This window comes from Heterodontus francisci, chromosome 3, assembly GCF_036365525.1.
Source record: "Heterodontus francisci isolate sHetFra1 chromosome 3, sHetFra1.hap1, whole genome shotgun sequence".
Lineage (NCBI taxonomy): Eukaryota > Metazoa > Chordata > Chondrichthyes > Heterodontiformes > Heterodontidae > Heterodontus > Heterodontus francisci.
This window is the reverse complement of record NC_090373.1, coordinates 112955078-113243435: the sequence shown is the minus strand read 5'-3', so window position 1 is coordinate 113243435 and position 288358 is coordinate 112955078. Positions and strand designations below refer to the sequence as shown.

The 288358-nt window shown below is 42.6% G+C and overlaps 1 protein-coding gene across 1 annotated transcript; it reads left to right on the top strand.

The window, feature by feature from the left end:
- Positions 1-97192: 97192 nt before the first annotated feature.
- lama4 (laminin, alpha 4) lies at positions 97193-280471 on the top strand. Its single transcript, XM_068025542.1, has 40 exons — positions 97193-97450; positions 118689-118790; positions 137951-138078; positions 142056-142136; positions 144620-144834; positions 149864-149964; positions 162830-163010; positions 163328-163414; positions 170773-170924; positions 172011-172121; positions 185296-185407; positions 186469-186633; positions 187009-187202; positions 193521-193637; positions 196298-196446; positions 197593-197734; positions 202969-203065; positions 206554-206670; positions 208417-208599; positions 211888-212027; positions 213357-213533; positions 213665-213810; positions 219874-220036; positions 224650-224783; positions 234159-234330; positions 235752-235883; positions 237417-237556; positions 243968-244103; positions 245322-245459; positions 247405-247538; positions 257339-257491; positions 260048-260201; positions 263127-263320; positions 266141-266330; positions 269940-270095; positions 272780-272939; positions 273280-273410; positions 273590-273683; positions 276537-276656; positions 278805-280471. Exons 1-40 carry the CDS (start codon positions 97286-97288, stop codon positions 278948-278950), a joined length of 5709 nt encoding a protein of 1902 aa, XP_067881643.1. The 5' UTR covers positions 97193-97285; the 3' UTR covers positions 278951-280471.
- The last annotated feature ends 7887 nt before the right edge of the window (positions 280472-288358 follow it).

Here is a 288358-nt window from a genome sequence, read left to right as displayed (position 1 = left end):
ATGTATCCGAGGCTGTTAAAAGAAGCAAGAGAGGAAATAGCAGAAGGCCTGACCATCATTTTCCAGTCCTTACTGGTTAGAGGTGTGGTGCTGGAGGATTGGAGAACTGCTAACGTTGTACTTTTGTTTAAAAAGGGGGCGAGGGATAGACCGAATCATGACAGGCCAGTCAGTCTAACCTTAGTAGTGGGCTAATTATTGGAATCTATTCTGAGAGACAGGATAAACTGTCACTTAGAAAGGCACGGATTAATCAAGGATATTCAGCATGGATTTGTTAAGGGAAGATCTTGTTTGACCAACTTGATCGAATGTTTTGAAGAAGTAACAAGGAAGATAAATGAGGGTAGTGCAGTTGATATGGTCTACATGGATTTTAGCAAGGCTTTTGACAAGGTCCCACATGATAAACTGGTTAAAAAAGTAAAATCCTATGGGATCCAGAGAAATGCAGCAAGGTGGATACAAAATTGGCTCAGTGGCAGGAAACAAAGAGTAATTGTTGATGGGTGTTTTTGCGATTGGAGGGCTGTTTCCAGTGGCGTTCCGCAGGGCTCAGTACTGGGTCCCCTGCTTTTTGTGGTATATATTAATGATTCGGGCGTAAATGTAGGGGGCATGATCAAGAAGTTTGCAGCCGACACAAAGATTGGCTGTGTGGTAGATAGCCAGGAGGATAGCTGTAGGCTGCAGGAAGATATTGATGGTCTGGTCAGATGGGCAGAAAAGTGGCAAATGGAATTCAACCTGGAGAAGTGTGAGGTGATGCATTTGGGGAGGTCAAACAAGGCAAAGAAATACACGATTAATGGGAAAATATTGAGAAGTGCAGAGGAAGTGAGGGACCTTGGACTGAATGTCCAAAAATCCCTGAAGGTAGCAGGACAGGTCGATAAAGTGGTTAGAAAGGCAGATGGAATCCATTCCTTTATTAGCCGAGGTGTAGAATATAAGTTGAATGAGTTGAAGGTTTCTGCCTCAACTACCCTTTCAGGCAATGAGTTCCAGACCCCACCACCTTCTGGGTGAAAAAGTTTTTCCTCATTTCCCCTCTAATTTTTCTACCAATCACTTTAAATCTATGCCCCCTTCCGAAGAAGGGTCACTGACCCGAAACGTTAACTCTGCTTCCCTTTCCACAGATGCTGCCAGACCTGCTGAGTGGTTCCAGCATTTCTTGCTTTTATTATAGAATATAAGAGCAGGGAGGTTATGCTGGAATTGTATAAATCATTGGTTAGGCCACAACTTGAGTACTGTGTGCAGTTCTGATCACCTCATTACAGAAAGGATATAATTGCACTAGAGAGGGTACAGAGGAGGTTTATGAGGATGTTGCCAGGACTGGAAAAATGCAGCTATGAGAAAAGATTGGATAGGCTGGGGTTGTTCTCCTTGGAACAGAGAAGGCTGAGGGGAGATCTGATTGAAATGTATAAAATTTTGAGAGGCCTGGATAGAGTGGAGGTGAAGAGCCTATTCACCTTAGCAGAGAGGGCAGTGATGAGGAGGCATAGATTTAAAGTGATTGGTAGAAAAGTTAGAGGGGAGATGAGGAAAAACTTTTTCACCCAGAGGGTGGTGGGGTTTGGAACTCACTGCCTGAAAGGGTAGTTGAGGCAGAAACCTTCAACTCATTCAAAAGGAGTCTGGATATGCACCTCAAGTGCCATAATCTGCAGGGCTTCGGACCAAATGCTGTATGGTGGGATTAGAATAGGTGGATCGTTTTTCAGCCGGTACAGACATGATGGGCCAAGTGGCCTCTTTCTGTGCCTTAAACATTCTATAATTCTATGATTTCAATGCTCACTTCACCTGGCTTTTGAATTCTACCCAACTTTAAACTAAACACATCCAAAACTTTTCTGCCTGCATCCTGTCTTTCATAAAGCTTTTCTCACATATCGCCCATGTAGTCACTGAGCTCCACTGGCTGTCAGTCCCAAATATATCAATTTCAAAATCCTTGTCTTTTCTACAAATCCATCCAGACACTCTCTCTTCCTTGCCTATGGAACCTGCTCTAGTCCTATTGTCTTCCAACTCTGGCGTCATTTGCATGCTGCTCCTCCTACTGCTCCTCCAGTCTCACAGATATCTTCACTTCACACTGCGAAATGCTCTCAGTAAAACTCCTCCAACTCTCTACTCCATTCTTCAGAAACCTTCTCCTTGACTAAACTTTTAATCACCACCCCGAACTCTTTTTGCACCACAGATTAGCGCCCAATTTTGCTTCTGTGAAGTACCTTGATATATATATTTAGATTAAAGGCACTATTTAAATGCAAGTTTCTGTTCTTCTGTAATCAGTAATTGCTGTTTCCTGACTTACATAGCATTCTTTGAACCTTGAGGGTATCCTGCAATATGGACCTAGTTCACCACTTCAATTTTTCAATTAAAAAACACAAGGTAAACCTAAGTGAGATGATATTCATCTAGTTATTCAGATTTGTAGGGTGTACCCGATCGTGTGAGGGTCGTTCAGCCTTGCTGGTCACGACCAAACCCACTTATATACGTTCGAAGGTCTGGGCTTACCCTTATGAATCACACTGAAGGATGATGAATAATGCAATCGACACAGGTTTCAGATTTTGAATAATACAAGTATGTTTAATATGTACAGCAAATCTCAATATGGCAAAACCGTGCTAACGTTCCTATATGACTAACAACAAATAGATTACTTCCCCTTGGACTTCTTAAACTAAGCCCCTCTGTGTTCCCTTACTCAGGGTTGGTTAGCTCCCAACACTACACTAACCCCCTTTTCTAAGGTTTGGTCGGGACATGCAGAGGTAACTCTCCACATGGCTGTGAGTTGAGTATTCTGCAGGCTGCGGATGAAATGCTCACCCTGCTGACTTTGGCTGCCGGGTCGTGTCTTCTACGATCAAAGTCCTTGGGGGCTATACCCGTTCCTTAGGACATGCGACTTCCTTTGGTCCTGGTTATAGAGAGAGCAGCGTGTTCTGATCTTCTGTCCTGTAGAGCTGTGTGGCTGGTGTCCATTTGATATCAACTGTTCGACCCTCCTCCTCTTCCTCAGGCTGCTTCAGTTCTACTGTTTTTCTGACAGATCTTGTCAGACGGTGGAAAATGCTTCGATTGGTCCCTGGAGTGAAAGCTTTGTTTGAATGTGTAGTATTTTCCTGCTCTCATCTAGCTGGTTTCGGGGGGAAGGAGGGGGAGGGGGAGGGGGGGACAATGGGAACTGCTGGTCTTGCGTCATCTAGTTGAGTACTATACGAGGTGTGAACTGTTTCCGATGGGTTCTGTTGTCCAGACCGATTGACTTGATTATATAAACCGGTGGCTTGGAGCCTGTGATGACGTGGGTGGCTGGCTGAAAGCAGAGGGCAATGTCTCTGTTGGATGGGGTGGTTTTTGGTTTAGCATTTGAAAGCTGTCCTTTCTGTTCTGAGACCAACAGCCTGTCCTTTGGTAACTGTGTTTTAAACAGGGTCCTTTTCGCAGCCATTTTCCCAAAACTGGGGTTTTACCCCTGGTGAATAAAGTCTTGGATTTAAAAAGATAATCCTTCAGATTCTAAGCAGATAAAGTAATATAGAAATTAAAAAGGGAACATTAAAATGCACCATTATAGCAATGATATTCTAACAGTAATCAAAGGGATTTTGTATGATAAGGAGAATGTGTATATGTGTGATTAATTCAAGTATTTGGATTTTTCACATCAGGAATCAGTTCGACTTCCATATGTTCATCTTCAGCTATCAACCATTAGCTCAAACATTAACTGTGAAGTCAATCCAGAGAGCACAAGACTGTTGAAGTCAGAAGGTTTACTTCAGGTTATTTACTGCACAATGATGAACATTGCATTCTTGGCATTCTTCTGACTGTCATAAAATACTAAAATATGCTATTCACTTATTGTAATGTACCGAATCATTTATCCACAAAGCCATCAAATATAAGTAGAAATAAAATGTGATTGCTGTAGCATTCTGGATTATAGGCGCAATTAAAGCTATTGATCATACAAAAATTAGTGCAGTATGATATCATGGTATATGAAGACCCAAATGAAGTCAAAAGGCTTTCTTTGTCTAGATGTGCTCCAGACAATGTGGCCCCTTGCCGCTTTATTTTGTGAGAGGAGTGGTTTAATTGTCTGCCTCTGGTAGAATGAAACTGCAAAAATCATTTGCAAACTGATTGGATTAGAAAGGGTGACGTGCAGTCCCTCATGCATCTGCCGAGAGTTGCAAATCTAGTTCCAACCCCTTACACAGACATCAAGTCCCTAATCCAACTGATAGCACAAGCACCTCATTTAAGTGGATTTACTGCAGGCGCTGCAATATTTTCTTGTCATCATTTAGGGGCAAATTGATGTCCAGATACTTTACCAGGAGGCATTAGGATTGCTTAATTCAGCCGAGATTCTTAGAGTTTTGTATTCAGATGTTACACCCCTTGGATCAGTAGGATTTTGTACAGGCAAACTCATGATGGAGATCGCCATCTATAGTACTTAGTATGTAGCTGCAAGACAAGAGCGTCAAGTAAACTAGAAACATTGAGAGCTGTAGGTGTCAAATGGCATCTTTCGCTCTAGGTCTGCTGCATGCTAATTTATTTCAATAACTGACGCACAAAGAATTGGGGCTGCTGGAATGTGAAGCGATTTTTTGAGCAAAACGTGAGTGTTTTACGTTTGTACAAGGAATGAGGCTTTGTAATTCCTGTGATAGCACATCTGAAAACATAGCAACCAGCATAGTAATGATACACATAAGATGACATTTCTAGATTCAGTGAAGATCTTCACAAATAGATTTTGCTTAAAAGACACACATTATAAGGTGTAGTACAATGAAAGTAATGACATTTCTCAGCAATTTTACATATAAAAAGATAAGCTGATGGCCGTAAATATCATTTAAAGTCAATGTTACTTCCCATCCATCCCATCCCAGTCAGATACAAACACAATTCAAAACTTGCTGATATGAATGTTATTTGATTGCATCACCAGTTATGAAAATTAGTGTTTTATCCATCAAACATCGTCCATGTAAACTGCAACTGGTTTTTAGCTTCACTGATCTTCTTCTTCTTAGACAGTCCCTCGGGAACGAGGATGACTCTCTTCCACTCCAGGGCTGTGGGTCCTTAGGTGACTGAATAGTCCAATTCTGGATCCGCACACTCGGCCACAAGTGGGGCAGGCGGTGTTTGGTGAGGCAAGTGAAAGGGATGCTCGAATTTCTGAATACTCCTTCCGCTGTTTGCACTTGGTTGCTGCCTGGGCATGTCGACATTGTTCGAACTGGCTGGCACCTTTGCGGATGTTTCTTCTCCATTTTGGGTGGTCTCGGGCAAGAGATTCCCATGAATCAGTGGAGATGTCACATTTATTTCATCTTCCTCGCTCCAACACTCCATTTAATCTCCTTGAAGCTCCCTACTCTACAGGATGAGCGGGAAAATATTTAACCTACGTCACCTCCAGTCCAGAACCAAGGCCACTCCAACTCAGTGCACTGACAATGCTTGCATATGCGCACACTCAGAGGCCGAGCTTCAAACCCTCGCTGATGCATTCACAGAGGTGTATGAAAGAATGGGCCTTAAGCTAAACATCAGAAGACCAAGGTCCTCTACCAGTCTGCTCCCACAGTGCAACACTGCCCCCCAGCTATCAAGATCCACGGCGAACCACTGGACAATGTGGATCACTTCTCATACCTTTATTGATGTATTTCTGTCACAGCCAACATTCTTATAATTCATTTTTATTCCTTTGAAACTAATATTAAGTGCAACCTGCAATATATTACTAAATGTCACTTATTCAGAAGTCAGATATTATAAAAATGATACACTAATTATAATGAAAGTAGCCTAGGTTTTAGCATTAACAAATTTTCTAGATAAATGGTCAAATTATGCTCCAACCATTCATGATATTTTACTCTTTTGCTGATTTTGTCTTTTGCTTTAATGTTAGCATTTTCAGTTGTATAATGAGTTATCCATTGAAATTCCAGTTTAATCATGCAAGTTTGAGATTCTAACTATTAGGAAATACAGGCTGGGGCTGCTTTCTCCAGAAAAAACATTGAAGTGATCTGACAGAGCTCTTTAAAACTATGAAGGAGTTTGACATAGAGAGGATGTTTTCACTTATGGGGGAGTCCAAAACTAAGGGTCATAAATATAAGATAGTCATTAATAAATCCAATGAGGAATTCAAGAGAAACTTCTTTATCCAGAGAGTGGTTAGAATGTGGAACTTTTTTTATTCATTCATGGTATGTCAGTAACGCTGGCTATGCCAGCATTTATTGCCCATCCCTAATTGCCCTTGAGAAGGTGGTGGTGAGCTGTCTTCTTGAACCACTGCAGTCGTGGGGTGTAGGTACATAACTAGTGCTGTTAGGAAAGGAGTTTCAGGATTTTGATCCAGCGACAGTGAAGGAACGGCAATATAGTTCCAAGTCAGGATGGTGTTCAGCTTGGATTGGAACTTGCAGGTTGTGGTGTTTTTCACATGTATCTGCTGCCCTTGTCCTTCTTGGTGGTAGAGGTCGCGGGTTTGGAAGGTGCTGTCGAAGGAGCCTTAGTGAGTTGCTGCAGTGCATCATATAGATGGTACACACTGCTGCCACTGTGCGTCAGTGATGAAGGGATTAAATGTTGAATGTTTGTGAATGGGGTGCCAATCAAGCGGGCTGCTTTGTCCCGGATGGTGGCGAGCTTCTTGAGTGTTGTTGGAGCTGCACCCATCCAGGCAAGTGGAGAGTATTCCATCACACTCCTGACTTGTGCCTTTTAGATGGTGGACAGGCTTTGGGGAGTCAGGAGATGAGTTACTCGCCGCAGATTTCCTAGCCTCTGACCTGCTCTTGCAGCCATGGTATTTATATGGCTATTCCAGTTCAGTTTCTGGTCAATGGTAATCCCCAGGATGTTGATAGGTCGGGATTCAGTGATCACAATGTGATTGAATGTCAAGGGGAGATGGTTAGGTACTCTCTTGTTGGAGATGGTCGCTGCCTGGCACTTGTGTGGCGCGAATGTTACTTGCCATTTGTCAGCCCAAGCCTGGATATTGTCCTGGACATGGGCTGCTTCATTAACCGAGGAGTGGCAAATGGTGATGAACATTGTGCAATCATCAGTAAACATCCCCACCTTTGACCTTATGATGGAGGGAAGGTCATTGATGAAGCAGCTGAAGATGGTTGGGCCTGAGACACTACCCTGAGGAACTCCTGCAGTGATGTCTTGGGACTGAGATGATTGACCTCCAACAACCACAACCATCTTCCTTTGTGCTAGGCAGCAGAGAGCTTTCCCTCGATTCCCATTGCCTTTTGTTTTGCTCGGGCTCGTTGATGACATACTCTGTTAAATGTGACCTTGACGTCAAGGGCAGTCACACTTATCTCACCTCTTGAGTTCACCTCTTTTGTCCATGTATGGACAAAGGCCATAATGAGGTCGGAAGCTGCGTGATCTTGACGGAACCCAAACTGAGCATCAGTGGGCAGGTTATTGCTGAACAAGTGCCGCTTGATAGCTTGTCGGTGATCTCTTCCATCACTTGCTACCACATTGGAATGGTTGAGGTGAATAACATAGATGCATTTAGGGGGAAGATAGATAAACACATGAGGGAGAAAGGAATAGAAGGATATGCTAAAAGGAATAGCTGAATGAAGTAGTGCAGGAGGAGGCTCATATGGAGCCTAAATACCAGCATTGGCCTGTTGGGCCGAATGGCCTGTTCCTGTGCTGAAAAGTCTATTTAAACGAATTAGCTGAATGACCTGAATCTAATCATTTGATACTATTAATTAGGTTAATGCTGGGTGGAAGGAGTGGATGATGGCTAAGTAACAGCTTCAGTACCGTGAAAGCATATCCACGTAATTCCACAGTGGGTCACTATATTGAATTTTTGAAAATTTAAAACATTCACTAAAATAAAATTATTACAATACTTTAATGAAACCTTAGAATCACAAGAAAGTGGAAAAAATTCAGTAAAATGTATCAAAAGATGAGAAAGAGAACTAAGTTTGTTTTGAAATTCAGCTATATTCTCATGGCAGAGTAACTCAATGGGCAGATATGTCTCTGTCACATTTTGAAAGGTTTGACTATTTTACAGTGGAAAAATCTTAGCATATTTTCATTATAATGTTACTATTAGGTTGAATTTAACTCATAAGTGGCTAAATTCATAGAAGGAGACAGCCTCAAGCTTTGGGACAAAGGGCGAATAGGTATGTTAATGAGCTCTCCTGAAACTTAATTAACCAGCTATCAAAACTGTTATTCTTAATTGTCTGGGGCAATAGGTGCAGTGCTTTCACACTCCCAGTGGGCATTCACACACAAGATGTACACAGCATGAGGATGTCTGACCTAACCCCCATCTCTCGGGGGTAGGTGAGTGGTGAGCAGTAACGGTTTAATTGGCATGAATTGGCAAACCAACAATGATGAGAGATCAGAGGTCAAAATGCTGGCTTCCTGCTCAGCTTGGTACAAAGGACCAGGAACGCATAGGTTTGCTGAGAGAGATAATCCAGGGGTCAAGGCCTTGCCCTGTAGATATTGTTAGTCGAATTCAGAGAAAAGACGGACCAGAAAATGTGAATATTGGGTCCACTGGTGAGGATGCTGTGGAGTTTTTTTTGTTCTGAAGAGTGATATAGAATCAAGTCAAAGTACAGTGAGTGAGATTTGCTGCAAATGTTTCTTTCTTTGTTCAGTTAATGATTGCAAAATAATTTTCTGACTTGTTTTAACCTTATCTCATTAAGTTGCCTATCAGTTTGCCTTTCAGAAGATTAGAGATTTTCACATAGAGCCAAATGCAAGATTACAGTCTCTGGTTCATTTTACATAGAGTTTTAGTGTTACACTCCTAGCTCATGCTACTCTATTGCTGTATATTGAATGATAAAGTTAAAACTTAATTGTAAAGAATGTAGAATCCATTCACTGGAGAGATATTTAGGCCAACTGAATATCTGGAGCAAAACGTCTCTGCTACCCACTGTCCAGAACTAAAGGATAAGCACTATGTAACAATGCTTCAAAAAAGGTTTGGGTTTTAGTGGGAACTGGAAAGCCCATAGATTTTGCCCTTCCTGTATCCTTATTCTTATCTGGAATCCTGTAGGAAGACAGCATGCAACAGATTTGTTTAATCAAACACTCAGTCACCTTATTCGTAAAATTGCCAGAGATCTAAATATTAAAAAAAAGTACGTGGACTGTATTTATACTTGCTGAAGACTTTAAAGGAATTTAAAGTCTGCACATTTGATTATTATGTTTAATCTGGGGGAAAAAAAGAGAATAAGTGGCCTTGCTACTATTTAATTTTCGCATCCCACTTTACTTGCTCAAAATGAATGTCCAATTGCTAATAACTTCCCAGTGTCTGAAAAAGAACACGCAATGATCTGAAAGCTGGCCCAACACCAGCTTCTCCACAGTATCTCTTGAATTGCCACTTTGCAAGTTAGATCAACATAAGGTACTGCCAAAATGTCGGCAACATCTTCTGCTGTAACTCCACCTCCTGAACAGCAGGGGGTTACAAACCTAATGCTTCAATCCATTCTTAATAAGCCTGTACACATTTAGGTTCACCATTGAAACATGCTACATTGAAAATCATCTCATTTCCTTTCTCTAAATTGGGAGCTAAAGACAACTAATGTGAAACAATTAAGCATGCAGAATCTGCTTTTGAATCATGTCGCTGTAAAGTTCAGGTCTTCTTCTAAGATCAGAATTGTCCAGTGATTTGGAGAAAAGACTTCTGATAAATAAGTTATGCAGTCTGCGTTTATGTGGCATTACATTACTTTCATGTACTGATCTTCTTTTGGGCCTCCTTATCTCGAGAGACAATGGATACGCGCCTGGAGGTGGTCAGTGGTATACCAAAGAATATCAGACAGGGGTAATCCATCCACCATTCTGTTAAATCATGGCTGATTTGTACCTTAACTCCATTTACCTGCTGATTCTCCATATTCCTCAATACCCTTACCGAACAACAATAAAATCAAATGATCTCTATTTCAGTTGACCCATCATCTACAGCTTTTGTGGGGAGAGAGATCACCTGACATCAGCCAAGACATATAACAGTAGAACAATGCCATTTATTAACAAAAAATCATGAGTTGCTAAGTAAACTTATTCCTCTTAAATTACTATGTGATTTTTCATTGAACAATCAGCTTGAGAAATATCCCAAGTGTGTTCTCTATTAAATAAATAAAATAATTTGTTTGCTACCCAGTGACCACATCCCACTTCCCCCATTCCATATGTGAGTACTGTTAAAGACAAAATCAGAGTATACCCTCTGTTTCCCTTGTCATCAACTGCGCAACCAACATTAACTCTCCAGGCCTACACTAAAAGAGGCCACTTGGGCATGATACCAATGCACAACTAATGCCGATAGATCCATGTCCTAGTAGAGGTTAATGTTTTAAGGAAAGTAGATAAATGAAAAGCATAATCAGCAGAAATAGTGCCACTGAGTGTAATTGTTGATTATTTTACTATAAATTTTATTTCTCACTGTATTGATTCCACAAAGTAAGCTAAGAAAACAAAACTAAAATTGATAGGTGTATATCAGTTTTCCACTCCAGTGAGAAAGCAGTTCAATTTATTGACACTTCAAAGCAGGCAGCATGGAAGCTAATTGGTCTGATTACATTCATCAATTTGATTTGAGGGTTTGAGGACTGAAATCTTATTCAGTAGAATGGGGAAGAGTGGCTAATGGTTGTGATCCCTATGTGTTCAGTTAGAGATTTTCATCTGACAGTAGGTTTAGCCCCTTTGTAACCAATTGATCATTATGTTACATTGATAACATTACCTTCTTTAGCAATAGTGGCACTGTGGCGCAGTGGTTAGCACCGCAGCCTCACAACTCCAGCAACCTGGGTTCAATTCTGGGTACTGCCTGTGTGGAGTTTGCAAGGTCTGTGTGGGTTTTCTCCGGGTGCTCCAGTTTCCTCCCACAAGCCAAAAGACTTGCAGGTTGATAGGTAAATTGGCCATTATAAATTGCTCCTAGTATAGGTAGGTGGTAGGGAACTATAGGAACAGGTGGGGATGTGGTAGGAATATGAGATTAGTGTAGGATTAGTATAAATGGGTGGTTGATTGTCAGCACAGACTCAGTGGGCTGAAGGGCCTGTTTCAGTGCTGTATAACTAAACAATAGCTTTAGAATCTTACCATTTTTCTTAGTTTTCAGTACCTAATTACACCTAATTCTTATCACTGTGTTTCCCCAGATGCCTAGAGTTACTTTTTTAATACTATCCTGGTGCTTTGGTTAGATTCCAACTGAGGACCAGTGTTGCATGATGTGGTTGGCTTCTGGACTGAAACAAGAGAATTTTGGGACTAAGGCGACCTCATCTCATAAGAGCTGAGTCCTGGGAAGGATGTGCTGTGGGCTGCATTACTTGTGCAATCATCTGCGCAGCCAGGCCCTGCCTCCTGTCTCTCTAAATATATCTCTTGGGGACTTGACTGGAGGCCTGACATGTGCTGCTAATCTGAGAAACAGCAGCATATCTTGGTCCCAGAATTGTGCCAGAAGGGCTGAGGATTTTCAGCTCTCCTCTGATTCTAATTAGAAGAAATAAATTGCATTTATATAGCACGTTTCATGACCTCAGCTCATCTCAAAGTGCTTTATAGCCAATAAAGTACCTTTGAAGCGTAGTCACTGTTGAATGTAGGAAACACAGCAGTCAATTGCACAAGCTCCCAAAAGCAGCAACGTGATAATGAATGGATAATTAGTTTTAGTGATGTTGGTTGAGGAATAAATATTGGCCAGGACATGGAGGAAGAACTCTCCTGCTCTTCTTCGAAATAGTGTCTTGAGATCTGTTGCTTCCACCTGATAGGCTTGAATACATTGAATCATGGTGCACGATGACTGAAGACTTCCATTTCATCTAAGAAGTGAGTGATCAATGGAGGGAATCCAATAGTATCAATGTGAAAAGGGGAAAGTCATCCTTCTCAGATTATTAGAACTTTACCCAGCATTGTTGCGCAATTCTTAAGTTTTTGCAGGTTTTGAAATTGATGAGCAGAATATCAGGAAGGCTCCATTATGGGCATATGATTGTTCCTCTAATCTTCATGCATTTTAGCCACACGATCCTTTCTGCCCCTTTACAATTCCTCCAATACAGTACCTTATAAGATTCTAGTGCTTTTGCTTCTACTAATCTGCTTGAGAGTCTACTTCAGACATTGAATACTGAGGGAGCGCTGCACTTCCAGAGGTGCCATCTTTCAGATGAGATATTAAAGCAAGACTCCATCTAGCCTATCAGGTGGAAGCAACAGATCTCAAGACACTATTTCGAAGAAGAGCAGGAGAGTTCTTCCTCCATGTCCTGGCCAATATTTATTCCTCAACCAACATCACTAAAACTAATTATCCATTCATTATCACGTTGCTGCTTTTGGGAGCTTGTGCAATTGACTGCTGTGTTTCCTACATACAACAGTGACTACACTTCAAAGGTACTTTATTGGCTATAAAGCACTTTGAGATAAGCTGAGGTCATGAAACGTGCTATATAAATGCAAACTCTTTCTTTCTATGTTAATCAATAATGTGTGTTGATAGGAACATTAACTGAATCTAACATTGTGGTTGTACAAGTTTGTCATCTGAGAGTACATTGCAGCACTACTTCTGAAAGTCCTACAGCATTTTAGGCTACAATGTTTCTTATCGGGAAATTTCTGTACCTCATTGATGACAACAGAAATCACATTCCACTAGATGGTGAAAGGGCCTATTAATCTGTAAGAAGAGAAGATAGGCTGATATCTCTTTGCTGGAACAGAATCTGATGGACTGCTGTGTGTTTCCAGTCTTTTCTGGGTTTTTTATTCTAGATTTCCAGCAATTACTTTTATTTCAATAGTGGCATTGTTTTTCTTGAACATTTTGCTTCAAAGTCCAAAATGTGGATATTAACAGCATCGAGTTTGAATTAAATATCTAGGTTTTAAAACCACAGAATACAATATTATTCCAATCCCCATAACCCATGCTTCTTTAGCAAGGACAAAACTGGCCCATATCTCTCTGTAGGAGTGACTACACAGTATTTAGTTACTTTTTTTCAAGAATGAATATTAAGGCTTGAATACTCCCTGCTTATACTCTTCTATCACTGCTGTTTTAAAGTAAAATTCCTAAAGCAGCTGCTGAGTTTTAAACAAAACAATAAAAAAAACTTACCTATCTAGTCTGCATGTCAAAATTGGCCCATGGCATCGATACTAAAAGCTCAGAGACTGTTGAAACCCATTGAAATAGATCTGCAGCTTTGATTAATTGTACATGTCACAAAGACAATTCAGCGAAAGAACATAATCATTTATTTGAGAGTTGTGTTCGACACAGTATTGTTATGCATGTCAGAAAAAAGACAAAGGTGAATTTGTCACAGGCTGTGGGCACAGTAGAACATACATACCAGTTCAATTTCAAAACCATTTGCAAAACAGGATGATATGAAATGGATTGGTCAGTAGAAACCTGAAATTGCATTTTGTTTCTTTCACTTAGAAAATATGAGTTTGAAATTCCTCAGGTGTTCTGTCACTCTATTGCCATAACTCTGGTGGGACACTGGTGGAACCATCAGGGAAACAGCTCACCTGTCCTTGTAATGAGGTCATTGGACCACAAACTCTGGATCGTGACCTGAGCAAATTCAAGGCATAGATTTCATCAGAGTAGTTAAAACAAAAGATCACTCTTTAAAACATCCATATATTTTATTCCTTTGCTATGTTTTTCTCTTTTGCTTGCATTTTCTAAATATATTTGCATTTGTCTCTGTGCTCGTAGGTTTTTAATTGGCCGGTAATTTTCTTGCTTATTTCTTTCCTTCTTGGAAGAGAGATGTAACATTTGCCACACTCTCACTCCTTTAGCCTAATTACCATTTCCAAAGATTTTTAACAATTGTGGTTAGTGCCTCTGCCCCAATCTCCTTCTTACGTGCACAACTTCTTGCCCTGGTAATGTTCTACTTTTACTTCCATTAATTTTTCAAATATGATAGCATTTGAATATTTATCCCCAGTAATGACTTTTCCACATTCCTTCTCAAATTCCTCTAAATTTCTTTTTCATTTTCCCCTGTAAAAACAAGCAAAATACTGATCAAACATCTTCATTCCATGACTCTCAAGTTCTTTACTCCTATTTTTTGCCTATCCTTTTATTTCTTCCATACGGATTAACAACTCTTCATATTTCCCTGTATGTTAACTGCCCTTATCTAAATGTGATGCGAGGGAACATGTCTGAGAAATGTAAATAACTATGGGATCAGAAAATCAGCCTCACTCAGGGTTGCATGAGGTCCCTTCAGGCCAAAGGTGTGCTGGGATTCCAAAAAAAGCAGATCATGTAACCCATGCCTATAGTGCTTTGCTTAGATTGAAATTTTCACTGAGGTTCAGGAAGAAGGTCATCCCTTGGTCTTATCTGAACAATTCAATCGGATCAGGTCAAGAATTCATCCAGCAACAGAGAGCTGTTACAGTCATTTCCGGAGTCAGCCTTACGTTTGGACAGTGTGACAACAGGTACATTGTTCAAATTTGAGAGGAATTTTTTTTCGAATCTTTTAACATTCTAGGAAAGAGATGTTGCACAATACCTGGACCATCATGATTAAATATTTCAGCTGTAATGACAACTGAGCCCGGTAACGTAGATTTCTAAGCTTGGTTGATAGCCTTTGGTAATTCGTCAAGAGTGTTAGGTTCGGAGAGTGTTGAATTGGTTGCTCTGGAATCCCGGCTAAGGAAACATCAATTTATCACTGAAGGCTAATTGAGGAGTACATTGAAATGTTCAACTTTCCAATAGTTTGAACTTCTCAATGATCAGGGTATGATCACCTACACCATTGGTGATTGGTCCATACACAACTTTTAGTACATCATTGGCAGGTTTTTTTAATCATGCTGTTTTGTGTATAATTCAATCTCCTCCACTTTCTTTTCCCATTAGGAGGTCTGTATTTCACTCAGTTTAACCTACCTTTAACAAATGTTTAGTGTTGTTTCTGTACTATGAAGTTGACAGCATGTTTCTCATCAATAAGAGTGCAAATCTCTATGGGCTGGATTTTGTTTACAGCCCAACGTTGGGCTCCGTGGCGGTGGGGGGGGTGGGGTGGGGAATTGCAGCTGCAGCAGCTGCCATGGAGTCTGACTCCAGGATCAGGAAAGGGGTGAACTATGCACTATGATGGGTGGTGGGGGGTGGGAGGGAGGTGAAGAGGTGAACTCTGCACTTTGTGTATCGGGAAAGGATGAGCTCTGCACTTTGTGCGTAGGGAAATGGGGGAAGGGGGCAACTCTGCACTTTGTTCAACTGTCTGCAGGGCTGGCAGCCTTTTAAAAATGCACCTGCAGCTGTATCCACATCGGTGACGCCATGAACAACACTGCCAATGCTGCCCCCACCATATGATTGGGGGGTTGGGGGCGGCAGCTGTGAATATGTAAAGTGGCCACACACCGCAGAATCCCAGCGGTGCAAGTTCCATAGGGGACAGCAGCCATTTTCCATGGCAGCAGGACTACAAAATTCAGCCCGTGGTGATTGTGACTAGTATAGCCTTTGGATTTAGTTGAGATTTTGTAGGCACCCTCTTTGAACTTTGCCCACTCATCTTCCACTCTGCGTATTATGGCTGATATATTACTCACTGTCTTTGTGATTGCCTTAGTAAATTCCTAACGTGAAACAAAGGGTTTCAGCTGACTCAGTCAGCCATTTCATGGTCTTAAGAGATTTGATGATCCGGGGTCATGCCAGACACAGTTTAGAGTGGATGAGGGGATGGTAAAGTCATATTTTAATTATAGCCCTAATAATATAAATGCCAAAAAATTATCTGTGAAGGTCCAAAAAAAATTAAATGACTTTGGACTGTCTGTGAAGGAAAGATATTTTTAATAGTAAGGTATTTCCAGAAGACAGAGAACAAAAAAAGTACATTAATGATTTAGACGTGAATATAGGAGGTATGATCAATAAATTCACAGATGACACGAAAATTGGTGGTGTAAATAGTGAGGAAGAAAGCCTTAGGTTACAGGATGATATAGATGGGCTGGTAAGATGGGCAGAGCAGTGGCAAATGGAATCTAATCCTGAGCAGCGTGAGGTGATGCATTTTGGGAGGACAAACAAGGCAAGGGAATATACAATGGATGGTAGGACCCTAGGAAGTACAGAAGGTCTTTTTTTGTTGCTAGCAACTGATTAATGACCTGAACATTCTCCATAAAGTTATAGAGTCATAGAGTCATACAGCACAGAATCAGGCCATTCGGCCTATCGTGTCTGTGCTGGCCATCAAGCACCTACCTATTCTAATCCCATTTTCCAGTACTTGGCTTGTAGCTTTGTATGCTATGGCATTTCAAGTGCACATCTAAATACTTCTTAAATGTTCCTGCTTCTACCACCTCTTCAGGCCTCTGGGTGAAAAATTTTTCCTCAAATCTCCTCTAAACCTCCTGTCCCTTACTTTAAATCTATACCCCCTGGTTATTGACCCCTCCGCTAAGGGAAAACGTTTCTTCCTATCTATCCTATCAATGCCCCTCATAATTTTATATACCTCAATCATGTCCCCCCTCAGCTTTCTCTGCTCTAAGGAAAACAATCCTAGCCTTTTCAGTCTCTCTTCATAGCTGAAACGCTCCAGCCCAGGCAACATCCTGGTGAATCTCCTCTGCACCCTCTCCAGTGCAATCACATCCTTCCTATAGTGTGGTGCCCAGGACTGTACACAGTACTCCAGCTGTGGCCTAACTAATGTTTTATGCAGCTCCATCATAACCTCCTTGCTCTTATATTCTATGCCTCGGCTAATAAAGGCAAATATCCCAAATGCCTTCCTAACCATCTTATCTACCTGTGCTGCTGCCTTCAGTGATCTATGGACAAGTACACCAAGGTTCCTCTGACCTTCTGTACTTCCTACGGTCCTACCATCCATTGTATATTCCCTTGCCTTGTTAGTCCTCCCAAAATGCATCACCTCACACTTCTCAGGATTAAATTCCATTTGCCACTGCACTACCCATCTTATGAGCCCATCTATATCGTCCTGTAACCTAAGGCTTTCTTCCTCACTATTTACGACACCACCAGTTTTCGTGTCATCTGTGAACTAACTGATCATACCTCCTACATTCATGTCTAATTCATTAATGTACACATTGTATATGTAATATTCTGATACCATTAAGGCTTGGAACAGAATATCGAAGAGATTGACGGAGCAGGAGTTTATTTGCATATGTCTGAGATCTATGGCTTCCACTTACATACATGCATACGATCATACGAATTAGGAGCAGGAGTAGGCCACTTGGCCCTTCGAGCCTGCTCCGCCCTTCAATAAGTTCATGGCTGAACTGATTACTCTACCTTTCCACCTACCCCAACAATATTCCACCCCCTTGCTTATCAAGAATTTATCTACCTCTGCCTTAAAAATATTCAAAGACTCTGCTTCTGCCACCTTTTGAGAAAGAGAATTCCAAAGACTCACAACCTTCTGAGAGAAAATATTTCTCCTCATCTCTGTCTTAAATGGGCGACCCCTTATTTGTAAACAGTGACCCCTCGTTCTAGATTCTCCCACTAGGGGAAACATCTTTTACACATCCACCCTGTCAAGACCCCTCAGGATCTTATATGTTTCAATCAAGTCACCTCTTACTCTTCTAAATTCCAGCGGATACAAGCCTTGCCTGTCCAATCTTTCCTCGTAAGACGGCCTGCCCATTCCAGGTATTAGTCTAGTAAACCTTCTCTGTACTGCCTTCAATGCATTTACATCCTTCCTTAAATAAGGAGACCAGTACAGTATACAGTACTCCAGATGTGGTCTCACCAATGCCATGTATAGCTGAAGAATAACCTCCCTACTTTTGTATTCAATTCCAGACTACACACGTTTCTAAATCAGTTTGGTTACATCATTTCCTGTTATGACCCTCACAGACTATTTATATATTCTGCCCAGTAACAATCCTATATTACCTTATACTACATCTTCCACCATGTCTTGATTTCTCTTCTCAGATTGTTAACCGCTGTGACATATTTACATGTCTGCCATACCGCGTTCTTTTTTTTGAAGGTGTTTGGGGTTTTGAGTCTTCTAGTTCCGTCTTATTTTTTTGTACTTCAGTAGAGCTATTTGTTGACTCAAGTTCTTCATTCGTGTTGTCCTCTGGGTTGATGGCTGATTGCAGCATTGTTGGTTCATCAATTTCTTGAGATGATTGTTCTTGTTGTATTTGCTACTTCTTTGGCATCACCTTCTGTTTCTTCTTATCCTTTGATCAGTTTGGATAATGTACGATTGTGGATAAGGTGATTGTTCTATCACTTCTCCATACCTTCTCTGATCTCTAACCCAAACTGATTCTGCAGGTTGTGTGTCTGTCAAGTTTTTAGTTCTGTGATATATGTCATAATTCTGATTGATTGGATCTTTCTCTATCCTCTGTCTCCCTCAGTTTCTCCAAGTCGTCTGCATTCACCTGTAGCTTGAGTATTCTTGGGAGTGTAGGCAGTTGGGTTGTCAACCTTTTTCCCATCAACAATTCGCATGGGGCTAAGCCATTCTGAAGTGATGTTGATCAATAACTTAGAAGTGCTAATTGAAGCTTTTCATTCTTTTTTTAATAAAGATTTCACAGTCCTTACATCTCTCTCTGCTTTGCCATTAGCCTGAGGATACCTCAGCGAACTAGTGATGTGAGTATTCTTCTGTGACCTCTCTGAAGCATTAATTTGCAAATTGTGGACCATTGTCAGATATCACCATGTCTGGGATTTTGTGCATAGCAAAGATTTCTCTCAAGGATGTGATTACAGCTCCTAAACTCTGACCGTGTAGTTGCTTCACTTCAATAACTTGAATAGTAATCAACACAATTAAGAATATTCTATACCTGTGCTCGAAAAGATCCATACTAGATGCTCACATGCTCTAGACAGAAAAAATGATGACATGAGTGGTTACTTCGTCTCATGACGATTGATAGCATGTGTGCTGCATCTTGATATCATCCCTTCAATTTCTTTCGATATACCAGGCCACTGTACTGACTGTCTTGTCCTGCCTCTACACTTGGTTATTTCCAAATGTCCTTGGTGTAATGTTGTAAGATCTCTAATATGAGCATCCTATGCATAAATAATCTCTCATCGAATGTCAATAAATCATCAGCAATGCTCAAATGACCAACATGCTCATAATATTGCCTTAACACTGGGCTGTGTGGCATGCATGCTGGCCATTCATGCAACAATATTTTCTAATTGCTGCACAAACATCATCTTCTTTTCGAACATTTCTGATTTCATTCAGTTTCTGAGCTGTAGCAGGTAAAGTGGCTGTCGTTGTCAGACTAAACACTTCTACTTCATCAAGAAATAAAATGTTGCCTTCTTCAGGTCCTGCTGATTAAATATGTGATAATGCATCTGCTGTAACTTACTGTTTTCCAGGAATATATTTGGTTTAAGCGTTGAATCTCACTGGTCTTAATCTAAACCTCTGTACTCTTGGAGGTAACTTTGCTAGTTATTTTGTATTTAGAGTCACAGAGTCATAGAGCCGTACAGCATAGAAACAGGCCCTTCGGCCCACCGCGTCCAAGTCGACCATAATGCCTATCTATACTAATCCCACCTGCCTGCATTAATTCCATATCCCTCTATGCCTTGCTCATTCAAGTACCTGTCCAGATGCCTCTTAAATATTGCTACTGTTCCTGCCTCCACCACCTCCTCAGGCAGCTCATTCCAGATACCCACTATTCTTTGTATGAAAAATTTACCCCTTTGATCCCCTTTAAACCTCCTCCCTCTCACCTTAAATCTATGCCCTCTAGTTTTAGTCACCCCTACCATGGGATACATACCATAACTGTGCCTCTCATAATTTTATATACCTCTATCATGTCCCCTCTCAGCCTCCTTCACTCCAGGGAAAACAGACCAAGCCTATTCAATCTCTCTTTATAACTCAAGCCCTCCAAACAGGCAACATCCTTGTGAATCTTTTCTGCAACCTCTCTAGCTTAATCACATCTTTCCTGTAGTGCGGCCACCAGAACTGCACACAGTACTCCAAATGCGGCGTAACCAACATTATGTACAATTGTAACATGATGTCCCAACTCTTGTACTCAATGCCTCGGCCGATGAAGGCAAGCATGCCATATGCCTTCTTCACCACCCTGTCTACCTGTGTTGCCACTTTCAGGGAACTATGTACTTGCACCCCAAGGTCTCTCTGCTCAAGAACACTCCCCAGGGCTCGGCCATTCACTGTACATGTCCTGCCCTGGTTTAATCACTTCGCACTTGTCTGTGTTAAATTCCATTTGCCAATCCCTTGCCCACTTTCCCAGTTGACCTATATCCTGTTGTAACCTTAGACAACCTTCTTCACTGTCCACTATACCACCAATTTTGGTAGAGTAGCTAACAGTTTGTGATCTGTTTCAATCTTAAATTGAAGACTTAACACATAGAAAAATTCTCACATGCCCAAATTGCTGCCAATACTTCCTTTTCTATGACTGTGTATCTTTGCTCTTTTTCTGTTAATGAACGAGATGCAAAATATACAGGTCTACATCTTCCATCGCCTTGTACCTGAAATAAGACTGCACCTAGCCCTGTTGCTAATGGACCCACTGCTATGATGTTTGGTAACTTTGGCTCATAATATGCTAATACTTCTGAAGAAAGTAGCATCTTCTTGATTATTTTTTCAAAAGATTCTTGTTGGACCTCTCTCCAACACCAGGCCTTGTCAGTCTTTAACAACAGGGCGGCACAGTGGCGCAGTGGTTAGCACCGCAGCCTCACAGCTCCAGGGACCCGGGTTCGATTCCGGGTACTGCCTGTGTGGAGTTTGCAAGTTCTCCCTGTGTCTGCGTGGGTTTTCTCCGGGTGCTCCGGTTTCCTCCCACAAGCCAAAAGACTTGCAGGTTGATAGGTAAATTGGCCATTATAAATTGTCACCAGTATAGGTAGGTGGTAGGGAAATATAGGGACAGGTGGGGATGTTTGGTCGGAATATGGGATTAGTGTAGGATTAGTATAAATGGGTGGTTGATGTTCAGTACAGACTCGGTGGGCCGAAGGGCCTGTTTCAGTGCTGTATCTCTAATCTAATCTAATCTAACTGTCTTAATGGCTCATTTATCATAGCTAGATTCGATAGAAATTTCCCCACCTGACTGACCATGCCCATAAACCTTTGAAACTCTGTGATGTTTTGAGGCTCAGGAAAGTCTTTTATGGCTTTTGTCTTTTGAGGATCTGCTCTGATGCCTGATCCATCAATAATATGACTTATAAATCTCACCATTTGTGATAAAAAGACACATTTCTCATTCAAAGTGAGACCTGCTTCCTCCAATCTCTGCAACATTGCTCGCACTCTCGCATCATGTTCCTACTGATTGGCACTGTGCATCAGCATGTCGTCCGTCTGGCAGATGATCCCATCTAATCCTTCCAGGATTGTCGATATCGTTCTTTGGAAAATTTCTGCTACTAATGTAGTTCCGAATGCTAATCTGTTAAAACAGAATCTTCCAAATCGTGTGATGAAAATCGTCAATCGTTTTGATGCTCCATCCAAAGGTACTTGCCAAAATCCGCCATTAGCATCCAATTTAGTGAAAATCGTGCTTTTCACTAGCTTTGTCAAACTCTAATCTACTGATGACATTAGATGTATTTCTTTCTCCGCGGCCTTATTCATCTGTGTAAGGTCTGCACAAATTCAAGTGGACCGATATGATTTCTTCACTGGAATCAAACCTGAGCACCATCCTGTAGGCTTTGTAACTGGCGAAATGACTACATTTTTGGTCATTAACTCGATTTCTTTCTCAACTTTCTCTTGGAGTGGATGCAAAACTTTTCTCGGTGTATACAAACACAATGGTTCTGCATCTTTTCTTAATGTGATGTGGTATGCTGTTTTTAGTTTTCCCAATCCTTTGAATAATTTGGGAATTCAGCCTTAAAATTCCTTAGCTGTTCCTCTATACCTTTAAGCTCTTCAACTCTGCATATTAACTGTAGATCTGTGAAAGCTTTTCTGCTTAGGAGTGACCAATTCTGATTCTTGATAATTTCGTTTCCACGGTAACTCAGAATCGTTTTCAACTCTGCTATTACTTTCAACTCGATGCCTCCTGGCCCATATAGCTTTTTATCTGTAGGTTTAATGCTTATCTTCCAGTTCCGTGTCTGCCAGTACTGAAACTGCTGCTCCAGTGTCCAGTTTGAATCTTGTCTGATAGCCTCCTACAAGAATTTCTGCCATCCAGGAATAATCACTTGCTCTGTGGATTTCTCCTAGAAATGGTAATTCAACACATTATCCATCCTGTACTTTGTTAACTTTTTTATTTTCTTTGAATTTCCTTTTTATATTTTGCAGCCTGGTTTCATTCTGCTGCATACCAGTTGGAAGTGCCCCCTCTTCATACATAAGAAACACTTCACTTTTCTGGCTGAGCAATTTTCCTGCTGGTGCCTCACTTGGCCACATCTACTGCAATTAGCAGTTGCTGCCTCTAGATGCTCTTCCTGCCTTTCCTGTCTTTGACCACCATTTTTTACTTTTGTTTTCTTTAAGTATTCAATGGACTGCTACTTTCTAGATCGGACTCTCCCTGTCCCCTTGAACGACAACACGTTTTCATTTTCTAACCTCTGCTTGCCTGCTTAACTGAATTGCCTTGGTTAGCGTAAGATCATCCCTTGACTGCAGGTGATCCGAGAGTGTCATCTGCTACTCCAACCACAATCCTGTTTCTAATTAGCGCTTTCTGTAAACTGGTATATTTGCAATCTTTAGTGAGTCTATATAAGTCATTGATAAATGAAACAATACTTTCTCCTCTCTGCTGAGAACGCTTATTGAATTTGGCGCACTTGATAATTACATTTTTCCTTACATTAAAGTAAGACTCCAGAACATTAATGACTTCTTTTTACATAACTTTTTCTTCGTCTGTGCCCTGTGTTATGAGGATGTCATCCACACACTCCCCCATGGCATATAATAACGAATTGACCTGTTCCTTGTCTGGCTTCTGCATGAGACCCAATGCAAAATGATTCCTAGCAAACTTACAGACCCATTTTGGCCACGCCTCTGCTTGGTGCTGAAGTTCTCCAGTAAGAGCAGTGATTTTTCCATTTTTTTCTTCAGTTTACTGTTGCCACCATATACAATGCTGATACTATTGAGGCTTAGAACAGAATATCTAAGAGGCTGATGGGTACAGGAACAAGAGTTAATTTACATACGCCAGACATCTATGACTTCCACTTACACTCTACACGAGGTTCTGTACAAGTTCTGTTACATCACTTCCTGTGATGACACTCACAGACGACTTACATGTTCTGCCAGTAACAACCTTATATTACTTTATACTACAGTATAAACATGTCTATTAAATATGCATATCATGCAGTAAGAACATTGCTGTGATATAAATATATATTTCACTCACCAGAATTGCTGGATCTGTTAGATCTTAATCTAATGAATGAATAGATTTTTATCCACAATAAGGCATTTTTGGGGTATTAATCATGTATTTATCTAGTGATAATCCTTTTTTTTTGTAAAATTATACCCAACTTCAAGTCTAACCATGGATTTTATATCACCCAATTGTTTTTATTTATTTAGAGATACAGCACTGAAACAGTACCTTTGGCCCACCGAGTCTGTGCTGACCAACAACCACCCATTTATACTAACCCAGCAGTAATCCCATATTCCCTACCACCTACCTATACTAGGGGCAATTTACAATGGCCAATTTACCTATCAACCTGCAAGTCTTTGGCTGTGGGAGGAAACTGGAGCACCCGGCGAAAACCCACACAGTCACAGGGAGGACTTGCAAACTCTGCACAGGCAGTACCCAGAATTGAACCTGGGTCCCTAGAGCTGTGAAGCTGCAGTGCTAACCACTGCGCCACTGTGCCGCCCAATTTGACAATCCTCTACATCTGACAAAATTTAGGGTAGGGTAAATCATATATGATGAATCCATTAGAGTGTTTAGAACAAAGAACAAAGAACACAGAACAGTAGAGCACAGGAACAGGCCATTCGGCCCTCCAAGCCTGCGCCGATCTTGATGCCTGCCGAAACTAACACATTCTGCACTTTCGGGGCCCATATCTCTCTATTCCCTACCTATTCATATATTTGTCAAGATGTCTCTTAAACGTCACTATCGTATCTGCTTCCACCACCTCCCCTGGCAGCAAGTTCCTTGGCTTCACTTATTTTAGTATTTGCCAATTTTCTCAGTTTATTAGTATGCTCAATGTTCTCGTTGACAGTGTCATGAATAAAGGACACAGGACAATTTCTGCTTACAACAGCTCAAATATATTACTCTAGCTATTCATTAGAATAAGGGACATGACATTGTCGTATTCACTGAGATTGTGTTGAATATATCTCATTATGAAACTTGGAAAGGAACATATCCAGCTGCACAAGAGCCACTATTCTATGTAAGGATAAATTTTGCATGGCCCCACCCCACTGGCGTGCCTGTAAAGTTCTTGAGTATGCTGGCTTCGTGCAAGTTCCTACCAGAAATCTGTATATAAACTCTGCATTAGATTAAAAACAAAAATTGACTGCCAGTGCTTCATTAAGTAAAGTAAAACATATGTATTGGGTGTGGTTCAGCTGCACTATGTGTAATTGATATCAGTTTAGAGAAATACGTTTGATTTCCTTGTGCAGCAGGCATGGTAGTATTGATGATCAACTTTAGTCATTATCTTGATAGAAATTAAACAGGTTATTGCATTAAAGCTTATTAAATGAGTATGAATGAGAATATAAAAGCCGACATTACCCACTGTAAAAAGGCCCTCAGTTTACTGCTGTTTAGATCCTTTAGCAAATCCCACACTGTTCCTTTTTCCCAATGGCATTCAATACACTAGATGGCAGCCTATTCCACAAGTCAGCAACTAAACATCAAAAAATTGCCTCCAGGTCAGCCGGTGACAGGATGCAGACTGCAGGGTGAATCCAATCCAATGTGCAGGGTGAATCCAATCCAATGTGCAGGGTGAATCCAATCCAATGTGCAATTCTTTCTTTCTGCTTATACACTGAGTGGTTCAAACTTCCTAGGCCTTAAGGATTAAATAAAGCTGTTTCCTGATTATGCATTTGGATGAATGAGTGAGCAATGTTTTTACAGCATTCAGGAGGTAGTTTTCACGCCATGAAGTTTAAAGAGACTGAAAGCGTTTAAATACTTAGTCGTATGTGGTCTACTCGATGGTTGTACCATATGGACCTGGGCCCTGATCTGAAAGATTGAACAGCCATGCCCTAACTAATGCATAGTTTAAGATCTGCAGAGTTTATACTTAGTTCCTCTTGTTACTTTTTAGAGTTCTGTTCACAACCACAATAGGTGTACACGTTCATCCTTTGATTCTGGTCATGATCCTACAAAATTACTTCATTTGCTTATCATTTTGTTGATGAAAATAGCCTAAGCCCCTTTATTGCTCAGTGATCTAAGATTTACAACAGTGAGTTCTTTGAATCCTTGAAATTGTGTTTGTTAGCACTCATTTTTTTGCTGTGAATGATTTGATGCCAGCACTACCATTTTGGAGCTCAACATTCCAGCTACTGCCCTCCCTTAACTTTGGACAACTGAACACTCATTCAGCACTATTTAAAGGAATTATCAACTACTTACAGGTTAGGTGCTGGTTGATTTCTTCTGGCTGTTGTTCTGATTCTACAAGTGTTTGGTGCTCTTGAAAGTTGTCTAAAATTGCAGAAGTATACAGGGAGTGGTGTGGCAGATGCTAAAGGACTTTTTGCTGACTTTAAGGGGTCTGCACAAACCAGTTGCTCCCAGACATGAGTGAACTGGTAGGCATTCTCCTTGGAATAGAGCATGACTTGTAGAATGAGCAGAAGGCATAAAGAACAGGACAAGTTCATAAGATCATAAGATCATAAGAACTAGGAGCAGGAGTAGGCCGTCCGGCCCCTCGAGCCTGCTCCGCCATTCAATAAGATCATGGCTGATCTTTTCGTGGACTCAGATCCACTTACCCGCGCTCTCACCGTATCCCTTAATTCCTTTATTGTTCAAAAAGATATCTACCTTAGCTTTAAAAACATTTACTGAAGAAGTGTCAACTACTTCACTGGGCAAGGAATTCCATAGATTAACAACCCTCTGGGTGAAGAAGTTCCTTCTTAATTCAGTCCTAAATCTGCTCCCTCTAATCTTGAGGCTATGCCCTCTTGTCCTAGCTTCACCTGCCAGTGGAAACATCCTCTCTACTTGTATCTTATCTATTCCCTTCATAATTTTATATGTTTCTATAAGATCCCCCCTCATTCTTCTGAATTCCAATGAATATAATCCCAATCTACTCAGTCTCTCCTCATAAGCCAACCCTCAACTCCGGAATCAACCTAGTGAACCTCCTCTGCACCCTCTCCAGTGCCAGTACATCCTTTCTCAAGTAAGGAGACCACAACTGCACACAGTACTCCAGGTGCGGCCTCACCAGTACCTTATACAGCTGCAACATAACCTCTCTGCTTTTAAACTCAATCCCTTTAGCAATGAAGGACAAAATTCCATTTGCCTTCCTAATTACTTGCTGTACCTGCAGACCAACCTTCTGCGAAGTTGCTTGGAAGAGGGGGAGAAGGGCTCAGCAGGAGGCCATAACCATCCAGGGTGTTCGGGAAGCAATTCTCCTACTTGAACTAGTGTCAGACGTCTCAGCTTTACTAAGGACATCCTCATTGAAATCTGCCAACTACTGCAGCAACTACTGCAACCTCAGAGCAGGGCAAGGACTGCATTGCCAGTAGCTGTGAAGGTGACTGTGGCAATGAAATTTCATGCATCTGGCTGTTTCCAGGCTGAAACTGCAGATGCTTGCTGCATCTCACTTTGCTATCCACGGTTGAGTAATGGAGGTCACTGAGGCTTTCTATTCAAACAGAGCTAAATGCATTTCATTCCTTTTTGCCAGGTGGAGTGAGCACATGTCTTTGCTAGGATTGCAGTCTTCTCCATGTTGCCAGATGCCACCGACTGTATGCATATTGGTTTGTGGGTGCTGCATTTAAACTCTGTCCTATACCACAACTGAAGGGGATACCACTCCCTCAACATTCTGCTGGTGTGTAACCATACAAGGTGAATCTTGCGGGTTACTGCCCCATATCCTTGCAACAGTAATGATAGGTTCATTCTGCTGAAGTCCACTGTGCCAGTATCGGCTGACCACATAGTTAGTGATTCTGGTGCATGCCATTCTTCAGCCAATTCGATTCACTCCACATGCTATCAAGAAATGACTGAAGGCACTGGATACTGCAAAGGCTATGGACCCTAACAACATTCCAGCAATAATACTGAAGACCTGTGCTCCAGAACTAGCTACACCCCTAGCCAAGCTGTTCCAGTACAGCTACAACACTGGCATCTCCCCGGCAATGTGGAAAATTGCCCAGGTATGTCCTGTACACAAAAAGCAGGACAAGTCCAACCCGGCCAATTACCGCCCCATCAGTCTACTCTCAATCATCAGTAAAGTGATGGAAGATGGCATCGACAGTGCTATCAAGCAGCAGTTGTTTAGCAATAACCTGCTCACTGGCGCTCAGTTTGGGTTCCGCCAGGGCCACTCAGCTCCTGACCTCATTACCAACTTGCTTCAAACATGGACAAAAGAGATGAACTCAAGTGGTGAGGTGAGACTGACTGCCCTTGACATCAAGACAGCATTTGACCGAGTATGGCATCAAGGAGCCCGTGCAAAACTGAAGTCAATGGGAATCATGGGGAAAACTCTCCGCTGGTTAGAGACATACCTAGCACAAAAGAAGATGGTTGTGGTTGTTGGAGGTCAATCATCTCAGCTCCAGGACATCACTGCAGGAGTTCCTCAGGGTAGTGTCATAGGCCCAACCATCTTCAGCTGCTTCATCAATGACATTCCTTCAATCATAAGGTCAGAAGTGGGAATGTTCATTGATGATTGCACAACGTTCATCACCATTCGCGACTCCTCAGATACTGAAGCAGTCCGTGTAGAAATACAACAAGACCGGAACAATGTCCCGGCTTGAGCTGCTAAGTGGCAAATAACATTCGCGCCACACAAGGGCCAGGCAATGACCATCTCAAACAAGAGAGAATCTAACCATCTCCCCTTGACATTCAATGACATTGCGATCACTGAATCCTGACCTATCAACACCTTGGGGGTCACCATTGACTGGAAACTGAACTGGAATAGCATATAAATACCGTGGTTACAAGAGCAGGTCAGAGGCTAGGAATCCTTTTTTTCATTCATTCAAGGGATGTGAGCGTCGCTGGCAAGTCCAGCATGTATTGCCCATCCCTAATTGCCCTTGAGAAGCAGATGGTGAGTTGACTTCCTGAACCGCTGCAGTCCATTTGGGGTAGGTACACCCACAGTGCTGTTAGGAAGGGAGTTCCAGGATTTTGACCGAGCAACAGTGAAGGAACAGTGATATAGTTCCAAGTCAGGATGGAGTGTGACTTGGAGGGGAACTTGGTGGTGTTCCCATGCATTTGCTGCCCTTTCCCTTCTATTTGGTAGAGGTCGCGGGTTTGGAAGATGCTGTCGACGGAGCTTTGGTGCGTTGCTGCAGTGCATCTTGTAGATGGTACACACTGCTGCCACTGTGCATCGGTGGTGGAGGGAGTGAAAGTTTGTCGATGGGGTGCCAATCAAGTGGGCTGCTTTGTTCTGGATGGTGTCGAGCTTCTTGTTGTTGGAGCTCACCCATCCAGGCAAATGGAGAGTATTCCATCACACTCCTGATTTGTGCCTTGTAGATGGTAGACAGGCTTTGGGGAGTCAGAAGGTGAGTTACTTGCCCCAGCATTCCTAGCCTCCGACCTGCTCTTGTAGCCACGGTATTTATATGGCTACTCCAGTTCATTTTCTGGTCAATGGTAATCCCTAGGATGTTGATAGTGGGGGATTCAGTGATCGTAATGCCAGTGAATGCCAAGGGGAGATGTTTAGATTCTCTCTTGTTGGAGATAGTCATTGTCTGGTACTTCTGTGGTGCGAATGTTATTTGCCACTTATCAGCCAAGCCTGGATATTGTCCAGGACTTGCTGCATTTCTACATGGACTGCTTCAGTATCTGAGGAGTTGCGAATGGTGATGAACATTGTGCAATCATCAGTGAACATCCCCACTTCTGACCTTATGATTAAAGGAATGTCATTGATGAAGCAGCTGAAGATGGTTGGGCCTAGGACACTACCCTGAGGATCTCCTGCAGTGATGTCCTGGAGCTGTGATGATTGACCTCCAACAACTACAACCATCTTCCTTTGTGCTAGGTATGACTCCAACGAGCAGAGAGTTTTCCCCCTAATTCCCATTCAGTTTTGCACGGGCTCCTTGATGCCATACTCGGTCAAATGCTGTCTTGATGTCAAGGGCAGTCAGTCTCACCTTCTCTCTTAAGTTCAGCTCTTTTGTCCATGTTTGAACCAAGGCTGTAATGAGGTCAGGAGCTGAGTGGCCCTGGCGGAACCCAAACTGAGCGTCATTGAGCAGGTTATTGCTAAGCAAGTGCCGCTTGATGGCACTGTTGATAACACCTTCCATCACTTTACCGATGATTGAGAGTAGACTGATGGGGCAGTAATTGGCAGGGTTGGACTTGTCCTACTTTTTGTGTACAGGACATACCTGGGCAATTTTCCACATTGCTGGGTAGATGCCATTGCTCTAGCTATACTGGAACGTCTTGGCTAGGGGTGCAGCAAGTTCTGGAGCACAGGTCTTCAGTACTATTGCCAGGGCCCATAGCCTTTGCAGTATCCACTGCCTTCAGTTGTTTCTTGATATCATGTGGAGTGAAAATTGGCTGAAGTCTGGCATCTGTGATGCTGGGAACTTCAGGAGGAGGCCAAGATGGATCACCAACTCGGCACTTCTGGCTGAAGATTGTTGCAAATGCTTCAGCCTTAACTTTCACGCTGATGTGCTGGGCTCCCCCATCATTGAGGATGCGGATATTTGTGGAGCTACCTACTCCTGCGGCGAGTAACTCTCCTCCTGACTCCCGAAAGCCTATCCACCATATATAAGGCACAAGTCAGGAGTGTGATGGAATACTCTCCACTTGCCTGGATGGATGCAGCTCCAACAACACTCAAGAAGCTCAACACCATGCGGCACAGTGGCTAGCACCGCAGCCTCACAGCTCCAGTGACCCAGGGTTCGGTTCTGGGTACTGCCTGTGCAGAGTTTGCAAGTTCTCCCTGTGACCGTGTGGGTTTCCTTCAGGTGTGCCGGTTTCCTCCCACAGCCAAAGACTTGCTGGTTGATAGGTAAATTGGCCATTGTAAATTGCCCCTAGTGTAGGTAGGTGGTAGGAGAATGGTGGGGATGTGGTAAGAAATATGGGATTAATGTAGGATTAGTATAAATGGGTGGTTGTTGGTGGGCACAGACTCGGTGGGCTGAAGGGCCTGTTTCAGTGCTGTATGACTCTATGATTATCCAGGACAAAGCAGCCCACTTGATTGGCACACTAATCATAACATTCACTCCCTCCACCACTGACGCACAGTGGTAGCAGTATGTACCATCTACAAGTTGCACTGCAGCAAGGTACCAAAGCTCCTTTGACAGCACCTTCCAAACCCGTGACCTCTACCACCTAGAAGGACATGGGCAGCAGATGCATGGGACCACCACCACCTGAAAGTTCCCCTGCAAGTCACACACCATCCTGACTTGGAACTATATCGCTGTTCCTTCACTGTCGCTAGTTCAAGATCCTGGAATTCCCTTCCTAACAGCACTGTGGGTGTACCTACCCCACATGGATTGCCGTGGTTCAAGAAGGCAGCTCACCACCATCTTCTCAAGGGCAATTAGGGATGGGCAATAAATGCTGACCTAGCCAGCGATACCCACATCCAGGAACGAATAAAAAGAAAACAACATCCGTACACAGCATGTATTCAACGAAAGCGATAAAATGTGATAGCGTGGACCATTAACATGCTGAAAGAATGCTTCCGCTGCCACGAGGAGTCCTACAAGACTTCGCAGAGCAGTTGTCAATATTCATCATAGTCTTCTGCATACTGCACACTTCGTCAACATGAGGGGACAACCATTGCCACCAGTTATACAGTAAGCAGCTGAGGAGGAAAAGGAAGGGGGGAAGCAATCTAAATATCCCCTTTCTGCCTCAGTTGTCCATGAGGAACCTTCAAGATTAGTAACTGCAACCCCAATTCCCCATTCACTAACAGTTCTGCACCTGACCTTCCCACTGTCACTGACAATCACAACGTCTGCTTGCCCACAGTGCAAAAATATAAACCATCAGAAAATAAACATTCCAAACCAAATTTATAAATACAATCATGAAATACATAAAGATCAACTAATTACCTTTAGTGCCTGTCTTCCATGTGTCTTTGCCTTTCCTAATGCTCCTTCATCGTGCTACCCCAGTCGCTGCAGCAAGGCTGATCAGAGCTGTTGACTTTCATTAGACGAGACTGCAGAGGGCCTTGAAGGATCATCGCGAGCAGCTCTGGGCCTAGAAGGCCTGACTTCAGACTGCATCATCTGGCCTTTGGCCCTAGCAGGGGCTGGCTGGCTGACAGGCAACAACAAGGGCACTGGAGGAGTGGCAGTGGTGAGAGGATGAATGCTATCTTTCTGACAGAGGACAGCAGGTTCCTGTTCCATGCAGACACTGCCACTCCCCAGGGTGTTGGACAAGTGGCTGGACTGCTTTGAGACCCTGCAAGCACCGTTGCACACTTTAAACTGCAACCATGATAACAGCAGTCTGAGCTTGCATGGAAGCTAGCTGACCTTGCATGATGGCAGTCTGAGCTTCTACTGCAGCACTCAGATGTTGGGTGGTTTCTGCTTGTGCTGCAACGGAATCTCTGACAGCAGCCATCATTGGCCATCTGACACTGCTGCATCATGCTTGTATCCATAAGTGTGGGAACAGAAGTTCCACCACTTCCATACTGGAAAGGAGAGGCTCTGAGATCTGCGCACAGCCCTGTGCATAGTTGGTGCTCGACTCCTCCATGTTCCTTGACAGTGACCATAGGTTTCCCAATGCACCAACCCTACCTATCAGCCTTCATCTGCAGGCTGCCCCATTGAGATACCAATCTGAGTCTATAGCAGAATCTGTGCATGACCTCACAGTCTGGTGAGCTGGCACCTGTGCTATCCTTGCCCTTTGCACTGGCTACAGCCCAATTGTGCCCAGTGTCTCACCACAGGCAGATCCTGTCTCTAATCTATCCAATCAGATATGCACAGCATTGGTATCTGAGCTTATGGCTGCAAGTGTGAAATCAAGTGACTGCTGCATCTTTATCATTACTCTCTTCTTAGCATTCCTCTTCTTCCTGGCCAGGTTTTGAATTTCTTGGATTTCTGAAAGAAAAAATGCACAAGGGTAAGGTTGTGATGTGGACAATGGGGGAAAGTGAGAGGCGCATGCTTACACCATCTGCAGCTTGGAAATCAGAAGAGATTGTGTGATGAGGGGGAAGTGAGATGTGAAGAACACGATTAGGAATAAGGATATCGCCATCCTCGATGGTTTCAATGCCTATCCCAATAATGGCCAGCACTGTCTCTTCCATAGAGATAGGACATGTAGATATGCCTGTCCCCTCTGGTTAGCTCCTGTTGCCTCCGATTATGCACCATCTTGTCCTGCAAGACAGAGGGAAGTGTGTCAGCTTGTGTCATTCAACAGTGCTAAGTGTGTAATGGTGAGGTGAAGTATATGAATGTTAAGTATGAGTCCTAATTGAAAGAGATTGTTGGTAGGTGAGTGATGGAATATAGTGATTTGAGCAGTGGCTGAGGCTAGTGGTTCATTTATAAGTATATGAAATTTGACAATGTATTCGCTGAATCTCACCATTAATGTGAGATCATTGAACTTCTTGTGGCACTGCATCTAGGTCCTCAGGGCTTGACTCCTGGCATTGATCTCCGCAGCTATCTGCTCCTACTGCCTTTTCACCATGTGTCTAGTGGGCCTCATGGCCCCCTACAGACACAGGACACCTTTCCTCCTTTCCACCTCCTCCACCAAGACCTCCAGTGCCGTATCTGAAAACTTTGGAGCCCACTTTCTCCCCTGTTGTGCCATTCTTTGCTTTTTCTCAGGTCAGATTCACTTCCTGCACAACTGCCAGCCCCTCCTCCAGCCACAATGCACCTCCCCTTTAAGCAGTGTAGGCTAGTTTTAACTGGTGCTAGCCACTCATGCTATTGGCCCCCTGCTGATCCATATAGTCAAAGAACAGCACAGTTATTGCTTGGGTGGATGCAGAGATCATTCAAGGGAGCTGACAGCATGAAGTTGGCATGCTGTCTGCATTGCAATCAATGGGCTCGAGTTAATTGTGCATCGTAATTAATATGCATTTGTTTCTGGGGGATATCAGTCTATCCCATGAATGGATTATATACCCTCTGTTACGACCAGGTGAGAAAGGGGTCTAGGGGTTCCCTCTCAGCCTTTGCCTGGTTTAACCGTAACAGGCTTTAACTTTTACAACTGTGTTTTTAGCTCTCCCTCAGTGAATCCTTGTTCACTGCTCTCCAATTGTAAGGCAAACTAACCAGGCAGGTTTTTAGATTTAAACAAGAAAGGTGGAAGTTTATTAACCTTAAACTCTATTTTGGTTAACGACTATGAATACATGATGTGACCACGCTAGCATGCATACGCAATAAACCCACACACAGATAGAGACAGAAAAGTAGAAAAAATAAAGGGGAAAAGTTTGAAGCAATAGCTGGGATTTATTTATGGACCTTTGAGTTAGATATAGAGTCTTTGATTGCCGGTAAGTCTTGTCATTTCGTTGGGGCCCAGTGTACACTTTAAAACTTGTTTTGATGTCGGATACTTTTCTCTCTTGAGGTTCAAATAACTTCAGTGGATCTGGAGATTCATGAGAGAGAGAGCTAGCCAGGAGATAGGCTCTCTTCTTCCAAGTTCAGTGCAATCTGACCCAAACCTTGCTGTGAGAAGTTAAAAAAAAAACCTGGGCCAGCAGATTAGTCATATGACTAACTGTTTTAACAAATTTGTGGATTCTACATCTTAGCAGACACCCTGGAATGCTGGCTTTCTTATATAGTCAAACTCCGGTGATCAAATCCATTTAGGTTAACTGGATCAGGGAGCAATTCTCTTGTCTCCAGGCAATGTCTCTTAGTATGCAAATATCTTCCAGCCATGACTGAGCTCTTTAAACAAGTAACTTCTTCATTCCAGCAACAGTTTAAAATTAATATTCATATGCTGAAATTAATATGTTTAGTTTAGAGATACAGCACTGAAACAGGCCCTTCAGCCCACCAAGTCTGTGCCGACCATCAACCACCCATTTATACTAATCCTACACTAATTCCATATTCCTACCACATCCCCACCTGTCCCTATTTTTCCCTACCACCTACCTATACTAGGGGCAATTTATAACAGCCAATTAACCTATCAACCTACAAGTCTTTTGGCATGTGGGAGGAAACCAGAGCACCCGGAGGAAACCCACGCAGACACAGGGAGAACTTGCAAACTCCACACAGGCAGTACCCAGAATTGAACCCGGGTCGCTGGAGCTGTGAGACTGCGGTGCTAACCACTGCGCCACTGTGCCGCCTCATTCTTGGCCGGTGGGGTCTTCATGACACCTCCAAGGTTGACAAGAGGAGTAAATCCAATTGGCTGCCACAATAAATTGGAATTGTACCTATATATTCAAGAAGTTTTTTTCGGGAAAAAATTACCTTTTTTGATGGGAGCCTGCAATGGTCCCTTTACTAATTCCTGAATGCCTGGTTTTCTTGACTGCAGCTGCCACCAGCCTCTGGAGTTCATGAGAGAATTGCACATTTTTAAAATTTATATTAGATCGGTTACCAGAAATATTAACTGGATTGTGCAATCTGAATTGAGGGACCATTTAAAATCCAGCCAGGGGATTGCCTGGTTGAGTCATCAAGTAGATTCTTGTAGCTATCTAAGGTCATCTTAAGGCTTAGTCATCTGAGAGTGGCTGACCGTGGGGAGTGCTAATAGATGTAAGTTTTGCTGAGAGACAGTAAAAGAAACAAATTTGGCCCCAACAGGAATTGGCAGTTGTGTTGTCAGTGTACTCCTCCTCCAGGATTCCCACCCAGCCCTCTTAGGAATTCCAGCATTCATCACAGCCATCTGGGTGATTTGCTACAGTATTACTGTGATTTCTGAGATGCCAATAATCTTTTTCAAGATGTTAAGAAAAGCTTGTACAAATCACATATTTAGAGATTTTTTTGTGTGTGTGCAAGCTGTGTAGCATGTGGTTATCATTAGTTAGGTGGAAGTGTTGATTGCATGATATAATTCACAACTTGGTTGTTCATTATCTTTATTAATATTGAAACAACTTGACTAGGAGGAAGTTTTCATTGTTTCCCCTTTTGTATCTACATTCCTGTGGCTCTGATTTTTTTTTTCCAAAAGAGTTGTTGAAATTTCTAGTTTGTTTTTTTAAGTGCTGCATCTCAAGGTCGGCCTGATGGTCATAGGTGACTGAGAAACCAGCTAGACCACTGTTTCACAATGGAATAGGGATGCAGGAATTTCAGGAAGTTGTCATACTCACAAGAAGTGCAGCAGTAAAAATACAGAACCAAACTGAACAATTATAAAAAATTGGAACGGTTTTAAAGAGTACCTGTGCTATCAACAAAATGGGAGATAAGACACATGTGCCTCAGCATCTCTTGCACTCAAATCCACATCCGCGTCTACTAAGACTGGAAACTAATTAAGCCCTGTCTGCATGGAAATGCAACAGATAATCACACCTGGATGTGAGCTATACTCAAAAACAATGAGACAAGACCTTGCTGAGACTTTTCGTCTCCGAATAAGCTCCATTACAATGGAGTGTGAACCACCCTCATCTCAAAATGGGGCCATCATCAAGGCCATTAATGCCCAGCTAGGACTGAAATCTGATGTCACATGGACAAAGCCAACCCTTGTAAAATTCACCTTAAAAGGTAATCATTTTGAGGAACAAAGGGGGAGTCTTTTCAGGACAGGACTAGGGACATCATCATCTGTCTGGTCTGTCCTCAGTTCTGACAGTACAACAACAAAAAAGCCATTTTGAATTCCAGCAAGGCTGAGAAAAAGAGAGTGGGAAATCAATTCCAGCCAATACAGTTGAACCCTACTGAGACAAGCTGGGAGCTAGTTATAGCAGAGACGAGAGAGTGCCTTTGCAAAAACAACTTTTCACTGTTGAGAATTGATCTAAGACATCAGCACCGTCGTCAACCCAAAGTGAACCACCAGGAGACTGCAACAGCACAACGAATACCAGACAGCCAGCAAACAGGCCTGCAACTTTAAATATTCACCTTCCAAGGGGATCTCACAGGTTATTCCTGAAATAACAGACTTTTACAACCTGAACTCTTACCCTGTATTTTTCTGTCTATCTTCTCTTGAGAGTTTGTGTGAGAGTCAATGCGTTCATGAATAGTGTTGTGACCATTTCAGGATTTGTTTTACAATAAATAATTACCTTTTTTTTACCTACGAGAAAACCTGCCATCTGTCTGTTTATTTGGCAAATAAAACTCAAGGGGTTAAAACACTAGTAGCAAAAACACTTGCTGTGGTCAATTGGGAAATGACCAGTGGGAACAAGCCATGCCATTACATGGCATGAACGTTCTGTACTCAGCAAAGGAGTTAGTTTTATCCCCTTACACCCCCACCTCAATGAATTCTCTCCCACATGCCATTACCAACCTGGCCATAGCAAAGTCCTTGACTCCTTCACAGGGTGTTATCCAAGCCAGCATCCAGAAGCTTATCCAAGTGGTATTATTCATATGAGAACATTAGCAATGCATATTGGCAGGCTACTCAATTCAAGTGCATAACAGAACCCAGCTCAATTCTGGCTCACCTAGATAGATAGAAATCAGAAGCTGGAATCCTGATGTTTTTCTATCCCTGAACCAAAAACACTGAAGCCAACTATAACATCCTTACCACTGCTATGGCACCTGTGAGGGCAATGACTGGAGATCAATGCAGGGAGCATTAGGTCTATATTAGTTAGCTGCTTATTGGATAATCTCACTGTACTATTGGGTGAGCCACAGAATACTTTTAATTGGGATTTCTATATGTTCTCTTTACATATTGTAATTGATGTTTCTAAATCATTGTTGCATTGTTAAAAAATTTAATTTACAGCAGCTGCCTACACTTCACAAGAAGTGCAGTATTTGTCTCAGTATTAGGTGCAATCTTATACTTGCAAAGTGCTATTAGACATTCATATTGTGGTTTAGGATTTGTCTTGTGTAATGGGTTAGACACAAGAAAGGATGTGAATTCTGCAGACAACTACAGGAGCACATAAAGTTTAGAAGTGGAGAACATAAGAGCAGGAATAGACCATATGGCCCGTCGAGCCTGCTCTGCCATTCAATACAGTCATGGTTGATTTCTGGCTTCAACTCCACTTTTCTGCCTGCTCCCCATACCCCTTAATTCCCTGAGAGACCAAAAATCTGTCTATCTCAGCCTTAAATATATTCAATGATGAAGCATCCACAACCCTTTGGGGTAGAGAATTCCAAAGATTCACAACCCTTTTGAGTGAAGAAATTTCTCCTCATCTCAGTCCTAAATGATTGATCACTTATTCCGAGACCATGGCCCAGTGCTCTAGATCTAGATTCTATAGCCAGGGGAAACAACCTCTCAGTGTCTACCCTGTCAAACCACTTCAGAATCTTGTATGCTTCAATGATATCACCTCTCATTCTTCTAAACTCCAGAGAATATGGACCTAATTTACTCAGACTCTCATCATAAGACAACCCTCTCATCCAAGGGAGCTATCTAGTGAACCTTCATGATACTACCTCCAATGACGTCTATCCTTCCTTAAAAATTGAGACCAAAACTGCACACAGTACTCCAGGTGTGGTCTCACCAAAACCATGTACAATTATAGCAAGACTTCTTTATTCTTGTATTCCAATTGCCTTGCAATAAAGGTCAATGTGTAATTTGGCTTCCTAATTACTTGCTGTACCTGCATGCTAACTTTCTGTGTTCTTTGTACAAGTACACCCAAGTCCCTCTGAACATCAACTTTACAAGTTTCACACCTTTTAAAAAATATTCTGCTTTTCTGTTATTGCAATCAAAGTGAATAACCTCACACTTCGCCACATTCTACTCCATCTTCCACCTTGCTGTCCATTCACTTACCCTGTCTATATCTCTTTGCAGCCTTTTTTGTGGCACCTTATCAAATCCCTTTTGGAAATCCAAGTATACTACATCTACTGGTGCCCCTTATTCTACCCTACTAGTTAAATCCTCAAATAGCTCTAATAAAGTTGTCAAACATGATTTCCCTTCATAGAAACATGGAGAGCACAATTGGTATAACAAAAACCTTACTTTCACTCCCATATTCTTGACTACTGTAGGATGTTTGAGAAGACATATAGGGTGCTAAAAAATTCAATTCCTTCTTTCTCAGTGGTAGAGGCAGTGCACTGCTGAGTTAGTTGATCTTGGGTGGGGTTGTTGCTGTGGTGCTAAAAGTAGCCTCAGTGTCCCAGAGCTAGGATAGAATGTAATTTAAAAATCCTTCTTTCCAACAGCCAACTGAATACATACATACTGGATGAAGACAGCTCTGATGATCTTCATGGGGGGATAACCCACTAAATCTCTATCCTAACATGCTGTGCACAAACTCTTTGAATTAAAATAAAAGCAGAAGGCTGCTGATGCACAATTCATTGGTTCCAGGTGCTGAGAGGTAATGGAAAATCTAATGGAAAAAACAGCAGAGAAAATTAGTTACATAAAAGGGAAGGGGTTAACTGAAGTAGCCAGCTAAACTTCCCTTCTACAGCCATGTTTAGGAAGGAACTTCAGGGTTATTCAGTTTCTCTTCCAGCTTTGTAATTGTAAATGCAATGTGCTCATATAAGGCTATGCCAAAAGCATTTTGTTATAACTTGCACCATGAGCCAGCATGAGTCCTTCCAGCTCCCTAAAAGGAGTCTTTTGAATAATGGCAAAGCTGATGGAGCAACATCACCTTGCGTTTTGAGAAGCTACATGCCTGAGATGTCTCTTATATATACAGAAAGGTTACCCTTAATAACTATAATGAATTAGCCACTTTTCTAAAAAAAAAAATGAGCAGAAGTAAAAAATACCTTTTAAGAACTGCAATAACATTTATTCATTAATACAAACATGATAAGGGATCCTCTTGAATATATTTGGTTATTTAAATTCCAACTGTTTCTACTGTATTGTATGCATGTAAATAAAGTTTTATATTTTAGATTTATTAATGCATGTTATATCATATCTTTTAAAAACACATAAAATGCTAGGATTGTAAACCCACTGTTAAATATCAAACCAGAATAACAAAAGTACCAAGAACCAAATTTACAGCAGAAGTCATTTCATAATGCCACTGCTTTCCTGCTTTTCTAAATAGCCAGCTTCAAATTGGCAGTTCTCCCATGAATAAACTACACATAGTACATTGTACTACTCCAAACTGTAACAAAAGTACACAAAGAGAGTAATGAGGTGCAAAAAGGGAATATGATAAAAGCTTGTTTGAGATATCAAAACTAAGACCAAAGGTTTTTGGAAATATATATATATATTATATATATAAAGAGAGAATCGTAAAGGGGAATGTGAGTCCATTAAAGTTGCATGTAGATGAAACTATAATGGAAAGTAAGGAAATTCAGACTGTTAAATGAGTGTTTTGTATCCATTTTCACAGTAGAGGAAGAGGAAAATCTCAGAGCAATGACGGGGAAGCTAAAATACGTCAAGGGGAAGAACTTAGTGGGTTTACTATAAGTTTTTTAACAATAGTAATGGAGAAAATAATGTGAATTCAGACACATCACAAGGAGCTGATGGTTTCCACCCCGGGGCAGTAAAAGAAATAAGTGAGAAAATTGCAAAGGAATTAGGCTTAATTTTCCAACGTTCTTCAGATTCAGAAATTGAGCCTTTGGATTAGATAATTGCAAAAGTCACTCCATTATATAAAGAGAGAAGAAAAGAGAAACCAGAAAACTACATGCCTGTTAACATCAATTGTGCGGAAGTTACTAGAATCTATCAAAGACAGAGCAACTAAACACTTGAACATGTATCAGTTGATCTAAGAGATTTAATATGGATTTGTATGGGCTAGGTCATGTCAGAGAAATCAAGTTGAATTTTTTTGAAAAGGTCACTAGCATGGTGACTCGGGAAATCTCCACTGATGTTGGCAATATGGAAAGTTAGGCTGATTGACCTATTTCTGTGCTGTACATTCTATGCAATGGGCTAGTGATTGGTTGTGAGGTAGGGCACAGTGAGTAGGGTTACATGGTTTGTTATCTGATTGGAGGGATATGACAAATAGTCATCCCCAGGAGGGCCTCAACTTTTCACCATATATATTAATGACTTGGAAGAAGGAATAGAGTTGTATATCCAAGTTTGCAGATGACATTAGGTTTGGAGTCTCAGTAAAGTAAGACTTGTATTTATATAGCACTTTCATGAACTCAGGATGTCCTAAAGCTCCTTACAGCCAACAAAGTATGTTTGAAGTATTGTCAATGTTGTAATGTAGGAAACATAGGACCAATTTGTGTACAGTAAGTTTCCACAAACAGCAATGTGGTAATGATCAGATTATTTATTTCAGTGGTGTTGGTTGAGGGTTAAAATTTGACAATTAAATTAGTGCCATCAGATCTCTTACATCCATCTGAGAGGTGGTTTAACATCTCTAATGAAAGACACAGCACCTCTGACAGTGTGGCACTCACTGGGTACTGCACAGTAGTGTCAGCCTAGATTATGCACTCAACTCTCTGCAGTGGGACTTGCTCCCACAACCTTCTAACTCATCGCCAAGAGTGTTACCACTGAGTCACAGCTGACACACAACAGTAAGTTGTGTAGATGGGCAGTGGAAATTGCAAAGGAGCACAGACAGAGTAAACAACGATTGAAGGAACAGGCCTCACAACATTCAAGCAGCTAACCAGTATTGATTTACTTTGGTATTTAGTTGTAAAATATAGATGTAAACCATTGCCTGGGAAAAATGCATAGAGGAAAATTGGGTGGGGAAATTGGTTCAGTAATCAGGGGAGGAACATACAAAATCGCCAGACAAATTCATCAACATGTTACCTGCAAAAATATATATTCTATTGCTCTCCCAATGCAAGATAACCAAATTAATACAAGAGAATGAGAAAAGACCAATTAGGTCATCAAGTTCATTCTATCCAGTTAATTACTGTGATATCAGACTTTTTATCTTGTTATCCATTAAGTCCAACACATTATCTTATTTTGAGTTTAAGTTTATGCTCATTTATATCAGAAACTGAACTTTCTTTCTGAAAGTCTCAGCATTTGCTAATACTGAGCAAACCTAAATGAGAAGCTCTTTGTTAACTGTTCTGAGATTACTAAAGCTCTCTCTGTGACCCGTAACATCTGTTAAGAGATTTTCAATTTCTTGTACAGTATTTTGTTACAATTTGGGCTTTCTCCAAACACGTAACTCCAGTTCACAGCAAAAAGGCAGTTTCCAAAGCCAGACCCATATCCGCTATGAATTGAAATTGGCACTTCTTTGCATTTTATGAATGAGATACTCAGGTGACAGGATTCACATGGTGTCCGGGATTTTACGTGCTCCCCCAGAGGCAGGATTGGAGGCGAGGGGGGCATGGAGAATCGCGATGGCTGGCGGGGGGTTGGCGGGGCAGAAGAACCCATTGCCTCCCCATCACACAGTGATCTTACCAGGGCTGGGATAGACTGACGATGAGCTTCCCGACCAGAGGTAAATTGAGGCCCTTAAGTTGTCTATTAAGGACCAATTAAAGGCCTCTTCCTGATGCCACTGGGATCTGACCAGGAGCTGGGGGGCATGCACCTCTGCCACATGGGTTTGGGGGGGTGGGTCCCTCCTTTGTGGGCAATTTGTGGCCCATAGAGAACCGCACACCAGGATCAATTCCCCCCCCCACCCCGGGACACCCCTCCCTTGGACCATAAGACCAACCCCCACCACCCCTTGCCGGGGCCTTCCAGACTGGCCCCGGTGACCCTGCCTCATCGACCTCTTTTCCGGAGTTCCACTGCTGGGCCTGGGTCCGAGGCCTCTGCAGTACCGGGAATGGCCACCGGTCCCAGTGGTGTTGCTGATACCGCTGAGCTGCCAGCCCTGTGATTGGCCGGCAGCTCTTGGAGGCAGGATCCCCGACCCTTTAAAGTCTTTATAAGGATGGAGATCCCACCTCCTAAAACTTTTCACAAATAAAGACCGGAGGATCACTCCGGGGACTGGGGCGGACAGGGAATCTGAGACGGGGGGCTCCACCCACTTTTTTGGCCCAGCGCCGGGAGCCCCACTACCAGCACAAAATCCAGGCTGGTATGTTGCAGGGATTATATGGGGTTGGATTTTATGCAGGAGGCAGAGCTCCCAGCATCAGGCCAAAAAGGCAGGGAGAACCCCGCCTCTGCATTTTTACGGCCCCAAAATGATCCTCCGGTCTTTGGGGTGGTGGGATCCCCGTCCCTTTAAAGCCTTTATAGGCACTCCAAGTGCTGGTTGGCAGCTCAGCAATATTGGCAGCACCACTGAAAACGGTGGCCACTGCTGGTACTGCAGAGAGCTCGACCCAGGCTCAGCAGTGGAACCCTGGAACACAGGTCGGTGAGGCGGGGTCACCGGGGCCTCTCCGGAAGGGGTGTTGGGGGCAAGGGGGTTGGCAAGGGGGTTGGGGGCTGGTTGTTCAGTCCAGGGAAGGGGCATCCTGGGGTGAACAGTTGATCCCGGGGCAGGGGACTCCTCCATGGGCCACAAATTGCCCATGAAGGAGGGTCTCCCCACCACCCTCAAAGCCTACAGGGACGGAGCCTCATTGTGCAAGACATCCTCCTCACGTGGCGGAGGAACCCCACCCCATCCCCAGTTGCTGGTAAGATCTCAGCGGCGGTGGGAAGAGGCTCTTAATTGGCCGTTAATAGGCCATTTAAGGGACTCAATTGACCTCTGGGCAGGAAGGTCACCATTGGCCTATCCTGCCCTGGGAAGAATGGAAACAGGAATCCCAGCATCAGGATCCGTGGCAGGCAGTTCCGCTCCAATTCTCCGGCCCCCCTTACCATGAAACCCGCCTTTCAGACAAGCACAAGATTCAGCCCATGCAGTGCCCGTTGTCAGAATGTATCATTCAGGCTGTAACTAATAGTCAAACTTATTTACAAATGAGATATGCAGAAACACACTAAGAGACTAGCTATACAGTATTTAGTTTACTCAATATATAAACTATTTCAAAATAATAAAAAGTATGGGGAGTGACATCACTGCATGAAGCTGGTTAAGTCCCATTGTTAATTCTATGTTTTCTTCTTAAAATAAGAGAATTCTATTTCAGCCACAGATAGTATTGAATTTTGAAACTGATTGCTCCAAAACCATATGGCTGTTATATAATGGAGGTGTGTTTCTGTTTGAGGCACAATGAAGCTTGCTTCCATCACAAGATATTACATAGTATTACACAGAATTTTACAGCACAGAAACAGACCATTTGGTCCAACAGATCTATGCCAATGTTTACGTTCCTCATCTCAGCTTGCTTGATCTCACCCTATTAACATATCATTGTATTCCTTTCTCCCTTATTAACTTATTGAACTTCCCCTTAAATATATCAACGTAATTCACCTCAACCGCTCAATGTGGTAGTTACTTTACATTCTCACTGTTCTCAGTGTAAATAAATAATAATAGCTCAAATAATAGGTCAATAGCTCGAGGTTAGTAAGGTACCACTGTGTTCTCTGACTGTCAAGCTACATGATCTGAGGGTGAATGTATTTTATGTTTATCTGATGTTTAACGTTCATAATTAATTATTACTACTTGGATTAATTACATTTGACCCAAGGACAGCAACATTACCTTTGTTGATTTTTAGAAATAAGTTGTTGGTTCAGTATTTTACAAGTTTTATGTCTGCCATACATATTATCTTGGGTGTAGTATGCTCCCATAATCAGTCTGAACATCGTGTGTTTAGGAGTATGCCTATACGTCCAAAATCTAATGAAGCAATAACATAACCTAATGATACAATGACAGGATCCCCTTGTGATTTGAATGGGATATCATGTCAATCGCCCATTTACCCCTACATTTTTCTCTAATCATTTTAGAGGCAAATGGAAGAACAGATCACTAAGTGGCTTTATTTTACAGGCAAGTGAACATACAGATTAACCATCAAATAGAATTCCACCTAACTCAATCTCAATTCGCTCGTCAAAAACATGGGAAAATAATGAACCCTGTACCTGCCCATTTGTGGGGTAATATATTAATTATTTCTAGACAGCTTCTAACTGCCAAAACTGTCCTGTAATTTAGGTTCCAGTACTGGGCTAAGGATTATTCCTTGCAGGTTTGTGTTTAAAGCCTGACTGCTACCAAACTTGGGCTTTTACCTTGTCTTCATTAATCCTGACGCCAGAAACACATGGGCAGTGTCCTCATGAATAGAGTCATGCTGATCACAATGGACGTTCACCATCTGAGACAAGGGGCTGGGTTTTATCAGCCCCCTGGAGATCAGCTGGAGGTGGGAGACCTTGAAAATTGGCAGTGGAAGGCATTGGGAGGGGAGCCCAATGTCCTCCTGTTGCCATGGGATATTACCAGCAGCGGGAACCTCAGTGGCGCAGCCACCTGCCAACAGGAGGCAGGTAGCCAATTAATTGGCCAATTATCAGACACTTCCCACCGGCACCAGCATTTTACCAGCATCGTGAAAGGCGCCGCCACGTGGGAAGATCGCCAGGTAAATCCTGACGGCCTCCCACAAGGTTCCCAGGGATGGGGGGAGGGGTACCTACATTATGGCCAGACCGTGACTCATGGAGGGGCCCCTGACAGTAATGGTTGCCCCCGTGGGTATGGCACCACTGTCTTGCCTTCGAGGCCACCTTATCATGGAGGCGCCCTCTTCTTCTTCCTGCAGCCTTAGCAGCAGCCACCTCTATCAGTGATGCTGCCGAGCTGCCAGACCTCTGATTGGCCAGCAGCTCTGGAAGGCAGGCCATCGTCCTCAATTGGACAGCAGTCCCAATGGCAGCCTCTTAATTTGTACAAGTTTGGACCCTGCTTTCAGTCCCAGTGTTTTAGTTTTTTTTTTAGTTTTAGAGATACAGCACTGAAACAGGTCCTTCGGCCCACTGAGTCTGTGACGACCATCAACCACCCATTTATACTAATCCTACACTAATCCCATATTCCTACCACATCCCACCTGTCCCCATATTTCCCTACCACCTACCTATACTAGGGGAAATTTATAATGGCCAATTTACCTATCAACCTGCAAGTCTTTTGGCTGTGGGAGGAAACCCACGCAGACACAGGGAGAACTTGCAAACTCCACACAGGCAGTACCCAGAATTGAACCCGGGTCGCTGGAGCTGTGAAGCTGCGGTGCTAACCACTGCACCACTGTGCCGCCCAGTGGCGGGACTACTTATCATTTTGAAAAATTCTGGCCAAGGTTAATATCCCTAGTGATCTTGGCGATAGGCTTGGGATAAGACAATTGATTCTTATTAGTTTAAAATAGATGGGGGTTAGCAGCATTCTGCAAGATATCTTTTCTAACTTTTATACATTTCTTCAATGCCTGCATTTTGCAGCCTTTTATTTTAAATCTGTACAAATTCAGTTTTAAAATAAAAGTTATATACGCAAATGAATCACAGAATCATAGAATCTCCAAGAAGAATAAAAAGAAAATTAAAAATCCTGAAAAGTGAAACAGTGATAATGAGTAAACGTTGAACTTTTCTTTTAACATGTCTATCTTATTATCACATTTTTATAATCGATGCACATTTCAGGATAAATTCATCAATCATATGCTCCCAGTAAAGAGTCCCACTTGTAGGAAGTACAAGTCAGAGAATCAATGCTACACTTGTTTCTCCAAACAGTGGTCCGATTGAGCGTGAATCTATGCATTTACCCTAATAAAAATGGTTGCAGTTGGTGTCAGTTGGAAGTATACTTACCTCTGAGTTACAAAGCTCTATGTTCAAGATCCAACCCTAGACTTAAGGCGTATAATCTATCCTGAGATTATAGTGCAAACTAAAGGAGAACTGCATTATTAAAAGTGTTGTTCTTTGGATGAGATATTAAACAGATGCTGGTCAGCCTGATCTAGTGGGAAGATTTGCTTTGTATGCGTGGTACAATGAAATTGTAAACATTCGAATTATCTACACATTGTGTACAGTACAAACAACCTGCAGATTCCATGGCACTACATGAAGAGCAGGAAGTTCTTCCAGTGTCCTGCCAAACATTCACCAACTGTTCAATGCTGTTTGTGGAACAATGTGTGCAATATACCTGTAAGGCATTTGCCTACATTTCATAATAACTGCACATGAAATGATTTGAGACATTTCCAAGAAACCTTTTAAGATGCTGTATGATTGCAGATTCTTTTTCCAGTTATTAATTGTTCATCACTAAGGGTACGACTGATAAAATGCCAATATGGTGAAGAACTGCTTTGAAAACAAGAAAGAACATTTGGGCTTGCAAACTGGAAAACAGAGAACAAAACATTTTTGTCTTAAATGTGTCATGTCCAATGTTTGAGAGAGACTGCATTTTGACACTACAATATATGAAGAAAAAAGGACTTGACCACCATGCCATTGAATAGCAGCAATTAGCAAAAGGAGGAAGATTGAAAAAATATTTCATAATCATCTGTTGATTTTTTCCACCAAATATTTGGAGTAGTTATCTCCTGTTACAGACAGAAGTTAAGGGTCTAAGGTGAGATCATTGGAAATGCCTAGTAAAAATCAAATTCAATTGGCATACGCACATTCTAATGTTCTCCAAAATATGAAATTATTCATGCTTCCAAAAACAATTGATGTAATTTATCAAACATTTGTGATTACAGATGATTATGTAACCCAAATTTATACGCTTATAGCTACATAAGTCTACCATATGTTCCCAGTTTAAATGTCAGTAATAGATTCCAAAGTGAGTAAAGATCTGGAGGACAGCACATGTGCCCACAATAGCAAACTTAAATCATTGCATGAATAAGTTAATGATGGAGGAATGCTAGTACACTATGGTAATCATAATTCTGTACAAGATTTTAATGTGAAAATATCCACTACAAAATTCTTGATCCTGTGCGGAAAATAATATTTTTCTGCTTAGATTACCATATCATTATGGCAAGGTTCTGCTGCTCTACATATGACAATATTTTGTAATGGTTGGGCATTTCTGAAGTCATTATTGCTGAAGTATTCCTTTTAAACTGGATATTTAGTTAAGCATGATGCATTATTCACAGTTGGATTCACAGGTCTTTTCTATTCGTCTTGCTTAGATTATTTCTGAGTCACAACCTATAGCATATCCTTCCACCACATGATCCATCACCCCATCTGTTCCTAGTGAGTCAGGCAGCCCAAACCCATTGAACACATGGCACTATGTACTTACTAGAAGATGGTCTTCACTCCCCTCAAAAAAGCTATTGTGTGGCTCCCATAATTCAGAGTCAGGTTCCAGATTCAAAAATGGTCCCTCCATTCCAGCAGGCAAGTGATAAGGTTCTGCCCATTAACTCTGCTTTTCTCTCTCTTCACAGATGCCATCAGAACAGCTAAGTGTTTCCAATATTTTTTGTTTTTATTTCAGATTTCCAGCATCCATAGTATTTTGCTTTTGTGCACAGTTGGGCATTAGGTAAGAACATGAATAACCCCCATGGTTGAATGTGCTGCTGCAATCATTTTCAAAACTCACAAATGTACAGTGCCACTTTGTCTATGCAATCTTATTTGGTATTTACAGGGATATAGTAAAGGAATAGGCCATTTGCCCGATGAAGACACTAAATGGTATGATGCTCACTTATCTTGCAAAAAATATGAATGGCTATGTTGGACTGTGAAGGCTTGATTTTTAATCCAGGGTCGGGAACCCGACACCTGGATAATTTCTGGGTCCCGACGCCACACCTCCACTGCGTCACTCACACAATGCTAAATGCTAATGGCCTGATTGGGCAGGAGGTGAGTTTGGATGCCCAATTAGAGGCACTGAGTGCCTCCAGGAGGCAGGAGCTACCTGCCTGGTGCCAGACCTTTTGGGTTCACCAGAATCCCCTTCCAAAATTGCAGTGCTGACCTCCCCAGCCCATGAACAAGCTCCTAAAGGAGCTTAATGGTCCCTTAATTGGAGGCAAGCAGCTTCCTCTTTCCCTCCTCCCCACCCTGACATTGAAAATCATGAACTGTTGAGTTGTCGAGTTCCGGAGATGACCTCCAGGACCGTTATCTTCAAATTGCATCCACTCCGGTTCCCAATCCCCCCCACCCCGGCTCTTTGAAAATCCGGCCCAGAGTCTCTTTGAGCGGAGAACAATGTTAGTGAAAAATTATGGGGACGAGATGCTGAGCTGTGAGGAAACTATGGAGAGTGCACAGGATCTGCTTATGTATGAAACTGCCAATTTGTGAACAGTAATAAAATATAAGTCACATTTTGTTCAATGAATAAAGACTGCTCAAGTGAAGTTAAACATGCTTCTTGTATGTGCCACTAATGTGAAGACATAGAACTGTCCAAGTTTCTTACAAATTCTTTTACAGACCTCACTGACCAAGAGAATGGGCACTTGCATTTTCAGTAGTGTTTTAATGTAATTACTCTGCCAACAAAGCATACCAGTAAATGTCATGAATACAGTCAAGGCCAAACTTCCAAAAAATTAATGTTCTTTTGAACCCTACTGTTATTAATGGAAGGTCTAAGGTTATGAGAGGTTGTGACTCAGTCTATGAACAAACAGAGAAATTATTGGAATTCTGTGTTGGACCATTAGATACCAAGGTGATGAGTTAATCAGCTATTCTAAGATCATCCAGACTCCTCCCCTCTGGAGTAACAGCTAGTTGTGAACTATGCTCAAGTTAGCTTTTTATTTATGTTCCATCATGTAATCTACTGACTGAATGGTAACAGGTCATAGGTCAAATTGCACATAACTCCAGTTGTTATATATGTGATAATGTATAGTTGGAAGTTTTTATTTTCCTCCGGAGTTCAGCTGCAACACACTTCAAGAGTGTACAAATTTGTGTATTTACTCCCTACCCTATATCCCAGGCTTGTGTGCAAATCTCCTGAGTCCTCAAGAGATTACTGCAACATCCCTACATTCCCCAGAATTAGATCCAAACCCTTTAATCGTTAAGCTGATCAGCTTGCCAATTGGCAAAAAATGCAAATGCGCACTTTATACAATCAGCCTGATAACATGTCTATACACATTAGACTACCAAAGAAAATGGACAGTTGCCATACACCAGAATTGCAGTCAACTTAAAAGGGAACCCAAAAGTCTCCTACCAAAATAGCAAAAGTGTAGTAAAAGGTGGAGTGGGACCAATTAGGGACAGAAAGGGTAATATATGCTTAGAGGCACAGGGCAAGATTAATATACTTAATGAGCTCTTTGTATCAGTGTTCACTAAGGAAATAGAATTGGACACAATATCAGTAGAAGCCGACAGGGTCGAGGCAGTGGATAGCGTAAAAATTGAGAAGGGGGATGTACTGGAAACACTGGCTATGCTTGAAGTAGATAAGTCACTAATCCAAATGGCTTACATCTCAGCTTGCTAAAGGCAGTGGGGGTGGAGAGAGCAGAAGGACTTGCCATAATCTTCCAATCTTCCCTGGATATGAGAGAGGTGCCAGAGGATTGGAGAGAGGCAAATGTGACACCCTTATTCAAGAAAGGGTGTAAAGACAGTCCTAGCAATTACAGGCCAGTTAGTTTAACATCAGTGGTGGGTAAGGTTTTAGAAACAATAATCAGGGGAAAAAATCAACAGGCACTTGGAGAGGTTTGAGTTAATTAAGGATAGCCAGCACGGATTTGTAAACGGAAGATCATGCTTGACTAATCTAATTAAATTTTTTGATGAGGTAACAGAGAAGGTTGATGAAAGGAATGCTGTGGATATTGTTTATGTGGATTTTCAGAAAGCATTTAAAAAGGTACCACATAAAAGGCTGATTAACAAAATTGAGGCTCATGGAATACGAGGATCAATGGATAACAAAATTGGCTTAAGGACAGAAAACAGCGAGTCAGAGTAAATGGTTGTTTTTCAGACTGGAGGATGGTAGGCAGTGGTGTTCCTCAAGGGTCAGTGCTGGGACCACTGTTTTTGTGCCATATATAAATGTTTTGGATCTTGGAATACAGAGTAGAATTTTGACATTTGCTGATGACACCAAACTTGGAGTTGTGGCAAACAGTGAGGATCATATGAACAGCCTGCAACAGAACATGGATAGGCTAGCGAAGTGGACAGACAGGTGGCAGATGGAAATTAATACTGACAAGTGTGAGGTGATGCATTTGGGCAGAAGGAATAGGGACAGGCAATATGTACTTAATGGCACAGTTCGAAAGAATGTGCAGGAACAGAGGGACTTGGGGGTGCAAATGCATCGATCTTTAAAGGTGGCAGGACATATTGAGAGTGTGTTTAGTAAAGCATATTAGATCTTGGGCTTCATAAGTAGATGCATTGAGTACAAAAGCAGGGAAGTTATGCTGAGTCTTTATAAAGCTCTCGTTAGGCTCCAATTGAAATGTTGTGTCCAGTTCTGGTCACACACTTTAGGAAGGATGTGAGGGTCCTTGAGAGGGTGTAGAGGAGATTTACCAGAATGATTCCAGGGATGGAGAATTTTAGTTACAAGGTTAAGATGGAAAAGCTGGGTTTGTTCTCCTTAGAGCAAAGGAGATTGAGGGGAGAATTAATAGAGGTGTACAAGATTACGGCAGGCTTAGATAATTGAGAGAAGGAAAAACTGTTACTAACCATTAACTAACGGTACAAGGACTAGGAGACTCGGATTGAAGGCTTTGGTAAGAGGCAATATGAGGAAGAACTTTTTTATGCAGCGGGTGGTAATGACCTGGAACTTGCTTCCCATAAGGGTGGTGGAAGTGGAGTCAATCAATGACTTCAAAAGGAAATTGGATGGCCGCTTGAAGGAAATAAATTTGCAGGGCGACGGAGATCGAGTGGGGGAGTGGGACTGACTGTATAACTCCAGGGAGTGCCAGCATAGACTTGATGGGCTGAATGGCTTCCTTCTGTGCTGTAAATGACTCTATGACTCTGTCAAATTAATATGTTTTCCTCAATTAAACCAGCAGCAATGACTCCAAATAATTAGTGCGAGGAATTGAATTCCCACACCCTCTCCAACGTGGTGCCAATTCAAGCTTTAAAGTTAAATTTAATGTGTTCAACTGGCAGATCATTGTAGGGACTCACATTCAGACCACTTAAAGGTGAATGTTATTCAGAGTTGATTCCAATAGATTCCATCTGAAGGTAACCACTCGGGATGAAACTGTTACATTTGACATGGTACCAACTTTCAGAATGACTTAGTACAATACAGTAAAAAATATTGCAAAGAGCAGACCACAGATGTCCACAGTTAGCATGTATGACAACTGACTGATCTGTACTTTCTCCAACTATTTAAAAACAAAATACTGTTGCACCAAGGTTGTACCACCTAAATTGCTTGCTGCACTAAAATAAAAGCAAAATACTGCAGATGCTGGAAATCTGAAATAAAAACAAGAAATGCTGGACATACTCAGCAGATCTGGCAACATTTGTGGAGATGCTATGGTTAACTCTGCTTCTCCCTCCACAGATGCTTTTTTTTCATTCATTCATGGGATGTGGGCAACGCTGGCCAGGCCAGCAATTATTGCCCATCCCAAATTGCCCTTGAGAAGGTGGTGGTGAGCTGCCTTCTTGAACCGCTGCAGTCCATTTGGGGTAGGTACACCCACAGTGCTGTTAGGAATAGAGTTCCAGGATTTTAACCCGGCGACAGTGAAGGAACAGCGATATAGTTCCAAGTCAGGATGGTGCATGACTTGGAGGGGAACTTGCAGGTGGTGGTGTTCCCATGCATTTTCTGCCCTTGTCCTTCTAGTTGGTAGAGGCCGCGGGTTTGGAAGGTGCTGTCTAAGGAGCCTTGGTGCGTTGCTGCAGTGCATCTTGTAGATGGTACACACTGCTGCCACTGTGCATCGGTGGTGGAGGGAGTGAATGTTTGTAGATGGGGTGCCAATCAAGCGGGCTGTTTTGTCCTGAATGGTGTCGAGCTTCTTGAGTGTTGTTGGAGCTGCATCCATCCAGGCAAGTGGAGAGTATTCCATCACACTCCTGACTTGTGCCTTGTAGATGGTGGACAGGCTTTGGGGAGTCAGGAGGTGAGTTACTCACCTCAGGATTCCTAGCCTCTGACCTGCTTTTGTAGCCACGGTATTTATATGGCTACTCCAGTTCAGTTTCTGGTCAACAGTAGCCCCTAGGATGTTGATAGTGGGGGATTCAGTGATGGTAATGCCATCGAATGTCAAGGGGAGATGGTTAGATTCTTTCTTGTTGGAGATGGTCATAGCCTGGCACTTATGTGGCATGAATTTTACTTTCTATTTATCAGCCCAAGCCTGGATATTGCCCAGGTTTTTCTGCATTTCTACACGGACTGCTTCAGTATCTGAGGAGTCACGAATGGTGCTGAACATTGTGCAATCATCAGCAAACATCCCCACTTCTGACCTTATGATTGAAGGAAGGTCATTGATGAAGCAGCTAAAGATGTTTGGGCCTAGGACACTATCCTGAGGAACTCCTGTAGTGATGTCCTGGAGCTCAGATGATTGACCTCCAACAACTACAACCATCTTCCTTTGCGCGAGGTATGACTCCAACCAGCGGAGGGTTTTCCCCCTGATTCCCATTGACTCCAGTTTTGCACGGGCTCCTTGATGCCATACTCGGTCAAATGCTGCCTTGATGTCAAGCGCAGTCACTTTCACCTCACCTCTTGAGTTCAGCTCTTTTGTCCATGTTTGAACCAAGGCTGTAATGAGGTCAGGAGCTGAGTGGCCCTGGTGGAACCCAAACTGAGCGTCAATGAGTAGGTTATTGCTAAGCAAGTGCCACTTGATGGCACTGTTGATGACACCTTCCATCACTTTACTGATGATTGAGAGTAAGCTGATGGGGTGGTAATTGGCCGGGTTGGACTTGACCTGCTTTTTGTATACAGGACATACCTGGGCAATTTTCCACATTGCAGGGTAGATGCCAGTGTTGTAGCTGTACTGGAACAGCTTGGCTAGGGGTGCAGCAAGTTCTGGAGCACAGGTCTTCAGTACTATTGCTGGAATATTGTCAGGGCCCATAGCCTTTGCAGTATCCAGTGCCTTCAGTCGTTTCTTGATGTCACGTGGAGTGAATCGAATTGGCTGAAGTCTGGCATCTGTGATGCTGGGGACTTCAGGAGGAGGCCGAGATTGATCATTAACTTGGCACTTCTGGCTGAAGATTGTTGCAAATGCTTCAGCCTTATCTTTCACTCTGATGTGCTGAGCACCCCATCATTGAGGAAGGGGATATTTGTGGAGCCACCTCCTCCGTTAGTTGTTCACTGTCCACCACCATTCATGGTTGGATGTGGCAGGACTGCAGAGCTTAGATCTGATCCATTGGTTATGGATCGCTTAGCTCTGTCTATCGCATGCTGCTTACGCAGTTTGGCAAGCAGATAGTCCTGTGTTATAGCTTCACCAGGTTGACACCTCATTTTGAGGTATGCCTGGTGCTGCTCCTGGCATGCCCTCCTGCACTCTTCATTGAACCAAGGTTGGTCTCCTGGCTTGATGGTAATGGTAGAGTGGGGGATATGCCGGGCCATGAGGTTACAGATTGTGGTTGAGTACAATTCTGCTGCTGCTGATGGCCCACAGCGACTCATGGATGCCCAGTTTTGCATTGCTCGATCTGTTCGAAATCTATCCCATTTAGCACAGTGGTAGTGCCACACAACACAATGGAGGGTATCCTCAATGTGAAGGCGGGACTTCATCTCCACAAGGACTGTGCGGTGGTCACTCCTGACAATACTGTAATGGACAGATGCATCTGTGGCAGGCAGATTGGTGAGGACAAAGTCAAATATGTTTTCCCCTCTTGTTGGTTCCCTCACCACCTGCCACAGACCCAGTCTAGCAGCTATGTCCTTTAGGATTCGGCCAGCTCGGTCAGTAATGTTGCTACCGAGCCACTCTTGGTGATTGACATTGAAGTCCCCTCCAACCCAGAGTACATTCTGTGCCCTCGTCACCCTAAGTGCTTCCTCCAAGTACTGTTCATCATGAAAGAGTACTGACTCATCAGCTGAGGGAGGGCGGTAGTTGGTAATCAGCAGGAGGTTTCCTTGTCCATGAGATTTCATGGGGTCCAGAGTCGAAGTTGAGGACTTCCAAGGCAACTCCCTCCCTACTGTATACCACTGTGCCGCCACCTCTGCTGGGTCTGTCCTGCCGGTGGGAAAGGACATACCCAAGGATGGTGATGGCAGTGTCTGGGACATTGTCTGTCGGGTATGATTCCGTGAATATGACTATGTCAGGCTGTTGCTTGACTAGTCTGTGGGACAGCTCTCCCAACTTTGGCGCAAGCCCCCAGATGTTAGTAAGGAGGACTTTGCATGGTCGACAGGGCTGGGTTTGCCGTTGTCGTTTCTGATGCCTAGGTCGATGCGGGGTGGTCCGTCCGGTTTCATTCCTTGTTATTGACTTCGTAGCGGTTAGATACAACTGAGTGGCTTGCTCGGCCATTTCAGAGGGCATCTAAGAGTCAACCACATTGCTGTGAATCTGGACCAGGTAAGGACAGCAGATTTCCTTCCCTAAAGGATATTCGTGAACCAGATGGGTTTTTACAACAATCGACAATGGTTTCATGGCCATCATTAGACTAGCTTTTTAATTCCAGATTTATTAATCGAATTCAAATTCCACCTTTTGCTGTGGTGGGATTTGAACCCATGTCCCCAGAGCAATACCCTTGGTTTCTGGGTTACTAGTCCAGTGACAATACCACTATGCCACCACCTCCCCTGCTGCCAGACCGGCTGTGTATTAATAGCATTTCTTGTTTTTATTGCTTGGCTGCATTGATGTTTAAATTGAAAACTTTGCTATTTTACTATCTGGCCAGTCAAATATTTGTAAAGGAAAACCCATGGAATAAAAAAGGCAGTGGCAACATACATGCAGAGTTGACTCAAGGACAGGAAACAGAGTGTCGGTGAACATTTATTTTTTGAGGATGTTATACTGTGGGGTTTCTCAGGGGTCCATACTAGGATCACTGCTTTTCGTGATATATATTAATGACTTGGACTTGCATGCACAAGGCATTATTTCAAAATTTGCAGATGACACAAAAACTTGGAAGTGTAGAGAACTGTGAGGAAGATGGTGATAGATTCAAGAGGATATAGACTGAGTGCTGGACTGGGTGGACACGTGGCAAATGAATTTTAATGCAAACAAGTGCGAAGTCATGCATTTTGGTTGGAAGAAAGAGGAAAGACAATATTAACTAAAGGGTACAATTCACAAGGGGATGCAAAAACAGGGAGATCTGGGGGTATATGTGCACAAATAGTTGAAGCTGGCAGGGTAGGTTGAGAAAACAGTTAAAAAAGCATATGGATCCTGGGCTATATAAATAGAGGCAAAGAGTACAAGGAGGTTATGGAGAACCTTTATAAAATACTGGTTCAGTCTCAACTTGAGTAGTGTGTCCAATTCTAGGCACCATACTTTAGAAAGGTTATGAAGGCTTAGAGAGGATGCAGAGAAGATTTACTAGAATGGTTCCAGGGATGTGGGAATTCAGTTATGTGGAGAAGCTGAGGTTGTTCGCGTTAATGAAGAGAAGGTTGAGAGGAGATTTGATAGAGGTATTCAAAATCATGAGAGGTCTAGACTGAGTAGATAGAGAGAAGAGGTATTCAAAATCATGAGAGGTCTAGACTGAGTAGATAGAGAGAAGAGGTATTCAAAATCATGAGAGGTCTAGACTGAGTAGATAGAGAGAAGAGGTATTCAAAATCATGAGAGGTCTAGACTGAGTAGATAGAGAGAAGAGGTATTCAAAATCATGAGAGGTTGAGAGTGGGTTGATAGAGAGTAACTTTTCCCATTGGCAGGTCGGGAACCAAAGGATACAAATTTAAGGTGATTGGCAAAAGACCCAAGGGCGAAATGAGGAATAACATTTTTACACAGCAAATGTTTAGGATCTGGAATGCACTGCCTGAGAGTGCAGTGGAGGAAGATTCAGTCCTGGCTTTCAAAAAGGAATTAGATAAGTAATGGAAAAAATGTGCAGGGCTGCGGAGAAAGTGTGGGGGGAGGGACCAGCTAGATTGCACTTGCAGACGGCTGACATGGACTCATTGGACAGAATGGCCTCTTTCTGTACTGTAACCATTCTATGAAAAGTCAGTTCAAAAAAGGTGTATCATATAATTTGTAAGAGGAAGGTTTGGCTGGTGCAAGCATTTAGAATACTTCTCAAATTTGGGCTCAAGTTCAATTTTAAAAAATGAAATAATTGCTGTGCCTGATTACAGTAAGAAGTCCCATGTGAAATTAATTTAAACAGTTTCAAGCCTCCTAGTGGGCGTCAATATACAATAAAAGAGGCCCATTATTTGTGACTAATTGCCACTAAATTGATTATCCCACTTAAGAGAGGTTGTCACGTTGATGGAACTGATGATTTTATGAGGCTACAGCAGATCAGTTGATGCTTTGCCCTATTCCTCATCTATACTATTTTTAACCTGGGTGTATTTGATGCCAGATTAGAGCAGGCTAGGGCCAGAATATTCATGGCAAAGCTGACGATAAAAAATGTCGCTTATGCCTAGATTTAATGTAGCCCATGGATGCTCAGTTTGGGTTTTGACAGGACAACTTTGCTCCAGACCTCATTACAGCTGTGATCCAAATATGGACAAAAGAGCCGAATTCCAGAGGTGACGTAAGATGACTGCCCTGGTCTTCAAGGCAGCATTTGACTGAGGGTGGCATCAAGAAGCCCTAGTAAAACTGAAGTCAATGGGGATTAGGAGGAAAGCTCTCCATTGGTTGGAGTAACACCTAACACAAAGGAAGATGGTTGTGGTTGTTGGAGGTCAATTATTTCAGCCCTAATACATCATTGTATGGGTTCCTCAGGATAGTGTCCTAGGCTCAACCATCTTCAGCTGCTCCATCAATGTCCTTCCCTCCATCATAAAGTCAGAACTGAGGATGCCTGCTAATGTTTACACAGTGCTCAGTACCGATCACAACTCTTCAGATACTGAAGCAGTCTGTGCCTGCATACAGCAGGGCCTAGACAAACATTCAGGCTTGGGCTGATAAGTAACAGTTGCACAACACAAATGCCAGGCAATGACCATCTCCAACAACAGAGAATCTAAACATCTCCCCATCACATTCAATGGGATTACCATCACTGAATCAGCCACCATCAACATCCTGGGAGTGTCACCATTGAACAGAAACTTAACTGGACCAGCCATATAAATACTGTGGCTACAAGAGCAGGTCAGAGGCTGGGAATTCTGCAGCAAGTGATTCATCTCCTGACTCTCCATCTACAAGACACAAGTTAGGAGTGTGATGGAATACTCTCCACTTGCCTGGATGAGTGCAGCTCCAACAACACTCAAAAAACTGAATGCCATCCAGGACAAAGCAGCCCACTTGATCAGCATCCCATCCACCACCTTAAACATTGTTGCAGTGTGGCTACAATGTGTACCATCAAAAGATGCACTGACACATGGCTTCTTCAACAGCACCTTCCAAATCCACAACCTCTACTACCTAGAAGGCCAAGGGCAGCAGATGCATGAGCACACCACTACCTGTAAGTTCCGCTCCAAGCAACACACCAATCTGACTTGGAACTATATCGCCATTCCTTCATTGTTGCTGGGTCAAAATCCTGGAACTCCCTCCCTAACAGCATTATGGGTGTACCTACACCAGATGGAATGCAACGATTCAAGAATGCTGCTCACCACCAACTTCTCAAGGGCAGTTAGGGATGGGCAATAAATTCTGGGCTCATCGGTGATGTCCACATCCCATAAATGAATAAATAGAAAAAAGTCCAGCATCATGCATTCCAGTGGACTGGAGTATGGAGCATCCCATGTCATAATTTACCATCAGTTAGATTATGGTCACAGCAGCACTAGAATTACAGGTACTTAAACCAAACATTTAAGATTACACTATGAGCACAAGACCAGTTACTCAACATCCTTTATTCAAAAGATTCTCACAGAAAATCTGCAATAAATTTTCATCGCTTAGCATACCAGCAGAAGTTATTTGGATAATAGACTAATCAGTACTTTATATGCAGAGGTTTCAATACAAGGTTATTAATCAGCTGTAATCAGTTTCGGACATTGGACTGAATTCTCTTCTTTGGATGTGTTGTGGTGGGCAGGACTACAGGCCATTCCTGACATCTCTGCAAACCTGGTACATTTTTCAGGGTTGGGGTTCATCACCCCTGTGTGGTGGGCTCGCAGTGGGATTCCCATTAACAGGGAACCTATAGGTACAAGCATGGACTATTGGGCATTGCTGCAGCACCAGACGAGGTGGCGAGGTATCTCAAAGTGGCAAAAGTGCCCTGATGTCATGGGGAACTGCAGCTTTCTAAGCCTTGGCAAACACTGAAACCAACAAAAGTATGTGGTTGGGGGTCAAATTGGAGCAATAGGCAGCTCTCCAGAGATGCACTTTTAGGGTACAGCCTATCCCAGACCACCACCACTTTCCAGCAGGGTGCCCCAGGAAGCAGTGGTATTGAGGGCAGACCGAAGATGGGGGCGGGGGCAGGGGATGGGTTGCTGGCGAAATGTGGTAGGTGGGGAAGGGGTGACCAACAGTGGTCTTGCCAGCGATGGAAAGAGAAAAGTTTAACCGGAAGAGCAGGAATATGGCAGTAAACTTACTGCTTAATTTTGCATCCTTTTCTTTTACTAACTTTCCCAATTCCTTTTCCATTTGTCTCTAACTGCGCCTGTTGTGCCACAAAATATTTTTAGAAAGTGCAACATTGTTCCTTTATTACACAGAATTCCATCATTTTAATGAGTAAAATATTCACTATTGTCCCCCAAAAAGTAAATAACTCCAGAAATAAGCTGACCCAAATCAAAACCTTTCACCTGAGAAATGGTTGTCAGCCTTGAAAAAAAGGCCACTTGTTTTTTACTGCAGAGCTTGCCAGCCCATAGATTTCTGTTATGTTACTTTAATAGTGAAAAATTGCAGGTTTTTGCAGGCTGATACCAGTCATCAAGATTAGGATCGAACATTTGTGTGTCCCTCATTGAAACTGAATTTCATAGTGTTGCTGCAGTATCAGGAATAAGCTCTCAGCAACAACTACTTATGTTTATATAGCACCTCTAATGTAATAAAACAACCCAAGGTGCTTTACACAAGCATTATGTAACTAAGTATGACACTGAGCCACAAAAGGAGATATTAGGTGAGACGAACAAAAGCTTGGTCAAAGAGGTAGGTTTTAAGGAGTGTTTTAAAGGTGAAAATGAGGCGTAGATGTAGAGAGAGTATTCCAAAGCTTTGGGCCTCCTACATTGGGGCGGCACAGTGGCACAGTGGTTAGCACCGCAGCCTCACAGCTACAGGCACCCGGGTTCAATTCTGGGTACTGTCTGTGCGGAGTTTGCAAGTTCTCCCTGTGACTGTGTGGGTTTTCGCCGGGTGCTCTGGTTTCCTCCCACAGCCAAAGACTTGCAGGTGATAGGTAAATTGGCCATTATAAATTGCCCCTAGTGTAGGGAAGTGGTAGTGAATTACTGTAGGGTTAGTATAAATGGGTGGTTGTTGGTCGGCACAGACTCGGTGGGCTGAAGGGCCTGTTTCAGTGCTGTATCTCTAAATAAATAAATAAACTGAAGGTGCAGCACAAGATGGGATGGGATGCACAAGAGGCCAGAATGAGAGGAGTGCAGATATCTTGGAGGGTTGTGGGGCTGGAGGAGATTACAGAGATAGGGAGTGGTGAGGCCATGGAGGGATTTGAAAAACAAGGATGAGAATTTAAAAATCAAGACGTTGCTTGACCGGGAGTCAATGTAGGCCAGTGAGTTCAGGGGTGATAGGCGAACGGGACTTGTTGCGAGTTAAGACATGGACAGCAGAGTTTTGGATGACCTCAAGTTTATGGAGAGTAGAATGTGGGAGACCAACCAGGAGTGCATTGGAACAGTCAAGTCTCAAGGTAGCAAAGGCATGAATGAGGGTTTCAGCAGCAGATGAGCTGAGGTGGGGCGAAGTCGAGCAATGTTATGGAGGTGGAAATAGGCAGTGTTCGTGATGGCACAAATAAGTTCTCAGTTCAAACTGTATAGCTTCTGGTTGAATAGAAGTATTTTTTAACCTTCATATGACAAACTATTCCAACTGGTAAAGATGATCTCACCAGGATGCGTGATTACAGTGCATCAACTCATCAACTAATGAGTACTGAAAACATCTAAGAGTTCAGGGAATGGTAGATTGAGTGAAAAAAAATCAAATATTATTTCTGCCCCAGTTATTTTATTCCCCAAAATGCCATCAATTTATCTGCACAAAGCTAACTGAATGGAAACCTGTTACACAATTGAGTAGCACCTCACCATTCACATTTAGGTTTTACAGCAGTTAGTGAAGAATCAGAGAAACTATTGCATATTCATTTAATCAACAAATGTCGTCAATTGCTGCTGCAATTCTGAAACACACAGCTGGATAAGAATGGAGATAAAAACTGTCTGATGGAATGATCAAAGATGCACAGACAGCTGGCAGAGCTGTGTTAAATCTCAAACTATGCAGAGAGGCTGTATCAACAATCTAGTTAAACATAAATCAATTTATCATCAGGCGTTTATTGTCTTTGTCATATTAGCAATTTAAAATTTTGAAAATGACATAGCATTAATTTCTACAACTATTTTAACGGCTGCATGAAACTGTAATCACAAAGTTGTTTGTTAATATGAAATAGATGGTCAAGAAATTTCTAATTGTTTGACATTTTAGAAAAGGGTACCATCCATTCCATAAAATATATTATTTTGTTTTGCAATTTTTGTTTATTTTTAACTGCAATTTTGTCTATGGTGTGAAAGAGTCATGTTAGTTTTAGTGTGAATCCCTAATTACACAGAAGTATCATTCAGGGACGTTGGGTTTATAGGTCATTCTTGACCTTTAAGCTTAAACAGCATACAAAGTGCTCGTTAGCCTTCGGCACCAGAGTTTTAGGAAGTGCGCAATAAAATGGGGAATTTTCAATTCAATCAGCATGGCTTTGATGTTCTCACTCATGTCAGAGGCCTGCAATCTTCTAAAGCTGAGATTGGAATGGATTTATAACACATATACAGACATAGTTGTGATAAAATGATTTAAACATGTCTCAAAGGAAATACTTTAACTACATATTGCTTGCATATATAATAATCCTCTACCTCTTGTATTGATTTAGGAGAAATTATGCATTCTGCTTTGTTCAATGTTTGTTCTAAGTATAAAAAATGATACACGCATGTTGTACTACACAATTGAAGTATGTGTCAACATAGGTGGCTTTATGGAAATCTAACAAAACTAATTAAAGAGTAATTGATGGACTGGTAGGTTCCTGGACAGCCATTCTTGGGCCTAAGTTTCAGTCAGAGATTTAATGATCTACATTGGTTGAGGGAGAACTGGTACCAATTACTAGACTGATGCAAGTAAAATAACCCTACCTGTCCAGTGGAAACCAGAGGTTATTTACTTGCCCTGGAAACAACAATTCTGATTTTATATGTGGCAAGGAAACCCACTCAAAAGCTGGTGGCATCCTTTTTAACGTACATTTGGCGGGTCCCGATGACACTAATCAGTATGCGACAGCAATTATAACTCAGCAGCCTGAGCCGGAATCCACAGTGGCTTTCCAGCCAAGTAAATGCAACAGGAAAGATCTGGAATAGACCCAAACAAGAAATGTATTTTAACTTAAAAAAAAATTGTTATGGCACTAGGAGGATCGGGAATGCACCCTTATACTCCACAATTAAAGCTTATGCCTTCCCTGCCATGGACTCGCCTGCCTCCCTTCCCAATTGCAAGACCCAGGGGACATCCCAGTTGCCAATCTTGCAGCCAGTGAGTGGCCTCCAGACCCCATGATTTTACAGCACTTTCCTGCCCAGATCAGGTAGGAAGTCAAGTGGGGGGATTTAAATGAGGTCCAGGAGTTAACAGCCTAGAACTTCAGCAGTGTCCATTTCTGGGCACCTCACCTGCAGAGGGCTAACAGCCCACACTCAAATGGGGAGGTTTGAGGAGCCCTGGGTTTTGGGCCTCAGATGTCATTATTATGTGGAAGGGGCAGCAGTAGGAGCCCATACAGGTTCTTGCACCAATGTGATTGGGTAAGATCGCGGGTTCTGGAGGAGGAATGGCTGAGCCCCGAGATGCTGTCAGGGAATTGGAAGCATGTTGGCGGGACCTAGGAGGTCAGAGTCGGGCGTGAGGTCAGAAATCTCGGGACCGGGAGTGGCAGTGATTAAGGTAAGTGGTCACCTTTTTTAAAATTCTGTTCTGCGTGGTGTTGGTTTTCCTGGAGGCAATCAGCTATGGTGCTGGCTGCCTCAGCAGTAAACCAAAGTTCCAAGAGAGAGGAGAAGCAGGCATTAGGCTCCTTATTTGTATGTGTTAGCCGTCAAACACCAGCTTTTGTCATGGGTAAAGGAGTCTCTTGTTTGGCCTTTATCAAAATGGTGACTGAGACGGCCTATACCTCAATTGTGCGTGCACAATGCAGATGCCATTTTGGACACAAAACGGCACAAATAGTGCCAAAAACCAAGACACTGCAGTGCCAAATTTCTAGCCCAAAATAATCCAGGCTTTAATTTCTGGAGGTGAGTTTCTAACTTGTTCTGCTACTCACCTGCTCAAAAACCATCCAAGAGTTTAAAAAAAAGGCCTATTTTCTCTGTGCAGGAACAATTGATAGGGCCTATCTTGCCCACCAAAATTCATTGGTTGTTGACCAAACATGCAGTAAAATTACCAATAACTGTGAGAAATCCATAGCCTGGATTCTATAACCTTTCTGGACATGGTGGCAACTGCCATAAAAGTAAGTATATACATAGGCAGATTTTTTAAAAGGTATAATTAGCAGTGGGAACATTCAAAGACAAATAACAAGCAGGACTCAGTACTCTACAATTTGTACTGCAAATCCTTCAGTAAATGGCTTAATTCTTTCATTCACTTCAATCTTTTTAAGTTAGACCATGTTGTCAACCCAGCAGAAACAAGGAGATCTTTCATTTTTGAGCTTTTTATTAAGGTCACATTGCATCCTGCATAAATCTTCATTTATTATTTTTATTATTAGCTGCTTCCTTCTACCACTTGAGTACATCAAGTTTTACTCCACATCCTGTTTAATTGCTTTACCACTAGTTTTGAAATCACTTTGATTTTGTTAACATTTAGGGCTTGGTTTAGTAGCTTATCATTTGCTCGAGTATATACTAGTTCAATATGTGTCAGGGAGATTACTTTGGCACATAGAAGGGTAGCAGGGATAAACCAGGTAATTACATGTCGGTGAGTCTAACATCAGCGGTTGGGAAACTATTGGAAAAATTTCTGAGGGGCAGGATTAATCTCCACTTGGAGAGGCAGGGATAGTCAGCATAGCTTTGTCAGGGGGAGATCGTGTCTAACTAAATTGATTGAATTTTTTGAGGAGGCGACTAAATGTGTAGATGAGGGTAAAGCAGTTGATGTAGTCTACATGGACTTCAGTAAGGCTTTTGATAAGGTCCTGCATGGGAGATTGGTTAAGAAGGTAAGAGCCCATGGGATCCAGGGCAATTTGGCAAATTGGATCCAAAATTGACTTAGTGGCAGGAAACAGAGGGTAACGGTCAAGGGTTGTTTTTGCAAGTGGAAGCCTGTGACCAGTGGTGTACCACAGGGATCGGTGCTGGGACCCTTGCTGTTTGTAGTGTACATTAATGATTTAGACGTGAATATAGGAGGTATGATAAGTAAGTTCATAGATGACACAAAAATTGGTGGTGTCGTAGATTACAGGATGATATAGATGGGCTGGTAAGATGGGCGGAGCAGTGGCAAATGGAATTTAATCCTGTGAAGTGTGAGGTGATGCATTTTGGGGGGACTAACAAGGCAAGGGAATATACAATGGATGGTAGGACCCTAGGAAGTACAGAAGGTCAGAGGGATCTTGGTGTACTTGTCCATAGATCAATGAAGGTAGCAGCACAGGTAGATAAGGTGGTTAGGGAGGCATATGGGATATTTGCCTTTATTAGCCGAGGCATAGAATATAAGAGCAGGGAGGTTATGATGGAGCTGTATAAAACGCTAGTGAGGCCAGAGCTGGAGTACTGTGTACAGTTCTGGGCATTTGTACTAATACTTGAGTATTGCTCGCAATTGCCATTAAAGCTCTCTCCCAATAATTTCTACCCATGCCTACACAAGACTCAGCTACTATAGGCAACTCCTTTGATCAAATACTGCAATCTAGCTATGAATTAGAGTGCTGGGGTTGAACAATGAACTCTTTTGCCATTGATATGTACATTGGAAATGGGAAAGATTACCCAAGTAGCATGAACTTTCAAATCTTTAGAAAACAACACAAATTGCCATATTATTTATGTTGGAAACTAACTTTAAGGAGCTAACTAGCACTAAAGCGAAAGAGAATATTGACCTGGATTTTGCAAAGAACAAACAGTATGAGCCAGTCATTGCACTTGCACTTTTCCACAGACTTTCTATGAGTTTTTGCACTGGAAGCTGTGGTAATTAGAAAGCCATTTTGGTGTGGTGCCCTCTGGAGGGTTTCTGGGGCCTGTGGGAATAGGGCAAACAACTGTGTGGGTGAGAAACTCCAAATATCAAGATGAGGGTTTGCTGGGAGTTGAGAAGGTACATAAGGAAGGAACATACCATCATCCTCAATGTTCTCAGTGATGCAGTATGCCAAGAGCTCCATCGCAGCCAGCCCCAGGATACTGAGAGCCATCTCCTCCTTATGGCTCAGGAGATGCAGGCATCCTTGGCCCCTGTCAATTCTGCTCTGCTTCCTTCTATTTTGTGCCACCTTGTCCTGCAAGAGAACATAGGAACATAAGAAATAGGAGCAGGAGGAAAATAAAAGCAAAATACTGAGGATGCTGGAAATCTGAAATAAAAACTGGAAGTGCTGGAAATACTCAGCAAGTCAGGCAGCATCTGTGGAGAGAGAAGCAGAGTGAAAGTTTCAGATCGGTGACCTTTCTTCAGAATGGAGCAGGAGCAGACACTCAATACAATCATAGCTGATTTTCTAGAGATGGCATAATGTCAGTGATTGTGCAGCACTTTGTTTGGGTGCGAGCTATAACTGAATAGATGTAGCTCAACAACAAATAGTTGGATGTATGTGGACGTAGTGGGAAGTGGGTGTGAGGTTGGTAGCATTAGTATGTGTGAGGGTGAGATGGAGTATCTGGATGATAGGTGTGAGTCCTGAGTTCCAGGGAGTGCTGCTGGATGAGTGATTGGGGTTCATTGAGCAGTGTGAGACGTTGGTGGTGTAGTGGGTAGGAGATGTCATGTGAAGATGCATTCACTGACCCGTGACCACCTGTGTGAGATCATTAGACTTCTTGAGACACTGCTGCCAGGTCCTCAGGTCCAGATACTGTGAGTTGACTTCACTGGCCACCCCCACTCCCTTCTCAGTGTGGTCCTTAAGGGCCTCCTGGTCCCCCAGGGAGCCATGGCTTCTCTTCTCCTGCCCACCTTCACCACTAATGCCGCCAGTACCACATTTGTCACCCTTTCACTGCCCTGGTGTTCCATTTTCCAACTTTTAAATTCCAACAATATTATCCAGTGCAGCTTCGCTTTTTGAGGGACAGCCTGCTTTTAATAAGTGTGCTGGCTGCACCGTGTACTCTCAGCAAAATGCTGATCAGCCCCCTGCTGATTGCAGAGACAGCTGGCAGCACAAAGAGACAGTTAGCAGCAAGGAATTTACTCGTCCCCATGCTACAATCATGGTAATGAGGTGGGAGCACCAAGTTTGCGTGCTGCCCACCTCTAACAGAACTGGCCCAGGTAGGTCACAAATTGCCACCCCCACACCCAAAAAATGGGACAAACAAATTTTTATTCCTGTATCTCCTTTTTCAATCAGGCTGAAGAACACTTACCGAGGTATGCAGAGTCTGAACCAAGAAGTGTAAGTTAGAATAGTTAATTCAATGCCAAATCATGTACAAAAAGCATTTAACAGCACATGTGCAGTTGCTTGAAGTTGCTGTCCAATTTATACTTTATACTGCCAGATCTGGGCTATTATTTCTCACCAGTATTTTAAAACAGTTCCAGAATCATAACGTTTCTGAAGTGCTTACTGTACTCTCCAGTAACTTTTAAAACTTGGTACCATGTGCTGAAAAAAGTTTAATGTGAGAAAGACTCTTCTCAGAAAACCTATTCCCTGTTGTAGCAGTACAATGAGAAAGGAACTTCTGACAAAGACTTTAGTTTCCATTATCTCTCACTATCCTGCTGATTGAGGCTGGATAAGAACAAAAAAATTCCGTTCACAATGAATGAAAACTGTCAAAAGAAGAGTTCAAAGGCACAAAACTGTCAGGTTTCTTGAATCATTTTCAGATTTCTAGAACAAAGCAATATAGCCACAGTGGGTGAGGATCTTTCCCCTGACCCAGGAGAATTGCAACATAGTTAGTGGTCTGAAACCTGGATGACCCTGCTATTTATTAGACAAAATAGCCAAGCTCAATTCTATGAGATACATGTCTGGTTAACAAATTATTTTGTTTTGGCAGGGTCTGGCTACAAGTAATCAATGCAATAAGAGCAAATTATTTTTTTGGGGAGAGCTAAAGACAACTTATGTATTTCCCTTTTCTCACCATCGACTATCCTTGTCAACCCTCATCCCCACCCTTCCCCTTCATAAACACTGCAGCAAAATACTTTCCAGCGAGTGGTGATTATTTAAAATGAGCGCAATATTGGTAAGCTACAAAATCTTGTGGCACAATGTAGATTATGAACTGAAGCATGATAGATGGTTATATTCCCATCATGAAATTAGCAAAAAGCACACACACAAAAAAATTGATTGTTAAATGAGATTCCAGAGGAACAAGTACAGAATTATGCATGAGGGGTGGTACGTATTTGAAAAATTGAGTTTGAACCTCCAGGTTTGTCACCTTAAATTTTTGAAGTATCACTACAGATGTTAGAGAATGGATTAATTTTTAAAAATGCAGCATTACATAAAGTGATAAAAAAGGCAAACAATTTCACCTGTATTACTCAGCAGAAACATATTTATTTGGTCATACAGACTGAAATCTATTCACTGGAAATATGAAGTAGCAACAGTAACTATTGAAATTGTTCTTGTTCTGCAGAGTCATGTTGTTCATATTTCTTCAGCATAACATTTTACTGAGTACCAAATGTCTGTTAAATGCAAGGGTAGTGCTGTTGTTGTCTGGCGTAAAGACCTCTATCTTGCAGAGGCTGTGTGCCAACTCTCAGACATTTCTTCATACCTCCCCCTGAACCATGACCCCACCATTGAGCATCAAGCCACATCTCCAGGACTGTCACTGACCTCATCTCCTCCAGAGATCTGCCCTCTACAGCTTCCAACCTCATAGACCTGCAACCACAGACAGCCCGCTTCTACCTTCTTCCCAAAATCCACAAACAGGTCTGTCCTGGTAGACCCATCATTTCAGTCTGTTCCTGCCCAACTGAACTTATTTCTTCCTATTGTTACAACTGCAGAGGGAGCAACATACTGTTAATTCAGTCCCGTCACTCCACAGGTCGCAGTATATTATTAAGCTTTCACCAAATTTGGAAAAACAGATAAATTAAACACTCTAGTATCCCCAGAATGAAGCAGACAAAACCAGGTATCTTTGGACAACAACAAATTAACTATTCATTTCAAAAAAACTAAATCTTAAACACTATTAAGATAAACCTATGTCTAAAGACCTTATAACTTCTCAATTTAATCTAACTCCCGCATTCACGCACATACATTCAAATATAACAATTAATTGGTTTTTTAAAGTGTGGTTTTTAAGTTTAGCTGTCTGTTAAGAATAAAATAAATAAGTACGTTTTTTGTGTTTTGCATTCCCGGTGATTGAGGTCTTCTGATGTGAAGATAATCAACGTTTACTCAAAGTCTTTATCCGGATTTGATGAAAATACTCTGTTCTTGATAGGCAAACAGTTCAGTTGCATTAGCATTAAACAGTTCTTTCAACTGATGAACACAGCAATACAAATAATTTGTTGAAAAAAAAAAGCTTTTCTTTGCTCAGGGAATGAACTTGGCTTGTAGCTTTGTAGGATTTTTTCTTGAGAGAGAATAAAACAGCTCCTGTTCTCTTCAGTTCCTCACTGGAAAGTCTCTCAGAACTAACTGCTTCCAGCCAGTTTATGCTGGTTCCACACACAGTCAAAATAGACACATCATACCATGTGACCTGATGTTGCTCAGGGTAACCAAAAATGCAGCTGTGTTACACTGTGTCTCCAAATTTCTAGAATCATCTTTCCCTTAAAGGTGCACTTTTTTTAACAGCCTTAGGGGCAGACAGTTTTTAATCCGAGGATCCGAAAATAATACAAGTCCATGACACCTCCGCCCTTGGCAAAATGAAACGCCATTCTCGAAATGCATTTCATTATGGTGCAAAGAAAAATAGAAATTGGAAAAGCACTAATATTTTTTAACATTCACACACCCTTCACTCTGCTAATAATTTACAGCATTTTCTTGATACCATCACCATAACTAAATTTGTGACAAAGCGCCGGCGATAACATTATTTCTTCCAAGATATGTACAACTTTTAGATGATAAGGCAGTAACAACAAATTCCATCTAAAGATTCTAGCATTTTGGTTTTTAAACTTTTCCACAAACGTTAATAGGTTATGGTCAGTGTATATTAGTATTACTTTATAGTCCTGATGGACATATACCTCAAAATGTTTGAGAGCCAGCAAAAGTCCTAATGTTTCTTTTTCGACAGTGGAATACTTTTTTTGATGGCAATTTAGTTTTCTTGAAAAATACCCTACTGGCTTCTCTATGCCCAATTTGTCATCCTGCAATAGGAATGCACCAACCCCCAGGTCATTAGCATCGATCGCTATTTTAAAGGGTTTAGCAAAATTTGGAACAGCCAACACTGGTTCATTAGTTCAGATTGCCTTTAGCTTTTCAAAGGCTGCCTGGCATTCATCTGACCATACTACTTTGTTTTTCTTTATTTGTAGCACATCGGTTAACGGAGCAGCCATAGTACTAAAGTTCTGTCAAAGTTTTCTGTAAAATCCCTAAAAACCTCATTATTTACCATTTAGATTTAGGGATCGGGAACTCTACTAAGGCTTGTACCTGTCCTTGCCCTACTATGTGTCCGAGGTAAGTTACTCCTGCTTTTCCAAATTTTCTTTTTGCCAGATTTATTACTAAGTTCACGGCTTGTAACATTTAAAAACATTTTTTTAGCTGGTTTAAGTGTTCTTGTCAAATGTTACTGAAGATTAGTACATCATTGAGATACACTGCACAGTAGGGAACACTGGCTACCACCTGATTCATTAATCTTTAAAAAGTGGCTAGGGCATTTTTTAGCCCAAATGGCATCACCTGTCACCAATGAAGACTGTCAGGTGTTACAAAAACTGATACCTCTTTGGCTCGAGGAGTCAAAGGAACTTGCCAGTATCCCTTTAACAAGTCGATCTTGGTAAGAAACTTAACGCTGCCCACTCTGTCGATACAGTCTTCTAAATGCAGAATTGGGTAGACTTCTGCCTTCGTTACCGCATTGACTTTTCTTCTTTGGGGCGGCACAGTGGCACAGTGGTTAGCACCGCAGCTTCACAGCTCCAGGGACCTGGGTTCGATTCTGGGTACTGCCTGTGCGGAGTTTGCAAGTTCTCCCTATGACCACGTGGGTTTTCGCCGGGTGCTCCAGTTTCCTCCCACAGCCAAAGACTTGCAGGTTGATAGGTAAATTGGCCATTGTAAATTGCCCCTAGTGTAAGTAGGTGGTAGGGAATATGGGATTGCTGTAGGGTTAGTATAAATGAGTGGTTGTTGGTTGGCACAGACTCGGTGGGCTAAAGGGCCTGTTTCAGTGCTATATCTCTAAATAAATAATCTATACAAAACCGGGTTGACCCGTCAGGTTTAGGTACTAGAACTATCGGTGAACTCCAGTTACTTTGACTAGGTTTGATCAAATTGTTTTCCAGCATGTACTGGATCTCAGCTTTCACTTAGGTCTGTTTGTCTGGACTCAAGTGGTAAGGATGTTGTTTTAAAGGACCAGTTCCCCCTATATCCACATCATGTGTGGCTAAGGTTATACATCCCGACTTATCCCTTCAAACTCTTTTAAATGTTGTGAAAAGCCTGGTTAGGTCTTCACATTGTTTTGCCTCTGAGTGCAAAAGCATGTTGTTCAATTTTCCTAGCCATTCTGTGTTCGCTAATCTGATAGTTGGAGGTTCAATCTGAGAATTTTCTAGGCCTGCTTCTGCCTCATCCTCACTATCTTTTTCCTTCTCAACAGTCCTGATTACCTGATATACCTGTATTGGTTTATCCTCCTCCCTGCGATAATATTGTTTTAACATATTAATGTGACACAACCAGTTCTTCTTCCAGCGATCAGGGGTGTCAATCAAGTAATCTACCTTACCCATTCTTTTGATCACTCTATATGGGCCACTGAACTGTGCTTTTAATGGTTCTCCCTGTAACGGTAACAACACCAATACTTCATCCCCTGGTTGAAAATAGTGGGTTTTTGCATTCTTGCCTGCCCATATTTTCATATTGGCTTCAGATGCTTTAAGGTATTCCTGAGCCACAACGCAAGCTCTCGTGAGCCTTTCCCAAAAAACAGATACATAGTCCAGTATCAAGGATTCATACTTTTGTTCCAAGAATCTGTCTTTTATGAGTTTTAGAGGACCTCTTACTTCATGTCTGTAAACGAATTCGAAAGGATTGAAGCCTGTAGACTCATTCAGTGAGTCTCTGGTGGCAAATAAAACGAAGTCTAGTCTTTTATCTCAGTCATGTGAAAATTTGTGACAGTATGTTCTGATCATTGTTTTGAGAGTTTGGTGACATCTCTCTAAAGCTTCCTGTGACTGTGGGTGATATGTTGAAGATTTCAACTATCTAATCCCCAGATTGCCCATGACTTCTTGAAATATTTTAGGCATGAAATCAGAACCTTGATCTAATTGAACTTCAAGTGGTAAAGAATTGGGTTAATTTTTCTACTACTATTCGAGCAGTAATTGTCCTCAAAGGAATGGCCTCTGGAAATCGAGTAGCCATATCCATGATTGAAAGTATGTATTAATGTCCCATTTTTGTTTTTGGCAAAGGTCCTACACAGTCTACTAATACCCTGCTAAATGGTACATCAATCACTGGTATGGGAATTAGTGGTGCCAGTATTATGGTAGGTTGTGGTTTTCCCACCATTTGACATGTATGGCATGTCCTTCAAAATAGTCTCACATCCTTTGTAAAACTGGGCCAGTAATAATGTTGGCTTATGCATGATTTGGTCTTCCAGATTCCCCTATGTCCTGCAAAAGGAATGTCATGTGCTCACCTTAATAATCCCTGGCAATATTTAGGTGGTACCACTATCTGTTCAACAACTGTCCAGTCTTCATCTGCAGGTCTATGAGGTGGTCTCCATTTCCTCCTCAAAACCCCGTTTGCCATATAGTAGCCTTCTGGAACTTCTTTTGCCTCAGCTTCTGTCAGAGCCATCTGTGCCATTCAGTATATCTCTGGACCAGCTTGCTGTGCTGCAATGATAGAAGATCTGTTGAACATCTCATTTGGATTATCTAAATCCCCAAATAAGTTTTCAGATACTTGGCTATCTGCTTGTGGTGCCATTTTAATCTCCGACAATGGATCATGTTTAGCCCATTGCTCGGGTGACTACACAGGCAGGAAATATTCCTGGAACTTGTTCCTATAATTGCTCCGTTTCCCAAACTTCACTTGCTTCCTCTGTAATTGTAGGAGAAACTGATACTTTTGATCCAGCCAAATCATTTCCTAGGAGTCGATCAATTCCCTCTACTGGCAAACTGTGGACAACACCTACAGTTACTATCCTAGATATTAAGTCACTCTCTAGGCATACTTTATATCAAGGTACGGGTGGGTATATATTCCCCGCCAATTCCATTAACAAACACTTTAGCGTTCAAGGCACTCTCTGGTGAAAACATTATATCTTTCCCCAGCAAGAGTTTGGGTTGCTCCTGTATCCCTGAGTATAATGATAGGTTTCCCTGCCTCACTTACAGGATATGGAGGTACTTTCCCCAATGACAGAAATTCATTATTACGTTTGGGTATTTTATTCTTAACCACTACACTCTCTTTAGTTTTTGGATCTGGTTTTGCAGCTGCCATTAAAGCTATAGCCTGGTCACTTCTACCCTGAGCACTTTCCTTTCTGACCTGAGGAGGTCATCCCGGGGCATTCCCAGCTGTTCCTTCTTGTCCCCAGCTACCTGCCTTCCTTTCTTTCTACTCTCCCACTTTCTATCCTTCTCGGGTTTATGGGGGTGACGGACAAAAGGTTTTGGCTTATTCAGAAACTCAAAATCATCAGCAATTTCCGCTGCTTACCTAGCTTTCATAATTTTCAGGTTATCTACATGAGTTCTCACTTCTGAAGGAATGGAGTTTTTAAATTCCTCCAAGAGAATCAACTCGTGAAGTTTCTCATATGTGGTTTCCACCTTTAATGCCCATATGCAACGGTCAAAATTTATTTGCTTCACCCTCTCAAATTCTACATACGTCCTCCCAGCCAATCTCCTTAAGTTCCAAAACTTCTGACGGTAAGCTTCAGGGACTAACTCATATGCAGGGAGAATAACCTTTTTGCCATCTCATAATCTGCAGAAGCCTCTTCAGGAAGCATGACAGAAATTTCATGAGCTCTGCCTACCAACCTGCTTTGCATAAGCAGTGTCCAGCTTTCCTTCGGCAATTTCACCTGTTTGACATTTTTCAAAAGATATAAAAATGCCCCTATGTCCCTTTTCACAGACATAGGAAGTGCTTGTATAAATTGAAACAGCTTTTCTCTGGGTCCAGAGTTGAATTCAGATTCTTCCTGACCCGAATTTTTCTGGAGTCAAGACTACCTTTTTGTCTTAGTTCCATTTCTTTTAATTTGAATTCCCTTACTTCTGTCTCACTTCCTCTCTGAAATCCTATCTCTTTCTCCCTTTCGTCATTTTCTAAATCAAGTTTTAACACAGAAACATCGAAAATAGGAGCAGGAGTAGGCCATTCGACCCTTCAAGCCTGCTCCGCCATTCATTATGATCATGGCTGATCATCCAGCTCAGTAACCTGTTCCTGCTTTGTCCCCATACACTTTGATCCCTTTAGACCCAAGAGCTATATCTAACTCCTTCTTGAAAACATACAATGTTTTGGCCTCAACTGCTTTCTGTGTAGCAAATTCCACAGGCTCACCACTCTCTGGGTGAAGAAATTTCTCCTCATCTCAGTCCTGAAAGGTTTACCCCTTCTCCTTAGACTATGACCCCTGGTTCTGGACTCCCCCACCATCAGGAACATCGTTCCTGCATCTACCCTGTCAAGTCCTGTTAGAATTTTATAGGTTTCTATGAGATCCCCCTCACTCTTCTGAACTCCAGCGAATATCATCCTAACTGACTCAATCTTTCCTCATACGTCAGTCCCGCCATCCCAGGAATCAGTCTGGTAAACCTTCGCTGCACTCCCTCTGTAGCAACAAGATCCTTCCTCAGATAAGGAGACCAAAACTGCGCACAATATTCCAGGTGTGGCCTCACCAAGGCCTTGTATAATTGCAGCAAGCCATCCCTGCTTCTTTACTCGAATCCTCTCGTTATGAAAGCCAACATACCATTTGCCTTTTTTACCGCCTGTTGCACCTGCATGCTTACCTTCCGTGACTAGTGTACGAGAACACCCAGGTCTTGCTGCATATTCCTCTCTCTCAGTTTATAGACGTTCAGATAATAATCTGCCTTCCTGTTTTTGCTATCAAAGTGGATAACCTCACATTTATCCACATTATACTGCATCTGCCATGCATTAGCCCACTCACTCAACTTGTCCAAATCACCCTGAAGCCTCCCTGCATCCTCCTCACAACTCACCCTCCCACCCAGTTTTGTGTCATCTGCAAATTTGGAGATATTACATGTAGTTCCCTCATCTAAATCATTAATATATATTGTGAATAGCAGGGGTCCTAGCACAAATCCCTGCTAGCCACTGCCTGCCATTCGGAAAAAGACCCATTTATCCCTACGCTTTGTTTCCTGTCCGCCAACCAATTTTCTATGCGTCGCAATACACTACCCCCAATCCCATGCGCTTTAATTTTACATGCTAATCTCTTATGTGGGACTTTGTCGAAAGCCTTCTGAAAGTCCAAATAAATCACATCCACTGGCTCCCCCTCATCAACTCTACTAGTTGCATCCTCGAAGAATTCTAGTAGATTTGTCAAGCATGATTTCCCTTTTGTAAATCCATGCTGACTCTGCCCGATTTTACTATTGTACTCTAAGTGCTCTGCTATAAAATCTTTGATAATGGACTCTAGAATTTTCCCCACTACCGACGTCAGGCTGACTGGTCTATAATTCCCTGCTTTCTCTCTACCTCCCTTTTTAAATAGTGGGGTTACATGAGCTACCCTTCAATCTGTAGGAACTGTTCCAGAGTCTATAGAATCTTGGAAGATGACCACCAAGGCATCCACTATTTCTAAGGCCACTTCCTTAAGTACTCTGGGATGCGTACCATCAGGCCCTGGGGATTTATCGGCCTTCAATCCCATCAATTTCCCCAACACCATTTCTCTATTAATACTGATTTCCTTCAGTTCCTCTCTCTCACTGAACCCTGCGTTCCCCAACATTTTTGGTATGATATTTGTGTCCTCCTTTGTGAAGACAGAACCAAAGTATGCATTTAGTTGGTCAGCCATTTCTTTATTCCCCATAATAAATTCCCCTGTTTCTGACTGTAAGGGACCTACATTTATCTTCACCAATCTTTTTCTCTTTACATACCTATAGAAACTTTTACAGTCAGTTTTGATGTTCCCCGCAAACTTGCTCTCGTACTCTAATTTCCCCTTCTTAATCAATCCCTTGGTCCTCCTTTGAATTCTAAACTGCTCCCAATCCTCAGGTCTGCTGTTTTTCCTGGCAAATTTATGTGCCTCTTCCTTGGATCCACTGCTATCTCTAATTTCCCTTGTAATCCATGGTTTGGCTACCTTTCCCATTTTACTTTTGTGCCAGACAGGGATAAACAATTGTTGCAGTTCATCCATGCGCTCTTTAAATGGTTGCCATTGCCTATCCACCATCATCTCTTTAAGTAACGTTTCCCAATCCGTCATGGCCAACTCGCGCCTCATACCTTTGTAGTTTCCTTTACTAAGATTCAGGACCCTAGTCTCAGAATCAACTACATCACTCTCCATCTTGATGAAGAATTCTATCATATTATGGTCGCTCTTCCCCAAGGGGTCTCGCACCACTAGATTGTCAATTATTCCACTCTCATTACACAATACCCAGTCTAGGATGGCCTGTTCTCTAGTTGGTTCCTCAACGTATTGGTCCAGAAAACCATCCCGTATACACTCCAAGAATTCCTCCTCTACGGTATTGTGACTAATTTGATTTGCCCAATCTATATGCAGATTAAAGTCACCCATAATTACAGATGTTCCTTTATCGCATGCATCCCTAATTTCTTGTTTAATGCCATTCCCAACATCACCACTACAGTCTGGGAGTCTAAATTCAACTCCCACTAATGTTTTTTGCCCCTTCGTGTTTCTCAGCTTTACCCATATAGATTCCACATCGTCAAAGCTAATAGCTTTCCTCACTGTTGCGGTAATTTCCTCTTTAGCCAGTAATGCAACTCCACCGCCATTTGCTTTTTGTCTGTCCTTCCTAAATACTGAATACCCCTGGATGTTAATTTCCCATCCCTGGTCACCTTGCAGCCATGTCTCCATAATCCCGACTATATCATACCCGTTTACATCTATTTGCGTGATTAATTCATCCACTTTATTGTGAATGCTCCGCGCGTTAAGGCACAAAGCCTTAAGGCTTGTCTTTTTAACATTACTTGTCCCCTTCCCACAATTTTTCACTGTAGTCCTGTTTGATTCTGGCCCTTGATTTCTCTGCCTATCACTTTTCCTATTCCCCTTACTGTCTTTTGTTCTTGTCTTTGATCCCCCCTCCTCTGACTCCTTGCAAAGGTTCCCATCCCCCTGCCATTTTAGTTTAAACCCTCCCCAACCACTCTAGCAAATACTCCCCGAGGACATCAGTCCCCGTCCTGCTCAGGTGTAACCCGTCCAATTTGTACTGGTCCCACCTCCCCCAGAACCAGTCCCAATGTCCCAGGAATCTAAAACCCTTCCCCTCACACCATCTCTTCAGCCATGTATTCATCAAGTATATCTTGCTATTTCTACTCTGACTAGCACGTTTCACTGGTAGTAATCCTGAGATCACTACCTTTGAGGTCCTACTTTTCAACTTACTTCCTAGCTCCCTGTATTCTGCTTTTGGGACCTCATCCTTTTTTTCACCTATGTCGTTTGTATCAACATGCACCATGACCACTGGCTGTTCACCCTCTCCCTTCAGAATGTCCTGTAACCGCTCTGAGACATCCTTGACCCTAGCACCAGGGAGGCAACATACCCGCCTGGAGTCTCTTTTGCGGCCACAGAAACCCGCCTATCTATTCCCCTTACAATTGAATCCCCTAAAACTATTGCATTCCCACACTTTTCACTCCTCCCCTGTGCAGCAGAGCCAATCGTGGTGCAACGAATTGGGCTGTTGCTGCTTTCCCCTGAGAGGCCATTCCCCCCAACAGTATCCAAAATAGTATACCTGTTTTGCAGGGGAATAACCACAGGAGATTCCTGCACTGCCTGCCTAGTCCTCTTGCACTGCCTGGTGGTCACCCATTCCCCTCCTGCCTGTGGGGTCTGAGCCTGCATTGTGACCACCTCTCTATTTGTGCTCTCCACGATATTCTCCACCTCGTGGATGCTCCACAGTGTCCCCAGCTGCCATTCCAGCTCCGAAACCTGGGCTTCCAGGAGCTGCACTGGATACATTTCCTGCACACATGCTGGTCCTGGGCACTGGAAATGTTCCCGCCTTCCGACATGGAGCACGAGGAGCACACCACGGCTTTGAGTTCTCCTGCCATGACTTAACCCTTTAAATTAAATTGAACCTTCTGGAAGATCTTAATGTCCAATAATATCAGTTACTCTAGGGCCCTTCTTCCCTGGTCCTCGTTACTCCAGAACTCCCTAAAAAAAACTACTTACTATATTTGAAATAACCTTTAAACTTTTAAACTTTTCTTACCTGAGATACTTACCCAGCTATTTAGAGCTATTCCCTAATAGCAGTGACTCACCACCTAATAGCCCAACATCTGGAATTAGAAGAAGACAAGGAACAAGAAGGTAGTAAGTCAGAGAGCGATGCCGTAGAATTGGCTAGAATACAGTTAGAAATGAAATCACCTTGCAACTCTCCGGTGACGTCACTGTTGTCTTTTTTTTCAAAACTTCAGCGCGCTGGAAGAGGTCCAACTGCTCTCTGCTCCTGAAGGTTCCTTTTATTTTATGTAATTGGTGTTAGATTTGGATCCCAACAATTGAGTTTCCAATTAATATGATGCCAGACGCAAGACCCCAATTTATGTGTTATCCCAGAGACAAGTGACTAATATGATTCCAAACACAAGCCTTCCAATTAGTCTGATTGTGATCCTAGACGCGAGCCACCTAATTAAATATGATCCTGATCCCAGACGATCCCCCAATTAAATATGTTATGACCATGGCGGGAGCAACGCACTGTTAATTCAGTCCTGTCACTCCACAGGTCACAAGCTTTCACTAAATCAGAAAAAAACAAGCAAATTAAACACTCTAGTATCCCCAGAATGAAGCAGACCAAACTAAGTATCTGTAGACAACAAGAATTTAACTATTCATTAAAAAAAACTAAATCTTAAACACTATTGAGGTAAACCTATGTCTAAAAACCTTATAGCGTCTCAATTTAATCTAACTCCGCATTCACGCACATACATTCAAAAATGACAATGAATTTCTAGAATCTTCTCTCCCTTAAATGTGCACTGTTTATTTAACAGTCTTAGGGGCAGACACAGAGTTTTTAATCTGAGGGGAAAAAATAATACAAGTCCGTGAAACTATCTTGACTCTATCTTTTCTCGCTGGTCCAGTCACTTGCTGCCTATATCCGTGACTCTTCTGATGGCCTACGTCATTTCGGCACTTTCCAGTTACCTGGCCGTAACCACCTCCTCTTCACTATGGATGTCCAGTCTCTCTACACCTCCATTCCCCAACAGGACGGTCCGAGGGCTCGCCGCCTCTTTCTTGAATAGAGGTCCAACCAGTCCCCACCCACCACCACCCTCGTCTGCCTGGCTGAACTTTTTCTCATAAGGAACAACTTCTCCTTCCACTCCACTCACTTCATTCAAATAAAAAGTGTTGCGATGGGTACCCGCAAGGGTCCTAGTTATGCCTGTTGTTACGACCAGGTGAGAATGAATCTAGGAGTTCCCTCTCAGCCTTTGCCTGGTTGAACCGTAACAGGGTTTAATTTTAAAACACCATGTTTTTAACTTCCTCTCAGTGAATCCTTGTTTACCGCTTTAAAATTGTAAGGCAAAGAAATCAATCAGGACAGATTTTCTTAGATTTAAGCAAGAAAGGTGGAAGTTTATTAATCTTAAACCCTAATTCGGTTAATAACTACGAAGATGCGACTCGACCACGCTAGTATGCATACGTGATAAACACACGTGCTGACCTCGTCAGCAGACGTGGTCTCTTCAGACTACTAGAAAAGATTGGATGCCCACCAAAGCTACTAAGTATCATCACCTCATTCCATGACAATACGAAAGGCACAATTCAACATGGTGGCTCCTCATCAGAGCCCTTTCCCATCCTGAGTGGCGTGAAACAGGGCTGTGTTCTCGCACCCACACTGTTTGGGATTTTCTTCTCCCTACTGCTTTCACATGCGTTCAAGTCCTCGGAAGAAGGAATTTTCCTCCACACAAGATCAGGGGGCAGGTTGTTCAACCTTGCCCGTTTAAGAGTGAAGTCCAAAGTACGGAAAGTCCTCATCAGGGAACTCCTCTTTGCAGACGATGCTGCTTTAACATCTCACACTGAAGAGTTTGTGGCTGCCTGCAATGAATTTGGCCTAACCATCAGCCTCAAGAAAACGTACATCATGGGGCAGGACGTCAGAAATGCTCCATCCATCAATATTGGCGACCACACTCTGGAAGTGGTTCAAGAGTTCACCTACCTAGGCTCAACTATCATCAGTAACCTGTCTCTGGATGCAGAAATCAACAAGCGCAAGGGAAAGGCTTCCATTGCTATGTCCAGACTGGTCAAGAGAGTGTGGGAAAATGGCGCACTGACACGGAACACAAAAGTCCGAGTGTATCAAGCCTGTGTCCTCAGTACCTTGCTCCATGGCAGCGAGGCCTGGACAACGTACGTCAGCCGAGAGCGACGTCTCAATTCATTCCATCTTCGCTGCATCCGGAGAATACTTGGCATCAGGTGGCAGGACCGTATCTCCAACACAGAAGTCCTCGAGGCGGCCAACATCCCCAGCTGATACACACTACTGAGTCAGCGGCGCTTGAGATGGCTTGGCCATGTGAGCCGCATGGAAGATGGCAGGATCCCCAAAGACACATTGTGCAGCGAGCTCGCCACTGGTATCAGACCCATCGGCCGTCCATGTCTCTGCTTTAAAGACGTCTGCAAACGCAACATGAAATCCTGTGACATTGATCACAAGTCGTGGGAGTCAGTTGCCAGCGTTCGCCAGAGCTGGCGGACAGCCATAAAGGCGGGGCTAAAGTGTGGCGAGTCAAAGAGACTTAGCAGTTGGCAGGAAAAAAGACAGGAGCGCAAGGAAAGAGCCAACTGTGTAACAGCCCCGAAAATCAAATTTTTCTGCAGCACCTGTGGAAGAGCCTGTCACTCTAGAATTGGCCTTTATAGCTACTCCAGACGCTGCTCCACACACCACTGACCACCTCCAGGCATTTACCCATTGTCTCTCGAGATAAGGAGGTCAAAGAAGACCAAAGAAGATAGAGACAGAAAAAGTAGAAGGAATAAAGGGGAAAGGTTTTAGGCAATATCTGGTAGTTGCAGTCCTTTGAGTTTGATGTTGAGTCTGGTTCCCGGTAAGTCTTGCTGGTCGTTTGGGTCCAGTGCACGCTTTAACTTGTTTCAATGTAGGAATCTTTTCTCTCTTGAGGTTTACGTGTCTTCATTGGGTCCGGAGGTTTGGGAGAAAGTGAGAGAGAGCCAGGCAAGAGAGGGGCTTTCTTGTTCCAGCTTCGGTTGCAAACTCTGCAGTCTGAGTTCAAACTGTCCTGTGTCTAGTTCAAAAGCCTGCATCAGCCAGTCAGTCATGTGACCAGCTGGTTTAACCAGTTCTGTCTTTGTGGATTGTATCAGCTAGCAGACACTGGAATGCAAGCTTCCTTACACCTTCAATGTCTGGTGATCAACATCCATTTGGGTTAATTGGACCGGGAGGAGTTCTTTGTCTCCACAAACACCGTCTCTTAGTCCTCCAGTCAAAGATCTGGTGATCTCTTTAACAAGTCATTTCTTCACTCCAGCAACAGATTAAAATTAATGTTCATATGACGAAATTAATATGCCTCATTCTTGGCAGGTGGGGGCCTGCGTGACACCTCCACACCCAAAGGAATGAAATGCGATTTTTCAAAAGAACATTTCAAAAGAACTGCCCTTTTTGGCATCCCAATAAACATGGTATTTTTGGGGGGAAGTTTTTTCAGTTTGCACATTTCCATGACTGCCTAGGGTGTCTTTGTTCTAGTTGAGGTCTGCAGTGGGTGGGTTAGATTTAATTAGTCCTAGGTTGGAGTTCTGCTCAGGGGTGGTGGCAGTGGGTGGTTCTACTCTGAACTCTTTGTCAGTGCTTTGATGAGTCATGCAAGAGCTTTTCACCTTAGGGGATGGCTAGTTACCTTTTTTCCTGACTGTAGGGAAAATTCTTTGCTAATCTTCCCTTTGTCCTCTGGGACACTCCTGCTTGCAGGTATTTGCCCAGATTCTACTGCCCTCCCCTTGGCAATGCGACTAGGTGAGGCATCACCCTCATGATTTCTCTGCCCTCTTGAGGACTTTCTTTGTCTCTACAGGTTCCTGTAAATGCTGCTAGCCACTCTGGTGGGGAGCTTCTAGTGCCTACATTTACATAGGAGGATGTGGGGTGTAACATTTCAAATATTTCGGGGTTGGCTGATCGGACAGTAGGGTTTTTCATTTGGGATTCCTCCCGGCCTTCCTTTAACCCGTCCACTTGGTCCATTTTTCCCCTTTCCTTTCGAACCTTTTGCCAGCCTTGTGCCTGCCTGTCCCCTTTAGTTCTGGGCAGGGGTCCCTTACAGTTCACCAGCCCTCTGCTGGAGTGTCCTCCAAACACCGATACAGGACTTAGAGGTGCAGATTTCACTGTAGGTTGGGTTTTCCCTCAACCTGGCATATGTGGCAACTCCTACAGTACTCCACCACACCTTTGTAAAGTTTTAGCCAGTCAAACTGCTGTCTTATGCTGGCTTAGGTTTTCCATATACCGACATGTACAGCCACTGTAATCTCATAGGCCATTTCCTCCATGATTTTTTTTTAATGTGTGGGGAGTGTGGGCATCGCTGGCATGGCCAGGATTTATTGCCCATCCCTAATGGCTTGCTAGGCCATTTCAGAGGGCACAGAACATAGAACATAGAACATTACAGCGCAGTACAGGCCCTTCAGCCCTCGATGTTGCGCCGACCTGTGAAACCATCTGACCTACACTATTCCATTTTCATCCATATGTCTATTCAATGACCACTTAAATGCCCTTAAAGTTGGCGAGTCTACTACTGTTGCAGGCAGGGCGTTCCACACCCCTACTACTCTCTGTGTAAAGAAATTACCTCTGACATCTGTCCTATATCTATCACCCCTCAACTTAAAGCTATGTCCCCTCGTGTTTGCCATCACCATCCGAGGAAAAAGGCTCTCACTATCCACCCTGTCCAACCCTCTGATTATCTTATATGTCTCTATTAAGTCACCTCTTCTCCTCCTTCTCTCTAACGAAAACAACCTCAAGTCCCTCAGCCTTTCCTCGTAAGACCTTCCCTCCATACCAGGCAACATCCTAGTAAATCTCCTCTGCACCTTTTCCAAAGCTTCCACATCCTTCCTATAATGCGGTGACCAGAACTGCACGCAATACTCCAGGTGCGGCCGCACCAGAGTTCTGTACAGCTGCAGCATGACCTCGTGGCTCCTAAACTCGATCCCCCTACTAATAAAAGCTAACACACCATATGCCTTCTTAACAGCTCTATTAACCTGGGTAGCAACTTTCAGGGATTTATGTACCTGGACACCAAGATCTCTCTGCTCATCTACACTACCAAGAATCTTCCCATTAGCCCAGTATTCTGCAATCCTGTTACTCCTTCCGAAGTGAATCACCTCACACTTTTCCGCATTAAACTCCATTTGCCATCTCTCAGCCCAACTCTGCAGCCTATCTATGTCCCTCTGTAACCTACAACATCCTTCGGCACTATCCACAACTCCACCGACCTTCGTGTCATCCGCAAATTTACTAACCCACCCTTCTGCACCCTCATCCAGGTCATTTATAAAAATGACAAACAGCAGTGGCCCCAAAACAGATCCTTGCGGTACACCACTAGAAACTATACTCCAGGATGAACATTTACCATCAACCACCATCCTCTGTCTTCTTTCAGCTAGCCAATTTCTGATCCAAAGCACTAATTCACCTTCAATCCCATACTTCTGTATTTTCTGCAATAGCCTACCGTGGGGAACTTTATCAAACGCCTTACTGAAATCCATATAGACCACATCCACGGCTTTACCCTCATCCACCTGTTTGGTCACCTTGTCAAAAAACTCAATAAGGTTTGTGAGGCACGACCTACCCTTCACAAAACCGTGCTGACTATCTCTAATGAACTTATTCTTTTCAAGATGATTATAAATCCTATCTCTTATAACCTTTTCCAACATTTTACCCACAACCGAAGTAAGGCTCACAGGTCTATAATTACCAGGGCTGTCTCTACTCCCCTTCTTGAACAAGGGGACAACGTTTGCTATCCTCCAGTCTTCCGGCACTATTCCTGTCGACAATGACGACATAAAAATCAAGGACAAAGGCTCTGCAATCTCCTCCCTGGCTTCCCAGAGAATCCTAGGATAAATCCCATCTGGCCCAGGGGACTTATCTATTTTCACACTTTCCAAAATTGCTAACACCTCCTCCTTGTGAACCTCAATCCCATCTAGCCTAGTAGTCTGTATCTCAGTATTCTCCTCGACAACATTTTCTTTCTCCACTGTAAATACTGACGAAAAATATTCATTTAACACTTCCCCTATCTCCTCCGATTCCACACACAACTTCCCACTACTATCCTTGATTGGCCCTAACCTATCTCTAGTCATTCTTTTATTCCTGATATACCTATAGAAAGCCTTAGTGTTTTCTTTGATCCTATCCGCCAATGACTTCTCGTGTCCTCTCCTTGCTCTTCTTATCTCTCCCTTTAGATCCTTCCTGGCTAGCTTGTAACTCTCAAGCGCCCTAACTGAGCCTTCACGTCTCATCCTAACATAAGCCTTCTTCTTCCTCTTGACAAGCTCTTCAACTTCTTTAGTAAACCACGGCTCCCTCGCTCGACAACTTCCTCCCTGCCTGACAGGTACATACTTATCAAGGACACGCATTAGCTGCTCCTTGAATAAGCTCCACATTTCGATTGTGTCCATCCCCTGCAGTTTCCTTCCCCATCCTACGCATCCTAAATCTTGCCTAATCGCATCATAATTTCCTTTCCCCCAGCTATAATTCTTGCCCTGCTGTATATGCCTGTCCCTGATCATCGCTCAGGTAAACCTAACCGAATTGTGATCACTATCACCAAAGTGCTCACCAACTTCTAAATCTAACACCTGGCCAGGTTCATTACCCAGTTTGTAGAGGTCCCACCTACCCCAGAAAGAGCCCCAATTATCCAGGAAACCAAAACCCTCTCTCCTACACCATCCCTGCAGCCACGTGTTCAACTCCTCTCTCTCCCTATTCCTCACTTCGCTAGCACGTGGCACGGGCAACAACCCAGAGATAACAACTCTGTTTGTTCTCGCTCTAAGCTGCCACCCTCGCTCCCTGAATTTCTGCCTTAAATCCCCATCTGTCTTCCTACCTATGTCGTTGGTGCCTATGTGTACCACGACTTGGGGCTGCTCCCCCTCCCCCTTGAGGATCCCAAAAACACGATCCGAGACATCACGTACCCTGGCACCTGGGAGGCAACACACCAACCGTGAGTCTCTCTTGTTCCCACAAAACCTCCTATCTGTTCCCCTAACTATGGAGTCCCCAATGACTAATGCTCTGCTCCTCTTACCCCTTCCCTTCTGAGCAACAGGTACAGACTCTGCGCCAGAGACCTGTATCCCATTGCCTACCCCTGGTAAGTCGTCTCCCCCAACAGTCTCCAAAACGGTATACCTGTTGTTGAGGGAAACGGCCACAGGGGATCCCTGCACTGCCTGAAGGTTCCCTCTCCTTCCCCTGACGGTAACCCATCTACTTCTTCTTTTACCTGAGGTGTGACTGCCTCCCGATAACTGCTCTCAATAATCCCCTCCGCCTCCCGAATGATCCGAAGTTCCTCCAGCTCCAGCTCCAGTTCCCTAACGCGGTCCTCGAGGAGCTGGAGCTGGGTGCACTTCCCGCAGATGCAGTCAGCAGGGACACCCTTGGCGACCCTTACCTCCCACATTCTGCAGGAGGAACATTCAACTGCCTTAACCTCCATTCCCACTATTCTAAATTCCCAAGTTTTTAACCAATCACACGATAAAACAAGAAGAGAAATAGAAAAAGCCTTACCTTACCTACACACAACCGAGTCCTTTTTTTTGGTAAGAGGAGGAGGGCGGGTGGGAGACACTACAAGAGTAGTGTCTCGGGTTCAGAAAGAGCCCAAATATATAGGTTTCTACTTACCCAGCAGTCCCTGCTCCACCGAAACTCCCGATGAAATTGACTTCCCAGCTGTTCACTCCTCGCTCGCAATGCCTGTGCTCCTGGAAAAGCTGCACAACGAAAAGAATGTTGAAGAGTCAACCCCATTGTTGTGAGTCTGGAGTCACATGTCGGCTAGACCAGGTAGGAAAGCAGATTTCCATCCGTAAAGACATTTAAAAAAAAATTCATTCATGGGATGTGGGCGTCGCTGGCTAGGCCAGCATTTATTGCCCACGACCTAATTGCCCTTGAGATGGTGGTGGTGAGCTGCCTTCTTGAACCGCTGCAGTCCATGTGAGGTAGATACACCAACAGTGCTGTTTGGAAGGGAGTTCCAGGATTTTGACCCAGCAACAGTGAAGGAACGGTGATATAGTTCCAAGTCAGGATGGTGTGTGATTTGGAGGGGAACTTGCAGGTGGTGGTGTTCCCATGCATTTGCTGCCTCTGTCTTTCTAGCTGGTAGAGTGTTTGGAAGGTGCTGTCTAAGGAGCCTTGGTGCGTTGCTGCAGTGCATCTTGTAGATGGTACACACTGCTGCCACTTTGCGATGGTGGTGGAGGGAGTGAATGTTTGTGGATGGGGTGCCAATCAAGCGGGCTGCTTTGTCATAGATGGTGTCGAGCTTCTTGAGTGTTGCTGGAGCTGCACCCATCCAGGCAAGTGGAGAGTATTCCATCACACTCCTGACTTGTGACTTGTAGATGGTGGACAGGCTTTGGGGAGTCAGGAGGTGAGTTACTCGCCTCAGGACTCCTAGCCTCTGACCTGCTCTTGTAGCCACGGTATTTATATGGCTACTCCAGTTCAATTTCTGGTAGCCCCTAGGATGTTGATAGTGGGGGATTCAGCGATGGTAATGCCATTGAATGTCAAGGGGAGATGGTTAGATTCTCTCTTGTTGCATGGCACTTGTGTGACACTAATGTTCCTTGCCACTTATCAGCCCAAGCCTGGATATTGTCCAGGTCTTGCTGCATTTCTACACAGACTGCTTCAGTATCTGAGGAGTCACGAATGATGATGAGCATTGTGCAATCATCAGTGATGATCACTTCTGACCTTACGATTGAGGAAGGTCATTGATGAAGCAGCTGAAGATGGTTGGGCCGAGGACACTACCCTGAGGAACTCCTGCAGTGATGTCCTGAAGCTCAGATGATTGATCTCCAACAACCACAACCATCTTCCTTTGTGCTAGGTATGACTCCAGCCAGCAGAGGGTTTTCCCCCTGATTCCCATTGATCTCAGTTTTGCTAGGGCTCCTTGATGCCATACTCGGTCAAATGCTGCCTTGATGTCAAGGGCAATCACTCTCACCTCACTTCTTGAGTTCAGCTCTTTTGTCCATGTTTGAACCAAGGATGTAAGGAGGTCATGAGTTGAGTGGTCCTGGCAGAACCCAAACTGAGCAGGTTCTTGCTTAGCAAGTGCCGCTTGATGGCACTGTTGATGACATCTTCCATCACTTTACTGATGATTGAGAGTTGACTGATGGAGCGGTAATTGGCCGGGTTGGACTTGTCCTGCTTTTTGTGTACAGGACATACCTGGGCAATTTTCCACATTGCTGGGTAGATGCCATTGTTGTAGCAGGACTGGAACAACTTGGCTCGGGGCGTGGCAAGTTCTGGAGCACGAGTCTTCAGTCTTGTTGCCGGGGCCCATAGCCTTTGCAGTATCCAGTGCCTTCACTCATTTCTTGATATCACGTGGAGTGAATCGAATTGGCTGAAGACTGACATCTGTTACACTGAGGACTTCAGGAGGAGGCCAAGATGGATCATCAACTCGGCACTTCTGGCTGAAGATTGTTGCAAATGTTTCAGCCTCATCTTTCGCACTGATGTACTGGGCTCCCCCATCATTGAGGATGGGGATATTTGTGGAGCCACCTCCTCCAGTTAGTTGTTTAATTGTCGACCACCATACATGACTGGATGTGGCAGGACTGCGGAGCTTAGATCTGATCTGTTGGTTATGGCATCGCTTATTTCTGTCTATCGCATGCTGCTTATGCAATTTGGCATGCAAGTAGCCCCGTGTTGTAGCTTCACCAGGTTGACACATCATTTTGTGGTATGCCTGCTGCTGATCCTGGCATGCCCTCCTGCACTCTTCATTGAACCAGGGTTGGTCTCCTGGTTTGATGGTAATGGCAGAGTGGGGGATATGCCAGACCATGAGGTTACAGATTGTGGTTGAGTATAATTCTGCTGCTGCCCCACAGTGCCTCATGGATGCCCAGTTTTGAGTTGCTAGATATGTTCGATATCTCTCCCATTTAGCACAGTGGTAGTGTCACACAACATGATGGAGGGTATCCTCAATGTGAGCGCAGGACTTCGTCTCCACAAGGACTGTGTGGTGGTCACTCCTAGCAATACTGTCATGGACCGATGCACCTGTTGCAGACAGAATGGTGAGGACCAGGTCAAGTATGTTTTTTCCTCACCACCTGCCGCATACCCAGTCTAGCAGCTATGTCCTTTAGGACTCGGTCTGATAGAGATTGAAGTCCCCCATCCAGAGTACATTCTGCACTCTTGTCACCCTCAGTGCATCTCAATGTGGAGGAGTACAGACTCATCATCTGAGGGAGAGCAGTAGGTGGTAATCAGCAAGAGGTTTCCTTGTCCATGTTTGATCTGATGCCAAGAGACTTCATGGGGTCCAGAGTCAATGTTGAGAACTCCCAGGGCAACTGTATACCACTGTGCCACCACCTCTGCTGGGTCTGTCCTGCTGGTGGGACAGGACATACCTGGGGATGGTGATGGCAGTGTTTGGGACATTGTCTCTAAGGTATGATTCCGTGAGTATGACTATGTCCGGTTGTTGCTTGACTAGTCTGTGGGACACCTCTCCCAACTTTGGCACAAGCCCCCAGATGTTAACAACGAGGACTTTGCAGGGTTTGCCATTGTAGGTGTTTGAGTTGATCTGTCTGGTTTTATTTTTTTTGTTATTGATTTCGTAGCAGTTGGATACAACTGAGTGGCTTGCTCGGCTATTTCAGAGAGCATGTAAGAGTTAACCATATGGGTGAACCAGATGGGCTTTTACAACAATTGACAATGGCTTCATGATCCCCATCAGACAAGCTTTTATTTCCAGATTTATTAATTGAATTTCATCATCAGCCATGGGGGAACTTGAACCCATGACCCCAGAGCATTAGGTTGGGCTCTGGATTACTAATCTAGTGACATTACCACTACACCACCACCTCCCCTTAGCCATCTGTTGAGGCACAGCAGTATGAAGACTTCACAAAGCATGAGGAAACTCAGGGGAAGCATTCTAAAGATGAAATTAGTTATTGATCAATTTGCTGTATGAAAAAATTCCTGTGCTTTTGATACATTGAAAAGGGCAAGGGTGAAATGGCTTGAGCTGGGGCAACACCAATGATGCATTCCTGCAGGTGGTGAAACCCACCCCATCTGTGCAATTGATCTGATATTTGGGATGATCTCCAGCCTTTGATGAGGATTCTGCTCTGCTGCACTTATGCTGCTACTGTAGGGCCTCAGGAATTTCCAGGCCACTGTCTCTAAGCTTCACAAACTTTCTGACATTGAGAAAATAGGTGTGTAATCAGTACATTCTTGTCAGTTTATTCCTCTCACAAACAACCACAGTATTGTACCAAAATACTCAATATAAAATATTCAGCAGAATAAAGCTTTTGAAATTTTTCCTCTAGCTTTTCTTCATTAAAAAAATGAATAGAAGCAGAAACAATATTCCAGACAGTCATTCAGCTAACTAAATGCTACTACTGATACCTGGGAAATTAATGTCATGGATAAATTTAATTATCATTATTTATATATTTTTTCAATTTGGTTTAAACCAATTTGGGCATTAGAAATTTCAGTTATAAATGCTGTAGTTACAAGAGCAGGTCAGAGGCTAGGAATTCTGTGGTGAGTAACTCACTTGCTGTCTCCCCAAAGCCCATAAGGCACAAGTCAGGAGTTTGGATGGTTGCAGCTCCAACAACACTCAAGAAGCTTGGCACCATCCAGGACAAAGCAGCTCGCTTGATTTGCACCCCTTCCAACACCTTCAACATACACTCCCTTTACCACCATCGCAAAGTGGCAGCAGTGTGTACCATCTACAAGATGCAATGCAGCAACGCACCAAGACTCCTTCGACAGCACCTTCCAAACCTGTGACCTCTACCACCTAGAAAGACAAGGGCAGCAGATGCATTGGAACACCACCACCTGCAAGTTCCCCTCCAAGTCACACACCATCCTGACTTGGAACTATATCACCATTCCTTCACTGTCGCTGGGCCAAAATCCTGGAAGTCCCTTCCTAACAGCGCTGTGGGTGTACCTACCCCACATGGACTGCAGCAGTTCAAGAAGGCAGCTCACCATCACCTTCTCAAGGGCAATTAGGGATGTGCAATAAATGCTGGCCTAGCCAGCGACCCTCACATCCCGTGAATGAATAATAAAAAAGTAATACTAAGGGAGTGCTGCACTGTCACAGATACACAGGTACAGGGTGAAACAATTTGATAAGACCCATGATCGTGATGCACGATTAACCCGCACCTTTTCAAAGTGATGCAGGCAGCATGCAAACTTTGTGCTATCTGTTCATCTTCATGAGTATGATATGCAACCCAGTGCCAATTATGATGCTGAGTGGCTGCATAGTTAGCAGGGATCCCAGATTTGTGTGAGGCTAACACCAATTAAAATTGGCCTGCTCTTCCAAGAGCCAGTCTGCACCTCTTAAAGAAAAGGTGCATTCTGCCTGCCCCTAGATGCTGGAAGTGGTTGGCGAAGAGTTTCTGAGCAGGAAGAAACCAGAGCAATGGAGCAGCAGGCCAGAGAGAGGGCTCCTAACTTCTCAGATGCAGCGCTGGAGGCCTTAGTTCAGGAGGTGGAAAGAAGGGGAGAGGTCATCTTTCTGCAGGGAACCAGGACACCCTCCAGACAAGCACCTAGAAGGAAATGGGAGTAGATAGCCATGACGATCAATGTCAGGTATCTGGCCCCAAGGACCTGGATACAGTGCCACAAAAAGTTCAGTGATCTCATAAGTCAAGGTCAGAATGCATATTCAAATGTCATCACCGACCCATCGCACCAGCAACCTCACATGTCATTCAGTGCGCCCCACCCCATTACTCATCCATCAACAATCTCTAGCTTCAGGACTCATGCCTAATATTCATATGGTCCACCACAACCTCACATACTTACCACTGCCGCAAACCTCACACCCATATCTCATGGCTTCCACATGTTTCTAGTTATTTAGCTATGACAGGCACAACACATTGCAACCCACTCACTGACATTCTTCCCTTGATTTTGCAGGAGAAGTTGGCACATTACAACATCAGAACATTCCTATATTACAGCAGTGACTACACTTCAAAAAGTACTTCATGGGCTATAAAGCGCTTTGAGACGTCCGATGGTCATGAAAAGCACTGGACAAATGCAAGCCTTTCTTGTTTTTTACATAACAGGAAGCAGCAGCAAAGAACCGGCAGGGAACAGGCACAGCTGCATATCCTCATCCTCTTGGAGGAGACAATGCTCACCATCACTAGAGTGGCCATCACTGAGGCTGTTGCAACCAGTGTCACTGAAACCACCCAGGATGGCAGTATATTCCTGCCTTATGCACCTTGTACAACCCATTTCATCTTCATCCCGCATTCTGGTATGATGTACAAGCTGCAGATAGTGTAAGCATGCAGCCCTTGCTTTCCACCCAAACACCTTCTCTCATCTCTTGCGCATTTATTCTTTCAGATGCCAACTGAACTGTCACCTGGCCAGCCAGTGCAGCCTGAGGACGAAGGCCCAGAGGAAGAGCAGACCTCTCATGAAAAGCACCATCACTTGATCTGACACTTGCAGCCTCCAGTTCAGATACTGGCTCTGTGCATTCCATAGAGGGTAGTATGAAGGCGAGATCTGAACATGGCGGGCGGAATTTTACTAGCCCTCTAGGGACAGGCTGGGAGGTGGCTTGAGGGGCGGTAAAATGGCGAGGGAAGGTAGGGGGTGGCATGACTGTCACTTTCCCAATGCCATGGAATTTTATCAGCAACAGGGAAGTTAGAGGACAGCCGCCCTGCCTAGAGGTCAATTGACGTCCTTAAGTGGCCAATTAAGGGCCACCTCCGGCCACCACTGGTATTTTACCAGTGGCTAGTGGGCCCCCCACCATGTGGGGAGACTGCCAGTGAAACCTGCTGGGCTGGGGAGGGACCCTCCTGATCAGGCCCACGGAGGGGCCCTACAGTGGCAAGGCTGCCCCACAGAAACACTCACCCTCGGCCCTCACCAACCATCCCCCTACCTCTCTCTGGGGCCTGCCTGATTGGCTCTGGTGACCCCCAACCCCACTTACCATGAGGGGAGGTTGGCGCCCATTTTTGACTGCTGCAGTCCCAGCAGTGATGCTGCTGAGACTGAAGAGCTGCTGGCTCTCCGATTGAGTTCTGGTGCAGCGGACTCAGATGCGGTGTGCAGGAAAAGGCTGATGGGTAGGCACACAGAAATGCTTGGTGTATTGGCAAGCCTGCCAGACAGCCTGTTGTCACAATCAAGGTGCATGGAGCCTTTGGGCACCAACTTTGCACAGGGCTTCATGCAGAGCTTGGAGGCCATCTTTTCCAGCATGGAATTGGTGGTCAGCTCCACAAGAACAATTGCAGACCCAGCTATGATGCAGTGTCTGATGGCTCAGCATCCATTGAAGCACAGGCTGAAGTCCCCACCAACTGAGTACTGCACTGGAAGCTCAGACTGAGTTTCTGAGATCTCTGCTGTTGCCATGTTTTGTGCCATACAGGCACTGACTGCTGCCACCATGGCTGTGGATACCAGTGTGCTATAGAGGTTGAAGGGTCTCACAGCAGTCTAGCAATCTGTCCTCCAGAAGATTACTAAGATTCGGCACGGACACGATGGGCTGAATGGCCTCTTCTGTGCTGTAACCATTTTATGATTCGATGATTATTGAGGTGCTGCCCCAGGGGAAGAGCTTTGTCGAGTAGGAATCTGCTATCCCCTCTCAGAATGACAGCATGCATGCTCCCACCACTGTCATTCCACCAGTGTTCCTGCTATTGTCTCTCAGCCAGTCACCCCAGACTGCTGCCACCCATGCCAAGGTGTTGCTGTCTGGTGCAGGGCCCTCAAGGCCCAGAGCTGTTCGAGGGCATCATAGAAACATAGAAAATAGGAGCAGGAGTAGGCCATTCGGCCCTTCGAGCCTGCTCCCCCATTCATTATGATCTTGGCTGATCATCCAACTCAGTAACCTGTTCCCGCTTTCTCCCTATACCCTTTGATCCCTTTAGACCCAAGAGCTTTATCTAACTCCTTCTTGAAAACATACAATATTTTGGCCTCAACTGCTTTCTGTGGTAGCGAATTCCACAGCCTCACTACTCTCTGGGTGAAGAAATTTCTCCTCATCTCAGTCCTGAAAGGTTTACCCTGTATCCTTAGACGATTAGCCCTGGTTCTGGACTCCCCCACCATCGGGAACGTCCTTCCTGCATCTACCCTGTCAAGTCATGTTAGAAATTTATAGGTTTCTATGAGATTCCCCCTCATGCAAGGCCATCTGCAGTCTTCCCCATTGGAAGTCATGTAGCCTTCCAGCAGCCACTGGCAACACTGTCTGTTCCCTGCTCTGTGGCTGCAGGTCTGGTTCGAGGAGGCAGAACAGTTCTGTGCCTCTCCTTGGCGAAGTGCAGCTGCTGCAGTTACTGCTTCTTGCAGGTAGGAGAAGTACTCTCTGAATACCCTAGATGTGTATGGCCTCCTGCTGAGAATCCTTCTCTTCCTTCCTCTACAAACAGCTTCTCTTCTCTCTGTTCCATTTCCCTGTGATGCTGCAGACCAAGAGGAACTGCAACCATAGTTTCCATGACTGGCTGCAAGTGTTGCACTCAGAGGCCTATCAAATCTACACTGCTCCTTCCAAAGGTCCAGCACCACTCCCTTCAGGCTGTAAGTACTTCTGTCAACTACTCCAACACACAGCACTGGCACTCACTCTGCAGCAGCAAAAAGAAAGTCAAAAGCACCTTATTTGAAAGGTGAATAGTAATGCCTTTCATTAGCACCAGAGGGGTCTCCCATGCAGCCGAGCACATGCTCAGCTCTGCATATTTAAGAGAGGGTGTTAACAGGACCAGTGAGGTCTGACGTGGCAGATTGGGCACCAAATGAGCATTAGACACTGACTGACGTCACGATCTGTTTCCTGCGCATGCGCGGTATGCCCACACTATTGCCCTTCAAAGCATGGCAGGCTGTGCCAAAGGTGGGTGGGAGCAGACCTATGTCATTTTTTGTCATCATTTGACTCCTGTAGCACTGAAACTCGTGGCACTAAGGTACCGAATTTTGTGGCCACTGTCCTTTAGATGAGACTTCAAACTCAAGCCAATCTGCCCTTTGAGGTCCATTATTCAAAGAGCAGAGAAGCTTTCCTGGTGTCCTGACCACCATTTACACATTAATCAATATCATTTATATTAGTGCTGTTTGTGAGGCCCTGCTGTGCAATGCCTTTGCCGACATTGCAACAACGACTGCACTTCAAAAATACTTAATTGTCTGGAAAGTGCTTTGGGATGTCCTGAGGACAAAAAATGTTGTATAAATGCAAATTCTTCATTACAGGTCAGTATTATTTAATTTATGACTTGAATTGAATGGTACCTGGACTCCGAGGGTTAAATTATAAGGAGAGATTACACAAACTAGGGTTGTATTCCCTGGAATTTAAAAGGTTAAGGGGTGATTGATCGAAGTATTCAAGATATGAAGTGGAACAGATAGGGTAGATGCAGAGAAACTATTTTTGCTGGTTGGGAAGTCTAGGACACAGGGGATAGTCTAAAAATTAGAGCCAGACCTTTCAGGAGTGAAATTAGGAAACATTTCTTGATACAAAGGGTAGTAGAAGCTTACAACTCTCTTTCACAGACAGCAATTGATGCTAGATCAATTGTAAATTGTAAATTGATAGATTTTTAAACAAAATTGATTGGTGGATTTTTGTTAACCAATGGGATCAAGGGACATAGGACAAAGGCCCGTATATAGAGTTAGGTTGCAGATCAGCCATGTTCTCACTGAATGATCAGACAGATTTGAGGGGCTAAATGGCTACCTCCTGTTCCTATGTTTCTGTGATGGTGGGTGCAGGGTTTGGGAAAAAAGGACTAATCAACCTTAAAGTACATTGTGGATATGATAACATTCTAATAAAGGGTCTACACCTGAAACATAAACTTGCCTGTTCTCTCCAAAGGTGCTTCCCGACCCAAGTATTTCCAGCACCTGAAGGTTTTGTTTACAGAACTGTACCCGCTCACCTTTTGTCAATATCATAATTAACTTCTTAAATTTAGAATTACTGCCTGCCTCCTTTCAGTACCCAAATTTTGTTTCAATTATGATGGAATCCATGGTTTTGTAGGCCCAGTGGAGGAGCATGTGTGAGCTGTTGTCTGAACGGATGACTTGTCAAATGTTCTGTTTGGTGCACTGACCCTGGTTTAACAGCTTTTCTTTTGAAACAGACCATAACTGAAACTGAAACTAAAACTTCAGGTCTCTGGGGAAATAAAACTAGTTGGAACAAGAAAAAAAAAGACAGAGCCATCCAAGCTCAGATCATACAAGGGTGGAGTGCAGACAAGCTAAAGAAAGTGAAGACTGGATCCAGGAGTTGCTGCTGTTTCTGGTACTTAAGTAATATTGGTGGATCTACACTATCAGGACTGTTGTGGGCAGAGCTGAGAAGGTTCCGGAGATGGGTGCCATTTTAGTGAAGACCATACTTATGGAATTCAGGTTGAAGGGTGTGTGTTGGATGAGAATCAGTGGCTGCATCTTGGAAGAAAGGAGCTGAAGATCTACCCGAGGAAGTTCAGAGCTTTGAAGAATTTTGTGGCTGTAATTGGTGCCATGTATGCTGAGTGCGATGACCAGTAAATCCGTGAGATCTATATTTGTTGTATCTGATAGTTAATGTGTAATTTGAAATATATATATATAGACCATGATTAGTCTGTTAAGTTATGTTTAATTTATGTTGATTTTGGTTTGATTGTTAAAGTAAAAGTTACAAAAAGTGAAATCTTGTCCATTTGTTTTTTTTATGGGGTCATCCAGTAAATGCAGTTCTGTTGGCTTGTTGATCTCCGTGGGGATCATAGAAAAAGTTATATAACAGTTACAGAATAGAAGGTAGCCATAGTGAAAATCATGCAATGCTGCAAACCCAGTTTATTAACATGTAGCTCAGATGCTATTCAGGGGATTTTATTTGATCAGCTTGTAATTTTTAAGAATATAAATAGGGAAGAAAGTTTCTGTAAGTGAAAACAATTCCTTAGATCTCATTTTGTTTTCCCTTCCATTATATCTGTCTCCATATTGCAAAATATACCAAATTAATTATAGTTAAACCAAATCTAGGAATGCTCAAACTTACAGTATTGGCCAGATGTTATTTCCTTCTGTGCAACATGCGATATACACTAAAGCTTTCATTCACTAGTTTCACAAAATACTCCTTGTATTTATGGAAAATTCCTAATTTCTACTGATTTATTTATTCTTGGAGTAGGAAGAATAATATTGCATTTCTGCTCAACTGAACAGCTTTATTTCTGGAAAACAGGATTAAAAGCCTGATAAAATAAAGTTCTGTATCTTATTGGTCTTTTTCCTCTATTTCTTATAGTTTTGACTCTTTTTAAGTTTCAGCCTCCGATACATTTTACGTTAATCTAGCAAGTCCCTGTATGGTACAACCTGAAGAATCTTGGAAGACGTACAGGAAGCTGCTGTGGACCGTAGACTGTTTGCAAAGTTTTGGCTTTGGGTTTGGGCAGCAGACTGAGACTGAGAGTGAGGCCGCTGATCCAAAGGTGAGGGAGAGCTGAACGTGTGAAAGAAGCCAGAGCTGAATATAGACTCAATCTGTATCCTGATGAAATTGAGATAAGGTGACGAGAACTGCTGGATTTTCCTGCAATACAAATCTCTCTTGACTGAGTTTGTTCAAAACACTGCCCAGCTGTACATTGTTTAAGAGGAGCCTCTGGGGGAAAAGCGGAGCAGAAGCTGGGAAAGGAAGTGAAAGCATTTTTTTTAGGGCTATCGTTAGACTGCCTTAAAGTGACACATCTGGCAATTGAAGGCTGGTGGCGGGGCGGGGGGGTGGTAGTAAAAACAACTGAAGCTACAAAGCAGGAGGAGCAAACAGACTCTAGAGAAAGCCTGACAACAACCTGAAGAAAAGACTGTCAGGAGAAGGGGAGGAAATGGCTTGGATTTCACCCTGGCTGTGTGCTTTCTCCCTAACCATCTTTGGATTATTTTACCCAGCTACTGGCTCTGGGGAAAGCAGCGATATTTCTATCAGTACAGAAGATAATATCATGGGGAAATCTATCATCCTTAGAGACATAGGGAATCCGTCTGATGAGGTAACTAACACATTTTACATAAAGGACTGGTTAATATTCATGCTGTGTTCAGGTGAATATGTTTGAAATAAATGTTAGCGGAAATATGTTTACGAAATTGTTAATCAGTTATTTAAGAAAACAAACATATTTTAGAAATGAGGGAAGATGCATTTACGATGTCAGTTACTTAATATACATTAGCTTAAATGCAGAGTCTAGTTATTTTATACATTTCTTCCATTGTTCTCAGTTTTTTCTCTTTATTGTGTTAGTAAAAGGAAACTGTTGCTGACCTTTCCACCGCCTGTTCTCTAAATTGCTTCTCCCACAGTGCCACATTCCTCGACTATATATCAAATCATGCCAGTTTTATCTGCAAGATTAATGAATGAGAAAAGTAGATATATTTATGGTTTCAGACTGGTGTGGTTCTGTCCAGGTGCAGGTTGTGGTTGAGGAGGAATGAGTTAAATAATCCTATTCATTATGAACAGGATTCATTCAATGAATAGGCAGTAACTAGGTTATTAGATTGGTAACTGGAGGTAGAGACATTAAAAACAGGAATTAAAATCAATTCCTGGAAATATGAGAAATGAAAAAGATGGATAAGGGAAAAAGGATTGAAGAAAAGCACATGGGGTAGGGAGGGGAGGAAGTGCCATCAATTAAGCACACAAGGAAAGAAAAAATAACTACACCGGATATCAAATTTAAATCAAAAGCTATACTACAAAGCAATGGCATTCCACAAGCCAACATAAACTTTTGAAGATGGAAAAAATGACGTAGTATTTTCATGGGGGAGTAACTGGCGGAAGTGTTTATCTTGAAGTTTATTTCTCCTTCTAAATCAAAGGCATATGTGCCTGCATTTTGCTGATTCCTGTAAAGGAAAATAGTCATTTCTAAAATAACGTAGGAGTCATTAAAAATAAGGATGAGATGATAATTGTCAAATGAGACCGACGTAAGGAATTCTTCTCTTATCCGATTTATTTGCTTCTGAATGCAGATGCAGACATATGGATAGGGGTAGCAGTAAAGGGAAATTATGATCAGCAGGAGGTGTAATAAAAGCTGCCCAGTCTGATGGGAGTTTCTCACTAGTCTGGAGAAAAACATATCACTGTTTCTTGTGAGAAAATGAATAGCAATCTATCTGAGCTATGGACATCTGTGGAATGTGCTACATACTTTTGGGGTCACGAAAAAATGTTTTCGACATGACACAAAGACCACAGTCACTGAATTCAAACTTCTGAGTACAAGCACGGAGTCAGTCCTAAACTGCTATACATTCCACTAAGGAAAGTGACCTTAGTTCTTCGAGTAGATTCCATGCCTGACAAGCAATTAGTTCATTGAAATCAGAAGAATGTCAGTCCATAAATGGAGCAAGCAAGAAAATAATAATATGCATGAATCTTGTCACAAAAAGTTAATATGAAATCAAAATCTATGTTTTAAGAGTGAAGAACAGCCATGACGCAAATTTATCTGCTTCTCTTGTTTGAGACTGATACCAAAATTTACCTTTTGTATTAGCATTTTTGTATAAGTCAAATTCCAGAAGTGAAACTGAGACATGTTTCCTGATAACAGAAAGTCCAAAACAAGCAAATACAACTCTTCCTCTAAATAGACAAATTGGAAACACAATTTGGAGTTGTGTGCTTACCTTAGTAGTGTGTGTGGCATGGCTTTGAAGCCCAGTTCATTTGAATGGGGTCAAGTTCTGTTTTAGTTAGGAAACACACATACACTCTTATACATTTAATGGTGACTTCAATACCTCCCACTCCAAGTGTGGCCCAGCATTATGATAACACTTGTGAAAGTTCCAGCTCTCAAATAACATCCCTTGTAGTATCTTTAATTGAAACATTGCTATTTTACTTGCAATGTGAAAAAAAAACTAGCAAAGTAACTTTGGATCCTTCTATGCTAGCCACTTGAAGTCTTATGGAAACCAAACCAATCAAAGTGGGCCAAGGCCACCTAGTTAACTATTTATTGTAATTGCGATTGATTATGCAGTGTATCTGGTTTCATGCAGACAAAAATTCATACTCACACACTAATGATTAGGAGGCTTGTTGAAAGCAAATTATTTAACATCATAGAAATGATTTTTATGGCATTTATTCTTATCAGAGAACTTCCAACTAAATAAATTCAGGCTTCAAATCTTTTTATTGCGCTATTAAAATTTCACAGCATTCTTTGTCAATGTTTCTTATAATAACTAAAATAGAAATAGAATGTACATTTCCCTCATTTGATTTCTGTGCATAGCTACTCCTGAACTTTTTGAACTGACTTTAAAGTTTATATCATTAACTTTGATTGGTTTCACTTCCACAAGACAGTAAGTGGCTAGATAATACAGGTAAACAATTTTGCTGAAGAATTATGTTTTTTGTCTATTTAATTAGAGTTCTTCAATTTATCTATCATCAAATTTGTCAGTGCAAATTGGTTTACAATTTGTCATCAAGGAACACGCTTAGGCTAGTGCAGTTCTGTTCTTTCTTTTTTATTCCTTTTGAGAAAAAAATAAAAGTAAAGATTATTTTGAAAATATGATGTTGATATTAACAAAAATATAGTAAAAGGTGAAGACCATGAACATTTTAGTCACTCTGGATGAATGCAGTTCTGGATGACACATATTGGTTGAGTTCTGATTGGCATTGCTGTCCACTGTTGTCAGGGAGTCCTTGTCTTTGATCTTTTCACTCATTCACTTGATTGCAAACAAGTCATAGGCACTTTGGTGTTGTTAATAGGGGTCTAATGAGTGAAGGATTACAGTAAGTTAAAATGTAACTAAGCCAATAGATAGAAAATCACAAGAATCACAAGAACAGGATGAGTTTATGGTTTACGATTTTTAGAAAAAAAACACTAGCGATATGGGAAGTTGTACATTTTAAGAAAATGTTGCTTTGTTAAATCAGAACTATTTCCTATGGTGTTGTCAAAGGGAAAGAGATAATAATCCTCTTTCAAGAAATCAGATGTTTCACTGCTCACCTTTAGCAGGACCAGTGAGAAGTACAGTAACACCGTTTGGGAAGAAAAATGAAGGGACAAAATTCTGAAATCAGTTGCGAGGATTGCGACGCAAAAGTTTCTATAAATATATAAAACGAAAAAGAGTGGCTAAAGTAAACGTTGGTCCTTTAGAGGATGAGAAAGGGAATTTAGTTATGGGATATGATGAAATGGCCGAGGCATTGAACAGGTATTTTGTATCGGTCTTCACAGTGGAGGACATTAATAACATGCCAGTAATTGACAAAGAGACGAATGTAGGTGAGGACCTGGAAACAATCATTACGGAAGAGGTAGTGTTGGGCAAGCTAATGGAGCTAAGGATTGATAAGTCTCCTGGCCCTGATGGAATGCATCCCAGGGTACTAAAAGAGATGGCGGGAGAAATAGCAGGTACACTGACGGTAATTTTCCAAAATTCGCTGGACTCTGGGGTAGTCCCAGCTGATTGAAAAACAGCAGATGTGACGCCACTGTTTAAAAAGGGAGGTAGACAAAAGATCGGGAATTATAGACCAGTTAGCTTAACCTCTGTAGTGGGGAAGATGCTTGAGTCTATTATCAAGGAAGAAATAGCAGGGCATCTCGATAGAAATTGTCCCATTGGGCAGACGCAGCATGGGTTCATGAAGGGCAGGTCATGCTTGACAAATCTTTTGGAATTCTATGATGACATTACAAGCAAGGTGGACAATGGGGACCCAGTGGATGTGGTGTACCTAGATTTCCAAAAGGCCTTCGACAAGGTGCCGCACAAGAGGCTGCTGCATAAGATAAGGAGGCATGGCGTTAGGGGTAAAGTATTAGCATGGATAGAGGATTGGTTGACTAACAGGAAGCAGAGAGTGGGGATAAATGAGTGCTATTCTGGGTGGCAATCAGTCACTAGTGGTGTGCCTCAGGGATCGGTGTTGGGACCGCAATTATTTACAATTTATATAGATGATTTGGAGTTCGGGACCACGTATAGGGTGTCAAAGTTTGCAGATGACACTAAGATGAGTGGCAGAGCAAAATGTGCAGATGACTGTGAAACTTTGCAGAGGAACATAGATACATTGAGTGAGTGGGCAAAGGTCTGGCAGATGGAATACAATGTTAATAAATGTGAAGTCATTCATTTCGGTAGGAGTAACAGTAAAAAGGATTATTACTTGAATGGTAAAAAGTTGCAGCATGCTGCTATGCAGAGGGACCTAGGTGTCCTTGTGCATGAATCGCAGAAGGTTGGTCTGAAGGTACAGCAAGTAATTAGGAAGGCAAATGGAATTTTGTCCTTCATTGCTAAAGGGATTGAGTTTAAAAGCAGAGAGGTTATGTTGCAGCTGTATAAGGTACTGGTGAGGCCGCACCTGGAGTACTGTGTGCAGTTGTGGTCTCCTTACTTGAGAAAGGATATACTGGCACTGGAGAGGGTGCAGAGGATGTTCACTAGGTTGATTCCGGAGTTGAGGGGGTTAGCTTATGAGGAGAGACTGAGTAGATTGGGATTATATTCATTGGAATTGAGAAGAATGAGGGGGGATCTTATAGAAACATATAAAATCATGAAGGGAATAGATAAGATACAAGTAGAGAGGATGTTTCCACTGGCAGGTGAAGCTAGGACAAGAGGGCATAGCCTCAAGATTAGAGGGAGCAGATTTAGGACTGAATTAAGAAGGAACTTCTTCACCCAGAGAGTTGTTAATCTATGGAATTCCTTGCCCAGTGAAGTAGTTGACGCTTCTTCAGTAAACGTCTTTAAAGCTAAGGTAGATATCTTTTTGAACAATAAAGGAATTAAGGGATATGGTGGGAGCGCGGGTAAGTGGATCTGAGTCCACGAAAAGATCAGCCATGATCTTATTGAATGGCGGAGCAGGCTCGAGGGGCCGGATGGCCTACTCCTGCTCCTAGTTCTTATGATGTTATGATCTTATGATGTCCCTGTTCCCATTCAAAGTGATGCAGGCAGCACACAAACTTTGTGCTGCTGCTCATTTGAATGATTGTGACATGCAGTGTAACACAGAATGTGCTGCTGACTAGCTGCATCAGGGGCCCAGGTTCGTGTGAGGCTAGCACTGCTTAAAGCTAACCTACATTAGCAAATTGCTCCTCTTAAAGGTGAGATGCATTCTGGCTGCAGCAGGGGCTGAAACTGCTTCGACAAGATTTGAAGCCCTGATAGAAAGAACAGAAATGGTGCAATAGGCCAGAGAGTGTGCCTCCAGGTTTTCAGATGATCCGCGAAGGTGTTGGTACAGCAGGTCGACAGCAAGAGAGAGAGTCTCTTCCATTAGGGGCCAGAAGGCCTTCCAGTCAAGTGCTGTGAAAGCAGTTGGCCGTGGTGGTCAATATCAACAGTTTAGCACTGAGGACCACAAGAAGTTTAATGACCTCGCACAAGTGGTCAATGTCAGAGAATTCATTCTTAGATACCAAATCCTACCAACTAACCACTAGACTCACATGCTGCTCCATTCACCATAACCCCTTCATTCATCCACGAACAATTTATACCATTCATATGCTTCATCTCAGCACTGCTGGAAGCCTCACTCTCACTTCTCACAGCTTGCACATAGCTGAATTTTGCTGGCGTGGCAGGGCTCACGGCACCAGGCTGGAAAGCTAAGGCAACCCCGCCTTGGCCATTTGGGGTACCCATGGCCACATTTTTCAGTGCCAGGGCAATTAACTGCTTGGCACCAGGGCCCCCATCCCTTTAAAAGACAGGAGCCAGCCTCCAACAGCTGCCAGCCAATCAGAGGACTAGTATCTCCTCACCATGAGTGGTGGCCACTGTTTGGACTGCATCCAACCCAGAGAAGCAGCATGGACGCCGGCCTCAAAACAAGGTAAGTGGGGTTGGGGTCGTTGGGGTCTGTCTGACAGGCCCCAGCAAGTTGTGGGGGTGGGGGGTTGGTGCGGGTGGGGCAATGTGGGATCGTTGGTGAGGACCGGAGGGAAGGGCATTGCCGTAGGGGCAGCCATTTCACGGGGGTGGGGGCCACGTGGGTCACACAGTGCCCAATCAGGAGGGCCCCCCTCCCCGGATCTGCAGAGAGGTCATTAGGATTTAAGTGGCGGTCTCTCCACACGGCGGATGGCCCACCTGCCGCTGGTAAAATGCCAGCGGCGGTGGTGGGGAATAGGACTTTAATTGGCCCTTAAGTGGCAACTTAAGGGGCTCAATTGGCCTCTAGGTGGGTGGGCTGTCAGCCACCTTCCCTGCTGCTGGCAAAATGCAATGGTGGCAGGAAGGTACCGGCATGCCATCCCCTGTCCTGCTTCCCGATTTCTCCCCCCCGCCTCCCAGCCCACTCCCGAAGGCCCCATTAAATTCTGCGCACTGTAGCTATTCAATCATAGGGTGCACAACATTCAAACACAGTGGACCATGCTCACTGACACGAGTCCCTATCTTTTGCAGGATAAGCTGGCTCATAATATGCAGCAGCAGCAGCAAACCGGAAGGGTCAGGCCTGGCTACGTGTGCTGCCCCCCATGGAGGAGACAGTACTGGGAATAATTGGAGTGTTCATTACTGACGCCGTGGCAAATGGCATTGTTGCAGCCATCGAGGATGCTGTTATGCTCCTGCATAATGCACCTTCTCACCTCCTGCTTCACCTTCATCCCACAATCTGTTATGATGTGCAAGCAGCAGATGGTGTAACCATGCACCTTTCTTCCCCGGCCACCTACACCGCACCCCCCCTCCCCCCACCAGCCCTGCCACTCGGCCCTGACTCAAACTTTCTCTTCTGCATTTATGCTATCCAAGAACTGCTAGCCAGTGGTGCCTGAGACTGAAGGCCTGGAGGGACAACAGACTCAGGATGAAGAAACACTGTCACTTGATCTGACATTTGAGGCCATCAGCTCAGATCCTGGCACTGCATGTAGTTTAGAGGGTAGCATAGAGACTGGGTCTACAGGTGGTGAGTCAGCAGGCATGAGGGGGCTGCAGCCAGGGCAGTGGGAAAGGATTGTAATGGTGTAAGCTCCTCAAAGAGCAAGGTCGCACATGAGTTCTGCTGCAGAGGACTCAGATGAGGACTTTGATACGGTGGGGTATGGAGAATGGTTGATGGTCAGGCACACACAAATGTTTGGTGGTTTAGTAGGCCTGCCAAAGTACCTGTTGTCACTATCGAGGAGCATAGAGGAGTGCGGCTCCAACTTGTCACAGGACTTCATGCAGACCTTTGAGCCCATACTTTCCAACATGGAAGTGGTGGCCAAATCCATGACAGCACTTGTGGGCCTGACCATGATGCAGCATCTGAAGTCTCAGCTTCCATTGCAGCACAAGCAGAAGCCACACAATGTCTGAGTGCTGCAGTGGAAGCTGAGACTGAAGTGATGAAATCTGTGCTTGTTGTCATGCAAGTCCAGATTTGTGCCAGGCAGGCTCAGACTGCTGCCATCATTGCTCTGGATACCTGTGCTCAAAGGAACTTGCCAGGGTCAGCAGTCCATCATCTGTGTTCCAGCAGATTACAAGGATTTCTGAGGCACTGCACAGGCAAGTGGCAGTGGCTCCATGAAGCACAAACATGCTGTTCTCACTCAGGATAATAACTGCATTCATGCTCCCACCATTGCCAAACCATCAGTACCCCTGCTGTAGCATGTCAGTCAGCCAGCCCAGACTGCTGTCACTGATGCCAAGGTGGTGCAGTCTGAAGCCGGGCCTTCAAGATCCAGAGCTGCTTGAGATCACCCTGCAAAGCCATCTGCATTCTCCTCCAGCGAAAATCAACAGCCTTCCATCAACCATGTGTAACGATTAGGGTAACAACAAGCAGAATAGGACAGGAAAGGACAGATGGTTTAATGGTAATAGTGCATCAGTGAATAAGGTCCTTTCAAAGATTAGTACTAAAAATAAAACTAACGACTCTTTATTCAAATACGTGAAGCATTTGTAATAAAGTAGATGAACTAATGGCTCAAATAGAGATAAACAGTTTAAGACTAATCGTTATTACAGAGCCATGGTTACAGGGTGATCAAGGTTGGCAAATAAATATTCCAGGGTACACAACATTTCAAAAAGACAGATAGAGTGGAAAAGGAGGAGAAGTAGCCCTGATTGTAAAGGATGACATAAGGACAGTCATGAGAAAGGATCTTGGCTCAGGTGATCAGGAGGGAGAATCAGTATGGGTGGAAGTAGTTTATCGGCCCCCTAACAGTAGTTACACCATTCTACAGAGGATTAAGCAAGAACTAATTGGAAACTGAAACAGTAATGTTACATAATCTTTACATAGGCTAAACAAATCAAACTGGCAAAGGTAGTCTGGAAGAAGAGTTTATAGAATGCTTTCAGGAGAGTTTCTTGGGACAAAACATTGTGGAATCAACTAGCGATAAAGCTATTTTAGATCTAGTATTGTGCAATGAGGCAACGTTAATTTTAAATTTCATAGTAAAAGGGAAACAGTGAACATAATAAAAATGAATTCCATATTAAGTTTGAAAGTGACATATACCAGTCCCAAACATGAATCTTAAGCTTAAACAAAACCAATTTTTTTATTCGTTCATGGTATGCGGGCATCACAGGTTAGGCCAGCATTTATTGCCCATCCCTAATTGTCCTTGAGGAGCTGGTGGTGAGCTGCCTTCTTACCACTGCAGTCCTCGAGGATAGGTACACCCACAGTGCTGGGACATTGAAGGAATGGTGATATAGTTCCAAATCAGGATGGTGTGTGTCTTGTAGGGTAACCTGCAGGTGGCGGTGTTCCCATGCATCTGCTGCCCTTGTCCTTCTAGGTGGTAGGGCTCGCAGGTTTGGAAGGCTCTGTCGAAGGAGTCTTAATGAGTTGCTGCAGTGCATCTTGTAGATGGTACACACTGCTGCCACTGTGTGCTGGTGGTGGAGGGAGTGAATGTTGAAAGTGGTGATTGGTATGCATATCAAGCAGGCTGTTTTGTTCTGGATGGTGTCGAGCTTCTTCAGTGTTGTTGGAGCTGCACCCATCCAGGCAAGTGGAGAGTATTCCATCACACTCCTGACTTGTGCCTTGTAGATGGTGGACAGGCTTCGGGGACTCAGAAGGTGAGTAACTCACCACAGGATTCCTAGCCTCTTAACTGCTCTTATAGCCACAGTATTTATGTGGCTGATCCAGTTCAGTTTCTGGTCAATTGTAACCCCCCGGATGTTGCTAGTGTGGATTCAGTGATGGTAATGTTATTGAACATCAAGGGGAGACAGTTAGATTCTCTCTCATTAGAGATACACCGCCTAGCATTTGTATGGTGTGAATATTACTTGCCACTTATCAGCCCAAGCCTGAATGTTGTCCAGGTCTTGCTGCATGTGGACATGGACTGCTTCAGTATCTGAGGAGTCGCAAATGGTGCTGAACATTGTGCAATCATCGGTGAACATCTCCCCTTCTGACCTTATGATGGAGGGAAGGTCATTGATGAAGCAGCTGAAGACGATTGGGCCTAGGACACTACCCTGAGGAACTCCTGCAGATTTTGTCCTGGAACTGAGATGATTGACCTCCAAAACCACAACCATCTTCCCATGTGCTAGGTATGACTCTAACCAGTGGAGAACCTTCCCCCTGATTTCCATTGACTCCACTTTTGCTAGGGCTCCTTGATACAATACTCTGTGAAATGCTGTCTTGATGTCAAGTGCAGTCACTCTCACCTCACCTCTTGAGTTTAGCTCTTTTGTCCATGTTTGGACCAAGGCTGTAATGAGGTCATGAGCTGTGTGGTCCTGGCGAAAACCAAACTGAGCATCAGTGAGCATGTTATTGCTAAGCAAGTGCTGCTTGATAGCACTGTTGACAACCCTTTCCATCACTTTGCTGATGATCGAGAGTAGACTGATAGGGCAGTAATAGGCTGGGATGGATTTGTTCTGCTTTTTGTGCACAGGATATACCCGGACAATTTTCCACATTACTGGATAGATGCCAGTGTTGTAGCTGTGCTGGAACAGCTTGGCAAGGGGTGCGGCTAGTTCTGGAACAATAGTCTTCAGTATGATTGCCGGAATGTTGCCATGGCCCAAAGCCTTTGCAGTATCCAGTGCCTTCGGCCATTTCTTGATACCATGTGGAGTGAATCAGATTGGCTGAAGACTGGCATCTGTGATGCTTGGGACCTCAGGAGGATAGGTATGGGTATGAAGAGAGAGCTGGCTGTGGTTGATTGAGTAAATAGACTAAAATTTAATGTGATAAATAAATAGTAGGAAATATTTACAGGAACAATTCAAAATGTTCAACAAAGAAATGTATTCCATTAAAAAACAAAAACTCAGTAAGAAAAATCCATCCCTGGCTTACTAGGGAAGTACAGGATCGTATTAGATTAGAAAAAATGTTTATAATGTTGCAAAAAATAGCAGTAAGCCGGAGGATTGGGAGTGTTTTAGAAACCAGGAAAGGGTAACCAAGAAGTTGATAAAGTGGGGAAAAAAATAGAATATAAGAGGAAACTTGCCAGGAATATAAAAACAGATTGTAAGAACCTTTACAAGTATATAAAAAGGAGAGTAGCTGAAGTAAATGTTGGTCCTTAGAGGCAGAGACAGGAGGAATTATCATGGGGAATGTGGAAATAGCAGAGATGTTGAACAAATATTTTGTGCCTGTTTTCACAGTAGAAGACACAAATTACATACAGGGATAGAGGTTAAACAAGGGCTTAATATGAGTGAGGAACTTAAGGTAACAATATCAGCAGAGAAAAAGTATTTGACAAACTTAAGGGACTAAAGGCTGATGGAATCCCCAGGAGCTGATGGCCAAAGTCCTAAGGTTCTAAAAGAGGTAGCTGCAGAGATAGTGGATGCACTCAGAGAGATATAGCACTGAAACAGGCCCTTTGGGCCACTGAGAATGTGCTGACGAACAACCACCCATTTATACTAATCCTACATTAATCCCATATTCCCTACCACATCCCCACCATTCTCCTACCAACACTAGGGACAATTTACAATGGCCAATTTACCTATCAACCTGCAAGTCTTTGGCTTGTGGGAGGAAACCAGAGCACCTGGCAGAAATCCACACAGTCACAGGGAGAACTTGCAAACTCCACACAGGCAGTACCCAGAACTGAACCTGGTTGCTGGAGCTGTGAGACTGCAGTGCTAACCACTGTGCCACTGTGCCGCCCCAACTGTTTATGATTTTCCAAAATTCCCCAGAATCTAGAACAGATTGGAAGCTAGCAATGAAACACTGATATTCAAGAAAGGAGGGAGACAGAAAACAAGGAATTATAGGGCCAGTTAGCCTGACATCAGTTGTCGGGAAAATGCTGGAATCTATTATTAAGGAAGTCTTAACAACGCACTGAGAAAATCATAGAATGATCAGACAAAGTCAACATGTTTTTATGAAAGGGAAATCCTGTTTGACAAATTTATTAGAATTTTTTGAGGATATAACTAGTAGGGTAGATAAAAGGGAACCAGTAGATGTAGTATACTTGGATCCAAAAGACATTTGATAAGGTACCAAGTCAAGGTTAATATGGAAGTTAAGGGCTGATGGAATTGGAGTAATATATTACCATGTATAGAGGATTGATTAATGGAGAGGAAGTAAACAGTAAGGATAAACAGGGCATTTTCAAGTTGGCATTCTGTAACTAGTGGAGTGCCACAAAGATCAGTGCTGGAGCCTCAGCTATTTACGAACTATTCTAATAACTTAGACAAAGAGGCATAGAGTAATGTATCTAAGTTTGCTGATGATACAAAGCTAGGCAGGAATGTAAGCCGTGAGGAGCACACGGATAAAGTGAATGGGCAGCATGGGCTTGGTCTCATGAACAGCAGTGAGATAATGACCAGATAATTTATTTTTTACTTGTGTTTGTTGAGGAACAAGGTGGCACTTGAAGTATAATGTGGGGAAGTGTGAGGTTATTCACTTTGGGAGTAACAGAAAAACAGAATATTTTCTAAAAGGTGTGAAACTTATAAAGTTGATGCTCAGAGGGACTTTGGGTAACTTTTAACAAAAAGTTAGCATGCAGGTACAGTAAGCAATTAAGAAGGCTAATGTCATGTTGGCCTTTATTGCAAGGGGATTGGAGTACAAAAATAAGGAAGTCTTGCTACAATGGTACAGCTTTGGTGAGACCACACCTGTAGTACTGTGTGCAGTTTTGATCTCCATATTTAAACAAGGATATACTTGCATTGGAGACAGTACAGTGAAGGCTCACTAGATTGGTCCCTTGGATGAGAGGGTTGTCTTTTGATGAGAAGCTGAGTAAATTGAGTCCATATTCTCTGGAGTTTAGATGAATAACTGGTGATATTATTGTAAGATACAGGATTCTGAAGGGGCTTGATGAGGTAAACACTGAGAGGTTGTTTCCCCTGGCTGGGGAATCTAGAACACAGGGGCAGTCTCAGGATAAAGGGATGATCATTTAGGATGGAGTCGAGGAGAAATTTCCTCACAGATTATTGGTCTTTCAGCGAATCAAGGGATATGGGGAGCTGGCAGGAAAGTGGTGTTGAAGCCTAAGATCAGCCATGATTGTATTGAATGGTAGAGCAGGCTCAATAGGCCGGATGGTCTATTCCTGCTCCTTTTTCTTATGTTCTTATGTTCTCCACATCTAGGCTTTCACAATTTCCTGTGCTCATGTAGCTATTTGCAGAATTCACAGCCGAACACATTCTCTGTAATTTCTTTGCAAATTTGTTCATCTATATCTTTGCCACTACTTGGTGGCTATAGAATCATAGAAAGATTAAGGTACAGAAAGAGGCCCCTCGGCCTGTCATTTCTGTGCCAGCCGAAAAATGATCGACCCATTCTAATCCCACCTTCCAGCATTTGGTCCATAGCTCTGCAGATTACAGCACTTGAGGTGCATATCCAGACTTCTTTTGAATGAGTTGAGGGTTTCTGCCTCAACTACCCTTTCAGGCAGTGAGTTCCAGACCCCCACCACCCTCTGGGTGAAAAAAACATTTCCTAATCGCCCCTCTAGCTTTTTGACCAATCACCTTAAACCTATGCCCCTAGTCACTGACCTCTCTAAGGTGAATAGGCTCTTCACCTCCAGTCTATCCAGGAACCTCATAATTTTGTACATTTCAATCAGATCTCCCCTCAGCCTTTCTCTGTTCCAAGGAGAACAACCCCAGCCTATCCAATCTTTCCTCATAGCTGCAATTTTCCAGTCCTGGCAACATCCTCGTAAATCTCCTCTGTACCCTCTCTAATGCGATTACATCCTTTCTGTAATGAGGTGATCAGAAATGCACACAGTACTCAAGTTGTAGCCTAACCAATGAGTTATACAGTTCCAGCATAACCTCCCTGCTCTAATATTCTATACCTCTGCTAATAAAGGAAAGGATTCCTATGCCTTCTTAACCACCTTATCAACCTCTCTTGCTACCTTCAGGTCCCTTACTTCCTCTACACTTCTCAGTATTTTCTCATTAATCATGTATTCCTTTGTCTTGTTTGACCTCCCCAAATGCATGACCTCACATTCTTCCAGGTTGAATTCCTTGCCACTTTTCTGCCCATCTGACCAGACCATCCATATCTTCCTGCAGCCTACAGCTATCCTCCTTGCTATCTACCACATGGCCAATCTTTGTGTTGTCTGCAAACTTCTTGATCATGCCCCCTACATATACGTCCAAATCGTTTATATATACCACAAAAAACAGGGGATCCAGTACTGAACCCTGCGGAACACCACTGGAAACAGCTCTCCAGTCGCTAAATCACCCATCAACAATTACCCTTATTTTGTATTTCCCTGGATCCCATGGGATTTTATTTTGTTAACCAGTATGCCATGCGGGACCTTGTGTGGCCCAGCAGTGTAATGACACTTCTATTGTTTCCTAGCTCTAACCAAATAGATTTTGTCCTTGACCCCTCTAGGACATCCTCTCTCTTCAGCACTGTAATATTCTCCTTAATCAATACTGCCTCGACCTCCCTTCTTTCCTTCTCTATTTTTCCTGAACAGCTTGTATCCAGGAATATTTAGTACCCGGTCCTGCCATTTTTTGAGCAGGTCTCCATTATCACAACAACATCATATTCGTACATGGCTATTTGAGCTTGCTGTCCACCAACCTTATTTACTATGCTATGTACATTCACATACATGAGCTGTGAACCCAATTTAGACCTTTTTGCATTTCCTCCTACTCTAACCCCACATAATACCTTACTATTTCTTACTCGAGGGCTATCTGTCTCTCCCAATTCTTTGTGAACCTTGTTTCTCTTTTCTATGCTACATCCTGGTTTCCATCGCCCTTCCAAGTTAATTTAAACCCTCCCCAATAGCACGAGCAAACTGCCCTGAAACAACATTGGTCCCGGCTCTGTTGTGGTGCAACCCATTTGGCTGTACAGGTCACATCTCCTCCAGAACTGATCCCAATGACCTAGGAATCTAAAGCCCTCCCTCCTGCACCATTCAACAGCTGTATCCTCTCACTTCTACACTCACTAGTACTGGGAGTAATCTGGAGATTACTATCTTTCAGGTCCTGCTTGCTAGTTTCTTTCCTGGCTCCCTAAAATCTGCCTGCAGGACCTAATCCCTCTTTCTACCTATGTCGTTGGTACCGATATGGACCACAATCACTGGCTGTTCACCGTTTCCCCCTCAGAGTGTTCTGCAGCCGCTGAGTGGCATCCTTGACCCTGGCACCAGGGAGGCAACATACTATCTTGGATTCAAATCTGTAGCTGCAGAAACACTTGTCTGTTCCCCTAACTATAGAACCCCCTATCACTGTTTCTCAATATTCCTCTTTCACCCACTCCCCCGTACAGCGAGGCGAGGCGGTGGTATCATGGTAATGTCACAGGACTAGTAATCCAGAGCCCAGGATAATGCTCTGGGGACATGGGTTCAAATCACACCACAGCAGATGGCAAAATTTGAATTCAATTAATGGAGTTAACATATAGTCTAATGGTGACCATGAAATCATTGTCGATTGTTGTAAAAATCCATCTGGTTCACTAATGTCCTTTCGCGAAGGAAATCTGCTGTCATTACCTGGTCTGGCCTACATGTGACTCCAGATCCACATCAATGTGGCTGACTCTTAAAATGCCCTCTGAAATGACCTAGCAAGCCATTCAGTTCAAGGGCGGTTAAGGATGGGCAATAAATGATGGCCTTGCCAATGATGTCCACATCCCACAAAAATGAATTTTAAAAAAGCTAAGACAGCCATGGTGCCTTGGACTTGGGTCTGGCCGCACTCCCCAGAGGAGCTATCACTCTCACCAGCTGAATCCTGATGGAGTGTGAGATACACTCTGGGGACTCCTGTACTACCTGCCTTTTCCTCCTTGACTGTCTGGCATTCATTCACTCTCTCTCTGCCTGCACACCCTTGAGCTGTAGGGTAACCACATCCAGAAATATTCTATCCATGAAACCCTCAGCCTTACAGATGCATCACAGTGATGCCAACTGCTCCTCAAGCTCTGAAACTCAGAGCTAGAGCTAATCTAGCTAACAACATTTCCTCCATATGTGGTTGTCCAGGGTATGAGAAGTGTCCTGGAGTCCCACTTGGCACAGGATGTGTACTCCATGGGACTGAGTGCCTTACCATGTCTCTATCTCATAGACTATTAACTGATTTAACAGAAATAAACTTAAGACTTAAATAAATAAAGACATAGCAGCTACTCACTGATCAGCTCTTCTGCTGTGCTGATGTCACTTTATTTTATGGAGACGTTAACTTAAATGTTTTACTTAACTCTTATTAGCTATATACCTCAGATTTTAATTCACTGAAAAATTTGGCAGCTGCTAATGTTTCTATCCTTTGTTTTTTTAATTTGAGCTTTGTCCCCGAAATCTAATTAATTAATTGAATTGATTGTAATTATGATAAATTATCAAATTGTCTTTAGTTTTTATATAGTCTATACATGGAATTTCTGCCCCAATTTCCCATACTGAGTTTACAAAAGCATTTGAAGCATTATGGGGAAACAGCAAGTAGCAGCAAAAGTAAGTTAAGATATTTTTGTACATCTTACAGCATGTAGTTTAAGACATAACTGGCAGAGATCTCATTACAAACTTCTCTCATGATAATGGAATGGTGTATGTTCGGGGGAAGGTATCTAAACAATGAGAAAATTAGTTACAAAATGAAGAGAGTAGACATAACTACATTTTCATTCTGTTCATTTTTATGCCAGGAATTCAATATTTCAGGCAATGAATGACAGATGTTTTACATTAGAAAGGGCAGTTACTTTTTGTAAAGCCTTGAGAAATCTTTATGAACTTTCCCATGAGTTTCACATATATTTTATATTCCTATTGGTAGTTAGATATACTCATTGCAACGCATGGCTGAAGATTGCTGGTGATTTCATACCAACACTGTCAGTATAGAAACAGTTCAAATTTACAATTAAAATTGTTACCCATTTCGTTACCTTGTGGAGCAACTAAATCCTTATTGTTGTGGAATAGTTTTTGAAACCTAATTTCACAACATCTTTACAAATACAGAAAAGCAAATGAAAGCACTGACAGTATGTGGATCAGGTTTATTTTTTTGAGTCACTGAAACTGAAGGCTAATGTTTAGAAGTTTCTCAGCATGGATTATTGTTTGAAGGTGACATTACAATAGTTTCTACCCTATATTTGTCAGCCTTATTTCTATTTAATTAGTGTGGCAAAGTTAATGTTGGTGAAAATGGCCACTTTTTGTAGACATGGCTTTCTTGATATGGATGTGTTTCAAAAAAATAAGGCTATTCACAGGTCAGCTCTCTCACCACCATATAATCGAGGTGGGCCATAAGCCAAATCTTGATGTAGCCAAATTGAATTGTAATGGAAACTGTGGCAAGCTGTTGCAATCCAATCTAGAAACAATTTTCTTATTAATTCCAAAGAAGAATTTATTGTCAGTAATATCTGCCTGCACTTGGAGATAACTGGGCAATGGCTCAGAATCTTAGAATCCATTTCACTTTTTACTGCTTAGTATCTGTGCATTTGCTACCATCTTAACATCTCTCGGTGGTTTATCAGTTCTGAAGACAAAAGCAGTGAAACATTAGATTATTCCTATTTTCAGTTTTTCTGTTTTTGACTTCTTAGAATCATTGACCCTAGGTAGGAAATTTATGTTGGGCGGGAAGCCTTGCCCACTGGCCAAAAGGTTGGGGGCAAGCCCACCTCTGCCAGGCGTGGGGAGCCATGTCAGAATTTTACGTTCTCCAGGCCCTTAATTGGACTCAGGTGGGACTTTCACCTCCATCAGGCAGGAAGTTCCGCCTCCAAGAGCTGACAGCCAATCAGTGGGCTGGCAGCTCTAAGTCCCAGCAGCTCCACTGGGAGTGGTGGCCACTGCTGGGACTGCACCCAGTATGGCAGTGAGAGGGGCACTGGCCCCAGAAGAATGGTAAGCTTTGGAGCCTCGAAGGGGACAATCAGCTGGGCCCCGGCGAGAGAAGGCGGGGTCCTTATTTTAGTGGAGGAGGTTGGAGGGGGTGCCATCAGCAGGACACAGGGTGCCCGATCAGGAGGGCTGCCCACCCCTCACCACAGCCTGCAAGGAGGCCGCCAGGTTTTTCCTGGCAGCGTTCAGGGGAGATAAGGCACGCGCCAGCCGCTGGTAAAATACCATTGACTGCACGAGGAGGCCTTTAAGTGGCAGTTAATTGGCCACTTAAGGACCTTGATTGTCCTGGGGCAGGCCGTTTCTCGCTGCCGCCGCCCCTGGTAAAATTGCAGCGGGGATCGGGGAGGGGGAGGCTTCGGGAACAGCCTCCCGCCTCCCATTTAATTTTATGCTCCAGCCCCACCCTGGCCACCAGCCCACTCCTGTGGGGATGGGGGGGTGCCTAAAATACAGGCCATAGGAGTCATTTACGGCACAGAAGGAGGCCATTTGGCCCATCGGGTCCATGCCGGCTCACCATTATCTCTATAAACACCCACACAATGATGTAACTGTTAGCAAACAACTTCTTATGATGTCTCTCTTGAAGTTAATATTCAAAATATTTAGGAAATATAGTTACAAATGTTCTAAAGTTAGTATAATTCCATTTGAGGCCTAAAATAATTATTTCATACAATCTTATGAAAGGACATGTAATAATCTAAATATACCTTCCATAGGGCTTGTCTTGTGGAAAATTGATTGATAGTTCTCATCCCAACTCTGAGTATTGCGGAAAGTTCCATGATGTTATTTGTTGACTTCAGTTCTGGAGCATGTATAGCAATTTCTCCATGTTTTGTTTTTTAACATGCAACCGCAAGGAGTAGCATTGGTTTGGAGTGTGGCACACTGGAGCAGGCCAAGGATTGAGACACTGATATAGAAGCCAGGCACTGGACAAGGCAGCAAACAAGAGTACCAAACAGGCCAGGGAGCAGTGCAATAGTCAGGCTAGGAAGCAGGAAATTGGGTCAAGGAATGGGGCACTGGAAAAAAAACAAGAAGCAAATCCTGGAGTAGACTGTAGAGTGGGGCACTGCATCAGGCTGGGTTAAGATAAAAATTTTGAGTCCCAAGAGACAGTGAAGTGGATTAGGGTCAGTGATTATACCTTTTATGCAGATAGCTTATTTTGTCAGTTCAGAAATGTAGCCCTAGGTTCTCCTTTGAGTTATCACTCATTTTGGGGCAAATTTGGGAAAGTAAACGGAAGAGAATGCATTCTTAAAGGTTACAGCTTGAAATGTGCCAGAGAAAGTCAACACCCGAATTCTCTGCCAAAAAAGCCTCCAGTTCCCTTTAAGGTTTTCCATAAGCCCATTGTATCAGATTTTACTGGGATCAAGAAGACTAACCCCTTCACTCCACTCCCCTCCATTTCTGCTCTAAGTTCACCTCAAATAATTATCCTCAGTCTATAAATTGGGTAAGGCCTGTTGCATGATGTCCTTGAGGTGGATACTATATTGAAGAGGTCATTTTTTGTGTTACGACTAAAAATGGGAGTTTCTTTGCCTGAATAGTGATCTTTGTAATACTCTTGGGTTGGTTGAGGATTTTTTGCAGCTACTTTTCTTAGTTCTGCTCAAAATACTGCTTTGCACTGGGGATATAGATTTCCCAGTGGGAGTACCTTTATTTTGATGTAATGAAGAGAAAGTCGATGAACACTGAATTGGAAACTCTTGGGCCCCAAAATTTATGAAGAGGTATTGTTGTTGTCGAGAAACCTGGAAATGTAAATAATCTGGGGTCCTGCCGAATTTAACAGCAGGGAGTCAGAGGTCGAAGGGATTGAAGGTCCCAGGGCAATTGTCGGTCAGAAGGAGATCGGAGATCAGAAGACTGTGGGCTGGGGGAAATCGGATTGTGGTGGGGAGTATCAGCCAATCGCGGGGAGGGAAGCAGGTTAGCTTGGGGGGCTGGGGTGAAGAACAGTTGGAAAGGAACTTACCTGCTCGATCTGGCCATTCTCACCTCCATCAGATTTCCTGAGCCCTGGAAAATCTGACCCACATGCATTAAAAATAAAACTCTACTACAATTTGAGACAGACAGCCTCCATGAAATATTAAAATAATTGACCCGCCTTGGGAGAGTAGGTTTATCTTTGATCGTTCAGGGGATGTGGTTGTCGCTAGCAAGGTCAGCATTAATTTCCCATCTTGAATTGCCCTTGAGAAGGTGGTGGCTACCCGCCTTGTTGAACCGCTGCAGTCCATGTGGTGTGGGTACACCCTGTCATGCAGACCCGCACCTGTCAAGAATGAGGCATATATTAATTTTGTCATATGAACATTGATTTTAAACTGTTGCTGGAGTGAAGAAATTACTTGTTTGAAGTTCACCAGACACTAGGCTGGAAGGACATTTGCATACTAAGAGATGCTGCTCGTGGAGACAAAGGACTATTCCCTTCTCCAATTAACCCAACTGGATTTTGTTCACCAGACATTGAAGCTGTAAGGAAGTGCATTCCAGAGACTGGTAAGGTAATACCCTCCACAAACCTTGAGGAGAGACTGTTCCAAATAAGGAGCTAGTCACATGACTAACCAGCTGGGCAACTTGGTTTTTTTTAATTGTGCCACACAGAAAGGAACAGAAGGCAGTGTGCAATTGAAGCTGTAACAAGGCAGCCTCTCTCTCTCTCTATCTCTTGCTATTTCCCAAGCCACCAGAACCATGAAAGACACGTAAACCTCAAGAGAGAAAAGACCACCTACATCAGAACAAATTGAACCGTGAACTGGGTCCCAGCGAATTGCAAGACTTACCAGCAACCAAAGATTCCACATTGAACTTAAAGGATTGTAACTACCAGATATTGCCTCAAAGTTTTTCCCTTTATTCCTTCTTCTATTTCTGTCTCTATCTGCGTGTGTGTTTATCGCATATGCATGCAAGCATGGTCACGTCACATTTTCGTAGTCATTAACTGAATTAGAGTTTAAGATGAATAAACTTCCACCTTTCTAGTTCAAATTTAAGGAAGCCTGTTTGATTTCTTTGCCTTACAATTGGAGCAGTGAACAAGGATTCACTAAGGGGGAGCTAAAAACAGTGTTTTAAAATTAAACCCTGTTATGGTTAAACTAGGCAAAGGCTGAGAGAGAACCCCAGACCCCTTCTCACCTGGTCGTAACAATCCCGCAGTGCAGTTAGGAAGGGAGTTCCAGGATTTTGACCCAGTGACAGTGAAGGAACAGTGATATATTTCCAAGTCAGGATGGTGTGCCACTTGGAGCAAAACTTGCAGGTGGTGGTGTTCGCCTGCCTTGCAACCCGCCTGCATTAAACTGGAAGTTTGAGGCTGGGGTCATGTTTCAGATTTTGAGATTTTAACCTACCCCACCCTGTCCCCCTGCCCTGAACTCTTATCCCACCCATTGTGTGGGATTAAAATGACCCCCCATAATAATTGATTGCAATATACATTTTCAGGTCAAATTTACTCTAACTGCTTCGAATTCTTGATTGAAATGTGATTGTTAGATACTATATCCTGGCCAGAACTATAATATTCCCTAATCTTCTGTTTTATGTCTTTTCTAAAGTCCTTGTGTAGCCTACTGTGCCTTAGACCAGTCACAGAGTACACAGAGAGTGAACAAAATTTAGTTGGTTGTTTCTGGGCTAGGTTTTTTTTAACACCAGTTTGTTTTTGATGATCCTGTTTAGTTAGATTTGATATCATGTTGCTGCTCTTTTTCAGAACTGTACTACAGGTTTCTACAGCACAAATTATGGAGTATGTTTACCTTGTAACTGTCATGGACATTCAGAACGCTGCCTTCATGATTCTGGAATCTGCATTGTGAGTAGCTGCTGCTTTTATGTATTGAATATTGTTGAATTAGATTTTTATCTTAACGACGTTTATGATCAGTTAGTTCCAACTGACTGCACTGAATTTTACAAGTTACCCTGCTTCTCTCCCCTACTGACTTCTTCCATTCCCCTATTTGGCAGCTTTAATGACCATCAGACTCAGATGTTTTGCCAGCTGTTTCTTTTCAGTTTACACTGTCTGTAGATAATACATAGCTCTACTCGCTAGGCAAAAGCAAGCTGAGAATGATTGCAGACAGCATGATTGGTCAAGCACTTTTTAAGCAGGGCTTTTTTTGCCAAACAGCCATGTTTAATATGGATTTTCTGCTAAGAAGTCTGAATGGTAGTAATGTAAGATGTCTTCAGTCACTGACTTATTGCTAAATAGGGATAAGGGGCCTACCTGGCTCACACCTGCACATTAGTTGAATGCAAAGTTATCCCAACCCAACAAACTGAGAAAGTATTAAATTATTGAAACAACTGTTTAAAAACCAGAAGTGTAAATAAGCCCTTGGCATGTGTTTAAGCGTTCAGTTGATTGAGTTTTGGCTGAAGAGTTAAATCAATTTACGCATTAATCAGTGTCCAGTAATTGTGACCTATGCCAATTGAGGCAGACACATTTGAGTGTTTTTGACTTTTTTAGCCTGTTACTGCATTTTGTCCTGCTGGAAAGCTTTTACACTGTTAGACATGTCTGTTGCTTGTTCAGCCGCGCACCATTCTCATAAAACTAGTGATTTGTGTTCTAAACAGCAAAAGCTAAGGCTATGAAACTGTTTTTTGAGGTCATTGTGCAGTCATATAATAAATTAATAGGGTTTGTATTTCCTCATAACACTCAGTGATAAAGAATCTGATAAAGAAACTGATGTTACTGGGGGAAGAAGCCAGATTACACACTAGAAAGCAGTTAACAGACAAATATGGACAATGGTCCCAAAACAACACATGTGAAAGGGAGAACAGAAATATGCAGATACTGTGGAACTTGAAAGGACTTCAACTATGTGATGTATCGGCATAGAAGCATTAGGAACAGGATGCCTGAACTGAAGGCTGTCGGCACAGTAAGGAACATCAATGTAGTGTGAATAATTAAAACATAGCTCAGTCCAGTGAATGGAAATAAACTTAATATTTAAGAGTGTAGATTGTTTAGAAAAGATAGAGTTGGCAGAAAATGAGTTGGTGTATTCTATGGGAGGTAAATTAAGTTGACCCTGGGAGCCACTCTGCTTAGACATCTCAAATATGAAACAAAATCAAGCTAACATGAGGGGGATGCTATACATGTCCAGATCAGCATAAAGAAGCAGAGAGTTTGTTCTCTGAAGAAATAAAAAGGACATGTCAGAACAAAACAGATTTTTGACAGGGGACTTCAACCAACCAAATGTAAACAGGAAAAATCAAAGTGGTTTAGAGTCAGAACTGATAAATGAAATGCAAAACTGCTTCATTACTCAATGCATCAAGGATGTGAAGAGAGGCAGTGCTCATCTTGATCTGGTATTTATTAATGACTCAGACAATGTGCAGGAAATCTATAATGTACTGGTCAAACCACATCTTGAATATTGCATCCGGTTCTGCTTAGGAAGAAATAAGAGACATTCAAGCACGGGACACAATGAAACAGATGAGGCTTATCCCCAGGGCCAAGGATCTAGGATATGAGGAAAGACAAGGGCATTAGAACATGTAGAACACTACCTTTTCTAAACTCAAAAGCTTCATGGAAATTCTCAAAGCAGTCACACAATGATAAGCAATCTGCCCATGTTGTCAGTGTGAGGAGAATGAGTCAAACTTCCTCACTGTGCCCCAGGCTGCTTCATTACAAACAAAAACAAGAAATGCTGGAACCACTCAGCAGGTCTGGCAGCATCTGTGGAAAGAGAAGCAGAGTTAACGTTTCGGGTCAGCGACCCTTCTTCGGAACCGTTAACTCTGCTTCTCTTTCCACAGATGCTGCCAGACCTGCTGAGTGGTTCCAGCATTTCTTGTTTTTGTTTCAGATTTCCAGCATCCGCAGTATTTTGCTTTTATGCTTCATTTCAAATCCTGTTCAGTGGCAGCTGAACATGAAAACAATGTGATGTGGCAGTGTATGTACCTGTAGCACCACTTAAACGAAACTGCGGTGACTGGCGGTGAAATTTTATCAAGTGTTGGCCAAGAGAAACGTACACAGAAGTCCAAATGATGACTGACTGTATGAAGCACTAATGGTTGGTATATGTGATCACACACAATATAAAGCTTAACATATGTTACTTATATTTGAGTTAAAAAACAGATTACTGTGCAGGCCCGTTGAGCTTGAGGTTTGTGTTTCCAAGTTTCTTTCATTTTTTCTGTTGCCTCCCTAGCATCAAACCTTTGAATATTTTCAAATTCAAACATTTAAGAATAGGCAGCAACAAGAATTTTAATAGGTATCCTGGAATATATATTCGGCACATGTAGGAGACTTCAAAAATATCCCTCTGATCATTTTGAAAGGGTTACAATTACCAATGCACCAGTATGATTTTTGATCTAAAAATGTACCAGCCTATCCCAATTAAAGTTTGGTGTTCATTTGTACAAAAATCAATTCCATAAAAATATCAAAGTCATACTATAACAATAATGTGGAAGGTTCAATGTTGACCTGGGTTATAGACAAATTTGATGAAGATCAATGAAGAGATTTATTGAATATTCTGAAAATGTTGGATCATAAGCAACGCCTGGTCTCTAATCATAGATTGCCGTATTTAGCACCCTTCCACCCACATACAATTTTAGATAATTGTGACTAAAACTAGCTGTACCATCCACAAAATTTTGTTTTGTGACATTTTTCATTTCCATGTGAGTTAATCCACTGCACAGCAGAGCTTGGGCTGATAAGTGGCAAGTAATATTCATGCCACACAAGGAAATGACCATCTCCAACAAGGGAGAATCTAAACATCTCTCCTTGATGTTCAATGGCATTGCCATCGCTCAATCCCCTGCCATTAAGATCTTGGGGCTACCATTGATCAGAAACTTAACTGGACCAGCCATATAAATACTGTGGCTGAGAACAAGTCAAAGGATGGGAGCCTGCGTGATTGGCATCCACCACCTTCAACATTCACTCCCTTCGTGACCGGCGCACAGAGGCAGCAGTGTGTACCATATACAAGATGCACTGTGGCAACCCACCAAGTCTCCTTCAATAGCACCTTCCAAACCCACAACCTCTACCACAGAGAAGGACCAAGGGCAGCAGACGCATGGGAATACCACCACCGATAATTTCCCCTCCAAGCCACACACCATCCTGAGTTGGAACTATATCGCCATTCATTCAATGTCGCTGGGTCAAAATCCTGGAACTCCCTCCCTACCAGCACTGTGGGTGTACCTACACCAGATGGACTGCAGCGTGTCAAGAAGGCAGCTCACCACCACCTTCTCAAGGGCAATTAGGGATGGACAATAAACGCTGGACTTGCCAGCAATGCTCACATCCCAAGAAATGTTTTAAATAGTTGTTGGCTACAGCAATATAGGTATGCAACACAGTAAATTTGAATTGGTCTGCCTGCTGACACTGAATTTCATCTGCAAGTGCTGGCAAATGGATAAAAGGATCTAATATTGAGGTCCACATTAAACGCAAACAGATAAAAGGTGGCAATAGAAACTCTCTCTATCTCCGCTGAGCAGGTTTTCACCTCGGTTCCCCCTCCCCTCCACACTGGAAACATCTTGGCCTTCCCCCTATACTGAACAATATTGTTTTATTATGTTTCCAATATCAGCTTGAATAATCTCAATGCCCCATTGTTCACATCGGTGCAAAGTTGGCAATTTATGAAAACCCAGCTATTAACTCCCACCTGCCTGTGTATCAGGGGGTAACTTGAATATTCTTAAATCATTCCACAACGTTTTGCAAATTTATCTCTTCTGTGCATGCATGATGTAGTATATGTGCAGGAGAGATAAACCTGCGAGGTGTTGTAGGGTGGTTTTTAAAGTTTCTAGAAACGTAAACACAGGAAATTACTGTATAAGCAGCACAAATGGAGGGCTGAAAAGCTGTTGATTTTCTTTGTCCACTTCTCTTCTCTCTTCTCCTGTGCTCATTAACTGCTTTCTCAAATACAGTTCCATAGATGCCGAGTGCCTTCTGGCATAGATGTTGACAGTGAATGTCAGGAGGCAATTTGACCACCAGAAGTTGAGAGAAGGGGCCCTGTCATAGCTATGCCTCACCTGATGTGTGCATGTACAAATGTACTTTCCAGCAGCAACCACTGGGTATCAGTCTACAGCTGATCTCTGGCTGTTTTCCATTCCTAACCCAGGCCACAAGGATCAATCATTGTGCCACGCTTTCTTGTTCTCACACAGAACGGACAGCTCAGAGCAGTCTAGTCATCAAACCTAGGACTTTTCTGGTGGTTTTGATTTAGCTATTTACTGAATAAAACTCAATAGTCAAGCTGGGGAATGTCAAGAATTTCAGTTCTAACAATATCTTGATCATTATATTCTTGATGCTTCCTTATTCATATTTTGTGTACCATACAATTGGATCATTGCTGATGGTTAGATCCAGAATGGTCTCTGATTGCCTTGGGTTTGGCAAACTGAGCAAAAATATTGTAAACCTCTGATAACATGAATTTAGCTTTTCCTCTGCTAGTTTCTTAGTCAATTCCAGTTATAATCATCCCCTCCTGTCCAGAAGGTTGATGACAGCAACCAATAACTACTGTTCATTTACTATTCTTGAACTATTTCATGAATGGGCCAGGCTGGCTGGCATTAACAGTGGCCTGAAGTACTGTGGACCACCTCCCTCAGGTATTGGATGACCAGATCTGTACCAGGGCCCACTCAGTTACAATTATTCTTCACTAGATCTGCCAAATTGCCACCTCAACCCCAAAAAGACCTTGCTAACCATCTTTTCTGAGGAGCATTATCACTAATTGGCCATTAGAGAATTGACAAGCACAGTTTTGAGCCCTTGTCAGGTGGAGAGTATATATTAGTAATTCCTCAAGAGTAGAACACAACTCACTGAGTGGATTGCCACAAATCTCTGGACCACAGCATAGACACACACAATATTATACCTCATAAAAAGATGATTCAATTAGTTACAGATTACAGTTGAAAGACGGGTGAGGAGCAGACAGGACCAGAGACATGGGTTAAGAAAAAAATTAAACATTGTATTAAGGCAATCTAGATAACCTATAATTGAATACTATCATTGAAGATCATTTTAAGGTCCTGGTGATCTTGCAACTGTTGAAATTGATCCATTTTCAATATTTTACTGTAAAGCCCACAATGACAGATGAAAGAAGTATGCCAAGAAAATTAGAAAAATATGGTAAAGTGGACTTTCGTTGCCTAGATAACATTACAAATAATTTTTTTAAATGATGGCCTATGGAAAAAAAAACTGGCCAAAAAATGGACACATAGCACCCTAATATGACCATTTAACTTGTGAAATTTGCCCCCTAAGTGATGCCAGACAACCCTAATGTCTCTATATTGCTATTACTGTTGTTTGGCAACCACACAGCTTATGATGATATCATAGTGGCTCATAGTATCTTGATGATAAGAAGTTTCCCTTTGGAGCAGTAAAGTTCTAGAGCTGACTACATGTTTAAAGTGACTCTCTCCTATTTAGGTTAACCTTGTAGAAATAGCAGTTTGTTGTGAAATTTATTTGTTTTAATTCCAAAGTTTCAATATTCTTTACTGTCATATATACTTCGAGGCAGAGATTCTTAACACTCTAGAACATGGTTATACAAGAGACTAAACTTAATTGTGGATCAGGTATTAAGTTGCCCATGGTACATTGGAGAATACGTTGGTTTGAACTGTCAGTGCACCAGTTATTGACAGTACTTATTTTGGGAAAACGACAAGGAGGAACACACAAACATTACAGAAACAAATTCTCCTCCAGTGAATGGATTTTTTTCAACCCTGACCGAGATAACTTTATACCATAATAATAAAAGCAAAATACTGAGGATGCTGGAAATCTGAAATAAAAACAAGAAATGCTGGAACCACTCAGCAGGTCTGGCAGCATCTGTGGAAAGAGAAGCAGAGTTAACGTTTCGGGTCAGTGACCCTTTATACCATGCTTGAGTTAAATGGCACTGGAGGTGGCACTTTAGTGGCCTAGTGCCATTTTGCTGGGGTCCGCTGCACTGCCAGCCGCTTCTGGCATGGCCCGCGCAGCATGCCCCTTTGAGAAGGGTGCACACATGGGCCTGTCCAGTGTGTGCCAGGAGCTTGTGAAGGAGCGTTATCCTGATATCACACCATTTCTTCTCTCCTCCCTTCTACTGTGTGTCACCTTGCCCTACAAGAGACAGGGCAGAATGTCAGTGATTGTGTAGTGCTGTTTGCATAATGGCTGTAGCTGAATAGTTGGAGTTATGTGGAGGCAGTGAGGGGTGGGTGTGAGGCTGGCAGCATTGGAAGGTGCGTAAGGGAGTGTTTGGATGTTAGGCCTGAGTGCCAGGGAATGCTGCTGGGTGAGTGAGTGGTGCATTGAGCAGCATGAGGTGTTGGTGGTGTGATGAGTAGAAGATATGTGAAGATGCATTCACTGGTCTTGACCACCCACACGAGGTCCACTTCTTCCAGCAATGCGCTCAGGTCCTTGGGTTCAGGCTGTGGAAGTTAACCTCTCTGAGCACCTGCTCCCACTCCCTTCTGAGGATTGTTCTTGAAGGCCTCCTAGCCTCCTACAGAACCAAGGCATCTATCCTCCTGCCCAGCTCTACCACGAATGCGCCCAATGCAGCATATGTCACCCTGGAGCCCTCTTTCTGCCCTGGTGCTCATTTTCCACCTTTTAAATTCCACCAAAATTATTCAGTGCAGCTCCCCTTTAAGAGGGAGTTTGGCTGCCCTACATACTTTCAGCACAATGGTGATTGGCCCCTGCTGAATGCAGAGGCAGCCAGCAGCATGAAGAGGACACCAACAATGAAGAACCCGCTCAGCCCCACACTACAATCATGATAATGACGGGAGAGAACCAAGATTGTACGTTGCCCACCTCCAAGGAACCGGCACAGGTAACTCACGAATCGTGACCCTCATGCCCAAAATAAAACAGGGCAAATTTTTAACCCAAACAGTTACATCACTGAGATTGCTCTGGCATTATTTGTCTGATTGAACCCTGATTTCAGTTCATAATGGAGGGAAACAATGGAATTAACTGAAGTGACTTGTTTTTTACTGTATGTTCAATGCATCTGTGAACAATGACTTTTCCCATTGTGACCGTATTTGGAATACAATTAATTCTTGCAGAAAGAGGGTCATTAAAGGTCAATTTACCTCTATTACAGCACTGAGCTGTGCAGAGGTATGTAGATTTTGATTTATATGAAACTAGTTACTCACAAAAATGGATCTTTTCAGTAATCACAGGCACTGGGCCAAATTTCCAATATGCTGCTTCAGAGCGATATTGTGTTACCGAGCCTTAAGTCTGACATTCATGAAGGAAGTCTGTGCTTCTTTTCCCGAATCTGATTATTAAACATGCAGTAAAATGAAACAACATGCGTAACAGTAAAGAATATTGTTTTCCAAAGTTTTAAAAAGAGCAAATAATTTTATGACAGTGATTTATTCTCACAAAGCTTGCTTGCACTTCATAAGAAAACAACATTGCAATATAGCATGCAAAAAGTTTAGAACGAATAGATCCAATTTTTTGGATTATTGTGGTTGCCTGCCAGGATATCTGAAACACTTGAAGAAACTTACTTAACCCCTTATTAAAGGACTTCAGACTCCGTGAAAAACAAGAGGCCCTTTTTAGCTTAATCCAACAAGACTGGATGTACATCACCTCAGACATTGACTTCATTCAAAGCTTTCTCTTGCAAAATAAATCAAAACCTTCATTAAACAAAGTCTAGGAGCATAGGTAAATGTATCTGGGGAGACAGTGGTGTAATGGTAATGTCACTGGACTAATAACTCAGACACCTAGGCTACTCTCTAGGGACATGGGTTCAAATCCTACCATGACTGATGGAATTGAATTAATCTTGGAATTAAAAAGCTAGTCTAATGGTGATCATGAAGCAATTGTTGTAAAAACCTATATGGTTCACTAATGTTCCTTAGAGGAAAGAAATCTGCTGGCCTACATAAGACCCACAGCAATATTATTGACTCTGAAATGGCCTTACAAGCTAGTCAGTTGAAGAGCAATTAGGGATGGGAAACAAATACTGGCTGAGCCAGTGATGCCCAAATCCCACATGAATGAAAAAGAAACTGTCATAATCAGATATGGCTGGATCACATTTTGCTCCACCGGATCTTACTCTCCTCTACCAATACCACCCATTAATCTAGGAGCATTCTGGAGAGCAAAGATAACCCATCTCCACTACCGAGCAATTCCTTTAAACGTCCTTCCACCCTGCTCTCTAACAATGGATTTTTTTTGCCAGCAAGACAGAAACCATCCATGCAGCTGCCTCTTTTGCTTTCACCCCTGTCTGCCTCTCGAGAACCTCCACTGTAGCCCTGCACCCTCTTCTCTCTCTAATTTCTCTACCATCTCCCTTCATGGTATCTCATAATGGGTCCCACTTCCTACTCCCTCAAACTAATTCCCATTAAACTCTTGACCATTTAACTTCCTTTCCTGGCCCCCATGCTAGTTGACATTGCAAATAGTTTCCTTTCCTCAAGCACTATAAAATTGCTATTATCGTCACACCCTCTCGGAACCACGGACCTTCTCCAACTTCCTTTTCATCTCCAAAGTCATAGAATGTGTTAGTACTTCCCAAATCCATGCCATACTTTCCACAACTCCCTATTGAAATTACAAATAATAACTTGCTGAAAATTGAACATAAATCATATCAATAAGAGGGTCTCTATGTTATTAAGTACCAGCTATAAGGTTCTAAGGTGAATTTAATTTACTTTAACAGAGCAAAGGCAGCAATTTCTTGACACTGACTGGAGGTTGAGGGTGAGTTCCAGTTTTTGCGAGGCTAACAGTGGAGCGACACAAATTCTCCAGCAACTTGTGGCAATTTCCAACTTATGCCATATCTCTTCCTCACCACAGATTGTTGGGTTTTTCACATACTAATAACAGCAAGCTCATTTACCTCGCCATTTTTTTCCAAGAAAATTCTGGGCCATTCCCTCTTCAGACTGTACAGGACCCTCTTATGGGCTTAGTTTGTTTGAATTCATCCTATCACCTTGAGGCTGTGTGAATGTTTCTGTCAGAGATCTTGCCTCTATCACTTGCTATGGGCAAAACGGATAGTGAGAGGCAATATAGACTAAATGGTACAGTTCTAAAGAGTGTACAGGGACAGAGGGACCTGGGGGGTTCTTGTGCATTGATCTTTGAAGGTGGCAGAATATATTGAAAGAGTTGTTAGCAAAGCATATGGGATTTGGGCTTCATAAGTAGAGGTATTGAGTACAAAAGCAGGGAGGTTATGCTGAACCTTTATAAAGCGCCGTAAGGCTACAACTAGAATATTGCATCCAGTTCTAATCACCACACTTTAGGAAGGATGTGAGGGTCCTTGTGAGGGTGCCAAGGAGATTTACCAGAATGGTCCCAGGGATGAGGGATTTTAGCTACAAGGTTAAGTTGGAGATGCTGGGTTTGTTTTCCTTGAAGCAAAGGAGATTGAGGGCAGATTTGATAGAGGTGTACAAGATTATGACAGGTTTAGATAAGGTATACAAAGAAAAGTTGTGGTACAAGGTTTAGGGGATATATATTTCAGATTTTAAGCAAGAAATGCAGTGGGGATGTGAGGAGAAACCTTTTTACACAACGGGTGGTAATGACTGAAACTCGCTGCCCACAAGGATGCTGGAAGCAGAGACAAAAGGAAATTGGATAGGCACTTTTGGGAAATAAACGTACAGGGCTACGAGGACAGAGCTGGGGAATGAGACTGATTGGATTGCTCTACAGACAGCCAGCATGGACTCGATAGGCTGAATAGCCTTCTTCTGTGCTATTATGACTCGACAACTCTAGAATCTATTATAGCTTTTAAAAGGGAAATGGATAATTATTTAGATTGTCATGCCAACTTGCTTGGTTGATGATAATTTTCTTTAATCCAATGACTAGAGATGTAAATTTATATTTTTTGAAGAAATTCAAGAGAGAACAGACAAAGGATGGCTTTTCTGGCAGCTTAGGATGGCCACCCAATTTGGAACATTGTATCCATTGCAAGGCCTGTGATGTGGAGATGAAATGGCTGCTCATCCCAGGAAGAACCAAGACCCAGGAAGTTTAAGGGAACGACCTGTTATTTTTCGCAAGAAAAGAAACACTGCACCATGTTTGAATCACTGGGTGACTATCAAGTGACAAGCCCCCCACCCCCCTTCCCATCTGTGGTTTTAAGCTTGTGTTTTCTCTAAAGCAGCAAAGAGAAGCTTCTAGACTCTGACACATGCAGACTCAAGTGGGGGTCCCTCTCTTTCTCTCCATTTTAGCTTACAAGTTTCAAACATGCCTGTTGACTGACCTTTGCATACTCCGGCTACAATCAGAAACCTCTTTGGAGGTAATCATCCGCACTGTTGTCTCCAAGAGACCCACTGAACCAGTCAGCTACCTCTTCAAACTAAAAGCCTCAAGACCACCGAATTCAGCTAGAAGCCAGCCGAATCACCAAATGCCACAGATTGTATACTCCTTTTTCTATGGACTCTAAATCAACTAATCTACCTTTCCACGCTCTGTAACTTATTTGTGTGTGTGTAAACCTCAATTGTGTGTGTGTGAGTGAAAGTTGGTACATAGTTTATTGTTTTTATTAGTTCAGTTTAGGTACAATAAAGTTAACTTCTTTCTTTGTTAAACTCAAGAAAACCTGTCCGATTGGTTCTTGCTATGATCATAACAAGAACCAATCAAACACCTACTGAATTGGACAGTACATCCACTTTAAGAAAGAATTAAATCTGTTGTGGTCAAATAGGGAGAGGGAAAAGAGGGAAGCTCTTCGACCCCTCCTCACTTTACTGTAACAAGATAAAAAAGCTTATGGAGAAAGGGCTGGGAACAGAGCTAAGTGAATAGCTCTTCTTGAGATCTATTTTACATACAAGAGGCTGAATTGCCTCTTCTCTGCTGTAAGATTATATTACTTCCAATAACTAAAAAAGGCTACCGCATTTTAAAGCATTTATTGACACTTGCACAGCATTAAACTGTGGATTCACCTGCACCAGGTGGAACCATTTTTAACAAGCAACGGAGACTAAATTGGGCTGTGCAGCCTCTAGTTTTTAGGTGCGAGGCATAAGGATCAAAGATGGAGTCCGAGATGCTCCCACACACCTCCGATGGGAAGTACACAGGTAGGGGAACAGATAGGTGAGATAGAAAGAAACAATTTCCGCTGGTTGGGGAGTCTAAAACTTGGGTGCATAGTCTAAAAATTAGAACCAGACCTTTCAGGAGTGAAATTAGGAAACACTTCTACACACAAAGGATGTTACAAGCTTGGAACTCTCTTTGGCAAATAGCTATTGATGCTAGTTCAATTGTAAATATTAAATCTGACTAGACTTTTGTTAACCAAAGGTACTAAGGGATCTGAGACAAAGGAAGGTATATAGGGCTAAATTTTACCAGCCCTCGGACATCGGGGGTCGTGGCAGGAGGGGCCTGAAAAATTCTTAGGAAAAGGCCCGCTACGATCCGTGATGCGGGAAGGCCCCGTCGCATTTTACTGGCGGTGGCGAGGCCTCGGTGCAGCACACCCCCGACACAACCACTCCCACCCCCCACCCCCCCCACCCCTCAACCCACCACCATCGCTCGGCAGCAGAGCCTTAATTTTCACATATGTAAATGCATTGTTTGATGCAAATAAACTTACCTTGTCCCAACGGCCGTCCCATGTCGATATTCGGGCCGGTGGCTGGAAGTCCCGCGCCTTTGGAACTCCATCCGGAGATCCAAGGCGTGACACTGGTGGGGACGGGAGAGGAGTGGAATTCTCAAGGGCGGGAGGGGGGAGCGGGAGAACTATTGTGATTGGTTGTGGGGATGATGGGAAGGGGTTGAGGGTCAAAGGTTCTGAAGTTAGGGGTGTAAGTTCAGGAAATCAAAAGGTGCTTTTTTGGGTGCATATGTCAATGTATTAAATGAGGACCCAATGGGGGCAATGGGAGAGGGGAATCTAAGTTGAAATAAAATTGTACAGTAGTGGGTGAAAGTTCAGGAAATCAAAAGGTGCTTTTTTGGGTGCATATGTCAATGTATTAAATGAGGATCCAATGGGGGCAATGGGAGAGGGGAATCTAAGTTGAAATAAAATTGTACAGTAGTGAAATGGCACGTTTAAAAATTGAAATGAGAATGAAGGGCCTTTTAAAAATGGTGTTGGCGCCTGCGTGGTGACGCCAGAAGCCATTGCTGGGGATGGAGCAGCCGCCCCCAATGACATCATCGGGGGGGTGGTGGCTGTTCCGCTTCCTCCATTTAAATGAGCCCCTGTGCAAAATATCATGGGGGCTCAGCAGCGCACAAGACACGTGTTTGCACCACGCCTTCTTTCAAGCTTGCCGTCATTATAAAATTCTGCCCATAGAGTTAGGTCGCACATCAGCCATGATCTTATTAAATTGTGGCCTACATCTGTTCCTATGCTCCTATGTTCTTATGATAAAGGATAAACAAGAGGAATTCTTTACCCATATTTGAAGCAGATATTAGTTTATTTTCATATGAAAATAAGGGGCCTACCACTTGCCTCTGGTGCCTGCTGCTCATTTGGTTTGCCACCAACTCTTAACAGGCAAGTAAAAAAAAAGGTAAGTACACACCATAATCGCTGTTGCTCCCGCTCCTGAGATCTCTGATCTACTTCCCAACCCTGATCTCCAGACACCACTCCGATCTCTCCTCAGACCAACTTCCCAAACCATCTCCCACCTCTGACAGCAATCCCAACCCCCTATTGGTACTCCAAAGCCTTGTGATCTTCCTACCCAATCCCTCACCGAACCCCAATCAAGGATGCCAAAGCTGACCCATTCCTCCTCCAGATCCCACGATCCAGCTCAATCATTTGCCTAGAAATTTAAGCATTAACTTCTGTAGGTTCCTATTGTGCCATCTACATTATGATGAAGTCTCAGGCCCAAAATCTGGGATCCTCAGACGTTGGTATTTGAGCACAGACTGTTCACACTGTGCAGTTGAGGTGGTCTCCCGATTTTATTCTCCATTATGTTTTCAAGTGGTCATAGTGCAAGATTGTCAGAAGACTAGACAAAATACTAAAGTGCCATGAACTCATCTCATCTCCTCCAATAGAAATTACTCAGAAAAATGTCCTTAGAACAATTACCTTCAGCTGCTTAATTCAATGACTTTCCTTCCACAATCAGTTCATAAGTGGGGTTTTTGCTGATGATTGCCCAGTGTTCAGCTCTGTTTATAGTTCCTCAGATAATAAAGTAGTTTATGGCCACATGAAGAAGAAGACTGATGAAGACATCAGGTTTTGAGCTGATAAGTAGCAGTAACATTTGTGCAACACACCTGCCAATGATCATCTCCAACAAGAGAGAGTCTAACCACTTCCACTTGACAATTAATAGCACAAATACTTGCCATATCCTCCTGAGGGTCACCATTGATCAGAAATCCAACTGGACCAGCCATATAAAAGCAGAGCAGGTAAGAGTCTGAGTGTTCCTCACTACAGGCCAGTTAGCTTAATATCTGGCTTAGGGAAAATGTAAGAAGCTATTATTAAAGACATTATAAGCAGGGCATTTAGAAAAATTCAAGGTAACCAGGCAGAGTCAACATGGTTTTGTGAAAAGGAAAGCATGTTTGACCAATTTATTGGAGTTCTTTCAGGAAGTTACATCTGCTGTTGATAAAGGGGAGCCAGTGGATATCCAGATTTCTTAGATATCTTAGATTTCCAGAAGGCATTTGATAAGGTGCCACATCAAAGGTTATTGCAGAAAATAAAAGCTCATGGTGTAGGGGGTAACATATTGGCATGAGTAGAAGATTGGCTAGCTAAAAGGAAACAGAGAGTATGCATAAATGGGTCATTTTCTGGTTGGCAAGATGTAATGAGTGGTGTGCCACAGGGATCAGTGCTGGGGCCTCAAATTTTTACAATTTATATAAATGACTTAGATGAAGGGACTGAAGGTATGGTTGCTAAATTTGCTGATGACATAAAGATAGGTAGGAAAGTAAATTGTGAAGAGGAATAAGGAGGCTACAAAGGGATATGGATAGGTTAAGTGAGTGGGCAAAGACCTGGAAAATGGAGTATAATGTGGGAAAGTGTGAAGTGAAAGTACCATATTATCTCAATGTGAGAAATTGCAGAGCTCTGTGATGCAGAGGGATCTGGGTGTCCTAGTGCATGAGTCACAAAAAGTTAGTATGCAGGTACAGCATGTAATTAGGAAAGCTAATAGAATGTTATTGTATATCGTGAAGGGATTTGAAGACAAAAGTAGGGAGGTTATGCTTCAGCCATACAGGCGTTGGTGAGACCACATCTGGGGTACTGTGTACAGTACTGGTCTCCTTATTTAAGGAAGGATCTAAATGCATTGGAGGCAGTACAGAGAAGGTTTATTAGACTAATACCTGGAATGGGTGGGCTGTCTTATGAGGAAAGATTGGATAGGCTAGGCTTGTATCTGCTGAAATTTAGAAGAGTAAGAGGCAACTTGATTGAAGCATATATGATCCTGAGGGGTCTTGACAGGGTGGATGTGGAAAAGATGTTTCCCTTCTGGGAGAAACTAGACCTAGGGTCACTGGTTAAAAATAAGGGGTCATCCATTTAATCAGAGATGAGGAGAATTTTTTTTCTCTGAGGGTTGTGAATCTTTGGAATTCTCTTCCTCAAAAGGCGGTGGAAGCAGAGTCTTTGAATATTTTTAAGGCAGAGGTAGATAGATTCTTGATAAGCAAGGGGGTGGGAGGTTATCGGAGGTAGATGGAAATGTGGAGTAATCAGTAATCAACTTATTGAATGGCAGAACAGGCTCGAAGGGCCGAATGGCCTATTCCTGCTCCTAATTCGCATGTTCCACATCCGAGAGTGGATCACCTCTTGATTCCAAATAGCCATTCTGTAACTGACAAGGCACATTTCAGGAGTTTGATGGAACACTCTCCAGTTGTCCAGGTGGGTACAGCTCAAACAACAGCCAAGAAGCGCAAAACCACTCAGAATAAAGCAATCTGCTTGATCAGTACATCATATACTAGTCTTAACCTCCACCACCGGACTGTTGAAGCTACATTTTTTTACACTGCAGCAAATCACCAAGGCTGCTTCAGGCACCCCCAAGAAGGATAAGGACAGCAGTTGCATGGGAACACCATCACCTTCTAAGTAGCGTGCCATCAAATACTGGAATTGCCTACCTACAGCATGTGAGAGCACATGTACTGCATTTACTGCAGCACTTCAAGAAGAAGGCTGACCACTACCTTCTCAGGGCAACTAGAGATGGGCAATTTTTTAAAAGTTTGTTCATGGGATTTGGCTAGGCCAGCATTTATTGCCCATTCCTAATTGCCCTTGAGAAGGTGGTGGTGAGCTGCTTTCTTGAAATGCTGCAGTCTTTGGGGTGTAGGTACACCCAAAGTGCTGTTAGGGAGGGAGTTCTAGGATTTTGACCCAGCGATAGCGAAAGAACAGCGATATAGTTCTAAGTTAGGATGGTGTGTGGCTTGGAGGGAAACTTGCAGGTGGTGGTGTTCCCATGCATCTGCTGCCTTTGTCCTTCTAGTTGGTAGAGATTGCGGGTCTGGAAGGTGCTATCGACGGATTTTTGGTGAGTTGTTGCAGTGCATCTTGTGGATGGTACACCCTGCTGCCACTGTGCATCGGCTGTGGAGGGAGTGAACGTTCAAGGTGGTGAATTGGGTATCAATCAAGCAGGCTGCTTTGTTCTGGATGATGTCGAGCTTCTTGAGTGTTATTGGAGCTGCACCCATCCAGACAAGTGGAGAGTATTCTATCACGCTCCCGACTTGTGCCTTGTAGGCAGTGGACAGGCATTGGGGAGACAGGAGATGACTTACTCACTGCAGAATTTCCAACCTCTGACCTGCCCTTGTAGCCACATCATTTATGTGGCTGCTTCAGTTCAGTTTCTGGTCAATGGTGACCCCCAGGATGTTTATACAGGGGGGGAGGGGGGGTTCAGCAATGGTAATGCCATTGAATGTCAAGGGGAAATGGTTAGATTCTCTTACGTTTGAGATGGTCATTGCATAGCATCTGTGTTGCGCGAATATTACTTGCCACTTACCAAGCCTGAATGTCTTCCTGCATATGGATATGAGCTGCTTCGGTATCTGAGGAGTCATGGATGGTGCTGAGCATTGTGAAATCAGCAGCGAACATCCCCACTTCTGACCTTATGATGGAGAGAAGGTCATTGGTGAAGCAGCTGAAGATAGTTGGGCTTAGGACACTATCCTGAGGAACCCCTCCAGCGATGTCCTGTGACTCAGATGATTGACCTCCAACAACCACAACCATCTTCCTTTCTGCTATGCATGACTCCAACTAGCGGAGAGTTTTCCCTGATTCCCATTGACTCCAGTTTTGCTAGGGCTCCTTGATGCCATACTTGGTCAAATGCTACCTTGATGTCAAGGGCCATCACTCTCACCTCACCTCTTGAGTTCAGTTCTTTTGTCCATGTTTGGACAAAGGCTATCATGAGGTCAGGGGCTGAGTGACCCTGACAGAACCCAAACTGAGCTTCAGTGAGCAGGTTATTGTAAAGCAAGTGTCACTTGATAGCACTATCTACGACCCCTTCCGTCACTTTGCTGATGATCGGGAGTAGACTGATGGGGCGGTAATTGGTCGGGTTGGATTTGTCCTGCTTTTTGTGTACAGGACATACTTGGGCAATTTTCCACATTGCTGGGTAGATGCCAGTGTTGTAGCTGTACTGGAACAACTTGGCTAGGGGCGTGACGAGAGCTGGAGCACAGGCCTTCAGTACTGTTGCTGCAATGTTGTCAGGGCCCTTATCCTTTGCAGTATCCAGTGCCTTTATCCGTTTCTTGATATCACACGGAGTGAAGTGGATTGGCCGAAGACTGGCATCTGTGATGGTGGGGACCTCTGAAGGAGGCCGAGATGGATCATCCATTCTGCACTTCTGGCTGAAGATAAATGCAAATGCTTCAGCCTTGTCTTTTACACTGATGTGCTGGGCTCCCCCATCATTGAGGATATTTGTGGAGTCTCTTCATGCTGTCTGTTATTTCATTATCCAACACCATTCACAATTTCATGTGGTAGGACTGCAGAGCTTGGATCTGATCCATTGATTGAGGATTGCTTAGCCCTGCCTAATGCATGCTGCTTCTGGTGTTTGTCAGGCAAGTAGTCCTGTGTTGTAGCTTCAGCATGCTGACACCTCATTTTAAGGTATGCCTGGTGTTGCTCCTGGAATGCCCTCCTACACTCTTCCTTGAACTAGGGTTAGTCCCCTGACTTGATGGTAATGGTAGAGTGGGGGATATGCCGGGCCATGGGGTTACAGATTGTGGCTGAATACAACTCTGCTGCTGCTGATGTTCCACAGTGCCTCATGGATGCCCAGTTTTGAGTTGCTAGATCTGTTCGAAATCTATCCCATGAATTAATTTTTTAAAAGAGATAGAAGAATCTGTCATTTGTTTATTCAGGAGACAGAACTTATTGAACAACATATGAATAATGAAGCTAAACATTACTCAGTACACTTTCTGTTTCTGCCATTGATATAACCAATCCAAACATGGAGAATAGAATTGTTTGGAAAATAGGAGTAAGAGTGGTGAATTCATCCCACACTGAGGTGACACATCATGTAGTGATGCTGTGAAATTGGAGAGGATGTGACATGTTCCTGGAAGAGTAAAAGAAAATCTTAGGTTTGTTGTAGTCATGGAAATATCTGTTTTAAATATTCTCATCATCTTCCTGTTGACAGTGTGGTTGTTAAGAAAACAAACATTACTTGTTCTGCAGCCAATTTTCTTTGCGTGAAGTTGAAGGAAAATATCCCTGCTAGAAGTTAACTGTGATTCACCAAACAAATCAAACCTTCCAGGCTGAACCCTATACTGTCAGAAATGTTGCAATAGAACATTTTCTCATGGAATTACACATATTGTACAAAGGTTAGATCCCAAAACTCTGGAAATAAAAATCATAGGGGTAGAGTTTCCGCTTTGGGCACAATTGGGCAAAATGGGCACAAGTTATGACCAAAATTGTAGCCATTTTGAAAAGGCTTTTTTCTTGAATTTCTGCTCAAACTCATTTGCATATCACCAAATGCAAAATTTGCCATGAGCCAGGGCAATCAGGCAGTGTTTTAAAACATAATATTTTTTTAAAAGCTTCTTTAAAATAAGATTCATTGATGTATTTAAGAGTGATAACAAGGTACAGTTTGATTAATACGGCTGAAAATGGATTTATCAAAGAAGATAGCTCCTCGGCCATGAGTGGGTGTTACACCGGTGACAGCCACTGCCTCCATGGTGGCGCTGCTCAGCTAAAGAGCTGCCAGACTCTGATTGGCCGGCAGTTCTCAGAGGGCAGGACTTCCTTCGCAGGGTCCTTGATCCCATGGAGGCCCTGCTGTTGACCAGTGAAGTGCCTAATTGGCACTTGATTCGTCGGGCCTCCCACAGAAGTGTCGACACAGGGTTCTCGCCTGCGCTTTTGCTGGAGGTCAAGACCCCCGTCGCCCGGATAAAATCCCAGCCATTGAATTTGTACAAGTGCTGAAAGAAGAATTGTTTCTAAAGAAAACAAAAGTACTTAATAGAAACATAAGCCTGTAAAAATAAAAAAGCTAGAAATCTGTACAGCACATTCATGAAATATTCTGTTGGTATTACATGAATAATTTATTCATGTTGGTTTAAAAATGTCAAATTAAAATAAATATTGCAAAGGGAAAAAATACTTTAGTTGCTTTTGGAACTGATTTGCAATCTTTTACCCAGTAAATGATGAAATATAAATAATTTATTACTTTGTATTTCAGGACTGTCAGAATAACACAACTGGGGACCACTGTGAAAAATGTCTTGACGGATATATTGGTGATGTCATCCAGAGTCATCACAAATCTTGCCAGCCTTGTCCTTGCCCTCTAAGTATACCTTCAAATAAGTAAGTGGAAAGAACAAAGATCTGTTTACTGCAGTCCTGCATTTGTTGGATGCTTTAGAGAGTGGTATAGGCTGTAGTAAACTATCTAAGTAATGTAGATCTGATGTATGTAATCAAAGAATCAAATAAAATTTCATGTAGGTCTAGGTACTCAACAAGCTTATTTAAAATAAACAAGTGAAGGCCTGCATAAAAATGGCACACAAATAATGCAGCATTAACATGTGAAGCTAACATATGTGAACTTCATCATTTGGAGGTCCTATATAGATGGCCATCACTTGTATAAGTTAAGAATACTTGACCATACGAACATACAACTTATGAGCAGGAGTAGGTCACTAGGCCTCAAGAGCCTGCTCCGCCATTCAATAAGACCATGGCTGATCAGATTGTAACCTCAACTCCACATTCCACCTACCCCTGATAACCTTTCAGCCCCTTGCTTATCAAGAATCTATCTACCTCTGCCTTAAAAATATTCAGACTCTGCTTCCACTGCCTTTTGAGGAAGAGAGTTCCAAAGACTCACGACCCTCTGAGAGAAAACATTTCTCCTCATCTCTGCCTTAGATGGGTGACCCCTAGTTCCAGATTCACCCACAAGAGGAAACATCCTTTCCACATGCACCCTGTCAAGACCCTTCAGAATCTTGCATGTTTCAATCAAGTCGCTTACTCTTCTAAACCCCAGCAGATATAAGCCTAGCCTGTCCAACCTTTCCTCGTAAGACAACCCGCCCATAGAAACATAGAAAATAGGAGCCGGAGTAGGCCATTCAGCCCTTCAAGCCTGCTCCGCCATTCATTATGATCATGGCTGATCATCCAACTCAGTGACCCTGTTCCCGCTTTGGCCCGACATCCTTTCATCCCTTTAAACCCAGGAGCTATATCTAACTTCTTCTTGAAAACATACAATGTTTTGGCCTCAACTGCTTTCTGTGCAGCGAATTCCACAGGTTCACCACTCTCTGGGTGAAGAAATTTCTCCTCATCTCAGTCCTGAAAGGTTTACCCCGTATCCTTAGATTATGACCCCTGGTTCTGGACTCCCCCACCATCGGGAATATCCTTCTTGCAGCTACCATGTCAAGTCCTGTTAGAATTTTATAGGTTTCTATGAGTACCCCCCTCACTCTTCTGAATATAATCCTAACTGACTCAATCTCTCCTCATACGTCAGTCCCGCCATCCCAAGAATCAGTCTAGTAAACCTAAATCTTCGCTGCACTCCCTCTATATCAAGAACATCCTTCCTCAGATAAGGAGACCAAAACTGTACACAATATCCTCTCGCTATGAAGGCCAACATACCATTTGCCTTTTTTACCACCTGTTGCACCTGCATGCTTACCTTCAGCGACTGGTGTATGAGAACATCCAGGTCTCGTTGCATATTCCCCTCTCTCAGTTGATAGCCATTCAGATAATAATCTACCTTCCGGTTTTGCTACCAAAGTGGATAACCGCACATTTATCCACATTGTACTGCATCTGCTATGCATTTGTCCACTCACTCAACTTGTCCAAATCACACTGAAGCCTCTCTGCATCCTTCTCACAACTCACCCTCCCACCCAGTTTTGTGTCATCTGCAAATTTGGAGATATTACATTTAGTTCCCTCATCTAAATCATTAATATATATTGTGAATAGCTGGGGTCCTAGCACCGATCCCTGTGGTACCCCACTAGTCACTGTCTGCCATTCGGAAAAAGACCCATTTATCCCTACTCTTTGTTTCCTGTCTGCCAACCAATTTTCTATCCATCGCAATACACTACCCCCAATCCCATGTGCTTTAATTTTACATGCTAATCTCTTATGTGGGACTTTGTCAAAAACCTTCTGAAAGTCCAAATAAACCACATCCACTGGCTCCCCCTTATCAACTCTGCTAGTTACATCCTCGAAGAATTCTAGTAGATTTGTCAAGCATGATTTCCTCTCGTAAATCCATGCTGACTCTGTCCAATTCTACCACTGTTCTCTAAGTGCTCTGCTATAAAATTCCAGGTATTATTTTAGTAAACCTTTTCTGAACTGCTTTCAATGCATTTACATCCTTCCTTAAATAAGTAGACAAATACTGTACACAGTACTCCAGATGTGGTCTCACCAATGCCTTGTATAGCTGAAGCATAACCTCCCTACTTTGGTATTCAATTCCCCATGCAATAAATGGTAACATTCTATTAGCTTTCCTAATTACTTGTTGTACCTGCATACTAATCTTTTGAGATTCATGCACTAGGACACTCAGGTCCCTCTGCATCTCAGAGCTCTGCAATCTCTCACTATTTAGATAATATGCTACTTTTTTATTCTTCCTGCCAAAATGGGCAATTTCACATTTTCCCACATTATAGTACATTTGCCAGAACTTTTCCTATTCACTTAACAGATCTATATCCCTTTGTAACCCCCTTATCTCCTCTTTACAATTTACTTTCCAACCTATCTTTGTGTCATCAGCAAATTTAGCAACCATACCTTCAGTCTCTTCATCTAAGTCATTTATATAAATTGTAAAAAGTTTAGCTGCATGTGAGCCGCATGGAAGATGGCAGGATCCCCAAAGACACATTGTACAGTGAGCTCGCCACTGGTATCAGACCCACCGGCTGTCCATGTCTCCGCTTTAAAGACGTTTGCAAATGTGACATGAGGTCCTGTGACATTGATCACAAGTCGTGGGAGTCAGTTGCCAGCGTTCGCCAGAGCTGGTAGGCAGCCATAAAGGCGGGGCTAAAGTGTGGCGAGTCGAAGAGACTTAGCAGTTGGCAGGAAAAAAGACAAAAGCGCAAGGTGAGAGCCAACTGTGTAACAGCCCCGACAAACACATTTTTCTGCAGCACCTGTGGAAGAGCCTGTCACTCTAGAATTGGCCTTTATAGCCACTCCAGGCGCTGCTCCACATACCACTGACCACCTCCAGGCGCTTACCCATTGTCTCTCGAGATAAGGAGGCCAAAAAAGAAGAGAAGAATGAGGCCCCAGTACTGATCCCTGTGGCACACCACTCGTTACATCTTGCCAACCAGAAAATGACCCATTTATGCCTACTCTCTGTTTTCTGTTAGCCAGCCAATCTGCTAAAATGCTGTCCCTACACCGAGCTTTTATTTTCCGCAATAACCTTTGATGTGGCACCTTATCAAATGCCTTCTGGAAATCTAAGGACAGTACATCCACTGGTTCCCCTTTATCCACAGCACATATTACTACTTCAAATAACTCCAATAAGTTGGTTAAACATGATTTCCCTTTCAGAAAACCATATTGACTCTGCCTGATTACCTTGAATTTTTCTAAATGCTCTGCTATAACATCTTTAATAACAGCTTCCAACATTTTCCCTAAAACAGATGTTAAGCTAACTGGCCTGTAGTTTCCTGCTTTCTGTCTCCCTCCTCTCTCCGTCCCTCCCTTCTTGAATAAAGGAATTGCATTCACTATAACTTGACAGATGTTGAATTCGGGAGAAATTAGATGTACATTGGTTTTAAGAAAAGATAATATTGAATCCTGAAACAGTGAGCCAGAGTGGCTTTGTCTTATTAAATGGTCTTGTATTCTGTGCAGTGAAGTTCCACTCTTGTGTCCTTGGAATAGGCTCAGATTAAATAGCAAAGTTTAGGTTTTAATTGTTTCCATATCAAACAAAGGTGGTAATAGAAAACTTGAAAATTGAGATGTAAATGAAGATATTTCTAATTTTTAACATTAAAATCAGTTACAAATAGCTCATTTATACAGAGGAATTATTACACCTCATCTCATATGAAGGAGTAGTTCACCAAATCAGCGTCACACAGATTGCCCATATTAATAAGTATAGATATTCAATATCATAATGTTAAGCCTCGTCTAATGAAACATAGAATATGGCCAGAGCAGAAGAAAAACATTTTAAACTACTATGAGCAGAAAATGACCGCATAGGTTTTTAAAATTTTCTTTCCATTTTCTAGTTTTGCTGTTTCCTGTATGATTAAAGCTGACAAATTGCGTTGTGTTTGTCAGGAAAATTATGCTGGATCCAGATGTGAAAGGTCAGTATTTTTTCTTTAGTTGTTTTCATTAAATGTACGAGATAATGTATTTTGAAATCTGGGAGCCCCCTTGGGCTTTCAGTATTGTCTCGAGGCTGGAATACCAGTGGTGCTGCCTTTCCCATACTGAACAAACAAAGAACAAAGAACAGTACAGCACAGGAACAGGCCATTCAGCCCTCCAAGCCTGCGCCGATCTTGATTCCTGCCTAAACTAAAACCTTCTGCACCTCCGGGGACCGTATCCCTCTATTCCCATCCTATTCATGTATTTGTCAAGATGCATCTTAAACGTCGCTATCGTACCTGCTTCCACCACCTCCCCTGGCAGCAAGTTCCAGGCACTCACCACTGCATAGTACTTACAGCACAGAGACAGGCCATTTGGCCTAACAGGTCTGTGTTAGTGTTTATTCTCCACATGAGCCTTCTCCCACCTTATATCATCTCATCCTATCAAAATATCCTTCTATTCCTTTCTCCCTCTTAAACTTGAATTTAGGTTCTCCATTCAATTGGCTGTATATTTTTGGTTCTGACTTATTGGGGGCAATTGTCATCTTTACTGCACTGGTGGTAAACTGACAGACTGGATCACACACTCAGTAAAGAACTCTCTTGCTTTTAATTTCCAATTCAAAATGAAAATCCAACAGGTTATATATAGGTGGGCTGGCAACCGCTCTGTCTGTTTGTTGTTTAGGAAGTGAAGGTGACAATTACCTCAACGATCGGAGAATTTAGACTTGAAATCCAATCAGATAAATAGACAGTGACATTTTTCCTGATAGGTAATGGTGTTACTGGATTCAGTCATAACCTTTGCTAACTATAGTGCAGTTTTAATGTAGTTCTAAGCTTTAGATGGTGGGTACTGTGATCATCCTTCTCTCTTTGTTCTACACAGAATTAGCCTTGAATAGTAGGAGTGTTTGTGGTGAGCTCCACTCCATGGCAGTTGCTACAAATAAAGCAAAGACTTAAAAGTGTAGTCCCAGTAGATCACTGTGCCAGATCCTTCCAGTCAATTCTAAACCAGGATATGCAGATACAGACCCTTAGAAAATAGGCGACAGGTTTAGATAGAGGATTTGGATCGGCGTAGGCTTGGAGGGCCGAAGGGCCTGTTCCTGTGCTGTAATTGTCTTTGTTCTTTGTTCTCTTTGTTCTTTGATATTCCTTGTGGAGATTATTGCTGATATTCAGCCTTTTTTTCTAGCTACTTTGCCGCATTTAGCTTCATCAGTTACAGCTGCAAACAGCTATTAGTTTAAGCTGAGGTGAGCATGGCACCTTATTACTATGTTTTTGCAAAGAAATATATTTACGCACAAATTGCTGTGGCAGTCCAACAAACAGAGCTGCTGTTAATTAGGTTTTACCTTGCTCATTCAATGTCAATGATATTTTGTCCTGCAAGTTGCTGGAAGTGGGAGATGGAAAAGGCGCAGCACTCTCTACAGGACATGGGGGATCTGAATGAACAGGGCAAGCAACTGTTTATCTCTTTAACCAATCAGATTGAATATTTGTGAAATTAACAGCGCAAGGTCTGAACAAGGCAGTGTAAGTTAGAATAGGTGAATTCAGAAGGAGAAATAGAGAGAGAGAGAGAGAGGGAAAGATTGGATTAAGAGAGAGAGGAAAGACAGCAAGAAAAAGTTTTTAAAATATTTAACATCTCCAACAACAATTAAAATCTGAAGGAATGGAATGTCACACTTGTAATAGTTAATTTTCAGTGCCAAAGAGGTTGTTTGGCAGTAATTAACACTTATGACATTGTTAAAAGAGTACTTAGACTAAAAGGGACAAGCCCTAACTTTCTGTGGCAAGTGTGATTTGTATCTAACCTGCAAATACTGGAACTTCACAACACTCAATGCATTTGAGTGAGGAGCCAGACAGCGAAATGCTACTTTTCAAATAGCTCACAGGCAAGCAGTGCATCTCAGACAGCAACTTTGGGATATCAGCTTTTACTTGTATATTTGCCCTCATTGTTATGTTGACAGAAATGTTTGGACCATGTACATTTTAATCCACACATTCATTTGGAGGTAAGCAATGAGAATATTGGCTTGGTAGTGTAGAGGGACTTCCACCCTACATCCAAACCAAGTCATAGTCGGCCTAGAAGTAACGTTCCTTCAAATTTCTCTTTGCTGTGCACGGCCCACTTGTTGCATTGTGTGGACCCTTTAAGATTGCCACATCTGCCTGTTTGTTCCTTGTGCAGTACATCCTGGATTGTTGCATGGTCATGCACCCATGCATAGAAGGAGCATTGCCTATGAGTACTTCATGCTGGCATTCAGTACAAAAGTAGAAAATGTTCCATTTCCCTCATTTTAATAAGACCTTCTTCAAAAAAATACATTTTAACAATGTAGTTACCTCCCAAATATGAAAGGCCCCATCTGCACCACAAAAAAAGAGAAAATGCATTGTTTGTGGTTTAAAAGGATGCTTGTTTATTTCAGATGTGCTCCTGGTTATTATGGAACACCTTTGCTGTTTGGAAGTAGTTGCAGAAAATGTAACTGCAATGTTAACTCCGATCCCAATCTAATATTTGATGACTGCAATGAGGTAACTGGGTATTGCCGCAATTGTCTGCGAAATACAACAGGTATCCACTGTGAACGCTGTGCTCCAGGTTACTACGGAGATGCTATCAATGCTAAAAACTGCACAGGTGTGTACATCCATTTAAATAGTTGTTCAGTAATCATAATAACTTCCGAATGCAGCTGGTGAAGCAGAATGGACAATAAACATTATTAATTTATTTAGTTCCAAGTTAATAATATGCACTCAATTACGAAAAGTGACATGTACATACGGGCAACATGTGAAAATCATGACTTTAGAAAATAGAGTCTTATTTTCGAAGAACACAAATTCAGGTTCAGAATATAAAATTCCACATTTGCGTTTTGATTTAGAATTTTAGTGCATTGACTACCGTTCTCATCCTTTTAAGAAAATAAGGATAGTTTTTTTCCCCTTATAACCTTTTTCCAATTGTGTTGTGTTCCATTGTGTTTTATGATGCCTAACCAAATTCCTGGTGGAAGCAAGGTTCTAGTTATGAGTTTTAAATGGTGGGTAATGAGATCAAGGAAAGTTTTCTTGTGGAAACATGGTGAGAACACTGTGGGTGAACAAGTCATACTTTTTGTGAATAGCCAGGAACCAAAGCAGCAGTATTAAGTATTTATATCAGAAACTATAGGCTGGATTTTATGGGCCACCCTGAGGCAGGGGGGGCCCATAGAATCGCCATGGGCAGTGGGGACAGAGGGCCCGTCTCCACCCCATCACCAAACGATTTTGCTGGGAGCAGGATAGGACGAGAACATCCTTCCCGCCCAGAGGTCAATTGGTGCCCCTAAGTGGCCTATTGATGGCCACTTAAGGGCCTCTACCCACCATCGCTGTGATCTAACCAGCAGTGATGGGGGGGGGTGGTGGTGCTGCCTCTGCCACATGGGGAGGGAGCTTGTAATACAAAGTGCACTCTGCACTCCCTGCAAGCCCACCCCTCCCCGTAGACTTCATGCCCACACCCGCCAACCCCCCTCGCTGAGACCTTCCAGACTGGCCCGGCTGGCTCCCCCTCACTTACCCAGCGTCCTGGGTTCCAACGCTGGGCCTGGGTCCAAGGCCTCTGCTGTACTGGCATTGGCCACCACTCCCAGTGGTGCTAACGATAATGCTAAATTGCTGGGCCTCTGATTGACTGGCAGCTCTTGGAGGCGGGCTCCCCATCTTTAAAGGGATGGCGATCCTGGCGCCGGAAGCTTAGCCTCCAGAACAATGGAGGATCACACCGGTGGGGGAGGAGGGGGGAGTGTGAAAAGGCTGTGGCAGGGGTTCCCAGGGACACCGGGAGCCCCACCGCCTCTACAAGATCCTGTCCTATAAGGGTGATTTGGATTCCATTGTAATTAGGTCACTAACTTTTCAGCACTGTGCCCAAGTATGAATCCACTCCATGCTGGGTTAAAGTTTTTAAAAAAATATTTTTACCATTTTGTTTTTTCCAAGCCCACTGGATAACCTGCTCATACAACTTGTCAACCTGAATATTAAAGTATTATCAAGGACAAATAATTATTAATTTAAATAATGTAGCCTGAGTCCACAGCTATTTCTCCACAAATGAGCATTTAATGAAACTCCTATATCAAGGCAAATAAACATAACACACAAATGCAATATAGTTAGTCTTTGCACAATAATACAAAATAATAAAAATTCTATGCTTCCCCACATCAATGGGTCATCTTAATTAACATCAGCAAAATAACACCTAACTATCCTCCTATATGATTAACTTCTGAGTCTTACAAAAGCTTGTTGATGCTGTTATGACCTCAGTGAGACCATTAACGTTAAAATACAAGGTAGGAACCCGCACCCCCCCCCCCCACCGCTTCGCCACCCCCCCAGACCAATTTAAAGAATTACATGACAAGATTTCACATTTTGAGACTTTTATTATAACAACTAAACTGAAAGAAAACCCTATTAACTAAATAGTACTTTGTAAGTAGCTGATACCCCAGATTACAAAGAAATGTATTTTCTTTACTTTTAAAATACTTGATAACCTCACACCACACTTGTATGTTATACATTCCTTTTTGATGGTGAAATCCTTTGAGGTTAAAAGTCCCAAACCCTTCCCAGTAGCAATGGGTTGGAACTCCCAGATCTTTTCAAAAAGCAATACACTCTTCGCTCTCTTCTCTGAGCACTTCCGACCTGGACGACAATGAATAAGGCGTTTCCTGGTGATCCTGCTGAAATTCTACTTCTCCGCAAGCTTCGACTTTCAAAACAGGTTCAAGTCTTCTCAGCCGTTTACTGTATCATGCTTCACAGAGCAGGTGCCCCCGCTCTCTCCCACTTAAGGCTGCAGCGCTGGTTGTCTTCATTACTGCCTACTCTCAGGTTGCAACTGCTGTGTTCCCTTCTTATAGACTACCTTGAGGTCACAACCATTGTTTTTTTTCTCTTACAGCCAGTCTGCCTTCAGAAAATCTGGTAAATATATCTGGACTCAAAAATCAATAGCTTATTGTCCTATTCCAATATGCAGAGTCCAGAAGGCTGGTTTCCCAGAGCCACCTGGGCCTTCCATTGCTCCCATGTGTTAACAGCTGCTTGGTATATTTGCATCTTCAGAATCACTGACCCCTTGTTTTACAACCCAAAAGTCTGGAAGGCTGAAATTCATTGTTCTTCAGGTGTTACCCTGGCAGTCTCTTATTTTTGTAAAAAAAGTCTTCAATCTGTCTAGTCCTTTAGCAGTGTGGATGTGAGGTCACCTGGCCTTCTGAACTTTTTTTAAAAAGCTTAATCATGTTACAAAATCCAACGTTCACAACAGATGCTACTCTCTATTTGAAAACCCAACCGACTTTGTGCCCCTATCTTTTATCTCCCTGTGTTCATAGTCTGAGAGAAAGGCCTAAGCCAGAAAAATCCTGTTGAGTACTTCAGACCAGGGACCTCCCAGCATAATTTATGTGGCATATATCAATTATAGAGACAGACTAACAAATTGTTTACTATTTACAGCCTATGGAGAAACATGTTTAAAGTCTATCTCAATAACATTTTAACCACCTTTTATCTCAGTGCTCTTTTGAATCTTGTGTGAATACATTTTGCTTTAAAACCACAACCTTTTCCAAATCATTTCTGTGGAAGAAAAAAGTAACAAAAATTGTAATTGTCTCAATTTTGATATTTGATATTAATTGCTGAGACTTAGTCACAATATGATGCAGTCCTTTTTGATCTGGACTGTACCTTGAAACCGCTCAAAAATGCAGTTAAAGAATGACAGCAGAGTCAAGCCACTATTGAAAATGATATATATCCTTCAATGCATGCTCATAAAAGCTCCTCATCATTTACTTTGCTTTAGTTCAGTTTCTTCTGTTATAAACCCATGTTTGATCACTGCCATCATGAATTCAATTCTAAAAATGCTCCCATGTGCACTTAGCTCAAGATCAGAATCCCATCTCCTTTTCATATGCTCCATTACATAGTGAATGGTCCAATTACACAATTTCAAACAACAGTTACGGTGGGAATTAAAAACAGGTGGAGCTTTCCCTCAAGTGTCTCGCATTCAGAAAACATTTCTAAAAATTCCTAAGGAAGAGAAACAAGATAGTTCACGTGCTTTCATTTTAGTAGATGGAGAATCATGGGGAATGTACCATCAATTTACTAATATGTGCTCCTAATGTGCATTTCTCCACACTGGAGTGCACATTCAGGAAACCCATCCTTAAGCATACTTTTGGTTTAGTTGGTAGCACATCCTCCTTTGTTTCAGAAGTACGTGGGTTAAAACCCCACTTCAGGAATTGAGCACATGATATAGGCTGATGCTTCAGTGCAGTACTGAGGGAATGCTCCACTGTTGGTGCTTCCGTCACTTGGATGAAATGAATGCCTTTCTTCCGATTCAGGTGGACATTAAAGATCTCATGGTGCTATTTTTTTAAAAAAAAATCTCTCTTGGACCAACCCCACCAAAAGTAGGAATAAAAACAGAAAGTGCTGGAAATACTCAGCAGGTCTGGCAGCATCTGTGGAGAGAGAAGCAGAGTTAACGTTTCACATGTGTGACCTGATGCTGCCAGACCTGCTGAGTATTTCCAGCACTTTCTGTGTTTATTTCAGATTTTCAGCATCTGCGGTATTTAGCTTTTACCACCAAAAATAGGAACTGAGTTGAACTCATTGTTCTATGTGGGATCTTATGTGAAATATAACTGTTACATCCACCTACATTTCAAAATTAATTAATTGTGAACTGTTTTAGAGCATCCTCGGTAGTGTGAAAAGTGCTATATAAATACACGTCTTCCTAAATATTAAAAATCCCATGCAACATTGCATTGTGGCAGATACAATAATCTGGAATTTCCTGGAAGGTTTTGGCCTAACTATGGCGTAAGAGTTTCCTTGCACTTTTTGGTTCAAGGAAATTTGTGCATAACTAATTTACGCTGCTTTTACACTAACATTGGTACAAGCAAATTGCCTTGATTGCCTATGCTACTTCCAAGAAGCGTCTGTCAAAAATGTCTGCTGCTCATTTACATAGATCCAGTCCCCATGAAAAAGACATCTGCATTTCTTGCATTTATGCACTGGCATAGATTTATGACCCAAAATTTAGGTGCAAGCCTTGTAACCAAAATGCTGTCAGTCTCAATTTACCACCAAATTGTTCAGACCTTTGTTCTCCATCCTGACACATTCAGAAGGACTAAGCTGTTAGAATGCCCTTCTTAATGCCTACCCTAGAGGAAGGAGAGTAGGAAATACAAGAGGGGCTTTGACAAGGCACCATAGCAAAAGACAGCATTCCACTGTTACTCCTATTGGTGGCACCACATTTGCACTTATGTTATGCTGCTTTTACCTGCCAGCATAGGCAAATACTCATTGCAGGAAATTATGGCATAGATTTCTGGGAGGATGTTCAACCAGCGTCAATTTGAGCATAATTTCTGCAAAAGTATGATCAATGAAATTCTGGGCGAATGTCTGCTATCGCTGAAGTTTGTTTTTCATGAATATGCAGCGTTCAAGTGTCTCAAATTACTCAAAATTCGTCAGTTCTTCAATAATTGATGTAGATTGTAAATTACCTTGGAATTAAAAATGATATTTCTGTTCTCTAAAAGACTGTCCCTGTCAAAAATGTGGCACAGATGATTGTGATCATGTAACTGGGCAATGTCGCTGTAAGCCAGGAGTAACTGGAGCCTTCTGTGACCACTGTGAGGTGAGTGTATCAAATGATATTTAGACCATTGGATATGGTAATATAAGATAACTTGTCAATTTCCCATGGCACTGCACCCAGAGTCAAGACCAAGTACAGTTTTCAAATCAAGCAGGGTTAAAGGGCAGGAAGATAATTCAAGCCAAGTAGGGGAAAAGGAAGGAGGGATTAGGGTGGAGGAGAGGAGAGGTGAGGTTAGTGAGGAGGAGAAGTACAGAGAAGAAAAGAGGAGGGGCCAAGGGGAGAGGAAAAGATGAGGAGAATGTGGGAAGGTGAATGGAAGATGAAAGACAGGGAAGGGTGAGGAAGAGGGAAAGTGGAAGGGGATGGTGGAAGTGAATAGGGTGAATGGAAGGTAGGAACAGGAGAGAGAAGCAGTGGAGCAAAGATCTAGAAACTGTCTCAGGGTGAGATGGGATGTGCATTCTCATCTTTGGATCAGACACAGAATTTTCATCAACTTGTAGGGGAAGGGCATCCAACATATTTCATTACCCCCAGATATTCCTCTCATTGGGAAAGGAGGTCTCGGCAGAAGGTTTGCTTTCCTGCCCTCTGAGGGGGGAGTTGAGGTTTTATGGACTCAACAGCAGCATCCCATGTTCTCAGAAATCAGGGGAATATGGTAAAAATCTGGCAGCTCTGCGACATCCACGTAGACAGCGTGTGTTTCTCAGCAGGGGTAGAATGAGGCAGGGCGCATTGAATCTAAATGCGGGATAGGAAGGTTGCTTTGGTTGAGAGCAGAGTACTTTCTACATACCATTTCCCAACCACTAAACAGTGGTTTATGTTGGGGTCACTTAAATGTGGTTGTGCTGATAAATGTTACTCATGCTTATAATTTCCATTTCTCCTAAAACACTGAAGACTTCCCATTTTTGGTGCTTTCTTTATAACTCAAGTGAAGAGAAGGTTTTAATGCGCATCAAATGAAGGGATAATTGTAAACCTTAAGAATTGAAGCTACCTCCATCTAACTGGAGGATGGCACAGAATTGCAGGGTTGGAGTCAGACAGACAGTGAGGCTGTCCTACTGTACATTATGGGTTACATACCAGAATCCTCACAGAATCATCTATATATGTCGTATTGACAGAATGTTGCAGCCACTCACCATTTTAAAATATCATAGATTGGCAGATTAAAAGGGTGCCAATTTGGGGGGGGGGGGGGAAATCATTTATTGATGAAAGCATTTAATGTAAGACCCTTTAATGACCTCTATAACCACTCCTGATGGCCCCTGTATCACAGACGTGCGTCTTCAGCCAATTTAATTCACTCCACGTGATATTAAGAAACAGTTGAAGGCACTGAATACAGTAAAAGTTATGGGCACTGATAAGATCCTGGCTGCAGTACTGAAGACGTATGCTCCAGAACTAACTGCACCCCTAACCAAGCAATTGCAGTACTGGCATCTAGCTGACAAAGTGGAAAATTCCCCAGGTATGTCCTGCCAATAAAAAGCAGGACAAATCGAATCTGGTCAATTACTGCCCCATTAGTCCACTCTCAATTTTTTATTTAATCTAGGGATATGAGTGGCACTGGCAAGGCCAGCATTTAGTGCCCATCCCTAATCTTTGAGAAGATGGTGGTGAGCTGCCTTCTTGAATTGCTGCTGTGAGTGGTGTAAGTACACTCACAGTGCTTTTTTTCTGTAGCAGTTTGATACAGCTGAGTGGCTTCCTAGGCCATTGCAGAGGGCAGTTAGGAGTCAAACAGAATGCTGGAATCACATATAGGTCAGACTGGCTAAGAATAGTAGATTTCCTTCCCTGGAGGACACCAGTGAACCAGATGGGTTTTTACAACAATCCAGTAGTTTCATGATCATTACTAATGAGACTAGCATTCAAAACAAGAGAGGATCTAAGCATCTGCCCTTGATGTTCAATGGCACCACCTAAGATGAAAACCCCACTATCAAAGTCCTGGGGTTACCATTGACCAGAAACTGAACCAGCCACATAAATGCTGTGGCTACAAGAGCAGGTCAGAGGCTGGGAATTATATTTTATTTTTATTTAGAGATACAGCACTGAAAACAGGCCCTTCGGCCCACTGAGTCTGTGCCGACCAACAACCACCCATTTATACTAACCCTACAGTAATCCCATATTCCCTACCACCTACCTATACTAGGGGCAATTTACAATGGCCAATTTACCTATCACCTGCAAGTCTTTGGCGGTGGGAGGAAACTGGAGCACCCGGCGAAAACCCACACAGTCACAGAGAGAACTTGCAAACTCCGCACAGGCAGTACCCAGAATTGAATCCGGGTCCCTGGAGCTGTGAGACTGCGGTGCTAACCACTGCGCCACTGTGCCATGAGTAACTCATCTCCTGACTCCCCAAAGCCTGTCCACCAACTACCAGGCACAAGTCAGGAATGTGATGGAATACTCTCCACTTCCAGCTCCAACAACACTCAAGAAGCTCGGCACCATCCAAGGCAAATCAGCCTGCTGATTGGCACCCCATCCACTACCTTAAACATTCACTCCCTTCACCAGCGGCACATAGTGGCAGCAGTGTGTACCATCTACTAGATGCACTGCAGCAACTCACCAAGCCTCCTTCAACAGCACCTTCCAAACCCATGACCTCTACCACCTAGAAGGTCAAGGGCAGCAGATGCATGGGAACACCTCCACCTGCAAGTTCCTCTCCAAGCCACACAACATCCTGACTTGGAACTATATCACCGTTCCTTCACTGTCACTGGGTCAAAATCCTGAAACTCCCTTCCTAACAGCACTGTGGATATACCTGCACCACATGGACTGCAGCGGTTCAAGAAGGCAGCTCACCACCACCTTCTCCAGGGCAATTAGGGACGGGCAATAAATCTTTGCCAGTGACACATCCCATGAACAAATAACAAAAAAAGCTTTATAAGCATCTTTGATTTTCTACATTCTCTGCCTGTTTCAAAGAAAATGTTACAAAAACGTAATCAGGCTGAAATTGGACAGGGTGGGATGCAAAACAAGCAGAATCGTTAGTTGCAATACAATGCACTCAATATTCAATTCTGCTCAAGTTAATGGAACTGAAAATTGGTTGGAGTGTATAACAGATGACCAATGCAATACTTCCTGTTTTGCTCTCACCAATGTCCAACTAATTACTTTTTTTAAAAATTAGCTTTAAGTGTCTTATGCATTTCCCATCTATTCTGCATCCAGCAGCTTACAGCCAATGATTTAGTGAAATGTACTAATCTTGATTTTAACCTGATAATAATGCAGATTACCAGATGTTGGCTGGAATTTTATGCCCCCAACCCCACCCCCAGGAGTGGACTGGAGGCAGGGAGGGGTGGCGTAAAGTCGAGTGGGAAGCAGTGGTTGCCGTTCCCATTGCATAACCGCCTGCAATGCCATTTTACCAGCAGCGGGGGAGGTTGAAAATGGCCCGCTTGCCTCAGGCCAATTGAGGGCCTAAAATGGCCAATTAATTGTTACATAAGGGCCTCCTCACGCCGCTGCTGGTATCTTATGAGTGGCAGCTGGGCACTTTACCACCTGGGGAGGTGGCCCAGTAAAACCAGGCAGGCTACTTGCAGAGGCCACTGCTCCTGGTGGCCCTGCTGGGACTGAGGAACTGCTGGCCCTCTTATTGGCCAGCAGCTCCTGGATGCAGGATTTCCTGCCTCAGAGGGGTGGAAGTTTCACCTGGGGAAAGTTAAGGGCCTGGGCCACATAAAGTTGCTGCATGTCTTCCAGGCCTGGCAGGGGTGGGCCCACCCCCGACATTTCAGCCAGTGGGCAGGGATTCCGGCGCCACATAAACTTCCAGCCATTGTATCAGCAGCAATGAGAAAATGTGTAATATTGGGCTGGATTTTACGGTGGGCAGGGGGTCCCGTCCACCGGCTGTAAAGTCAGTGGCGAGCTCGCCTCTGCCGGGCCTGGGGGTCCAGAGGGGATTCTTCGCTCCCCAGGCTTGTAATTGGTCTCAGTGGGACTTCCACCTCAGTGAGGGAGGAAGACCAGCCTAATGGAGCTGCCGGCCGATCAGCGGGCCAGCAGCTTGCAGTCCCAGCAGTGCCACTGGGAGTGATGACCACTGCTGGGATTACACCCAACTGCAGGAGGAAGATGACGGCCGACCCTGGAAAGAGGTACGTTTTTGGGGCCTCGGGATCAATCGGTCCAGCCCCAGCGAGGCAAGGAGGGTCAGTTGGGGGGGCGGGGGGGCATGTTGTGCGTTGGGGGCAGTTGGGGCTCCGGGGGCGACCCTCCATGGGGCACAGACTGAATCTTAAATCATGGCTGTTACTGCCCAAATGGAGAGCAACATCACAGAAAAAATGAGTCCAAACCTAAAATAAGCGAACAAAGAATATTCCATAGAAAATAGTTATTAGCACTAAAATTGGGCTCCATAGCACTCATTTTTTCAGTGTTAGGGGTGCCGTTTTGGATGTAAAATGGCATCTGCACTGTATGCATATACTACTGGGGTGGGCTGTGGCCGATGCCATTTTGGTGACAGAGAGTGGTGAATCTTTGGAATTCTCTACCCCAGAAGGCTGTGGAATTTCAATCATTGAGCATGTTCAAGGCAGAAATCGATACTATCTGGATACTAATGACATCAAGGGATATGGGGATAGTGCAGGAAAGTGACATTGAGGTAGATGATCAGCCATAATCTAATTAAATGGCAAAGCAGGCTTGATGGGTTGATTAGCCTACTCCTGCTCCTATGTTTCTATGTTAGTGCAGGTGTTAGGAGCAGGTGGCAGAAGTATACAGAGTATGCAGACCGTGATGCCAGTTGGTGTGTAAAACTAATTTGACACCAGTTCCGAAGAAGGGTCACTGACCCGAAACGTTAACTCTGCTTCTCTCTCCACAGATGCTGCCAGACCTGCTGAGTATTTCCAGCATTTCTTGTATTTATTTCAGATTTCCAGCATCCGCAGTATTTTGCTTTTATTATAGTCAGAGTATGCATGTGGCTTTGCCAGGATAGCAGGCTACCCCATAGTGCAGAGTGCTATTAACTGCACAGAATTTGCGTTGCAGGTGCCACATCCAATTGTGGATATGTACAACTGCAAAGATTTCCACTCCCTCAACACTGGATTTTACCAGCCCTCTAGGGACAGGCTGGGAAGCGGGGTGGGGGAGGAGCATAGGCATAAGATTGCGAGGGAAGATGATGTGGGTTTGGGGGAGTTGGGGGGGGGGTGTGCAGTGGAGCGCCCATTGCCTTCCCAATGCCATGGACTTTTACCAGGGGTGAGGAGGGTCGAGGACGGCCTTCCTGCCCAAAGACCAATTGAGGCCCTTAAGTGGCCAAATAAGGGACACATAAGAGCTTCTTCCTACCAGCACTGGTATTTTACCAGCATTGGGAGGGGAGCGGGCCCAGCCATGTGGGGAGGCCGCCCACAAAAAGATGGTAGTCTCCCTGCGGGCTCAGTTGGGGGCCTCCTGCTCGGGCAGCCTGTGGCCCGAGGAGGGCCCTCCCATCCCCAGCGCTAAGGGCCCTCCCTCGGGAAGACCTTCACAAATAACATGATCATCCACTGGAGGCTGTCTGACTGGCCCCAGTGAGCCCCACAATCTTACCATAATTCTGGGGCCTCTTCCATGTTGGCTGTTTCAGGCTGGCTGCAGTACCAGAGGTGGCAACCACTCCTGGTGGTGCTGCTGAGACTGAAGAGCTGTCTGCCTTCTGATTGGTCGGCAGCTCTTGGAGGACAGGAGCTCCTGTCTTTGGGCAGGAAGGCCGTCCTCGACCCTCCTCACTCCTGGTAAAAGCCCATGGCATTGGGAAGGCAATGGGCGCTCCACCGCAGCCCCCCCCCCCCCCTCCCACCCCACATCATCTTCCCTCGCAATTTTATGCCTGTGCTCCTCCCCCACCCTGCTTCCCAGCCTGTCCCTGGAGGGCTGGTAAAATCCAATGTTGAGGGAGTGGAAATCTTTGCAGTTGTAGTACATACCCACAATTGGATGTGGCACCTGCAACGCAAATTCTGTGCAGTTAATAGCACTCTGCACTATGGGGTAGCCTGCTATCCTGGCAAAGCCACATGCATACTCATTCTGAAGAAGGGTCACTGACCCAAAACGTTAACTCTGCTTCTCTCTCCACAGATGCTGCCAGACCTGCTGAGTATTTCCAGCACTTCTTGTTTTTATTGCATACTCTGACTGCTTCTCTCTGGAAAAAGAGAATTAAATGTATTCTCAATTTTCAGCATATGGAGCGCAGCCATCTTCCTTATACAACAATGGATGGCAAACTGTGAGATGCCACCTGCTCTAGCCTGGAAGGATCCTGACACAAACAGGTTCATGGCCATAGTCACCTTTACAGCTACTGGTATCACTGTGCTTGCCCTGCTCTGAGGCTGCAGGTCTGCCTGGAACAGGTGGCAGATTTCAGGGAGCACCTTTTTCATAAAAGAGAGACATTGTAAACACTGTTCCTCACTAAGGTTGAGGTAAGGGAATTGCTCCCTGAAGACTCTGGGTGGATATGACCTCCCGCTGACAGCCCTTCTCTCTTTCCTCCTCTTCCCTCTTTGAACAGCATGACCTTCCCTATGCCGCCTCTGCTCAATCTCTGTCATGCTACAAGCCAAAGGGAATGTTAATTATAGCACCCATGACAAGGAGCAAGTGGACTGAACAAAACTCTTAAAGTGAGAACCAAGATCTTCACTATGTGTAACGCTGCTCCCTGTAGACTTCATCAACATTCGGTAGCAGTAAACAAAGTCACAGCACTTCTAGAAACTCAGCAACAGCCAGCAGAAATCAATCAGGAACTAACCTGAAAGTAGTTGATGATCCCTTTAAATAGCATTGTTGGAGGATCCTTCCTGCTGCTGAACGCATGTTCAGCTGTGAGAGGTTAAGTGAGAGTGTTAGCTGGAGCATTGAGTTTGAAAATGGTAGAGCTGGTGTCAAATCAGTTTTACACACCAACTGGCATCACGATCTGCATACTCTGTATATTTCTGCCACCTGCTCCTAACACCTGCACTGCCAGGCAGTTAATTGCCTGAGTGCTGAAAAATGTGGTCATGGATTCCACAAACAGCTGAGGCGGGGTTGTCCCTGGCTTTCCAGCTCAGTCTCGGGACCCCCGCTGCAGGCACAAAATTCAGCCCTGTGTGTGCAGTCGATTTGCGACCATGCTCAGCATGTCATGCAGGTCAATGCCTAATCCTGACAGCAATCATGATGCCTTTATAATAAAAGCAAAATACTGCAGATGCTGGAAATCTAAAATAAAAAAAGGAAGTGCTGGAAATACTCAGCAGGTCTGGCAGCATCTGTGGAGAGAAAAACAGAGTTAACATTTCAGGTCAGTGACCTTTCATCAGAAAGGGTCACTGACCTGAAAAGAAAAGTCACTGATCTGAAACGTTCACTCTGCTTCTCTCTCCACAGATGCTGCCAGACCTGCTGAGTATTTCCAGCACTTACTGTTTTTACAAAGGAGGATACAAATAACATAGCAGAAATTTTGGGGAACACAAGGTTTAGTGAGAGGGAGGAACTGAAGGAAATCAGTATTAGTAGAAAAATAGTGTTGGGGAAATTGATGGGATTGAAGGCCGATAAATCCCCAGGGCCTGATAATCTACATCCCAGAGTACTTAAGGAAGTGGCCCAAGAAAGAGTGGATGCATTGGTGGTCATCTTCCAAGATTCTATAGACTCTGGAACAATTCCTACAGATTGGAGGGTAGCTAATGTTACACCACTATTTGAAAAGGGAGGTAGAGAGAAAACAGGGAATTATAGACCAGTCAGCCTGATGTCGATAGTGGATAAAATTCTAGAGACCATTATCAAAGATTTTATAGCACAGCACTTGGAGAACAGTGGTAGAATCGGACAGAGTCAGCATGGATTTATGAAAGGGAAATCATGCTTGATAGATGTACTAGAATTCTTCAAGGATGTAACTAGTAGAGTTGATGAGGGGGAGCCAGTGGATGTGGTTTATTTGGACTTTCAGAAGGCTTTTGACAAAGCCCCACATAAGAGGTGGGTAGTGTATTGCGGTGGATAGAAAATTGGTTGGCAGACAGGAAACAAAAAGTAGGAATAAATGGGTCTTTTTCCGAATGGCAGACAGTAACTAGTGGGGTACCGCAGGGATTGGTGCAGAACCCCAGCTATTCACAATATATATTAATGATTTAGATGAGGGAACTAAATGTAATATCTCCAAATTTGCAGATGACACAAAACTGGGTGGGAGGGTGAGTTGTGAGGAGGATGCAGAGAGGCTTCAGGGTGATTTGGACAAGTTGAGTGAGTGTACAAATGCATGGTAGATGCAGTATAATGTGGATAAATGTGAGGTTATCCACTTTTGTGGCAAAAACAGGAAGGCAGATTATTATCTGAACAGTTATAAACTGAGAGAGGGGATTATGTAACGAAACCTGGGTATTCTCGTACACCAGTCGCTGAAGGTAAGCATGCAGGTGCAACAGGCGGTAAAAAGGGCTAATGGTATGTTGGCCTTCATAACGAGGGGATTCGAGTACAGGAGCAGGAATGTCTTGCTGCAATTATACAGGGCCTTGGTGAGGCCACACCTGGAATATTGTGTGCAGTTTTGGACATCTTATTTGAGGAAGGATGCTCTAGCTATAGAGGGAGCACAGCGAAGGTTTACCAGACTGATTCCTGGGATGGCGGGACTGACATATGAGGGGAGATTGAGTCGGTAAGGATTATATTCACTGGAGTTCAGAAGAGTGAGGGGATCTCATAGAAACCTATAAAACTCTAACAGGACTTGACAGGGTAGATGCAGGTGTTCCTGATAGTGGGGGGAGTCCAGAACCAGGGGTCATAGTCTGAGCATACGGGGTAAACCTTTCAGGACTGAGATGAGGAGAAATTTCTTCACCCAGAGAGTGGTGAACCTTTGGAATTCACTACCACAGAATACAGTTGAGGCCAAAACATTGTATGTTTTCACGAAGGCGTTTGATATAGCTCTTGGGGTGAAAGGGATCAAAGGATATGGGGGGAAAGCGGGAAAAGGTTACTGAGTTGCCATGATCAGCCATGATCATAATGAAAGGCGGAGAAGGCTCGAAGGGCCGAATGGCCTACTCCTGCTCCTATTTTCTATGTTTCTATATCATGATGCCTTTGTTTTGCACCAGTCCACTGCACCATCAGTATTTGAGCCACCATGTCAAATCAGAGGGTGGCTGCTGGGTGACAAGCTGGCTCATGGCTCCTGTGTGCAACCCAGGTGCATGTGGGCAGCATACATACAATGCTGCCAGAAAAATGTAATTGAGCAGACCATTGGGGTGCTGAAGCAATGTTTCTGTTACCTGGACTGTTCTGGAAGATCCCTGCAGTACCTGCCAGAGCACATGTGACAATTTGTCAGGTCTTCAGCATCCTGCACAACCTCGCCATCATGAGGGCACAGCCCTTGTCATCAGGGCTATGGAGAACATCTAAGGAAGAGGAGGAGGAGCAAGAAGGGAGGAGACAACCAATACATCCCCTTTCCGACCGGGCTGTCCATGATCGGTTCATTTGACTGCAATGCCAGTGAACACAATCCCAATTCTCCATTCAACAACAGTCCCACATCTTATGATCACTCTTTTACTGACAAACACAGCATCCTCTTGATCACAATGCTAAAATAAAGCCATCGCAATACAAACATTCCAAACCAACTTTATCAAACAAACCATCCAATATTCCATACGGTAGTCAACTAATTACCCTTGTGCATTCTCTTCGTGCCTGTCTAACGGATGCCTTTGTCTGGCCTGCTGCTCCTATGTAAGCCCAGGATTGGACTTCAGCACCCGGCATGGGTGGCAGCAGTCTGGGTTGGCTGGCTGACAGGCAACAGCAAGGGAAATGGTGGAGTGGTGCGCTGGGAGGATGAATGCTGTCACCCTAAGCGTAGACAACAAGTTTGTGCCCCACGTTGCCACTGCTACTCACCCTGGATGTGCCTCAGCAATCCTAGGAATCTGTTGGAGGACAGATTGTTGGACTGCTGTGAAACCCTGCCCTGGTATCCACAGCCATGATGCAGCAGTCTGAGCCTGCGTGACACCAAGCTGGTAACATGCTGAGTTTATATGACTTCAGTCTGAGCTTCCACAACACTCAAACATTGGGTGGCTTCCGTTTTTGCTGCAATGGAAGCTGAGACATCAGCCACCAGGTGCTGGATTGTAATTGAATCCACAAGTGTTCTCATGCAATGGCCACCATTTCCATGCTGGAGAGGATGGGCTTCAGGTTCTGCATCAAGTCATGTGCCAAGCTAGTGCTGGACTCCTCTATGCTCCTTGACAGTCACCTTAACCTCTCTGGTAGGCCTGCCAATGCATCACACATTTCATTGTGCATATCCATCAGCCTTTTCCCTTTCGCTACCCCATTGGAGTCCTCATCTGAGTCCCCTGGAGAGTCCAAGCCTCAGCTGGCCAATTTAACTGCCTTGACAGTTTTTCAAAAGACACAAAAAAGTCTTCCACGTCTCCCTCGTTGAATTTTGGGATCAGTTGGGAAAGTTTTAACAATTCTGCACCCAGCCCTGAATTATGCTCCTCCATATTGGCTATGCCCCCTAGTTAACTCAAGTCACCCTCTTCACATTCTTTCTGGAAGGTTCTTTCTCTTTCTCCTGTCTCTCTTTTTCTTCATGTTCCTTCTGGAAGGCAATTTCTTTCTCTCTCTCCTGTCTCTCTCTTTCCCCTTCCCTGTCTTCTAATTCAAGTTTCCTCTGTTCCAATTGTAGCTTTGCTAGCAATACCCTGCTTCTAACCCTGTTTCTGCATCTTCAGATTCAAGGGAAAAATGGTTGGTCACTAGTCTTAGGAGTTTAGACTTCCTAGCCTTGCCACGTACAGTGATCCCACACTGCTCAGCCATTTTCCTCAACTCCTCCATAGACAGTGCTTTTAACTTATCCCAAGTTACTTCAGCCTGGCTTGGGGAGCTACTAGCTTCAGTCGCAGACATATTAGTATTCTATCACACACAAACACAAGAAAACCTGTATTGAAATCTTTTCTCTTTTTTTGATTGGGAACAATTTGATTTCCCAATTCCAATTTCCTCATTTGTCTGTGGGTCAAATCTAGGCACTAGCCCCCAAATTTCTGTTATGACCAGATGAGATAGAGGTCGAGGAGTTCCGTCTCAGCCTTTGCCTGGTCTAACCGTAACAGGGTTTAAGTTTAAAAACACCATGTTTTTAGCTCCCCCATCAGTGAATCCTTGTTCACTGCTTTCCAATTGTAAGGCAAAGAAATCAGACAGAGGGTCTTAGATTTAAACAATAAAGGTGGAAGTTTATTAATCTTAAACTCTAATTCAGTTAACGACTATGAGCATGCGACGCGACCACGCTAACATACGTACACGATAAACACGGGCAGATAGAGACAGAAAAAGTAGAAAAAATAAAGGGGAAAAATTTGAGGCAATTACTTACGGTCCTTTGAGTTCAATGTGGAGTCTTTGGTTGCCAGTAAGTCTTGCTATTCGTTGAGGCCCAGTGCACGCTTTAACTTGTTTTGATGTAAGAGTCTTTTCTCTCTTGAGGTTTATGTGTCTTCAGTGAGTCTGGAAGCCTGTGAGAAAGGGAGAGAGAGTCAGCCAGGAGAGAAGCTCTCTTGTTCCAGATTCAGTCGCAATCTCTGCAGTCTGAATTCAAACTGTCCTGTGTCTAGTTCAAAAGGCCTGGACTAGCCGGTTAGTCATGTGACCAGCTGGCTTAAATACTTCTGCATTTGTGGATTACAAAGCTCTCGGTGCGGGGAGGGGGGGAGTTGGGGATTGTAGTGCTGTCTCTTACTCCAACAAGATGTGCATCACCATTGCCCAGCCTAATCTCTGTTAATTGAATCAGTGAGCAATTCTTTTGTCTCTCCAAGCACTGTCTCTTAGTATCCAAATGTCCTCCAGCCAAGTTCTGGTGACCTCTTTTTAGACAAGTCATTTCTTCACTCCAGGAACAGTTTAAAATTAATGTTCATATGACAAAATTAATATCTCTCATTTTTGGCAGGTGGGGGTCTGCATGACACTCTGCATGTGAGCTATGAGTCAATAATTGATAGAGATTGTTCGTAGATGAGAGATGGGGGTATGGTGAATTGAGCAGTGTCTGAGGCTGGTTGTGCAGTTGGTGCAATGCTTGAAGATGAACTCACTAATCTTGGCCACTCATGAGGTCATTGAACTTCTTTCAGCACTACATCCAGGCCATGGGGCTACACTGCTGGCATTGAGCTGCACAGCTATCTGCTCCCATTGTCTGCTGTGGGTTTGTCTGGAGCCTCCTGACCCACTGTGGATATGAGACCTATCTCCTGATGTTGAACTCTAACACCAAACCCTTCAGTTTTGCATTGGAGGACCTTGGAGGCCATTCTCTGCTATATTGTGCCATTCTTATGTCTTCCTCAGGTCAAAGTCACATGTACAATGATATTCAACACCTGCTCCAGCCAAAATGCACTTCCTCTTTAAGGCTTGCTTTAATTGGTGTTCTTCTCTCATGATTCATGTGTGCAGCCATTCAACAGGATGCTTAGCAAGCTGCATTCTGCAATCATATAAATAAGCAGGCGATATGAAGTTTGCATGCTGCCTGAATCAGAACAAAAAAGTGCAGGTTAATTTTGCATTACAATCCCCGTAACCATTTTCAGGCCTTATCCAATTTTCCTCCACTATCTTTTTGGCTTATAAATGAAGTTAATGAACCAGGAAATACCCTGCACAAAAATACTGCCAATCGTTTTCTAAAATCTAGCTCATGTTATCAAATATAATTGTTTTATATTGTATTCCTTCTTTTCAGATTGGGTACTATGGATACAGCAGTTGTTCTGGATGCTTGAGATGCCAGTGTGCTCTGGCTTCCAGGGATGAATATTGTGACCCTTTGAGTGGACAGTGTAAATGCCTACCCGGAGTCACAGGAAGACTATGTGACCGGTGTCTGTACGGGTTCTGGAACTACGGACTGAATGGGTGCCAGAGTAAGTTCACGGCACTAAATTTAGCAGAGAGAGAGAAATGGCAATACAATGGACAAAGAAAACAAGAGAATGAAGGAAGTAAAAAAGGAGAAAGAAAAGAATTTAAAGTGAGCTCTCGTAACAGCAGTTCAAAAGCAATCCATTGTGTGAAGCACATTGAGACATCTTGATCTCATAAGATACTGTGTAATTGCAAGCATTAAACAGTATTTTTCACTGCACAGTTTAATAAAAATGTTGCATGCATTTCGAAATTGATAAACATCCATAATCATGAATTATAATTTCAAAAGTTCACTTCTTTCTCTCGCCTGCAGGGTGCGAATGTGAAGGGCACTGCGACAGTGAGACAGGAGAATGTCTGTCAGCACCCACTGAGCCCCCAACCAACTGCTCAGTTGTCAGTAAGTACCTTCATGCAACTAAGCCCTACAACTATACTTCCAGATGGCCCCACTGAACTCTGGCTGTGTTTTCCTACAGCTTTGTTAAGTTAAAATAACATTTGACATCCTTGCTTCTGCAGCCAGTGACAACCCAAAATACAACTGTGTGGCTCCTTTTCCAGTGAATTATATTGGCTTGACACCTATAGAACTGATCCACCAATCATCATGTTTGCGGTGTACTTAAACAAGTGATACGATTATTCTAACAATTGTCAATGCCTGAAATTCATACAACTCTCTTCAGGCCAAGCAGTCTTTATTCAAAGTCAAAAGTCTATTGCAAACACAGCAAATACGAAATAAGGCCACTGTGGCTATCTCAAAAATTCTCAGCTATTTCAAGTAAAAATGATATAGTTATAGGAATGAGAGACTCAAATGAGGGAACATGAAATGCAGACGCTTAGTCATTACAGGTGTCAGTATTAGAACATTTGAATGGAATGCTCATTAAATGTTTATAAGGAGTTTGTCAAGTGCCCAAAAGAAAGGTTGAGTTGTATTTTCCAAACGTTTCCCAAGAAGTGCTACTGAGAAATAATAACTAGAGTGTTTTATCTTTTGGCACATAAATTTTTATTACTAATAAAGCGTTATGAAAACTTTTACATTGAATTGAAACTATTGAATATTTTGCAGCTTATTTTTACACGTGAAATTTATAATATTTGTATGCATTAGTTCAAGAAGAAAATCCAGCCATATTTATTCTTTTAGCCTTGCCACAGAGAGTTGACCTTCTCTTCATGTTTTTCTTAACATAGTTTATATTTTGAATTCACCACAAAAGGGATTGTCAACATCGCCCCTTGTCTTGATATTCTAATGCTCCAGTAACATTGCACCAAGTTTTCCAATGCATTTCTCATGAACTGGCAAACAAGTGTACTGCCTGCTAATGCTGGGCTGAATCGTAGCAGCTGTAAAAATTTTCAGGCATCAGGATTAATTGCAGGTCCTGCCCCTACTCACTTCTACAGTGCACCCTGTGGTGCAATCTTATGAGAGGCAATCAATTAACGGGCCGCCTCTACGATTACCATCCGATTAAGGATGGCGGGCAGGTTCCTGAGGTGGGAAGCCCAATAGGAGGGCCCACAGCACTGGATGTACAGCAACCCCACTGGGACAGATGGGCATGGCTGATGCAGGTAGGAGAATGCAAGGGACCTCCTCAAAAATGGAAGCACTCTCTGAAGTGTGATGAAAACGTAAAAATAAAGAAGGCCCACAGCGTTAGGGCCATCTGTATGGAGGGGAAGACGCTCCACAGGATTGCTTGTGACTACGGCTGTGGCATTTTCATCCTTGTGACTCCTTCACTGGGGCATTGAGAGGAGGTTGCTATGGCGCCCTAGCTTGCTACCAGGAGGTTGCCTCCAAGTAGCTACCGGGCTTCAACTTTGGGGAAGGGGGTAGCCATCTGATGCTGGGAAAGTTCCGTCAGCATCTGAAAATGGCCCATAAGTGGAGTTTTAATTGGCCTAATTGGCTACCTGCCTCTGTGGAGCGGGTTGCCAATTCCTATGACAGCCTGCCCCTGGGAAACTTGTTGGAGGCGGGACAATGCCAAGGAGCTGACTCGACACGCAATTTTCTAAATTTCTCCACATCCCCGCCTCCAAAGCCATCTCCAAGGGGCTGCTAAGATTCCGCCCACTATTCCTGAATCAGGTAAAATGGAGTTCAATGCAAACATACTAAACAGGAGCACAACATACCGGATTATGGCTGCTGGAAGAATATCTCATCTTCTAACATTAGAAAGTCAATGGGCTCTGTGGATGCTGTCCAAATATGTTCTAGACGTTATAGGGCTGATATTACGATCATAAATGCACAGTACTGTGAGCACTGCTCCAGAAGAACTCTGTGTACTTGGCCCACAAGTGAACTCAACTCACCCCATAATATGAGGTCAGTGCAATGTAATAGTTAAACTTTGCTCCAAATACACTGGGAGTGCCAGGTTTGTTGGATGGTATTTCCAGCTCCGGCCACATGTAAGTTGTTGCTGTCTGCTTAAGAAGAAAGGATTTTCTTGGGGGTGTGACGTGGAAGGGGCACAATAGCAGATGAAATCAGTCTCTTAAGGCACAAAAGTCCAACAGGAGACAAACTGGAAGACCTGACGGTAGGTCAGATTCAGCCAGTAAAAAAAATGTGTAGAACCTGCCCTTATACTTAAGCACTCCATTCTAATTACAATATGGTGTGGCGCAGTGGTTAGCACCGCAGCCTCACAGCTCCAGCGACCTGGGTTCTGTTCTGGGTACTGTCTGCGCAGAGTTTGCAAGTTCTCCCTGTGACTGCGTGGGTTTCCGTTGGGTGCTCCGGTTTCCTCCCATAGCCAAAGACTTGCAGGTTGTTAGGTAAATTGGCCATTGTAAATTACCCCGAGTGTAGGTAGGTGGTAGGAGAATGGTGGGGATGTGGTAGGGAATATATGGGGATTAATGTAGGATTAGTATAAATGGGTGGTTGTTGGTCAGCACAGACTTGGTGGGCCTAAGGGCCTGTTTCAATGCTGTAACTCTCTATGACTCTATGAACAGGGGCCTCAGTCAGCCTCATGCACACTTTCCTCTGCAGGCTCCCAGCGGCTATGTCGTGATCATTGGGGTACATTGGGTATGCACTAGGTGTACTTTGCATCCAATTAAATAGAGACCCTGCACCTGATAAGGGAGCAGGCACCTAATGTGCATCAACTTTAAGTTTAAGGGTTTTAAGTTTAAAATTTGTTCTGCAAGCTACAAAATAACTGCACCCTAAAATAAGTGGCAGCTGTGGGAGACATTATCAGGCAGGTGATCTTGATACTAACACTGAACTGCCCACTTACAAAAATGAATAGTATTTTAATGCATTCATTAATATAGTGCAAAAACATATCCCACATTACTGCCAAATGTAACTGACAATGGGGCAATAGGCACGGGCCCATCTGTCACATTGATGAAGCAGGAGGAGGGGTTCACTGTCTCCTTTACCTGTAGTTACATTAATAGTCTGGCCAGATATAAGGGTGCTCCAAGAAACTGGTGGAGAGTTTTGGTAGGACTCCACTCCCAATTGGAGGATCTAAGAGAAACTTGTCAGCAAGCTGAAGAGGACCCCAAAAAATAAACATAAAGGTTTTAAATGCACACCCAAGAGACCTTTGAGTATTGGAACCTGCCAGCTACTGTTATTCTCTGTGCCCAGATTCCTGGTATGCAGTCCCCCCCATGAGAACACTGCACTGATGCAGAAAATGTAATCTTATGTCAGGTGCTCTAAATGTTTAGTAGCACTCTTATAGCTTAGTATATTATCAGGACTCATTAATTAGTAACAATCTATATAATTTAAGTTCAGTAATTAATAATATATGTGATTTAGGATGACATCTGATCCCTATGGATATTTTTCTTTAGTGGCGACTAGAAGACCTATGAATACATGTACTGTGGGCACAAGTCAGAGCAACAAAGGATCAATTGCTAAATTCAGCCTAAACAAGTTTTCAAACAATATGCACTGGACGGGATTTTGGATCATTTATTAGATTTCTTTGCTTCTTCCTCCTTTTGATGAAGTCTTGACTCCTTGTTGTGGCCTTCCCCTACCTTTCCCATTATTCAAGCGTGTTTCTAGGCAATGAGTGTTGCCAGGTTATCCAACTATGGCCTGGCAAGCCACTCAGTTGTACCACACCACTAAAGAAAAGTCTAAAAAGAATGAAACCAGACAGACCACCCAGCATCGACCTAGGCACTGGAAGTGACAATGGCACATCCAGCCCTGTCGACCCAGCAAGGTCTTCCTAACTAACATCTGGGGTCTTGTGCCGAAATTGGGAAAGCTATCCCACAGACTAGTCAAGCAACAGCCTGACATAGTCATACTCTTAGAATCATACCATGCAGCCAACATAATTGACACCACCATCACCATCCCTGGGCATGTCCTGCCACACTAGCAGGAAAGACCCAGCAGAAATGGCGGCACAGTGGTATACAGTCGGGAGGGAGTTGCCCTGGGAGTCTTTAACATCGACTCCGGACCCCATGAAGTTTCATGGCATCAGGTCAAACATAGGCAAGGAAACCTCCTGCTGATTACCACCTACCGCGCCCCCTCAGCATATGAACCAGTGCTTCTTCATGCTGAAAACACTTGGAAGAAGCACTGAGGGTGGCAGGGCACATAATGTACTCTGGGTGTGGGACTTCAATGTCCATCACCAAGATTGGGCAGGAGCACTACTACTGGCCAAATCCTAAAGGACATAGCTGCTAGACTGGGTCTGCAGCAGGTGGTGAGGGAACCAACAAGAGGGAAAAGCCTACATTACCTCCTCCTCACCAATCTGCCTGCCGCGGATGCATCTGTCCATGACTGTATTGTTAGGATTGTTGTAAAAACCCATCTGTTTCACTGATATCCTTCAGGGAAGGAAATCTGCTGTCCTTACCTGGTCCAGATTCACAGCAATGTGGTTGACTCTTATATGCCCTCTGAAATGGCCTAGCAAGCCACTCAGTTGTATCTAACTGCTACGAAGTCAATAACAAAGAATGAAACCGGACGGGCCACCCCGCATCGACCTAGGCATCAGAAACAACAATGGCAAACCCAGCCCTGTCGACCCTGCAAAGTCCACCTTACTAACATCTGGGGGCTTGTGCCAAAGTTAGGAGAGCTGTCCCGCAGACTAGTCAAGCAACAGCCTGACATAATCATACTCATGGAATCATACCTGACAGACAATGTCCCAGACGCTGCCATCACCATCCCTGGGTATGTCCTTTCCCACCAGCAGGACAGACCCAGCAGAGGTGGCAGCACAGTGGTATACAGTAGGGAGGGAGTTGCCCTGGAAGTCCTCAACATCGACTCTGGACCCCATGAAGTCTCATGGACAAGGAAACCTCCTGCTGATTACCAACTACCGCCCTCCCTCAGCTGATGAGTCAGTACTCTTCCATGTTGAACAGTACTTGGAGGAAGTACTGAGGGTGGCGAGGGCACAGAATGTACTCTGGGTTGGGGGGGACTTCAATGTCAATCACCAAGAGTGGCTCGGTAGCAACATTACTGACCGAGCTGGCCGAATCCTAAAGGACATAGCTGCTAGACTGGGTCTGCGGCAGGTGGTGAGGGAACCAACAAGAGGGGAAAACATACTTGACCTTGTCCTCACCAATCTGCCTGCCGCGGATGCATCTGTCCATGATAGTATTGTTAGGAGTGACCACCGCACAGTCCTTGTGGAGATGAAGTCCCACCTTCACATTGAGGATACCCTCCATTGTGTTGTGTGGCACTACTACTGTGCAAAATGGGATAGATTTTGAACAGATCTAGCAACTTAAAACTGGGCATCCATGAGGCGCTGTGGGCCATCAGCAACAGCAGAATTATATTCAACTACAATATGTAACCTCATGGCCCGGCATATCCCACATTCTACAATTACCATCAAGCCGGGGGATCAACCCTGGTTCAATGTAGAGTGCAGAAGGGCATGCCAGCATCAGCACCAGGCGTTCCGAAAAATGAGGTGTCAGCCTGCTGAAGCTACAACACAGGACTACATGCATGCCAAACAGCAGGAGCAGCAAGCAATAGACAGAACTAAGCAATCCCACAACCAATGGATCAGGTCTAAGCTCAACAGCCCTGCCACATTCAGTTATGAATGTTGATAGACAATTAAACAGCCAACACTAGGAGGAGGCTCTGCAAATATCCCCATCCTCAATGATGGTGAAGCCCAGCATATCAGTGCAAAATACAAGGCTGAAGCATTTGCAACCATATCCAGCCAGAAGTGCTGAGTGGCTGATCCATATCAGCCTCCTACTGAGGTTCCCAGCATCACAGATGCTAGTCTTTAGCCAATTCGATTCACTCCATGTGATATCAAGAAATGGCTGAAGGTACTAGATACTGCAAAGGCTATGGGCCCTGACAACATTTGGCAATGGTACTGAAGACTTGTGCTCCAGAACTGGACGTACCCCTATCCAAGCTGTTCCAGTCCAGCTACAATACTGGCATCTACCCAACAATGTGGAAAATTGCCCAGGTATGCCCTGTCCACAAAAAGCAGGACAAATCCAACCCAGCCAGTTACAGCCCTATCAGTCTGCTCTCGATCATCAGCAAAGTGATGGAAGGTGTCGTCGACAGTGCTATCAAGTGGCACTTACTCAACAATAAGCTGCTCACTGATGTTTAGTTTGGGTTCCACCAGGGCCACTCAGCTCCTGACCTCATGATAGCCTTGGTTCAAACATGGACAAAAGAGCTGAACTTAAGAGGTGAGGTGAAAGTGACTGCCCTTGACATCAAGGCAGCATTTGGCTGAGTATGGCATCAAGGAGCCCTATACCAAAACTGGAGTCAATGAAAATCAGGGGGAAAAATCTCCACTCATTGGAGTCATACCTAGTGCAAAGGAAGATGGTTGTGGTTGTTGGAGGTCAATCATTTCAGTTCCAGGACTGCAGGAGTTCCTCAGGGTGGTGTCCTAGGCCCAACCATCTTCAGCTGCTTTATCAATGACCTTCCCTCCATCATAAGGTCAGAAGTGGGGATGTTCACTGATGATTGCACAATGTTCAGCACCATTTTCACCTCCTCAGATACTGAAGCAGTCCGTGTCCATATGCAACAAGACGTGGACAACATCCAGGCTTGGGCTGATAAGTGGCAAGTAACATTCGCGCCACACATCATCCTGACTTGAAACTATATCACCAATTCTTCACACCACATGGACTGCAGCAGTTCACGAAGGAAGCTCACCACCATCTTCTAAAAGGGCAATTATGGATAGGCAATAAATGCTGGCCTCGCCAGCGACACCCACATCCAATGAAATTTTTTTTTAAAAATCAGCCTATACTAATTTCCATTAAGATGCACTCGATAGCAATGAAGACTGGGAACCCTGGCTGATTTCCCCCTCCCTAACCAGGGATGCCAAAACCAATTATATTATCTCCATTGGCAGCACAGCCTACATGAGCTAATTTGACCCTGAATGGGGATTGAACCAAGCAAAATCCTATTGTTGTATAAAATACATTCCTGGAACATAGAGACCTGGTAGATTCCCATGCCCCTATAAGAGAACCACATGCAAAAGGAGAAAGGATAGGGGATAGACAACAATGTAGCCCTGATTGTGTGGCTCATACTCTGTTTTACCTTACATTGCCATCATCTTTGAAAAACAAGCTGAAAGGGCCCTGTGCTGTATCTGATATCATGTTAATATGCTGGCTTCTAATTCAATATCTGTTCTATTACCTCAACAGGATGTGACAAGTGTATCTGGGACTTAATTGAAGACATTAAATTATCAGGATCATCACTGGAAGAAGCTAAGTCCAGTATTTTAAATGTGATTACTGGAGATTCCATTAATAACCGCTTGCAACAATTCAATTCCACAACAATCCATTTCAATGTAAGTGCCAGCAATAATAGTCAAACAGGGCTGGGACTTGGAAATTTATTCATGTTTCATTTTTTTGTCCTAATTAGATATTTAATTGCTACTGTATCAGTGGGGTGTAAGGTAGAATTTAAACTGTATCACGTGATATTGCATCCTTCCTGCGATGACATACATATTAGCATAAACATATATTTAAATGATTATATGTAACATGCTAACATGCTATCACAACACCCCGTAGTTCACAAACTGACTCTGCATTTCCATTCTGCAGAATTCATTCATTATGTGATAATACCTTTCTCTATTCTGATTGCTATTAACACATCAGATCCATTGCTAACAGCAAATTTGTCCAAATCTTTTATGTGTTTTTTGTCCCACAAATAAGTAGCACATGGACATTTTGGTAGCCTCCTCCACTGACCCACCGAAGTTTGTGAGGTCAGTAAGAAGCACCTCATTTGCATGGGCTGGCACTTACGCCACAACAAATGCCCAATTGCCTCACGCTACTAGAAACTGCAGTACCTTATTGATACTATGAGGAGGCACATGAGGTGCCCAGGCTCTCACCTGGAGAACTTATACAGCTCCTTGCCCAACACAAGGATGTCCCTAACCCCATGTCATCCTATGTGTCTGCTCTGTAATAGACAGATAGAGGCTCCACCTCTTCAAAGATCACTGGGTTTTCCCAACTATTGTCATGACCTTGAGTATTCAGGTCCTAGCCTTTTTCGAAGGTGTTCCAACAGACTCCTGTAAGTGTTACAGCAGGAAATTCAACTCCTTTGTCTTTTGTTGCTATCTGGTTTTGAGGATAATTTTGTGCTAGAGAGTGGTGCATGGTGAGAAATGGAATGAAATGGGCCCTTGCCTTACTTATGATGTTTAGTATTCATTATCTGTTTGGGCGGGTGGTTAAAGGATAGTGTTCAGACTGAGTTTCTCAGTGGACACATTGCTTGCAAACATTGATACACCTGTTTCATGTGAACAGTAACTATGTTAAAAAGTCCAATTAAATCTAAGGTTACAATGTTTATAGCTTTGTACTGATATATTTACCATACATCATTTCTTACAATATAGACCCAGATTGCAGAGATGAGATTACAATCAGAATCACAGAAACCTAAGATAGAAGAAATTGAAGCAGCAATCATAAGCCTCATTGCTGATGTCAACATGCTGTCTGAAAAGGTTTGATTTGACTCAGAACTTATGTCGTGGTAAAAATTACTTATTTTGTTAAGTTTGTGAATTGGATCTTATGAATGAATCAATTGAAATTAATTTCATAGAGTGGAATTTTCTGGGCTCTGCAAGAGTGGATTTGGTGGCATGCGGGGTGATTTAATTAGGCAGGAGGTGTTTTTTTCGGATTCCTGATGGTGAGATTTTTTTCCTGAAATTAAATCAGCAGCGTGTTTGTAGCGACCCGTAGGATGGCAGATTACAGCTTTGCATTCATTTACATGCCATGAATACTCATTACCCTACCCTTAGTTACAATTAAGTCCTACCCGACAGATTAAGTGAACGGCGAGCGCTATTCCCGTTCCACCTAGCTCACATTTGTTTCAGCGTGGCGTGCAGCACTCAGCTTTGTGCAGCTGAATCTGAGGTCAGTGTTTTTCTTTTTGAACTCATCGTCAAAACAAATGCCAATATTAGAATGGATGTTTGGCTCCAGGTTCGGCACCAGCAAGGGTGACTCTTCTCAGGGTATGGTGGCAAAAGCATGGGGGTGTGTACATGGAGGAGCAGGGGAGGCTACTCGGGAAGGACAGGGTGTGTAGTGGTTGTTATTGCTGCTGAAGCGGGATGTGGGCAGCTGTGGGGGTGGTGGATTTATTTGAGTTTTACAGTCAGTAGATGATCATGAGGGGCCTAAAGGGAGGGATAAATGCTGTCAACGTCGGGGACCTGAGGGGCAAATTGAGGGTACTGGCTGGCAGAGGGAACAGTGACAGTCAATGGAGGCAAATGGATTCTGTAAGGGGGGAAGGTCAAGACTTATGGTAGGGTATTTGAGAGCTTCATATGGAAGGGAACAGCACTCGGAAATAATAGGTGAATGATCAGGGGTCAGAGTTGACATGTCGATGGTAGCAGGAGTAGGAATGGGGGGAAGATTGGCATGAATAAATTGATTGTGACACTGTCCAAGGTAATGGTAACAGAGGGAAGGGTTAAAGTTACATTGGGTGGGTCAAGGGTGATGGGTGCAGGCTGGATGGTTGCAGGAGGAAGTTGGAAGGTGGACATGCACCATTTTCTCCAATGATAATGCAAACCACATGGCCACTCAAGGAGTACAAGGAGAGTGGGAGGAGACAAATGATAGTGGGTGTGTTTTCAACTTGGTTGCAATTCCAAGGCACGTAAAAGCAAACTGTTCATTGCCTCGATGGTTCAGCTGACTGGCAACAGTGGGCTGAATTGGAACATTCTGCTTATTTCATTTTGTGAAAAGCTGCAGCAACATGGGTCTCATACACTCAATTTGTCTAGTACCACAGGAAGAGGTGCAGAGGGAGTGACTAAGGCGGGCTCTTTACCCTCAATGCATGATGCCTGAACACTAGCAACAGGCAGAACAAGAAGGTGCAGAAGCTCCGAAAGATAACATTGAGGAATGTCCTTATCGAAGAGGGGCATTGGCATGTCATTGCATCCTCAGTACAAGGACAAAATACCTTCAAATGTCAGAGAGGCAATGCCTGAGACAACTAAGAATGTCACGTGAAATGGTCATGGAAATTTGTAGGATCCTGCGGTATGACCTGTAACCGTTTGGGTTTGGTGGCATTTCCATGCCAGTTGTCTTCAAGGTGACTGCTGCACTCAATTGTTTTGCTAGCGGAGCCTTCCAGAAATCAACGGGCGACATATGTGGCACATCACAGTTTGCGACAGCTGCGCCAAAGAGGTGACCAATGCCCTAGCTCAAAGTGCCAATGATTTCATCTACTTACCTGTAGACGAGGACAGTCAGGCAGCCAGGTCTGCAGCAAGGAGCTAATGGGACGAAAGATCTTGTAACAGTCTCTATCACGAGGGACAAAGTATTTGACAAACTAATGGGACTAAAGGCAGACAAGTTGCCAGGAACTGATGGCCTACATCTAAGGGTTTTAAAGGAAGTGGCTGCAGAAATAGTGGAGGCATTGGTCGAAATATTCCAGAACTCACTGGTTTCCGGGAGTGTCCCAGTGGATTGGAAAACTGCTAATGTGATGCCCCTGTTCAAGAAGGGACAGGGACAAAAAGCAGGAAACTATAGGCCAGACAGCCTAACATCGGTCGTTGGGAAAATGCTAGAGTTCATTATTAAGGAAGAAATAGCAGGACATTTATTTATTTTATTTAGAGATACAGCACTGAAACAGGCCCTTCGGCCCACTGAGTCGGTGCTGACCATCAACCACCCATTTATACTTCTTCTTCAGCCTCCTTGTCTCACAAGACAATGGGTAAGCACCTGGAGGTGGTCAGTGGTTTGTGAAGCAGTGCCTGGAATGGCTATAAAGGCCAATTCTAGAGTGACAGACTCTTCCACAGGTGCTACACATATAATTGGTTGTCGGGGCTGTTACACAGTTGGCTCTCCCCTTGCACTTCTGTCTTTTTTCCTGCCAATTGCTAAGTCTCTTCGACTTGCCACACTTTAGCCCTCCCTTCATGGCTGCCCACCAGCTCTGGCAATCGCTGGCAACTGACTCCCACGACTTGTGATCAATGATACTAATCATACATTAATCCCATATTCCTACCACATCCCCACCTATACTAGCAGCAATTTACAATGGCCAATTTACCTATCAACCTGCAAGTCTTTGGCTGTGGGAGGAAACCGGAGCACCCGGTGGAAACCCACACAGTCATAGGGAGAACTTGCAAACTCCGCACAAGCAGTACCCAGAATTGAACCTGGGTCACTGGAGCTGTGAGGCTGCGGTGCTAACCACTGCGCCACTGTGCCGCCCAGCTTTAGAAAAGCTTAACGCAAACAAAGTCAACATGATTTTGTGAAAGGGAAATCATGTTTGGCAAATTTTCTAGAGTTCTTTGAGGATATAACAAGCAGAGTTGATAAAGGGGAACTGGTAGATGTAGTGTATTTAGATTTCCAGAAGGCATTCGATAAGGTGCCACATAAAAGATTATTGCACAAGATAGGAGCTCACGGTATTGGGGGTAAGGTATTGGTATGGATTGAGGATTGGTTAACTCACAGAAGACAGAGAGTCGAGATTAATGGGTCTTGTTCAGGTTTGAAAGACGTAGCTAGTGCAGTGCCACAAGGATCAGTCCTAGGGCCTCAATTATTTACTATCTATATTAATGACTTGGAGGAGGGGGCAGAGTGTAATATATCCAAATCTGCTGATGATACAAAAATAGGTGGGAGGGCAGGTTGTGATGAGGACATAAGGAATCTGCAAGGGGATATGGATAGGTTGAGTGAGTGGGCAAAAACTTGGCAGATGGAGTTTAATGTAGGAAAGTGAGGTCATGCACTTTGGTAGGAAGAATCAAAAGGCAGACTATTATTTAAATGGAGAGAGACTTCAAAAAAGTGCAACACCGGGATCTGGGTGTTCTTGTGCATGAAACACAAAAAGTTAGCATGCAGGAGCAGCAAGTAATTAAGAAGGCAAATGGAATTTTGGCCTTTATTGCTAGGGGGTTGGAGTTTAAAAATAGGGAAGTCTTGTTACCACTATACAGGGTGTTGGTGAGGCTGCACCTGGAGTACTCTGTACAGTTTTGGTCCCTGTATTTAAGATAGGATATTCTGGCATTGGAAGCAGTTCAAAAGAGATTCACTAGGCTGCTTCCTGGGATGAAGGGGTTGATTTATGAAGAATGGCTAAACAGGTTAGGCCTTTATTCATTAGAGTTTAGAAGAATGAGGAGTGATCTTATTGAAATGACAAGATTCTGAGGGGGCTTGACAGGATGGTTGTTGAGAAGATGTTTCGACGAGTGGGGGAATCTCAAACTAGTGGACATAGTTACAGAATAAGGAGACACTCGTTTGTCTGGAATTCTCTACCCCAGAGAGTTGTGGAGGCTAGATCACTGAAAGTATTTAAAGAGGAGGTAGATAGACTTTTGAAATATTGGGGAGTAGGTATGAGGAGCTGGCAGGAAAGAGGAGTTGAGGTCTGGGACAGATCAGCCATGATCTTATTAAATGGCAGGGCATGCTTGAGAGGCCGAATGACCTACTCCTGCTCCTATTTCTTATGTTCTTATGTTTGCCACCATCGCTAGGTTGGCTAGAGTGCAAGAGGTAATTGACAGCACTCATGTGGCCATTAGAGCTCCCTGGGACCAACCTGCTGCATTTGCGAATCGCAAAGACTTCCACTCTTTGAATGTACAACTGGTTTGTGACCACAGGAGAAGAATAATGCATGTTTGCGCACGTTTCCCAGGGTGCTGTCACGACATATACATCTTGAGGAACTCACAGCTGCCAGGAATTTTTGAGGAACCAGCCAAAGTAGGCAGCTAGATCCTGGGTGACAAAGGTTACCCACTTTGTCTGTGGTTGATGACACCAGTGCATCATCCCCAAAATGCAGCTGAAGAGAGATACAATGCTGCTCACACAACTACCAGAGCCATCACTGAACACACCACTGGCATGCTGAAAATGCGCTTCCGCTGCCTTGAGTGGTCTGGAGGGGCTCTTCAGTGCGGGCCACAGATGGTGTCACGAATAATCGTTGTCTGCTTTGCCTTGCACAGCCTTGCAATTAGATGTGGCAACATTCTTCAGGCAGAGGAAAAGGAGGAACACCAGTCCTCCTCAGATGAGGATGACTATGAAGAGGGTGAGGAGGGGGACAACAATAACAATTATGCCATTATAGATATGAGGGCCATGGAGCGACATGCAAGGGACATCAGGGAAAACCTCATCTTTGCACATTTCAGACAACATTAAGTCACTTCATAAAGGAATGTTGAAAAAAAAAAATTCTCCAAATATGTTCACATACGCCTGAGATTTTATTCATTACTGTATTCAAAAAGAGGGGCTCTTCTGACAGCAGCACATGTACCTGCAGTGGAGATGTGCCTGTGGCTTGTATACTATCAAATTCATTAAAAGAGACCTTTGTCTCCATTGGAAAAATTGTCCTGCGTCAAGGCATTAACTCGCACACATAGGAAGCTACAACTTTTCTGCACTTTGGTGTGACTGGCAGATGAAATCTTCTTAGGGCTACGATGGAACAGAAAACACACCAACACAAGGAAAGTAAGGGTGTGATCGCAGAACCACAAACAACAAACAGCCATTATTGAAGAGTGAAGGCTCAAATAGCAATGATAAATGGACACTGGACACTTACTGAAATGCTTTGCAAGCATCAATGCATTCCTGCCATGGGCCTCCAAAAAACATTTTCCCTCTTCAGCTGAAACCAAGCAAATGATTTACGAGAGTGCATCAAATAGTAAAGTAAATAAAGATGTATTTTCACTTCTGCAATATGTGCTCAATATTTACAGTACCCATGTCACCTTCATGTTCAAAACTGTTTCTTTTTCCGTTTTCTCCCACTACATCTAGGTGCTACCCCAACATTAGCAGCTGAGGTGGAGGCAGTCTGCTCAGTGCACTGCCCCATTGCTGTGGATGACCATGGCTGACGTCCTCTCGAGAAAAGGGACCTTGATGGCTCCAGCCTACTGGGGGTTGGCAGCACTGGTGCGTGAGTATCCCCTGTGTACTCACCTGCTGGTGGTAAGGGGTCAATTTCGGGGTTGTGGGGGGAGGACCAGTCGTTGCTTCCCTGGGAGTGTCCTGAGAGGAAGGCCCCGGGGCAGCTGGCACACACTTGTCCTCCATCTAGGTGCACAATGGCACCTGCCAGTCTCCCTGAGCGGAAGGAGCACCTGGAGGGAGGTCCAGGTTCCTCGCCCCCCTCTCGCTTAGACTCAGCTGCATAGAGCCCACGGCTACAGTGATAGATTGCAGGTCAGAGCAGATATGGCTCGAGTGCTCAACCAGACTTGCCACAGAGCTCGCCAAACTCTCAAATGAGGAAGCCATACGCTCATTGCCTGGGACATGGCAGACATCACGGCTTGCATGGATTACTCCATAGCACGCGCAAAGCCACGCCTGACCTCAGGCATCTCTGACATATTTTCCACATGATTTTGCTGCACATCCAGCAGACTTCTTGTAGCAACAAACAGAGTATCATCATGAGTGTGTGGCTGAGCAGGGGCCTGGCCCCAAGCAGTCCTCCGATTGTCAGGGGACCCAGCTGCTACATGCTCCCTCAGCTGCTGGGACATGTCTGTGTCGTGCACACCAGATTGTGACCCAGATTCTAATCTTAAACCCTCCCCCCCCCGGACTTTGTGGATGTATCTGTGCTGGCAGAGGTGGAAGAAGAGGCAGGTGACAGTGCACTGTCTGGGGCATTGGCTTCATCTTTCTCCCCAGAGGAGGAGTCATCAGCCTTATGGCGTTCAGTCACTCGAGTGTGGGCACCTGCAGTGGTGACACAAAGAGAAGCACATTAAGCATCAGCTGAACATAAGTTCACACACTTTCCTTTGGTGGGCACATATGGCTGCAAGACTGAAGATGACATTTAATCCATGTGCCTGAGGATCCTGCCTCGTAATCTGCGAATGCCCTGCCTCCCTTTTCTCTTGCTATTTCTGCAGCCCACTCCTCAGCCGGGTTCAGGACTCTGATGTCTGGGACACCTTCGCCGGTCTTTGTCCTCTTGTGCTGCAGGAAACAGTGCAGATTGAATGATATGTCAAAAGATGAATCACAACCATTGTAAACATGCGTCGACATCATTCATGCAGGACTAGCTTTCACATGACACATCTAAGCACATCAACAATGCTAATCTTCAACTTTGCACACAATTAGTAAGCATATGTGGCACTAAGGCTGCTCATGCATGCCTTGTCTGCCCTCTGTCTGAAAGAGATGAAGCCAGGGAGAACAACAATGGAACAGCTTCGCCAAGAACACTTACCCACGCCAATCTGAGCAAATCATTGAGATGCTTGCGACACTGCACCCAGGTTCTGTGCATCATGCAGCAGTCCAACATTTCTTCTGCTACCTCCATCCAGACCGCTTTAGTCAGGCGGGAGGGTCTTCACACTCCATCTGCAGGGAAGAGGACCGCCTGCCTTTTCTTGATGGCCTAGAGGAGAATCCACAGGGAGGCATCACTGAACCAGGGGGTGGGCCGTTGTCTGCTGCCTGACATTTTCTTTGCTCTTGCTGCAAAGTAAAAATAATTGATGGGGAGTTGGTGCTGGGGTTTGTTAAATTAAGGAAGAGAAGAGCAGTTACAAATAAGTAAAAGAGTTAATTTTGGTAACTCTGAAGACACTTGCATACCACAAAGGCTGTTGCTCCTTGAGGCTTGAAACACAATGCTTTATAGCCATGGCACTCATGGTGCTTGAGCCAGTGATGGCGGGTTCCACCAATGAAAGGCCATCCCAGCCGCATGTCTCCCGTACCCGTCACCTCAATGTTAATTTACATATAAAATTGCTTGAGATACGAGAAAAATGGTGGAAGTGGCGTTACACCAACTTCCAGCCCCGCTGTTGGGGATGCCGCGCGACTCATGAAATCCCAGCCATACTCATGATACATGCAATACTAAATTTTCATTCAGGCATACATCTTATGTTTAATAATTTTGCAAAGTATTCACAGCTATATTCATCTAATCTTAATAATCTCGTTGAAAATTATATGTCTGTAAGAACCTCATACTTACTTACTCATAACATTCTGCAAACTTGGACCCTGGAGGTCCAGTGAGTGCCCTGAGCTAGTCACTCACAGCTCAGCTGTATGAGAGATCCCCCACTAGTGCTATTTAAAGGGCTAGACATCCAACTTGCAAGGGAGGTCCTTTTGTCTTACTTTTTCTCTTGCAAAGTTTGTGAAATTACTGTGGTGGGTTCTTGGAGGAGTTTTGGTGACTTGCCAGCTTTCGAAGGAAGTGTTGCTGTATCTTGACAGGGAGGTCAAAGGAGTTTTTTGCCCTGTACACAAAGCCTTTTGGAGTTATGGGTGCTGTATTGCCGTCCCTCTTAGACTGCAACAGGACAGCGAGATGGAGCTGAGGCTGCAGAGAGGACAAGCTGTAAGTAGAGGGAGGAGATACAGGAGGGCACTCCACAGAAGGCCCTCCCCACTAAGGGTTTCTTTTTTATTCATTCATTCATGGGATGTGGGCGTTGCTGGCCAGGTCAGCATTTATTGCCCATTCCTAATTGCCCTTGAGAAGGTGGTGGTGAGCTGCCTTCTTGAACCGCTGCAGTCCATGTGGGGTAGGTACACCTACAGTGCTGTTAGGAAGGGAGTTCCAGGATTTTGACCCAGCGACAGTGAAGGAACGGCAATATAGTTCCTAGTCAGGATGGTGTGTGACTTGGAGGGGAACTTGCAGGTGGTGGTGTTCCGATGCATTTGCTGCCCCTGTCCTTCTAGTTGGTGGAGGTTGTGGGTTTGGAAGGCTCTGTCGAAGGAGCTTTGGTGCGTTGCTGCAGTGCATCTTGTAGATGGTACACACTGCTGCCACTGAGCATCGGTGGTGGAGGGAGTGAATGTTTGTGGATGGGGTGCCAATCAAGCGGGCTGCTTTGTCCTGGATGGTGCCGAGCTTCTTGAGTGATGTTGGAGCTGCACCCATCCAGGCAAGTGGAGAGTATTCCATCACACTCCTGACTTGTGCCTTGTAGATGGTGGACAGGCTTTGGCGAGTCAGGAGATGAGTTACTCACCGCAGGATTCCTAGCCTCTGACCTGCTCTTGTAGCCATGGTATTTATATGGCTACTCCAGTTCAGTTTCTGGTCAATGGTAGCCCCTAGGATGTTTAATAGTGGGGGGATACAGCAATGGTAATGCCATTGAATGTCGAGGGGAGATGGTTAGGTACTCTCTTGTTGGAGATGGTCACTGCCTGGCACTTGTGTGGCGCGAATGTTATTTGCCACTTATTAGACCAAGCCTGGATATTGTCCAGATCTTGCTGAATTTCTACACGGACGGCTTCAGTATCTGAGGAGTTACGAATGGTGCTGAACATTGTGCAATCATCAGCGAACATCCCCACTTCTGACCTTATGATTGAAGGAAGGTCATTGATAAAGCAGCTGAAGATGGTTGGGCCCAGGACACCACCATGAGGAATTCCTGCAGTGATGTCCTGGAGCTCAGATGATTGACCTCCAACAACCACAACCACATTTTAGGGAACATTTCTCTGACCTCGACCTCGGCCAGGAGCAATGTTTGAGCCACCTCCGTCAACAGGACCTGGTGTCTCGCAGCAGGGCAAGGACAACACCGCCAATGGTTGCCAATGTCACCGTCACTCTAAACTTCTATTCAACCTGATCCTTCCAGGTGGGAACAAGCAACATTGCAAACATATCCCAGTTCGCTGTCTATTACTGCATCAGAAAGGTGACGGAAGCCCTATACGCCAGGAGAGGAGAGTTTATCATTTTCTCTCTAACCAGAGAGAAGCAGGAGGTGCAGGAAAGTAGCTTTGCCAGAGTAATAGGCTTCCAAATAATGCAGGAAGCCACCAATTGCTTGGTGCATCGGCAGGCCTGTGAGGCAGGTGCTTGACACCGTCAAGGAGCATGGAGGAGACCAACTCCAATGTGGGACAGGGCATTGCACAGAGCTTAGAGTCTTTCCTTTCCAGTGTGGAATTAGTGGACAGCTCCATGACAGCACTGGTGGACTGACCTATGATGGAGTATCTGAAAGGTGGCCATTTTCCATAACAACTTTATCCAACAACACATTCAATAATGCACACAAAATGGAACTGTTCACCCTTATGCATCCTTTAGTGCCTGTCTTGTGCGTGCCCTTGCCTGGCCTAGTCTTCCTACACAGTGTTATCTCAGTGGCTGCAGCATGGCAAATGGAAGGCTGCTGACTTTCAATGGGGGAGACTGCAGATGGCCTTAGTGGGAGACTTCAAGCAGTTTTGGCCTGGAGGGCCTGGCTTTGGACTGTACCACCTCCGTATGTGCAGCAGCAGCCTGAGTTCCCTAACTGAGAGGCAATGACAATGGCACTGGCAGAGTGGTAATGATGGGACCAGGAATGCTGTTGTCCTAAGAAACAACAGCATTTTTGTGTGCCACGGACTCTGAGCTTCCTTTGCAGCACCACAACATTAGTTGACTTCCACTGCTGCAGTGCAAAATGAGACAATAGCCACCTTTCAGATGCTCCATCATAGGTCGGTTCACCAGTGCTCTCAAGGAGCTGTCCACCAATTCCACACTGTAAAGGATAGACTCTAAGCTCTGTGCAATGTCCTGTCCCACATTGAAGTTGGTCTCCTCCATGCTCCTTGATGGTGTCAGTTGCCTGCCTCACAGACCTGCCAATGCACCAAGCAATCTCAATGTGCATGTTTATCAGCGTTCTCCTGTAGGCTATCCCATCAAGGCCATATCTGAGTCCACTGTAGCAGAACTGATCAGCAACCATGGCCTCCAGGTTGTTGGAAAACAAACTGTCCTTTCCTCCAGGCTTGGCTGCAGTCAACTCGTGCTCGGTGACTCACCACGTGCAAATCCAAACTCTATACTAGCCTTTAAGATACGTGCTGCAAGTGTCAGATCAAGTGATAATACTTCTTCCTCAGAGGTCTGTAGCAGATCTCGCCCTTCCTCATGGAGTTGCAGTGGCTGGTCAGGTGGTAGTTCTTGGGTATCTGAAAGCAGAAAATCAGAAGGGGAGGGTTGGGATGGAGCAAGCAGGCTGGGGTGGAAAGCAAGAGGTCCATGTTCACACCATCTGCAGCTAGCACTTCATGCCAAATAGCAGGAGGAGGGTGAAGTGGGATTTGAGAAGGACTAATACACAGGAACATACCAACATCCTGAATGTTCTCAGTGGCACAGATACAACAGCTTGTGCCACAGCCGCTCTCCATGATGCTGAGTACAGTCTCCTCTAGTGGACTTAAGTGCCTGTCCTCTTCCAGTTCTGCTCTGCTCCCTGCGGCTATGGGCCACCTTGTCCACAAGAGAGATGGATGAATGTCAGTGAATGTGTTGCAATATGATGTGTCTGCCATAGCTGAATAGCTGGAGGTATATGGAGGCTGCGAGAAGTAGGTGTGGGACTGGCCTCATTGGTAGGTGTGTGAGGTTGAGGTGGAGCATCTGAATTTTTGGCCTGAGTTCCTACTGCTAGGGACTGCTGATGGGTGAGCGATGAGGGTGTGGTGCATTGAGCAGCATGAGTAGTTGGTGATGCAATTGGTAGATGTCCTTTGAAGATACATTTACTGACCTTGACCACCCCCGTGAGGTCATTGAATTTTTTATGGCACTGCTGTCAGATCCTTGGGCCCAGATTCCAAGAATTGACCTCCCTGAAAACCTAGTCCCATTCCCTTCTCAGTGGTCGCTTGAGGGCCTCCTGGCCCCTGATGGAAACATGGCCTCTCTCCTCCTGTTGATCTCCTGAACTAAGGCCTCCAATGCTGCATTTGAAAACCTGGGAGGCCTCACTCTTGGCTGTTGCTCCATTTGGTGTCCTTCTCCTTACAGCCACTTGCATAACATTCAAACAACACAAGTGCCAGGCAATGACCATTTCTAACCAAAATAAAAGCAAAATACTGCGGATGCTGGAAATCTGAAATAAAAACAAGAAATGCTGGAAATACTCAGCAGGTCTGGCAGCATCTGTGGAGAGAGAAGCAGAGTTAACGTTTCAGGTCAGTGACCCTTCTTCAGAACTAGCAAATATTAGAAATGTAAAAGGTTATAAGCAAGTAAAGTGGGGGTGGGGCAAGAGATAACAAAGGAAAAGGTGTAAATAGGATAAGGTCACAGAATAGCTGACGAGAAGGTTGTGGAGCAAAGGCAAACAATATGTTAATGGTGTGTTGAAAGACAAAGCATTAGTACAGATTGGGTGTTACCAGACTGAAAATTGAACAGCCACAAGTACAAAAATGAAAAAAAACACAGTGGGTAAGCAAACTGAACAAACTAAGATGAAATGAAATAAAATAAACACAAAAAAATTTTAAAAAGGAAAAAGAAAAAATAACTGAAAATAAAAGTAAAATGTGTGGCCCATCATGCTCTGAAATTATTGAACTCAATGTTCAGTCCGGCAGGCTGTAGTGTGCCCAATCGGTAAACGAGATGCTGTTCCTCGAGCTTGCGTTGATGTTCACTGGAACACGGCAGCAAGCCCAGGACAGAGATGTGAGCATGAGAGCAGGGGGGGAGTGTTGAAATGGCGAGCAACCGGAAGCTCAGGGTCCTGCTTGCGGACTGAGTGGCGATGTTCCGCAAAGCGGTCACCCAGTCTGCGTTTGGTCTCCCCAGTGTAGAGGAGACCACATTGTGAGCAGCGAATACAGTATACTACATTGAAAGAAGTACAAGTAAATCGCTGCTTCACCTGAAAGGAGTGTTTGGGGCCTGGGATAGTGAGGAGAGAGGAGGTAAATGGGCAGGTATTACACCTCCTGCGATTGCAGGGCGAGGTGCCATGGGAAGGGGACGAGGTGGTGGGGGTAATGGAGGAGTGGACCAGGGTGTCACGGAGGGAACGATCCCTTCGGAATGCTGACAGGGGAATGCTGACATGAATCACAAACCCCCCACCCCTCCCCCGCTGCCCTCCACACCCCCAAAGCCTGAAAATGGGAGCAATCCAATTTTAAGTCCTTTAGCTCCATGTCTTGATTTACCACTGGGACATGGGGCTAAATGGTTCTATTGCAAAAACTGCTGCGCTCCCAAGTGGCCTGTTAAAGGCCCTCTGCACCTGGCACTGCATATCTAGTCCAATTCCAAAGGCTCAAAAGATGCCTTTCAGATATTTCATACAAGCCATTCTTGTACCTTCAAGGCAAAATTGAGAATTATGGTAACAGACCCCATCTTGTGGGTCAGCTTGCACAGTTCACAGCTCTGACCCTTACTCAACAGTAGATAGGTCACCTAAATTTCCCAAGGAAACAACCAAACCAGTGTTTTCCAGATAGGTGACTGTCTGTATGTAATCAATATCAGCAGAGGTAAGTCAGCCCCATTTAAAATTGGCATCTATATTTTAGATAGATTTTGTGTATTTCTTTATTTTTGAGCCCTGATATTATGAGAAAGAAATTCTTAACAGATACAGCAATAAAAATGATTTTGATTTTATAATTCCCAGTTCCTACCCCTAGCGACGCATCCTTTTAATAATCTAAAATTTAGACTTTCTCATTAATTGAAACTGAATGGAACTTTTTCTATCACAATAGCCATTTACTAATATTAACCTAATTTTACTATTTTAGGAAAACATAACCGTCTCAAATGCACAGCTATTTGACAAGGAAACAGCCAAAATCAGTGACCGTGCCAACCAGATCAATGGACAAATTATTACTATTGCCAGCTTGATCCAAGGTAAAAGCACAATTTATTTTCTTTGAAAAGCCAAGCTGACACTAACCTGGAAGGTAACTGAAGTCAAGCTGTTCAGCATTCTCATCATGTAAATTGGGAGCTATAAAAAGACAGACGGAAAGGAACATATAAAAAAAGTTTGTGTTCAGAAGTGATTTATAGTTGATGTGGAAGGCCTGACTCTTGGTTTAATTATAGTTATTAACTAAATAGTTCCCATATGGTCAGTTTGTGCATGTTTGTGTTTTCCTTCCTGGTAATCATAATAGAATATATTCAAATCTTGCAATCTGGAAAGGTAGGTAAGACTTCCATGGTGATCTATTTGGCAATGTCCAAATCCTTAGTTTGGTGGTAATGGGGTAATGTCCAAATTCTAGCGACACTGGTGTAAGTACTTATCCATGTTGGCGCAGTTGTGTGTAGGTGAGTGGGGGAACAGGACAATTTATCTATTTTTTTCTGGCAGAATTAATGGGCCGTTAGTTCCATCTTCAGATATGTGTTTGTCCTCTTAAAAATATCAGTGTCTATATCTGGTCTCTTCCAGGTTTGTGTTTAACACAATTTGTGTTGTTTAAGGGCATATGAAGGAGGTATATTTGTGCTCCTTTGTAGTCTCGAAATGTTTATTAGTCAACTTTCTAACTCCCAGATGTAACTTCACAAATGCTCAAACTTTATAGCCTCTGAAGTTCAAACCTTATACAATGAAGCCTCATCTATCGCTTGTCTTTACCATTCAGAACTTACTTGTGCAACGTTAGTAATTAGTTTGGAAACTGACTGTTAGAAATTTCTACCTCTTTCTTTGCAGATGCCATACAGCATTGAATCCTAAAACAATTTGAAATTATTGGGCCAACAGTTTTATCAGAAAATTAAACTGTAACACAATATTGTGATGCAAAATGACAAGGGACTTGAAGACCAACCGTGGAATCTGTGTCACCTCTGGTTACCCACACCGCGTGGCAGGACAGTTGAAGTTAACCAGTTGGCTTATCTAAGAACTTTTGTATTTAGAGTTTGATAAGGTATTATCTCATTCTGTTTTTCAGATAATATTGAAGGCCTAAATAAGTATGCAACAGAAGAAGAACTGTCAGCTGAGGAAATCAGCAAAAGCTTTCGTGAGGTGGACACGATGTTGGACGAGATGAGAAATCGGAACTTTTCTGAGCAGAAACCACTCACTGAAGAAGAAAGAACAAAAGCCCAGATTTGTATGTTTTACTAATTCACATTAATATGATCTCTTTAACACTGAGAAAGAAGCCTACATTTAAAGATATGATAACCCAACACTATGTTGTGTGGAATGGATAAAAGTCCCCATCCTTCAGATAAGGAAAAAAATACCTTGTATGATTTTAATGTCAGTCCGGAAAATCGTTTTATTTTACATGTAGTACGTGCAATGCAGTATTGAAAGGTCTGCATTATATGTACCTATTTTTTTTATCTAATCCATAGATGTTTAGTTTTCTACTCTAGTCCCTACACCCTGCTCTAACCCCTTCCAAAGTCCCAATTAGTGTATGTTTGAGTATTCCAAAATGCCAGTCTGAAAGGATGTCCAACATTTAATTACTTTTCAGTGCTAGATCATGTTCGTGGGCTTCAGGGTATGTTGATGGAAACCAATGACTCAATTCATAGAATACAGGACAATATTACCAATTACAATACCAAGCTCGCAAACCTGAAGGAGGCACTTGAGGATGCAATCAATGCTGTTCAACAAACCGAGGAGAAGAACAGAGACAATATCCATGGATATCAAAGAAAAGAGGTGAACCTAACATAGCAATGCTTTCAGTCCAGACGTTGAAAACTCACTGACAGGATTCAAATAAATCAGTTTGTGACATACTACAAAATGCAACTGTCATCTGTATTTACTACTGAGACAATATTTAATTCTGTGTTTTGGTCAGAGTATGGTCATTTACCTGCACTAGTTGAGCAACTTTCTATGCCTAATGAGGAGGTACCACATAGAAGACATGTCTAATGACACAAAGAACCTTTTTCTTATCATGTTTACCTCTATTCAAATTGATGAATTTAAAGACATTAGGATAAATTCACCAATCCTGCACTCTCAATAGGGTATGGCTCCCTATTGGATTTGAGTATCAGTGAATTTATCCTACTTTACCAAGAATTTTGATTGATTTTAATTTAATATATTATTTTTCAATCTATTTCCATTATTTTTGTCTGCACAATGTTGTATGTTAACTGAATATGGATGATCGCATAGAGAAGTTACTGAAAGTACCTGTATAAGGAAGTTACATTAACTTACAGTTTAAATGACTCAATCACTGCTACACCCTGAGTATTGATGACTATTAATGAGAGAACAACCCAGATTTCCAATCAGCCATTAGTTTGAAACAGATGAAGTGTTCTACAGGCAATGTACTTGCCTGTCCTTTAGTGTTGTAATCCTGTTTGTAATTAAGGTGTCAACCTATTAGTATTGCAAATGATTTTGATGAAAAGGTTGGTATTGGTGAGCATTTAACATACGAATTAGGAGCAGGAGTGGGCACTCGGCCCTCTCAAGCCTGCTCCGCCATTCAACAAGAACATGCCTGATTTGATTGTAACCTCAACTCCACATTCCCACCTCCCGTCAATAACCTTTCATCCCCTTGCTTATCAAGAATCTATCTACCTCTGCCTTAAAAGTATTCAAAGACTCTGCTTCCACCACTTTTCGAAGAAGAGATTTCCAAAGATTCACGAACATCTGAGAGAAATAAAAATTCTCCTCATCTCTGTCTCAAATGGGAAACCCCTTAGTGAGTGTGCAAGAACATGGCAGATGGAATATAATGTGGAAAAATGTGAGGTTATCCATTTTGGTAGGAGGAATAGATGTGCAGAGTATTTCTTAAATGGTAAGAGATTAGAAAGTGTAGATGTACAAAGGGACCAGGGTAACCCCATCAATACAGCACTGAAAGCTAACATGCAGGTGCAGCAAGCAAGTAAGAAGGCTAATGGTATGTTAGCCTTTATTGCAAGATGATTTGAGTACAGGAGTAGTGAAGTCTTGCTTCAATTGTTTAGAACCTAGGTTAGACCGCATCTGCAGTACTGTATGCAGTTTTGGTCCCCTTACCGCAGGAAGGATATTATTGCCATAAAGAGAGTGCAACAAAGGTTCACCGGGATGGCAGGGCTGTCCTATGAAAAGAAAATTGGGGAAACTGGGCCTGTATTCTCTAGCGTTTTGAAGAATGAGGTGATCTCATTGAAACTTACAAAATACTTAAAGGGGTAGACAGGGTAGATGCAGCTAAGATGTTTCCCCTGGTTGGGGAGTCTAGAAGCAGGGAACACAAATTCAAAATAGCCATTTAGGGCAGAGATGAGGGGAAATTTCTTTACTCAGAGGGTTATGAATCTTTGGAATCCTCTACCCCTGAGGGCTGTGGAAGTTCAGTCATTGAGTATGTTTAAAATAGAGATTGGCAGATCTCTAAATACCAATGACATAAAGGGATATGGGAGATTGAGTGAGAAAAAGGCGTTGAAGTGGATGATCAGCCAAGATCGTATTGAATGACGGAGCAGGCTCGATGGTTTGAGTGGCCTACTCCTGCTCCTATGTTCCTTATTTTTAAACAGTGACCCCCTAGTTCAAGATTCTCACAAGGGGAAACATCCTTTCCCCATCCACCCTGTCAAGACCCCTCAGAATCTTATATGTTTCAATCGAGTCGCCTCTTATTCTTCTAAACTCCAGCAGATACAAGCCTAGTCTGTTTAACCTTTCCTCATAAGACAACCTGCCCATTCCAGGTATTAGTCTAGTAAACCTTCTCTGAACTGCTTCAAACGTATTTCCATCCTTCCTTAAATAAGGAGACCAATACTGTACACAGTACTCCAGATGTGGTCTCACCCTGTATAACCGAAGCATAACCTCCTTACTTTTGTATTCAATTTCCCTCACAATAAACAATAACATTCTATTAGCTTTCCTCATTGCGGGCTGTACCTGAATACTAATCTTTTGAGATTCATGCACTGGGACATCCAGATCCCTCTGCATCTCAGAGCTCTGCAATCTCTCACCATTTGGATAAATGCTTCTTTTTTATTCTTCCTGCCAAAATGGACAATTTCACATTTTCCCACAATATACGCCATTTTCCAGATCTTTGCACATTCACTTAACCTATCTATATCCTTTTGTATCCTCCTTATATCCTCTTCACAACTTACTTTCCTACCTATCTTTGTGTCATCAGCAAATTTAGCAACCATACCTTCGGTCCCTTCATCCAAGTCATTTATATAAATTGTAAAATGTTGAGGCCCCAGCACTGATCCCTGCGGCACACCACTCGTTATGTCTTGCCAACAGAAAAAGACACATTTATGCCTACTCTCTGTTTCCTGTTAGCTAGCCAATTTTCTATCCATGCCAAAATGTTAACCCCTACGCCATGAGCTTTTATTTTCTGCAATAACCTTTGATGTGGCGCCTTATCAAATGTCTTCTGGAAATCTAAGTACAGTACATCCACCAGTTCCCCTTTATCCACAGTACAATTTAATTCTTCAAAGAACTCCAAAAAATTGGTTAAACATGATTTCCCTATCACAAAACCATGTTGACTCAGCCTGATTACCTTGAATTTTTCTAAGTGCTCTGCTATAACATTTTTAATAATAGTTTCTAACATTTTCCCTCTGACAGATGTTAAGCTAACTAGCCTGTAGTTTCCTGCTTTCTGTCTCTGTCCCTTTTTGAATAAAGGAATTACATTGACTATTTTCCAATCTAATGGAACCTTCCCCAAATCAAGGGAATTTTGGAAAATTAAAACCAACACATCAACTATCTCACTAGCCACCTCTTTTAAGACCCTAGGATGATGTCTTTCAGGACCCAGGGACTTGTCAGCCTGCAGCTCCAACAATTTGCTCAGTACTCCTGCCCTGGTGATTGTAATTTTCTTGAGTTCCTCCCTCTCTTCCATTTCCTGATTTACAGCTATTTCTGGGATGTTACTTGTATCCTCTATGGTGAAGACTGATGCAAAATATCTGTTCAATTCATCTGCCATCTCATTTTCTATTATTAATTCCCCAAACTCACTTTCTGTAGGACCAACACTCACTTTGTTAACTCGTATCCTTTTTAAAATATCTATAGAAACTCTTACTATCTATTTTTATATTTCTAGCCAGCTTTCTCTCGTACTCTAATTTTACCTCTTTATTAATCTTTCAGTCGTTCTTTGCTGCTTTTTATATTCTGTCCAATCTTCTGATCTGCCACCCATCTTTGTGCAATTATATGCTTTTTCTTTAAGTTTGATATGATCTTTAACTTTTTTAGTTAACCACGGATGGTGGGTCCTCCCCTTGGAATTTTTCTTTCTCATTGGAATGTATCTATTCTGTGTATTCTGAAATATTGCCTTAAATGTCAGCCATTGCATCTCTCTTGGCCTATCCCTTAACCTAATTTGCCAGTTCACTTTTGCTAGCTCTGCTTTCATGCCCTTATAATTGCCCTTATTTAAGTTTAAAATACTCGTCTTAGACCCACTCTTCTTTCCCTCAAACTGAATGTAAAATTCAATCATATTATGATCATTACTGCCTAGGGCTGCCTTCACTATAAGGTCCTGAATTAATCCTATCTCGTTGCACAATACCAGGTCTAATATAGCCTACTCTCTGGTTGGCTCCAGAATGTGCTGTTCAAGGAAACTATCCCAAAAGCATTCCAGGAACTCCTCATCTAGCCTACCTTTGCCCATCTGATTTTTTCAGTCTATATGTAGATTAAAATCCCCCATGATTATTGCTGCACCTTTCTGACAAGTTCCCATTATTTCTTCCTTTATACCCCATCCTACCGTGTGGTTACTATTAGGGGGCCTGTACACCACTCCCACAAGTGACTTCTTGCCTTCATCATTTCTCATCTCAACCCAAATCACTTCTACATTCGATTTCCTGAACTTCGGTCATCCCTCTCTATTGTGCTAATACCATCATTAATTAACAGAGCCACCCCTCCACCTTTTCCTAGCTCCCAGTCCTTCCTAAATATCATGTACCCTTCAATATTCAGGTCCCAATCTATGTCATCCTGCAACCATATCTCTGTAATGGCTATCAGATCGTACTTATTTATTTCTATGTGTGCTTTCAGTTCATCTATTTTGTTTTGAATGCTAAATGCATTCAGATGTAAAGCCTTTAGTTTTGTCCTTTTATTACATTTGTAACTTGTAGCCTTGTCTGCTGATCTACTCTTAGATTTGTATTCACTGTCCCTTCCTGTCATGGTCTGCTTATCTTTTACCATATTAATACCTTTCTCTCTTACCTTGTCTCTACTCTTTGATTTACCACATCTTCCCAAATTTGTTCCCTTGCCTCCACTAGTTTAAAACGCCTCTCTACCTCTCTAATTATGCGGCTCGCTAGAACACCGGTCCCAGCACGGTTCAGGTGTAGACCGTCCCAACCTCACAGCCCCCACTTTCACCATGCTGGTGCCAGTGCCTCACGAACTGGAACCCATTTCTATCACACCAGTCTTTGAGCCATGCATTAATTTCTCTAATCTTATTTTCCCTACTCCAATTTGCATGTGGCTCAGGTAATAATCCAGAGATTATTACCTCTGAGGTCCTGCTTCTTAATTTGGTGCAGGAAACTTGCTGCTGCTGCAGGATTTAAAGATCTGTGGTAGCTTACAAAGGCAGGGATTATGACTTGCAAAGGAGCATACCTATTTTTCCGAATATGTCTGCCATTTCTGTCGAGCACAAAATACTTTGTTTTCGCAGTTGGGCCATATAAATTCTCTTGAAGGAAATGGGGCAGAGAATGGAGCTCGGTAATGTGGGGTGTTTTCTTAAGTCTAATGAAATGATAACCACAGGCTTTATATTCAGATTCAACACAATTTATTGTCTTACTTATCTACATTGCATGATCTCAGGTCCAGGTCTTTTCCTTGCTGGTTATACACTGTCTTTGCAAGCCATGTGTTGAGTGTGTCTCTCAAAATGGTGTCTCCATCAGTGGCCTGGTCTCTTAAAGGTTAGGTTTCTTAAAAGTGAAGTCACCGCTACAGTACATTCAATCTTTCTTTGGGATCGAGTGCTCCTGACCTGCCAAGAAAGTGCCCAAACAAGCAAATGATGACAAATGGTGTAAAACCATGATTAACATATCACATAACTGCAGACTATATATAGGAAAAGATTTAATTACCTTACAGGGCCAGCCAAGAAGAAACAAAGAGAAACACAGTTAACAAATCAGTTTTTCCATGGAGGTTTGCAGGCAGGGCTCTTGAAATGAATTTCCATCAGCTGCTCAGACCTTAGAAACTGCAAAAATCTGTTTTATATGAGCAGGTAGATGAATCATTGATAATCTTGTTGGAAAGCTGGGTAATTATCTCTTGGCCATTAATACATCATTGAGATTTTATAAACATATGAAGCTTATCAAACTGGTGAATGCTTTTCAAACCATAAAAAAAGCTGGTGGAAATTTGGATGAGGTGTTAACTAGGTGGAGAAGTAACTATGATGTCCTCTTTCATTGTCTGTAGAGTGACCATTGGGCAGTTCTTGGTATTTGTGGAAATATACCCATTAGTGCTCTCCAAAGAGGAGGAGAGAAAACTATTCAAGCTAAATCAAATTGAAACTTACATTTGGCAAACTATTTTACTTTAAATAATCCAATAACCATAATGCCTGGATGGCCAGTGGCTTGTTCCTACCTTAAAGCTGTGACACACAATGGTGTGGGTGCATTGAACACTGCATTCAGCACTTAGTAATGACACTGAATGGCAGTAACTTTTATTATCTCAGTGAAAACTCCAAACTGTTTTAAAATGACTAACAGTCTGCTGCTCTCCAGCTAGAGAAGACAGCCAGTAGATTAGTAGATAATAAAAGCTCAGTTTAAATTGATTTTTATTACATTACCAGTCAATTCATAAGGGAAGCCATATAAATACATGAATAATACTTCCTGGATTATTTATTTAACTATAAAGCTTCATGAATATCAAGTTTCTAAACATTGTCTTCTTCCACAGAGACTACAAAATGTATTAAACAAACATTTTGATGCTGTTAACGTGACCCTTCAAATGGCTAGCGATGGCTTGATAGACACAGAGATTGCTATATCAGAACTAGAAAACAAGATTGTGGTAAGACAAGACATAAACTTTAACAACTGGCTAATGCTCAATAGGTGTGAAAGCCAATTACTGGGCTAAAATATATTTACCTTTTTTAGAAATTCACAAGGAAGATTTCTGCTGTTCATTATTTATATTAAAAAGTTACTAACATGTTTATGATTCTACTATAAGTAGTGTTCAGAGGAAGACTTGTCCCTAGCCATGTTTGATGTCCTCTTGCAAATCGTCATTCTTTTATTTTTCCTCCCTATTGAATCCTTATACCATCCACAGCAGAGACAGTATACCCTGCTTCCAAATCTGTGACTACACCAGTATAAAGTAGTCAACTATAGTTCTTATCACATGCTCAGAATGTCTCAATGTAATTCAATGGATTACTTTTGAAGTGCATTCGCTGTTATGTAGTCAACCACAGCAATCACGATCCCACAAACATAAATGAGATGAATAACTAGTGGTGCTGATTGAAGAAGAAATAATGGCTAGGACACCAGGAGAACTGCCTGCTCTTTTTCACATAGTGTCATGGGATCTTTTACCTCTACCTGAACAAACAAACAAGGTCTCAGTTTAATGTCCTATCCAAAAGACAGCACCTCTAACCATCCAGCACCATCTCAGAAAGACACTGGAGTGTCAGCCCACAATGTTATTTTAGTTGACTTGTCTTCTATAGACATATTCTAAACACAGGACATTGGTTTGTAACCAGAAATTTTTTTCCTTAAGTTAATGCTGAGTCAAAATTCTGTGGAAGTTATATAAGTGCAGTTACAGAGCACAAAACATCCAGCTCAATAAACCGCTGATACTGTAAATTTATAGCAAAAACAGAAGATGCTGGTAAAAAGGTCAGGCAGTAAAAGTGCAGGGAAAAATAAGTTAACTTTTCAGGCATGGACCCGTCATTAGAACTGAATGATATTGGACATGAACAACGATTCATAAGGAATAGAACAAAGGGAAGGAGAAGGGGAAACATGCAGGTGCACACACAGATATACAAGGGAAGAAATAGAATGAGCTGTAAAGTGCTTAGGTGGAAAACAGCAAAATGTTGAATAGCAGGAATTGTATTAGTATGAGACAAACAGAGGCAAAATAAGAGAAATTAAAGACATTTACGAAACATAGAGAATGTGTGAAAGGCTCAGGAGGTGGGGATAAGTCAGATAGAAAGGGAAGCATGGAAAACTGGCAATGCTGCTCTCCACAAATGCAGCTTGACCTGAGCATTTTCAGCAGTTTCTTTTTTAACATCCAGCTCAATGTCTATCTAGCCACAATGGCACCCCCTAGTGGTGACAAAATGAATAAACCTGAACTTGAAATAGTTTCCACTAGGTTGCGCTGTTTTCCTCAGAGCAATTCACCTGAAATTGGCGAACCAGCGCAAAAGATTGCTGAATTTCAAGCGTAAATTACATCCATCTAAACTCAGTTTCCATAACATTATGCTAGTTTTTTTTTAATTGCACCGGAAGCAGGTCCTGCCCACAAAACTGGCCACGGCCTTGATCGAATTAATCACCATTGGGAATTTCTGCTAATTGCACTCGTTTGCAGGCCTTCGAGGAGACTCTTAAAATCAAGCTGCATTTTTAGGCACATGGAAAGTAATAAGCTCCTCTTAAAAGCTTTTGAACATATATATATTAAATTTACAAAAAAAACTGACTACTGTACGCTAATATAACAAGCAAACGGTTCTGAATAGTTTTTAAAAGGCATTTTCAGTAATTTAAAACCCCATGGTGGACTGTGGTTAGAATGCTTAATTTTTGTGATAAACCCATTTTCAGATACAATAATAAAGCTCCACCAGGTTATTACTCTTAAACATATCAAAGAGTACTTTTTAAAGAAAATAACTACATTCACAAGGTGATACAGAAAAGCTGATTCCAGAGCTAAGTCTCAAGATAAGGCAAGACAAGATCAAGGTAAGATTGGTTATATGTGGAGAAAAATCAATTTAGGACAGATTTCAGGAAGCACTTCTTCATGCAAGAATTATTAACACTTGGATCTTCTGGATAGGGTAGTGGAAATAAAAATCTTAAACTTATTTAAATTACAAATTGATGGGAAGGACCATAAGGGATGAAAAACCTTGACCATTATCCCCCATCACCAATGCATACTGTGAAATCGCAGGTAATTTGCTCACTATGTTCTAATGTTATAACGTGGAAATGGTAAGGATAAATTTGGGTTTAAGAATTAAAGCGATTTGCTCTTAGCCTCAGGGATTTAGGTGGGTTTGAAAACAAGAACTTTTGATTGGGGTCACTGACATTGCCTGCTTAAGGGTGGATTGCCACTTCTTGTATGCGTACTACATGGAACTTTGTTTATAAGGACTTTGAGGACTAGTTGTGCCATCTCTTCAGCCTGATCAAGATTTTTGTTTCTGATTAATTAGGCAGCATAGCTGTGCAAACTCTGTGAGCTTTTAATGAAGAGGGAAGATCTTTTCAAAGCCTGCTTATCTCTTCTTCCCCATCTGAAAATATTTAACTTTTTCATAACTTTATACTATTATGGTAAATATCAAAAAGTACGTCCAAAGTTTTACTTCTTGTCAAGAGGAATTTAAAAAAAATTAAATTTAGATTTTCTAATTATCTTGTTTTGTTTTTTTTGAATGGTGTTTGCTTCAGAACCTGTCTACATTCCATGCGTCAATAGATGGTGCTTATAACCTACTGAGGGATAAACTGACTAATCTCTCTACATACGACAAACCCCTGGCTCTCCGTGCTATAGACTACGCTGAAGAGCTTCGCAAACTTGCCTTAGAATTGACTAAGTAAGTTGTACTATCCAACACCTATATAGAACAAAATTGCCAGGATAGCAACAATATTGCTATGAGTGGCAATAAAAATGAACAATGGATTGAAAAGAAAGCAGCTCAGTGACACACACATAAACACACATTTGACTTCTTCCTGGTGGCTATCTACTCCTAAAAGAAGATAAAAGATATATCCAGCTCTACGTCCGTTATGAAGTCACACATTTTAACCAGACCATAGTTTTACTCGAGAAACTAGAGAGGAGTAAGGGGTCACCCATTTAAGACCCTCTCAGAGGGTCACGAGTCTTTGGAACTCTCTTCCTCAAAAGCAGTGGAAGCAGAGTCTTTAAATATTTATAAGGCAGAGGTAGATAGATTCCTGATAAGCAAGGGGGTGAAAGGTTATTGGGAGTAGCCGGGAATGTGAAGTCAAGGTTATATCAGATCAGCTATGATCTGTTGAATGGCAGAGCAGACTCAAGGGGCCGAGTGGCCTACTCCTGCTCCTAGTTCATATGTAATGTCCACAGTTGTACTATGTTGAAATATGTCTTGATGATTATTTTGTGTTGGAGTCCACAGGGAAGGACTCAGTTTATGTTTTGCACTTATAACACATTGCAATATGTTGTTATCGAAGGCATTATTGTTTCAAATGATTAAGATGGTATCACAAATCATGAGAGTGAAGCAAGAAGGGATTATTAATGTCATCGGACTCTGAGCTGAAAATGCCTGAGACTATATTCCAGAGTTTGTAATTCTATGCATTCTCCTCCTGGCCCACAGGAAACTTTAACAAAAAAACAAAACAAAACAAAACTTGCCTGGGCCTCCTGTGGGCCAGATCCTTCCTGTTCCAACTATCACTGGTGATCATGCAGGCCTTAATCAGCCCACAGTTAAACCAACACTTATGTCCCTAAGGCATCATCAGGGCATGATCCTGCCATTTCAATAAGGCCCCCGCTTCTCTGGACAGGTGACAGGCAAGTAGAAATGGGCAGCAATGCATCAGCATTGCGTTGTGAACCCATTCCGCCATCTTAAGCCCCTCTCTGCACTGTTCCCAGCCAGCAGATGGGAATTAAAGTCAGCTCTTATGTGTTACCATATATAAAATGACTTAAAATAATGATTTTGTTCTTTTAACAGTATTTTGAAGAGTATTGATGCAAATGGTATTGTCCAGAAGGCTATAAATGCTTCAAATGTCTATGATAATATTGTTGAATATGTGGCAGAGGCTGAGAAGAATGCAACTACTCTGCTCAATGCTGCACAAAGAGCTGAGGATGTAAGTATATACTATAAAAAAGGATAATTCTGCCCATTTCAATAACACCATCGACATTTAAATAATATTAACAGGAACAATTATATGTGGATTAACTGAAAATATATTTTATTAAAAGTGAATTTTGTTCTGTTGCTAGTGAAGAATATGAAGAATTGGAATTCATTTTCTGTAATTACATGTAACTCAGAGGTTACAGGGAGTGTAAATCTACTTGTGTTCTGATGAATATCACTACTCCAATCTCTGCTATGTCAGTGGAACATTTCTATTTCACACACTTAACCATCTATGCCGTCTCTGAATGAGATTGCCAGGATATGCTGAGTTGTAGGCAGACTTGCTGAAGTTACTGCAAATATTTAAACTGTGTTTACTATTTGGATACTAATTTACTAACATTTTTAAACAGCAATACATGTTCCTTGTAGTGTTCTCTTTATTTTAGTATCATGATGACAATGGGGTAGATTTTGTCTCTGAGTTGGATGTAAGGAAAATCAGGCTGCAAAAATATGAAGCAGCTGAATCACATCCCAATTTAGCTGCAACATCTCAGCTTGGATGACCCCAAAAAGGTGCTTGACAGTGGAGTCAAGTTGTATCCAATTGGAGTTGACATATTGCTTCAGAATGCAATGAGTAGCACAGTGGTAAAATGTTATGATGTGCATTGAAACCACTCAGTAGTCTAGAAATTTTTATTGATGTATTTTTTATTTTATTTTTATTTTTTTAAATTTTATTTAGAGATACAGCACTGAAACAGACTCTTCGGCCCACCGAGTCTGTGCCGACCAACAACCACCCATTTATACTAACCTTACAGTCATCCCATATTCCCTACCACCTACCCACACTAGGGGCAATTTACAATGGCCAATTTACCTATCACCTGCAAGTCTCTGGCTGTGGGAGGAAACCGGAGCACGTGGCGAAAACCCACGTGGTCACAGGGAGAACTTGCAAACTCCGCACAGGCAGTACCCAGAATTGAACCCGGGTCCCTGGAGCTGTGAGGCTGCAGTGCTAACCACTGCGCCATCAAGGATTGCCTAATCACGACTGTGGGCTTTCAAAAGTCCCAAAAAATGCTGCTTAACAGCTAATTTTATTGATTTGAATACTTTGTACTTTAAAGCCATACAATAGGCTTTTCAGTGGGGAATCACAATAATTAATGCAGACGAGCATTTGTTAACTGCTGTGATAAGGCATTTAGACTGTTGGATAGGACAGGGAGCTAAGGTCAACAGTTACTGCAGTAATTTTGCTTAGATGTGCAGCCATGGAGGCAGAGGAAAGATAGATCTGCTGAGTGAGGGAATGAAAGGACAAGCTGTGGGAAAGGTGGGCAACCACCATGCACTAGCAGTTTCTCACTAGCACTGGGTGGTGTAAGCACGAAAATAAATCGCTGAAAAGTTACTGAAACCAGGAAGAAACTGTCAGACATGAAGAAATCTGCTAAGTCGCTATATTTCCATGCATGCCAAATATGTGTTACAAGTAATTAAGCAAGGAAGTTTCCTTCGAATAACTTTTCCATCTTTTCCTGATGTAATGCACCAAGTTGCAGCAGGTGGCTATTCAGATTCAGACATGCCAAAGAATGAGTTTTATGAATGGAGACAGTTGGAATATATGATCTGCTTACAATTACAGTAACCTTAGAGGACAGCAACTATTCTCATCAGAGGTTAAACACAAGGAATATACATCTTTAAGCCTCAGCATTCAGTATGTCTCTGGAATTGAGCAGCTGTTTGACATTATTGTTGATCTATGTGCTTTCAGTATCTACACTACTTTTCTGCTTGCAAGACAAGATTTCATATCAGCAGTAGCAAACCCATGCTAGGGAGATCTAAATAATTTCAGCAAACTAGCACTTTTTAAAGAGGCTGCTTCAGAAATCATAGATCAGCAAAGCATCTATAGAGTTGGAAATGGTAAAGCTGGAGACATTCTCCTAGTTTATGGATGGTGCCATAATGTTTATTTCATATACTGTTGTCCCACTCTGAGACAGGCACAGCCACAGCAATATCACAAAGAGTATTACGCAAGGAAGGTGCTTACTTGAGGCAGTATATTGGCATTTTGGAGTAAATTTTCATCTTCGTAGCATAGATGGTAATCATTCGGTGGACTGAAAATCGGGTGGTTTCTTTAATGGGTGACTCTGTGTCTAGGTCATTGCCCATGTGGTGAAGATGAAAATTTATTCCATTGCTCCCTTCTGTTTTCTTAGAAGTGGAAAGTTTTTGCCCCAGCTACTGTCACTGAGCAAGCCATCACTTCACAATACCCTGTATTGCTACACTACCTCTTTCAAGCACAAGCACAGCTACACATTGTAAATGATCTGGATAACGAGGTTGAAATGTAGAACATGGTGAGTCACACTGCACAGATGAGAAGGAGCAAGTGGGGGTGTTCACAGGACAGGCACCCACAGGTCCAAACCAGTTCCTGACTCTTCTGAAACAGAGGTATGCAGACCTTGTTAGACCTGCTTAACAACATATGTTGCTATTTGACCACAATTGTCTAGGAGTCACTTATGTCCATTCATAATGCATTGTAAGATTTGTTGAGGAGTATGGAGTTGATTAACGCGATCTGCACTGTCATGGAAGAATGGTTACCTCACTGCTGTCTGCCATGGAGTAGCATTTGCAACAGAGCCCTCAGTGGCAGACTGTGCTTATAGGCACAGAGGAAGCACAGTGCTGACACTCCTGTTATAGAAGACCAGACATCAATTTTAAACATGCTTTCTTGGTCAACTTCAACATGCTGGGAGATCAGATGGAGATGACCTTGAGACAAGGATTATCAACATACATGCAGATCAATGGAGATATTGAGGACTGTCCAGCATCGTAAGAATGCCTACAGTGAATGTGGATCAGCATTTGTCTTAGAAGGTGACACTATTTCCGGCCTCCCAAGGATTCCTGTGCCAGAAAACGAGCAGAATCAGCCAGCACCACATACAATTGGCAGAGATACAGGACCTTCGCAGTTCACGATGCTTAGGGCCATCAGAATTCTAGCAAATGTGCTAACCAGCACATTTCCTCCTGTCACAAGGGATAGTACATTAGGTGTTACATAATAAAAACAAACCACAAGCATAAAGGCAAAGCACCCTGATAAATCATTAACAGACCAAACAACGATGAAATAAATGCACTGCGCTTGATTTGACAATTGTGCTGAATATTTATGTGTAATTGTTCGGAATAATAAAGTTACACTTGGCAAGTCAGTTGGTAGAATTGTGTAGTCTTCTTATGCTGCTGTTGCTGGTCATCGGCCAATGTCATGAATGTGATTACTAATTAACTCAAATATGATCTCCTTTAGACATCTGTGGACAGCAAATTGGTTGTTATAACTGCAGTTATACTCAGTGGTAAACTGAAAAGAGGATGCATAATGAGGATGATGTTTTATTGGAAGGCACATTAAAAAAAGACCAAGATTCTTTCTGTTCCGCTGAAGGGTCACTGATCTGAAATGTTAACCCTGCTTCTCTCTTCACTGATGCTGCCAGACCTGCTGAGTATTTCAAGCATTTCTTGTTTTTATACCAAGATTCTTTTGTTTCTAAGTGTACCATTTCTTGGAAAAACTGGCATTTTTTTGTTTTGATAGGGTGTTCTAAATCACATGCCTCAATGTATTATCTTCTATATGAATCTTTCTTCACAAAGATGACACCCTGGACCTCTTAAATTTTTGTCTTCTGAAAAGCCTAACACCTAATCAAGAACCCAAACTGAGGCAAATCAGTTACGTTAAATGTTTTAGCAGAGGAGATGAACAACATATTTTATGGGCATTATTATATAATAGAAAAGGTGTCATTGTCTGGTCAGTGGTCGCACTTTCTCCTCTGAGTCAGAAGTGGGATCAGGCCTCACTCCAAGGGCTGAATTTTATTCGGGCGCTGTGCACCGTGGTGGCACCCTTTGAACTCATCGGGGTGCCCGCGTTCAGCGGCTGCCGTGGAATCCCGCAATATTTCATGCGGAGACTCATTTAAATAGAGGGGGCGGACTCAGCACCCCAGCAACGGCATCCAGTGCCTCCGCACAGGCGCCGGTGCCATTTTTAAAGGGCTTTAAGGCCTTGGAATTAATGTACATTTTAAACGGAAAGCATTACTGATTTTTATTAAATGTAAAATTACGTGATGGAGGCCCTTCCCCAACCCCCCCAATGGTCATTTCATCGCCCAAAATTACCATCAATTGATATTTCAAATACCCGAACTCCACCCCCCACCCAACCTTCAATCTTTTGCCCTTCAACCCCTTGCCACCATCCCCACATCCAATTAAAATTAATTTCCTCACTCCTCCACCCCTCCTGCCCTGAAACTTTTATTACTCTATCCTCCCCACCAGGTTCTCACCTCGGAACTCCATGCAGAGTTCCAAAGGCGCGTGAAGGCCGAACGGAGGCCGTAAAATCGTCATGAGATGGCAGTAAGTCAATTTAATGGCAATCTATATATTGAGATGAGGGGCCCGCTGCCAGGCGGCAGGGGGGCCGTACCGAGACCCCCTGCCGGCGGTAATATGAGTCGGGCCCTTCACGATATCACAGGTCGAGGCAGGCCTCTCCCTGCAGAATTTTATCGGCCCCTGCGCTGCAACCCACAGTATCGAGGGGCCGGTAAAATTCAGCCCCAAGACTTCAGTACATAATCTCAGTTGAAATTTCAATGCAGTACTGAAGGAGTGCTGCACTGTTGGAGGCGCCATCTTTTGAAAGTGACTTTAAACCAAGGCCCTGTCTGCTTTCAGTCTCTGCTGAGGCCTACAGGTTGCTCCTGTCAACTTTGGGCTTTTTTGCAACGGATTCCTTCCACCTCATATAGTGATGTTTCAACTACAACACTGCTGGAGTTTCCTCAGATCTCCTGGATGTGCTCCCTCTTGGTGGTTGGAAGTCTGCTGAAAGCCTGCCAAAGATAAGTAATAAATCCCAAACCAAGTAAATGGGTCAGAGTTGCAGCAGTGTCGGAGAGGTATGCAGAAGTCCCAATCTGCCAGAACACTGCTGCAAAAAGGAGCATCCAGCCTAATGTATTCTTACCTGGTAAGATAGCAGGCAATTCATGCTGTGAACTTTATATGATAGTTGAGACTGATTGAAACGTTCCTTGTCCAAAAAGGGAATGCTGTTGAATGTGGTGATCATGTTATTGTTTACAGGCTGTGGAAGGAATTCAAACACAGAGCACGTGGCTCAGAAACATCAGTGAGGTTCTTCTAAACGAAGTGAAGGAATTAGCTGAAACGATGGAGGACGGTAAGTATATTCAGCTATAGTAGGAGTGCTCTTTCAGGTGTTGCAAGGAATCCTTGGGCTTTCCCTGTCACAGTCTTCTCTCTCATTCTCAGCACTGGCGTCTGTTGCTAACAGCCAACCCCCCACAACAACCTTCAAGCACTAACCTTATGTCTGAGACCATTCCTGGGCTCCTTGACTGCAGTCGGCTCCTGGCCCAATTCCTGCTCAACCTGACAACATCATTCTTACCGGTTTCAGGCAGGAAACAGTTCATCGCAAGTTAAATGAAGCCCAGGAGTTAAAAAAGCCCCTGGGCTTCATGCCAACCTCTCTATGGAGATTCCCTACCTGCCCCAAATACACTTTAAATTAAAATCAAGGCTTACATTTAACCTTGTATTTTTCTTGACCAGTTGACTAAATACCACAGATAGTGATCTCGGAGTGGTGTGAGGCTAACTGGCTAGCATTATTTTCCCAGCTACTATGTTGCTCTCTGGAAGGATAACACAGTTCACCATATACAAATATTGGTTAAATTGTTAATGTTGGAAAAGAACTGATTGGAATGCTATTCATTAGTAGCTCATTAACAAGATGAAAAATTAAGTATAAAAGTTCTCAGGCAGTTCAATGGTTTCACCCCTGATTATAGTTAAACTGTGCAATTTGTGAAACCAAAGTGGTCCCAAGAACTTCCCATTTTTCAGATGACTTTGAATCTGAAGAGAACTGTACTGTTGAAGTAATGCAAATTTGAAGCTGTTGTACATTGCTATGTATGTCGTCTGACTGACTGGCCTGCAGGAATTATCCAACAGACTCCAGGGCCCCAGTAAGGCGGGGGAGGTTTGCGGTAGCCAGGAAGTGTGGATAATGTGGAGGTCCAGCTGAATTTAATGACAGAACCTGATTTAAATGTTTTTCTCCATTTGCTGGCCAGCAGCCAGACAGATTGAGAAGCGGGCTGGTTATTGATAGAAGTGATTGCAGGGGGATGGTCGATGGTGGGGAGAGAAATAGGTAAGTTTGGGAGCTAAGGGAAAGCAGTCCTGCTCCTCCTGGTCCACAAGGAGAGATGTAAAGACACTTGTGTGCTGGATCCAAACTTTCTCACCTCCCTTCAGCGGCCAGGTTTCCTGAGCCCTGGAAACATGGTCCGCAGGCATTAAATCTAAATGACTGCTAAAATTTGAGACTGATTTAAAAGGTACCTGGACATGCACCTGAAGTGCTGTAATGTGCAAGACTACAGACCAGGTGCTGGAAGGTGGGATTAGATTGGGTGTCTAGATTTTTCAGCCAGTGCAGACACAATGGGCTGAATGGCCTCCTTCTGTGCCGTAATGTTTCTGTGGTTCTATGGCACCCCCCTCAATGCCCAGCAGACTATTTCAGTAATCTGGAATATGCTCTGATGATGGTTAGGGATTGTGGCTTTTAAGAAATGAGTACATTTTCCATCTTAAAATATGGGGATCCAAAAATCCAGATCCATCAGCAGGACTGGAGGAGATATATAATGGGGTTCCCCAGGGATCAGTGTTAGGACCCTTGCTTTTCCTGATATATAGGAATGACCTAAACTTGGGTGTACAGGTCACAATTTCAAAATTTTCGGATAACACAAAACTTGGAAGCAGTGTGAAATGTGAGGGGGTTAGGGATAAACTTCAAGAAGGCATAGATTGGTGGAATGGGCGGAAACGTGACAGATAAAATTTAATGTAAAAAGTGTGAAGTGATTAATTTTGGTTGGAAGAACAAGGAGAGGCAATATAAATTAAAGGGTACAATTCTAAAGGGGTGCAGGAGCGGAGGGACCTGGGGGTATGTGTGCATAAATCATTGAAGGTGACAGGGCAGGTTGAGAAAGTGGTTAATAAAGCATATGGGATCCTGGGCTTTATAAATAGGGGCATCGAGTACAAAAGCAAGGAAATTATGATAAAACTGTATAAAACACTGGTTCAGCCTCAATAGAGTATTGTGTCCAATACTGGGCTACACACTTTAGGAGGGAGGGATGTGGGGGCATTAGAGAGAGTGCAGAAAATATTCATGAGAAAAGATTCACGAGAATGGTTCTAGGGATAAGGAACTTCAGTTACATTGATAGGTTGGAGAAGCTGGGTCTGTTCTCCTTGGAGAAGAGATCAAGAGGAGATTTGATATAGGTGTTCAAAATCATGAGGGGTCTGGCAGAGTAGCTAGGGTGGAACTGTTCCTATTGGCAGAAGGATCCAGAACTAGAGGATATCGATTTAAGGTGATTGGCAAAAGATTCAACAATGAAGGAAAACATTTTTACGCAGCGAGTGGTTAGGATCTAGAATGAACTGCCTGAGAGGGTGGTGGAGGCAGATTCAATCAAGGCCTTCAAAACAGAACTGGACAATTATCTGAAGATAAAATATTTGCAGGGCTGAAGGGAAAAGAAAAGGGAGTGGGACTATGTGAGTTGCCCTTGCAGAGAGCTGGCATGGACGCGACGGACCAAATGACCACCTTCTGTGTTGTAACCATTCTACGATTCTATGAAAGTGCACCCCATTCTGCCAATGGACTGGCCAGTATACCTACCTTCACTTAGCATGCCAGCCGAGCAGCAGATTGCAGGTTGGAGACAAGGAAATACCTGGAAGAGGATTCTGTTTCCCTGTGCCAAGCTTTCTCCTTGCTTGGATGGGCAGAAGCTCCTTATTCAACTAAACCCTGTGAAAACTATCGCAGTAGCCTAAATATCCGAAGAAGGGTCACTGACCCGAAACGTTAACTCTGCTTCTCTTTTCACAGATGCTGCCAGACCTGCTGAGTGGTTCCAGCATTTCTTGTTTTTATTTGAGATTTCCAGCATCCGCAGTATTTTGCTTTTATTTAAATATCATCATATCTGGATCCAGAATTAATTTATAGCCCTTCCACTGCTGATTTTTTGGCCACAGGTCTCCATCTGAAAGCAGTATTTTCAAACATGTGGATTAAATTATACATGTATATTTCAATTGGAAAAAAGCATGCATATTAGAACTTGCAATTAATAATTTATTGTGAACTGGAGCAGCCATATAAATACCAAGTAAAGTCGGGTACGAAGTGTGTGAAATTGGGATTGCCCAGTGGATGAAGATGATTGCTTTGGATCCTGTTTAGCACTTTTCTTACTAAGAACATTGGGACGTGGGATGGGAGAGTATTTGGGCAGTTTAAGTGTGTCTAGGGAGTTGGGAAGGAATGTTCCTGAATGTTTTTCCTAAAATGTAATATTTCATTTCTATTTAATTCCCTCCCCTGCAGGAGTTAAGATTAGTAATGATTAGGGATGGATGTGTATGAGGTTGCAACGGGAGAGGGTGAGCAGTACTGAGCCTGATGGTCTTTGCTCCCTTTTTTTTTTGTATATTTATAAGTTTTGTACGTGTTTTTATTTCAATACTGCTGTGATAATTTACAGTGCTCACTATTAATTTAATGCGACATAAGCCTGTTTTGCTGACTTACTACAGATGATGAGACAGATTTTCACGATACCAGGAGCCATGTGGATGCAGTAATCAGCAAGAAAAATGATACAATGAACCGTTTGCTAAATGCCATAAATCAATTGGCCTTGATTGAGCCAAGTAAGTACTTCTCCTGATATATTTTTCCTTAAGGTGCAACAACAATTTTCATTTATATAGCATCTTTAACATTGCAAAACAACCAGGGTAGAGGGAGATTGGCTTTGACTGGTTTCATATAGTGTAGCAAGGTTGGAAGCCTCTGCACTTATGATTTTAGCTCTTTTTAATTCAAAATTGACACTTAAACCTGTGAAATCAATGACCCTGCAATCAAGTGCACAGATCTTCCAATCTTTAAAATGTAAATATTCCCCCTCTGCCCACAGGATGTACGTGTGTCTTGCATTCAGCAATTCTATGGCAGAAGTGATGGGAAATATCTTGGAAAACATGTGGGAAGACATATTATACATCACCAGTAACCTCTGGTGGAAAACCGGAGGGCTGTGAAAATTGGTAGAGACCCAGAATAAAAGGACCCCAACCCATTTCCTAGCAGTCCTTGGCCCAATTGATGCAAGAAAAAATGAAAAGTCTCAGCCCAAACCTTTATAATTTGCACTCATTGCAATTTTTTTGAGAGAAGTGGGGATCTTTGCACTAATATTGATTTGTAATAATATTTCAAGGTATTTGGTTATAGAATACCATTATTGATATGTAACAAATGAGGTATTACCTGCATCTTTTGGTGTGTCCTCATCAATCCTATTAATATCAGGCTAAGATTATTTGTGGCCGGGGGCACAGTATTGGCTTACATTTCACAGATTGCAAGCAGGGAGCTGGGTTTCATTGCTGCTCACACCTTTGGGTTAGTGATGTTTGTCAACAGGTTAGTATCACTTTAAAAATAACATTTTTTGGTGCAGCTTTGCAGTGGCTACTTCTAAACTTCAACTGATGTCCATCTTCATTGGCGCGAGACCATCGCTTTCAGGTGGTCTCACATTCAGTCCACCAGTATCTATTTATTATTGTATTTTGGCATTATCAGTGCATAAAGAATGCAATACTGTTGGCGAAAATACAAGACAAAGGCAGTATAAGTCAATGTTTTGCGTACCATTTTTCTCATTTAACACAATTCTTCCAGTAGACTACTCAATGTACATGAGTTAAGAACAGTATTCTAATTTTTCTATCAACTCAACGCACCACATCCTCTATGGCTATTTACATCTAGCTTCATGAACAATATGAACCCAGCCCCTCCTCTAACACCAGAAACCTCTGTGTACCTTGTTCCATCTGCTCCATTGCTGGTGTTCAATTATTCAGCCACTTTAGTCCTGTTCTCTCAGCCTTCCACAGTTCCCTCTGCCTTACCACCTTGTTCCCTGCTTTCAAAAACCTCTTCAAATCTCTCCTCTCTAAACATACCATTAGGCCTCGCCCATACCCTCCGTTTTCCCTTCTTCGCTTTCCTTACTCCCCCTCCATTAATGTCACTGTTTAATTAAAAGCATTTAGATACATCCTTCTTGTACAGGAGGAACAATATGTAAATGAAAATTGAGGAACAAAAGCTAAGCAATATCTTAGGTCATGGAAGGCCTTTAAGAATTAAATAGGCAACAGTAATCTTTGAGTACAATTTAAATAGGTCAAGAAACAGAATCCTATTAGCTCACTTTTCTATCAGTTTGCATGGATTGTACTGTTTCTGTCTGATTATGTTCTGTTAGCAGCCTGGCCAGGCTACAGGACACATCATTGTGGCAAGAGGAAGTTCCACTCATGATAAAGATCCATCCACATTCTGCAATAGTGGAAAAATCTTAATATGTATAAATATTTCAGATAACAGGAACCAGGTGAATGAATCAAAGCTAATTGCAGAAGAAGCAAAGGACACCTCTCAGATGGTTCTGCAGACTGTCATCCCTATGGGTCAATTGGTGAAAGGCTGGCTGCAGAATCTAAGCACCTCTGCTGATGATGGGATTGCTTTCAAGAAGACAGTGAGTTTAGCTGGTGACACAGGTACTGTGTGGTTATCTTGCAGCTCCTATTTAGTTTACTTTTGTACACAGAATCCTTTTTTAAACTTTGTAAAAGAGTTTGATTATAGATCTTATCACCTGCAAAGCTGGTCCGTATGAATGACATGATCCTGTTGGACTGTCAAATGATTTGAATTACGGCTGTACCACCTCTTCTGTTTAAATTGACCATCAAAAATTGGCTTTAAAAAATTGGTGTTAAAATGAGGTAAGGTTTTCTGAGAGGTTGTGAGTTTTAAAATAAAAGTTTGTTAAAGTATGATGGCATAGCATTTATGTTACTGGACTAATGATCTGGTGACATGAGATTAAGTCATACCACAGCAACTGGGGAATTTAAATCCAATTAAATAAATAAATCTGAATTTTAACGAAAAGCTAGTATCAGTAATAGTGACCATGAAACTACCGAATTGTCATTAAAAAGCCATCTGGTTCGCTAATGTCCCTACATAAATGTTGTGGCTACAAGAGCAGGTCAGAGGCTGGGAATTCTGTGGCGAGTAACTCACCTCCTGTCTCCCCAAAGCCTGTCCACCATCTACAAGGCACAAGTCAGGAGTGTGATGGAATACTCTCCACTTGCCTGGATGGGTGCAGCTCCAACAACACTGAAGAAGCTCAACACCATCCAGGACAAAGCAGCCTGCTTGATTGGCACACCATCCACAAACATTCACTCCCTCCACCACTGAGGCACAGTGGCAGCAGTGTGTACCATCTACGAGATGCACTGCAGCAACTCACCAAGGTTCCTTCAACAGTGCCTTCCAAACCCACGACCTCAACTACCTAGAAGGACAAGGGCAGCAGATGCATGGGTACACCATCACCTGCAAGTTCACCACCTGCAAGTTCCCCTCCAAGTCACGCACGATCCTGACTTGGAACTATATTGCCATTCCTTCACGGTCGCTGGGTCAAGATCCTGGAACTCCCTTCCTACCAGCACCCCAAGGACTGCAGTGGTTCAAGGCGACAGCTCACCACCACCCTCTCAAGGGCAATTAGGGATGGGCAATAAATGCTGGCCTAGCCAGCAAAGCCCACATCCCCCATACTAATAAAAAAGAAACGTCTGGCTTTTATGTGATTCCAGACACACAGCAATGTGGTTGACTCTTAACTGCCCTCAGAAATGATCCAGCAAGCCACTCAGTTGTATTTAAGTAGATGGCAGGTGACTCACCATCAACTTCTCAAGGGCAATTTAAGATGGGCAATAAATGCTGTCCTTGCCTGCAACACTCACATCGTGTGAATGAATTTAAAAAAAAGGGACTGATATTATGAGGTTAGTAATTTTTGGCATTCGTCAAAGAAATTTGGAAACGATAACATGGAAGTGTGGAATTTCTTTAATCAGTAATACATGGAAAATTATAAGTAGCCAACCAAGCACCACCCACTCACTGGATATAATTGAGTTCTGACTGAAATGACATAAATAATTCACTACTGAGGTGATTATATCCTGTATTTAAAATGAAAGACGACTATTAAATAAACTTTCAATTCAAGCACCAATTATAGAACTTACAGTTCTAATATTGCACCAGTAAAATTGAGGCTGCACATACCCAATTTTTTTGGTGGGAGTTCCTCGCTCTAATTGAATTGTTTATTAGCATAGGCAAAGTTTGCCAAAACAGCTTGGCTCTTGGCACACCTGGCTGGAAATGCAAAATCGAGCAAGGCCAAGGCTTTTAAATAGCTTCAGCTTGCTTTATAAGCTGAGGTTGTGATGGGGGAAAAGTAGACTAGTTCTTCATGATATTACACATGGGCAAGGTATAATGGCTATATTGAGGATGAAGGTACCAGCTGCTCGGATAGAGATCACAGACTGAACCAATGCTTTCCCAATATTTTGTATCTGGTTGCAAGTGAGACAACTATGCTGACGTAAGGTCCAGTGTACTCCTCACATTTTCACATGTTTCATCGAATGAATGCATTTTTGTGGCCAGAAACCACCTGAATAATAAATGAGCCAAAATCTTTCTGTTCATGAAGGCCATGGCATTCACATGTAGAGTCCTGATGCCCAAATGAGTACCAAAATCTGCACTTTTTACTCGAAGACACCCTGCTACCTGGTAGAAGATATATGTGCAGTCCAGCTGATATCTTGTCTGCACAACAGAAATGATGAAAGTGGTTGCCTCTTACAAAACACAGTTATCACTTGCTTGATTTATGTGTGCGCTGTAGGCTGCCCAATATGGTAGATGTCACAGGTGTAGCTTGCAAGTATCTGGCAGCTTGAAAGTTTCCTATTGTAGTAACTGTTACTTCTATGAGATGAGCCAATCCTGATTCGGATATTATGTGCAGGTTATTTATTGTACAGCAGTTAATGCAATGCTGTGGTAGTCTGTTTCGTGGAGGTTTACCCAGCCAAAATATAGCAAACAAAATATGAAATAAAAAAAGAAGGATTAATCAAAAATCTACATTCTCCTTGTAAGAAGCCTAATTCAATGTCCCAGGACTTTACTGTGCCATTTTTATGGATGGTGGGCAGAACCTCAAAAAAAGACATAAAATTTTGTGTTGAATGCTTCATCATTGAAGCTGAATATTTCAGAGAGGCCACATATGTTGGCAGCATGGCCTTATTTGTTTAGCACCTAATTGCTCATTCATATGTAACAAAAAATGGGTGCGTGATCCCTCTCCCGATTCTGCGAGTCGTGCCCCAGTGTATTTGAAGCTTCGTGTCACAGGCAGGAAATTACAAATGACCCCTTCACATTTCACATTAAAGAAACATTCCAAGGACTTTCCATACCCCATGCACATTATTTTAATGGGACTGCTAATTATATTTCTTGGACATGAACAATGTACTTATGACTTTAAAATTATGGGCACATGCAGACTAATGGGATTAAAATAATCAGTAGTGCAAATTTGCTGCTGTTGCATATCAGTATTCCACATGTGATAGTCATTTTTGCTAATCAGGCTATTACATTTCCTTACATTAAATATCCTACTGAGCTTTCTATAGTTATTATGTCTGTCTAAATGCTAGTTGTTTCCTGTTATTTGCACTGTATTTACTAGGTAAACTTATGCAATGACTAGTGGATTAATAGGGATATTCAGTTAGTCATGGCTACAATAGTAGGATGAAAAATGAACAACCTTCTACTTTAAACTTAGAATTCTCATCAACTGCTTCCTACAGGTTTCTTGTGGTAGTTTCCAATCCTTTGCAACTGTGTAGCTTGTAAATTTTATATTTCCGTTGTATCTACAGTGAAAAATTTGACAGAAATAGTTCCACAGCTCTTGGACAAACTTCGAATTGTGGAACAGAAAAAGCCAGCAAGCAATATTTCTGCCAGTATTCTGCGAATTCGGGAACTCATTGCACAGACACGAAATGTGGCCAGCAAGGTGAGAAGACCTACTCACTAAATTGTTGAGTAGAATATCCTGATAACTGTGATACTCAAACTTAGTGTTCATCTCATTTTAAGCTAATTTAGACCACGTAAAGTGAATATCAAATCAAATCAACATACTTATTCTTTTATAATTATTTCAAAGTGCCCTTTGTTGCTAAATATATTCGGGGACAATTTTACAAATGTGTACAACTAGTGAGGGATCTCAGCCAATGGCCTACATATTGAGAAATGACAGAATTATCCACAATTATGGGTTACTTATGAGTGGAAAATCATTTGCAGTACGTCTGTGATTTCTTCATGGATGCAGCTATTTTTACAAATTAATTTTCCGTTTTGTAGTTCTTTGCTTACAGATTCACCCAGTGTCACATTCCCATTGAGGGGAAGTGACGCAGGCCTCATACTGAACTTTCCACGTAGGATCTCCCTCCCACCACACACTCCAACTGTTTGAGCATGCTGAGTTAAAATTCAGATTGAGCTTTGTCATTCAGGGAAGGTAAAAATTCAATGAGAACAATTGAGTATAATTATGTATAGTAAGGCAAGCTGAAATGTTTTCACTCCGCGTTCTCCTTTTTAAATTCATTTTTGGGGTGTAAGCATCACTGGCAAAGCATTTATTGCCCATCCCTAACTGCCATTGAGCAGATGGTGGTGAATCTTTATTGTGGTAGGGTGGAATGCTTTGGCTAGGGACCTAGGTTCTCCTCTGTGACTGACTTACATGAAGTGGGCTTTTTTTAAAATTAGTTTCTGTCACCCATTACTTGCATAATAACATTGAATAACTGTTGAGGTAAATATTTTGCCCCATGAATCCCAACCCCTTTATGATTAGTTTTAGAGTTTTAGTTTTAGTTTTAGAGATACAGCACTGAAACAGGCCCTTTGGCCCACCGGGTCTGTGCCAACCATCAACCACCCATTTATACTAATCCTACTCTAATTCCATATTCCTACCACATCCCCACCTGTCCCTATATTTCCCTACCACCTATCTATACTAGGGGCAATTTATAATGGCCAATTAACCTATCAACCAGCAAGTCTTTTGGCATGTGGGAAGAAACCGGAGCACCCGGAGGAAACTCACGCAGACACAGGGAGAACTTGCAAATTCCACACAGGCAGCACCCAGAATTGAACCCGGGTCGCTGGAGCTGTGAGGCTGCGGTGCGAACCACTGTGCCACTAGAGATTGCCTCTCCTTTGCACAATGTCTAACAGTTGTTCAGTTACAGACTACAGATATACAGATTTACAAACAATATCAGTTAAAGAAACAGTTGATTTACTTGTTTCATTTCAGGTTCAAGTCTCCATGAAATTTGATGGGCAGTCTGCTGTGGAAGTTCATTCAAAATCAAACTTGGAGGAGCTCAAGTCTTTTACTTCAATAAGTTTGTACATGCAAGTTCCTTCATTGAGTGAACAAGGTCAAGCTGCCAACCAAGATAGATTCATCTTTTACCTTGGAAACAAGAATGTAAGATCGTGTCAATTTTACCCGTAAACAGTTTTAAAAAAATGCCACATATAAGGAATGTGTATGCAATCAGAATTCTACTGAATAGGCCGAATTTTATGTTTGCAAATTTGTTTTTTGTTGTGTTCTAGGGAAGACAAGATTACATTGGTTTGAGTATTAAGAATGACAATTTAGTTTATGTCTACAATCTTGGAAATGGAGATGTTGAGATTCCTTTGAACTCAAAGCCGGTGAGCACCTGGCCAAACTACTTCAATTTAATCAAAGTAGAAAGGTAACTCCCTCTCGATCTCTCTTATGGACAAAGTAATTTTGGGTGAAAATATTCCTAAGTATAACTTTCCAGTATTATCTGTCAAATTAGTCTTGGCAATGGTAAATTAGATTTTTCTTTTCAGTTTATGTATATTGCAATTGCTTTTTATAAGACCAGAACTTAAGCTTGTGGGATTGGGTAGTGCAATATTTGAGAAGCCTAAGGTTTAAATATATAAAAAAAATTTATCTTCACTGCCAGGGCAGATCAACACCCATTAAATAATCTGCTTGATTTTCATTTTGATGCAATGAATAATTGATATTCAATATAATAAAAATTGGACAGGTTTTATAATGGGCAGTTGATCTGCATTGCCAGATTACTACTTGGGCCGTAAAGATGAAAGTTTATCACCAAACCACTAGCCTACATGTCCACTGTGGGCCTACTGTGGCTGCCATGTGTACTATCTACAGGTTGCCCTGCAGTAACTCATCAAGTCTTCTTTGGCAGCACATCACAAACCCACGCCCTCCACCAGCTAGAAGGACAACAACAGAAGATGGGAACATTATCAGCTCCAAGTTCCTCTCCAAGTCACATACCATCTGACTTGGACATATATCACTGCCCTTCATCTTTGTTGGATCAAAATCCTGCAACTCGCTACCTGACAGCATTGTGGGAGCATCTTCACCCCATAAAAAATATACTTGCATTTATATAATGCCTTTTGCAACCTCAGGATGATGCAAAGCACTATACAGCCAATGAAGTACATTAAATGTAGTCACATTAAGTGTAGGGTAGGAAACGCAGCAGCCATTCACAAACAGCAATGTCCTACAAACAGTAATGTGATAATGACCAGATAATATGTTCTAGTGATGTTGGTTACGGGATGAATGGTGGCCAGAACACTGGGAGAATTCCCCTGCTCTTCTTCAAATAGTGCCATCGGATCATATATTAAGAGAACAGAAGAGGTTCAAGAAGAGGGCCTGCCACCACCTTCCAAGAAGCAGATAGGGATGGGCAATAAACTCTGGCCTTGCCAATAACATGCATATCTTGAGAATGAATTTAAAAAATATAAATTAAGTAGTGTTTAAAATAGTAAAGGAACTAGTGGTAAGCTTAATAAAATATATTAAAAAAATAATTGAATAAAATAATTAAGTTGTTAATTAAAACACATTAAGGATAGCAGGACAGGTAATGTGTCGCAGCTGCAGCATGTGGGAGCTCCTAGATGCCAGTGTGATCCAGGGCAAACACGTCTGCAGTAAGCGTTTGCAGCTCGAAGAGCTTCGGCTCAGACTCACTGAACTGGAGTCCAAGCTGCAGACACTGCGACAGATCAGGGAGGGGGAAAGTTACCTGAACATTTTGTACCAGGAGGCGGTCACATCCCTTAGGATAGGGTCTTCTGATTTGGTCAGTGGTCAGGGACAGGAGAGTGTGGCTGCAGCCAAGGCAGTTAAGGGGACAGAGGGCAGGAGTGCAGGAGCCTCAGCCTTTGCGATTGTCCAACAGGTTTGAGGTTCTTTCAGCTTGTTTGGATGAGAGTGGAGGCTGCAGGATGGATGAGCAACCTGACCATGGCACTATGGTACAGGAAGTCATTCAAGTGGAGGGAGAAAAATGGAATGTAGCAGTAATAAGGGACAGTATAGTTAAGGGGATTAACACTGTTCTCTGCAGCAAAAGGCGACAGTCCAGACGGCTGTGTTGCCTGCCCAGTGCCAGGGTTCAGGACATCTGCTCAGGGCTGGAGAGGAACTTACAGTGGGAGGGGGAGGATCCAGTTGTTGTGGTCCATGTAGCTACCAATGACATAGATAGGACAAGGAAAGAGGTTCTGCATAGTCAGTGTGAGGAACTAGGTGCCAAATTAAGAAGCAGAACCTCAAAGGTAATAATCCCTGGGTTATTACCTGAGCCACGTGCAAATTGGCATAGGGCAAATAAGATTAGAGAAATTAATGCGTGGCTCAAAGACTGGTGTGGTAGAAGTGAGTTCCAGTTCGTGGGGAACTGGTACCAGTACTGGGAAAAGTGGTTGCTGTACCATTGAGACGGTCTACAGCTGAACCTTGCTGGGGCCAATATCCTAGCGAGCTGCATAATTGGGGAGGTAGAGAGGGTTTTAAACTGAATAGTGGGGGCAAGAGATCATATTTGGGAAGATATGGTAAGTCATGGAGCAAAGACAAAACAAAGAGAAAGGTATTAATATGGGAAATGATAAACAGACTGTTGACAGGAAGAGACAGAGCATACAAATCTAAGAGTAACTCAACAGATAAGTCTAGAGGTTACAAAAAAAAGGACAAAACTAAAGGCTCTGTATCTGAATGCACGTAGCATTCAAAACAAAACAGATGAAGTGAGAGCACAAATAGAAATAAATAAGTACTATCTGATAGCCATTACAGAGACATGGCTGTAGGATGACATGGATTGGGACCTGAATATTGAAGGGTACATATCATATAGGAAGGATAGGAAGCTAGGAAAATGTGGAGGGGTACCTCTGTTAATTAATGATGGTCAGGTTAGAGATAAGAAATCATAAAGGCAAGAAGACACTTGGGGGAGTGGTGTACAGGTCCTCTAACAGTACACACATGGTAGGACGGGGTATAAATGAAGAAATAATGGCAGCTTGTCAGAAAGGTACAGCGATAATTATGGGGGATTTTAACCTACATATAGACAGGTAAAATCAGATGGACAGAGGTAGCCTAGATGAGGAGTACATAGAATGTTTTCGGGATAATTTCTTGGAACAATACGTTCTGGAGCCAACCAGAGAGCAGGCTATACTAGATCTAGTATTGTGCAATGAGATAGGATTAATTAATGACCTCATAGGTAGCAGCAATCATAATATGATTGAATTTTACATTCAATTTGAGGGAGAGAAGCGTGGGTCCAAGACTAATATTTTAAACTTAAATAAGGGCAATTATGAGGGCATGAAAGCAGAGCTAGCTAACGTGAACAGGCAAATCAGGCTAAGGGATAGGTCAATAGAGAATCAGTGGCAGACATTTAAGGGGATATTTCAGAATATGCAGAATAGATACATTTTGATGAGAAAGAAAAATTCCAAGGGTGGGACCTGCCATCCATGGTTAACTAAAACAGTTAAAGATAGTATAAAACTTAAAGAAAAAGCCTATAATTGTGCAAAGATGGGAGACACGTCAGAAGATTGGACATTATATTAATATAAAAAAACAGCAAAGAATGACTAAAATATTGATAAGGAAGGTTAAATTAGAGTATGAAAGAAAGCTAGCTAGCAATATAAAGACAAATAGTAAGAGTTTCTATCGATATTTTAAAAAGAGAAGAGTTAATAAAGTGAGTGTTGGTCCTCCAGAAAATGGGTCTGGGGAATTAATAAGGGATAATAAGGAATAAAAACAAGAAACGCTGCAAATACGCAGCAGGTCTGCTGTTTCTTGCTTTTCTTATTTTTATTTCAGATTTCCAGCATCTGCAGTATTTTGCTTTTATTTTAGGGATGATAAGGAGATGGCAGATGAATTGAACAGATATTTTGCATCAGTCTTCACCATAGAGGATACAAGTAACATCCCAGTATTAGCTGTAAGTCAGGAAATGGAAAGGAGGGAGGAACTCAAGAAAATTACAATCACCAGGGAAGTGGTGCTGAACAAATTGTTGGAGCTGCAGGCTGACAAGTCCCCAGGTCCTGATAGACTTCATCCTAGGGTCTTAAAAGAAGTAGCTAGTGAGATAGTTGATATGTTAGTTTTAATTTTCCAAAATTTCATAGATTTGGGGAAGGTTCTGTTGGATTGGAAAATAGTGAATGCAACTCCTTTATTCAAAAAGGGAGAGACAGAAAGCAGGAAACTACTGGCCAGTCAGCTTAACATTTGTCTTAGGGAAAATGTTAGAAGCTATTATGAAAGACGTTATAGCAGCACATTTAGAAAAATTCAAGGGAATCAGGCAGTGTCAACATGGTTGTGTGAAAGGGAAGTCATGTTTAACCAATTTATTGGAGTTCTTTGAGGGAGTTACATGTGCTGTGGATAAAGGGGAACCACATCAAAGGTTATTGTGGAAAATAAAAGCTCATAGTGTAGAGAGTAGCATATTGGAATGGATAGAAGATTGGCTAGCTAACCGGAAACAGAGAGTAGACATAGATGGGTTATTTTCTGGTTGGCAAGATGTAACGAGTGGTGTGCCACAGTATTCTGTGCTGGGGCCTCAACTTTTTTCAATTTATATAAATGGCTTAGATGAAGGGATGGAAGGCATGGTTGCTAAATTTGCTGATGACACAAAGATAGGTTGGAAAGTAACTTGTGAAGAGGACATAGGGGGCTACAAAGGGATATAGATAGATTAAGTGAGTGGGCAAAGATCTGGCAAATTGAGTATAATGTGGGAAAGAGTGAAATTGTCCACTTTGGCAGGAAAAATAAAAAAGAAGCATATTATCTAAATGGTGAGAGACTGCAGAGCTCTGAGATGCAGAGGGATCTGGGTGTCCTCGTGCATGAATCACAAAAGGTTAGTATGCAGGTACAGCACGTTATTAGGAAAGCTAATAGAATGTTATTGTTTATCGTGAGGGGAATTGAATACAGAAGTAGGAAGGTTATGCTTCAGCTATACAGGGCATTGGTGAGACCACATCTGGAGTGCTGTGCACAGTACTGGTCTCCTTATTTAAGGAAGGATGTAAATGCATTGGAGGCAGTACAGAGAAGGTTTACTCGACTATTACCTGGAATGGGTGGGTTTTCTTATGAGGAAAGATTGGACAGGCTAGGCTTGTATCCGTTGGAGTTTAGAAGAGTAAGCGACCTGATTGAAACATATGAGATCCTGAGGGATCTTGACAGGGTGGATGTGGAAAAGATGTTTCCCCTTTTGGGAGAATCTAGAACTAGGGGTCACTGTTTAAAAATAAGGGGTCACCCATTTAAGACAGAGTTGAGGAGAATGTTTTTCTCTGAGGGTTGAGAGTCTTTGGAATTCTCTTCCTCAAAAGGTAATGGAAGCAGAGTTTTTGAATATTTTTAAGGCAGAAGTAGATAGATTCTTGATAAGCAAGGGAATGGAAGATTATCTAGGGGTAGGTGGAAATGTGGAGTAATCTGTTCAGCCATGAGCTTATTGAATGGCGGAGCAGGCTCAAAAGACCGAGTGGCCTACTCCTAATTTGTATGTTTGTATGTATGGGCAGGCTCACCTTAACCTAGAGACTAAGGCAAAACAAGGCCACAAGTTGAATTCAATTTGAGCAAATGTAAAATGGATGGTTCTGATCCTGGGCTGTACCCTCAATGGTTTTTGTGCTATCAGTATAGGCTTGTCAAAACCAAATTGGTATGATTAAGTGTAGAGACGATACTGCAATTTAGGTACTCGTTACAATAGAACTTGTTTGAATAAACACCAAATAAACTTTAAAAATTGTATTTAAATATTTTGGAATCATTTTGACTAAAGAATTTATTTTATTCCTGAGCATTCCCAATAATTTATTTTCTCTTTTTAAATAATCATTCTATCTTGTATGATTCTGGACTATGAACATCAACCATGCAGTCATCAGAACTCAATTCAATCTTGTCCTCACTTTCAATGTAATCTTTGCAAAACAGAAAATGTAAACAGACGCTACAGATTGAGGAAGGTCATTATGTATCAGGATATCATAAATATTTTCATGAGAGAATTCTGGAGCTAGAAATTTCTAGAAATATAAGGATGGTCTTTTTGAATATGTTTTTGATCTTGCTAGAAATACTGATGAGAGTGAATCTTCTAAGAGCATTTAAAATGTTGCTGCACATTGTAAACAATTTTTCCCCTATTTTGGGCACAGTATATGGGACATTTTACTTCAATATCATTATGTTTCAAATGATGATGTATCTGTTTGAAAATATTCAGTGGTTGGCAACAACTCTCAATGGTCCATTCTTCATTGAAAAGACTGCCTTCAAATTTCTTAATTAACCAAACCAAAGAAGAAATGTATTGATGTGACTTTTGCTGTGCTTGTTTCTTTTCTGATAGAGTTGGAAGGCATGGAAAAATACAGCTAACTGTACCTATCCCAGGTAGTACAGCAGAGCAAAAATTCATCCAGAAAGGATTATCTGAAGGCAATGATTCTCTGCTAGATCTGGAAGCTGACAATATGGTTTTCTATGTGGGAGGAGTACCTCCAGATTTCCAGGTATGCTGGACTAAGCCAATTCTCATGGTGCATTTTTAAACTTGCAGAACATTTTTCCTTTTAATGATAACATTTTTTAACTTTCACAAGCTTGATCTTCATGTAAACTTCTACAAAGTGTTTCCAAAACTGCATTAACCCTTAAGTATTGCGGCATCTTTGTTACCCTAGTCAAATTGTATCAAAGGTAGAATTCAAAAATAACTATTGTAGTTTTCCTACCTTTCCTCTTCTCTTGCCTCTGAACTATTTCTCCTCAGTTCCCAAGCTGTGACTGGGCAATTCTTCCTTCAGTTTCTTGGAGACAATTACATCCTGGCTCCCCACTCCTTCAGATGGATTGCCTTATTGCAAACATGGTACTCCTTGATTAACTGAAAACTGATGAAATACTATCACTGCAATAAGTACATTTAGTGACAGATATCCTTGCTGCTCAAATGTTCTGTTTAGAAGCCAATACACTTTCCCAAGTGCACTGCTGGCCATCTCATTTTATGTTGTGCTTGTAATTTTTCCTCTTGGTTTGTAATGTTTATTCTGGGTAAATTCTGTCAGTGTTAGGAGTTGTTTCAATAGCTCATGCGCCTCCTCGAAGTTTATTAACTGGGTCTCCTTTTCTTGAATTTACTATTGACTCAAAATACTTACATGCAGCATGCTGCAGTAATAAGCTCACTATTGAACAGAAAGTAAGTCCTAAGTTTGAGAAACTAACCCTATCTTCAGTTCCAATAAAATAATTTTTTAAACGGAGACTTAGAATTTTCCCTAGGAGTGAGAGAAATCTGAATATCTTTCTAGTCTTTAATAAGAACAGTAAATAGTCAATTAGATTATGAATGGAAGTGAACTCAAAATCAGATTGTGAATCAATTATTTATAATGTCTCCCAACCACATTAGGTAATTTCTTTGTACCCACTCATGCATTGTCTTACTCATTACATATTATTCATAAGCCGAAGAAAGAATCATACCTGTTAAGGGCTACAGGAGGATGACAGGTTGACAAAATAAAATTAAATACAAATCACTGTTTCTGTGCCTAGCCTTCCATATACTTATGGCCATGTTTTTTTGAGGCATTGGGATCTGTTTTTTGAGGCATTGGGATCTGTTCTGGGTTAGGTGATGAAGATGAACGGGTTGCACCTTAGCAGCAGTGGGACTAACATCCTCGCAGGGAGATTTGCTAGTGCTGTTGGGGAGTTTTAAACTAAATTGGCAGGGGGTTGGGAACCTAAGAGGGAGCTCAGATTGGAGGGAAGCAAAACTGGTAAGGAAGCAGAGAATTAGTAAGCAAAATTGGAAGGCAGATGAAGCAAAGGCAAACATCAAATAGGATTGGAATGAAGAATAATGTTAAGACAAAATTAAAGGCACTCTATCTGAATGCACGCAGCATTCGCACTATGGTACATGATTTGAAGGCACAAATAAAGGTAAATGACTTAATTGCCATTACAGAAATGTGGTTACAGGATGACCAGGGCTGGGAACTGAATATTCAGGGATATTCATCATTTAGGAGGGATAGGTGGAGGGGAAAAGAAGGTGGGTAGCGGTGTTAGTAAGGGACGAGAGCAGTACATTAGTGAGAGAGGATCTTAGATTGAAGGAGCAATATGTAGAATAAGTTTAGTTGGAGCTAAGGAGCAGCAAGGGACAGCAAACATTGCTGGGAGTTGTTTACAGGCCACCAAACAATAGTGGTAATGTTGGGCATGGTATAAATCAGGAAATTAGAGCTACATGTAGCATGGCCAATACAGTACTAATGGGTGACTTCAATTTACATATAGATTGTGCAAAGCTAATTAGCAAGATGCTGTGGAGGATGAATTCCTGGAGTGTGTACAAGATGGATTTCTGGAGCAGTACGTTGAAGAACCAACTAGGGATCGGGCTATTTTAGATTCAGTATTGCGTAATAAGAAAGGGCTAATTAACAAGCTTGCAATAATATAGCCATGAGGAAATAGTAACCACAATATGATAGAATTCTACATTAAGTTTGAAAGAGATATAGTTTATTCTGAAACTAGAGTCTTAAATCTGAACAAAGGAAACTATGGGGGTATGAGGGGCAAGTTGGCTATAGTGGATTGGGAAAATACATTAAAAGATTTGACAGTAGACAGGCAATGGCTAGTTTTTAAAGAAGTATTACACAGTTTACAACAAATACACATTCCTCCAAGACACAACCCAACAGGAAAGGTGAATCTACTGTGGCTAACAAAAGAAGTTAAGGATTGCATTAGGTCAAAGGAAGTGGCTTATAAGGTCGCCAGAAAAAGTGCTAAGCCTGAGGATTGGAAGCAATTTAGAATCCAACAAAGGAGGACCAAAAAACTGATAAAGAAAGGGAAAAAAGATCATAAAAGAAAGCTAGCTAGAAACATAAAGGCGGATTAGCAAGGGTGAACGTGGGTCCATTGCAGGCAGAGACAGGAGAGTTTGTGATGGAGAATGAGGAAATGGCGGAGAGACTAAACAATTACTTTGTGTCTGTCTTCACAGAGGAAGACACATAAAATCTCCCAGAAATACGAGTGAACGAGGGGACTTATAAAAATGAGGAACTGAGAATAATTAGTATCAATAAAGAGGTAGTACTCAAAAAATTAATTGGATTGAAAGCTGATAGATCCCATGGACCAGATGAGCTACAATGAGTATGGAAGGAGGTGACCATAGAGGTAGTAGATATATTGGTGGTTATCTTTCAAAATTCTATAGATTTGGGAAGGGTTCCTGCTGACTGGAAAGTAGCAAATGTAACCACACTCTTTAAGAAGGGAGCAAGAGAGAAAACGGAGAACTACGGGCCTGTTAGTTTGATGTCAGTAGTAGAGAAAATGTTGGACTCTATTATAAAGGATGAGATAACTGGGCACTTGGAAAATAATGATAAGATTGAGCAAAGTCAACATGGATTTGTGAAAGGGAAATCATGTTTGACAAATCTGTTGGAGTATTTTGAGGATATTACTTGGAGCATAGATAAAGGAGAGCCAGTGGATGTGGTGTATTTGGATTTTCAGAAGGCTTTTGATAAGGTCCCACACAGGAGATTAGTAAACAAAATTAGAACACATGGGATTGGAGGTAATATACTGCAATGGATTGAGAATTGGTTAACAGACAGAAATTAGATGTTCGGAATAAATGGGTCATTCTCAGGATGGCAGGCTGTTACTAGTGGGGTACTGCAAGGATCAGTGCTTGGGCTCCAGCTGTTCACAATCTATATAAATGACTTGGATATGGGGACTGATTGTAATATTTCCAAATTTGCGGATGACACAAAACTAGGAGGGAACGTAAGTTGTGTGGAGGATGCAAGGAGGCTTCAAGAGGATTTGGACAGGCTAAGTGAATGGGCAAGAACATGGCAGATGGAATATAATGTGAAAAACTGTAAAGTGATCCACTTTGGTAGAAAAAAACAAAAAGGCAGAGTATTTCTTAAATGGTGAGAGGTTGGGAAGTGTTGTTGTCCAAACGGACCTGGGTGTCCCCATTCATGAGTCACTAGGGTGGCACAGTGGTGCAGTGGTTAACACCGCAGCCTCACAGCTCCAGTGACCCGGGTTCAATTCTGGGTACTGCCTGTGTGGAGTTTGCAAGTTCTCCCTGTGTCTGTGTGGGTTTCCTCCGGGTGCTCCGGTTTCCTCCCACATGCCAAAAGACTTGCAGGCTGATAGGTTAATTGGCCATTATAAATTGCCCCTAGTATCGGTAGGTGGTAGGGAAATATATAGGGACAGGTGGGGATGTGGTAGGAATATGGGATTAGTGTAGGATTAGTATAAATGGGTGGTTGATGGTCGGCACAGACTCGGTGGGCCGAAGGGCCTGTTTCAGTGCTGTATCTCTAAACTAAACTAAAAGCTAGTTTGCAGGTGCAGCAAACAATTAAGAAGGCAAATGGTATGTTGGCCTTCATTGCAAGGGGATTTGAGTACAGGTGTAAAGATGTATTGCTTCAATTGTATAAAGCATTGGTGAGACTGAAATATTGTGTACAGTTTTGGTCTCCTTATCTGAGGAAGGATATATTGCCATAGAGGGAGTGCAACGGAGGTTCACCAAACTAATCCTGGAATGGTGGGATTGTCTTATGAGGAGTGATTGCAGAAACTGGGCCTGTATTCTCTAGAGTTTTGAAGAATGAGAGGTGATCTCATTGAAACTTACAAAATTCTTACAGAAGGTGACAGGGTGGATGTGGATAAGATGTTTCCACTGGCTGGTGAGTCTACAACCAGGGGACACAGTATCATTTAAGACTGAGATGAGGAGGAATTTCTTTACTCAGAGGATGGTGAATCTGTGGAATTCTCTACCCCAGAGGGCTGTGGAAGCTCAGTCATTGAGTATGTTCAAGACAGAAATCGATAGATTTCTGATTACTAATGACATCAAGGGATGTGGGGATAGTGGGGAAAAATGGTGTAGAGGTAGATGATCAGCCATAATCTGTTTGAATGGTGGAACAAGCATGACAGGCTGAATGGCCTACTCCTGCTCCTATTTCCTATGATCCTATTTTACAGGCTAATGGAGTTATCTTAACAGAATTTTTTTCTGTCTATTTTGTCATAGCTTCCTGCCAGCTTGAACCTGCCTGGCTTTGTTGGCTGTATTGAACTGGCCACACTTAATGATGACGTAATAAGCACCTACAATTTCAAGCAGACATACAACCTGAACAAAGCAACCCACAGACCCTGTACAAGGTAAACAGATCATTGCACCTATCACACTTTGGCAAAGCATAAATTAGATTTTCACTTTTGTAACATCAGATGTTTCCTTTAGCAGAAACTGTCCTATTCTATTTCCCTAAATTTGGGGATTAATTTTGAGATGATCAGTTCTAGTCTGATATTTGGCAGCTGCCACCATTATTGTTATAGGAGTAAGGGAATCACAGTGGCACAGTGGTTAGCACCACAGCCTCACAGCTCCAGCGACCCGGGTTCGATTCTGGGTACTGCCTGTGCGGAGTTTGCAAGTTCTCCCTGTGACCACGTGGGTTTTCGCCAAGTGCTCAGGTTTCCTCCCACAGCCAAAGACTTGCAGGTTGATAGGTAAATTGGCCATTATAAATTGCCCCTAGTATAGGTAGGTGGTAGGGGGAAGGTGGGGATGTGAGAGGATAATGGGATTAATGTAGGATTAGTATAAATGGGTGGTTGATGGTCAGCACAGACTCAGTGGGCCGAAGGGCCTGTTTCAGTGCTGTATCTCTAAATAAATAAAAAAAATGGGCGGCGCAGTGGTTAGCACTGCAACCTCACAGCTCCAGCGACCCGGGTTCAATTCTGGGTACTGCCTGTGCGGAGTTTGCAAGTTCTCCCTGTGACCGCGTGGGTTTTCGCCGGGTGCTCCTCCCAATCTCTAAATAAAATAAATAAATAAAAGTAGCGTGAGTAAGGCCTGTTTGGGTAGATGAAAGTTTCAGTGTAGACAAGGCCCCACAGAACCAGGCATATCTTTTTACCTGAGGCCTCTGCCAAACTTCAGTCCTACTCATGATTAGCGGGTTCCAGAAGTTCTGCAGACATGTGGGCCAAGATACATTTTAATCATTCTTAATCTTATAATAAAAATATAGCTTGCTCCTCTGATAGTCAAGAATGTCAAATTGGTGAATAGCTGAGCTCCCTCAACTAGGAAAGTCCCGATTCAGTTCTCAATTCGTCACTATCAGCTCGCGTAGCATTAAGAATATGACATTTGGTTTTAGTACACCTCCTTCAGTCAAGGTGCCTGACACTGGAGGATCACGCCCATTCCAGTTTACTGTTTCTCCCTGAAGTGTGTTCTCTTCTCCTACAAGAAAAGAGTTATGAGTGTTAGAAATGGCTTTTGTGGATAGGAGGGAATGACAAAATTTGTGGAGGGTGACTGTGAGGCATGAGTGCGAGAGGGCAATAGGATAATAGTGTGTGTAGGCTGCTCAGATGGGGATGTGAGGAGGTAGCTAGAGAGAGAGGAATGAGTGGAGCTGCAAGATGTGCTGTTCTGAGAAGTGCTGATCAGGAGAATGCGGGAACATCAGAGTGTGGGGCTTGGTACCTGAAAGTATTATGCCAATCACGTTTCTCACACTCCTGAGGACCTGGATCCTCTTGGTGCACTGTCTACAGGTTGGTGGGACCACACTCCTGCTGCTCACGTCCTTGGCGACTTCCCTCCAAGCCTGCTTGGTTGGGCATGTTGTCCTCTTCCTCCCGTGCTTGGGGGAGCACACTTCACTGCAGCCAGTCAGATCCTGCAGCAGGACATCCAGGTAAGAGTGGGAGACCCAGGGGAGCAGCCTTCCCAGGTCGCCTCTCCATTCCTGAGGTTACAGCAGCCTCAAAAATCCATGTACAGTTGAACCTTTCTGAAACTTGCTGTGGTCCCTTTAATTAGAAATCCTTCCTTTGACATATCTGGTGCGTGATCCCGCTGCCTTCCCTGGTCAGGAACATGGAAGCAGGATGCTAATATCATGGCTGAGATAAAGAGCCACGGAAAAGCCAACTCCTTCACTATTCGGGTTCCCAACCTGCTATTGGTCCCGCCATTTCTGCAGAGATTGTGAATTGAAAATTCTACCCTGCGTGTCTCAGTAAGGATTCTTAAATCTGATTGGCTGAAGAGCTGTTGCTTACCCTGTTACCGGAGGTTCCAGATCCCCTTTAGAGGGTCCATGCTGAAATAGTTGTCTAATTACCGTAAATTGCTGCACAAAAACCCACTAAAAGTCAGTGGGCACTGGAAACAAAATAAACCTCAATTGCCATTCATTCGCCGCTGACCACAAAATCTGGGTCCAGGTAAGGACAGTATCAGGTTTGGTTTTGATACTCCTACAGTCATAATGGGCTTCAGACACTCCCATCACTGACACATGGAAGTACCCATTTAAGTGATACACAAACAGTTGCACTGCCTGTAAGCCATCAAGGTGCCTTCATGAGGGAAGATTGGCCAGAAGAATTGCAAGACGTATGTGTTTATACATTAGATATATTTTTTCACTATGCCTACTCAATTCCCGAGTAGCCTAATTGCTTGGAAACATGATCCTCATATCATCAAGCAGGGAATTCATCAATAAAATATATTTTCAAAGGAACTATTGTTCGTAATATTGTGAAGGAACTAATTATTCAGTCAGAGCCGAAACATAAAGTTTAATTGGTAGACATAGCTCCACTAAAGCAGCAGAATAATATTTTCAGCAATTCTGTCTTCTCAGTTTCATATCAATTTCATGCAATTACAATTTGTCAAGCTGCTGTTTCTGTGCACTTTCAAGATGTTGCATCATCTGGCTAAAATCTCTTGCTGCAAAGGAATTACCCGGGCTTTGATGGTATTACAGAAATAAAAACAGCTGTGGCAATATGCTTTCTTGTGACGGATGTGATTAAAGCCACACAGTATAATGGATAAAACAATATTAATTAGCAGTGAATTTGAAAAGAAAATGGGGTGATGATGTAATATTTTAGCGTTACATCCCGTTGAGCAATGGAACGCCGAGCATGGATTCAATCCAACAGTTTCCACATAACTGTGACCAAAAATTGGCTAAGGCTTCCAGTGAGATACTTTCCCACAGGAAGAGAGAACTAGAGCTTGATTGCTCTAGGTTGAATTTCATCCTCAAGCCTTTGTCTCAAACGTGAGATTGGCTCAGTCCTAGTAGCAGGGCACCTGCTGTGTCAGTCAGTGGTCTAGTGTAAGGACATGTAAGGGTTAATGTTGGAGACAGTGAGAAAACCCCTCCCACTGTAGAGATGTTGCAATAGACTCATGGTAAAGGGCAATGGAAGGACAAAGTAGCAGCACGAAGGATACTAGCTAAGGAGGTTTGAGGAGAGTGTAAATAGTTATGTATATATGATAAAGAGTTATTAGTTGACCTAATTTAGACTCCTAGACTTTATCCACAATGCTCTAGCTACGCTACAATTACTACTACAACACACAACATGATGGCACCTGTTAAAATGACCAGAGAATATTGAAAATCACTATATCTCATGAAGTAGCGCCAGGAGAACAGCAGATCTTGTCAGGGGACTGCTACGAACTCCAGAGCTGCTCTGCAGTTGAAGAAGACACGGCCAGAAGCATGGGCTGGTGGTCTGCAACGAAACATCCAGGTACAGTGATTAGGTTCTGAGTCTCAGCGCCAGACAATGGTCCAGGAACAGGTGAGAGAATTTCAAAGGTGAGGTGAGAGTGACTGCCCTTGACATCAAGGCAGCATTTGTCTGAGTATGGCATCAAGGAGCCCTAGCAAAACTGTAGTCAATGGGAATCGGGGAAACTCTCCGCTGATTGGTGTCATAGCTAGCACAAAGGAAGACGGTTGTGGTTGTTGGCAGTCAATCATCTCAGTCCCAAGACATCATTGCAGGAATTCCTCAGGGTAGTGTCCTTGGCTCAACCATCTTCAGCTGCTTCATCAATGACCTTCCCTCCATCATAAGGTCAGAAGTGCAGACGTTCGCTGATGATTGCACAATGTCCAGCACCATTCACGACTCCTCAGATACTGAAGCAGTCCATGTCCATATGCAGCAAGACCTGGACAACATCCAGGCTTGGGCTGATAAGTGGCAAGTAACATTCGCACCGCACAAGTGCCAGGCAATGGCCAGCTCAAACAAGAGATCATCTAACTATCACCCTTGACGTTCAATGGCATTGTCATCACTGAATTCCCCCACTATCAACATCTTGGGAGTCGCCATTGACCAAAAACTGTACTAGACCAGCCACATAAATGCTGTGCCTACAAGAGCAGGTCAGAGACTGGGAATTCTGCAGTGAGTAACTCACTTCCTGTCTCCCCAATGCCTGTCCACCATCTATAAGGCACAAGTCAGGAGTGTGATGGAATACTCTCCACTTGCTTGGATGAGTGCAGCTCCAACAACACTCAAGAAGCTCGACACCATTCAGGAAAAAGCAGCCCACTTGATTGGCACCCTTTCCACCACTTTCAACATTCACCCCCTCCACCACTGACATGCAGTGGCAGCAGTGTGCACCATCTACAAGATACACTGCAGCAATTCATCGAGGTTCCTTCTACAGCACCTTCCAAACCCACAACCTCTACCACCTAGAAGGACAAGGGCAGCAGATACATGGGAACACCATCACCTGCAAGCTCCCCTCCAAACCACACACAATCCTGACTTGGAACTGTTTCGCCATTCCTTCACTGTCACTGGGTCAAAATTCTGGAACTCTGTTCCTGACAACATTGTTGTGTATTAACAGCCCAAGGACTGCAGCAGTTCAAGAAGGCAGCTCACCACCACCTTCTCAAGGGCAATTAGTGATGGGTAATAAATGCTGGCCCAGCTAGTGATGCCCACATCCCCGAATAAATTAATAAAGGGGCCATTCTTGGCTAATGGCACACTGAGTCACAAAAAACTGGGAGAGAGGTCACTTGAGCGAAAAGGTGATTCGCGAGTTGGCCGGAGACGCCAGCCATTACTCAAACAGACCGTGGAGAGAAAGCATAGCAAAACTCCAGAAAGAGCACGAACACCTCCATAAAGCCAGTGCAATTTAAAAAGAAAAGGGAGCACCATAAAAAGCCTAACAAAGCATAAGAAACAGAATGGATTTGAAATTCAGATTGCCTGAAAGCTTCCACGATCAGGAAGGACCCAATCAGGTACAAAATTGGGCCTTATGGAGAAAAGGGATTCCTACGATTTAGGATTACTTCCCAATGCCATACTAAATCAGAAACAGAACAGTAAATACATTTTTATATTCTATGGCTTCAGTTGCAGATGACGTGATTGTGAGGCAAGGGATAAACAAGGCTTCTGATAAATTTGAAGATGTGTGACAAGCCTTTGACAAATATTTCAATTTATGCAGTCACAAAATTCTGGAAAGAGCAAAATTTAACAAGCGAGTCCTGAGAATAGGTGAACCTGTAGATTATTTCATGTGGATGTGAATATGCAGAATTAAAGGCACAACTGATAAGGGACCGAATAGTTGTCAGCATAGCTGATGAATCTCCATCGGATCTCTTGATATCCAAGAATGAGAAGGCAATTCAGATTGTACAACAGGCGGAAGTACAAAGACAAAACAGAGCCCTTCTGTGGGCTGAAGAGCAGCCTTGGATTAGAAGAAATCCAATGACTGTACAGTTCTTAAAGCAAAGACGGAGCTAAGAACTGAGATAGGCGATAAGATATGAACGCAACTTCTTGTTTTGCCTAAAAATTTGCTTCCAGGATTAATTGTCCGGGACTATGAGAGAGTAAGAAACTGGGAAAACTCTTATAGAAGGCAACAAACTCGAAATTACAACAAAAGGTTTTGTGTCAGAGACTTATCAAAACTGTATGAAGGCCAAAGAGTACGTGACCTAGAAGCCTGTTTCAGCTAAACAAAATAAGTGACAGCCATTCACTGGTTCATTCCTCAGGGCATGCCTTGACCAATCAGAGTCAAGCTGCCTGGTTCAAACAAAGCTTGGCAGTTAACTGTCAGTCACCATAAACTGGTGCATTCTCCATGGCAATGCCTCAACCAATCAGAGTCCACTCGCCAACCAATCAACACTCTCATACAGTATAAATTGTTGCTTTCCCTTATATTGGCATTTTTGTGGATTGTCCTGATTTGTGCAAGATGAAAAGCTTTGACAAAATGTCTCTATTTTCAGCAGTACTCAACTTCTGTAATACCAAACGACTATTTGAATACTACAGTCCTTAGCAGAAATCAACCAAGTCAGCGACCCAGACTTACAGTGAAGATTACTTATCATCCCGCTCTGACTAGAACAAGATCTGGGAGAGTCATGAAACCTCTGAATACATTAAATCTGTGAAGTCAGAGACTTGCGGGGAGAAAGGGTAGAAAATTAAGTCAGAATGTAAATATATATTTAAGAAAATGTTGGAAAGACCTGGGGGGCAATGTAGTATAAGGATATGTAAGGATTAATGTTGGACACAGTGAGAGAAACCCCTCTCACTGTAGAGCTGTTGATGTAAAAGTCACATGGTAATGGACTTTGGAAGGAGAGTAGCAGCATAAAGGATGCTGGTGAAAGAGGCTTAGGAGAGTGTAAATAGTAATGTATATATCATAAAGAGTTATTAGTTGACCTAATCTAGACTCCTAGACTTTACCTACAATGCCCTAGTTTGCAACAATTACTATAACATGTAACAAGTGGCAATAAGATGGGGCAAATATTGTCATAAAAATAACAAAACTAAAAATTAGTTAAAAAAAATTAAATATTTGTATCCTTCATATAATAAAATACAAACCTAACAAATAGTTCTAAATGATACAAGTTGGATACAATGGCTCTGTTATTTACAAGGGGCCAGGGGAGAAGCAGGGGACACATATTTTTGTGGGGGGTGGGTGGGGGGAACAAGGGAAATGCCTGGAATTGGTAATCTTGCTGAATTTATCAGCAGGACTTCTTTAGCAGTTTTTTTTAAATCTCTGTTGCCTGCCTGGCAGTCAGCCGAGTGAGAGGGTGGCCAGCTATCAGATGGGAAAACCAGCAGTCGACCAGCAGTTCTGATGAAAGGTCACACAGTTCTGAAACGTTAACTCTGTTTTTCTTTCCACTGATACAGTCTGACCTGAGTATTTCCAGCATTTTCTGTTTTTTGTTTCAGATTTCCAGCATCTTTTGCTTTTGCAGTGTTAAGTTTAAATGGCTGCCAAAATCTGAGGAGCAGAGCCTCATTAACATATAGTAGTCAGAGACCCAGCTCTCTTGAGCGGGTTACTTGGACGCTCCCAAACCTGCTGTGGTTAAACTAGAAGTTGGAGCATTTGCAGAGGATTTTACCTGTTTAGCAATTTAACACCAAATCACCCATTACCACTAGCCCCCCCCCCACCCCCCACTCACTCCGATCCTTTCCTGTTCACCATGCTGGGGTTAAAATTACCCTCAATATTTCTGAATTCTGATGAGGAGGAGATAGAGTCCTGTGGTGGGACACTGCTATAGTGAGGGTGGTTGGGGAAGCAATCAAATACTTGGGTAAACTGCCACACGCTCAAGTATGCACAAGCTTTGCTGATGTTGCCGCAGGTGAGGTTAGTGAATTCTGCCATGACCCCTGTCATCTGTTGCACATGCTGAGAAAATAACCTAACTACTTGCACGTAGGTTGATGCTCATTGAACATCCTTATTTCCATAGCAGGATCCATGAGATCTGAAATGATCACTACAGCCACCACTGGAAAAAAGCTGACTCCTCAGCCACCACTTGTTCCAACCTGCGGTCTTGTGTTCACTCACTCAATTGGTATAATGTCAGTCAGATGATTAGACTTTGACTGAATTATTAGTGTTTAAGTACTGCACTCAAAAATGTGAGTGAGAGAGAGGCAGTTCAATGGCAATTTAGTTCTTAAAGCAAATGCAGGCATTATTTTGCATCTGCTGACCTGCAGATGGCATAAGCCCACCAACCTTGCCATTGCCCACTACCACTGCAGTTTAACACACCATCAGCTTGAGTGGCTGCTGCTCAAATGCAATGTGCTCCCTTAAACCTGGGATCCCTCCTTCAAGAGACTGAATATCCTGGATATTCAGGATTTTATCCTGCCCTTGCAGATGGGAACAGAGGCAGGGGGGTACAGAAAATGGCAAAGGATGGCATCAGGCGAAGTGTCCAACTTTGTCCTTGCCCCCTGCCATTTTATCCGGGATGGGCAAGGTCAAGGAAAGCCTTCCCGCACTAGACCATTTGAGGCCCTTAAGTGACCAATTAATGGCCACTGAAGGGCAACCTCCTGCCTCTGCTCTGATTTTATTGACGACAGAGGAGCTTGCCGCTGCCTGGAGGCACCACCAGGTGAGACCTGGTGACCTCCTAGAGGGTTGGGGGAGTCCTCCTCTGGGAGCAATCCATGATTACTGGAGGGCCCCCCCAGCAGTGATGGACACCCCCACAGACCACCCCACCCTCACCAACACTCCCCCTCCAACCCCTCGCTGGGTCCTGCCTGTGGCTGCGGCGACCCCAACCCCACTTAGCTGCATCCTGGGGTTTCCAACATCTTGTCCTCTGTAGACCTCCTGCAATACCAGCAGTAGCCACTGCTCACAGCGACACTGCCGGTACTGCAGAGCTGCTGTTAATTGTCTGCCCACCATGAAATTGCACTGGGGGGCCAAAACAGGGCTGAGGCGGGATCTCCCCCCAGCCTGCCTTCTGGACTGTTGCCAAGGTCCCTGTCGCCAGGATAAAATCCCAGCCATTGTATATAATTTCCTCTTGAAATGATATTAACAGCTTTAAGTAAAGACAAGTTTCTGAAGGAAATCTTCCTGGTGGCAACAGTCAGCTGAATTACCAGGGAGGACAAGTAAAATGAGAAGAGTAAGGACTTGAGAGAAGTCCAGATGGAAGAGTTAGACAGTCATTGAACCACAGTGCAGTGAATTAAATCAATTAAATTCAATGCTTCCAAAAATGGTAACTATGTTATAAAAGTTATGTTACTTATTTCTATGGCTGTTACTATGTCTGTCTCATGATATTGTGAATAAAGTACTTTGGATAATGAAGTGATACAGCATATTGATGCTGCAAAGTAAGGTACCACACTGTGCGATGAAGTAACATGAATACATTTGTCCCTATGATTCATGACAAGGAGTGTTTTTCCGTCTTGCCAGTGCTGGAAGGGATAATTGGATTTGGGCTTCCCCACAGGGAAATGGAAAGTAGTTCAAAGAATGAGTTACTGGACCTGCCCTTGACCACTCACTTGTGATCAGATCAAGAGAATAATTGACAGTATTAGAAGTGTGGCACCTGAAATCCTACTTAGCTGGAATATATTATCTACGGTAGCTGGGGTTGGGGGAAATAGAGGAGAAAATAAATTTAGAAGTGGGACTGATTAACAAGAATAAAGCATAATATTTATTATTGGGTTGTATATTAGCAACAATATTAGTTAGAAATGTGTTCACATTTGTTACTAATGTTACACAAACTGATTTCAATTCACATGTGTTTTCTTCCTTTCTCCTGTGTGTGTGTATATATATATATATATATATAGGTACAAACTTGCTTTTGCCCAGAGTAGGACAGCAAATTTCTACTTTGATGGCTCAGGCTATGCTTTTGTGCGTAATATACAAAGGAGAGGGAAATTCAACAGAGCGACCCGGTTTAATCTGGACATTCGCACACCAGCTGACAGTGCCCTCCTGTTACTGATGGTGAAAGGGGTAAGGACAACCAGCACCAGTGCAGGAGTAATCTAATAATTGCATTTATTTTGGACCTGTAGGGAGTAAAATATGATTAACCCAAAAGAAAAACAACAGGGAAAACTTAATCAAATGGTGCTCCAGGCACAGAGCATTTCATATCTTGAGTGTGCATTGGGAATTTGAGGATGTAAGTTAGTGGGCTGCATGGGATTTTCTATTGAGTAAAATGAATAATAGAAATTAAAATTAATGGATGGAAAATCCTAAGCCTGAATTCCCAATTTGTTCTCTCAGCACCTGAAATGAAAATTCATAAAATGCACCCCTAATACTTAAATATCCTGTGATTCATCTAAATTCATTGTGCTGTTGAACAACGTGAGCATTTTGTATACTATTCCACCTGCCCTCACTGCCCGTCATTAACTTGTACTTTATATCTGAGGCTATGAAATCAACTAGATTAATGCTGGCATGTCATGGAAACCAGAAAAAAATACCCAATGGCGCAAACTCTGCTTGTGATTTTATTGTTGATCAATTCTGTGCCCATAATGAAGGGACAACATCACCACTAGTACAGTTATTAAATAGAGCTGTGTAGCTCATTATCAACATACAACAAGAGCAAAAACTGGTATTTATTAAATGTTTTTAACATCGGAAAATGTCCCAAAGCACTTCACACAAATGGACGCTGAGCCAAAGGGGGAAAGTTGAAGAAGGGCAATCAAAAGCTTGCTAAAGGACGCAGATTAAATTGTAATGGCAAACATATTCTATTGTTCTCATAAAATATCCCAAGATAACATAGAGCTCTGACCAATCCTTAATGGAGCTTGTATAACCCTTTTAATAACTACTAGTGAAAAGCTAATTATTTATTTGCAAGTAGTGATAGTAGTACTATCACAGCCATATAAAAGAGCTTTATATAAGCACAAATAACATTAGCAATAGCAATAAGCCTTCGAAAACGGCGACCATTTCCATCAAATTCAAATGAGAGATGCAGTCCCAATGTGATCATAATTATAGTTGCGTTTTTGGCTAATATCAGATGAGATTTATGTCTTAGAAATCTAAAGAATTTATTACACCATGTTGGCTGTTGCCAGGTAATATATTTGAAATGTACAGGAGGTCAGTCTGCATGTGATAGAGAAAATATAAGTTAATATGATGGTTATGACATCATCACCCTTCCCCTTTTACTGGCTGACTTGCTGTCCGTTTCAAGCATTGCTTGTTTTTTTCTCACTTTAGATTTTCAGAATTTGTGGGGTTTATTTTTAAACAGTTTGAATTCTATATCAAACACTTTTGAATGCGACAGCCTTTTTCGCTCATTTGCAATCTGCATTTCAGGGCATACTTGAAACATATTCTCATCCTCCTGCTTTTAATAAAAATATGTTTTTCTCTCCTTTTCTCAGGATATGTTCTTCAGTATGGAAATGCAAAATGGTTATATACGCTTGGTTTATGACTTTGGATTCAGCAAAGGCCCTGTTGTCCTGGAGGATACTGACAAGAGGAAACGTATAAATGATGCAAAATATCATGAGGTAAATGATATAGGGCAGGATATGATTTCTATGAAAACTCAAGCAATGTTTTAGGTCTCAAATGTTTTAAATGTGAAAAATGAAAGTTTAGTTTTAACTGTTAATCATAGAATATTGTATTAAAATGCATCTGTGAGGATGGTTTGTAATGAACATTTAAATAACAGAGTTCCTCTTGCTCAATTTTCCCCCTGTAGGAATTGTGTCACGTCTTGTCTGAGCCAATGGATTGAATGACTCGAATGCAAATTACTTTACTGAAGGACAGACAAAAGCCTTCAGAACTGGTTGAATGTTAAAAGATTGAATAATCCTTGTCTAGACTTACCAGTTCTCTGTACATTTTTAAAATAACGTGGGGTAATAACTTAATTAGAACAGCATACAAAGGAGTTTTGCATGACCACATTGATCAGTGTGCCTAAGACAAGGCTTCATAGATTTGCAACCCTCTGTTCTCCTGACCAACATTTTTCCTTCATCTAAGGCCGCAGATCGACTATAAGTCATCACATGTCTGTCTGTGCTGACACAGATCGGCTGCTGCTTTCCCCTATATGACAATCACTATATTTCAAAATGTAACTTATTTTAAATGTTTTTAAAGATGCTTTGATGTGAAATGAGCTATATAAATGTAGGTATCATTTGTTTATCTTGATTTATTGATATCATCCCTATGCTTTCTGACCTACTTTGGCTTCTGGTCAGGCGACGCCTTGCATTTAGAATTCTCATCCTTGTTTTCAAATCCCTTCATGACCTCACCCCTCCCTATTTCTGTAATCTCCTCCAGCCCCACAACCCTCCGAGATATCAGCACTCCTTTAATTCTGGCCTCTAGCGCATCTTGATTTCTAATCAGTCCACCATTGGTGGCCGTGGCTTCAGCTGCCTAGGACCTAAGCTATGAATTCCCTCCCTACAGCCCTCTGCCTCTACACCTCGCTTTCCTCCTTTAAGGTACTCTTTAAAACCTACTCCTTTAACCAAGATTTTGGTCATTTGATCTAATATCCCCTTTTATGATTTGGTGCCGTATTTTTTGTTTTATAATGCTCCTGTGAAGTGCTTTGGGACAATTTATTACATTAAAGGCATTATGTAAATGTAAGTTGTTATTGTTGATTGGAAATAAGGATGAAACTGTGAGTTGTTTCAGTTGTGAGATGTCACTGAGGAATTTGCAAGCCATTCAGTCAGGAGGAAACACGAGCTCTTTTCCAAAACAGAATCAGACAGTTAGGGGGAAAAATTTGTTTGCGTAGCACCGCGTCAAACAGCAATACGCAGACTACGTCGACTCCCAAGGGGTAGTCAGCAGGTGAGCCACTACCTGTGCAGCTTTCGACAATGATATCAATGAGACACTATGTGAACAAACCTTTCCTCCTCAGTGTTTTGTATTTCATTTCTAGTTTTGTTCTATTTGTACATATGCCGACTATCCTGAAAGTGCACACGGCCATGCATGCATCCTAAATTTCCTGTTTCTGAGGAGCACTATTAAACCAAGTTTGTTTTTTCTATTAGGTCTCATTCATTTACCATAATTATAAGAAGATGATCCTGCTGATTGACAGAATCAATGTAAAAAGTGTTGAAAACGAAAAGAAGAACATGCATTTTTCTGATGTCTATGTTGGTGGAGCTCCTGTTGAGGTCTTATCAAGGTTAGTTATTGTGTAGTGTAAATATTTTTCCATCTGCTTTGCAGAATATTTATACAATGACCTTAGAACATAAGGAAATATTTGCCTTATTCTGCTGGCCCTTTTTAAATTATTCTAAATAAATCATCTAAAAATTTTAAATAATTACACCACTAAGCAAAATATTTACTCTTTTGCTCTTCTCTTTCATAGTTGAAAGTTGAAGTCCCTGTTCAAATCTGCCAGTACAGGCAGTACAAATATTATCAGTGCCCAAATCATCAGGCAGGCCTGACAATCCTTGCAAAAAATGGACAGCGCCATCATGCGGTACAGAATCTACGGAGAAAATATTAGACCAGACGTTCCATGGCATGGGTGACTCTGGGTAGAAAGGTGACAAGCCAAAAGATCAGAAGAAGCCGAAAGATAGAAGAAAGGGAGACTGAAGTCAGGAAGCAGGGAATCGGGATGAGAGCTCATTGGAGTTAAAAGTAGCCGAGTGTTTTCCTCTAGTCTGTGTGATGTCCTTGGGGCTTGAGTGAGGTTTAGCTGAGTTTGGTCTAGGATATGAGGCAAAGACAGAGAGACAAAGACTGTAGCAAATGAACATAAAGGTTTATCCTTTTATTCTGTCTTAGTTTCACTTTCTCTTTGCTAGCATGTGTACACAATGCACAATGCAACTACAATTTCAGAACACTAAAACACTACAGTCTGAAATATAAATAATTTGATGGAGTATCAGTCTCCAGACACTTTTTCAGACCACTGCTATAATATCAGATAATACCTGACTGGTACTAGTTGAAGAACTAGTAATCACAGTAAAAGACAAATGCTACTAGCACTGATTGTGAATGTATAGGAATAAAACAAAAACTCAAGGCTAGTATTCTTAGGAATATGACCTGTGCCACACATTAAGCCAGGCAGACAGAAGGTGGTTTGACAGCTGAGCATGTGCGTTGGAAGAGTGTTGTAGGAGGAAGAGTTTCAGGTCAGTGGCACATTTTAGATGGTGCCTAGTGGATTTATCCCAGCACATGTGTTAGGACTTCTGAGCATGAGCTGGTGCCATACCAGAAGAATAAACTCCCCCTGAACCAAATTGTTGATAATTTCCTGGCAGCCAGAATAGATAGAGCTATGAATTTTAACTAATAGGTTTAGTGGAGTGTGATGAGTTGACTGCTCACCGCCTCTGGTCCAGTACACCTACTCAGCATCTATGCTCCAACATTATGCTGCCCACCTGAAGTTAAAGACCAGTTCTACGAGGAACTCCATAATATCATTAGTAGCATTCCTAATACCGAACATTTGTTCCTGCTGGGGGACTTTAACGCCAGGGTTGGGGCCGACCATGACTCATGGCCCTCCTGCCTTGGGCGCTATGGCATTGGAAGGATGAATGAGAATGGACAGAGACAGCTGGAGTTGTGTACCTATTACAACCTCTGCATCACCAACTTGTTCTTTCATACTAAACCCTGTCACCAGGTTTCATGGAGACACCCAAGATCACGTAGTTGGCGCCAGCTGGACCTCATTGTCACAAGGCGAGCCTTTATGAGCAGTGTCCAAATCACACGCAGCTTCCACAGTGGGACTGCGACACCGACCACTCCCTGGTGTGCAGCAAAGTTAGACTCAAACCAAAGAAGCTACATCACTCCAAGCAGAAGGGCCGCCCACGCATCAATGCTAACAGAATTTCTAATCCACAGCTGTTACATAAGTTTCTAAATTCACTTGAAAAAGCCCTTCAAAACACTCCTACAGGGGATGCAGAGACGAAGTGGACCCACATCAGAGACAAATACAAATCTCGTCTAGGCAGTCATAAAAATAATTAGTGTGAAGTTTGAATCCTGCATCACTGAAAATGTAGAATGTAGAATATGACTCAGCAATGACCACCTTTGGCAAATGTGAGAAGCAGAATGCAGACTGGTTTCAATCTCACTTTGAAGAGCTGGAACCTGTCATAGCTGCTAAGCACGCTGCACTGTTGAACTACCAGAAAGCCCCCAGCGAGTTAACATCTGTAGCACTTAAAGTAGCCAGAAGTGCTGCACAAATGACTACTGCCAACACCTATGCAGTCGTATTCAGCTGGCCTCCAACACCGGAAACATCAGAGGAATGTATGATGACATTAAGAGAGCTTTTGGGCCAACCAGCAAGAAGATCGCCCCCCTCAAGTCTAAATCAGGGCAAATGATCACTGACCAACACAATCAAATGGACCGTTGGGTGGAACACTACCTAGAACTGTACTCCAGGGAAAATGTTGTCACTGATACCGCCCTCAATGCAGCCCAGTCTCTGTCAGTCATGGATGAGCTGGACGAACAGCCAACAAAATCAGAACTCAGTGATGCCATTGATTCTCTAGCCAGTGGAAAAGCCCCTGGAAAGGATGGCATTACCCCTGAAATAATCAAGACTGCCAAACCTGCTATACTCTCAGCACTCCAAGAACTGCTTTGCCTGTGCTTGGGATGAGGGAGCAGTACCACAGGACATGCGCGATACCAATATCATCACCCTTTATAAGAACAAGGATGACCGCGGTGACTGCAACATCTACCGTGGAATCTCCCTGCTCAGCAGAGTGGGGAAAGTCTTCGCTCGAGTCATTTTAAATAGACACCAGAAGCTTGCTGAGCATGTCTACCCTGAAGCACCGTGCGGCTTTCGAGCAGAGAGATCGACCATTGATATGCCGTTCTCCCTTCGCCAGCTACACGAGAAATACCAATGCCCCTCTACATTGCTTTCATAGATCTCACCAAAGCATTTGACCTCGTCAGCAGACGTGATCTCTTCAGACTACTAGCAAAGATCGGATGTCCACCAAAGCTACTAAGTATCATCACCTCATTCCATGACAATATGAAAGGCACAATTCAGCATAGCAGTGCCTCATCAGACCCCTTTCCTATCCTGAGTGGCGTGAAACTGGGCTGCGTTCTCGCACCTACACTGTTTGGGATCTTCTTCTCACTGCTGTTCTCACATGCGTTCAAGTCTTCAGAAGAAGGAAGTTTCCTCCACACAAGATCAGGTGGCAGGTTGTTCAATCTTGCCTGAAGAGCGAAGACCAAAGTATGGAAAGTCCTCATCAGGGAACTCCTCTTTGCTGACGATGCTGCATTAACATCCCACACTGAAGAGTGTAGGCAGAGACTCTTCGACAGGATTGCGGCTGCCTGCAAAGAATTTGGCCTAACCATCAGCCTCAAGAAAACAAACATCATGGGACAGGACATCAGAAATGCTTCATCCATTAATAGTGGCGACTACGCTCTGGAAGTGGTTCAAGAGTTCACCTACCTAGGCTCAACTATCACCAGTAACCTGTCTCTCGATGCAGAAATCAACAGGCGCATGGGAAAGGCGTCCGCTGCTATGTCCAGACTGGCCAAGAGGGCGTGGTAAAATGGTGCACTGACATGGAACACAAAAGTCCGAGTGTTTCAAACCTGTGTCCTCAGTACCTTGCTCTACGGCAGCAAGGCCTGAACAACATATGTCAGCTAAGAGCGACGTCTCAACTCATTCCATCTTCACTAACTCCGGAGAATCCTTGGCATCAGATGGCAGGACCGTATCTCCAATGCAGAAGTCCTCGAGGCGGCCAACATCCCCAGCATATACACCCTACTGAGCCAGCGTGCTTGAGATGGCATTGTACAGCGAGCTCATCACTGGTATCAGACCCACTGGCCGTCCACGTCTCCGTTTTAAAGACGTCTGCAAATGTGACGTGAAGTCCTGTGACATTGACCACAAGTTGTGGGAGTCAGTTGCCAGTGATCGCCAGAGCTGGCGGACAGCCATAAAGGCGGGGCTAAAGAGTGGCGCGTCGAAGAGACTTAGCAGTTGGCAGGAAAAAAGACAGAAATGCAAGGAGAGAGCCAACTGTGTAACAGCCCCGACGACCAATTTTATCTGCAGCGCCTGTGGAAGAGTCTGTCACTCTAGAATTGGCCTTTATAGCCACTCCAGGCGCTGCTCCACAAACCACTGACCACCTCTCGGCGCTTACCCATTGTCTGTTGAGACAAGGAGGCCAAAGAGATGAGTTGACTGATAGGAGTTATTGGGAGGTGTCATGAATAAATATAATGAAGGGGAAAAGCAGTTTAAAATAGCAAGCTCAAAGAAGATGGGTATACTGACACATACCTGAACAGAAAGGCTAAATAAATAGAAGAGGGAAGAAAAATAACACTGAGGAGTATCAATAGGTCAAGCTTTAGGGGAACCAGAGACAATAAATAGAATGAAGCGATAGGGATAAGATGTAACCTTGATGAAAACTTGACCTCATTAAGGCAGGACTGGGAACAAAATATTCCAAGTTATAAAATTTTCAGAGGAAAGGAAAAGGAAAAAAGGAAATAGGAATGATATTGATTAGACACACACGGCTATAAGAGTTAACACGTTTATTAATGCTGGTGTTCAGATGAGGTCTAGCTGGATTGAGTTGAGCAATAACAAGGGGTATGTTACTGTATTGGGAATACATTGTTGGATACTACCTGGGCATTACTTGGAGAGAAATTGTGGGCAAGACATGTAAATAACTTATAGAGGTTTACAATTGTAACAATAATGGGAGATTTTAGCTCTCTGAAGGTAGACTGGGATAAGAGTTCTTAGAATGCGTCCAGAACTGTTTCTTCATCAGAGTATGTCCAAAAAGGAAGGATGCATTGCTAGATCTAATTCTGGATAGCCACACAGGAAAAGTAGTTAAGTAGGAGAACAAAGGAAATAATTACCATACCTGAGGAGGTTCACACTGAAAATAGATAAGAAAAGGTCACTGAAGAGCTGGAAGTTAATTTCAGTCGGATGAAAGGGGAATGTGTTAAGCATTCAAGCACTATACTCTAATTGGAAGCTGAACATGTCTCAGTGGATTAAATCTAACCACTTGTCTTCAAAAAAAAGCATTGGGATCTCTGTAATTATTTCAAAAAAATTTTATTTAGAGATACAGCACTGAAACAGGCCCTTCGGCCCACCGAGTCTGTGCCGACCAACAACCACCCATTTATACTAACCCTACAGTAATCCCATATTCCCTACACTAGGGGCAATTTACAACAGCCAATTTACTTATCACCTGCAAGTCTTTGGATGTGGGAGGAAACCGGAGCACCCGGCGAAAACCCACGCAGACACAGGGAGAACTTGCAAACTCAGCACAGGCAGTACCCAGAATCGAACCCGGGTCCCTGGAGCTGTGAGGCTGCGGTGCTAACCACTGTGCCGCCCAGTGACATTGTCTGGATATTCAGTGAATGTATGTTCAAGCCTAAAATCTTAGACTGCCTTTAAATCATGTCCAACATTTAATATAATACCCATGTGTAAATTACTATATATGCAATTTTTTATTTAGCTTATTATTATTTTAGAAAATGCAACCTAAGTTACAAAAAATCAAGTATTGTTGGCAGCTTTAAAGAGTCTCCTAGGAAAGCTGAGAGTATCTGTTTAGAGGTATTTTTATACTTGAGAATTTTGAGTGTTACAAATTACTTCTCTGAGCCACACAGAAAGATGTTAGAAATTTCAGCTCTGATTTCTAAATTCTCTCAGGCTCAACAGTGCTGCTCACTACCTTAAGTAGTCCCCACAACTTAGGTTTAGGGCTGCACTGATACTGCCCAATGTCTAACCATACACAGCATAATACAGGTTCATAACTATAATACTCCTTGTGATACAGATTGGATATTGTGTCTCCTGCATGTGTCCTTCCATTTGCTTCTCTCCCCTTTTAATAAGCTTGCTTCAATAATTTAGTGAGACAGGAATATAGGCAAGCTGTTAAGCTGCATAGTCTACACACAACGAGTGAATGTAAGCTCTGATAGTTATGGTCAGAAGTCACTAATTTCAATTAGCTTCAAATCCCTCCTCTTGAATTAGAGGAATAATAAATCGTAATACACTATTTCACGTGAGTGGCTAACTTAATTTTTGCTTGTCAACCTTCTAGTTATAACTGGCTCAGAGCTAGAGATAAGTGAATTTTCTGTCACTAGAGTGGCTGCCTTTACTGACTTAACTGCTTAACTGACCTTGACAATGGACTTTCTCTTTTTGTTATGTCTGACCTCAGGAAGTTGATAGATTGTCCTTCTGACTTTTACACCATACAGACATTCACCAGTAGATCTGTCAAAAAAACTGAAAAATATACCCGTCAATAAATGTGACAGAATTTATTATAGATTGCAGGATTTTAGCTCAGAAATTCCACTGACAATAAATTACAGTGCTGTTTCTATTCTGTTTTGCATATGCAGATAAATCAGGGTTTCCAAAACATTTGTTATCATAATCAAACATTGTAAATAATGAATTTGCAACCTCAATTTCAGTTTCTGTTTTTTTGGGTAGTCTGAAATCATACATAGCTGTAGATACTGGATTTCGGGGTTGTCTCAGGAGTTTCCAGTTCCAGAGGAGAGACTTCAATATACTAGAGGAAGAGGAGACATTCGGAATCAGTAATGGTTGTCCAGAGGAATCACTTGTAAGTGAATTCTGTATGACTGATGTGTCTAAATCAGAGCAATATTGGATCTAGATTTCTGAAAGTAACTGACATATCATAATTTACTTCAAGATTTCACCAGATAGAAAAGTAAATGTATTAAAGACATAAATTGACTTTCTTGTAATTTTCCTTTCATCGAAAGTGCAAAATAACATCGGAAACTCATCAGAGTTCTGCTGTTTGTTACAAGTCTGCACAAGGCTTATTTTCCACCTTGTATGGTTTCCCACAGGGCAGACAGAAATCCTATTTCCAAGTCTTTGCCAAAGTTAGTCTGAATACAGCTACTCAGCGTGTGTGAGTGGCCCCATTGACATAGATGTTGATTTGTTTCTCCTCACCTTACAAGGGAGCCTGTAACATGGTGCATCGGGGGTCCTGGAATATTCCATATGGGCCATAGGAAGGTGTTAAATTATTGGTTTCATTACACTGTTAGTATTAGCTAGTATTATTTTCTCTTCTGGGACTGTTCTTTCAACTCACTGAAATTTTACCAAATTTAATGTAAAATATGTAATTGGAAGTTGCAAGAAAAAAAAAGTTATAGTTGATGGTTAAGGTTATATCATATCAAATAAGGCCTGCAGGCAAATCAGAGTAAAATGAGAATATCTTTACATTATAAAATAATTGGTATTCAATATTTAAAGCAGTATTATTTACTAACATTTTCACTGAGGGCAACATTGCTGAAGTGTGTCTTGCCCAATATCCTTTCTCAGAAAAGGTCAAACATGCTGCACCAGAATGATAGGTTATGCATAGAAATACCCATATTCTAAGCTTTTGACTTCAAATGTGCCACCTTCGGTATTTCTGAGAGAAAGGAAATAAGAGTATAGTTTTTAAAAAAGCCTCTTCTACTATTCTGGATGACAGAATTTCCGCACTTTCCCTTTTACGTATGAAAAGAAAGAGAAAAGCAACAATGCGGAATCCCATTTCCAACAACAAGCAATCCAATCAGGCCATGAGTGAAGCCTTGAGATATATTTTGCAGCAGTTCTGCTGAGAGCCACAGATGAAGGGTACTATGACCCCAGGCCATTCTGGCAACCACTGACGAAAGGAAAAACATTGTGTAAATGATTGGTTGAATAATTGAAACTATTACTTTTGCAACAAGTGTTGATTTTGGACATAGCTGGTTCTTCTAAGTGTGTATTTCATTATTCAACTTCCTACCCACAGATGTCACGCATGGCATATTTCAATGATGAAGGTTTCATCTCTTCCAGAGAAAAGATCACACCATTTTCAAACTTTGAAGGAGGCTTCAGCTTCAGAACGTTACAATCCAATGGACTGCTTTTCCATTACAGTGAAGGAGTGAGTACCAGAGAGAAATCTTAAAGGGGAAGTACTCCCCCATATTTTGGAGAAATTTTGTAAAAGTACTAATTCTATTACCTGAATAGAAAACCTTCAGCCAGGTCTCACTCCCTGCTAGGCTGTTTTGTTGATACAATAGGGATTGTTCCTGCAAGAACCTTGTAAGAAATATTAATCAAAGGATATAAGGTGATTCTGTAACCCTTTCACCTCAACTCATCATCAAGGAATATGACCCTGTGCATAACAAGTCAGCAAACCCATTTTGATTCCACTCAATTTCTGAATTCAGCTCTTCCTATAGCACCCTAACCAGTCTCTATTTACTACCACTGCAACTTCACTGAGCTAATGTTCACCCTCAATACTTTCAGGTAAATGAAGAGTATTCAATACAAATAATAGCCCTGCATTCTCTTGGGGTCTTCATCCACCAGAAAAAGTGGCGCAGTGGTTAGCACCGCAGCCTCACAGCTCCAGCGACCCAGGTTCAATTTTGGGTACTGCCTGTGTGGAGTTTGCAAGTTCTCCCTGTGTCTGCGTGGGTTTCCTCCGGGTGCTCCGGTTTCCTCCCACATGCCAAAGACTTGCAGGTTGATAGGTTAATTGGCCATTATAAATTGCCCCTAGTATAGGTAGGTGGTAGGGAAATATAGGGACAGGTGGGGATGTGGTAGGAATATGGGATTAGTGTAGGATTAGTATAAATGGGTGGTTGATGGTCGGCATAGACTCAGTGGGCCGAAGGGCCTGTTTCAGTGCAGTATCTCTAAACTAAAACTAAACTCCAGCAGAACTCACTTGAAAATGGCACTTGTATCAGATCTCCAATGTATCTAGGATTTTTGGGTCTGCTTTGTATGGGGCAAAACAACTGCACTTTTTATTTTTATTTTTGTTATTCTTTCATGGGATGTGGGCATCACTGGCAAGGCCACTATTTATTGCCCATCCCTAATTGCTTTTGAGAAGGTGGTAGTGAGCCACTTTCTTGAACCACTGCAGTCCATGTGTGTAGTACACCCACAGTGCTGTTAGGGAGAGAGTTTCAGGATTTTGACCCAACGACAGTGAAGTAACAGCGATATAGTTCCAAGTCAGGATGGTGTGCGGCTTGGAGGGAAACTTGCAGACAATGGTGTTGCAGTGCGTTTGCTGACCTTATTCTTCTAGGTGGTAGAGGTTGCGGGTTTGCAAGGGGCAGTTGAAGGAGGCTTGGCAAGTTGCTGCAGTGCATCTTTGTAGATAGTACACACTGCTACCCGTGTGCCGATGGTGGAGAGAGTGAATGTTTAAGAGAGTGGATGGGGTGCTGATCAAGTGGACTGCTTTGTTCTGGATGGTGCTGAACTTCTTGAGTGTTGTTGGAGCTGCACCCATCCAGGCAAGTGGAGAGTATTCCATCACTTTCCTGACTTGTGCCTTGTAGATGGCTTTGGGGAGTCAGAAGGAGAGTTACTCACCACAGAATTCCCAGCCTCGGACCTCCTGAGTTGACTCCCTTCACCAGGATTTCCTACTTCCCCAGCTCATTTGACAGCCGGCATAGTACAAATACTCCAAGCAAGGGGAAACTTATTGGCCTCCAGATGAACCTAAGTCGACCCCACTGTGTGTGTGTGTGTGTGAGACAGAGAAAGGGTGATATCACCAGGTCAGGCAATTGGCCTGGGTTCTCAAAGAATGGGTATTTTTTTTAAAGATCATTGCAATAAGAATTAAGGGGGGAGGTTTTAACCCAGGTCCCAAAAGTGAAAGGACAGTGTGTTTCTATGACATACAACTCCCCCACTAAAATATTTTAAGTATTTTTCATAACCATGTAACGTAAATGGTTTCTGATATTTTGCCTGAGAGTTATATACTCTTATGAAGTCAGTATCACTGGCAGTGGAGCACCACCAGTGCCTCCCAATGGTTACAATTGTCAATCTCTTTTCAGCCTGATATCTTCTCCCTCTCACTGAACAATGGTACAGTCATTTTCAAAATGAAGGAAACAACAATACGATCAACAAAGAAGCAATATAATGATGGACGGAATCATTTTATTAGAGCAACTGTCACCCCATCAAGGTAATCATCTTCTGCTTTCATATATTTTGATATTGCTGTAGGATTAGTTCTAACTCAATGTTATAAACAAAGAAAATCGTTAGCCATTTCAAAATGTGAAACAAGTTGAGTTAGGATTAGCCTATGAGGATTGCTGGTCTGGACGAAGTTGTAATGTATTTTTTTGCGTTTCTTTCTTGTTATGCACAAACTCACCAATCACACAGAAACGACTGGTACAAATAATATAGGTTCTTTTATGTGAAGACTAGGACTGTTAAATATAGATTACAGGAGAGCCCACTACACAGGTCTAGCCTACGGCTCCAACACACTACAACTATTGGGTCACACGCTGTGTGACATCACTTCCTTCGGCGATGATCAAACACACTATTTATACATTCCCCCCTTAAAGCCCAAATACAACATCCCCACTTTTTCCAAAGATAAACAATACACACAGTAATAACAGATGCACATAATGCAATAGGATTGTTGCAAAATCTATTTACATAAAAGATGGACGTCCACTCATATAGTGTTTGAGTCTCTAAAATATAAAGGTGGTTTGCTGATCTTTCCGGATCTCATGGTGGTTGAAAACCTTTTGAGATCGAGACTCATCGTGTCATTGTTCTTGATTTGAAGACATGTTAGCCTCCTGTGTACTATCATTGCACTGGTTGTCTTCTCATTGATCTCCCACAATCTCACTATCTGATGTCACCCTGGAGCGTGTTCTTGACACGACCGGAGTGTCAGATGACACACAGCTGGACAACTCCCTCAGCTGCCTTCTGTTCCACTGCAATGTTGCTCTGTTAGGTGTCATGACCTCATAGGATCTAGGTTCACTGCATACCTTAGAAACTTCTGTGGGAAACCAGGTTCCTTCAGTCGTATGTATCATCCGAACCTTTTGTCCCACGCATAGTCTGGGCAACTTCGCACCTGCATTTCAGTCATATATATCCTTCATCTTCTCCTGTCTTTCAAGAAGCTTCTCTTGCACTGTTGAGAACTTGGAGAAATGATGGCTAAGCAGCGCAGTTCTCACTTTCCTCCCATACATCATTTCCATTGGCGACGGTAAGCCCATGTCCAAAGGTGTTGGTCTCAGATGTAGCATGGCGATCTGAAGCTCTTGATTTGTTTTCCTGCACTTTACGATCAACACCTTAACGGTAAGGACCATTCTCTCGGCAAGACAGTTGGACCTAGGGTATGTGGTGATGTAGTCACATGTTTTATGCCCCATTTGGCACATACATCCTGAAAAGATTTGCCAATGGACTGTGGCCCATTGTCTGATACGATCTCTTCTGGTGTGCCAAACAGACTGAATGTAGCATTCACTGTTTTTGCAACTGATGAGCTTGAGATATCCTTCAATGGCCAGATGATTGGGAACTTGGAGAAGCAGTCCATGATCAAGAGAAAATCATCACCATGAACAGTGAACAGATCCATTGCAATCTTGGACCAAGGATGCGATGGAACTTTGTGAGGGTTTCGAGGCTCCCTGTGCTGATTCGTCTGGTGCCTCCCACATGCTTCGCACATCCTCACGAACTTTTCTGGAATTTTATGTTGGCCCAGAGGCCCCACCCACTGACAGAAAAGGAAGCCAAACTGTAATTGTACGTGGCCCAGGCCCTTAATTAGCCTCGGGCAGCACTTCCGCCCCTCTGAGGCAGGGAGACCCACCTCCAAGAGCTGCCGGCAGCTCTTCAGTCCCAGCAACGCCACCAGGAGCAGTGACCACTGCTGGGTCTGCACCCAGCCAGGACCAGCAACATGGACGAGGCCCTGGAATACAGGTGAGTGTGTGGAGCCTCGCCGGGACCCTGGCGAGGTGGGGAGAGGATTTGCTCGGGGTGAGGTGATGCTCCAGTGGGGTCAGCTTATGCCGTGGGGAGATCCTCCATCGGGTACAGGGTGCCATATCAAGAGGGACCTCCCCACAGCCCACAAGGAGACCCCTAGGTTTTACTAGGTGGTCTCCTGAGCTACTGAACTGCCTGCATGCTGATGATAATATACCAGTGGTGGTGGGAGGAGGCCCTTAAGTGGCAATTAATTGGCCATTTAAGGATGTTAACTGGCTTGGGGTGGACGGGCTTTTTGTTACCTCCCCCACCACTCAGCAAATGGTAGCGAAGGTAGGAAGATGAGGGGAATGGCACTCTCCACCTCCCACTCAATTTTACCCCCCCCTCTGTGCCTCCAGCCCGCTCCTGCGGGGGCGTAAAATTCTCGCCTATATTGTTGTTGATCCCTGGCCATTACACTGTTTCCCTCACCATGAGTCTCGTCTGCTCTAAGTGACAAAATGTCCTGACGAAGAACTTCAGCTTTAAGTACCTGCTTTCCCTTGAATATTACACCTCTCAAGATGCCTAATTCATCTCTATACGGCCAAACATATCTCACTTCGTGAATCATGTCAGACCAGATAATCAGATAATGACTTTCCACAGTAGTGCATCTCTAGCTGTCTCCTCTTGAAGTTGGTTACACTGTGCTGACCAAAGCTCATCAAGTCGACTTTGAGTGTATCCTCAATTTCAACATCCACGCTATCCACTTGCAAGTCTAATGAAACATTCACAGTTTTCTTCAGATTCGGTAAGAGTGTCTGAAGTGATCATTCTGTTACCTGGTTTGTAGCGGATTTTGCAATCATATCCTTGAATTTTTATGAGCAGTCTCTGCAGTCTAGGTGGTGCATTGGTCAATGGTTTGCACCAAATCATCTCCAATGGTTTGTGGTCCATTTCCACAATGAATCTTTTACGAGAGATACGCATGGAATCTTGTCACCTCAAACGCGAGAGCCAGAGTCTCATGCTCTATGTTTGAATAATTTGATTGCACTTTCGATAAACTCTTCAAGCCAAATGCAATAGGTTTTCTATCCTGCATGATGCACATTCCTAGCCTTTTCTGAGACATGTTGACATCTAGGACCGTCTTCTTCATTGGGTCACAATATTGCAAAACACTTGTCTGCTCCGACAATGCCTGTTTCAGTGATTCAAACACATGCTGGTGGTCCGCCTGCCATATGTACAGTACATCCTTCCTCAGCAACTCTCTCAGTGACACTGCTCGTTCTGCAAAATTAGGTATGTATGGTGCCAAGAAGTTAAATAATCCAAGGCACCACTGCAAGTCCTCCCAGTCCTGGGGAGTCAGCATCACTTTTCATGTCCTCTATTTTTCCTGGATCAGGACGTATTCTGGAATTGACGTATATAGATCCAAACAAGTTGATGTGACTCACGTTCACCTCACACTTCTTACTGTTGAAGATGAGTCCTTAACAACGTGCCGCTGCCTTCATTAAGAGTAGATTTGGGTCATGTTCCCCTTCCATTATTCCCATTACCGCAACATCATCCACAATGGATATGCATCCTGGCACATTCTCTTTAATTCTGTCCATGTACTGTTGGAACAGATCCTGACTGACACATAAGCCAAAAGGCATTCATTGGAAGCAGTATCTTCCAAATGGTGTCCTGAAAGTAGTTATCTCTTGATACCCCTCTGCTCGATGAACAGACCAATACCCATGTTTGGCGCCCAACTTGGAGAAAAACTTTGCTTCTGAGATTCAATTCCTCTAATGTTGGAATCTTGTGTGGGCATCTCTTTAATGCAAGATTCAGCCATCGTGGGTCTAAGCACACCCGGGTTGTGCTGTCATTCTTTACTATGTACCAGTCAATATGCTGATGCACACGGCAGATAATGCCATTACATTCCATGTCATCCAGCTTGATCTTTAACTTCTCCCGTATGTCCACACTGTACTTCCTGGGAGGGTTGATTGACGCAGCTGCATCCACCTTTAGGTGGAACACGGCATCATAGCTGAAATTTCCTATGGCATCGAACCTGTCCAGGTACATCAGTTGCAAAGCGCGACTGACTCAATATGTTCATTTCCTGGCATCTTATGTTACCGTTGGTGCATTGGAGATCCTGTGAATGGTCATAATGTTCAGTTCCTTGCACACCAGTAACCCTGCTACCACCATTCCACTCGTGTCCACGAGGTAGAAAACTTGCGGTGACCACGCAGATCTGCCGTAACTGCACCTTAGTGTTATTGTGTCATTGCACTGGATGGGTGATCCATTGTGAGCTGCTAATCTGGCCATTGTAGGTAGCACCATTGACTCCCAATGGTTGGGGTACCATGTCTTTTAGAATTCGAACGGGCAAGATGTTTGCACTCGTCCCAGTGTCAATCTTGACGGTAAGTTTGTGTTTGTCACTTTTCATTGGGCATATGATGCTAATTGTAGCAAACGTCTCTGATTGTGTAACTATGTCACATTCATGATATGGAAAGCTTATCCACTTTTGAGTTCAAAATTTCCCCAGCTCGAATCTTCACCCTGGTCGTTCTTACCCCTGACTTCATGTATGTCCTTGGACTTGCGTTGCATTCTGGCACATCCCTTGTTGCTGCCATACACTTGTTGCCGGTTCGTAGCCTCTGGTTGTGCTATTGGAACCAGACTTCCTGCATTGGTGTGCCCAATGTCCTCTTAAACCACACGCCTTGCAAAGGTCCTGGAATGCAGGACAGCTTTGTGGTGGGTGCAGGAGGCTGCATTTCCCATGTGATTTGCTTGGTTTTTGCACCTGGGTGACTGCACCAATACTAGTAGCCACACTTAATACCTGCAGTTGTTGTCGTCCAGCCACAATTACTTCGTACTTCCTGTCGCCTTTCAATAATGTGTCATGCTAACAAAAGGAACAGTCATGAACTAAAGTGAACTGGGGCAATTACGAATTGTAAAAATGAGCTGGAGAATTAAACTCCAAAAAATGGACACATTTTTCTGCAGACAAGATGGAGTAAGAGGTCAGGTGACCCCTCCTATACTGCAAATATACATCATAACTGTTGGAGACTAAACCCATCATCACGCCGGGACTAGTTTTGGGGAAGGCACATTAAAATGCTAAACAGGCCATTCAATGCTAAATGGCTCCTATTTTCATGAATGGGGTTGACAAAGACATTCACAGAGAGGGTGACTCCAGATTCAAAGTCAAGATAACAGGCAGGACATAACATCACTTTATCAAGTTAAGCCATATTCAAACCCCATTGCGTAACAATGGCCCCACATTCAAAGACATTGTATGGATACACCAGGGGAGAGCATCTATGGTCACCTGACCTAAACCAAACCTGATTAGGTTTTTTCTTTAAAATAGGGATTTCTCTGAGAGAGAGAGAAAGCCAACCACTGAGAGATCCATTCAAGCCAATAAGACCCTGTCTGTAACATCTTTAAACCACCGAGGCAGAGACTGCAAAGGTGACCTTGGAAACTCTCTTATATGAGGAATTATAACAAGATTGTCCACTGACTGTGACTGTCTTAAAGGAATCTAGAAGAAAAGGAACATCAGGCCTGCAACGCTGTTAAAAATTCCTCCCAGAAAACCAAGAAGGTTTCAAAGTGAACTCTTTTTTTTACAACAATTTGATGTAAATGCATGCAATCCTCTAATCTCTATGTGAGTGAGGTTGCAAACATTTTTGGGTATTGTTTAATAAATAGTTTTTTGAAAAAATACTACAAGAAAACCTGTCTATTTATAAAACCCTTAAAACATGCAGGGACAAAACGCTATTTTACAAAAAAAAACACTATCTGCGGTCAGTTGAGAGGTGAAAAATGGAAGTCACCCACACATCTCCCACCAGCCCATTATAAAGGCATCAATGCTGTGACCTTTCTTCTTTCCCAGAAGGTCTTTTTGGAATGCTTCTATTGGTGTTGAATAATCCTCTCTCTAACAGCTCAGCCTCAGAGAAGTCGCAGTGTTTGCCTTACCACAGTACCTGACAACGAACTGATTGATGGAATCTTCCGTCTGCTGTCTGTAAGTCATCAGCTCCAACTGGTGGATTTTGAAGTTCACCTTTACACGAAACTGATCCTCCAGTGTTCTCCAAAGTTTAGCAGGATCTTCCTGATCTTCCTCAGATAGCTCTGATGTGTTGATTCTGTGGCGCCCTCCTTTCCAATGGCAATCTTAATCTTGTCCACCTGCTTTTCAATGACTAAATTTAAGAAACATAGTTCCACCATCTGTCAGAAAAGCTTAAATTCCGACGTGACGTCTGCGGCCTTCCAGTCCATACTGGGGAAATTGGTAGTCATGCTTCTGATGTTCTTTGTCCCTCACAAACTCTTCTACCTTAAAATGCTCCAGGACTTTTCAGCCTGCAATTCCAGTCCTTGCCACACAGTGATGTGGTTTCTCTGGAAGTGTTCAGCAGCTCTGTAGCTCTCCCTGAGCCTGCAGTTCTGAGCTTTGCCACACTGTGGTGCTGTTCCCCAGTTCCTGCTCTTGTGTTAGGATGTGACCAAGAAGCAGTGAGCCTGGGAAAATGATTCTGCACTGGCAGCTGCAGCTTTTTTTGTACTTTTGGCTGAATCAGAATGGACTTAGGCGTGATTCTGGACCAACCTGCAGCTAATTTGGACAGCGTGATCCTGGACTGATATGCTTCTTCTTCTGACCACCAGTTTGGCAACGTCTGCTCTTGCTGTAGATGGCCTGTGTGGTCCCAAACTTCTTTTGTGGCTCTTCCTGACCTTGGGCTAGTTCTTCTCCACGACCTTGTGCTGAAGTAAAGTACATTGATCCCGATCTTCCATTAAACTTTACAACATGGTCTGGTCTTCAACTGTGCACTGCTGCTGCCATATTGCGTTTCTTGCTTGCTGTGCACAAACTCACCAATCACGCCGAGACAACTGGTACGAATAATGTAAGTTCTTTTATTTGAAGACTAAGACTGTTACATAGACTACAGGAGATCCCACAACACGCATCAAGCCTAGGGATCCAACGCAGTACAACTACCGGGTCACATGCTGTGTCACATCACTTCCTTCGGTGATCACCACACCCACTATTTATACATTTCCTTAAAGCCTAAACCATTGTCTCACACAGACAATTATGTTATAGACGGTTCTGACTGTTACATCTATGATTTCATACGAGAAAGGAAAGAGAATCAGATAGTAAAATCTTTCATTTTGACCATTCCTACTTTCAGAACTCTGTAGAATTTTAACTTTGACTTATATTCTCCTAACAGCTCATCTCATCCACAGGAAATTAAGCTTGTTGGTGTTAATAGTCACATGCACTTGGCAGTCCCAAACTTCGGGAATGAAATGTTTTGTTCTGGTTATCTTAGTCTACAAATGCTCAAATTACTATAAAGTGTAAGATAATATCCCCAATGACATAACTGATAAACACCCTATAACAAAGTTATTGGGGGGGGGGCGGTCTTTCCTCTGTGTCATTGTCCAAAATTGAGTAGGACCATGGTAGAAAAATGAGACATATCGCCAGTTCTTCTCCCCAACTGGGATTTTCCTTTCCCCCACCCTCACCAGTGGAATGGCAATTTCCTGCTTCTTCCCATTTTGGGACACACACAAACCATAGTTGCCAATGATGATTACACTTTCTTCTCTCCAACCCATTCCATAAGATAGTATTATCAACACAACAAAGTTGAGGTAGTCTTAGGTTTCAAATTAATTAACTAGAGGTTTTTACATAAATTAAGCAAGAACGTCACATTCAGAACAGCACAAGCATGCAATATGACAGCAGAGAGGACCCGAGGGCTAGAAATCCACAGGCATTGATGATGGCATACAGTTGCCGACTCTGGTTTGACATATTCCAAGGAAATTTCATTGCATGACCTACCACCTCTGCCACCTCAACCAGTCAAAGAGCCTTTTTTTCCCATCTCTCTTATTTTTATAACTAACAGAGAAAATGAAAAAAAAAAATGCTTTTTCAATGCCGCTATAATTTTTCTCCTGGGTTTCTAGCAGCATTGCCCAGAAGATTAATCTTTAATTCCTGGAAACTCTAGGTCCATCCTGGAATGTTAACAGTCCTATGACCAGCATAAAAATGCATCCAGCCGGGAAGCTCCCCTGGTGATCTCACTAGACCTTTCAGGGTCAGAGATGTTCCCTTATTTAAAGAACATAGGTAGGTGCCATCACATTAGGAGTACATCTTAGGTACTCATCAGACAGGGGAGACCACAAATTTGTTAGGGATTGCTTGTCTTTTATAAGGATGTTGAGAAAAGCTTTACCAATCTTCAAAAGTTGCGGGGTCCAGGCAATTAATCACTTGCACCCCTGCAATGACTGGTATGGCTCTTTCTGTTGGGCTTCTTAGCTGCTATTGTTCTGCCTGGTTGGGGACAAGGAAATTCCTGACCTTGGCCTATCATTCCCTCACCAACTCTGACTTTTGTGAACTTGTTTGGGATGAACAATGGTTCTACACCAAGCGAGGCCCTGAAGAGACTGGTGGGAAAAGCTGAGACCTTGGATATCTGGATTCCAGCTTCTGGAGCAATTGGATTGCTTGGATGGAGGCACTTATAGATAATTCCTCACACTACGGGCTGGACTTTGTTCCCAGACGAGTTCTCCCCCTCCATGGCGGGGGGAGTACTGGAGAATCTGAGCGGCAGCAGCTGCCAGGGAACTCGACACCGGGATTGCCGGGCCCGATCTTCCCGAGGATGGGGAAGCTGCATGCCAGCCCCTCCACTGCTCTGTGATGGGACCCGAGTTAGCATATTTAAATTACGTATTTGCATGAATTAAAATGCAAACTGTTGCGATCTTACCTTCAGTTCCCGATCTTCAGTGCGACGTATGGCACTCACGCGCCTTTGCTTTCCTGTTCAGGGAAAGGTGGTGCCACCAAGCTGGGGAAGGGGTGAACTCTGTACTCTGATGGGTGGGGGGAAGGGGTGACTCTGCATTATGGCGTACTGTTTGCAGGGCTGGCAGTCTTTTAAAAATGCCAGCAGCACCTGCTCCTTCTTCAGGTGATGCTGTGAACAGCGTCGCCGAGGCCGCCCCCACCATGTGACCGGGGGGGGATGCAGCTGCCATCAATATGTAAAGTGGTCAGCCACCACGTTATCGTGATGGCGCGGGTACCCTTGGGGATGGCCACCATGTTCTGCGCCCACCACCGCTCCCAGCCGCGGGACTACAAAATTCAGCCCTACCAGTTCCTTGTTGGATGGGATGATGCATATTCCAAGAGGTCACATCAAAGACAGGGAGAAAATAAATGTAGTGCAATTTTTAAAGCATTTGGCTGCATCTTTTTAAATATTTATATTTCTAGCCTTAGATTACACTGAATTTTGGAAATACTATTGTCTCTAGTTAGTGATAATGACGATAAACATGTTTAAATGTAGCCAGTTAGTTTTGATTATAGCAACATAACAGCTTAAGATTATATCACTAAAGATGCACAAACTATAGAATAATTGGTAATCAAAACTATACTTCTAAGGGATCATTTGTGTAATTTTTATCTGAGAAATGTGTTCTAAAGTGTCTGGTCTCACATGACTTTAGTTCTTGTATTATGATGATTAGAAAATTACTGACCATCAGGTGTCCATCTTGAATTTGTTACTCAATCTAAAACACAAATGACAACAGTTCAATGCATAATTGACCAAAGAAATAGAAAAAAAATCCTTTAAACTGTGATTAATTAACTTTTTGTGTGTTTTCCCTAATCTACCATTGTATTATTAAGTTCCATTGCTCTAAAGATTATATTTGTTGAGATTTATTTTCACAATGCAGTGCATCAACTGAACGATCCTAAATCCTGGTCCAGTCCTGAATCCTCACTGATATATAAAATAACTTTTTGACGTGTAATTTTTCTTCACCATTTTTCTTCAGTTGTCAGTTAATAGTGGATGATGAGGACGAAACAGCAGATGATTGTCCCACAGATGAAACAGTTCAACCGAAAGGAAAATTCTACTTTGGGGGTTCACTAGACGACCAATACAGAAACTTCACAGGCTGCATCAGCAATGCTTATCTCAGCAGGTCAGAGCTTCTCTGTTTAATCTGCATGTGTGTGAGTAATGGGATGGAAAGCTTATGAAAGTTTCTCCAATACAACTAGTGTTGCTCATGATCATGTTGCACTGCTAAAAAAGGGCAACGCTGGGGGTTTTGGAAGAAAATTTTATACAAAATCTGCTCAGAAACAGAAAAGTGTTTCAAGATTGGTTCCTGGAAAATAGTGTTTTCTTATCCATAGGTAAATAAATAAATATGCTCCCTTCGCACATATCAGTTACATATGCAAAATATGTGCATATCTCATGGGAGAGACAGCACAGCCACTTTTCAAGATGAAGTTAGTATTTGACCTTCAACTCGGTTGATCTGAATTGTTTTCTGTGGCTTATTTTTTTATAATAAAATCTTCCCTGCCCTCAGAATCAGGTGACAGAGTCAACTGGTTTGGATATAACAATGGTGGTTTCATTGAGGTTAGCCCAGCATTGTCAGCTAAAATAGATATTTTCTTATAACAAAAACATGCAGATATTACAACACAATTACATTTATTTGCCTCTGTTCCATTCAGAGTTAATTGTACTAAAATAATTGCTTTAAGCAGAAATAATACAAATTATAAATCCTCTCAAAAACAACTTACCTAATATTAAATAGGCAGTTTGTCCCACAAGATTAGCCTATAGGCTTTTATTAGCCAAGACTAAAAATAACTGAAGAAAAGAATTAAACAATTTTGTATTATCCCAACTTTACCAAATATCTCTGGTGTGGTACTTATTGTTACTGAAAAATCTCTGCATAAGTAAACATGTTAAAATTCAAGTCTTTACTTACAGCTTCCCTCCCAACTTGACTATAACCACGGTCATTCCAAAATGTGCCACGTTGCTGTATTTCCTAAATAAGCAACACATTGAATACAACTGATATCAATTTCCTGCCAAAGTTACCTCAATTTGACAGTTCATGTTTTGTATTATTTTGATGTTTTAACAGAAAAAAATAAAGTGAAATTAGCTTAGTTGCTTCTAGTAATAGCTTCCTTAAAGCGTTTCATCTGCAGCCCCGCTATCAATGTACAGCTCAGGAGGAGGGACAAATAATGTTTTTTTAAATTACAGGAGTAGTGGTCACAGATGCTGTGATCTGCTGCCTTATACAAACATCATCCGAAATGAAGCTCATAAACTCAAGTTCTAGGTTTTTCAAAGAGGCATGGGCCTCTTATGAAAATTGGTGTTGGAAACAACTTAAAACGGAAACTGGGGGCAATTTCGACTTTGTGCAATTGTGTAAAACGGGAATAGCGAATCAGCAACCATTTTACATCTCTCCGGATTTTTATTTTGGTAAATTAGATTGAATTACAAAATGTGATTCTAAAAAGTACTGGTTAAAAACCTTGGAATCCCATGTAATAAAAACAAAACTTAACTTATTTGGTTACTGTGAAACACCTTGGTCATAGACATATGAGGGATGGGTAATAAATGCTGGCTTATACGTCCCATCAATGAATAAAAAAAAATGTTTATGACATTTTGAGCTGCTAGCTCTTTTAGGACTGTTAGAAGCTATTTGCCAGCTTTTGCAAGTTTTCAAGGTTGATTTTATATATATATTATGTAATCAAAGAGATTCTAGCCTAACAAAAAGAAGCTCAATGCATTTGAGTCCTGCCACATGAAGTTTTGGCTGCTGTATTAAAACTATCCTAGGGTGTTGCCTTGGAACATCTGTCAGTTGAAAGAGCATGGAATTCAAACATGTAACTGTAGCTGCGTAAGTTCTGGGTGGCCCTAAAATATTTTCCTCAGACTTGTAATGCAACATGGAATGCAGTCTGTGCTTCAATTTCTTGGATCTGGAGCTGAAAAGATGCTCTCTAAACAGGGGTCAAGATTTCTTTTTGTTCTGAGGCGTTCCTGTTCACTATTGTCAACAGAATGGCCTTCCAGTAAATTCTTAGGTTGAACTTTGCACAGTCTTCACAATATTGGAAAATATGAGATGCTGGGATCAGTAGACAAAAAAAAATGTCATGGGTGTTGGTTGCTGCGCCAGATCTCCAGCCTGAAATACAAATTTTGAAGTCTGGTAACTATTGTAAAGGCAAGCTAACTATGAAAATTTTCCCAAAGTAAGGCCCCCATAGGGCACCAATATAATGGCAAATGGGCACGTCAAGGTAAATGTTTTAAAGACTAAACAAAACCGAAATGTCACTTAAGATAAACAAAGTTTTGCTTTCAAATTTTTAATTGGTTTCTAGAGAGTTAAAAACTATCAAACTACACAAAAAATGTAGAAAACAACAGGAATTATTTCAACAAGTCAAAATAACAGCACAAGAACACCACCAGAAGCAAAGGAAAAATAACAGATGATACAACTCACAACATTGTGCTATTTATGAGGAATCATTGGAAAGCTCCTAAAGGGACAAGATTGTGTCTTTATATGTAGAATTGAATGCATAATCTTTTGTAATGTTTATTGTAGATGTTCTCGTGATTAAAAGGCTTATTGGGGAAATTGTATATTGATTTTTTTCCTACTCTACAAATGTTACAGAATTGATAAAGATATTGAAGTAGAAGATTTCCAGACATACACTGAAAAGGTACAAGCCTTTCTACATGGTTGCCCAGTTGAATCCCTTCCAGCAGCAATTACTCATAAACATCAAAAGCACTTTGCGAAAGCCAAGAGAGGGCGCAGTAGAAAGGTAATCATTTCCTGTTCGTGTTGGTACTATTGTCTATCAAAGGTTTAGCAACTTCCATGAATTTGAGAGCAATGTTTACTTTCTGGACATACATACTAGTTTTTCACATTGCCTCGGTGACATGATCCTGTAACAGCATGCATGTTTGTTAACAACAAATAGGACTTGACAACTCAAAATTAGTGATGGACTTAAAAAAGGTGTCACCAGAATTCCATTTTTTTGCTGTACTAATTTAATGAAGGTTTCTGCAGTTTCCTGATATACTGTGCAGATGTCCACAAATTACAGCTGGGCTTGGCTTATAATAAATTGAGAATATCTCCATGTTAAACAGCAATATTCTACATAACATAGCATTATTGGAGGCAGTAATTAAAAGTCTGAATAAGAATACTCTGGAATTGATGTTTTCATTGTTCAGAAGGAGATTGACAAAGCTGATCAAGGCAAATTGTTTATAATGGCAAAAATTTAAAAACAAGGGGAAACAAGTTAAAAATTGAGAATCTCAGAGGAAGAAAAATCAGGTTTTTTTTACATAGAAATAGTAATGTGAAATCAGCTACAAGGTAAGGCTACTGAAGTGAACAAAATGAATGGCTTGAAGAGGTAGCTAATTGAGGGGTAGCATGGTGGTTTCTTGTGCCTAAAAAAAAATCTTGGGTCATTTTCTTGTTTCTGCATCTGGGAGTATAAGGTCATCTGGCTGCAGCAAATACAGGAAAATTGAGTGGGGAGGAATGTAAGCCCCTAACAGAGGCTGCCTAATTTTCTGTTAATAAATGCATATAAAATTACACAGTGATCATCAACACAAGTTCGAGGAACAGCATCTCATTTACCGATTAGGCGCACTACAGCCTGCCAGACTGAACATTGAGTTCAATAATTTCCGAGCATGACGGGCCCCCCATTTTACTTGCATTTTTAGTTTTTTTTTCTTTTTTCTTTTTTCTTTTTTTGTGTTTATTTTATTTCATTTCATCTTAGTTTGTTCAGTTTGCTTACCCATGGTTTTTTTTCATGTTTGTACTTGCGTCTGTTCAATTTTCAGTCTGTTAACACCCTATCTGTACTAATGCTTTGTCTTTCAACACACCATTAACATATTGTTTGCCTTTGCTCCATGACCTTCTGGTCAGCTATTCTGTGACCTTGTCCTATCCACACCTTTTCCTTTGTTATCTCTTGTCCCACCCCCACTTTACTTGCTTATAACCTTTCACATTTCTAATATTTGCTAGTTCTGAGGAAGGTTCACTGACCTGAAACGTTAACTCTGCTTCTCTCTCCACAGATGCTGCCAGACCTGCTGAGTATTTCCAGCATTTCTTGTTTTTATTTAAAATTACACAGTACTTGCCGCGCCCCTAGCCAAGCTGTTCCAGTACAGCGACAACACTGGCATCTACCCTGCAATGTGGAAAATTGCCCAGGTATGTCCTGTACACAAAAAGCAGGACAAGTCCAACCCGACCGATTACCGCCCCATCAGCCTACTCTCAATCATCAGTAAAGTGATGGAAGGTGTCATCAACCTTGCCATCAAGCGGCACTTGCATAACAATAACCTGTTCAGTGACGCTCAGTTTGGGTTCCGCCAGGGCCACACAGCTCCTGACCTCATTACAGCCTTGGTTCAAACATGGACAAAAGAGCTGAACTCAAGAGGTGAGGTGAGAGTGACTGCCCTTGACATCAAGGCAGCATTTGACCGAGTATGGCATCAAGGAGCCCTCGCAAAACTGAGGTCGATGGGAATCAGGGGGAAAACCCTCCGCTGGCTGGACTCATACTTAGCACAAAGGAAGATGGTTGTGGTTGTTGGAGGTCAATCATCTGAGCTTCAGGACATCACTGCAGGTGTTCCTCAGGGTAGTGTCCTAGGCCCAACCATCTTCAGCTGCTTCATCAATGACCTTCCTTCAATCATAAGGTCAGAAGTGGGGATGTTTGCTGGTGATTGCACAATGTTCAGCACCATTCATGACTCCTCAGATACTGAAGCAGTCCGTGTAGAAATGCAGCACGACCTGGACAATATCCAGGCTTGGGCTGATAAGTGGCAAGTAACATTCGCGCCACACAAGTGACAGGCAATGACCATCTCCACCAAGAGAGAATCTAACCATCTCCCCTAGACTTTCAACAGCATTACCATCGCTGAATCCCCCACTATCAACATCCTAGGGGCTACCATTGACCAGAAACTGAACTGGAGTAGCCATATAAATACCATGGCTACAAGAGCAGGTCAGAGGCTAGAAATGCTGAGACGAGTAACTCATCTCCTGACTCCCCAAAGCCTGTCCACCATCTAGAAGGCACAAGTCAGGAGTGTGATGGAATACTCTCCACTTGCCTGGATGGGTGCAGCTCCAACAACACTCAAGAACTCGACACCATCCAGGACAAAGCAGCCTACTTGATTGGCACTCAATCTACAAACATTCACTCCCTCCACCACTGACGCACAGTGGCAGCAGTGTGTACTATCTACAAGATGCACTGCAGCAATGCACCAAGGCTCCTCAGACAGCACCTTCCAAACCCGCGACCTCTAACAACTGGAAGGACAAGGGCAGCAAATGCATCGGAACACCACCACCTGCAAGTTCCCCTCCAAGTCACACACCATCCTGACTTGGAACTATATCGCCGTTCCTTCACTGTCACTGGGTCAAAATCCTGGAACTCCCTTCCTAACAGCACTACCCCAAATAGACTGTAGTGGTTCAAGAAAGCAGCTCACCACCACCTTCTCAAGGGCAATTAGGAATGGGCAATAAATGCTGGCCTGGCCAGCGTCGCCCACATCCCATGAATGAATTTTTAAAAAAAGACACAACAGCTGTCAACTGCCATTATTTAAGAGGTTTTATTCTTTTGTGACAACATTTTTCAAATGTTCTTTTGGCAAAGGTGGGAAATGATAAAGCAGAATTACTAAACGTTCCAGTAGTCCACAGTCCAAAGATAGAAGGAAATAAACTGCACGAAGATGTACAGTGCTATCTACCAAACAATCTCAAGACAATTCAACATGCACATCAATATGGCGGAATTCCTAACAGCCGACAGGAGATTTATGGAATCCCTGAATTTTTCAATCGCAAGTGAGTAAATGGAATTTGAATGTTTTTTATATGGACCAAAGCTCTGTTGAGGCTGAGCTGGCAGTGACAGTAAATACAATGCTAAAAAAAATCATTTCTAATATGAAGATCCCTTAATTATTATGCCAATAATAGGGGCCTGTGCTAACTAGGGGCTGAATTTTACCGGCCCCTCACGTCGTGAGTCGCAGCACAGCGGCCAGTAAAATTCTGCGGGGAGAGGCCCTCCTCGACCAGTGATGTCGAGAAGGATCCGCCGCATATTACCGGTGGCAGGAGGGTCCTCAGTCCAGCCCACCCCCCTCCACTCCACCGCCTAGTGGCGGGCCCTTCATCAGCATATGCAAATTAACAATAATATGTAAATAAACTTATCCGCAGGCGGTGGCCATCCCACGCTGATATTACGGCCACCGTTTGTGCTTTGCACGCCTTCGGAACTCCATACGGAGTTCCGAGGTGGGAACCTGGTCGGGAGGAGAGAGGAATAAAATTCTCCGGGTGGGAGGGGTGGGGGAGTAGGAAAAACAATCTTGATTGGATGTGGCCATGATGGGAAGGGGTTGAAGGGCAAAGATTTGAAGGTTGGGGGGGTAAAGTTCAGGTAGGGAAAAAGGCATGTTTTTGTTATCCCAGGCAATTAAGTGACCACTGGGGGTGGGAGGGGGGGGGTTGCTGTTGGGGAAGGCCCTCCATCACAATAGTTTTTATTTAATAAAAATTTATAATAAAACACCTTTAAAAATTAAAATTAATTGTAAGGGCTTAAATCCCTTTAAAAATGGCGCCGGCACGGTGATGCCAGACGCCGTTGCCAGAAACAAGGTGGCCGCCTCCTCTATGTCATCGGGGGAGGCCGCTCCACGCCCTCGATTTAATTGAGCCCCCGCGCATAATCTTGAGGAGGCTCAGGGACGGAGCATCAGCACGGGATGCAAGCCACCATCAACTCTTAAAATTCAGCCCTAGGAATGTGTTTAGGGTGCTGCTCCCTTAAGAGTGGTATATGTAGCTGGAACAAAAACAGAAAATGCTAGAACTACTCAGCCATTTCAGGCAGCATCAGCGGAGAGAAAAGTAAGTTAATGTTTCAGTTTCATCAGAACTGGCAAAGGTTAGAAATGTAATAGGTTTTGAGCAATGAAAGGTGGGGAGGAAGAAGAACAAAAGGGATGGTCTGTGATAGGGCGGAGGGCAGGAGACATTAAATGACAAAAGGTTTCGTGATACAAAGCCAAGTAAAGAAACAAAAGATGTGTCTGGATGAGCACTAGACGGCGGTATCGCAGCCGTCCGAACACAAAGTAAAGGAATTAAGAAAGAAACAAGGGGCTGGATTTTAAGAGCCCACCGTGATCTTCTGTGCAACGACTCATTTAAATAGCCAGGGTGGCCCACCGCCCCCCCTCAATCACACGGAGTGGCTGTGTTGTCCATCGCCAGCAATGGCAACAGCTGGCTGTGCGCAGGCACTCCCGCCATTTTAATAGCGCAGCCAGTCCTGCTGGCATATTTACATTTTTAAAGATACACCCCACTAAAAATTTATCAAATAAATTTCTAACAACCCAATCCTGCCCCCCCAATATCAATTACATTAAGTGTTTGCCCTTCACCCCCAAAACACTTACCTTTTAAATCTGACTTACCCCCACCCCCAGACTGCACAAAGTTTAAAGTTCAACCCCCCCCCACCCCCCACCACCGCACTAAAAATCTTAACTCCTCCTCCCTCCCCACTAGTGTCATGCCTGCTTTCCGCACACAGGGAATTGAAAGCACATGAATGACAGCCGCCACGCCAAAGATCGCGATGGGCCCAGAAGGTTCCAGGTGTTTATTTAAATTTATTCAAGTCATTCATTTAAATATTTAGATTCAGTTCCCATCGCCCAGTGACTAGGGGGCCACCATGGAGCCTCGCCACCGCTGGGAGGATTGGGCCGGGCCCTCTTGGCGTCGGTCTCCGTGGCTGACCACTGCTGGACCCATATTCTAGCTCCCCCCACCCCCCGCCATGGAATTCGACATCATGGGCTTGGTAAAATTCAGCCTAAGGTGGGGGGTGGGGGGGTGGAGGGGGAGAGAAAACCAGCAAAAAAAACAAGTAAAGGAAAAAAATGGGGGCAGAGGTTATGATCTAAAATTATTTAACTCAATTTTTAGTCCCACGCTGATGAAAGGTCATCGTTAACTCTGCACTTCTCTCCACAGATGCTGCCTGGCCTGCTGAGTATTTCCAGCATTTTCTGTTTGTGTTTCAGATTTCCAGTACTGCAGTATTTTGCTTTTGTACATTTAGCTGGCTTTGAAGGGGAAGTGCAGAATCCCCAGCCGAAAAAGTTTTTAGCTTTTCCTTTGTAAAGGGCATACGATGAAATAATTTTTTAAAAAAAATTTCAGTGCTTATCTTCAAGGGTCCAGGCCATGATCCTGACCAGCATCTCCAGGTGGGGCCTTTAGTATAACATCGTTGATCCTATGCCAGGTCCCTCTGAAGCTCAATGATGTGGGTACCAACAAAATAAAGGGTTTCTGTCGCCAGTCTGTTCACACCCACTTATGCTCCTCAGTAGGCCAAGTGAGAACTCCCAGGCAAGGCCAGGATCCAGTGCGTCCAGGTCCTATCCTAAACTGTGGCGCTTCTAATGCACTCCCACCAGAACTATGCCAGGAGAGTGGTACAATGGTCATAGATTTTTGACTCTAACAGGTTCTGATGGTATTGAAATAGCTTATGCTCTAGAAAGGTAATGTAAAAGTCAATGCATCAATATGGATTCATTGTAATGACTGTTGTAATGGTATTTGCATTTTCAGATCTCATTTCTCTGTGAGCATGAGAACCCAGTCTTCTCATGGACTTATATTTTACGTGGCGAATAAACTGGAAGACCAATTCATGGCACTTTTCATTGCCCGTGGTCACCTTATTTACTCATTCAGCAATGGTCATGAAAAATTGAAAATCAAAAGCTTAGAGAAATATAACGATGGTCTCTGGCACAATGTAAGTCAGACAGCAATATTCTAATGAAAATGCTTTCTAGTTCCTTTCCCTTTGGAAGGAGATAATACAAGTGAATGCTAATGTGTGTGCATATACACCATTGTACCACCCCTTTATTACTCATGCAATATGTGTATTGTAATATGTTGTGATGTACAAACAAGAAAACCTATTTTATCAAGAAAATGCACTGTTTGTAATCAGTATATCAGCATTCAGCGTTGGCTTGTACTCTTGCATTGTTGGCATTTTCCCTGTTCACAAAGATGGATTGACTGCATATTGTACCCAGACAATAATCCTATTTTTCCCTTTTTGTAAAAATGCATTTTGTTTATAAGCTATATTTTGCTGTCTCCCTGCCACACCTCCTCCCCACCGCACCCCCCCCCCCCCCTCCCTACTACCCACCACCTTTCTAAACTCCTGTCTCAAAATATATAGAAAACTAACTGAGTAAGTACTTATTTTCTTAATCAAAATGTGTGTGTGTGTCTCAGTCCAATAATGCCAGTTTCTTACTGGCTTTATTTACCCCTGCATTAGTAGCACCATAAAGTCAGGGAGGTAAGTACCTTTAAGAGGAGTAACATAACGAAAAAGCAGATTATTTGGTAATTATCACATTGTTGCTTGTGGGAGCTTGCTGTGTCCAAATTGTCTACTGTGTTTCCTACATTCAAGAGTACTTCATCGGTTGTAAAACACTTTGGTACATCATGAGGTCGTGAAAGACGCTATATAAATGCAAGTCTTTTTTCTTTTTTAAGTACAACAATGCGATACTCAAAATATTGATCCAGCCCAATATAAACTAGCACATCTCTGTTCCTAATTGCAACAATAACTTTCTACCAGTAACCAAAGATTAGCAGTGAAAATATCACAAATAGTGCTCCTATACTGAACATCCATGCCTATCATTGGGTTTCTTAGAGTCATGGCATTAGCATTTACTCTATTGAGTCCTGAGGGGAATTTATACAAATTTAATTTTCAGAAAGTAATTTAAAAGAATTCATACAATTTTCATTAAGGTTGTGTGCTGTTAATTCAGTGGTTCGCAAACATTTTTGATTGAAAGCCCCCTTTTCAAATAGATTAGTAGTCATGGGCTCCCCCATTATAATCCTATATAATACTCATAATATGAAAGTGCTGCATGTAAAGAGAGTTTTAATAATGCTTTTAAGAAAACAGGTAATTATTTGCAGATATCAGTGAGATGCGTATGCCTGCTTCACATTGCAGTGTTAGGCCACAGCTGGAGTACTGTGTACAATCCTGGTCACCACACTATAGGAAGGATGTGGTTGCACTGGAGAAGGTGCAGAGAAGATTCACCAGGATGTTGCCTGGACTGGAGTATTTCAGCTATGAAGAGAGACTGGATAGACTAGGGTTGTTTTCCTTACAGCAGAGAAGGCTGAGGGGGGACCTGATTGAGGTATACAAAATTATGATTTATTGATTTATGATTTATGATAGGTTAGATAGGAAGAAACTTTTTCCCTTAGTGGAGGGATCAATAACCAAGGGGCATGAATTTAAGGTAAGAGACTGGAGGTTTAAAGGGGATTTGAGGGAAAATGTTTTCACCCAGAGGGTGGTTGCAATCTGGAACAGACTGCCTGAAGGGGTGGTAGAGGCAGGAACCCTCACAACATTTAAGAAGTATTTAGATGTGCACTTGAAACGCCATAGCATACAAGGGCCAAGTGCTGGAAAATGGGATTAGAATAGCTAGGTGCTTGACGGCCGGCACAGACAAGATGGGCCTGTTTCTGTGCTGTATAACTCTATGACTCTGAGTCCTTGACAGGAACATGGAGAGAGCAGACGCCTGGATAGAGCAGAGCATGGAGAAAGCAATAGGGGAGGATAGAGAGAGCAGAAGCATGGAGACAGCAGAGAATGCCTCCTGCCACCACTTACTTTCTCTTGACCATGGCGCTCTGGGCACTTGTACACGTTGCTTATCCATAAGGCCAGCCCTGTGTCGCAGATCACCTGGATGGTCTATGCAGATCCCCACAGACCACAGTTTGAGAACCACTGTATTAATTGACTGCAGAGCATCAGAGCATTAGTCTCTCAAAAACTGATTGAAGAGTGTAACATTGTTACCACTTTTGAAGCTCTTTTCCATGTAGTGCTGTTATTCATACATGATGCCTCAATGATATATGCAAAGAGATATACAGCAATATATTTAGAGGTGTTCTTATCTGGTAGCAAACGTATGCTTTTCATACCTTTATTATTATGGTGAAGTTCAAATAATTATCCTCTTTTTCTTTTTGTATTTTCATCATATAGAGACTGCTACTCACAGATCACCTCCAATCCCTGCCATAACTAACATCTAGAGGCACTAGAGTAATGTTAACTTAGGCTCTCCCCTCCAATTTTCCCTACATTCCTGTTCAGCACCTGCTGCTTGAAGCCACTCTATTTGTGAATGAAGTGTACTTCAACTCTTACGTGTGTCCATCCATATTATGTAGCACTGCATCTTAACCTCAATATTCAGAAAGCTCACTGTAAAAGCCACAAATTAGGTCGGATCTGTTTCTGCCAGGCCAGGCATTTCTCTGACATTTCCTGGATTATCGCATTGTTGTTTGTGGAAGCTTGCTGTGTTTCTTACATTCAAAAGTACTTAATTGGTTGAAAAACACATTGGTACTTCATGAGTTCATCTATATAAATGCAAGTCTTTTTTCTTTTTAAGTACAACAATACGATACTCAATAATCGAACCCAATATAAACTAGCACATCTCTGTTCCTAATTGCAACAATAACTTGCTACTGGTAACCAAAGATTAGCAGTGAAAATACCACAGGCATTGCTCCCATGCTGAACATCCATGCCTATCGTTGGGTTTCTTAGAGTCATGGCATTAGCATTTATCCTGTTGAGTCCTGAGGGGAATTTATACCTATTTAATTTTCAGAAAGTAATTTAAAACAATTCATATAAAATTCATTAAGGTTGTGTGCTATTAAATCAGTGGTTCTCCAACTTTTTTGGTTCGGCTGCAGTACCTTGGCCAATAAAGGTCATTGACAGAAGAAGATACAGATCTATTGCTATGCCAAAAATTTCTGCATTTGCAGTTCTCAGAAGGATCTGGTGTGCAATGGTATGTCTGTCAAAGGAGTTAAGTGGGTCCCACTAAGGGTCCAAACCAAATATTGTGGCCAGGAGCCAGAATTCCTGAAGAAAAAAAAGTATATATTTTTTTAACTTGACCTTCAACAAAGGAGCTGAATGGGGCTTTTTGGCATTGTTTCCAGGGAAACCCAGAACCTCCTACCAGCTGGTTATTTCTATCTCCATATGTGGCCTCTTTGTGCTTGCCGTCGGCACTCAAATGAAGAAACCTTCGCAACCCTGTGACGCTTGGCAGAGTTAATGGTAGAGATCCCGGGCAGATGCATCTGTGCATTTACAGTGGGATGCACACCCCCTGTAGCTTTTCAGCCTCAATATATCAGACAAACTGAATTGAACAAATGGAAGCAGATGAGAAACTTCAAAGCTCAAGGATTATTTTTAGTGCGCTATGTTTAACTCAATTAAAAAGTTGTTTTTTTTGTTCAGGTCATCTTTACACACGAAAATAATAAAGGTCGCTTAGTAATAGATGGTCTCCACATTCTGGAGAACAGCCTCAGCAGTCCTGTATATCCATGGCATGTAAATGAACCGTTTTATGTAGGTGGTGTGCCATTGGGAAAAGCTGCCAAAAACATTCAGGTAAGTTACTCTATCCACTGCACTGCAATACTATAGTGGCAATGAATGAGTTGTGGCACTGGATGTATATATTTCAAGTACATTCTGCCTTTGCCACAGAGCTAGACAGACATCAGCCATGTGTGTGCTTTTAAGTTAAAACTTCTTTAAATAATCTGTCAAAAATTCAGTACTATAAAAATGGGAATATTTTTCACTTTGACCATGGACAGAAACCTGGCAGTTATGAACACCCGCTTGATCTGGCTGTTATGAACCAGCCACATGTTATTCACTCGCCTGACTTTTTCCCTTCAATTGTCTTCAAAATTTTCAAAACTACAGTTGAGACCAATTAGGAGGCCACCTCTGGGAAAATAGCTCTGCTGATGTGGTGCCAGGAAGGCTCGAGACCCCGTTTGGTCCTGACATCGGGGTCAGGGAAATCCTGCTCTAATTTTCTGAAAGTTTTTTTCTTAGAAAAGTTGAATAATTGAATTTCCTTTTTAAGTTATTTTATTTTTGGTGTCTCCATAGCCTGTTATTTCATCCTGTAGTTGAGAAATCATGTCAAGTGTTCAGGCATCTCCATCTTCCAGTAGAAAGGTGAATCAGTAAGAAATGGTGTTTAATGACTGACTTCTAAGGGCCTGGAGAATCACTGTAATCTGAAGTAAATAATCTTTGCGGAGCATGTTAAAGCACTGGAACAGGCCAACTGGCCCGTTAGGTCTGTGCTGGTATTTTTCTTCCATATGGAGTATCTAGTTTGATGCTACTCTACTGCTCACTTCTAATACATTTTAATATCGTTCTTGTCAAGCTTTTCTGCTTCAACAGTTTAGAGCACAGAGTTCTACATCTACATCCTGACCACTATCTTTAACTGTTGTTGCCAGATCATTGACTGATGGGGTGGGAGGGGCAGGGGGAGCAAGGTAAGGGGAGAGTTCTGGCACTGTCCCCACCTGAAAATTGAAGAGTTGTCCAGCTGACTAGAAGAAGACATCCACAGTATGGTGTGCATCAAGATTCTTCTTAATGCTCATCCATCTGGTTGGAAATTAACAGAAGTGGACTTGTGATCTGGCAGATTTGCATGAAATTAGCAAGTAGCGTGAGTAAATAGCTGCCTGTTATACAGCCACTCAAGTAGCATGAGTAACTTGGATGGATTTTCTCTGGTCTAATACTGGTCTTTAGGGCCCACCACCACGTTTGGGATTTCTGTTCTGTATTCCTGTGTTACGGCTAGGTGAGGAAGGGGTCTCAGGCTCCCCCTTTTGCCCCTTTCTCTGGTTTGACCACAACATGGTTATTCCTTTTTTTACACAGTGATTGAACTTACCACCTCAATGAGCGCTTGCTCCTGTTCCTGTAATATAATTGCCAAAGAACCAACCAAACAGGTTCTCTTGAGTTTAAACAAGATGTAAGTTTATTATTCTTAATACTCTAAACCAGTTAAAATGACTAAAATACGCTACACATTCACATGAGAGTTACACACACACAAATAGATTACAGCAGGAAAACCGCATTGGCGGTTGGAGTAGAGCCCGGCATAAATGGAATTTAAATACAGTATATCAGTCCCAGAGTTCTCAGTTGAAATTGTAGTCCTGAAGTCCTCGCTGGGTCACGTGCACAGATGCAGGCTTGTTTGTTTCTCAGGGCTCCTGAAGGCAGAAGAGGGGGTTTGATCCTTGTCCCCTGGTTGTTGACTGTGGCAGTCTGACTGGAGAGAGAGAGAGAGATGCCTCCTTGATGGCTTTGTTACTGTGCTCTGCTTTTTGTATGACAAAGCTTACTGCTTCCCCCGAGCTGCACAAGCAGTCGCATGACATTACCAAAATCTCTTTGTGGTTTTAATGAGACCCTTCTGGAATTTTTTCTGAGATTCAAGACATTCATCTCAAGCTGTCCAGTCACACTTGGTGGGGGTTGGCTCTTGCAAAGTCAATGGGTGTCGATGGCCCCTGATGACCATGTTGATAAGGCCATTTCAGGTAATTTAATGAGAGAGCACCCCATTGTTCTGGCTGATTCAGGTTGAATCAGTCATGTTGTCTCCAGTCTAATCCTTTCATGTTTCAAATGTAAATTGCTGTAGCCATCTTGGCTGCTAGTGTACTTTAAAAAAAAAAGTTATTTGTAAGAATTTCCAGTAAAAGTCTCAGGCAAGGTTCCAATCAATGAAATTAATATTTCCCATTTAGCATGTAGGGTTTTCATGACACTTGATACCTAAGGGAGTGCAATTAATCAAAATAAATAATAACCAATTGCACATTTGTTGTTTTCCCACCAGAGACAGGCTCTTCAATGCAAGCAAGAATTGTGCTGGAAGCCTGTTCTAATAATTTAAAAAAGTTGAGCCTGGAAAATCTGCAAGCATTATATGTCCCTCGCCCACCCACCAAAGTTATAGTGGACTTGATTGCAGCCAGGGAAGAAAATCCTGCATAATATGTCTATATAATGGAAAAAGCTTCATCAAGCAACTCCTGCACCATACTCACCTAAGGCTGTGCTATATGCACAGACAGGGCGGGTTGAATGGCCTCCTTCTGTGCTGTAATTTTTCTATGGTTCTATGATTCTAAGTGTAACAAAATACAATATATTTGTTTGAATGTTTGATGGCAGTGCAAATACTTTCATAATGAATCAATGAATTAATTAAAATATCTTTTATTTATTAGGTCAAATCAGTCCAAAGTTTTAATGGCTGTCTTCAGAATTTCCAGCTGAATGGACAATTGCTTTCACCAGCTGCCCAGACCTTTGGTGTTACACCTTGCTTTGAAGGTCCAACCGAATCGGGAACATACTTTTCTGCAAAAGGAGGATATGTAATTCTGGGTAAATTAAACAAACCTATCCTACCAATAAACATCTTGATAGGGATATTTCAAAAGATTAATGTAGTTATTTCAAAGTAGACTGAAAATGGTATTTAGGAAATTATAAAATGAATGTCACTCACAAAAGTGGAATGAGCCATTATTTTTACATCTAAGGGAAGAAGTTTGAAAAGTCCCAAACAAGATTGTTACATCCCAGAACAGTTGGACTTGAGCCTTACCTTACCTGGAAACTTGATAAAAGAAACATGAAACATAATGTGAAACTGTTGTTACAGAACATGTGACATGTAATCTGTTATTGTATAATAATCAGAATTCTTGTATTTGATTTTCAGATGATTCATCCAATTTGGGATTACAATTTGAACTTGTTTTTGAAATTCGTGCCAGAAATCACTCAGGAATACTGTTACATGTTCACAGCTCCAACCGGAAATACCTGAATCTCTTCATGGAATATGGAAAGGTAAGGGAGTAAAGGGTAAATCGGGCAAATTTTCCTTTTATTACATATATTGGATGTGCAGAGCAAAGAAGAAAGTTGAGCAGGGAAAATTGTGTAGCAGGAATGGAGCCAACCTGATTTTCAGTCCATTATTTTAGAGATGCTGGCAAGCTTTCATTCTGACTTTTATTTCTGTGCAGGTTATATTAAAAGTCAGTAATGGAACTGGAGAGTTTGAAACGTCAGTCACTCCAAAGCAAAGTTTGTGTGATGGCCGATGGCACAGAATAGCAGGTAAAGGTCATTTTAATTGCTCTTCTAAAATTCATTTACAAATATCCCACTGCACTCTTAACTCAAGAGCATAGTACCTTCAAGAAGCTAAAATGAGACCTAAGCAGAAGAGGCAATGATCAGAATTAGGGGCAGAATTATTTTTTTCTATTATTGGAAATAACTATTTTTGAGTTCATTCATTCAATCACTCATTCTGCCTCCATTTTTTTTTTATTAAACCTGGTCATATGCAATCAACTTTATGAAACACCAATGCTGACATTGCCACTTTCTTGTTAACTTTTTTTTTTGTGCTCATCAAGGTAAAGGCCATTGATTCTAGGAAATGGGACACTTTCTGTTTCAGGCACCCAGTGTTAAAATTAAGTATTTCCATTTAAGACAGTTAAACGCAAAATAAAATCCCTATCTACTCTGGCTAATAATATACCTCCGCCCTAGCCTCAGCAGAGCATACTCTAATGCAGGAATACTCTCTGCTGTCTCTGTTAGCTGCAAGGGTTGTTGTTTTCATATTTTCAGACTCTTTCCTTGGAGAAGCGAAGTTGTGAAAGGATTTGCAGATTAATTGCAGGCTGACATCTCCTTCCACGGCTGGGCTATATGGCTGTATACTATTGATCCATTTGGGATGAATATATAGTTTAATTCAATGTCCCCATTAATTTACATAGATCTCAAATTTCTGACGCTGTCAGATATTGATAATCTGATTTAGAATTTATCAATGACGGCAACTGTTCTAAAAAAAAAAAGCTCTTTTCAAACTTCAAGGCCCACAAAATGCAGACAGGACAAATCATCCAATAAGAAATGCAAGTAGATAGGATTAGGTTGCCTGGACCTGATGGGCCAGGGCTGATGCACCACAGATGGCCCATACTCCTATCGGAATATACTAATCTGAGACTTTCCAATTTCCTACTTTTCGCTGAGTGAAATTGTCAATCGGTGCCAAATTAAGGATAGTTTGTGCTGTGGGCCCACGCATATTGGAAACTGAGCTGCCAAAGCAATGGAAATGAATGGAACTAAAGAGTGAGAAATCCCCAGGACCTGACGGTTTCCATCTGAGGGTGTTAAAGGAAGTAGGGGAGCACATTGTAGATGCCCTAACTGTAGTCTTTCAGAGTTCCCTAGATTCAGGAGTGGTCCCTCTGGATTGGAAAGTTGCACATGTCACTCCACCTTTTAAGAAGGGTGAAAGGGGGAACCAAGGAAATTACAGACCAGTTGGCCTGACATCTGTGGTGGGCAAGTTGCTGGAGTCCATAATCAAGGATAGGGAGACTGAACACCTAGAAAAATTTCAGTTAATCAGGGACAGCCAGCATGGATTCATGACGGGAAGGTCATGCCTGACAAATCTCATTGAATTTTTTGAAGAGGTGACTAAGGTAGTGGACAAGGGAGTGTCCATGGATGTTATTTATATGGACTTCCAGAAGGCATTTGATAAAGTCCCACATAAGAAACTGTTAACTAAGGTAGAATTATTGACATGGTTAGGAAGTTGGTTGAGTGGTAGGCAACAGAGAGTGGGATAATGGGTAAGTACTCTGATTGGCAGGATGTAACTAGTGGTGTCCCACAGGGATCTGTGCTGGGGCCTCAATTATTCACATTCATTAACGACTTGGATGATGGCATAGTAAGTCACATATCCAAATTTGCTGATGATACAAAGTTAGGCGGCATTGTAGACAGTCTAGATGATAGCATAAAATTGCAAAGAGATATTGACAGACTAGGTGAGTGGGCAAAACTGTGGCAGATGGATTTCAATGCGGGCAAGTGTGAGGTTGTCCATTTTGGACCAAAAAAGGATAGAGCAGGGTACTTTCTAAATGGGAAGAGGTTAAGTACAGTGGATGTCCAAACAAACTTGGGAGTTCAGGTGCATAGATCTATAAAATGCCACAAGCAAGTGCAGAAAATAATCAAAAAGGCTTATGGAATGCTAGCCTTTATATCTAGAGGATTGGAGTATAAAGACACAGAGGTTATGCTGCAGCTGTCCAAAACCCTGGTTAGACCCCACTTGGAGTACTGTGAGCGGTTCTGGGCACCACACCTTAGGAAGGATATATAGGCCTTGGAGGGAGTGCAACGTAGGTTTACAAGAATGATACCTGGACTACAGGGGTTAAGTTACGAGGAGAGATTACACAAATTAGGCCCGTTTTCGCTAGAATTTAGAAGGTTAAGGGGTGATCTCATCGAAGTCTTCAAGATATTAACAGGAAAAGACAGGCTAGATAAAGATAAACTATTTCCACTGGTTGGAGATTCTAAAACTAGGGGGCATAGTCTAAAAATTAGGACCAGACCGTTCAGGAGAGATGTTAGGAAGCATTTCTTCACTCAAAGGGTGGTAGAGGTTTGGAACTCTCTCCCACAAACAGCAGTTGAAGCTAGAACAGTTGTTAATTTTAAATCTGAGATAGATTTTTGTTAAGCAAAGATATTAAGGGATATGAGCCAAAGGCAGGTATATGGAGTTAGGCCGCGGATCAGCCATGATCTCATTGAATGGCAGGACAGGCTCGAGGGGCTGAATGGCCTTCTCCTGTTCCTATCTTACTATGTTCCTATGTCATATCAATGTAACCAGTACAAGAGACTTGAATCAGTTCTAACCCAGGTCCCAGAGTTGAAAAGCCAATATTTAACCCACTCTGTCACCCAATCTATAATCTTATACATATAATCAATAACATTTTGCTGCACATTATAATTATTTTACATCTGACTCTCAAAACAAACCTAACTGTATTGAGCATGTGTGAGCAATGTCAGATGACTAAAATTATATTTTCTGTTATTAACTTTATTTTTCTATTCATTTAGTTATCAGAGATTCAAATGTTGTGCAGTTGGATGTGGATTCTGAGGTAAACCACGTTGTGGGGCCACTAAGTTCACGGTCTTTCAATACCAAGGAGCCAGTATTTGTTGGAGGAGTGCCAGGTAAGCACAGTGTTTAAACCTTTTCTGTGCACAAATGGAGGGATGTTGGAAAGGGATTATTTCAATCTAGAACTATTTGAGTGAAAAGGTTGCATTATTTCAATTTAGAACTCACACCTTTGGTGATACTGTCTAGCTGTTTAGCATTGTTATCAATATAATGGGTGCAACGTGAATAAAATATAAAACTAAGATATAGTGAATAACATTCAGATTTGTAATGATTATCTTGCATGTCAGAAACAAAAAAGCTCCTTTCTCTGCATCATCTGGAAATAGTCAAGCAATGCAATTAACATCTCTGTAACTCAATCCCTGTTCTCAAACGAACTTGCTTTTAAAGGTGTTAATATGGAACTATCCCAGAAAATTATAAAGACTGATTTTCTTGACCTTTTCACCCAGGAATCACTCAATCCTGAGGAGCAAAGGTCAGAAAAAAGTGGGCAGGTGCTAATGATGCCTCTTTACATTATCCTAGGATTTGTAGGGCTTCCCCAGGGAGTCAGAGCTGCTCCTTCACCTGCAATAGGTGAAAGCCTATGTAAGATTTATGTAAGATGAGAGGGTCCATTCTCAGCCTCTCGGCTCTTTTACCTAGAGTTGCAGCCACACAACATTCAAATGCAGTGAGGCCAAAAATTCTGTTGTTGGCTTTACGTTGGTGATATCCATCAGTACCCTGATGTGAGGGTGCTTGTCAGCATGTTGAAGGGGAACAAACAAGTTTATATTTGCTTTGATTCAACAAGTAGATCTTCAGGTCCTGTGATATTCTGCTGCTGCTGTCCAGCACTGTAGAGCTGCATTTAAATTTCCTCCCCCTTTTGCCATTCTCGACCTTGTCAGAGGTGCATGTGATCGTGTTAATGGTTCAGGACAGGAAATACCAGTGCTTCTGGGCCTGGTCAGGTGTGCACTTCAGATGTGTGTCTTGCTGTCCAGTGCTGAGGCGCAGAGGTGAGGCAAGTAAACCAATCTTAAATTGATTCAAAGTATTTTACCCCCTTAAAAGGATGAATGTGAATGCAACTTGGAATCATTAAAATTCTAATTTAGAAGGAAGAGGAAGAACTCTCATTAACATTAGGAAAGCAGTATGTAGAAGTAAAGCACAAATGGGTGCAAGGGAAATGTTGTTAGCGTGCAAAACCTCAAATATTGGATGTAAGTCCCAATTGCAGTGGAATAGATTTTTTTTTAAAGTTGCAGTTGTGCTCTGGTCAAGCTTGATAAATTTACATTGTCCAGTTCAATGTTTACAAAAGCCAGAAGTGGTAACTCAAACTAGTTAGATTGAATTGGGGGCAAAGTGATGAAGACAGTCAAACTGTACTGAATTGAATTCTGTACCTGTGCTGTGACTGTATAATCTCACAAACTGCAGAATGCAGTCCTTCTGCTGCAATTCAGTAGGAACAGGAGTAGGCCATTGAGCCCTTGAGCTTGTTCCACCATTCAGTTAGATCATGGCTGATCTGCATCTTAATTCCACCTACCAGCCTTGGTTCTGTAATCCTTAATACCCTTGCCTAACAAAGTAATTAAAGGCAGTATTAAATCATGGAATGTTTGAGCTTTTTGGCTTGAAAGGAGGGGATTAAGAGATGTATTCAGAGGTATATAGCATCACTACAAATTAAACTATGACAATAGGATAGAGGTGGGGACATGAGTACCAACTGGCAAAAAACATTTTTAGGAGGGTTAAGGTTTTTTTTTTGCAAACAATAATCAACACATGAAATACACCTCCAGGTAGGGCATTGGAGGTAAAAACCTAACACTCATTTATGAAACAACTGATTCTGTAATGGGGACTAGATTCTTTCTGAGCTGGAATGGACCAAATAGCCTTCTTCATCAGTACCTACTTGTGAAAATATTCTTGAGAGGGATTTTTATTTATTTATTAATGGGATGTAGGTAATGTCAGAAAGCATGCATTTATTGCCCAGCCCTAGCTTCTCTGAAAAGATGGCGATGGGCCACTTTTAACTGTTGCAATCCTTGTGGTGATGGTAGGGAGCTAGGGAAGTTTGAATTGGCATTTCTGCCATTGTGTTTCAGTCAGTTTGAAAACTATTTTGTAATTATTAACTAAAGCTAGGGCAGCTTGAAGAATAATTTTCTGTTTTGTTTTCTTAGAGTCACTACTCAGCCCAAGACTGAGCATGCGCCAGTCATTCACTGGTTGCATGAAAAACTTCAACATCAATGAAACTCCTGTCATTTTCACCAAAGCTGCATTGGTCAGTGGAGGAGTCAGCATCAACTCATGCCCGGCAGACTAGTGCTTGCAAACACTGCTTCTGCAATCCATACACAACAGTCTGAAGGAAAGTTGAGGCAATATCACATTTTCACACTTGGGGGTGCAGTAATTTATCTCAATTGAATCATCTGTGGGCTATTAATTGTTTTAGCCACTTCCTTATCTCATTGTTTTTCTGTTTGTAAATGTCCCTTCACTTCATGTTTTCTTAGACCCAATAAAGTCACATTTTTGGTTTGTCTCTTCAGAATGGAATGCAGATCTAGGTCATCAAAGGGTCAGAAAGTTAATTCCAGATACTGAACATAGGATTGCAAGGTTGATGATTTGCAATCTCTCTATTTTAAGTTAATACTGGTGATTTTGATGCATTTTGCTATGTGCACATAAAAGACCAGCATTGGCTTGAATTAATCAGGTCTGTTACTGATCAGAGGGAATCAATTACATTAACAATAATGCCCACGATTCTCTTTGCCCTACATGATTTACACTCCACTATCTGAGTAATATGGTGCCTCTCAGATTTCCTGTCCAACAGAGTGCCCAATGATTCGAGCTGGTGGTGTGGGACAGAGTCTCCTTGGCTACAAATGGCAGGAGTCCCACCCTATCCCACTTCCAGCACTGGACCCCAGTGGACTTTTGGGCCTAATTAAATTAGAATCACTCCATAAGGGATTAAAATACTTTTTTCAGAATGTATTTCTCAGAGTCTTACAAAGTGACAAGATTTCTGAATGAAAATAAGTTTTGAAGGCCTTCCAAATCTGATGTTATATATGCGCAATGCAAATTTCTGTTCATTTACTTAGTTTATATCTTATATCAGTATTATGGGAGAATTTCTTAATACCTATCCAGTAAGAAGACTTCAGAAGTCATCCATAATTTTAGGAATTATTGCATTTAAAACTGATGAGTTGCTGTCACATGACATCTGAGTTGCAAGTATCTGTTAATATCTTGTCTTTTTGTAATTCAGTTTGTACTTCAAAGTCCCATTCTATTGGTGCATATGGAAATGGGACTTAGTAGATAGCTCTTTGAGAACTGGTACAGTCCAGAGAGCGAATAAAATTTGAATTTCATTTAAAATTCCATGATTTTATAAAATAAATTGCAGGGCTATGGCGAAAGGGTGAAAGAGTGGGACTAACTGGTTTGCTTTTGCAGACAGCCAGCACAGGCTCAAAGGGCTGAATGGCCTCATTCTGTGCTGTAATCATTCTATGGTTCTAAGTAACGACAATGAAAATAAAATCTATCTTTCCTCACCAGATTCAAGAATGAATGTTGACAATGGGCTGTTTTACAGGAACAGGCCAGACTGATTGATTGATTTGGAAATTAGGATGCAGAGGGAATTGTTCTAGTTGCAAATCAAATTGTAAAGTCACAAAATTAACAGGTATTTGAAGCCAAATGTTATGTGAACATCTGCCCATTGGCATTCTATGCATAAATTGAGTAAATGAAGACAGAAATTTCCTTTTTTGTCACAGTTGGCATTCACTTGATTTTTGATATCAGGACTGGTGGGGGAGTGGGGGGGTCAGCACCAGGGAGACGACTTGGGGGGTGGGTGCCCGGGGGGGTGGCACTAGGAGTGTTGTCCAGCACATTTTACCCACTTCAGTTCTGCCACCAGTTAATGAGAAAGCTGAGTGCAGCAGGGACCTCTTGTGGTAGAGATGTCGTATGGCACTGTCACAATTTTATTGTTTTTCAGTGGTACATTTGAGGTTAAAATGTGTTTTTGTCAGTTATGGTCTTCCAAAAACATAAATTTGAAATCACTAAGCTTCTAAAATTATATTAACCTCATTAGTTCCATTTACTTTGTTTTGCCATTTTTCCACCCTTTGGTGGGAAATTTTAACAGAAACCCGATGGAAAAAGCATAAATGGTCATCTATGCCATTCCTCCAGTTATAGCTGGTGATTAGAAGAATCCCTGTGGAAATTCCAGATGTTTGTTCTTAACTATACTGACAGCAGTAACAACTTTATTATTTGATAAATAAGATGGATTGCACAGCCTGACCATATGATTTAATGAAATGTTTGATATAGTCTCCTATGTAAAACCTAATTGTCACAGGCTTTTCAATATAGCAATATCTTTAGTTGAATAAAAATGTCATTAACACTTACATCTAGTATACTGTACAATTCAACATAGGGAATTTATTTCAAAGGTCAGCTGCAAATCCATTGGTTGGCCCTTCAGTAGCTGCACCAACAAGCTCCAAACTTATTGTGCTGTGGCTATTTGCCCAATTCTGGATGTGCCACATATTATTTTAAGTGCATGGATGATATCCATTCAGTATATAACCCAATGTAGTGATGGATATGGAATTAAGTATTGTATTGGTCACATGATCATACCATAGCAAATTCATCACCTTAGTCACTGATTGATTTTGTACTTTTAGGGGGCAATGAAAAACAAACTAAAACAAGGAATGAATAAATTCAACAAATAATAACTTTCACACTCCCAGCTCACCAACTTGTCTCAATGTTGGCACCCTTAATATTGTAATCTAGTTTCTTAAATAGCACTACACTAGGTTCAAGTGTCGGCAGTCTGTATTCAAATAACAACTTTGTTTCCTGTGAGAATGTCTTTATTTTCAGTGCGTGAGCTTTGCCCTTTCCACTGCCATGTAATTTCCATGAGCCTGTCAATAACAAACACATTTATTGGGAAGGTAACTGCTAGAATGAGAGACACCAGAGACTAATCCTGCTGCTATGGGAAGTCTGGCACACAGGAAGATGGCGATGGAAATGTGATGCTGAGAATTGTTATAGAGACCCAAATGTTAGGAGAACTAACATTTATATACTTCAAGCCCTGCTGATGACACCAATTTCCAAAACAGTAACAGAATTCTCTAGATCAACCAACCATTTTTACCTCACTGCTGTAAATGCAATCCATCTGCTGAGCATTACTGCCACTCCCTTCATCACCTTGTGCATATAACTGTTAAAATGTACACATCAATATCCAGCCAGCTTTTCTCTGTGAATTAGTGAAAGTTGCCTTTGAGCTCTTGGTAAATATACATCCATCTACAGTTATTCTTTGAAATGTTGTCTCAATGTAGTTATTTACAACACTGACCCTAATAAACTGCAGAACTTTGATTTGCAAATTTTTTATTGACATTTGCTTCATTTGCAAAAGTTGTGCAACAAGCTTTTGTTATTCAGAGAATTTCAAGTATTTCTGAATTCATCTATCTACACATAATAACTATTCCTCCGCTAAAGTGTGCAGATTTTGTAATTTATGTGTAAGATCTATTAGATATAAATCTGACTAGATTTTCAAAGAATATTTTAAAGACTGTCATGAAATCTGTCCAATATTAAAGAGCTAAAAACTTTGCAAAAGGGGGTGGGCGCTAAAGGATGAAATTCTGCTCCCATGCAACAGCGATACAGATGCCCACTGGGTGCACAGGGAATGGAAATCATTGATGTGTGCCCGACTTGCACCTGCCCTTGGTTTGCTAATGAGCATGCGCTGTGTCGCAGGAACTTTGCATTGCATCATGGTACAAGCCTCATTACAACAACAACTTGCATTTATATATTAGCAGAGTAAACTTCCCAAGATGCTTCACAGGAGCCTTAATAAATAAAATTTGACACCGATATTGCGATATTAGGGCAGATGACCAAAAGCGTGGACAATGCGATAGGTTTTGAGAGGTACCTTAAAGGAGGAGAAAGAGGTGGAAAGGCGGAGAGGTTTAGGGAAAGAATTCCAGAGCTTAGGGCCTCAGCAGTTTAAGGCACAGCTGCCAATGGTGGCGCAATTAAAATCAAGAATGCTCAAGAGGCCAGAACTGCAGCCGTGCAGGTATCTTGGAGCATTGCAAGGCTGCAGGAGATTGCAGAGGTAAGGAGGGGGCGATGCCATAGAGGAATCTGAAAACAAGGTTGAGAATTTTGAAATCAAGGTGTTGCTCAACAGGGAGCCAATGTAGGTCAGCGAGTAAATGCAAGCACTCAGAATTTCAGCCACCAAGTAGTTGCATTCAACCTTTGTTGGACTGTATTAATGTGTACAAAGGATCTCACTTTTGCAGCTGTGCTACAATGGAAAATATGAAACGCAAAATTGTGAAAAGAACTCCGAGTTCATAATGTCCATTATGGTAAACTCCTCTTACTTAAGGTAGTACATCCCAAGTTTTAAGCATAAGGGCTTATTCCTCAATCCAGCACTATCGGCATGGACAAGCACTGGAAGAGAGCTTCAGTCAAGAAATCAGAACCCTACAGCTCTGCAATGGGAAGCATCCAACTCAAGGAATTAACCACAGCGATTCAACATGTAGCCTTTTTTGCCAAATAATTTAGTACGTTTAAAAGGAATGTAGCAGCACCGATAGTAATATAACTGGCACAAAATTCAATGGCAAAATAAGTGTTGGTACAATTAAAAATATTAGTTACATTTTTTTGATGATGCTTTTCTACACAATCATTTTCCACCAAATTATTTAGTTCAATAGAGATTCCACTGGATGCCTAATGCATTCTGTTAACATAAAAATTAACAAAAGGAAAGGAGAGAACACTGGTTCATAGCACAATTGAATTTTACATCCTAATCTAAGAGCATCATAGCATACCAAAGTACTGCACAAATAAATGATTATATAGAACAGGATTTAGCTTCTTGATTATATTTTCCTACATAGTGGTGGATTAACAGAAGTTCCCCAAGGAGTCATCAAGCAAATAAATTGTCTGTCTGGGCACACTCTCATATATATCGTAGAAATTAGGTACAGGGCAACATTGAAAGCGAGTCATCTGCTCTCAGCTCAATCTTGGCACAAAGCACACAAAATTCCTGTTGAAGCAAAGTGCGTGAGTCTTCTGTTCACCCCCATCAAGAGGGCATGTCTGAGGGATTTAACCAGGCTATCTGCCAATTAAAGCACTGGCACATCCAACAAATCTCTCGGCAGCTGCTAACTGGCAAGTGTTCCAATGAAAGTCTTACTAAGGCCCCAAAAAGCATTGCAACCAAAGTTAATTGCTCCCATATTAATAAACCCATCTCTGCAATTTGGGATGAGTTCTGTGTCTATGACCATAAGCACCCCCTCCGCCATACTTCTGTTGTTGGAGCGGGATTCCATAATTTGGGGCCGAGATGCATAAATTTTGAGTCTATCAGTGTCCTGAGCTTGGGAGAGTCACTGAATCATCTAATAATTGCAGAAATAATAGGAATCTGAAGTTAATTTGTCATCAGACGTTTTACTGACACAAATAGACTAGCAACCTCAAATGAGAGTCACCAGTTATGAAACAACTTTTCAGAATGCAACGAAGAAATGAAGAGCCTTGGCGTCTGGCACCAACTTCAAGATTTCATCTGCTGAGACTGAATCACAGGTGCTGGTGCGATGAACTTTTAGGAAGCCTGTCCACATTGTAAGTTTGAAGGTCTTCCCATGGTTACATAGACATCAATAGGCACATTAGTAATTGTCAGGCAGTGACTCCCATTGCATCTCCTAAGTTGCCTGTATAATACAATCATTGTAGTTAATACACACTTCTATTGTCACATAAAATGATGTAAAGCTTTCCAAAAAATGCAGGTCCCAACAGCTAACCTTATAATGAAGCTTCACATAGCAATAGGGGGAACCAAAGGGGAATGTCAGCATTGCTTTCCCCTTTTACAGATTCATTTTACAGATTATCACCATCACTGATGCTTAAAACTGGTTACAAAAAATTATGACAATATTTACATATTTCAGTGTTTTGAATTATTCAAATTGCTTGGTTTACTGTTGGAGTGCCTTTTTGAAAAAAAGTTCTAAAAAGTTCATATTCTATACAAACATAAAAGGAAAGAACTGTTAAGGACAGGGTAAGATTGTTAATTAGATCTGATAGTTATTTAATCTAAATATGGGAAAGAAATAAGTACATTTGAGTGGATATTTATAACACCAAAGGTAACAAAAAATAATAGGCCAGCAAAGAAAAAAGGAATTGATAGTAGCATTGGAGAAAATACTGAGAATAACAAGGCTTTTTGTTTTGGCCAGGGTGTGTTTAATGCATGGCAATCTATCACCATGTGTAAGTGACTCCAAATCAAACTACTGAGAAATCTACAGCCACCTGTGGGGTTTCTATTTACCCAATATGAAATGAACATCCCCAAAGGAGTACATCGAACAGAACCAATTCCTAAGAGCTTAAGTGCAGGTTGGCAGAGGCCAAACTTAGGGAACCCAAAGTGTGAGCAGTGCTACTGCAGTTTAAGCAGCTAAAACCAGACAGCTTACTACATTTGCTTCCTGCTACTTGGTTAGCTGGGATCACCTATCCATTAAAGTATTAGCTTTCAGGGTTATCTGGAGGTGACTGAGAAAAACCCATACTCCTACTGACAAGTCTACCACTCAAGATTCCATTCGAGAGTTGGCCTGTCCGATCAACTGTTAACAGTGCCCTGCAATACTGCAGACCGCACAAGTTCAGGGATCTAATTACTGAGTCTACATAGAGGATTGATTTGGTTCCTAGCTCCCAATGCCAGGTGCATCATTTTGATGCTTCATCCCAAAGAGACTCCACACAGAGCTTCAAGGAAAGCGAGGGAATGATAATTAAGATTCATTTTAATAACATGGGAATTATTTGGGAAAAAAGGTGAAAATCTTTCCAAAAACAATGGTACATTTATAATGCCAGTTCAGGACTGCCTGTTAACACAGCAGGTTGAAACAAAGGTACCCAATGAAGTATGGCTTCTTCCTTATTTTGCACCAGTGCATCTAAGAGGGTGGACTATTTGGACACGAGGGGTAATAGAATGATAACTATCATAATGTTAGACTTGATCCATAAGCATCAGCTGGAGCAATAGATTAAAAAAAACATATTTACTAGAGTTTTGAGCTCTGATTTCAGAGAGGAAGATAAATTGGAAAACCAAAATGGGGAATGAGAGAAGTCTATGTAAAAATTGAATAGTATTACAGATGGTGCAATATAGACATAAAATCAACGTCCAGACCTAAATAGTGAAAGGCTTAATCTGTGATTTCTTTTTATATATATGAAGGGCAGATATCAATAAGTTTAACTGATAGGAAATAACTTGCATTTATACAGTGCCTTTCACAACCTCAGAATGTTCCAAAGTGCTTTCCCACCAGTTAAGTTGTTTTGAAGTGTAGTCAGTGTTGTCGTGCAGGGAAACACTGTAGCCAATTTGCACACAAGATTTCACAAACAGCAAAGAGATAATGACCAGATAATATGTTTTAGTTATGTTGGTTGAGGGATAAATATTGGCCAGGACATTGAGTGAGCCTATCTGCTCTTCTTTGAATAGTGCATTGAGATATTTTGCATCCACCTGAGAGGGAAGGCAGGACCTAAGTTTAAAGTCTCATCTAAAAGACAAAATGATGGAATAAACTGTCACCTCACACAGTTAGCATGGACTTAAACTTGAAAAGGATGTAATGGGAGAAAGACTTAATGCCAAAGCATATGGGAAAAGAAAACATAGTTGTGTGGATCCTAAGCACAGACTTAGATGATGAGCAAAGCTGAATAGCACATTCTTGTTTTTAAACTTGCATCTTCAGGAAGCTTAATATTTTTTGACTCGTTTTCTATTGATTAAAAATGTTCAAACAGTAAATGCTGATGAAATGACTGGTGATACTGGCTTAGAAATTCTTAAGCTGAACATCATAAAAAATACTGAAAAAAACACCAGAATGACTGTATATAGACTGATATTAATCCCAGATTGTATATTCAATACCAACCATTATTAAATTTGTAGGAGTTTTTTTGTGTGGAAGATTGGGTTGTGCACATCATCTGTTCAGCCACAATTTTTTTCTTTTACTTTTTGCACTCAATAAGGTTTAGGTGAGTCACAAATCAAGGGAAAAACAAAACTCCTTTCCAATTGTGTATGGCCCAGATTTTGCTGAAGTGGGAAATCTTATGGCATCCCTTGTTAAATGGGCACAAACTATTCTAAGCTTTCAAAGGTTTTGCTCACAATGTTGTTGGAAATGTGAGCTGATAATGACGTGGTGAGGGCAACAGGGAACTTGGTGAATAATGGAACAATGTATCTTCTTAACCAATGAAAATAAAGGTCTGAGAAATAAATAGAGCAACAAATGAGAAGGAGGGTGAATTCAAGTGGGTGAATTCAATGCCAAATTAGGTACAGAAAGGGAAATAAAGAAATGGAAAAACGGATTAAGAGAAAATAACAAGACAGAAAGGAAAAGTAAAACAAATTAAAATGTAAAATTTGACATTTTAAAAATCTAATACAATTCACAACTTGAAGAAATAAGACACCCACACTTTTAATTGTTCACTTTCTGGGCAAGATGGGTTGATTGGCAGTCATAAACAATTATCACATTGCTAGAAAGGGTACTTGCACTACTAATTACTTTTTAACTATCTGTGGTTCATTTAATGGGCAATTAATATGCAAAATGGAACAACTGGGAGGTTAAGGGTGAGATTGAAGTTGCATGAATCTAACAGGGGACCAGCAACCTGTGGTAATTCACAATTCATGGGGTATCTCTTCCTCGCCACAAGTTGTTGGCTGATTTGTGTATTAATAACGGGCCATTTGTTCATATGCCATTATTTATCAGAGCCTATGGGCTGAATTTTACCAGCCCCTTGATGTCAGGGGTCGTGGGGGTGACCTGTAAAATACCTGTGGGAATGGTCCTCCACCACCATCGACGCGAGAAGGCCCCGCCGCATTTTACTGGTGGCGGTGTGGCCTTCATTTAAATATTAAAATTGATTTAAACAACATGCAAATCAACTTACCTTGCTGCGGCGGAGTTCCAAGGTATGACACTGGTACAGAGGGAGGAAGAGTGAAAACTTCAGGGCAGTGGGGGGAGAGGGGAGAACTGTTGTAATTGGTTGTGGGGATGATGGGAAGCAGTTGAGGATCGAAGGTTCTGAACTTAGAGGAGAAAGTTCACAAAATGAAAAGGTGCTTTTGTGAGGGGATATGTCACTGTAATACATGAGGACTCAGTGGGGGGAGGGGTTTGTGGGAGAGGGTAATCTAAGTTGAAGGTAGCTTCTGGTGAAGCAACAGCTTTGATTATTGAAATGAGATTGAAGGGCTTGAAGCGCTTTAAAAATAGCGCCAGCGCCTGCGTGATGGTGCTGGACGCCGTTGTGGGGACAGAGCATCTGCCTCCTTTACGTCATTGGGGCAGACGTTCCGCCCCCTCCATTTAAATGAATCCCTGCGTGAAATATCGTGGGGGCTCAGCGACAGCACATTCGCGTGAGCAGACCACCGAGATGAGAGCACGCTGCCACAAAATGCAGCATGCTTATAAAA

What these genes read in the sequence shown, in the direction of transcription:
- lama4 (XM_068025542.1), top strand. Translation starts at nt 97,286, where the DNA reads ATGGCTTGGATTTCACCCTGGCTGTGTGCTTTCTCCCTAACCATCTTT. An exon ending in AGCTGAAACGATGGAGGACG is followed by an intron (nt 203,066 to 206,553) that starts GTAAGTATATTC and finishes GACTTACTACAG; the next exon opens with ATGATGAGACAGATTTTCAC. An exon ending in TTTACCTTGGAAACAAGAAT is followed by an intron (nt 213,534 to 213,664) that starts GTAAGATCGTGT and finishes GTTGTGTTCTAG; the next exon opens with GGAAGACAAGATTACATTGG.